The sequence below is a fragment of the Coturnix japonica genome, chromosome 1 (assembly GCF_001577835.2).
Source record: "Coturnix japonica isolate 7356 chromosome 1, Coturnix japonica 2.1, whole genome shotgun sequence".
Lineage (NCBI taxonomy): Eukaryota > Metazoa > Chordata > Aves > Galliformes > Phasianidae > Coturnix > Coturnix japonica.
In genome coordinates, this window is record NC_029516.1 from 153,936,564 (window position 1) to 154,186,079 (window position 249,516).

Sequence of the window (249,516 nt, forward strand, 5' to 3'; positions counted from 1 at the left end):
GTGAAAATTGAGTCTTATTAGACCTGAATTTTGCAGTAGGTTGCTCTCAGTGATGACCTGTATCATAACAACTTGGCATATAAAAGTCTACAAACTTTTAATCTCCAAATTGATGCCTTTAGTGCTGTTTGAGGTTAGCACTATATGGATGCGTCTCTTTCCACCTTCTATTGTAGCAGAGCATAGTTCTGGGAGTAAATGCCAAGAAGACCAGTTAGAGAAGTGTTTTGTCTGAGACTGCTTCCTGTACTAAGCCCAGGAGCACCCTCTATCTCGCTGACCATCTAACTGAAATATTCAGGTGTCTATTGCTTCCATTAAGACAATTAGACATTCCAGACTTGCAGCCTCACAAGCTTTGCCAGAGTAAATGCCACCCTTTCTTAAGCTCTTCCTCTGAGAGGAAAATCTGCCCACTTGCAATTAGTACGAGCCAAGAAGTCAGCATGCCAGGTCTGCAGCTGAAGTCTGGAATTATCTTACAACAGCAGTAGGAATATCTTGGGATAAGTGATTGTCAGACTGGACTCATGGGACTATCAGTGCTCAGCAGGACTTTGGCCAAAATAAACACCGAGTAGACAATGCTCTTCAGTCACCATAGCAAAATTCCAGCCCCCTACTCTCTACTCATATATAATAAGCTTAATTTAAAGCATAAGAAAATAAAGTTTCAGATGAAACAAAGCTTTTGATCCTACTTATAAGGAGTATTCTTCTGACAGGCAGAATGTAGAAACAAGTAACATAGAGAAGATTCATAAATAATTCCAAGGAAAAAGAAAGTGGTTATCAGCATCCTGTGCAATGGATTGGCAACAGTCCGACGTTCCAGTGAGTCCCCTGCCCCAGGGTTGTTCAATCATCTTGCAGGCAACTCAGGCTGTATTTCTAAAACAATGACTTTGAATCTGCAGTCCAAAATCCCTGAGAGTTCATGGCCCTTTTCTGGAAATGTGAAGTTAACAAGGTAATTCTCAAGAAGCAGGAAGTTGATATGCTGCCATCTACAGCTTCACTGGAAAAAGATTCAAGCTCCACTCGCTGAGAAGAATGATGAAGGCTGCTCTTCATTATCTGATCTGACCATCTTCAGTAGTCATATGGATGCTGGAGAAAGTTTAAAGTAAATTTAAGACTCAGCTGGCTGTGACTCGGTCTGGAAAAATAAAAAGGTATTATTGCTTGTGAAAATAGCCAGAAAAGATAGGCTAAACTGTAGGATGACTTTAGAGAGAAGTGTGGGAGCAGGTCTTTAGAGTCATATTGTACTCACAGCTGCTATTAGGAAAGAAAAGTGCAGCTATAGCCATCTTTGTTTTTCACTCTTTTTCATATAGTTCAGAATTCTACTTTACATGAGCAGATCTTACCAATTTGTTAAAGACCTCTTTGAAGTCTTTCACAAGGAAATCTCATAGCTTCTGCCATTAATGCCATTAATCTCTTACCTAGAATAATAGGACAGTAATTCCTATAGGGCTAAACCACAGGCTTACCCGAGAGCTAACAGTAGTGCAGAATTCAGAAAATTGTTACATGGCACCTCTTTACAGTACCTGGTATACAGGACCTCACATTTGCAGTGGCTCATTAAAGGTTACTATTTCAATCACAAGCTTTGCCCTACAGTTCCACAAAAATACTGAAAAAATGACTCTTCCCATTTCTGTGGTTGTACAGGTATTGTCCAAGAATGTCTGGTATGGTGATTTATTCAAGAACAAAGGAAAGGATAGGACAGAGTTTTGGATGGCATTTAGAGATTATTTTTTTCTTTCAAACTAAAACAATTATAATTTTATTTTAATTAAGACTTGTTTAGATGCACCAACCATTACTCTTTAGGATACCTGAAATCCAAAGCTATGGAACAGAACTGAGAAAAGTTTTTTCCATTCCTTTACACAGAATCTAGGACTCTGTGCACTATTACTTAAGTACCTGCTGGATCTGAGGGATGGAGATGGTATGGTGAAATAAAGTAACTGCATAAACAAACTGGTAAGAGACTGACCAAACTTTCTGGCCATGAACGTTTCACACAAACAAACTAAAACATTTTAAGAATAGCCAAGTCAAATGTTACCTTATATTTAAATGAAATGTTTTTAAAAGTGGAACAAACAACATCAAACACTGAGCAAAATCTTACAAGCAAATTGAAATCATTTTTTCCATCACTAGTTTTATTATTATTATTTTTGGTCTGTCACTGAATCAGGATATTCATTTTTGTGATAGGCTCCATTTAGTCTTCATAACAAGAATTCATGGTCTGTGCGATGCTTTATTCTTCCTGTGGACTTGTGTAATGGATATTGTGAGTCATCACACAGTTGTTCTAGAAGAGGTGCAGCAGAAAAGGATTTCTCTTATTGCCAGATCAATTCTTTGAAGTAGGATGGCTGCAAGCCTTTCTTCATGCCACACTTTTCTGTGAGGACTAATAACAGCTGACCAACTTCATCCCTGCCTCTTTTGTTTGCTGCCTTTGGCTGATAGTCCATTGCCAGGGAAGAGCCAGATGCCTCAGACTTAGATGTTTTTATGTCTATCAGCCTTATAGCTGGTTCCCATAGCTTCTCACATTGTTGAATCTGAAAAGGGGGCCAAGCTGAACACATCCAAATCCCTTCACTTGATCCTAGCTCACATCAGCCAAATGCATGTGGAGTATGAAGTACTGGAGGCAGAAGGTAAGGATTAGGTTGAGTGCCGCCAGGCCTGTTCTGAAGAAGAGATCTCATTTAGGATCCATATCTGTCAGAGATGCTCACATTTCTGATACTGTACATGGAACTTTACAGATGTTTGGAAAGTTCCCAGAACTCAGCAAATTTATTCTACAAAGACAGGCAGCAAGACTAACTTACTGGCCTTCTAGTTCCCTTTGGCTGACTTCACCAAATTAAAAGGTTTGTTCTCTTGGAGTTCACTTGTTTGGAGACTTGTGTAGTGATGTGTATATGTTTCTTAAAAAAAAAGAAAAAGAAAAAGAAAGAAAAAAAAAAAAAGAAAGAAAAAAAAGCAGTAAAAGAAAATCTCTGGACAAAGTAGTTTATCCTGTAGATTTCTATTGTCCAAGCTAAATGTGAAAGCATTTACAGAAAAGCTATTCTCTCCAAGACCACTGGGAAAGTAAGGACTAATTTCCTAAGAAGCCGTGTTTTAGAGATGAGTATTTCTGGACATTCCCAGGTGTCTAATGTGCACAAAGCTCAGTTCAGTCACTGAAGTAATTAACAGAGTCCAAACTCAGTGCCAACTAAAAAGAATATTATAAGTACATAGGGAAAGATTTTTTTTTCAGTTTTGTGGAAGACAGTCTTTGTAAATGTAAACATGAGTCTGTGTTTCTTTCACAGTCCCAGTGCATGTCTTGTCTCCAATAATTTCACCCTTATTAGTGTTCCTTCACTTTTCTCTTCATATTATGCATGTAATAGCCATCTTGAGCTTGCACATATGCCCACACACCACACCACCATTAGGAAATACTCTGCTACAACACATATATAAAAACTACATCACTTTGTTAATCTTACAGTTACATGTGTGTTTTGCATACAGTTTCCATGATAAAACTACTCAATGGGACTGATTAGTCTAAAAAGTGATTTTCCACCCGCACATTGGAGGTTGGAGCCAGTAGGGAGCATGGAGGGGAGGGGGCACACAAAATGGCAGAGATTCCAGAAGCAGTGCTGACTCACTTCTAAATTATTTACTTACTTTTAGACCAATTTTATATTTATTGTGGGAGTCATAAATGTTAAGAAGACAAGATTCCTATTCATGATACATGTTTCATAACTTATTTTGAACTCCCCACCTGAAAAAAGGCTGAAAGCCCCATGACTTAGTATACTATCATTCATGATGCCTGCTGAAGAAACAAGGCAAAGAGGAGACTGAAAAGATAAAACATAAATTTTAAGCCTCCTTAGACAATATGTAAGTTCAAACAAATATCATTCAGTGGTGTGCTGACCTTCAATAATTTAGAAAATCATGTCTTTCAGCTTTTTATGAAGTTTGTGAAAGCATTTTTTTCTTATTTGCCTGTAAATTATAATATTGAAGTAACAAAAATTTACAAGGGCAAGAAATTTCAGTTTCCAATGCTTTCTTGGAGTCACACAGTCTTCTCATAAACCTGAGAAGATTTTACTTAATTTAATGGTTTTTTTTGGAGATTAGAAAAATCACCATGAGGGAAAAAAAAAAAAAAAAAAAAAGACTCATGGAAAAGAGTTTTGTAAATCAAAGATTGCTGTGATGAAGTTTCTGTTTTATTTCTTTTCATTTTATTACAATTGTCTTTAATAAAAATTAGTAATGGCAAAATAAACAAACAATATGTGTGCTTTAAATCTCTTGAATCTTCAAACAAAATTAGCTTTAAAATCACACAGCATTAAAAGTAAGATCTGATGATACTTATTTATTTTTGTATTATCTTGCTATGTTCTTATTATTCGCAGAGTAATTCCTACTGCATACAGTAAAACTGGGATTAAGATCTAAGATATTTATTTGAAGACAAAATAAAGTTATTTATACACACACACGTACACATATAAATATATGGTATAATTATTTTTATGTATGAAAGTATTTAGCCCAACAAACTTTAACAAAGATCACAATTTTCTTCTTTACTGGTGCACTGCATTTTGTTGAAATAGTTAAAATAAATAAATAAATAAATAAATAAAAATGTGATTCTGAACAGAGTTTGCAACGTTCATTGAGCGTATTGCAGCTATACATAACATCCTCCCAAGGTTTTGCAGATGTTACTTAGGTTTGCCAAAGAGTTTCAACACTCTGAATAAGGTCTTGAACTCAGGTTTTGCTGATCCAATGTAATCTACAAGTCCTCCTTGAGGCAGAAAGGAAACTACACAAGTTTCAGATGCACTGCTCAGCTGATCTTTCCCATAAACATTTATTTTGTTTTGTAATAACTGATGGCCAAAAGTTACTCTCCCAGCATGGAGGAGGGCCTCAGGAGTTTATCAGAAGCATCCATGTGGGTAAACAGTATCGATGTGCAACACTTGCTCTTTTGTACACAGGATTAAATACATGAGAAGGACTTAGATTAACAGAAAGAAATGTTAATCATCTTGTCTTATCCATGATATAAAAATCTACTTATTGATGAGGACCTGATTCAGTGCCTTGCAAACATAAATATTCAAGAAAAAATCACTAGGCTTCAGAGTAATTGTTACTACTGCTTATTTACCTGTAATCCTTTGTATCGCACACTGAGATATAATTAAGGAGAACCTGAAGGAATATAAATAGTAAATAAGTATATAATCAAGTTGAAGAACCATCATGGTTTTGTAATTTTTGCTACTGGTATTCCACATCATGACATCATGTGGAGCACAGAGAAGAACTACACGTCCCAGAGGACCTCATGGTCAGAGAGGGAAATACATCACAGAAGTGACGCTTGCTCTCTATATCATTGCCTGGCAGCGGGTGTGGGTGTGCTTCCAAGCTGTGCACTTTCAATTTCAAAGTAGGCTTCTTGGTCTTTGGAAAACTCTCACTCTTATTTTACTAGATTTATTAGCCTCAATTTCAATCAGATTGTATCATATTGTGTTATCTTGCATTCCAATATCATAGTAAAATAAGTTTTCCTCCTTAGATTGCTGCCGCTGCTCTGTTTGTGTCCTTGAGCCCAGTTCCCATCTCTCTACCCCTTTCCCTTTTCCCTTCCCATTTTTGGGGTCAGGGGTTCACAGGCCTACTGCCCCTCTGTCACGGACATAGATTGATCTAGATTACTCCTTGACAAGAGCCATGAGGAAAAGACCATTCCATAAGTGTTTCCCAATGATGCTTTTTAGTCCATGGAAAAGATAAGATAAAGACAGCATTAGTCAGATGCATATTCACTCCCTCAAGTTTGTCAGCCACCCACGCAGTTCCCATTTCAGTAAAAGTAATATAACATGGTAACAGTAATGTTTTATCTCATCATATTTTTGAAGAGCAAATTCTCCACAGGGAAAACTCTTGTGACACTGGCCTTCCCAGTGAATGGTGTTTTCCTGACCATAAAGTTTCACTCGTCTATTTTGATACTTGTTTTGGTACAGAGTGAGCCCTCTGGAGGGATTCTTGTGAGTTCTCTGAAAAGTCCTCAGTAATTATCATCTTTTATACATTCAGTTCCACCAAGCTGTGACAAAATGAGAATTCAGTCACAGTCAGATTGGAACAATGTCATACTTGCAAATAACTAAATAAATAAATAAAAAGACAAGTTGCTCAAGGTCACTTGGATTAGTAAAAATATGCCATATAAATATATGCAAAAGTAAACCCAGATACAGGTACATGCCACTGGTGGGAATTTAACTTTCTCAAGAGAGTTATTTTTGTCTCCTACTTCCTAATTTATGGTAACTGACATAAAGTCATTGTCTCCACTGCATTCAGCGTCAAGTGAATTGGTTCCAAAGATATTAACCTATCAAATTGAGCCTGATGCACAAAATACTTTGAGTTATGGATTGTTTTCAAAGAGAAAAATTGCATTAGCCATTCAAAATAAGGCTTGAGAGAGAGCTAATTATGGCAAAATAATTCAGTGAAGAAGCTGCTGTTAGATCCTCCTAGTTACCAATTATTTCAAGAATAGCAACAGAGTTTCTGTACCTCTTTTTCTCCAGTACTTCTGTGTGGTTTTCATTGCCCTGTTTTCTAGGTTCATCTAGGCAGCAGAAATTGCTAAACCATCAAACTAAATAATGAGAAGGATGCATGAGGCCAAAACAGTCACTCAAGGAGACAGTTTACTTTTCATAGATGAGCAGATTTATCTTTCTTAACTTTCTTTCCATTAATGACCTCAGTGATCTTAAAAGATCTATAAGAGCAGCACTTAAAAATGCTTGTGATCTCTGTAAGTTAATGGTTCATTACTTAGGACAATTTTCAAACTTTTGACAGATCACAGAGCTAAAACCCTATCAGTAAATGAAGGGAACTAGAATGAAGAACAACATTTTAAAAATAAAAGAACAACTTCAGAGCACATGAAAATAAAACGAAGAGCTTTGGAGTTCATATTTTTAATCATTCAAAGAAATTAAAACATTTTTATTTTTATTTTTTAATAAGAAGGAAAGGGATAAAAGGCCAGAGCCTATATGAATGTATAGCATTCACCTTCATTCTGTTTGTCAGGCTAAATCTGATTTCTAACTTCTGTTTCTCTTTCAGAAGAATTGCTCAGACTTCAGGCACAGAGATTATTTATGTAAAACCTGACAAGCAGCCAAACTCCTTATAGAGTAAAGCATGAAACTTATTGAATCATGATTTCTCCAAAAATCTCTGGAAATAAAATAAAAATAATATTTTATTATTTTTTAAAAAAAAAGAAAGAAAAAAAAAAAAAGCTTTTCCTTACTAAGAATAAATATGAAACAATAAGTATTAAAGTGAAAATCCACAGATGAACAGTCTGATAGCCCTCATTTTACAGCTCTTAAGATGTATTTCATAAGCTAAGGCTGAGCTTGAAAAATATGTATTTTGTTCATATACGCGAATACATTCACCTCTGCTCTTCTTTTCTATCCAGCTTCTCAGGGTATGTCTGCAGTATTTGCAGGTCAGACCCACCATTGCAGACTTGTGTGGCTGTCTGGGCTGTTGGTTGCCATGTTTCAATTCCTGGACTCCTATTGCGTGAGTGTCACAGGATGGGTCCTTTGCCTTGTTACCACCCTTTATCTCTAGACTCACTTCTTAAAGAGCAGTCCCAATATTGTTTCTCCCCAGGAGTTTGGGGTTCATACAAACCATCTGTTTCAATACAATGAATCTACCCTGGGTGTCCTCCGAATCCAGCAAGGATTTAATATCTGAAAGCATAAGGTTGTTTTAGTGTCAAGCATCAAATTCTGCACGTGACAGAACTGGAGTCATTTGCAATCTTCAGCAACTAATGCAACTGAGAAATCAAATGTTAGATAGACACTTCAGAAATTTGGGCTTTAACACAAAGAAATGTAACAGTTCTGAAATAGTACTTAAAGGAGTCAACTTTCAAAGAGCTTCTTTGGTTCTTTCATGATGCTTGAACACTTAATCCTAAAAATAATTCAAAATGATGCATAGAACTTGGCCTGCTTTTGACTCAGTGAAATTTATCCAACTGAGTCCTATGAAGGTTTTAGGATTAGACTTTTCAGTATACATTACTAGCAGTTGTTTAGAAAGTTTTCTAGTCAGTTTATTTCTACTTAAGATTTTTAAATGAATACTCTCTTTTCAATAAATCAGGCTGGTTGCATGGTAACAATGATCATGACCCATATTGACAGAGCAGACTTCAAGGGACATAGATTTTTACACTTTAATTCAAGTTTATTTGTATTAAAATGAGATTAGATTTGCCACTGCACTGACTGAGGGGTGAATTTTGATTACTATGGAAAAACAGATCTGAAGCTATGCAATAAGAAACCAAGTCTATCTAATCTAATAGTTGGTTCAAAATAAGACATATTTTACACAATAATCCACATCAAATGTGGCCCCATATAGTACAAAATATATAGTTAATATGCAGGGAATACATTTTTCATTTAGCATCATTATGTTAATGTTAAAATTCATAAGAGTTAAAAGCTTAGAATAGTGCTTAGAATTAGAAAAAAAATTAGGTTTCCACTTACTTTATATGGGTGCAGCATGGGGCTGGGGAGTCAAAAGCATTAGAAGTGCTCTGCTTTGAGTAGATTGAGTAACTCATCAGAAGACAGATAGATCTGAAAACCCTGCACATTCCATTGCTGCCTTAAATTTCTGTGTTCTTCATCTGCATAACACTGGGAGTCAAAATCCAGTCTATAGACTTAAATGTTCTAGTCATTGCTTTAAATAAAGGCTCCTAGAACGGTTATTTATAAAATCCTTCTAAAGGGAAAGATGACTATTAGCCAACTTACATTTATTACAAAACAAACAAACAAACAAACAAACAGCAAAATAAGTATTGTGGTGGAGAAAAGGATTCATGGGAAATTGACTTCAAAATGTGATGGACTATAAAATATAATAGAAGGAACATGACTGTAGAACTTAAATTTACCAGATATACTGACAGATGACTGAGAGAAAAGTACAGTGGTATGTTTAATTCAGTACCATGTGGAGAATAGCCATGGGAGATTCTCAGCTTTGGAAGCAGGGTATTTCAGTTTGATAAATTTAACTGATAATAACTAAATGTCATGGGTGACTAGCTAAAATATCTGATTTTACTATCAGATGTGTTTTACTAAGCCTGTAAGTATGTACATTTATAACCTACAGAAATATATTTTCACCTTTTCTAATCCTGTTAGATTATAAATATTGTGACTTTATTGTCAATGAATAAGAAATCTGTCCACGGTTATTTTATACCTGTGGTGCCTGACCATGTTCTCTTAAAAGACAACAGGAGCAGCATAATAAAAAGAGAAATCAAAGCATAAATAAAACATTTATGTTATATAAAACATAAAGACAAGTACGGTGTCATGAAGTTTGTTGTGTTTACAACTCCAGTTCAATTACCTTCTCATATAACCAGTGAAAAGACATCAAGAGGTGGTCTGTCTCATGGGTTAATCAAAAGTGAACTTATATCTCTGAAGGTAAGATTTGCCCCTTTTGCTTTCCTAACTGCTTGCTCTGCTGAATTGAACTTGGTGCATTTTTTCCTCTTCCAAAATTTCCCAATCTGCTGTCTGCTTTCCCCTTCCATCTCTAAACCAGAATGATCTGCTTGATTACGCATCAGGGAAATAATGCCTTGGGATAACACATGAGCAGTCAGCAAGTAGCTTCACTACTTCTCTGGTCCATTACTGTGCTGCCTTCAGAACACATGTGAACAGCCTTCAGCATGGGCCAAAGGAGATCTCACAAGCACTGTCTTTTCTGAAGAGCAGAAGGCTGGAGTGATACACATCGATTTCTGCATTTCTGTCTTTGCTTCAAGTCAGTAGGACATTTATCATAAAACGTCTCCCTTACGCTGCAGCAGAGAGAATGGCATTGCTCTGGAGTGACTTCAAATAATTCTGGTGGACTGGTGCAAAATTATCAAGGGTACAAACAGTAGTTGCCTGAATTTCAGCAGTAAGTTGGGAACCAGAATTCAGTAGACATCTTCAGCTTGTGCTTCTGAAACATCTCTCTTTTAGGCTTCTAAGGACACCATAAAGGATAATGGCATTGTACTGTATTAATTATATACTGTGCTGCAAAAGCTTTTTGTCCAGGCATTTCCTACTCACTGGTAGAAAAGAAGACAATAATTCTACTTTGCTGCACTTGATGGGAAAGAGAGAGAGATGGAGAGCTGTTCATAAGACCCTAGAAGCGTGAACTGAAATTAGATTAATCAAATCCCATTAAGTCTTTCATCACCTCTATTCAGTATTAAAATTCTTTAAGATTACGTACTTAATTGGCTTCCTAACTGAATTTAACCATGCTCAGTAGAAGTCATTTAAATACTGTTAAGAACATTAACACTGGAAGTGAATGTGACAAACCTAAATCACTCCATCATTTTCCACTTAAACAAGATTTTGTAAAAGGCAGAAAGTATTTAAATATCTGTGCAAAAATTACAAGTCTGTGTGTTAGGACAGAAATAATACTTCAAAATCCAAAGATTAACATATTTACAATTCCTGCATTTTCTGATGTTGTCAGATTCTCCCTGATGCCATGTTCAATTCTTCCTCTGGATGTTTTTCATACATTCCAAGGGTGGGGACTTCTTTCAAGTATAGATGGAAGAAAAAGTCTTTGCAGAAAACTCTGCTCTACTGTTAACTGTATGTATTTTGGAGATGTTAGGAGAATTCTGTGTAAGAAAATCATATGATAGCCCTGCTATTTCATTTATTTATATGCATTTTTTTCTGTTAGGACATACTGAAATTAGAGGTGAAGAACTACCAAGTGTCATATCTGAATTGTGTAATGGTTTAGGATGTTAATGACACCAAAGTATCCTAACCACAACTCATGTAGATATAGTCAATTTTAGCTGAAGAAATTTCTTATTATGGAGAGAAATTCTAAACCAAAAAAGATGTGCAATAAACCCTAAAATGATTTGAGTATAGCATGAATATAGAACTATTTAATACAGGAGTTGATAGTAATTTTCCACAAATGACAGCTAGTAATTCACCATTTCTGTTATTTGCAGAATGACAAAAATATTTGCCTGAATCCAAGCCAAAGGTATGACTCAATAAAGGTTCTTCCAGAATCAAAAGCCTGTGGACTTCTAGGAAAAAAATGATTCAGATGATGGTGCTTATTAATCATCAATCACTAGTCAAAATTCTCTCATTTAAAGTAGTTCAGTCTCCTAAAGATTCCTTCCTCCCCTCAAGGAGTAGAACAATCTGGTTATGATTTGAGTTTAAATGGTAAAAATAATAAAAAGAAATCAGTGAAAACTATAGCTGAAATAAGCTCTTAATGCACAATGCAGAAATGCATTGACAGAACTATTTGCAACCTCATGGGAAGATGAATACATTGCCAGCAATTTGAAAGAGTCTGTGAATTCATGAGGATAAAATATATATATATATATTAAAAAAATCCTAAGATGTTGGAAAATATATTTATGATTAAAAATTTAGAGTAATACATTAAAAAGCACATATCTCGAGAATATATATATATATGCATATATATATATATATATATTCAGAAACATGTTCAGCACGTTATACCTTATTGACAATAAAGAAAATCTTCTTCATGCAGTATGAATGGCAAGACAATTTTTCCATATGTGTAACCACAATTTTAATTTCCAGTTAGACTAGATTAGAACTAGAGTTCTTTTCCAACCTTAAAGATTTGAGGGTTCTAAGAAACATGAACAGCCACAGCCTTTTTGTTTGTTTGTTTATTTTTACTCAAGAAGTCTATTCACATTCATTGTGGTATATAAATTTTAGACTCAAATGTCTATTCTCCACATCTGCCTTACCATACATGTTTGTGTGAGAAAGACTATGAGGTCCAGGATATAGACCTGAACATCCAATTATGGTCATCTCTAACCCTGGGACATTTCAGTCCCAGGAAGCCTTGGGTCTTCCTACCGAGCGGCCTCCCAGGAGTCTGTAGGTATTATACAGAAGAGTTTTTCCATGGACTATTCCTCATAGGACATTTAGATTCAGCAACCCTGTTTCTGGAGAACTAGTTGAGGCAAGACAGCTTTGCTTTGCTTTACATTTGCTGTAAAGTTTGGCTTGGAGACTGAGAACAATCCCTCACCCTTCTCATATGGATATTGCCATGTGTATGCATTTAAAAAGTAAACATTTAACTGATTAGAAATGCCTGTAAAAATTTGAACAAAGGTTTTCAAAATTAGGGCCTCCATGTTAATTTTCACATGGCTTTCTACTTTAGTTACTATCGATGTCTTCAATAATTACCCGTTTAAAGAAAACCATTCTTGCATTTGAAAAGGCTGCTGTATAATATAGTAGTAACTGGGGTAGCGGAGTTAAACCTAAAGACTGAAGTGCACTTGGATAATGTAGAATGGCTGTCACAATTCCCTGCTTTAATTATCTACTTATTCTTAAAGCTCTTTAAAGGTAAGGGGACTTGAGAATATTTTAAAATACTTTGCCAAATAACAGTGGCCTGCAGAACTGAGACCTGGGAGCATTTCCACTGATGTCAATGGAAATATTTGTATGTTGTATAGCTAAGCATGTATGTAAATTTCGAAGATTGAATCTTTAATAGAATTTCTCCTCTGAATAAATGCTGTTTCGTTTGAGACAGTGTGGCAAAAGTAATTATGTAGTAGACAGTACAATGTATCTCTTAATCTAAAGGAAATCATTTAATATAAACAATGAATAAATACAAAATATACATATGATTTAAAGCAACTAAAGAGGTGATTTCCTAATCACTGCATTTGCAATTGCTTGATAAACTACTGTATTAAATTTTGCCTACAGATTTTCAGCTTTTTCCATAATAGCCTCAGCAGATCTCAGTGATCTGCTAAAACCCCCAAACATCTAAAGCATTGGATTGGAGGCAGTGTTCTAAGTAGAATAAGTCTGTTTTGTTCATAAAGTAATATGGATATTATATTCTCTTCTCCCAAGAGGAAGTTTAAGAATATTGATATAGAGTGAGTTCAAATATATATGTCAAATAAAGTGTTTCCCCATGTATCATCACTGCCCAATGAAAAATAATAGTTCATCTGAAAAACAGATTCTCATCTATTAGAAGTGCATGTCCTTAAAAGTGTGATAGAAGCCTTACCTTTCTGTAAGCTACAGAGTGGAGGCTTTCAAGTACTTAACACCAAAGGAAGGAAAATCCTTCATATGCTAATAGAATCAAACAGAATCAAAAGACAAAAAGAATATAATCTTAATAATTAAATTTTGAAACAGTGTCATCCATACTTCATCTCTAAGTATACTGATTTCAGGGATAAACTACTGGAAATTGCTAAATCAACATCTACAAGGAGTAAAAAGTTTTATTCTTCCTAGGGAAAAGAAGGTGGAGTAGTCTTTTCCAGGCATGATTATCAATGCATCTATAATTATGTGCTTCAGCAAATTACACATAGTTATGTACACAAATTTCAGTCCTGTTTCCTTGTTTGGAGGGGAAAATTAGACATTTGAGACTTATGTATGGTCTTTACATATAAATCCACAGCCATCTCATTCACATGGTAATTAATTTCTACATAAGGTTTTCATTTCATTCTGTAACATCTGCTAATCCCAGTCCCATCTGCTGAGATTATGTAGAACACAATCCATAAAGAATACTGAGGGGAAATGTACTGTATTATACTGACTTTGAAAAACAAATATTCTCCCTATGAGACTATTAAAACACTATGACCATTATGTATACCTCAACCAACAGAAATACCCAGTAGGATTTGCATATGTAAATGAAGCACAATATATACCACTGCGGGAAACTGCTCCAACATATTTAAGTTTTCTTTGCAGTCTTTCAAGCTAAGAAATACTAAACATCTGAAGATTCATTTTACATTCTTCACTTTTTATAAATATCTATTTAGCACATGAAAGGAGTTGCATATATTAAGTAATTTTTTAAGGGAAAAATCGCCTTATTATTAAACAAGTATCCAGTAACTTTTTGAATAGACAACTCATGGTAAATTTTGTCACCAAACTACAGCATTCAACCATTGTTCTTCAAAGTATTGAGAATATTCTTGTTTTGATTTCCTCATGCTTAGGTGATAGTAGATAATGGTAGATAAAAACAGAATCATGAAGGTTGGAAAACACCAATAAGATCATCTAGTTCACTCATCAACCCATCATCACCAATATTAGATACTTCTACTTGTCATAGCTAATAAAACAAGTAGACACATCACTTGCTTGTGCTACTCATTTTCCCAGCATAATTTCTTCTATAGGTTTCCTAACATCCTCTGAAACACAAAGTCTTCAGTCCTGTATAAAAAGAAACTAAAGATCACAGGTAGCAGCTCTTCATTGGCATTGTAGGGCTCCTGCACAGACTCTTAAGGTAGAAAAGATAAATATGGACTCTCTGGCTACAAGGGCTTTCAGGGATTATGAGTAAAATATGTAATATATGAAAATCTTTTTGCAGTGACTGAGATTATTACTGAAGCCAGAATTTTTGTGTTGAGTGCCTAAGGTATACTTATGTGTGTGTGTGTACATAAGTATGTATACGTGCATATTTACCCTAATAACAAAGGAAAACAAATAGAAACAGGGAAGGAGTTTGCAGGTGTTTGTAAGTTTTCTGTGACTACTTGCTGAATTTGACTGATTACTTGAAAAGTGAGATATGCTCCATTAATGACAAGAAGGACCAAATATTGCTGTTTCAAAGGAATATCACATTATTTAATCTTTGTTTTACTTTTCTTATAAAACCTGCATAAATATCATATTTATGATTGAAAAGATGAATCCCTTAATAAAAGTTTAAATATCTTACATGGAATCCAGCTGTGCACTACCAAAGTAACCTGATATTGGATAACGGTTTTAACTGCTGCATAATTTTGCCCTTCAAGAAAAAGCTTCTAACTAATGATGGCAGGAAGATATCTCTTCCAGATCAGTAGCTAAAATCTATGGCTCTTCTGGTGTATTAATTTACATATTTTGTTACAGTGGCAAAGTCATTTTCAAGAAAACTGGATAAGGAAAAAACTCACATAAGCTCTTAAATTGCTGCCTTTGAGGAGATAAGATTATTTCTCTGAGATTCCTCAATGGGAGCAATCCTTCTATGTCTCATATGTAAGCATAAGGCAAATAAACAAAACAGAGGTCACTACCTGCAGCTCAAAGTTAGTTTTGCTTCCCACAGTGACTCGAGATCTCTCTGTGTCCCAAAATAATATTAGCATAACTGATAAGAGATTTCTTCATACAGCTGGGGAGCAAACCAAGATAGAGACCCACTGGAGAACCTGGGTCTCTTCATAAAAGCATACTACTAATGCCTGTGAAGCTAGCATTCCATGTACATTCATTGCAGTAGAAGAAAAGAAAAAGATGAAAGTGCAGTAAAAAAAGAAATACAACAGAGAAAGCAGCTGGTTCATCTTCATCCCACAATATCAGTAGTGCAGACAGCCATGAAGGGTCTTGCAGAGCAACCTCTCTCTGCTCCTGTATTCCTCCTGCACAGCTCATTGGGCTTGGCTCTACTCCACTGGCAGTGGAAGAATATGCTGTCAGACTACCAAACAGCAGTAAAAGGAGGGGAAACATCAGGCGCCCTTATCTGTCCCAACAAAAATATGTTTGCCTGAAGGGATATCAAAAATACATGGTGTGAATATTAACCCCCTACTTGTGCAGAAAATAACAGTGAAAAATGGGAGCTGGGCAATGCTGCTGGCCACATGCTAGAAAGGCAGAATGCACCCTCCTGTGCTTGTGTCTTCAGGTCAACAGCTGTTCTGTCAGCACAGAACTCCAGGCCTCAGTTCCAACCAGCTTTATATGTGCAGCAACAGCTGCTTCTGTGTTTGTTGCTCCACTTTAACATCTTACTGTCCTTTATGGGGTTTGCCACGTTGTGTAAATCATGTTTATTGACAAGGTTTGAAGAAAAAAAATAATGAGTTCATTCACAGATAGACTCAGGGACAGAATTTTATCAAGAAGATTTTAGGGAACAGAAACCATCTGCCAGACTGCATCAAATCTAGCTAGAATGGTCAGTAAAAAAAATACATTTTTTAACCAGAACAAAAACAAACAAGGACTCGTTATAATGTTTTTATGAGGAAAGGGAAAGTGTTGCATTTCCTATCAGTCTGAAACAATTCCTGGTTTTAGGGAGGTTCAAGTGGTCTTTCCTTCCAAAGGAGTCCATCCCACTCTCTCTGGGATGTCAGAGAAGATAGCTCCAAGCAAGGAGCAAAGGCCTTCCAGATGAGGCCTGAGGATGGTGGTTCTGAATAGAATCATCATTCTTTCAGGCCTTTAGGACACTGATCATCACTTCAGAACTGAGACAAAGATGTTTACAAGGCAGAAAACAATTATTCATATTGCCGACTGTATTTTTATTTAATATCACTAAATGTATTACCAAAGAAGTGAAATGTATGACTGTTCAAATCATAAGTGTGCATAATCCTAAATACCAAGAAATGAAAGAAAACTTCATTAGTTACCCAGACAGCCGAGAGAAGCTTCGAGGGAGTGAAAATGAAAACATTCAGACTTAAAAAAATCTTATCCTAACCTTTTCTTTATCCATACTTGATCCACATTTCCTCTCTAGGAATACATGACCTATACAGTCAAATACTTAACAATAGAAAATATTTGTATCTTCTGCTACTTGTTATTTCCTTAGCAGATTTTACATCTTAATTTCACTCCAAGACGCTCCTCTTGATTAAAATACAGTTTTTCAGTGTAGATACATGATATTTTTGATTCACTTTTTCTTTCTGCAGGGAACTATTGGGTTACTGTTACTGTGATGCTCCTTTTCATGCAGTTCGTTTCTGAAGAATAGGCTTTATTTTCCTTAGTTTAACACTACCAAATGCTAGAACTCTTCTATTCCTATAGAAATATTTATAAAAGAATAAATAAAGAAGACACAATAATCATTCCAAACTAAGGAATTTAAAATGTAAACAGCTTCTCACAAAGTCTTTATCTCTTTGGAGCTTATTCCTGTCCTCTCAGAACATTCTTCAAACTCTGCCAGAAACAGTGTATATTACATACAATAACTAATCGACATACACTGTATAAACAGTGAGAATTTTTTTAATTTAAAAATCAACTGCAGTGCTAGAGACTTTGCTGAGACAGACACGGACATCTCACTTTACTGTAACACCAGTGCAAGGGAGTTATTGTGATGTTGCTGGCCAAGAACCTCATACTTTGTTATCTCAGTCACTGCATATATCATGAAAGGTCACATCCTTAAGTGGGAAAATAAATTCTTCTGAAGGAATGAAGATGTTCCACAGAATATTTCTGGGCACCGGTATTTTTCTTGAACTGTGAAAGATTCAGATTGCCCTTATAAATGATAGGATTTTGTTGTTATAGTTTGAAGTTTTCAATAAGAAAATATTATGCATCTTCTGAGTAGATTTACACTGAATAGGAAAGAAATAAGAAAAACATTTACTTTACAAGATAGTTTAAGGCTCTGATGGTATGCTCCCTAACTCTTTCTCACTGCTAAGCAAAGTTGCAGCATCGGTCTACTTTTGCCACTGCAGAATCTCTTCTAAAATGTACTTGTCTTATAAAACTAATTTTCAGGATGGGAAAAGAAATATATATATATTATTACATTTTACCCACGCTGTTTGATATTTAAGAAAAGTTTCTGGAGATATTCCCATGTATTCTGAATTAAAGATTTCTGTTTTTAACAAGGATGAGATTCTCCCTTCTCCACACTTTGTCACTGAACACTGTGGAAGGAAGTTTCAAATTGTTCAGCATATACAGTTGCTGAGAGGAAAAGAATTTATATGAATCTGAGAGAATTGTGACGAAAAACTCTAGGAAGTATTTCTTATAAAGCATGAGTCTCAGTAACAAGTGCTATATTTATTTTTACAAATACACGGTCAAATAAAAGACCATAAAATGTAAATTTAGGTAAGATTTACTTGAGTCACCCTTATTAATTAGTACATATATATATATATATGTTTGGGTGTCTTATGACAGAGTATTATCTTCTCTGACTTTTCTGTGTGGTCTTTGGATAACAATGAGCAGAAATTGTGGGATTTTACTCCTAGTTATACACTCCACGGTATGTGTAGGGAACTTTCCTATTCTGTTTGTTTTGAGCATATCATATATTCCTTTTTATTCCTTTCTCTTTCTTTTTCTTTTTCTTTCTCTTTTTCTTTTCTTTTTCTTTTTCTTTTTCTTTTTCTTTTCTTTTTCTTTTTCTTTTTCTTTTTCTTTTTCTTTTTCTTTTTCTTTTTCTTTTTCTTTTTCTTTTTCTTTCTCTTTTTGTCAGTTATCCTCAGGGAGTTTCCTTCTTCTTGTGCTGAGCAAGTCTCGTATCTGCAGAAAAGTAGGCTCGTAGGTTTAATCCAGAAATATTATATTCACCATAGATGCAAAAGAAAGGGCCGTGATGTTCAGCATTATGATAATCATGATAACAATCAGCATTTGGAAGCCACCTGTCAGCTGTCATCAGTGAAGCAGGACACCAGAGCCTTTTGTCTTTCTTTTCTTTTACCTTATTAGCTTTCTGCTGTAGGACTACTTTTGATTTCATATATGGCTCCCTGCCTGACTGCCCAGAAGGAAATCACATGGCTTGAACTGTGGTTCAGCGGATGTTTCCCTTGGCTGCTCCTCAGTTCACTCCACCCTTGCCCAGAGGTATTCTTTCTTGTTCCCATGCCATCTCCTTGCACAGCACAGCTGTTTGTCAGTCTGTGAGATGAACCAATACAAGGAAAGGATTAAAAGCCTTAAGGTTAAAAATAGCCCTTTTAAAAATGTATTCTTAATCAAAATCGGCTGATATTAATCAGCTGAGGTTAATTGGCAAATCCATTGTGTCATAAGCATCTCCGCACTAACGAGATGAGCTATGGATGGGAATAAGCATGGAGGCAGGAACAGCAACAGGCAGCTTTGTTGTTGGAGCACAATCTGTGAAACTAAGGTATCTCTGCCTCTGTAACACCAACAGATATAAAAAGTTTTTAAATGTTGGTTTAGAACATCATCAGTTATAGGACTGATGAGAGCAACAGCTTCTCTGTTTATAACACTACTTAAAGACAGAGTGTTTAATACATCAACAGCTTGGCAGGATTCAGTTTGCGATTATCTTTCTTTGATGGAGCATCTGGCGCCATCAACTGCTACCCAGTATGAGACATCAGGCCTATCCAAATCATGTGAGATTCAGACTTGCATTATGAGAAGAGTGTAACACATAGGGCTGTTTGGTTGGATCGCTTTCTCTTTTTTTCCCCTCTGTGAATATTTATTCCAGCAGATTTATCTCTGTTCCTTTTTCCTTCTGTTCAGAACTGTCATTTTTAAAAAGCTCCAGATGTAATATCATCAGATACTATTTAGAAAAAAAAAAATCTTCTGCATTTTTATCATTGGTTATGTATTTAGTTTGCAGCGTATCTGGAATTCAAGTAGGTACCACTAATAAGTCTAGCAGACAAACCGGTATTGCCAAGAAAATCTATTACAAAACTGAATCCTAGATTTTCTGAATTTCTCATTTCTATCACCTCTAGGTCTGAGTTGAGGATTGATGGATTGAAAGAATCTGTATTTTATGTCCTGGCCCCATTTTTTTTTTTTTTTTTTTTGCACTTAACTTTCAAGAGATCATAAAAATAATATGAAATACGCATACTCATCAATGCCAGTCATCAGCAAATAAAATCCAGTCAGCACAAATACCAGTCAAAGATTTGTAATTCCTACTTTTAGAATGGCTGAAATTGAATTCACAGTCTGGCCTACATTATGTGACTCAGACATTGCTAGGCCATTTATAAATACAATAATAATGGAATACTGGTTGCATTTCTATTTCAAAGTGGAAATGTGTTTTTAATTGATTCTTGATTCAAGTTGTCTGAAATCTTTTTTCCTTTGAGTTTAGTTACTTTTAACATATCCAAAGTTTCATATCAAAGGCATCTTAAATGATTTCTTATTCCTTAAGCTATGATTCTGTAACTCACAGTGTTGGTCATTCCAAAAGTAATGCCTCTTGTTTCTGAAGAAACCACAACAGACACAATAAAAGAGAGCAAACTATCACCTACAAAACCTGTTTTTCAACGCAGACGCCACCATAAGCTATGTTTTTTCACCAGCAATGAACAAGGACCTGCATGCCATGTTCATAAAAGCCTGCACAAGCAGAGGTGATCCACTGTTTCACAACTGCTGTAACAATGTCATTGACAGGAAAATGTTGCCCACATTGTCTATCTTTCATCAGTCTTAACAGTTGGAAGTCAGAAGGCACCTAGTTCAGAATAGATGGTGGGTGTGGTAGGACAGTCCAGCCAAGATTTGCAATGCAGTCCACAGTCTTCAAACTGGTATGGGGCCTGGCGTTATCATGTTGCAAGAGAGAGATCGTTTCCTTCTCTGGTCTAATTTGGGAAGTTAAAGCCTTTAGATTAGACAGTACCATGATGTAGTGGTAAGATTTGATGGTTTGTCTGGATACCAGGAAATCCAGAAGCATCACACCTTTCCTATCCCAAAAGACAGTGCATGTCATTTTACCTGCTGAGAGATGTGTCTTGAACATTTTATTTGATGGAAATTCACCTGTCACCACTCCATGGACTGCAATTTTGACTCCAGCTCACAGTAGTGACATAACACCTCATCACAGGTAATGATGAAATCTTCAAAAATGGCTTCTTCTGCCTTGTATTTTGAAAAACTTGAAGAAAGCGTCCACTCTATTCCTGTATTTGAGGAATCCATCTGTTCCAAACTGCTGTATTCAAATACTGCCACTGTTGTTTCCAATTCATCAAAGCCAACATTCAGTTTTGTAATGAGTTCTTGATTATGTGCAAATGAGCTGATGGTGATGCTCTTCATTTCAAGGCATGACAGAAGAATATGGCAATACAGAACATAACTTGTCTTTCACATCACTGTTTCCACTGCCGAAAAGCACCACTCACCACCTTGTTGTGCTCACATCTACTCTCTGGTCTTCACAAATATTTAGCAAGCATCAATGAATGTCAGTGAGTGAAACGGTTTCCACAAGGAGGGATTCAATCACATATCTTTCCTTCATACACACTTCCATGTCAGGCACCGTTTTGTCAGACTGACTCTTTGTTGTCATCTGTCACAGAGGAACAGAATATAATGGAATATTATTGCGAAGGTTCAACCTATTCTGCCATACCACCACCATCTGTCTCTGACGTTGTGGGAAAACATAATAAAATAGGAGGCATTACTTTCAGAGAAGCCCTCACATATGACTACTTACAGCAACTTATGAGAAATGACTGCAGGGAATTATGTCTATGATAAGACTGACGTGCAATTCTGCAAATGTCTCAGCTCTGCCCTTTCAGCCTATTGCTGATCTTAATCATGTTCACAAAGTTCATTATATGGGAATAAAAGAATGTAAGAGGGTCCAGTATGTCAGAATATAGCATGAAAAACTGGATTTACTGATGTAAACTGGAGCATAGGCTTTTCTACTTGAAAAATGGCTAGTTCACATCTATCCTTCCCTTCTTCTCTTGGGAACATTTTTCTTTCCAATTCAGCTTTCTTTTTTCTTTCCCATGAACATTTTTGCATTTAGAAACTTGGCTGCATCCATTAATTTTAGAGAACTTACCTAAACATAAAGGAATGCTTAAACTTCTTTGAGACTATCTGCATGTTCGTCTAAAAACAAAGTTTTCTTTGTTCTTTTATTTTTACTATGTATTGAAACTTTTCATTGTTTTTATATTGCTGATTTAAAAAATAAACTCTTACCTAATAGAGATAAATGTCTAATTTTTTCTAATTTATTCTAATACTAATTTCTAATTTATTGATTGATTTAGCAACAGCTACTCTTATTATTCACTTTAGTTTGTTTCAGTGATTCATCTGGAGAAACTCTGGAGTGAACTGAAGTCTAAGCTAGACCCTGAATTTCAGGAGAGCAAACTCACGCTGTTTAAGAAATTGATGGACAAGATCCCCTGGGAAACTCTCCTTAGGAGCAAAGGAACAGAACTGAGCTGGCAACACTTTAAGAACACGTTTCTGAGAGCACAAGAGCTCTCCATCTTCCAGAATAAAAAATGAGTCAGAAGAGGTAGGAAACCAGCATAGCTGAGCAGGACCTGCTGTCCAAGGTGGAGGAAAAAAAAAAAGGAAAAGTATACGCAGTGGAATTAGGGATGGGTGGTCTGGGAAAAATACAGGGATGCTGTCAGGATGTGCAGGGATGGGATCAGGAAAGTCAAGGTGCAGATGGAATTGAATTAGGTGATGGATAAGAAAAACAATAAAAAAGGGTTTAGTTAGATACATTGGGCCAAAGACACAGGTGAAGGAAAGTGTACCACCTCCGATAAATGAGAAGGTAGAGCTGGCCTCTCCAGACACAGAGAAGGCTAAGTTCTGAAAAAAAAAAAAAAAAAAGCTAGTGTTGTTTCCAAGCTGCTGACAATCATATCTGAAAATTGTTGGCTGTCAGGTGAAGTCCCAGAGACTGGAAAAAGGGAAACATCAGTCCTGTATTCAAGAAAGGGAGAAAGGAAGACCCAGGGGACTACAGGACACTAAGCATCACCTCTGTGCCTGGAAAGATCATGGAGCACATCTTCCTGTGAGGTTTGTTAAAGCACACACAAAATGAGTAAATGATCTAAGACAGACAGAGTGTCTTCACCAAGGGCAGATTGTGCCTGATCAAAGTGGTGGCCTTCTATGATGGAGTGATGACTAAGGAAGGACAACTGATGTCATCTACCTGGACTTGTTAAGGCCTTTGACATGGTCCTGCATCACTTCTCCCTATCTCCACATTGGAGAGATATGGATCTGAAGGCTGGCCTATTAGGTGGATAAAGAATTTGTTGGATGTTTGTAGCCTGAAAATTTGTGGAGATCAAACAGTGGATGTGAATACAGCGATGTGGTGGATGGTGTATTACAGCAGTGGTGACAGTAAGTCATTTCTGCTGGTGCAGATATTTATGAGCACAGCATGCACCATCACTAACAAAAATGCATAGCTAATGGTGGTGACTATTCTGGCAAGAGTGTTCTGTATTGGAGTGTTTGCTCGATCAAATATTGTAGTGTTCTTAGTATCTGTCGTAGTTCCTATTGAAATAAGTAGGAGGCATTACTTTCAGTGTGACTTATGTAAACACACCAAAATAGAAGTTGTGACAGTATTTTGATTCATTTCTTCAGCCTCTCTGTGACTTCCTGATTATAATTTAACTTCTTTCTCTGAAGTTAACAATTTATTTGAGCCTCTCTAAGTGACCAAGGAGATTTCACTTAAAATAATGTACCATCATAACCTATTTTATATCACATTGAAGAACATTTCAATCTACTACCAAGATTTTAAACATAAATCCAATGCAAATCAAGACCACATTTAATTGTGGTTTAAGGGAAACCACACTTAGAAATAAATAAATTGAGCTGAAAACAAAATTAATCTATTTTTCAACCAGATTTCTGTTTGACAACTCCTCACATCACTTCAATTCTTGACAGAAGAGAGAGGAAGAGATCAAGCAAATGAGATCTACAGTGAACAACAACACTTCTATTCACCATTCTGCCTCATATATGTTTTTCTTCTGCCCATATCAAAAAGTTTACAAAAAGGAGAACAAATGCAGGACAGCATTCCCTGAAGAACATTAACAAGTATTTCTGAAGTAAAAAGTTCCATTTCTTTATTTCAGAAATATTAACGTCTTCAAAACGTAATAATGGATATTTCTCTTTCTGTTTACCACAGAAACATAGTCCAAAATGGAACAATTTTTCCAAAAGGATCAGCAGTCTATGCACATTGGAAACACTGAGCTTCAGTTTACAATCCGAGCTTTATAGCTATAGTCCTGGGTTAACATTCAAAAGAGGAAAACAATAAAATAAAAAAAACAACCTGGAAATCTATTCCAAATCCTAGAAATTATGCTCTAGGGAACAATGCCCCCTTGGCAAAGACACGGCCTGGATGATCTAAAGGTGTTTTCCATTTCTGCATAAGTCTTTTTTTAGGTATGTTTAATAAATTTAACTTCTACAAATGCCACAGCAGATACTAACGGATGAGATTAACCAAAAGATCCAAATAGATCTGACATTGAAAATATGTACAGATGTTGTTACGTACAAAAGCGAGGCCTTGGACTTGGTGAGTCAGACTCACAACTCATGGATAAATATCAATGTGGTTGCAGCTTTTAGTTTCTGATCCTTTTTTGCTTGTGATAGATATTGAGTAGAAGAGAATGAATTCTACCGAGGTATGCGCACAGGCAAGTCTAAGAAGGGGATTTGCAAATTAGTAGCTAATCTATCAGTCCAGTCCCAGACTTCTTTCATTTGCTGATTCCCTCCGAATGATGAAGAGCTTCAGGTACAGCCAGGTTAGACTTCTTGTATGTCACAGGAGACGACTGAAAAGGGCTGTATTTTGAAATAGGAAGTTGAAATCTTCTGTTGAGTGGCATGCAAGATGCAGTATTTTGACTAGACAACTGACAAAACTGGGTGGCTCCCACACTCCTGAGGCACACATACATTTTACTTCATCTGGTCTAGCCTCTGCAGATTATTTGTCTTGTGACTACATCCAAGCAGCTCCAGTATCCCAGTAAGGGATATGAACACAAATCTGTCATTTGTGGTTAGTTGTGTCCTAGCTTATCCCCAGCTAAACCTTTGAACTGTTTATTCATTTGGGAAGGACCTGTATTTTTGCAGATTATACATTAACATCTGTTGGTTCAACCACAGCAGGCAGCTAAGTACCACCCAGCTGTTTTGTTCAGTCTCCCCACATGGAATGGGAGAGACAAACTGGAAAGAGAAAAGTGCAAGAACTCATGAGTTTAGATAAAAGCAGTTTATTAGGTAAACCAAAGCTGAGCATGTAAGAAAATCAAATTAAGAGACTCATTCATTATTTCCCATCAGCAGACACTTCCAGGAAAGCAGGGTTCATCATGTGTAATGGTTTCTTAGGAAGACAAACACCATCACTCTAAATATTCCTCCCTTTCCTCCCAGCTTTTATTGTTAAGCATCACACCATATGGTATTGGACACCTCTTTGGTCTCAGTAAGTTGCCCTTGTTCCCTAGTTCCTTGTCCCCTCCCAGCAACTTGTGCACCACCAGCTCCTCGCTGGCAGGGCAGCGTGAGAAGTAGAAAAGTTCTTGACTCTGTGTAAGCACTGCTCTACCCCAACTGGTTACTTTGGTTTATCACTGGTATTTTCACTAAAAACCTAAAATCCACTTGAGCAAAGGGATTACTCAGGCAACTCACAATGCCATTATTCTCTAGTGATTAGCTTTGCCCAGTGGGGGCAGCAATTGTAAAGACAAATTTGCAGCTGGTAGTAGCCATGCTTCTAGGATATAGGCAGAAAAAAAAAATTGTTCTTCCTAACCCAAAAGCCTTACGGCTGTCAGTAAAGATTACAGTTAACAACACCTGCAATTGGCCTGTAATTGGCCTGCAATTGCTGACAATATACTTCTTATTTGCTCTACAGAATATCTAGAAAATCCTAATAGAGTTAACTTGGAAAGAGTATTCCCAACTCACATAACTTTATGGGCTTAGAGAAATGTTCCTAGTCCTCAACAAAACAAACCTAACAGGCTTTATTATTATTTTTTTCTCCATGGGAAGAAGCAAAAACTAAGTAAACAGACAAAGGAAGCAAGAAACTGTCAAGAAATTGTACTCACAGATTAGCAATTATGGCAGTTGCCTAGTGTGTGAGAGATCCTGATCCTCTTCCCAAGACCCAGGCGTATTTGCAGTGCAATTCTAAGAAGAGAAAAGAGAGAGAGAAAGCAGCATTGACCGCAGACTGTGATGTAGAAGATAGTGATCAAGGTATAAGGTCAATACAGATATTTTACCTTTTTAGCTATTTGCTGTTCAATTTTCTTACTTGCTGCTTTTGACAAGAGCTCATATAAATGAGCATTAGAATTATTTATTTATTTATTTATTTATTGACAGTTTTCTTGCAGATCTAATATATCTGGGGAAACTTTTTAGTGTAGAAAACTGGAAATTCTCCATAGCATTTCAATATCTAGGGACTTTACACGTCATCTGCAGAGCCAGGTTGTATTTCAAAGACCTTTGAGTGGGAGAAGACACAACAGATAAACTGTAAATGAAAAGGAACTGCGACAGAAAGGAAATGGGAAGTTAATCATTAAATAGCTTTTTCTAGAGGTCATATATGAGATGATTAAAGACTCCATATCTCCTGGTTTCTAGAATATATCCTACTATTCAATTGTCCTATATCTAGATAGGCTTAGAGTAATTCTTTGTCCTCTTTAACGACTGAACTGACCACGCCATAAAATGTTACCTCCAAAAGACCAAATTCTGGTGGACTCTGGCCCAAGTCAGAGAGAATGGAAGTAGAAAGCACCTAACAAAATTCTGTTAAAAATTGAGTAAGTTAGTTCAAATATTAGAACTTCCCCTGTAGAAAAATCTACATTTTTCTCAAAATTTTGCCCCTTAGGAACATCTAAGCATAGTTCTATTTAAAGCAGAGAAAGCATTACTTCTCAGATCTTATAGCCTAAAGCATACTCTGTATATTGTATTTGAATCTTAATGTAGAAGTTGGAAATAGGCTAAAGCCACAGATGCCTGGATATGGGCATAAATATTTTCAGCATGATTTTCCACTTAGAATCACGTTTTTCACCTCTCCGTGCTGGCTTTTCCTTGCCCGCGGTGATCTTTTTCTCAATTTTATTTGGTTTTGTTTGAGTCAGACAACATCCTTATTGATGGAAACAGTGAGGAATACCAAAGGCATATGTATTTATGCAGTTATTTGATTTCTAAATAAAGCAGTATTTGCAGTTTTTTGACAGTCTATATGAGTCATGCAGAAGCTCTCACCAGTACGCACACTAATGAAAAAACTTTGCCTACAATAATTTTCAGATACAACTAAAAAATATCACTCATCTATCTCCTTTTCAAATATTTTAGAAAGACTGCAAGCATTTCCCAACTATAAAAGAAAACTAAATATAATCAATTTGCTAGCGCCAAACCAAGTATCACAGCAATTATCAATTATATGGCCCAGGAGTTGGTGGTGACAGGAAGGGCAAGGACAGGACTAGAAGCTATTTCTTCTCTTTAATGCTTAACATAATAAAAAATTAGAAGTATTGGTTTACTACCTACCTGACAAAGGAACTAGTCAGGTAGATTCTTGTTTTTAAGCCCATTTATCTTAACATATTTATATATTTGATCCAACAAAATAGAGTCAGAGTGTTCAGGGAGCACTCAGACTTGGTGGGTAACCAGTCATCACATAAACCTTCAAAGTCATCTGACTTTGGTTGTAAGGAGTTGTAAGGAGGATCCGGGAACTACAGGCCTGTTATCCTGACTTCAGTGCCAGGGAAGGTTATGGATCAGATTGTCTGGGGGGAGATCATGTAGCATATGTGGGACAACGTGAGGATCAGGCCTAGCCAGCATGGGTTCATGAAAGGCAGGTCCTACTTGACCAGCCTGATCTCCTTCTATGATCTAGTGACCTGTCTGGTGGATGAGGGAAAGGCTGTTGATGTGGTCTATCTAGACTTCAGCAAAGCCTTTGACACTGTCTCCCACAGTATTCTCCTGCAGAAGCTGGCAGCCTGTGGTTTTGACAGGTACCCTCTTGGCTGGGTAAGGAACTGGCTGGAGGGGCAGGCCCAGAGAGTGGTGGTGAATGGAGCTAAATCCAACTGGCGACCAGTCATGAGTGGTGTTCCCCAGGGGTTGGTGCTGGGGCCTGTCCTGTTTAATATCTTTATTGATGACCTGGATGAAGGCATTGAGTGCAACCTCAGTAAGTTTGCCGATGACACCAAGTTGGCTGGAAGAGTGGATCTGCCTGAGGGTAGCGAAGCCCTACAGAGGGATCTGGACAGGCTGGATAGCTGGGCTGCAGGCTACAGAATAAGGTTCAACAAGACCAAATGCTGGGTCCTGCTCTTCAGCCACAACAAACCCGGGCAACGCTACAGGCTTGGGGCGGAGTGGCTGGAAGACTGTGTAGAGAAAGTGGACCTGGGATTATTGATTGATGTTTGGCTGAATATGAGCCAGCAGTGTGCCCAGGTCACCAAGAAGGCCAATGCCACCCTGGTTTGCATCAAAAACAGTGCTGCTAGCTGGAACAGGGCAGTGATTGTCCCCCTGTACTCAGCTGTGGTGAGGCTGAGTACGGGGTTCAGTTTGGGGCCCCTCACTGCAAGAAAGACATTGAGGCCCTGGAGCTTGTTCAAAGAAGGGCAACAAAGCTGGTGAGGGGTCTGGAGCACAGACCTTATGAGGAGAGGCTGAAGGAGCTGGGAATGTTCAGCCTGGAGAAGAGAAGGCTCATGGGAGACTTTATTGCTCTCTATAACTCCCTGAAGGGAGGCTGTAGTGAGATGGGTGTCAGCCTCATCTCTTGTGTATCTGGTGATATAACTAGAGGGAATGATTTCAAGCTGTGCCAGGGGAGATTTAGGCTGGGCGTTACGAAATACTACTTCTCTGAAAGAGTGGTTAGGCAGTGGAATGGGCTGTCCAGGGGGGTGGTGGAGTCACTGACCCTGGAGGTGTTCAAGGAATGTTTGGGTGTTGTGTCGAGGTTCATGGTTTAGTAAGAACTGTTGGTGATGGGTGAATGGTTGGACTGGATGATCTTGTAGGTCTTTTCCAATGTTGGAGATTCTGTGATTCTGTGACTTTTTAGACTGGTTGGAGAGGAAAACAGTATATTGTTTATTAAACTGCATGTTTATTAAACCATACACATCATTTTATTATTTGAGACTGTATGTTGTGAATGAGGAGAAAAGGAATCTTTTTCTTTGAATTGTTAATACATTTGTCATTTATTGATATGAGTAAAACATCTGCTGAAAAGCAGCCCCAAAATAACAAGTTGCAAGAGGCTTATCTGTTCTGTCTACTCTCTACCAGTTTCTCAGGAAGCAGCTGGAAATTTGTATGTGTGTGAGCAAACCAACTCACAAAAGAATTAATGAAAAAATCAACTGGGCATGAATATAGAGTTCTACATAACTGCCAAATAAAAGCCAGATTCAATCTAGTCCTCTACCAGTGGGAGCCAACAATAATAATAATAGAAAAAACATACAGCATATAATTTAATTTTAAAGACAATGAAACAAGATTCTGTATGCACAGCAAATGTTAAATAAACCAAAAGGACATTCTTAAATTTGCATCATCAAACCATTAAATGCTCTCTAAGTTCAATGCAGCATGTTAATAATGTCAAATTCCTAGAAAGCTATTTCTGCAGAATATATCATCACAGAAGGAAAAACACCAAACAAACCTATGGAAATTGCAAAGCCACTGCTGAATAAAAACTATATTTAGATGTGTAAGCAAATTCCATTTAAAGGTTAAGTATTTCTGTAGAGCAAGAAGCAGTAAGCACTGAAGATCTGTCAGTACAAATGCTTTTCCACCAGTACAAATGCTTTTCCACAAACAAAGCTGTACAAGCTGAGAAAAGACTTCTTCCTTCTCAGTTTACCCAAGGAACCTAGAAATGACCTGTTACCCCAGAAGAGCTCCCTAGTGGGAAAGTGCAAAATGTGGATGGGTGAAAAAAGAAAAATATTAAAATAGTCTGAGTAAACTTTTGAGCAAAGCAACAACTCTCTGACTGCAATTAATTATGCTTCCTGATCAACATTTCTTGCCTGTGCACTTTTGTCTACAGATCAGTTTCCTGTCGTTGCCATCCAGGAGATGCTCTCAAGTAATCCATGTGCTATGAAGTCTGTGAACTATCCAGCTGATGCTAAAAAAAAAAAATATTCAGGTCAATATTCAGGTACTTCACTGTAGGAAGAAATATTTCTTTCATCTTTTTAATGGAAGAAGGCAAAGGACATGGAAGTATCCTTTCAATGTCGGGGACATATGTCTCAGTTCTCTCTTATGTTAATATCTTTACTTACTGCTGAACAGTCTTCCATGTTCCATCAGAGACAGAGGTTGTCTTCATTTGACAGAAAATACGAAAATTCTCAGGCAATAACTTTAAGATTTGAGGAATAACAGGATGAGTTCTTTACAGGTTGATAGTTAATTCCAGAGGAACATTCCTCGTTTCTTCAGTAGAATTATATATTTAAATTCAGTTTAAGTGAGGATGGGAGATAATCAGGCAAAGTCCTGGGTTGCTTTTTTTGTTAGAAATCTGCCATATGGAATATTACTGCTGCACAAAACAGTATTGTTTGAAACAGGCTATTGAAAGTATCCCAAGTTGGGAACTTCATCCAGTTTTCTCTGGATTCAGTCTAGGCCTCCGTATGCTTTGCTCCAGTAAGCTTTTTAGGTACTTACCTATGTGTCATTCACACTGCAGTTTGCAAACTGACTTTCAGCTCTTGCAATATTTATTGTTCTTTCCATTATCAAGAAAGCTGCAAAAACAAAATGATGTGTTTTAACCATGGAAATATGTGAAAATGTGTGAAAGAAGTAGTGAAGAACATCATTCTAAAGACAAAAGAAATATGTCCTCTGAAATTATTGTTTTCCTCTTACAGATTTCCCAAATCATAAATAGGGGGAAAACAAAAGCATAAGAATGAATATAATATTGTTGCCAATTTGCCTTCTGAAATTGGAAGAAATTCACACCATATTCCCCAAAATGCAGGAATTAATTTTCATGTACTTGGAAGATTAACACTGGCTGTTGGAAGAAAATTACTGTCATTCATATTTGCTCTATTAGCTAATGAAAAATAATGAAAAAATACCTCTCAGTTTATATTAACCCATTAAATGAATCTGTATTTTCTTAAGGATAAAAAAACTTAAATACTTCTTAAACAAAGTCTGACAAAGTTGATATCAGAGGTGGAGATAGATATAATAGGAAAACGCAGACTTTCTTCCACAGGAAATACAAATTAGCAGCAGACAGGTATCTGAGAGGCACTACAGATGCTTTCCTACCCCCCTTTTTGCTTCCTGCAGCAGGATTTTCTTTATCATCTAGGGACGGGGAAAAGATGTAGATAAAGCAGAGATTCCTGTCAGCTCACCTCTCCAGCCTACCAAAGTGTCTCTAGATGACATCCCACCCTTCTGGTGAAGACATTTCTTATGTCCTCAAATTAAGATTAAATGTCTTTTTAAAAGATAAGCGTTAGCCACAGCAAAGAGAACTCAATGCAGTTGTTTGATCCATTTCAAACAGAAAATGAAACTAGGTGATCTAACATTTCCTTCTTGTTTCAAGTACATCATTCTATTAAATGGATATTTATTTGTTTTTCTTGGCTGGTCAGAGATACTCAGATTAACGTATTCTCAAAAAGAAAAAAGCTTTTAATTTAAGACTCTGATGGCTAATTTCAACAGTGGTTCCAACTCCTTGGAAACTGAGCATTTTCTTTCATATAGCAATTCTCTGGATAATTTAATCAAAGCCAGATGATGCACACTCTTTCTTAGTATTTCAAGATATTGTTGACTATGCTATGATGATAGCTTCTTTTCAACTAAAAATATGATTTCTCAAAGGACCACTTGGTAACTAAACTATATTAACAAATTTGTGTATTTTTTGTCTGGCAGAGAGATATACATTTAAGTACTGAATCAGAGAAGGGTGGGTTAAAACAATTATTTTCTATTTGTAACAGACCCCTGGCCTCAGGGAGCCAGTCTCTTGCTGTGCAATTTGGAGAACAGATAAATGATGATTAAGCTCCAGAACTTCTGGCATAAGAAATGTGGGGAGAAATGTGTGTCTATGTGGCTATCAGTTTTGCTGTTGCTGCCCCTTAGGGTCCCTTTCTGCTCCATAAGTGTTGTCACAGACTCTAATGGTCACTCTAAGGCCTAGATCGGCTCCAACTAGAACCACTCAATTAAAGCTTCTCAGTCAGTCCCAGCATTAGTCCAGGCTCCCCTGTGCATCCCAAAGAAAGGAATAAGACAGGAAGTAGTACTGGCCTCTAATCCTCAGACTAAATAGGTCCGGATAGCTAAATTTATTTTCCTGAAAGGATACCTGTCTAGCTGTGAACTTCCTTTCTTGTACCACTTGGGAAGTATATCTTAGTTCTCAGAATCATAGACAAATTCAGAAGGAAGGGACCTCAAAATATCAAGTCCAGCCTGTGCTCAGAGCAGAGTCTCCTTCTGTGTTAGATCACACTGTTCAGGATCTTTTTTAACCCACACTGATTTCAAGCATCTGCCAAACTCTGCACTGTGCCTAAACGTGGCTGCACAAACTGCTTTTTGACTGTTTCTAGCTAATTGATTTAGATTTTATTCTCCTTTTCTAGCTTTCTTGTAACCAAGCCCTGTTCTCACAACCCGACCTCAGTTCTTCAGATCATGCTGTTGTTATATCTCCACTCAGAAACCTAACTCCCATTTGGGTTCTCCTGTATTTTTACTCGAAACTATGAATTCTGTGAAGATTTGCAGAACCACTTGAATGTAGTTGTTGACTTTCATGGCAGAAAGTTCTATACAGAAGATTTTCCTAAGCATAATCTGATCCTGCATTACCTCATGTTTAAAATACTCCACATGGAAGTTGTAAGGCATTGAGTCATTTTTCCTATGGAGAGTACATTAGTTTAGATAGAAACATTTTTCTACTGTCTGAAATAAATTAAGACGGGTCTGACAATTTCTGATACACACTGATGCCAATTGAATAGGAAGAACTAAGAACACCTTATATTCTGTTTAAAAATAAGCAGTATTCATTCCAAAAAGTGCCTTACTTACCATAAAACTGCTTCCAGCTCTCTTTTCAAGAAGAACTTTATTTAACCAGAGTAGCAGAATAAGATCAGCCAAACTTATAAAAACCAAACAACGCATTGAGGATGAAAAGCTAGTAAACACTGTTTATGATTCTGAAGAACAGGAGCATTGGCAGTAAATACTATTCTGAGCAGCCAGCATTCTGAGGGGGAAAAAAATACCCACACTCTTTTTTTCAGGAGGGTCCCTGATATGGTCCAACCCAGCTAGCGCTGATCAGTGTTCTCAGAGACTGTGTAACAGGTTCCTCAGTGATTCTCTTCTCAAAGAGCTCTGTTGATAGGGTTTAAGCACAGAATAAGGTACTGTGAGCACAGATAAAAATCTGTCCATATCCACTCTGCTCTGGGCAGCAGCAAACTGAGAAGAAAAAATAAATCCATGGAAAAAAAATTAATAATAATAACCATCAGCAAAGAGAGATTAATATTCAGTGTTTTGGGTAGTCATTTTTATTCAGGAATGAAATATCAGTTCTTGTCTGTATATCTTGAGAAAATGATGAGAAATCCATGTAGTAAATCTGATGCAGAGTGATCAGATTCACGGTGTGCATGCAAACACAGCATCCGTCAACCTTTCCAGACTGTCAGACCCTGCACTGTTATTTGTACATATGCTGCAGGAAGGCAAACAAGCCCAGTTAGAAGTACCACACAATATAAATAGTGGGAGCATTAAATTTCCCAAATAATAATTCAACAAAAACAAACAAACAAAAAACAGACATGTAATTATTCTGGAAATAAAAAACATACAAGCAGAAAGAAGAAATTCAGCTACCCGGTAGCTTGATTTACCTTCAGGAGAGCTTTCCTCTCAGTATATCCTTTTGGATAAAACGTGCAGCATACAGCTATAAAGGTACAATGGGTAAACAGCTGGCTGATGGGTTGGACTCAAGGGGTTATAGTAGATGAGGTTACATCAGGCTGGCTGCTGGCCACTGATAAGGCTCTCCAAGGCTCTGTTCTATTCAATGTTTTTTGTAAGTGATCTAGATACAGAAGTCAAATGCATCTTAATTAAGTTTGCAGACAATACTAATTTAGGAGGAGCTGTTAACTCCTTCAGTAGAAGAGAGGCCTTGCACAGAGATCTTGACAGCTCCCTTTCATCTCAGGATATTCAGTGATGCTATGCAAATCATAAACATACAGATATATCTTTTTCTTTTAATACCAAGCCTAAAGCATCCCAGAAATTCAAGCTAGCAAGAGACAGAAAGTTTATGGCCTGACACTGTTTCTGGTAGATGGGAGTCTGTGCACTGTGAACCCTAGAAAATGTGTGTGCATATTTCTGAAATCACATCTTGGGCATCTTCCACATGCTTGAAAGGGCCTTAACCAAGACTCCCTCAAAATTTGTCTCCAAATAAATCAGTTGTATAAGTATTATTTCTAGAAGTGAATAGCTTTCATCTCTTTATGTGACCTAGTTACAGCGTTTCTCATGAGCTTCTCAATACTCAGATTTTGCTTCCAGCAGTGAATTACTTGTAATACATATTCATTTGTTCATTTTTGCTTCTTCATATACTGAAGGCATGTTTCTGGCTCTGGCTCTGGTGTATCAGGATGCTAGAATGTTGCATACCTATTTAAGCATGCTAATTTCATGTGGAAATAAAAAGTTATCAGTGAGAAACAGAACAAAGAAATAGTATTAGGAAAGGTAGAGTCTGCTAGTATCTATCTCTATCTATCTATCTATCTATCTACAATGGAGTATGTTCCAAAAACATGAAAGAAAATATTTCAGGAAGGTCTTTTCAGATGTGTCATCAAGACATATGTAATTATGTTAAAATTTAATATCTGAGAAATTCGATTTCTTTCTGGTGCACAGAAAAGTTAGTTTCTTCTTCCCCATCAATATATAAGTCATTTCGAAAGTAATGCCTCCCATATCCATGGAAACTACAATAGATACAAAGAGCACAATAGACAATGTTTGATAGGAGAAATTCTCAGATATCACCACTATCAGCTACATAGTTTTGCCAGTGATGAACAAAAGCCCACAGTGTCACTCATTTGGTATTGAGAAAATAATAATAATAATAAAATGAACACTTAAGTAAATACATTTAATCCTCCTTCCCCAGGCTCAGCCTAAGCCGGGAACCTTTCCTTCTCCATTCCCAAACTCATTTTCACATTTTCTCACCAACCTCCAAGCCAAAATGTGGTTCCAAAATACCGAAGTTCCAAAATGCATTTGTGTTGGGTTAGGAACCAGCACATCATTGTGCTCAGCCACATTGCCAAGCAGTTTACGTCACTGCCACAACAGACCCCCTCCTAATGTCCTTACCAGCCTCAGTTGGACGGGCTGATGATTTTTATAGGTGCCTTCTTTCTATTCTACTCTATTCTATTATTTCAGTTCTAAAGAAAGAGATGACTGAAGGGACACAACTGGGTACATGTTCCTCTGCATCCTGAGAATGCCCCCACTTTTCACAGGGGGCCAAGGACTGCAGGGACTGCAACACTGAGAACAGCAACCGCAGAGCTTTAACCGGCATGATGTCTCTCCAGAGCAATAGTTGCCAGTGCTACAACTATTTTTTAATAAAAGGGAAAAAAAAAATAACAGGTGAAGACAGATGTTGGTTTATAACTTTGTTGCTGTTGTTATTAAGCAGCTTCCCTTCCCTGCATCAGCCAACAATCATGAATCTGGACTCAGCTCTGATATGAAGTGGCCAGTCTTGCAGCAGAACTGGAGAGTATTTAACAATGTAGACATCATATTGACATGGTCAGCCAAAACAAGCACAGATGTTAAATATTCCAGAACAGAGAAGTTTGGAATTTCACGCTTATCTACTAAAACAGTATGACATTTGCTATGAATTATAACAGAAGAATCAAATCAAATGCAAATAAATTATATGTAATATATAACTTTACATGCAAAAGAATTAGTTCAAAAACTTTTAATGCCAACCTAAGCAGTAAAAGAGATTTGTAAGCACAGATGCTGTATCATTACTCTTCTAAATACTTGCTGTTGTAGAAATGACATATGTAATTAACAAGTGACCCGATACCCAACTACATATTGCTGTGCTTTTCCCTCATGCGGAAAAGTTCTTAATAGCAGCCTACTAGCTTACTATTTGTGCTGTAAGATGAGATTTGAGTGCAAAGACTGACTTTGGTCAATTATTTGTTCACATCCATAATTAATAATACGGATGAAGGGCGCAAATGCCTGGGGTTGTTAGATTTTGATCATGTAGTTCCAACCCCCTGCTCATGGCAGGGACTCCTCCCTCTAGACCAAGTTGCTCAAAGCCCCATCGAGTCTGGCCTTGTCTGCTTTCAGGGAGGGGGCATCCACAACCTCCCTGGGCAACCTGTTCCAGTGTCTCACCACCCTCACAGTACGAACTTCTTTCTAATATCTAGCCTTCCATCCTCTAGTCCATCCTCTTCCAATTTAAAGTCATTTTCCCTCCTCCAGTTGCTACCTGCTTTAATAAAAAGTCCATCCCTAGCTTTCCTGTAGGCCCTCCTCAGATACTGGAAGACCTGAGGGTCTTCATGGTCCTCCTCTGGACTTGCTTCAACAGCATAATGTCCTTGTGTTGGGGGGGCCCAGAACTGGACGCATGACCAATGTGTCCAATTTGATAAAATATGATCAATATGACTGTTCAAAGAGAGGAGACTAACAGAAACTTGAACTGTCTGGAGATAAGATGGCTGGAAAAATGTCCAGAAAAACTATATCATTTAAAAAATAATAATTTAGAACTGCTCAGAAATTTAGTTTGACCAAAGTTAGAAAGAAGGCTTGTTTTCTATTTTAGCAACCCAAGACACATTTATTTAGTTCAATTTTGATTTCTTTAAATCCAAAATAAAGCTGGAGAGACAATAAAGATCAAGAAGCTGGGCCTCTCTGTTGATGGTGAACGCTGTAACAATACTGATAGAAACAGAAGGTTGTAGATTTCTTTGCTTCTCAGCATGAATGAGTGAGTAAATAGATGCCGTATTGGAGTTTCATGTTTTGAAAATTTGAAGGACAATTTAATTTGTTTGAGAACTCTCTCAGAATTCAAACCTACATTTTGAGCTACTGACACATTTCCCATGGAGTTCCCCCCATTCTAACTTCATCGTTCTAGATGTTCTCTAGAAATCACTGGTTTGGTCTTGAACATGGTCTCAAAGATTTACTGATTTATTTATTACAAAGGTATTTTCATAGAAAGTGGTTTCATTTGCAGTACTGACTGAGTATGAAATACTTGCCTGGTGCTATTCTCCTGTATGGAAAAGAAAGAGCTCAGAATAGGAAGTCAGTGCAAGGCTCAGAGCATGACTATTTAAACCTCTCTGTTATGATCAGGTAATGTACAGAAGGATACAGTATAAATTAATAACCTAAAGAGTTGCCCAAAGCATCAGATCATGTGCTTTTTGAGATGATAAACCTATCACAGCCCAATATGGTTTTCTCTTTCCAGAGGCTGTAACACTCTTACAGGACTGCAAGAGACATTTCAAGACAAATCCAGCATTTCTGCAATTCTCATTTTTGGTTATTTAATTGTATTCTGCAGTTTCTTCTGGCTTTTCTGCAGGAAAGTTTGATTCAGGAAAGTCTGATTCAGGAAGGCAAACAGACGAATCTCTCCTTCCAGACACACTGCACAACAAAAATGTCTAGAGGAATATTTTTAGAGTTATTTCTGAGGTAACATATACAAAAACCCAAAAGGTGAAGCCAGCTGAAAACACACCAGGAAATTAGAGACACTCATCTAACTTGAGTAAATGAGGACCATAGAAATGTTGCTATAACAAATCCTTCATTCATGACGAAGTCGTGCTTCATATGTATATACATACACATGCACACGAGTAAATCATTCCAAAAGTAATGCCTCTTATTCATTTCCATGGAAACTACAACAGTTTTTGTTGTTTTTTTTTAAAAGCACAATAACGCTATTTGATAGAACAAATTCTCAGATAAAAAACATTATTGTTCAACGTAGTCACCACCATCAGCTGTACATTTCCACTAGCAATGAACAAGAGCCTGCATGCCACACTCATTAAAATCTGCGCTGAAAGGCACCACCGACTGCCAAAAAAGTTTAAAAAGTGTCAAATGTCACTGAGTGCAGTGTTCTCCACATGGAGAGATTCAACCACAGTATTCCTTCACATGCACTTCCGTTACCCCTACCATTCTGTCAGATTGCCCCTCTGCTGCCATCTGTCACACAGCAACAAAATACGACGGAATATTGGCAGGAAGGTCTGACCTCTGCTGCCATACTACCAACATCCACCTCTGATGTTGTGGACTAACATAATAAAATAGGAGGTGTTATTTTTACAGTAGTCCTCATACATATGAATATATTTAATATTTATTTTAAGCAAATCAATAATGAAAAGAAACCTACTTCTTCACTGAAAGGGACATGAAATGTATACAGACTACTATCATGTGCATTTTGGCTAATATATATGTCTCTGAAAGAATAGTATGCTTTGATTTTTCTCTGATTTGAAATCCCAGGTACTGCACTAAAGTTATAGCTGCCCAAGGAAAATGTGAAGCCTTACTCATGGAGATTTCAGTGACTGTGAACAGATTGTCCCTGTTCCACCATCTTTTTCAGTCTGCTGTCATGCGTATTGTTGCCATTTGAATGCAGACTTTACATATAAGTTGCAATTCTTGGAATACGTAGTGAGAATAAATTCAAAACCTCCAGTTGAAATCCCAGTTTCAGCAGCACTGGAACCAGAACTAAGACCAGCTATTTCTTGATTTGTGTGGAGTAAAGACAGACACAGATCTCAATAGCTAAAGGAAATCATACTTCCTCAGTCTTTACATTTGGCTCCTATCTGTCCAGCAATGATATCTTTCCTTTGTCTTTGTGTTTTTTCTTGGTTTGTTTAATCAAATGAAGAAATGCAGTAGTATCAAGTGCTCATGTAAAAAAACAAAACAAAACAAAACAAAACTGTTTAAGAACAGTAAATTGCAACTTTCTATGACAAAAGTCCATTTAATTTATCTTAATTCATTCTGGACCCTACAACTGCTGTTAGGACAGGTAAATAAAGACACTCCAAATACCATTTCTATTTGTTTTTTACCAAAAAGCTATCTCAAAAGACATCTGCTAACATTTTTAAACAATTTGTGATCTGCAGGGAAATTTTCAACAACGAATTCATTAGCTTGTTTATATTATCTGTTCCTTAGAAGTCTTGACCACTCGGATTCAATATGCTTAAGACAAAATATTTTGTAGAAAAGATGAGACTCACACAGTGAAGCCACACCACTCAGGGATATGACTCATTTTCTTTGTAAAATCCAAATGGCTTTACAGAGCCAGGAATTTGTTGTCTATGCAAGCAGTGAACACATAAAAAAGGAAGACATTCAGCCCACACAAGATAACCACATACCACCATCAGGAGACCCAGCACTCATAGACCTCAAGGGCCTAGTCAGTAGCAGCTGCAGATGGACAGCCCTGTGACAATGCATGTTCTTCTCCAGAGCATAACAGAATCAGCACCTCTCACTTTGTTTAGACAAGTAATCTTTAGATGCTTAGCTGTATGTTCTGTCTTCATAGCCTTCTCCTGCAATATCTTCCCCACTCAAGCAACTTAAATTCATCATTCTTAAGTATGAAAGACATTATTACACTCTGCACTGCAACTAGAGCTATACTTCTGTCTTGATGTTTACATTTCTGTTTCCATATAGGAATGACTATATGCAAAGAAGCAAGGAACTGACAGTTCCTCCTTCATTGCAGATGGAACTGAACTTGGTGAGGGATGTTAAAAACATCAAGAAAGGATTCTATAGGTACATTGGCCAGAAGAGGTAGGCCAAAGAGAGTGTACCTCCTTTGGTAACTGGAAAGGAGAACTGGCTACAACAGATATGGAGAAGGCTGAGATACTAAATGAAGTTTTTCCCTCACTTGTTCTGGTGGTTGGTGACCCTGAACATAGCAGAGGGGTTGAAACTAGATGATCGTTGTGGTCCTTTTCAACCCACACCATTCTATGATTCTACAGTTCTATGATTCTCATATTTCTGCATCCCTCAGCCTCTAGATAGGAACTAGGGGAGTAAACTGTCCCCCACTGTAAGGCTAGTGCAAGTTCAAGAGCAGCTCATGAGGTCTTGGTCTTGTGTACATTCATCCGACTGAATGTATACAAGTGCATGGGGCTGGATGACATGCATCCAAGGGTCCTAAAGGGTCGGACTGATGTGCTTGCTGAGCCACTCTCCATCATATTTGAAAAGCTGTGGCAGTAAGGGACTGGAAAAAAGGAAATGCCACTCCTATTTACAAGAAAGGGAGGAACGAGGACCCAGGGAACTACAGAATAACAGAATGACCCGGGTTGGAAGGGACCTCAAGGATCATGAAGCTCCAACCCCAGGGCCCAGGGCCCCATCCAACCTGGCCTTGAACACCTCCAGGGATGGGGCATCCACAACCTCTCTGGGCAGCCTGTTCCAGGACCTCACCACTCTCCTAGTAAAGAACTTCCCCCTAACATCCAACCTAAATCTACCCTCTTTCAACTTAAATCCATTTCCCCTTGTCCTGGTATTATCAGCCCTTTCAAAGAGTTTACTCCCCTCCTGGATATAGGTTCCCTTCATGTACTGAAAGGCTGCAATGAGGTCACCCTGCAGCCTTCTTTTCTCCAGGCTGAACAAGCCCAGCTCCCTCAGCCTGTCCTCATAGGGCAGGTGCTGCAGCCCCTTGACCATCTTCATGGCCCTCCTCTGGACCCTCTCCAACAGCTCTGGAACTACTGGCTGGTGAAACTCATCTCTGTGCCTGGGAAGATCATGAAACAGATCCTCCAAGAAGACATGTTTAGGCACTCAAGAGGGATGAGTGAGTGATCTGAGACAGCCACCATGGCTTTTCAAAGGTAAGATCATGCCTGACCAATCTGGTTGCATTCTATGTTGGAGTAACAACATCAGTCGACAAAAGAAAGGCGACTGATGTCATCTACCTGGACTTGTACAAGACCCTTGACTTGTGCAAGACCTCTGTCATAGTCCCCACCACATCCTTATCTCTAAGTTGGAGAGATACAGATTTGAGGGGTGGACTATTCAGTGGATAAGGAATTGGTTGGAAGGCCATAGACAGAGGGTTGTGGTGAATGGCACTATGTCCAGGTGGAGGCCAGTGATGAGCTGTGTCCCCCAGGGGTCTATCTTGGGACAAGTGATCTTTAACAACTTCATCAATGACTTTGATGATAGAACTGAGTGTACCTTCAGCAAGTCTGCCGAAGATAGCAATTTGAGTCTTGTGATTGTCACATTAGAAGGAAGTAAAGCCATACAGAGGGACCTTAATAAACTTGAAAGATAGGCCTTTGTGAGAAGAACTTGAGAGTAGCCCCGTGGAGAAGAACCTGAACATGAACCAGCCAGTGAGCACTTGCAGCTCAGAAGGCCAATGATATCCCAGGCTCTGTCAGGAGAGGGGTGGCCAGCAGGGACAGAGAGGTGATTGTCCCTCTCCACTCTGCCTTCGCGAAGCCCCATCTGGAGTACTGCATCCATGTCTGAGGCCCCCAATAAGGGAAAGATGTGGAGCTGTTGGAGATGGAATCAACTTTTTACTTGTGTACACAGTCATAGAAAAAGGGGAATGGTTTTAAGGTCAAGGAGGGAAGATTTAGGTTGGATGTCAGGGGGAAGTTCTTTACAGAGGGAGTGGTAAGGTGATGAAACAGGCTACCCAGAGAGGTTGTGGATGCCCATCCCTGGAGGTGTTCAAGGCCAGGTTGGATGGGGCCCTGGATAATGTGTCTAGTACTAGACGTATTAGGTGGTGGCCCTGCCTGTGGCAATGGGGTTGAAATTTGCTGATTCTCAGAGTGCTTTCTAACCAAAGACATTCTATGATTCTGTGATTCTTACAACTGCAAAGTCTATCTGGTCCTTTCCAGAATTCCTCACTTTATGGCAATGCATACAGTCCTAATGGACAAAAGTTTCTGCTGATAAGTCTGGCTTTCCACTCCCAGTAGCCTTTGGTTCTGCCATTGGTATCCTTGCCTGTGATTTATCATTCAATTATGCTAGGCTATTTTACAAATTCTTTTCATTTGAATGTAAGTTCCAAACAGTCTTGGACCTCTTTCATGAAGAAATTTCAAGGCTTTTTTGTACTTCATTTCCAGAGTTCAACATTTAATGTCACTAGCTTTTTCCTTTATTGTATCAATCTTCTCTATTTAAGTCCGACACGAGTTATAAAAATACTTAAGATTATCATACTATAACACTATTCAGTTCTACTTTTTCTAGCTGATTTTGACACAAGACGATTACTTTTTACCTGCCTTGTCACATATTTCTTTGCAATCTGTAACCTCTTTAACTGTGTCTTCCCTGAATAGCGCTTAATTTTCAACATCTGTTTCCAATTGGAAATACTATTGCACAATGTTTCCCTTTTACTGTAAAGATCACTGGTTCATCCACTTTTGAGTACTTTGAAGTAGAAACATTTCTTTCTTGTCATCTGATTTAGACAGTCATAGACTGTCATACCTCCTTGTTAATCCATATATGCGTCCTTCTGTCTTTAGATGGTTTTCTTCAAGTCAGATCATCAACCACAACACTAGGCGACCTGTTCCAGTGCCTCACCACCCTCAATGTAAAAGACTTTTTCCTTTTATCCAACCTAAATCTACCCTCTTTAAGTTTGAAGCCATTCATGCATCCCAGCTTTTTGAGTACTTACTATGTCTTACTCTGGTAAATTTGTAAAGTCATATTTCTTGGAACAGCATCTTATCTTATAAGCAAACCAACATTAGCTAATACATGAACCTGAACAACTTCCAAGAGTAGCTGAAACTCTTTGTGGTCAGAAGTGCTGTTTCAGAAAATGTGAAAACAAAATTACTGAATTCTTGTGGTTTATAAGAAGCCCAGCTCATTTTAGCTGTAATAATTGTAATAATATTATCAGATATAATAGATGTAAGTATAGTATTATTCAGAAAAAAAGTAAGAAAAAAAAAGAAATCATGACAACGAGATTAAGAGTCTAGCTACATACCTGAAGTAAAAACTCATGGTCTCTGTAGCAGATTTTATTTTGTTTGTCAGCAATTTGTGCATTGCAAATGAAGCAGAAAATAGAAAATAAAATTTAATCAACATGCTCACAAAGCAAAAGGAAGTGAAATAATTATAGAAACCAGCAGTTTCGTGATATTTAAGACAACTATATTTTGGAATGAATTTCCAATTAAGTTATTGCAGCAGAAAGCTCTTTCTCAAAGATCTCCTGGTAAGCACAAGAAGGAGGCAGTAGCAAGAAAATGGCTCTGAAAGACCTTGACAGTCTTGTGTTTCTAAAAGGAAACTAGAAAACGAAGTATGAAATATAGTCTGGAAAGGAGAATAAATTGAGTGATCTGTCAAAAAATGGCATTTTTCTGATATGGTTTGCTCTGTTACCTATCTCATCCCATGCAGAAAAAGACTTTTCTGTACATCCCTTGGAGACTTGAGGAGACCAAGCATTACCAAACTATCAGCTTCTTCCCTACTTTCACGCTTTCACGCTCTTCCTTTTGAAATGCTTCTACTAGTTTTGTATCCTGGGAGGAGCAGTGAATTTGCACTGCTTTGGGTTTAAGAGCAAGCATTAATGAGAACTTTGGATAGGTTTTGTTTCAGCCATTTTACTCAACTAACTTCAGAACATCACTTTTCATTTAAATTGTGCATATTACCTTCCTTTTAAAGAAACCTAATGACAGCATTACTTGTGAAGAAGCAGAGCCACATTCCAGCTTTGTGGTAGGTAAACAGTAGAGATGCTGAGACTTACACTGGGACTACAGAAGATAAAAGATTTTGTGTAAAAATAGCTGAATTAATAGTCATTGCTAAAATTTTCATATAAATACTTCTGTTTCAGTACCTGAAGGCACCCTGTCCTGTTATCCAAATAATGTGTTACTTTTACACATTCATAGATTTTTATTTTTTAAATATTGTCATCATACATCATTTTTATTTCGTGGCTGCAGGGTTAAATTAGAGGCAGGGAAAAGCAGTTGTTCATTTTTACTTTGACACATGGAGGTGAAGGGATCTTTTTTTTAATAAAATATATTGCCTTTTTAAGTAAATCTTTTATGTTTATGTGAAGGAAGACATGCTGTGTTTCAGGGGGAAAGAACTGATGATGGAAAGAGAAAAGATTCAGAAGGAGTAATGTCACAGATCTGCAAATTTCACGTGTGGAGCAGAAGTGTAAGAGTTGAGAGCTTTCAGTTCTGTGACCTATTGCAGAGTGAGCAAATATTTTATGTAGCCCATCATACAACAAGGTCGAAGTCTGTCCCTAAAGCTTATGAATATGTTTATTTGTTTCAATTAAGGAGGAATTAGAGAATGCTCTCATTTACCATAAATGCTGAACATCAACCTTGTTCAAGAAAAAGCACCTCACTAGGGACTTTGAATACAGCTAAATTTTGCATGCTTGATTTCTTGTGCAAGAGACATGTGAGCCTTCTAGCTTGAAACTACTAACAGTTAAATGCCACTAAGTGGCATGATGTATTTTGGGTTCTGTTTTAATTAGGCAAGTCTCCAGAAGCAAGATCTTAATGATTCCCACTTGTAAGACTGATTAAATGTGTTTTTATGTGTCATGCATTCCAACAATTGTGTTCCATATAGATTCAACGTTTTACATATACACCCATTTCTGTAAGTATACACATTAGCAGTTACACTAGCATAGAAAGAAGCATGAGCCCATCCCAGTTTTTGAAGCCATGGACATACCATTAATGTAATTCATCTGGTTTTCTCAAGTTGTGTCCTCTAAACTTTAAGACCCTACAATCACGGTGCCAAGATCTGTCCTGTAATCCATTACTTTCTTCTATAAAGAATCTTGCTATAGCTCAGAGTCAATCAAAACTGCAATCCAGAAAAATAAGACCTCTCTCTCTGCAATACCCAGAGTATTTTTCAGTCCAGTTTTGTACAGACTGAGCAAACCATTACATTTCTAAGTCAGCCACTATTCATTTATGGCCATGGTGTGTTTCAAGCCAATGTGTCAGTTTCATACAGTCATAACAATTCCCCCAGCTAGTGTGTCCTCAATAGCAATTATACTTTAGTTAGTTTTAAATTACAGAGGAAAAGGAAATACTGTTAGTTTCTTGCTCTCATTATGATGTCTGCAAAGCTGTTAACATTCTAGCCTCCAGCACTCAGAAACTGCTGTGTCATTTGGCTTTCCTTAATATCTGCCCAGTTTAGAAAGGAAAGGAGTGAAGTAGTTTCACTGCCAAATAAAATAAAATAAAATAAAATAAAATATACCAGGACCATTAATGTCAAGTAAGAAGACCAGAAAGAGGAAAATCTAAGTGATGTGGCCCTTCCTTCCTCTCCGCCTTACAGTCTAACTGCTGAAAGAGCCAGATACATGTTGTACTCTGGATCTCCTTGTGCTCTGTCACACCCTTCAGCAAACTACAGCTTTAGACAAGAATTTATGCCACCCAACCACTTCAACCATTTCCTGTAAATTCTATGGCTACATTTGCTGCCCTCATTCCACATCAATGAGACTTGTTCCAACAGCTCTCACTTCCCCCTCACTGCCACTTGTCTCACCCTCTTTTTTTGACCATCAGTTCACACATAGTTTATTAATCATTTGCAAATGAGCCGGTGTACATTGGGTTAATCTACCTAAAATCCTTTTACAATTGCAATTGTACCCACCAGCTACTTTCAGGTGACTCAAATCAGAGTTTCAAGTGAATGTGAATAGCCTAATCTGAGACAGAACTTTAAACTTAAAACCGATAAATATGAGGATTTTCTCTGCTTCCATTTGTATGGTCTCCTTGATTCCATGCACTTAATCAGTATGTGAACTTAAAATATTAACATAGCTCCAGAGAACTTGTAAAAAAAAAGTTCTCTGCACTGGAAAGTGCAGAGAAATTGGTTTTGTTCAGGTATTATCAGTCTTATCAATGGCAAGTAACATGTTGAGAGGCATTAGGCATTAATAATTTATTTCTGGTTAAAATAACACAAGATTTTATTCAGAATACCAGTATGGGCCAATCCTTCAAATCCACTAGTGTCCCCTTAAGAAACATTGATCAGACATCAATTATATTATTTGATTTTAATGCTAAAATATTTTCCTCACTGAGAATGTTGAATGGTTCTTTCCAATTGTTAGAGCACCTGTAAAATGCTTCCTACCAATCTAAAGTGAAAATCTGATTAGGGCAATTTTTTAAATGTCAGATGTTTCAAATAGTTTGGCAGGTCTCTAATTCTTTCCTGAACTCCCATCACTTCATCTCTCCAAAAACATGGAAGTTAAGCTGGTGTTCTTATGCTCCATGCAACAGCTTGTGTAATTACCAACTTTTACTCCAGAGACCAGGATCAGATGATGGCATGTGACCACTGTTGTGCTGCTTTGCGAAAGAAAAAAAGATAACAGAAAGCTCAGCTGACCAAGAATAACCTCAGGTTACACTGTGTTTGATTCACTCATGGGTAATGCCTGTGGACTGTTAGCCTTTGGTACAGTGAAGCTATAAGAAAACTTCTAGTTAGCCTTAAAACATCTATTAAAAATGACAGGAAGAATATACTAGAATGAACAAGGCAGAACCTTGTTGCCAGCACCATCTATCACCTCTAGAATAAACATATTTTTGTGCAAACTGGGAAAATCCTAGTCTATCATTTATGCATAATATGGAATTGGTTTTATTTTTTTGAATAGTATCCACAACTGTTCAATCATTGTGAAATAAACTAAATTTACATATGGCTACAATTACTGAACCAGACCCTCCTGTGAAACCTATGCTCCTGGGAGCAGAACAATAGCTTTCAGACAACTTTCTCTTCCCGCTGACAATGAGGGAGTTTACAGAGCAATCTGTTTCCTCAGAAACTTTGCTAGAATCAGCATTTATATAAATTAGAAAACACTGTGGGAAGTCACTTGCATGGTAAAAAGAAGTCAATAAAATTTACTCATGCAGAACACAAAGCCGTAAGGCTGCATGATATCCTAGTTAACATAGTGGCTTTATGAAAAATAGTTATGTGTGTCACAGTAATGTAAATACAACATGAAATGTCACAATTAACAATTAAACCAGGCTAATTAGCTTTCCCTTATTTAGATAATCAGTTCAAGCTTATTTCTGTGCAGTTTATCTAGGAGAAATATTGTTGTAGCTGTTAAGTATTAATCTATCAGGATTCACCCAACACCACACAAGAGCTAGAGCAAAAAAGTACCAAATATGCAGTCTTTTGTCCCATAGAGGATACAGACAAAAATCTGTGTCATAGTACCTTAGAATCTCAGAAATGTGGAATCAAGAAGGTTGGAAAAGACCTCCAAGATCACCCACTCCAACTGTCCACCTAATGCCAATACTGCCCACAAAACCATGTCCCTAATTACCAGATCTATGCATTTTTTCATTACCTTCAGGTGACAGTGACTCCACCAACTCCCTGGGCAGCCCATACCAATGCCTCACCACCTTTTCTGAATCTCCCCTGGTGCAATTGATGCCAATACCTTTGATCCCATCACTGTTACTGATCACCAGGGGAAGAAGCTGAGCCCCACCTCACCACAGCCTACTTTTAGGTAACTATAGAAAGCAGAAATTTCTCCCCTCAGCTTCCTCTTCTCCAAACTGAACAATCCCAGATCCTGCAGCTGCTCACCGTAAGACTTGTGCTCCAGACCCTTCACCAGCTTTCTTGCCCTTCTCTGGACATGCTCCATTGATGAACTCAACGAAATATATGGCCCTTCCCTACTTTGACAACAGCATGGAGAGTGCTAAAACCAACAGACCTTTTCTACACTTTCTCTTAAAATCTGTCCACTAATTGTGAAAGAAATCTTTTGAACCCTGACCACTTTTCATTTCTCATGACCCAGAAAATCCTGGATGAGTTTTAGAATTGTCCTGCACTCTCTTATCAGTGGCAGCAAGGAGTCAGCCTGATCTGTTCCATCCCTGGAGGTGTTTGCCTGATCCCTGGAGGTGTTCAAGGCCAAGAGAACCCTGGGGAACCTGATAGTGCCTGATTTAGTGATGGGCAATGCTGCCTACAGCAGGGGGTTGGAACTACAAGATGTTTGAGATCTCTTTCAACACAAGCCATTCTGTGATTCTATTATACTACAATAGTATGATTCTCTGATTTTACAATGCCATAATATAGGTTCTTTTTGATAGCTTCTTAGGAACCTTTCAATATTAGTGGGAAATGAGTGGGTATATGTAAGGAAATATCCACTTTTTTATTTTTAGTTTCTTTCCTTCAGGTTACATTACTATATTTCTATAATAATCTTCCACTAAGTCACAGAGATTTGCTATTCCTGCATAAGAAGACCTGCACATAGATTTAGGTACTCATTAGTATAGATTCTTTAGGTGCTCTGTATATTAACTGAGAAGATTAGTATTGCTCTTGGATGGGTAGGAATCTGGTCATCTAATTTTAAATAACCACAGAATAAATGGTCCTCTACCTGAGTTAGTCATTTGAGCCACTGTCAGTGGAAGAAAAGCAGCTGCTTCAGGATCATCACACTCTCATCATACCTATGTAAGATATCTAAACTGTGGAAAAGTGTTCCCATTTACATCTTTCTTTATGACTGCCCTTGACTATAGCAGGTATTCAGAACAGCTACAGTCCTTACGTGATGTGTTGTAGAACATACACACAGAATCACTGTTTAGACAAAGCAGAATATCTCACCTTTTGCTGTATGAAAATAAGAAAATGCCTCCCACAGGAGTCTGTGACAAACTACTTCAAATTATGTGTTTAAAATATTTCAGGATTTTATTTAAGAAAAAAAAAAAAAAAAAAGGTAATTTCCAGAAGTCAGATTCTGCCACTCTCTTTCACATTAATAATATACCTTAAAAATATCAATCTTCATTGTCCAGCACCTAGAGAAAAACAGTATCTACTGTGAGCGAAGACAGATAAATATTATCTTCAGTGGTACTTATAGATTAATGGCATTGGAAAGTGATTTTAGCTAAAGTGGAAGACCTGAGATGATGAATTATTGTCCTTAAAAATAGAGGGAAAAATATGAATAATGCCAAGAAGCCTGGTGTTTGTAAACTGACTATATTGTACATTTTAATTGTTACTTCACTTCAACCAGTACATTTTTTTCTCTTGTATTTTGGTACTTGACCTTTTGAGCATAAAGTTCTTCATCCCTTACTTACTGTGCTAAACCCTGACCTTGCAAGGCACAAGGTAAGTAGTATTAACTGTACAGAATCTATCAGTCTAGACCAAATATTCCTCTGGTTTTGAACTGAATACTTTGATTGAAATGTTAGCTTATATTTCATTTTGCATAAGTTAAAGTGAGTTCTTAGATGTAATCTGAAGAATTAAATTCTGGACCTGCTGCAACTAGCAACAAAATTCTGACTAATTTCAGTTGATTTACTGTGTGTATTCCCACTCTTATAAACCTTTTTTCTGCCATTTGGACACTATCTTTACTTACCAATATTTTCCACATAAACAACGCAGGAAACAGTTTGTAAACTGCCTTACTGATTTTTGCTATTGTTGTTGTTTTCATCTGGGCAGTACCAACAAATGATGATCAAAGCCTGTTTCTCTCAAAACTTTGACTCAAGTCACTAAACCTGGGATGAATTTTACTTTATAATGAGATACATTTATTAAAAAGAGCAGAAAATATGTTCTTCATAGAAAAGATGAAAAAGTTACAAAACTGAAAAATAGGTTCCAAATTATTTCTGAAATGCAGCCACAGTCCCTCACAGGAGTATATACTAAGTAGGACTCCTCATGATCCCACCCTCCTGTCTAGACAGAGGGTGTCTTTCCTAGACTACATATCCCATCGTTCACCATAATCTATAGCACTTAATCAGTTTAGTCAAAGGCAGTGGTGTGTGACTGGTTATAAAGTTTCCAGGTCCAGTACTGGGCACAGAAATACAGAGGTTCTTTGGGCAGCCAAAAACTAAATGTGATGAAGCACCACAGTAGCACTTCAAGAAAATCAATGTATTACTTTTTCCTTCCAGGCAAATTTTTGAGGTTTGGAGTGGCTTATGTGAACATCAAAAACAATTTTTTTGTTGTTAATCTTCAAGAGCTCTACAGATTATACTCTTCACAGACTAAATGCATGAAGCAGTGTTTTATAAAGATCTCTCAAAGTTGGCAGGTAGACAAATAATCAGGGCACAAAAAGAAAAGCTGTTTTGTGCAAGGGTATAGAACAAACCCACTCTCCTCTGCTATTCACAGAGGCACTGATGACTTAGAGTTATTACTAAGATGTCAGTGAAAAGACAACAATACATGGTTTGTCTGTCCTGAAAGGCCAAAAGACTGAGTCAGGCATGAGAGCATTTAAACATCTGTTCTCAAGGAGTACAAATGTTAATGCTTATTGACAAAAGTACTCCTTCAGTAAAAGACACTGCAATTCACATATTTGCTCTGTGTTTTTCACTTGACTGTAATTTGGCTGTATTTCTTTTCCAGAGAAAAACGTAATATCCATGGATCAGTACTAATATTTTTAAAAAGAGCACTAAGGATTACTTGTAAAACGTTCTTAAGTAGTCGCTTAAATGTTTGAGGGATATGAAAGTATTTTCAGCTACTGTTCTGATGGGATTTCTTAAACAAAAATGTCTTCTGATGCTTCTTTCTTGACCTAAAAACATTCAGCACTGGTGTATAACTTGCATAATTTTCTAAGCCTACAAGTTCTGACTAGTTGATTTCAGATCTCACTGGTACTGTAGTCCATTAATAAATTCTTGATAACGCCTATTTCTCTATATAAGTCTACATAGAATGGACTTCTTTAAGACAATAATCATGGTGAACTTTAAAATTTTAGATGTCTCAAGAAAATTTTACTCTTAAAACCTTAAAGTAAAAACATGAATTCTAACTAAGGAAAAAAAAAAACCTAGACATGCTACTGGCTTAGTTCCTTAATGATGGGTTTCAAATTGTAGTTGCCAACAGTTATTAGGAAAAGATACATCACACAGACATCACTCAGGTGGTATCCTGTAAGGATCAGTCATTGACTTTCCTATTAATGAAATTAAAAGCATACACCCTTCCTGCTAAAGATTGCAAATAACAGAAATATGAGAGGTGTAATTCATAATAATTTAGAGTTATTTTTCCCATTTCAAGTGAAATAAGAATATGTTTTTAAAATATCACCAAATTTGAGGTCAGACATCTATGATAGAGCAATTTATCCTTGGAATAAACCCCTGAGGATGACTTGGTGGTCACTGTGAAAACCTCATTCAGAAACCACTGCATGAGAGTGCTGAGAAACATCTGAGATTCAAAAACAATAAATTAACTCAAAGTAGGCAATTCAATGGCATACTGCTACTCATTCAAAGGTGATAATTATTTACAAAGGGAATAGATGCTTGATAAAACATGATTTTACAGCCATTACAAAGTTCATATGCTATACAGAACTGCCCTGTTATCTTCCTCATTTTTGAGATCAGATGAAGTACTGCAGCGATTTCCTAAGAGCAATGGTACCTCTTAATTATATTTTTTAATCAAGACTTTTCTTTTTTCCTTTTTTTTTTTTTAAAAAAAAAAATAATAAATAAGGATTGTAGAATCATAGAATGGCTGGGGTTGTAATGGAACTCAAAGATCATCTAGTTCCAACAACCCTGCATGGCAGAGTTGCCAACCACTAAATCAGGCACCAGAACAGGTTGTCCAGAGCCCTGTTCCACTTGGCCTTGAAAACCTCCAGGGATCAGGCATCTACAACTACCCTGGGCAGCCTCACTACCTCCTGGGTGAAAAATTCCCCTAAAATCTATTCTAAATCTTCCCTCTTCTAGTTTAAAACATTTCTCTTTGTCCTGTTGCTATCAGATCATGAAGTTTCGTCCCCTAAAGTTCAAAGTCATTACATTGCTTTTGCCTCATATTCCTTGAGATCCCAAATGCAAACCATGGCACAGCCACTACATCCCAGGGTGCCTCCAGTCATAACCTCTTTCTGATCTCCTCAGCTGTAGCTGTCTGAAGCAGTAAAATCCTGTTCAGCTATCCAGCAAGATCTAGCAAATTTCTGTGCATGTATTTCATAAGGGTTTTCTGCTTGCTTATACCAAATACAGAAGACTGACACTTTAGGAACCTGAAACTATCTAACTGCTGATGGCAGTGGTCCAACTCATCATTCTAAATCCCAGGCTCCACTTCCAGGTTGTCATCTGACCCTGCATAGAATGTTCCATCACACAAAACAAGGAGAAAAACAATTGGTTTTGTTTTTGTTGTAGTTGTTGTGAATGAGTTGTGCATGAACTAAATATTATCTATCTATAATTTCAGACTTAGCATGTATTAGTGCCTGATTTTATGCTACTTAGCACCATGATGAGTAAACAGCTCTACTGAATATTTAAAAGAAATACATTAGACAATCAAGTACATTAGAAAATCAAATATATTTAAAACCAGAAGACTTAAAGATGAATATTGATATATCTACAGCTGAGGCTGTATGACGGCCAGTGGTAACCAAGCACATGGACCAGTGAATCAGGGATCACTTACATTCTTATGATGTTTTTTCTCTTGCTTTGTTTTCTGACTGGCAAGCTACAGTTACTGAGGATTAGGAACTGCTGTGAAGACAGTATATTTTTCCTACGTGGTCCCATTTTGCTCAGTGGATTATAGTGAGTCTAAAGCCAGTAAGTAAAAATTGAAGGAGGATAAAACTTCCAGTTTATCATACTATATTCAAGACTGGGTGCTAAAAATGCTGCTGTGTACTGTTCTACTAGAAGAACAGTGATAGCCAGGGCATTTGAGACTGTCTCTTTAGAAATGGCCTAGCTGAGGCTTTAGAAATAAGGTTAAGCAAATTTTTTCAGACACTTTGTTTTTCTTTTAGAAAAAGGACAAGATTCAGCAACTTGAAAAAAGAAAAAGATATTTGCTCTGGTTTCAGTTAAAGTGCATTTTGTGCAATGATTTCAAAATAGAAAGATTCAATTTTTCCACGTATTTCAGTGTAAAAACTCATTCAGCTTTGTTTTTAATTAAATCTTCAAACTTATTTCCAAAGAATTAACAAATATGAGAAAGCTCTAATTTTGCTTTTGTTTTTTTTCTTTTGCTTCCTTGTTTTTTACTTTTCATATTGAGAATTTAGGAGGAATATCACAAAAGTAAGAGAAAACATTATGCAGACATCATACCTGTAGTCTCAGTGGTTAAGAGTGATGAAAACTTCAAAATAATTAGTTTCCTGGTCCATAGGTGACCAGGTAGGTGATGCAGTTTGGAGGGAAGTGAGATATTTCCATGTATATGATTATGTTGAGGAAAAAACAAACAAACAAACAAACAAACAAACAACAACAACAAAAAAAAACCCGCTATCATACTGAATTCAATATTCAGACCACCTCATTTTTGTAAAAATTCTGTTTCACAATTAAAATGTCTTTGAGCTCCTTCCCCTGTTCATAATAAGTATATAAGTATAAAGGGGTTTGAAACAGACAATTACTCTGAACAAGTATTGATTTATCATAGAATCCTTACAGTTGGATAGGACCTTTGAGGACCATCTAGTCCAACTCCTCAGTTTAGAGGAGTTTTAAGTATGATCCTGGTTATTGTTTTTCTAACAGTCCTTGACTTTATGCTTTGAGCCAAAACATGTTCCAGATGAGATGGTTTCACTCTGAAATCAGACGTTAGTCCCTGTAGTCCCAGGTAGGCTTGGAGTGGAGTCTTTGCATGCCAAAATCCATATGCTATCAGACTTGTGTCAAGCCTTGTGGTCTCCTCTATACTCCACTGCTGCACCACCTTCTCCTAGAACACCTATCCTTCTGCAGCAAACACCAGCCAGCAGGTACTTCTGCAATGAGACAAGCTAGAAGAGCTGACACACAGGTTCCCAATTCAGAGAACTGTCATATTGCCTGTAGCTAGATGAGCATTGCACAGTACGGCTGTTGGTTGAAAGAAGCCCTACTGAACAGAATAACATAAAGTTATGGAAGTTGTGCAGCATCACCTACTGCCACAGGTTCACATCCAGATCATATGTGCAGACTCCATGGGCCTCATCTGTGTCCTCACCTGTGAGCTGCAGCACAAATGCACTTTTGACAAGCCTACAGTATTCAGAGCTCTACTGTCTGTGGATTTTTAGGAGTAGACTACATGGATGTTGTGCAGTAGTGCCATCTCAGTTATTGTTATCACAGGATGGAAGAATCCATCTGATTCCAGCTGTTATTATGTGTACTTCTGTGAGATTTGAGGTCATAATGCTTTTCAAGTAAGGCCAATAATCATGCATCCAATCTGAGATACTGAAAAAGAGGCCTGATTTGCAAAAGCATTACCAGGAAAATGTCAGGTACTTTTAGACACGCAATTTCTAAGCTAAACTTTACACAGCTAGCCCAGATCTTATGTTAAATTCCATTTTTTTAAGTCTCCATATTAATAATGATAGTTTTTCAAATGTCAGCTTCCAGACATCTCTCTGGGGAAGCTCACAGAGGTTTAGATTAAGTCATTATGATTTGAGCTGATTTTCTGCTGAAATACGTAACAAAACAATGGCATTCCAGCTTTGCATAGTTTTTATTTGAGTAAAAGGGAATATTTGAGTAAAATAAAACATTGTGAATGCTTTCTATCACAGAAAGAGGAAAAATATTTCTTACATCCATTCACTGGGTAAATTCAGAACTAGGTGGACAAGAGAAGAAAAGCAGGAGAAGTATCCCCTTCCTAACTGCCTAAAGGCTTTCCAGCCAACATGTGTGACACAGAACTTTGATTTCATCTTTGTTGTGTTTTCCTGCCATGACTCCAGATCAACACAACAGCATCTTGTTCCTGGCAGTAAAGAGCCAGTGAAGGACTCTCCAGAAGCTAAATCAATGTGTTTGGAAGCGTCTCTTTTTTCGGATCTCTTGTTCATATAAAAATAAAATTTTTAAAAATATTTATCTCAAATTAATTAAAAAACAAACAAACAAAAAAAACCACAACTTATTTGCTGCTGTATGCTAGATGAAATAATAACCAAGGAATGTTATAAGCTGCACTTTACGTTTCAGAGCCAAATTCTGCTTGCATTCCTTTTAAAATATCACACTTTTTGCCTCTTTGGGTAAGAGTATTGGAAACTTACTATTATCATTTTCCATAGTAATTTAATTCTAAAATCTTTTAACTTGGGATGAAAAATAAACTGCCAAGAACTGCATAATTTCTAAGAAGCTTTGAGAGTACACCAAAACTTTCAGTACACCAAAACCTTTCTTCTAGGTACAGTAACATGAACCTCTTCTGTGAAGTAAACACTGAGACAAGATTTCTTTACATGAGTTTTGAAAAATCTCATAAAAGGCTCTGATGAAGGCAATTAATCACACATGTAATTAATACTTCCTGCTTAAGGAACTTTTTCTATCAGTGTGGAGACAGTTTTATCTCACCCATGGCAGCAAATGGAAAGATTCCTGGTTTCAGTGGCAAATTGATAAAACTTTTCAGACAAATTCCCCTCTTACTTTTGGGCCTTCCGAAGGTCTCACTTCAAACTCATGTTATTAGTGCAGATTGAATGTAGAAGGTTCATAGAAGACAAGCAAAAAAAAAGGGGAGAAGTGAAAGTTTTAAGAGTGTTATTTGGGTAAGGGATGAATATTTGATATTTGGGAGGGAATTCTATTTCAGTTGTTCAAGAAAAATTCTGTCCTCTTAGAATTAAACAAGGCTTCAGGGAGCAGGGGTTGAGTTTGCCCTTGACAAATTTTCCTTAGGTTTCTTATCTGGATCTCTTAAACACTGTGATTCTGTGATATGTCTTAGAATAAGTTATCACATACCGTTTACTTGAATCAATGATCTTTTGCACAAGTAAGAGAACACGGAAATCCTAATGACTGATTCATGGGGGAAAAAAAATAAAAAATAAAATAGAAATGAGAGAGAGAGGGAGAGAGAAAAAATCTAGATCAGTTTGCCATTACTGCCAGAGCCCAGCACCTGCTTTTCACCTGCATGGCATCAGTGTGCTCATTAAGACATGATTTGTTCCAAAAGCAATGCCTCCTTTTTATTTCCATGAAAACTACAACAGATAAAAAGAGCACAGCAGCGCTATCTGATAAAGCAAATTCTCAGATACAAAACGCTGTTTTTCAATATACTCACCACAATAGGTTGTGAACTTTTACCAATGATGAACAAGGGGCTGAATGCCATGCTCATAAACATCTGCATGGCCATCCAGAACATGGCTTAACTTTCACATCACTGTCACCACTGCTGAAATACGCCACCAACAGCTTCACAGCCACTGTTTGGCCTCCATAAAAATTTCACTAAGATAAAATGAAAGTTGATTGAGCTATTTCATTGCAGTGAGTTTTGTTGGTGGGAGAGGGGAGAAGCAGGCCCTCAAATCCCCTCACCAAGCTTCTTCTTGGTGTTCTCTTGTGTTTCTTTGTTCCTTGCTTCTCATTTTCCTTATCTCTTCATTTTTCAGAGAAAACCCAAATTCACCAAAATATCCGTGGCTTTTAAACTCTATGGGAAGCCCTCTGGTCTAATGTTGGTGAAATTGCTGTTATCCCTATCATTTTGGCTATTGCTTCAGTGAGAATTTTCCAGGGCTGGATTTATCTACTTGCTGATGCCTTCTGTGGATGTTGTCCTGAGAAAAGTGTTATCTTGACAGCAGTCCACAGATTCACTGTATGCTTTCAGTAAAACTTAGATTTGAAGCAATTTCTTCCCACCCTATACAGATTTTCATGCTCACAAAATTCTCTGATTTCATGTAAATTATTCATCTATTATTGTCTATATAATTCTAATAATAACTAAAAATCAACTAATCAACTTATAAGTTTAGTTGATTACTTGACACTCTTTTTTTTTTTTTTTCTCTCTTTTTGTCTTCCTTTCCACTTTTGCAGCTTAGTTATGGCACATTTAGATACCAGAAGGGAGTCAGCTTTTGCACCTAGAGTATTTGTAGCTGTTTCATGAGAAAATGGTGAAAACAGAGGGAAAAATTTCCCATCATCTAAAAAAAAATATGAATCTGATATTAACAGTAATAATACAATGCAGCTTCTACATGAAACTTCTATGAAAGTGCAAGAAACTTTGTATTTAAGCAGATTAAAGTCAGACACCTTAACACTTTTTTCATGGCCTCATAGGCAACTTTTCTCTGGAGATAGAAATATCAAATTATGTCTGCCAAGGCTGAATCTCTAGAACTTTTCATTTATAAGGCCATGGTTTTATAGCACCCTTTGAGCTTTGAGACCTTTTTACTTGATGTCATTATATATGTAACTGGATGGATTTAAGCGATATCACTTTATGCATTAATAGAGATACATACAAAGATTTTATATTTTCTAAATGGGCTTTATATGTTATTTATAGGAATCAGTCAACCAGAAATACTATGATGTTAAAACATTAAGCCAGAAGGTATTAAAATTTTTCCTAAATTGATTTTACTTAACCCTGGATTCCATTGGTTCTAAAGAGAATGCAAATCCAGCTGACATTTCCTCATTTGAATTACAAGCTTTCAGAAGTACCATGGCTACTAGAACTCCTGACTTAGCTATTAAGCATGTAAGTATTGCTTTACGTGTGTAGAAGTGTGCAAGATTTTCCAACTATGAGACTCTGATCTGAGATCCAGAGGTGATAGGAGTGAAGAATATTATTAGAATAAAGTTAACATCTGGAATTCAGTGCTATGGCAAGGGTCCAAAACAAATGCATACTAATGAATATTTTTAAACACATTAGCAAGTAGAAAAATAAATTCAGTGTTTATAAGATGGGGACCTCCACCCAACATGGAGAGTTTTTCAGACTCTATTTGTTCCCAATGCAGTACTAAATGTGTTTGAAAACTCAGCTCTTCGCCTTACATCCCTGGCTTACATATCTAATTGTAGGGGCCTGATGAAGCAATCCTCCAAGCATGAGCTTGAATTCTCTAATCAGTGGAGGGGCAGATGCTGTTGAAGGGATACAGCAAAACTCTGGTTAGTGGTAAGGAAGTCTTGTTTCAAAGCTCATAACTGTTTCAAAGTTCATAACTTTCCTTCACAAGCAACACATTAAACATTTGTTTTAAAAGCATTATTTCAGATGACGCTTGCAAGTTTCTACTGGATCTAGTGTTACAATTTTCTGAGTTACTATCTCAGTAACACTGCCACCAGTATAACAGCAGTGCCCAGAAGTAATGCACACATGGTGGAAAGAAAGAGGAGTTACAGCAGATCCAAGTGAGGAGACCTAAGGAAAAGGGTACGTGGGCAAGGGGAACAGTGATCAGAGTATCAGCTAATGTAGAAATTGGTTTTGAAAGGCAAAAGGACAGGGGGAAAAAAAAAAAAAAAAAAAAGTGTGAAGAAAAAAAAAGGAAGAAAAAAATTGGAGCCTTTAGTGAAATAATGAGTAACATAATATTGATTTATGACTGTACCAAAAACTGTGAGCTGTACTTTTCATCGGCGACAAAAGATTCAGAAAGGGAAGGGAGTTTCTCCAAGAAGCAATGTTTCTGTCAAAACACAGTGCGCATCATGAAAATATATGAAACCCACAGCTTAGAGATGTGACAGTACCTCGTAAATTCTGTCTGCAAATTCAGTGCAAACTGGCATCAGAAGCAGTATAATCCAAAGGGCTGTCAACACAAGGTAATCAAAAGCATATAGGACATTTCCATGCAAAAAAAATCTAGATTATTTTCCATTTTCATTTCTGGCCAGTGAGACAAAAAAGAAAAAAAAAAGTACTGTTTTATTAGCATTCAAACCAGCAGCAGTTTCACCTGGGCCAGCAATGTGCCTTACACCATTACAGGGGCAGTTTTGCTCATCTTCTGCAAGAAACACTTCTTGGAAAGACATTGCAGCGGAAAGATTAATGTCTACTTGACTTGTACAATAAATATTTTCAAAAACAAACGGCAGTGCCATTAAAAAATTGAACAACTCAGTGTTGAAATTGCAAATGTTTATTGCCTGAGGGGGAAAAAAAAGTATTTTCTGCACATATTAAATTGACTATTAGAATAAACAAACGACAAAAAAAATAAAAAATGCTTAGACACATGAGATTATGTTAAGCAAAAATTCTGCTGCCTTCAAACGCTGTGTGCATTTTTTTTTCCTGCATGTGGAATATACCAAATGGAGATTATACCAAAATAAATAAATAAATTTGTGTTCTTTTAAAACCAGTAATGATTTTGCCCTGTGATGGCTGGATTTGCAGGTTCTGAGGTGTGAATTCGGAAGATACTTAATGATTTACAAAGATGCCTAGAACATTCTTTTTTGAAAAAGCAGAAACCAGACATATCTGGCAACGTCCACACATGGAAGAAAATGAGCATTTTATTTTCAGCTATTGTCAGACTAAGTTTTCACCCCTTGAAATCAACCTTTTATTAAAATGCAAAAGAATGTGGTGAAAAGTTGTAACTGTATATTACAGGAACATGTAAATTTTCATTCACTCTTCAGCAATTTGTTGCCATTTGCCTTATAATTCCTGGCCATTTAAAATATGCTGTCTTCTCTAATCCATCCATTTCTTCCTTTCCAGCAAAGCTGTATTACTAGGATTTATCTTATTTCCTGGTGCAGTTCAGCATAAATATACTGCGTAAGAGCAAGAATAACTGTGCACCAATGCTTTGAACATATGAAGAAATGTTAATGCATCTCTGCCAGCTACTGATTCTAATCCACTTCATTTACTGACGTGCGTCTCTCGTTCTGTTTATTTTAATCACAGAACCATAAAATGGCTTGAGTTGGATTACCTCTGTAATTCATTGGATTTCATACTACCTTACAAAATCCATGGCAGGATTTAACCAGCATGGAAATTCCATTAATATCCCATTTCATTAAACTAGACATAGATCTAAGTAAAATATATTCCTTCTCACTAAAGTGTGCTCTTCCTTTCTGAGATAGTACAAGCACGGCTACTCAGAACCATCCATTGTATATGAGTCTTACCCTCACTAATTAAAAACATAGGAAATATGGCTCTTTGTCTTGGGCCTGGTAGTGGAATGAAGCACAAACAGCTACATTCAGCAATTTCTTTTTACTAAACTAGGATATCTTCATCTAACCTGATAAAGCAACACAGAAAACTGCGTTATAACCCTAGCATTGTTTGATAACTAAATGTGACATCTAAATTAAAAGTTGTATCACATTAGTGTCTAAAATGTACCAGATGTAGAAAAACAGAAAAAACATTTTTCTTTGGTGTCCGCACTGGTTTATTATCTGGTTTGTGGCCAAAATTTGCCATGGAAGCAGAGACATCCAGACTAAACACAAAGCAGTTTGGGATAACAGAACTTATTTAGTCCTGCCTTATTAGTATTCATGCTGTAGAAACAACTATGATTTTCCCAAGGTCACCACATTCCTCCTTTCTGCCATCATTTGCTGCCTACAAGGTACCCAAAGGCTACGTCTACTCCTCTACAGGAGCCTGCTGACTTTTACAGAAAATTGCCATGATTTGCTCAAAGGAGAAAACACAGAAGAGGAGCCCAGGAAGACAAAAATTATGTAGGAAAGAAATGATAAACTGGATAGGAGGATTTCCTAAAGCCTGAACCACTGGTTGCATTTTAAAGAGTAAGTGCTTTCTTCTTTCATAAGTGAGGGCAGGAAAAGACTGAACCAAGGGAATAATCTGACCAGCTGAATCTGAGCAGTATAGTGTAAGGGTGCAACTGAGCCATGTGTTGAAAGTAGTCCCATAGCTCCCTAAATGGCTGCACTGGGAAGACTGGGAGGAAAGGTGAGCACTGGCAGAGGCTGGGAGCAGACCTTGCACCACAGGCTTTGCCTCTAATGTTATGCCCCAAGATGAAAACACCTTCACAAATCAAGGATGTTTTCCCAAGATGCTGAATGACAGTTTTCCCGCAGGCTGATAGGGGTGGCTGCCACTGCTGGCAGCTCTGCACACAGTGTGCTCTGAGAGATACCCCTCCACTCCCATCCCCACCCATAGCAGCCTGAGAATGGACTAATGCCAGAAAGTCCTCCTGGGCAGGGAAGGGATTTTGGGTGTTAAACTCCTGACAGACTCTCCCATGCACTGACAGGAGCTTCTCTGAGCAACTACAGTGCCCTACTCCAACCAGAACTTCCTGCAAGACTGAAGCCTCTTGACAATCAGGGCATTAACTGGCTTACCAGGAAGCCTGTCCCAGTGTTTGAACATCTTCAAAGTGAAGAAATTTTTCCTAATGTCAAGTAAGAATCTCCCCTAGCACAGCTTTTTGCTATTCCTATGCATCCCATCATTGTTTAACAGAGAAGAGCCTCCTTCTGCTTCCCCTCCTCATGGACTGGCAGATGACACTGAGGTCACCTCTTGGATTCCTTCTCCCCAGGCTGGGCAGCCCAAGTGTGCTCAGACTCTCCTCAGAAAACATGGTTCCAGTCCTGCTACCAGCTTTGTTGCCCTCCTCTGGAAGCATTCAAGAACCTTAACATTATTCTTAGACTGTGAGATGAGAACTGCACACAGTATTCAAGATGAGGCTTCACTCATGCTAAGTATGGGGAAAAAAAAACACCTCTTCTGACCATCTGCATCCCAATATGCAGTTTGCTTGGCTGTCCAAGCGTACTGCTGGCTCATGCTGAGCCTGCTGTCATCAACATCCCCGGGTCCCTTTCTACAGAGCTGCTCCCCAGCCACTGGGTTTGCAGGCTCTGCCCATGTCTGGAATTACTACATCCCAGGTTCAGGACTCAATGTTTTCCTGTGTTGAACTTCGTGCTGTGGATGACAGCATACTACTCCAATCTATCTATCTAGATTCCTCTCTCAAAGCCTCTTGTCCCTCTAGAGTCAACAGCACCTCCCAGTTTAGTATCATCAGCAAACTTGCTAAGGATGCATTCCACTCCTGCATCCAGATCACTGATAAAAATGTTGAACAGGACTGGCCCTAGAACTGAATCCCAGGGAATATCACCAGTGACTGGCTGACAACCAGTTGTACCCCCACCCACAATGACTCACTGAGGTCTGTTCAACATCTCCCAGTGTAGCATTAACCTGTTCATCTAACAGTTGGATTGTTTTTCCAGAAGGATCTCACAAGGATCTTTATCAAAGATCTGACTAAAATCCAGAAAGATTATGTCCGCTGCCTTCCCTTCATCCACCAAGCAGGTGACCTTATCGTAGAAGGAGATCAAATTACTGAGAGGACTTTTCCTTATTGAAACCATGCTGCCTATGTCTGATAATAGATTTATTAAATGTCTTTCAGAAAAACCCAGGATAATTGAAGTTGGGGCTAAATTCACCAGTGTAGGTCAGTAGGCCCATCATGCCACAGAGAAAAAGGCAGACAGCAATCTTGCTCTGGTCTTTGCATTGTTCTCCACAGGACTGCTCAGGCAGAGCTCTTCTTTCTTGCAATTGCAGAATGGTTTTTTTATGCCAGGAGGGAGCAAATACTGAGACAGAGTCTAGTGATGCTGCTTTTCACTATGCTGGCCGAAGTGTAGTGGCTTAGTCAGGTGTTCCATCAAAGCTATCTTCTTATAAGAGAAGGTTTGTGACCAAGCCCACTAAGTCCACTTCAGGACAGACACAAGAGCAGCAGTAGTACTTCGTGCATTCCACTCTCTGGTCCGGCATCTCTTCTTCGTCATAGTGCTTTGTTCACTTAGATCACCTCTAATGCATGCAGATTCAGCTATCCAGCCCTCAGACTCAGGGTTCAAACACAAACTCATGGCACATTCAGGTAAGAACCACAAAAAGAAGGAGACTACTGACTTGGGCCCAAACTATAATTTTATTCAAAAACATCAGTATCAACTTCATTATTGGAATAATAAATGTTAAGTAATTGTGAATAATTATAATTAAATAATAACTAATTATTAGTTTAATTATAATGAAAATACAAGAATTACAAGAATTGTTTCCACGTACTTATGGTTAGCTATTTGGGGTGTATCAAAACTCAGTTGGTTGTCATTTCAGTTCCCTAAGTTGCAAAATTATCTTGGAAATGAAAAAGAGACAATAAAAAATGTGGTTTAGTTGGCTCATAGTTCAGAGCAATTCAGTCCTTAAGTTTCATGTTCCTATTCCTATTTGCATATTACTGGGGAGATGAACATGCAGACATGGAAGGAAAAATAGGCCACAGTTATTACGAGCAGAGGTGTGATATTCTTCATCTCTTCAGTCTGGGGCCAAACCAGTACTTCCTCTGTTACCTCAGGCAGCAGATGTTCTTAAGGAAAGAAGATAATTAATAAAACTGCTGAAGAGTACAGTATCCGTGTTTTAAAAGTAGACCCAGAAAATGGACAGGAAGAAATCAAAGAAGAATTCAGGATTAGATAAACATTTTTGTTTTGACAGAAAAGGCAAATGTAAGCCTCAAATTTTCTCCTTCAGTTGAAAATAAATAAATAGACAATGAAATGCGTATTAATCATAAAACTGCAGAATTAAACATCTCCTTCTTCCATGTCATTTGAAGCTGAGCACAATAACTTACTATGCATAAACTGATCTGCTCGTATCTACACAAATTTCAGATCAGGATAGAAAGCTGCTGCTTCACTCAGCGTGTCTAAAGTCAGTGAGAAGACTAAAGCCCTAAAGAAGATATGAGGTCCTTTCTGCTATCCTCAGATATATCACATGCAAAACTCGAGACATAATATGGGAGATCAGTTGAGTAGATCCATTTCTTTTTCATATTTCTGATGCATCTTTTCAGATTTATGTTTTCTATCTATTGTGAACAATTTTTACATTTTATTTTTAAACATCTACATTTCAAATACTATCAAAAGAAAGAGTTTATATCGCTTTTTCCTGTTAACAAACAACCTGACAGATACTTCCGAGAAATACCTTATTCTGAAAGTTATCTGCCTCATCTAAAATATGGCCTTGTAAGAACCATGGGAATGTTTCCATGCCAACAACATCAATACAGAGTCCTAACGACAGAAACACAACAGAGTTTCTCATGGGACTACAGTTTTCCTGGGAAGATGAGCTGGCTCTGGACATGCTTGTAGATCTTTTCAAGCTATCTGCAGCAAAGTAGTGTTTCATCTGCCAGAGGTCACCAGTCACAAAATCAACCCATTCAACATCATTCAGTAACAAGATTTGCCTAAGGTAGAATTGATATTATTGAGAAGTCTCTTTGGGGCCACTGCTGTGAACAAAGATCAAACCAGACAGTGCCAATTCCTGAAGTCAGTGATAGTTTTTTTCCTTAAGGGATGCAAGATGATAGTTTTATTTATGCTACAGGACAGCATCAATAGTAAATCATTCAGGTACATCTGGGTGAACTGGAGGGCACTGGTAATGAATGTGTTTCAATTCCCTTTTTAAAATTGAGTTTCACTTCAGTTAAAATATATAAACAGCTGTGAAATAAGAAAGCATGGCAGACAAGCAACCAGGTGTTCACTAATACGAAACAGACTCTAAAAGCTGCTGAACTGCTCCTCGCAAATGCTTTTATTTATTTCTCTTATATGGAAGTAGTAAATATATAATATTAGGGTTTGTTTACCTCTTTGTTTGTTTGTTTTTTCCTGGCTTTCAACCATGGCATTCATGTTAATAATTTTACATTTGCAAATTGACGTCATTTTCACTGTTCCTTCCCTCACATCTAATTTTTTCCAAGCCCAACCTTTTTAAGCTCATATTTTCCTTGTTCCCAGAAATGATCCCAGGCATGGTTTGTAGTAATATTTCTCTTGTTATTATTAACTAACTATTAATTAATTATTGTTATATACTGAAGAGAAGAAAGAAGCAGTGGGGACAGGCAGTTATGTGTCTCTCGGATTATTTTATGTATGGAGAGCAAACACGGACAGGCACTTAGAAGGGATTGGAAGACTGACTGGGAGAGATGATACTGTCATTTCTGAACATTCCTGATTTCCAGTAAGAGTGTTCCGAAGTCTAATCTCACTGTCAGGAGACATCACACACTGTGATTTCTGTTATTGTGATAAACCAAGCTGTTAGTGAAACACTTTAGCGGGAACTCATACAGGAAGACCACATCCTATGACTTCATGGCTGTAGTTTTTGTGACCCAGAAATAAAGAAAAGCGGATCTAACAGATTTACATTAACTTTTACCCCTCAAGTTGAGCCATGTTCACTGTGATTGTTGGCCCAGAGCACAAGCATTTTGAGTCAGAAACCACAAGAGTTTTAAGGAGAAAAACTCTTGATGTCAATGTCATTCCTTATTTTTTGCAATGGAAACAATGAGCTCAACAGTTCTCTCCCTGGTTACCCCTAGCAAAATTCAGGACATCGTTTTACTTCATTCCTGCATGTATTTTCAGGTTCTAACAACAGTTTCACTTTGAAACCAGTTGCGCTTATTAACAAAATTTAAGTGATGCCAGGAGTACTATACAGAGTGCCAAAAAGTTTCAAATGGCTACCAAGGAGCCCATATAAGGAGATTCACACCAACCCTATCAATCCAGAGAAACACATGTATGGAAAGGGTTCAGCCAGCAAGCTGAACATGGTAGAAAAGCCAGAGAGGTTACAAATCCAAGCACATCTTTCACCTGCACACAGCATTGCCTGGCTGGGAAACCATCCAGTGTGCCCAGTGGAGCTGCAATGAAGAGGGAAGCTCTGAAGAACGGATGAAAAACTTGGAAAACGTTCATTTATAATCATATTATTCTCACTTATACATGTATACACTTGGGATAAAAGCAAAGTACGAGGATTAAATAGGAAATAAGTTTTTCATAGGCTAACTAAGATGCCAATCCTGTGAATGTGGCACTTTAAATGACAGGGTATGCTGGCTTTTAACAAAAAATGTCCTTGTAAAATTACCAAGGAAGCACATTCAATACTAAAAATAGCCAATTACAGGAACATGCGTAAGAGATGCAAAGTAATATCAAAAGAAGAAAAGAAAAAAAAATCTAAGTATTGAAGGTGTTGTGTGCGTAACAAAAAATTGATCAGAGAAAGAAATGCGGCAGTGAATCAAAGACAGTGCAAATGACTCCTGTAACAAGACCGCTTAGCAAGTTCCTTTGTAATGAATGCACAAATGCTTGGCAACAACAAAGAGGACACATGGTAAAAGATGTCTTTTTAAAGTGGCACTGTAAGAAAACGTCTGGAAAGAAATGAGGTAAGATCTACCACTATATTACAAGAACTAAGGGAGAATTTAGTGGACCCGCAACAGTCAGAGCCAAAAATATTTTGGCTATTTATGTTTGGATATCTCAAATGGAAGTGAAATGACAGGAGTAAATGCTTAACACCAGTTCCAGATGCCTGGGAACATGGCAGGCAGAGGCTGAAAATGGTTCACAAACTGCTCCTGCTCCAGTAAGACCAAACAAGTTGTCACCAATAACAGTCCTCCCAGTGATGTTTCTCACTACTAAACAACTGAAGCTACAAAGAATCAGATGAAGACAAATGTAGGCACAAGCTGCGTTAGAGCAGCTTAAAGGGTTGGTCTGTCACATTTGTCATAACTTCTAAGTTTAACTTCATCATGTGCTACTTCTTTCAAAAGCAATGTCATGTTTCTCTGCATGTGGTTTTCTCCACGTTTCCAGTAACACACTGGTGCTAAACAAAAACATGTGGAGTGGTAATTGGGTTCAAGCTACAGCCAGGATACAGTAAGAAGTTGTTGCTACCATATTTCAGAATATCATAATAATCTAATTTCATTGTTTTTGACTTGGGATTAATGCTAGCTATCAGGACTCAATTCCTAAGAATGGTTAGAAAATTGGGCTTGCTTCATCACTGCTCTCCATGTGGTGTATCCAGAGATGGAGAATGCACCTGACTCCATCAGAAAGAGCAGGTATCTGTGCACACATCAGAATTAAGCCATCACCTGCCAGCATTAGAAATTAGATTTGGTACTAATAGGCTTTCCTGATTCCAAATGAATAATTGGGATAAAGTGACAATGACAACGACCAAATTCTAGTAGGAGCTGAAGGAGGGTCAGTGAAGAAGAAAGAAGAAAAATCCTTAAGACAGCTTCAGAGAAATAGGATGAGGCCATACATTAAGTGGAGTGGAGATGAGGGAGAAAAGCAGAGCCAAAGCAGGGATGTTCACTAAGTGCTAAGAGATGCAACAATTTGAGGGGAACAATGCAACCCTATGTAATCCATAATAAAGAAAAAATGTTCACAAGTATTTGAGAAAGGTGTATATACAGCTACCTATGCATCACTGCATGCAGCCAAATGACCAGAGGCTTAGGTATTTAAATATGGCTAATGTTTTTTTCTAAAAAACAAGAGGTGAGCTCCGGCCATTCCCAGAACAAAGAAGCTGGCTATGTAGAAGTGACACACATTATAGTATACCCGTAACCTTTTCTTTATATCTCATTTGATGGGCAAGGAAGAAAAAACAAACAAACAATAAGATAAGTACTTCTTTTATTATAACTACATATGACTATATATAGTGATATGACTATGCAAATTTCAGCCAACAGAATACTGAACGAGCTACAACTACTCCTGCAAACTCACAAGGGTGCAATGAGAAAATGTACACTCTATTTTGCAGGGAAAGATCCAGTCACGCTCCATCAGGGGTTTGAGGTAACAGCTCTTTCAGCAGTGCCAGCGAAGGCCCACACCACCCAGGACCAGGGCAGTTCCACCCAGCACCACCTACTCACATGCAGCACTCTCCCTCCCAGACTCCCACACCACCAGCACACCACTGGGTGTCAGCCCTGTTTGTGCAGTTCCGAGCACAATGACTCACGGCTGCAGGAGGGCTCCAGATCATTCATCACAAAGGCACTGAGACTCTTGCTGGCACCCTCTGACAGCATAACTGCCAGCAGTGGTTGTGTTCTCGGATTATAATATTATGACCTTAAGTGTTCATTGCACTATATCTCTCCCCTGTGCTTTGCAAGACTCAGTATAAGTTTTTAAAGCTTTCCTTTCCAGTTTCAGTAAGGACTGTGATTGTTAGAAAACTTTGCAGAGTTTCTGTCTCCTTTTGTTCTTGCAGTGCTTTTGCAATGGTGTAGCTGCTACGGGCTTCAAGAGCTTTGAAACCACTTAATACGGGTCTCTGATTTCAATCTCTTCTGTATACAAATTTCATGTTTAAAGTGTTTTGTTTAAGTGTTGTTGTTTTGTTTTGTTTTGTTTTGCAAATATTTCTTTTGAGAGTTAACTCTTTATACCTCCTGGATTGTCCAGGGTTCTCCCTGGCTGGGAAACGTGGGTTGAGGTTGGATTTGATGGTCTGGGAGGTCTTTTCCAACCTGAGCAGTTCTATGATTATACAATCTGTCTGTTGAAGGTGATTTTCAGTACTAAACTGCAAACAAGGAATCCAGGAGAGATGGAAGATAAAGAGCATCTCTAAGAGATACCTACTCCAGACTTAAAATTTTCCCCTTCCAAGCATTTCATCCTCCATGCTTTGGTCCTGACTTTTTTTCTTTTATGTTTGTCTTGAACTGATTATCACTGATAGCCTATGCGATCTGTCCACATAGTGACCTCATTTTTAAAAGCTGTTGTGCTATGCCTGTCACCAAGGGCCCAATGAGAAGTATTCCTTTCTCAAGGAAACAACAACTTTCCTCATCTCCAAAACCCAGCACAGCGCATTTTGTAAAAGAAACCCTCCACAGGCTCATTACAATTAATGTCTATATCATGACCTCACAACATATAAAAGCAAATTACCACCAAACCCTGATTTATTAAATAAATAAATAAATAAAATAGCCTACATTTTGGCAAAAAGATGCACCCCAGTTCCAGGAGAACTGGATCCTCCTGCTGTCAAGTGTTTTCAATTTGCAAGGCATTTTTAGGGACAGCGTGTAGGGGGAGTGGTTTTAAACTGCAACAGGGGAGGTTTAGGTTAGATATTAGGAGGAAGGTTTTCACACAGGGAGTGGTGAAGCACTGGAACAGGTTGCCCAAGGAGGTTGTGGAGGCATTCAAGGCCAGGCTGGATGTGGCTCTGGGCAGTCTGGTCTGGTGGCTGATGACCCTGCTCATAGCAGGGGCTTGAAATTAGATGATCTTTGAGGTTCTTTTCAACCCCAGCCTATTCTATGTTTCTACAATATCTTTATAAAACTTTTTGTTTTCTATGCTTTAGTAAGCTTGTCTCTCTGCTTATGATTGAGACGAGACTGGATGCTTTTGATGTGGTGTCACTAATGGGTGTTTCCATTTGGGAAGTTTCCAAGAGAACATTTTTATGCTGTTTTATCATGACCTGATGGAAACCATGCTATTCCAACAAGATTCATCAGGTATGCCTTGAACTTTCTCCCTGGCAGGGTGCTGCATTCCTGCATAGGCAGCCCGCAGTTGCAGAGCAGCAGCAGCCAGCTCTATCACCATGTATCAGTAACACTCCCAGGAGAACTTAGAAAATGGGAAACTTATTTGGGGATTTCTGGAATTGAAGAGAAAACTATTTCTGAAGTTTCAAAATTCTCTCTAGAAAGATGGTCTCAGGAGACATGTACAGCAGGCCCAGGACAATTTCCAGATACTCAACCAGATAATGAAATTTAAGTTATAATTCTGGATATCAGATTCAAACGTGGGAGACACATCTCTAAATCTGCTTATTCATCTCTGCCTGCAGTGAAGCTTTAAAAACAGACAGATTTGCCTATAAAGACAGCCCAAGCACCGTGCAGCCTTTTACAACCCTTTATATCCCAGTTCTGCCTAATTCTGCTGCTTGTTAGAGGCATTCTGTTGAATCCACTAGTGACCCTATTTTCTCCTTGCTCTGAACTTTTTATTCTGGGTTTTTATTCGGTGTAACTATTTCTGATAGTGTTTCATGTTGCAGTTTTCAAAGCAACTTAAATGTGAATCCAGCATCACTACTATAGTTCCCAATGGCCTCTCTGTCCCTGCTGTTCCTCCTCACGTACCGCCTCTGTAAATTAGAGATTGCTCAGAGGTGGAGGCAAATAGAAGCAATGAAATACGTGCACCACTAAATGAGAAAAGGCTGGGGACACAGCTTGACACCGGCTGTCCGTACTGCTGTATTTTTAGATTTTTCCACAGCACACTCCAGCTAGGACTCTCCTAGGCAAAGTCTGACTATGGCTCTGAGGCCGTGCAGGGATCCCTCCAAAAGTCAAAATGGAAATCACTACATCAGTGCTCCAGCTCTCTGATCATCTTCATAGCCCACTGGACCCTCTCCAACAGCTCAATGCCCTTCTTGTGTTGGGGCTCCAGAACCGGATGCAGTGCTCCAGGTGGGATCTCACAAGAGCAGAGGGGCAGAATCACCTCCCTTTGGCCTCCTGGGCTGCAAGAGAACATTGCCAACTCACGTTGAGCCTTTCATCAACCAACATCCCCAAATCTTCCCCTTAGGGCTGCTCTCAAGCCATTCTCCTGCCACTAGGTCCTACTTTCCAGGAGTATGCTCACACAGCAGTAAGAATGTAGATGCCAGAGACAAATGTCCTTCATCTTTTTTTTACTTCTTTCAGACTCTTCTGAAAAGAGGACACTCGACTGCAGCTCATCTCAGTATTTTGCATATGACTGAGTTCACCCAAAAATGGAACAAGGCTATTGAGCTTTTATGATTGCAGCTCCAGTGGCCTGGTCACTCCCCCAACAGCTCTTGTGCAAGCCTCCTCTCCAGCAGTGTCAGATCGTGCCAGACACGAGGTGTCTCATTATATCACACTCCCAGCACTCAGCTGCAGTTGGCACACTGTGCTGCATTTAAGAATCCAGTGTCAGATGTTACTGCACAATGGTTCCAGACATATACTGTTGGTCTCCTTCAGTACCTCTGCTCCTTTTCAGACCTTTCCCCACCAATTTTTGTACTTCGCTTGGCAAACACCTCACAACACTGCTTCCATGTGATTTTCCAGTGCATTCTCAGTCCTGTAGTAATTAATTGCCTTGGCTTCTTAAGTATATGTTTCCAAAGTATTTTTAAGAAAGTAAAAAGGAAAGGAGAAGGAAAAAAGGAAAGAAAGGAAAAGGAAAAGGAAAAAGAAAAGGAAAAGGAAAAGGAAAAGGAAAAGGAAAAGGAAAAGGAAAAGGAAAAGGAAAAGGAAAGGAAAGAAGGAAAAGAAAAAAGGGGAAGGAACAAGGAAAAAGGAAAAAAAAGGGAAAAAAAAACCCCTAACAAAACAGAAAATATAACCCCACCACCACCACACACACACACACACACACAAAAACTTTCAAGGTACCCCTTCTCAGTCTGATTGATGAAAGGGGTTGTTGTTTTTTTCCACCTCACCCAACAATGTAAATAACTGCTTACTGATGGATATTCCCACTGGACTGTCTGCCTGCAGGCTTTCTTCACCTTCAGCTCTCTGAATTTTTCCATATGTTGCAGAGTTTTACCTGGGAACCATGGTTATAAATCTCCAGACTTTATTTAGCTGTGATGCTATTCTTTTGCCACATTGGTAACTATACATTTGCCATGAGCAGCTGTTGTTTGGCCACCTTTCTTCCTTATAACAACTGACTATGGGCCTGAACGTTGTACCTCAGCTGATACATAGGTGCCAACACCCACTATGTCACTCTCACCCACAAGAGGCAGAGGTTTAAATAATAGCTTTGGACCTGGTTATCCATAATAGTACCAGTGCCTTCTAATGTTTAAAGAAATCAGATCTGTGACATTATGACATGGTATTTTTTTTTCCATTATTGTGAGAAAAAAATGCAGTCGTGAGTTATCAGCCTGCCTTGCAAGCCCTACATTCTTAAATATTGTTTATTAGTCAATGCAATTTACTCATAAACTGACCTGCAGCACTTTCTATTTGATTAAAATTATTGATTTCCTTCAATCATTCTGGGCTGAAGTGTAGTAGCTTCACCTGGTTTCAGTGCTGAATGTAAAGGAGTAGCATTATCTCATCAAAGTAACTTGAGACTTTGTGGTGCCAGGCAGCAGATCATTAATATACATCAAAATCTTAATAAAACACAGTAACTATTCCTGTCTTGTGGAGAACAGGATGGGACCCCAAGTAGATGGTTCCACTGAGACCCACAATGGCAAAGCATAGGTTGGAGGGTAAGCTCAAGCCTCCACAACCCATTATCTACACTGGCGGTAGCACTCCCATAGCTCATACATGGAGCTGGAGTAGAAAGATGACAATAGGATGTGAGATGCAAGGTCTGCTGAGGACCTCTGCTTTCAGCCCAGAGACTGAGCTTAGCTCTCTTAGCATTAGTTGTCTTTGCAGACACATTCATGGGGGTCTGTGACATGACTTACTGCCATTCTCAGCTATATCCTTAGATTTGCATGTACAATAAAAGTATTAGTCTCTCTTTAATAAGAATGAGTTAATTATTTGAATATTTGAATAGTTGGAGTTGAAAGGGAACCTGCTGTGTCACTGTCTGCAGTGTTTCCATCAGGGACCTCCCGTGCAAGTCCTAATCAGGTTCAGCCTCCCAAGAAGAGAGCACTGGGAGAAGTGACTGAAAGGGAGAGCATCTCTGATGTAGTGCCCGCTAAGCCAAAATCCTTGGCACAGGAATAAAGCAGATGTCTTCATTATGTTTTTAGAACAGAAGAGGTCTGAGAGTTCCTCAGGATACATACACCTTGAGTTTTGTAAGAAAATTTCATCAGTGGTCCTATGTGTATCACTAAATTGCATCCAAAAACAAAACAAAATTTGCCTTAAGAGTTTCCCATCATATTATTAAACATCAAGCATAGGCAAGATGCACAGAGAAGTTAAGAATAAACAACTGGTATGCTGCCACTTTGGGACAGGGAGAAGTTATTTTGTTCTTTGTGTCCTCTAAGATCAAAGCTAAATAGAAACCAAAATCACGTGTAAAGAGGTTGATAATTCCTTGAGATCTACTTAAATAATCATTTTAGACTGAGTTGTATGGAATCAGAATTAGGTACATCTAAAGAACTTTAAAATTATTATTCTACTCCTTACTTCAGTTTTTTCCTAACCCCCTGATTCTCATTAGTTACTTGGCTTCTATGCATTGCTTCCCACAGCAAAACAACTTAATGTGGTGATGATGAGATGGAAATATTGTTCCCTTCAATTGAACTCTGCCAACTGAGGCTGTCTTTAGCAAGATGTAGCAGCAGAGCAGAACATTGAGCTGCAGCTCAGAAACACTCATTCCAGTTTTCTTCTTACTCACACAGGTCAATTATCAGTGAACTGAATTCCATTCATAATGCATATACCCCTAAAGAACATTTTAATATGGTGTATAAGCATCATAAAAATAAATGTTATACATATTTCATGTGTAATTGATGGGCTTGTTCAGTACTTGAAAACAAGAATGTTGTTATAAAAGCAAGAGTCTTTGCCTTGCACAGAGCTGCTCCTCCCTTTGCTCCTGAACAGACCACTTTCCAAAAAAATGTCACTCCTTTCATCAGATTTTTCTAACACAGGGAATGCCTAAAATACCCATTCCAGAACAACAGAGTTTAAAAAGAATGTTATGAAAGTCTGGAAAAAGTCATTATTTCAGTAAAACAGATGTAAACCAAAAGTAACACATATCTCCCCGTGAAGCTGATGAGTTGATGCCCACTTAAACAACTGAATCAGTAGTCACTAGGCTATCAGGCCAACATGAACTAGGAACATGTACCATGACCTAACAAAGTGTTGAATGAAAGAAGTTCAATGAGATGTTGTTATACCTGTGAAACAGAAGTTTGGAAAAGACACAAGCACAGTGTAAAGCTGCTTCAGTACTGGAATTAAATGTGCCATCAACTGAGACCTACATCTAATGGAAATTATGCCATTTTGTCTCATAATAAATGAAATTTGGCCTCACTCCAGTTTGATATCTGAGAACTCTGTTAAGTTAACAAGAGCAGCATATGATACGATCAGAGTGAGCCATCAAAATGAAGACCAGTAGCCTTAGGACTGTCAAACACTTGGTAAGTGTCACAGAGAAGCAATGATTCTGGAATCTGAACACAGCTGACTAATAATACGAATGGTTAGTGGCATCACTGGCAATGAGGAGGGCCACAAAGATGATCAGGGGGCTGGAGCACCTCCCCTATGAGGACAGGCTGAGAGCACGCTCTCGCTCTCTCGCACTCTCACGCAGCAACAACCTCGCGCGACACAGAACGGTTGACGGGAGAAGATGACCCATCATCTTGCAGCCTTTCAGCTACCTGAGGGCAACTTCATCCCAGGAGCGGGTAGTAAAATCGTTCGAAGGGTGGTAATAGGCGAGGACTACGGGGAAATTGGTTGTTAAGTTGAGGAGGGAATTTAGGTTGGGATGTTAGGGGTAAGTTCTTTACTAGAAGGCGTGGTTAGGTCCTGGAAAACAAAGCGTGCCCCCTGCCAGTTGGGGGGGGGGAAGGTTTGGGTTGGGGGGGAAAACAAAAAAACCAAGGGGCCCCCCGGGTTCCCTTAGAGCATCTGTTCAGACCAGGTTGGACGGGGCCCTGGGCAACTCTGATCTAGTAAAATTTGTATGTTTGGATGGCCCTGCTAGGGCAGAGGGAGGAATTGGAACTACATGAAATCACTTTGAGGTCCCTTCCTAACGCCGGGTAAATTCTGCCTGATTTTCTGTGATTCTGTGATTCTGTTGATTTGAGAGGAGTGTTTCAGCTCGCACATCAGGTAACGAGGCAGCAGGAAGGGTCATACGAACGATCGACTCTGCGCTTTAGCTCGAATCACACTTCCCACTTGAGACACGCACTCATCGTCGGGTCTCTGATGCTGTCTCTGAGCTCTTCCATGTGGTAGCGTTTTGGCATGCGCTCTCCTCAACATTACACAGGTGATGCTGAATCTATCACCAATAAGATAGATATGTACATGAGACACTGATAGAGCACTGTGGAGATAATATCCCACGTCACAGAGCAGTGCAGCATCACCAACAGTTTTGTCCTGACGCCATGAACTTAAGCATCTCTGCATCTACTGCCTGGTGCACAGTACTTGAAATCCTGTATCTAGAACAAGGAATTCATGCCTCACCATAATGAACTCTGTTAGAGATAAATGTTGGCAAGTGAAATATTGTTAGCTGAACCATGAAAAGTTAATTCTTGTAAGTCTGTAATGCAGTCCACCAAGTATTTAGGCTATTTCCTACATCACACAGTGGCTGAGAGCTAAATTCATCTTCAATTCAATTTTGTTTAGTTATCTGTAAGAGTCACATTTATCAACACTTCCTAAGTTTATTATCTCTATGTACTAAGTGGGTAAACAATTCCAGAAATACAATACCCAGCATTCTTCTGAAACTCATTTGGAGTTACACTGACAGCAGAATTGGTCTATGAAACAAAAAAGATTTTTACTTTTTCTTTCTTGTAAAACGATACAAATAAAACTTAATAACAAAGTGTATCTGTTAATGAGGTGGAGCAAGACTGTAGTCTGGCATTGGGCAGGGAGGGAAAGAGAGAGCACCTTTCTTCTCACCACTAAGATGAATTTTGTATGAAGTTATTATAAGATGTAATGTTAAAGAAGCCTTGAGAGGGACCAAAAACTAAAATTTCAGTCCTGATTCACTGACCCAAACAATAAAATTCACTTTCTGCACCAAGAAATGAGAATATGTTTTTGCAGCACTGTTTCTGTGTGGGGACAGAGAAGCAGTCCATCCACCAGCCCAAGCACTGCTGTTTACCTCTACAAGGAAAGACCAGAGCCTGATTACTTAAGTGTACACAGAGAAGGTTGAGAAGACAGATTCAAAGCCCATGAAGATAAGACCAGGTGAGGCAGCAATTCATGATGCTCAGACATGAGAATGCTCAGGCACTGGGATGAGCACAGAGACACAAACATGAGCCACGACTGTGAGTTTGTAAGACACACCAGGCAATACTGTGAGCATGGCACCTTACTCCCAATCTAGGCATGCTCAGACTATATTTAATGGGTGAGTTTTCACATCTATTTTCAGTAGGATGAGAAGAGAGCAATGAAAACATAAGTTTTCCATAACCTACTGTAAAAATACAAAAATTAACACTAATATATATGTATTAAAGAAAATTATGGCAGATGTTGCATTCTAGAAATAAGACTGTACAGAAGGATGGTAGGATGGAAATTATATTGCATACTGTGGGTTAGTGGTAGTGATGGGCAACAGAGCCATGTGAGTTTCTTACAGCATAATAATGAATATGACAAAGCAGATTGATATGATTAAACCTTTGGCCCCAGCGTGCAGCTGGAAGAAGCAACATGCACTTCTTTGTTCTTTCTCTGAGAACACTCACACCACCCACTTCAAACTGAGCATGAGCATGACAAGGCCCCACTGCTTGGTGTGTGCACTCTGGTCATGAAACTATGCCAACAGCATTACTACAGGATGGTGAGAGGGAACAAGATGTGTCAGGAATGCAAACTGAGGCCAGTAGAGCCAGCAGGATGACAGAAGGAAATCACACATACAGATGAGAGGCTTAGCAACCTGCCTATTTCCAGCAAAACTAAGAAATAATATCCATGGAAAAGAAAACTCACAGGAACAGGAATAATCACACAATCAGGACAAGGAATTAACACTTGTTATTCAATCTGTTTATGAAGGCTACGTGCATCACATTTTAAAGAATGCTCATAGTTGCTACCTGCTAGTTTTTATGCAGCTACAACACAGAGCCACATCTGAGGCATCCAAGATATTTTTTAAATTCAATATTTCCAGTAATGGGCATCTTACATTTTGCTGGGGAAAGATCTGACCTTTTCCTTATCACAACCATGAATCAGCCTTTCAAGAAGCATCAATTTATAGCCAAAAGATACTGCTTATGCTTTCTCATGATTTACAGTCAGGCATTCCTGTAGGCACAAAACATTTCTAACAGTTCAAGCCAAAAGGACAAGCAAAACCATAAGAAAGAACCAATATCAATTAACACACTCTAGATTTTTATTTTATTTTTTTATGTTTTCTTATTTTCTTTCTTGAGGAAGATTTAGGAAAAATGAAGGAAGGTCTTTGCATACTGCTCACAATTGCTATAATACACAAATTAGAAAGTGAGTCAATACTAACCCTGTAAAGAAGTAGAAATCATTCCCAACGGGAAAAGAAACTTGTTTGTCTTACATCAGTCTCTTGACATCTACTTGACAATGGAGAGCTATCAAACCCAAAATAAGAATCCATACAATTCTCAGAAATATTACTTGGAGACATGCAGACATTCTTCCATACAGAAGCTTTTAATGCAATCTAGAGAGAGCAATCTTTGTATAGGCAGATAAAATGAATTAAGTACAGAAGAGCTGTTTTGAAGCCGATCAAACTCTAGGAACAGACTCCTGCAAATGAATTTCTGTAGAATTACTTTGTGGGTGGTTTTTCCTACAGAACAACAGATTACATTGCAACCTCTTCCGTGATGTACAGACCTGTGCTATTTTTATTACTAATAAAGTAATACTAGGAATTCTTCACATGCAAATCTCTGTAAATGGCTCTGAGCAACTTGATCTACCTGTAGGTGTCCCTGTTCATTGCAGGGGAGTTGGACTAGATGGTCTTTCAGGATCCCTTCCAACCCAAACAACTCTATTGATTCTGAGATATAGGAGGTCTCATTTTAAGTTTTTTGTTTTGTTTTGTAGTCATCTAATTAAAAACCATTAATATACATTATGGTTCTTTATATATATATATATATATATATATATAAATAATTCTGAAATTGTACAAAAATTACATATGAAATAGATAATATTTTATATAACACAATTACTAGTTGTCACTATTTACTTGATACTCAGGAAGGCTCTGTTTACTCATAAATCTGTGATCTGATATAGCTATTAACTCAAGGTCCTATTCTTTCACAGAGTTTCTGAAAGTTTCTTCATGCTGACACTCTCCTTCTTGCCTTATCACTGCAGTAAACTGACAGCTTCTGGCTTCTCACCTATCCCTGCTCATCCCAGAACAGAACTGGAGAACACTCTGCTCAGACAGGACTTTCTTGGCTGACAGCTGGCACCGTGGATGCTTCCCACACCTCCCCATGGTTGCACAATTTGACCCTGTGAGGCTGACTAGGCTTTGCCAGGGGTCAGCCCTGCACCTTAAGCTGCACATCGTTTTCTCATAATGTTCTGAGACATTACCTGCATTCTTCAGCAACAGTATTCCCAGGAATCTCTGTGATTGCCAGCTGTGAAAATGTTCCCAAGTAGACAAGTCAGTGCAAAGAACTGCCAGAATTGTTCTGCTTTGTAATCCAGAAATACTATGCGGCAAATTGTGGAGCAGGGGTAGGAAAGAGTGGGTTCATTTCCTCAAGATAGGTGAGAGGTATCTCATAACGAATCCTCTCTACTATCTCAGTCATATTTAAGTATTAAAAATCTTTTTCTCATAACTGCTGCCTTTACTTCATCTTGCATGGCAAATTCAGTCCCTTTATTTGTGTTTTTATTCACATGAACACTTACCAACCACCAGCAGATGTCTTCTGCTGAGTGCTCTCCATAATAATACATTCCAAGCTGACAGACAAAATATGTGGTTTCCACAGGGACAAATATAATAAATCAAAGGAAGACATCCTCTGAGAAACCATAATTTCTAAGGAAGTCTTCCTTACTCCATGAAAAAGGAGATTACTCACAGTATGACAAATCTGGAAGAACTGTTAAAGGCTTCACTACTACTTGTCACCAGTAATGGACACTCAGGTTCCAAACATATAACAATTTACCTAAAATTTTCTTGGAAAGACCTTGCCAAAAATGAAAAACTCATTCCCTTCTCTTAAAACATGAAGAATTCAGCACAGTTTCTCATTAGCATTCTTTCACCCTGATGTCAAAGGAACAAGGGCCTTGATCCAATAAAGCACTTACGCACATGCACAACTTCAGTGAGATTAATTACCTGTGTAAGATAAACATATCCCTAGGTACTATTAACAGATAAGAGCACATTTGTTCAGGACCATTTCTGAAGTTTGTTTAAATACAACATAATGCCACTGTACAAAGCAGTGATGTTCCAATTGCTGATGCCTTAAATAAAAGAAAGAAATGTCTCCTCACACGTGATCACATTTCTAAAGAATATTCAGAAGGTGTCCACAAAGGAATAAGCCTGGCAGAGAGGAATTAGGAGGAATAAAATGGGCAGGATGAAACTCAGTGAGGTTTTCAAAAGAAACACAACTTCATTGCTTTACATAAGAAATATTACACTACTGGGTAAATTCACCAAGTCACTGCCTCCATAGGTATACGAATGGGACAAGAGGACAGCAGATTTCTGACTGCAAAGCATGAAACTGATGAATCAACAGAAAGCAAACAAGATACAGAAACAGAGCTTGTCACCTGCAGATTCATGGAAAATTGCTGAAGTTCAGATGCAACTAACTTGTAAATTATGAATATAGAGGAGAAAAAAGAGCCTAATGGTTCCAGCACACAAGCTGTCCAGGATTAAGTTATGGCATGTCAGTAATGCATCTTCCTGAACACTTCAGCATTATGCCAGAAGTTAGGGCAGGTGCAGGAGGAAATAATCCCTGACTACTGAACACCTCTTAATTAGCCTAAACCATAAAACTTCCATGGCCTCTCAGACAATTTCAAGAGCTATTGGAGTTTATATACAGCATACCAAAACTGCAGGAAGTCCTCCTGGGAAAAAAAGAACTAGGATAATATTTTATTTGCATAACATACTTTCCTTTTCCCATCCTAGCAGTTCATAAGTGCCTCCAGGGGAAGGGTCAGGAAGATTATTACAAAACCTACAGACTTTCCTTCGAGTCTCTTGCCTTCCCCTTTTGATGGTGAACAATGTCCTAAATAAAGAGGAGTTAAGATTTTTCTCCATTTTTGCAAGTAGTTCATCTCCATCACAATGTATCCGACAGCATATAATCGCAGTTTTATTTCTGGTTATGTCTTCAATAAAACTGTTTTAGAGCACAGATCCCCCAAATCTACTGGAGAATGTTCAACAGACAGTGCAGTACTGATTCCTAAGAGGCACGTTGTTCTCCAATTTATCATAATCTGCTGCCTGAAGACCAGCAAGTGACCACGACTGTCATGATATATGGCACTCTTCTGTACTGTTATATGTGAACATAAAGACTGAAAAGAAAGCAAGACAGAACTCCTAAAGAACAGTGTACTTGGTTTCTCTTTTGAAGAAATTCTCTGGCAGCCACACAGGAAAACTTTGTGCCTGAACCAGTACCTGCAGCCTCTGACTCATTCATCAGATCAGAAAATGTCAGAGGTCAAGAGGGGCCAAGATTTGCTAGAGATGGTTGAATAAGGCCTTGCCAAATTCTACTGCAAGCAAATACATGAAATGGTGAAAAATGATTAATTAAGCACCAGAAAGATACGACAAACCATACAAAAAATGGAGATTCCATGGCACTTAGGGATTTGGAAATGGACTATGACTCCAGATGTAAAGTTAAAAAATAATAATTGTTGCAATTAAAATGAATTTGTGCAAATTGTGCCCAGCCTGGACACCTGCCAAGTGTTAAGATAAACGAAGATGTTTAACACAAGTTAAAATAGGAAAAGGAAATGTTCTACCTACAACAAGGCAGCTACACACTGGGCTGCAAATTAGAGGTGCTCTGCTAAGTGAGTCTATCAATCTACCTTTGTACATCATAGAATCATAAAATAAAGAATGGCTTAGGTTAGAAGGGCCCTTTAAGATCACCTAGTTCCAACCTCCTGCTGTGGGCAGTGCTGCCACCCACTAGCTCAGGATGTCCAGGGCCCCATCCAACCTGGCTTTCAATGCTTCCAAGGATGAGGCATCTACAACTCCCCCAGGCAACCTGTTCCATTCCCTCACCACCCTCTGAAGAATTTCCACCTAATATCTAACATAAATCTCTTTTACTTAAAAAAAAATCTCCCCTTGTACTATAACTATTAGAACGTATAAATGGTTGGTCCCCCTCCTGCTTGTAAGCTCCCTTCAGGTACTGAAAGGTCACAATGAGGTTTCCCCTATGTCTTCTCCAAGCTGAACATGTCCAGCTCAGCATTCTCCATAAGTGGTTCAGCCCTCTGATCATCTTTATGGCCTTCCTCTGGACTCACTCCAACAGATCTATATTCTTTCTGTACTAGAAGCTCCAGGCCTGGACACAATAGTCCAGATGGGGCCTCACAAGGGCAGAGTAGAGGGGACAACCACCTCTGTCCTTGCTGGCCGCCACTCTTTTGAGGCAGCCCAGGATGCTGTTTGTCTTCAGGGCTGTAAGAGCACACTGCTGGTTGATGTTCAGCTTTTCATCCATCAGGACTGTTCTCAGTGAGTTCTTCTCCCAGTCTGTATGCATATATGGGATTGCCCCAACCCAGGTGTATCACCTTGCACTTGGCCTTGTTAAACCTGATAGATTCTCTTATGCTCACTTTTCAAGCATGCCAATGTGTCTCCAGATAACTTCCCTCCTTTCTATTGTGTCAGCTGCACCACTCAGCATCATCAGTAAATTTGCTGAGGGTACAATCAATCCTATTCTCTAGGTCATTAACAAAGACATTGAAAAGTACCAGTACCAAGATGGACCTCTGAAGTACACCACTTATAACTGTTCTCCACCTGCACATAGATCCTCTGAACACAACCCTCCGGTCACAGTGATCCAAATAATTCTTTATTCACCAAATAGTCCATTTTTCAATCAGTATCTCTCCAATTTAGAGGTAGGAATGTGAGGCACTTTGTCAGCGTAAAGGTAGCTGACATCAGTTGCCTTTCCTTGGCCCACCAATACTGTCATTACATCTGAGAAGGCCACCAGATTGGTCTGGCATGATCTACTCTTCATGAAGCCATGCTGGCTGTCTTGGATCATCTCCTTGTCTTGCATGTACCTTAACACAGCTACCAGGAAGATCTGTTCCATGCTGTTCCCAGATACATAGATGAGGCTTCCCAGCCTGTAGTTCCCTTCGTCACCCTTTCTCCCTTTCTTGAAAATGGGAGTGATCATTCCCTTTTTCCAGTCACCAGGGACTTGCCTATCCCTTCTAGAAAGCTTTTGAAGGGTGTTTTATGTTTTATGTTTTATCTTTGGCTATTGGACACATAACAAATAAACCAGCAAAGCAAAAGGAAAGTAATTTGAGACAGAAAATACACAGAGCTCAAATTGAGAGTGAAAAAAAAAAACAACTCAGCAATTTTAGATGCTGTGGCAAATAGCACAAACCAGGAATGGCTCAGCCTCTGCAAAAACAGGCAGATCACAACAGATTGCACATCTTGCAAGAATCTGCATGTACCACTGGGATGAGAATAGCATGGGCAAAGAAGATGACAGCAGAAGCCCAAGCAGTGGATGGAAATCCTTTCCTAGTATCAGATGAGCAGGAAGAACCAATATAATTACACCTTTAACCTAGACATATACCTGTCAGTCAGTGAGGCACAAAAATGAAATCAAGCAGAGATAGAGGAGGAGAATGTAGAAGGAACAGAAGTAAAGTCCTAGACTTAAAGTATCAATTTTGCCTTCATAGAGGAATATAGGAACAATAGGAGGGAGCAAATAGCAAATTGCAATGAATACCATGTGTAATAATATCCCTGAACTGCTAAAAAACGTTTTCTTTTTGTTGTTGTCCAGAGGAAGTACTAGGGATCGAACAAAGATATGTGAGTAAGAGCTTGACATCTCAACAAGGTAAGGAAGCTCCCAACAGAACACAAACTAGAATGGAATAACCCAGTAGCCTCACATAATGTCAAGTGGAAAGTCAAACAATGATAAAAAGTCAAATAAGGTGATTTCTCCAGAAATCATGGCCAAGCATAATTGCCCATAGGGCTTATACTCTCAAATATTCATGGTAGAAAGTAAATATATGTAAGCGACTATTTAGCGTAGACTGTAAAAGATTAAAAAAATACCAAAATATATTTTCCAGTGATGTAGTAAATGTTTAGATATTTTCATTTTTATGTTGTTATTGATAGGAAAATTTTCCATGAGTGATAAGTCATGAAGGTTCAAAAACAGTGCTTTTGTGCAGTCAGAACATGCTTTGATATATACTCATTCCTTAGACTGTATCTGGTTAATTAAAATACCAGTCTTCTAGAGAAGATAGTAAAGTATAAGTAAATTATGTGAGGAGCAAACAGAAACATGACTGAGTCTTTGTGCTGCTTTCAGAGGACATGTGCCTCTTATTTTTTTAAGGCTATATGAAAGCAAAATCTACAGAGAAAAAAAAGGCACAGTAAGTAATGCCGGGCTTGTTGCCCACATTCTGTTGATAGGGAACCATTACTTTAGAGAAACAGGAACTCAGGATCTGAAGTGGTGCATAAGACACAAGAGTAATATGACTGGTCTGTGAAACACGCAAACCAAAGCATACATGTTCTCACCATGTAAAAATGCAAAGTAGAAATGTCTAGTAAATGACCATTAAAAAAACATCAGCTGATTATAAATGAAAACCAGTACACTGTATGAGATGAACAGCAGGACTGTTTTTAAGAAAAATTAGGATACTTCTCATTAAAATAAATAAATAAATAAATATTAACACAGCATTATCTGAATGCAGCATGAAGTGAAACTTGTATGGAAATTCTGATCAGGAAATATGAAGAATGTCATTCTGCCTTCAGTTTCAGACCTTGGCCAAATCAGCTTCAAAGGACCCTAGAGTTTGTGAAGTGAATAGCCATAAATGTAAAAGACGTTAAAAGGAGAAGCTGAGAGCCAATACAGGTCATGCACTGGCTCTAGATGCTACTGCTCTTCACAGCTGCACACTTTGCTGACGTGTTCATGGTTAAGATAACTCTCTTCAGCATTCTGTGATTATAGAATTGGAGGGTATATAAACCACTAAGCATGGTGAATCAACTGATCGTTCCCTTAATAACAAAATGTTCAAAAACAGTTGCTGACAGCAGTAGGAACATCATCTGCTGGATGTCCTTTATACTCATACGACGGCCTGTCGTCATCTGACAGTTATCTGAGATTTATGATCTACCCTGTATACATGTAAATATGTTCCAATGAAACCATTGGAGAACCTGCAGTAGCATTTTAATTTATTTAGTTGTTACATATATTTTGTTGCTACATATATTTAGTTGTTACATATATTTTAAGGATAACAAAGAGGAAGACACAAGCTTGTGCACAAGGTTGTGTGGTTGTGCCTTTAAATAGTCCACATTTTGAGTCCAGCTGGCCATTTGCAAAACGTGGTGTTGTGCCAGACTCACACGAAACAAAAAGTCTGAAAAGAGAAAATAAAAACTGTGACTAAATGAAATTTCCTTTTATTTTGCCTTCCTGAACAAATGGGGATTTAAAAATCAGTAACTTAAGTGCATTATGTCACACATCATTCACAGGACATGGCATCAGTATCTGTTTATGTGGCTCGTATTTTTTATCAGTTCATAAGACTGTTCTTGAAAACTCTGTACTCTCCAAAGGACAACTGACTTATGCAACCAGCCCATAAGGTTACATAAATTGCACAGGGTCCAGCACAATAAATCCAGTGGATATCATGTGTACAAAAGCACTTCAAAATCCATACTTGTTTTTCATAATTTACTGCTGTAACCACAAACAGCTTAAAATAAATAAATAAATAATCTGATTCAGAAGAAAATGATAATAATAAATAATAATGATTAAAAAGAAAAAACTCAAAGTACAATCCCATACATAAGCAGTCTATGTCATTCTTTTATTTTGTATTTCAAACCTTGGCATCTAAGTGTCAGAATTTGAGAACACCTATAGGCTAACCATTAGAATAATGTACAGAGGCTCAAAAGAGCTGAATGCTCATGTAACCCAAGCTTCACCACTGACTGCTGTGTGAACTTGTCCCAGGCTGTTTGGGGTTTCTATTTCACATTTCTCCCTCTATTTTCACTTTTTGGTTAATTGTCCATATTTGTACTATCAATCTTCTGGGATCCAAGAAAATAGGAAAAATAGATACAATGTTAAAGTGAACTTGAATTCAGTTATATTTTAACAGTCTTTTGGGAAAGACTGGTAAATAGACACCACAATGCAGGAAAATAATGGGCTTTAATTCTAAATATTATTTGGGCAATATTGAAAGTAGCAATCAGATTACACATAAATTGGGATAACAAGTGTCCAAGTCCTCAGAATAAAGTTAACTCTTTCTTCTCAGTAATCCCTTTCCTCCTTCAGCTGGATCCTTTGTCCCAGCCTATTCTGCAGCCAGTCTTTGTACTCCAAAAAAGAATGTAGCATGGTGCTTTAACTGTAATACATCTACATGAAACGTCTGGAAGTGTTAGTAGGCTCCTAGTCATGCCTTACCCCAAAGGAGGAGAGAAACAGATGCTTCTCTTCCTGATCTCCTTCCAACTCTCCTTTGCACTGATAAGAAACTTGGACACATTCCCCCAGTAAGAGCTGCAAGGTCTTCCAACAGATGAGTGTGAGTGTGAACTATGTAATCCTCTGCTTAAAATCTCGAGGAATTATGTGTGCTCTTGCTACCCTAAGTGGAAAGAAGATAGAGAAAAGTTGAATCTAGTTCCAGCTTTGATTTCAGTGGGGTGAAGCTCTAAAAAGCAGACTTCAATTGCAGAGATGTTTGTGAGTTCTTTTTAATAATTCCACATTTCCATAAAGTGTCAGAACTGTATGTCTACCTGTGGTAGGCAGAGCTAGCAGTACTAGCAGTACAGAGTAGCAGTACTGACGAGAGCTGAAGTCTAATAGAAGTGCAGGACATTCCCAAAACTATCAGTGAAAGCAGTAATTATGAGATCCGTCTATTACTGGCTTTGAATTGACAGGAAAAATTGTGAGACTAAGGAAAATACAGGAGCTCTTTCCCTGGCACAGGGAAAGGATGGGTGGCCTTTCAAGCTGTTCCAAGAGAACACCCATAATCATTCATCTGTGTCCACTTACACAGGCATAATCACAACTGTGTGTCACCAGATATTAAGCTCTACTTCCCATTGTTAGGCCAGTTCACATATTAATTTCATATTTGGCTTATCAGGTTGTTAAAGTGGTTATTGTAGCTTTCTCTTAACTCTTTTTCTTTTTGTCCAAGAACTCCAGGAATTACAGCTCTTCCATTTTTCTGTGTTCTGAGGCTCCATGGCTCTACACCAACATCTACCACACTCAGCTTTAACAAAGTTATCCAATGGCATCTACAGAAGGCAGCCAGAAAGTTAAATCATAAATTATCTTTCATTTCATAGAGTGGAACAAAAATTATTTTATCCTTTTACTGCTACCAGAAGTATTAGATATTTTTAAACACTAACAACAAATAAAGTAGATTTACAAATAAAGGTGTGGAATAGATGCTGATTTTGGAAAGACAGAGGAGTAACAGAGAAACAGGTAGCACTCCTGAGGCATAGACAGAGAATTCTGCTGGGGGATGGAAGAAAAATAGTCCACTACACATAGTAACTTGTGTGTATTTTCATAGTACTGGAGCAAGTATTGTGAATTCTATTTAGTTCAATACTGACGGAAGAAATAATAAGCAATACATTTCATGAAGATATAATGTAAGCAGTAGAATGGCCTGAAATCCACTTTTGAAAATAATTTGAAATTGAATAATTTGAAAAAAAAGTTCAAATAATTTTTCATCAAAAAATAAATATTTGCTATTTTCTTTGCAGAATAATTGACAGGATCACTTACTTCATACTTTCCATTAGTGAAGCATGAAGTAGAAACGCACTGTATTTCCAATCTGCCATTCTAATCCTATTCTATAGTCCTGCCAAGGCTTTAGCTTAAACTCAATGAAATAATTTCACACTCACTCTGCTGCTGCAGAAGAGTTCTGAATTTTGACAGTATTGCTGTGCCTTTCTTTATTCCTTTTTCACAGTGCTCTGGCATCAGGCAACTGAACGGGCACTCTTTCAGGCAGCTAAAGTTGTACAGACAGAATGCAGTTCAAATGCTTAGGAGGAACTATAAGAAGAAATAAAGAAAAAAAAGCTGATCACCTTTAGGTTCAGCAGAAGAAAGACACAAACAATAAACAGTTTAATCACAGTCTAAGATTCTTCACTACTCAGGCGGCATGGATGTACTGGTCCATTAAAATCAGTAACAATTATAATAAACCTTCAAAGAGTTTTTGAGTTTGTGTGGTAACATCACACAATAGGTGTATATGTACCATGGATGGGCAATACTCAAACCTCCAAGATTACTTGAAAGCTTATGCCAGATTCCTTTAAATTTATTCCTGCTTTTTATAATACATGGTGGATCACACCTTCCACTGGTCTAAATCAGAGTGGTTTCCCTGAAGAATATTAAGCATAAAATAAATTAATCACACAAGTTAAAAATATGACATAAAATGTTAGACTTTCCAAGTTTTTCATGGCATTTAGACTACTAGACAGTGCATCTGTATTGTACACTGTATTACCTCAGTCTATTCTGTTAGATTTGTGTCCTTAACTCAAGAAGATATTCAGTTTCTGATAACACTGCTGATAAGTCTTAATCTGCAGTTTTAGTCAGGTCCTGCAAAACTTCTCCATGGATTTTCTCCCATTATGAAAAGCCACTCATTCTATAGAAGGCACTTCCACGACAAGAGTCAAAGAAGAAAAGTTTTGTTGAGTGCAAGAACATTGAGTGGGCTCCTGCGTATAAATTGGATGCGCTGCTGACTGTAGAGAGCTCCTGTGAAGATTACAGAATCACATAATCATCACATAATCTAAGAATGGTTTAGGTTGGAAGGGACCCTAAGTTTGTCAAGTGCCAGTCCCCTGCCATGGACAGTTCTACTACCCAGCATCTCAGGCTGTCCAGGATCCCATCCAACCAGGCCTTGAACACCTCCAGGGGCATTCACAGCTTCTCTGAGCAGCCTGTGCCAGTGCATCTTTTTAAACAGAGTGGGTAGTTTTGTGTCAGCTCATGTGAGCTCTCCTGGTCACGTTAACACACAGTCATACACACAGTGAGAGCCCAAGGGTACAGAGACAAGTATGTGAGCTTGGCTAACCTAAGCCAATCTAAGCATGTGAGACATGGCCAATAGGTGCTTCACAGGAATGACAGCTTTCCAGTAATCTCAAAAGCCTCTCTGATGTTCAAAACCTGTAACAGCTTTTCTTATATTAAAAAATGAATGTACCTTCTCTTAGCTAAAATCATCAAGATGACAAAACATAAAAGCAAACAGAATAAAAACAAAACCAAAGATCTCTCCAAGTCAACAGTTCTGAAATTCACACTTTCCCCATAACTATCAGCCTGACCGTGCATATGTCTTTCTTGGATGCTGGCTCTGCCGAGAACTGGATACTGAACTAACAAGCAGCCCTCCTTATCTCACAGATAAATAAAGTGTTCCTGCTATTATCTCTGGTGCTCACAGGTATTTTCCAGAGGTCTCCCAGAAAAATAACATACTTTGACTTACTCCGTACCATGCCATTCCTTGTGGCTCCTGAAGACATTGTGCCTCGTGGTTTCTCAGTCCATCAGCTGACCAGGCTCCAGTGAGGTGTCCATAGTGCAGAGCTACAGCAGATGTGATAAAATCAGTCTGCGGGATCTCAGCCTCTTTCTCACCCAAGGACTTGGAGGGAAGGACCCAGCAGAGTGGTGTCTGCAGTCCTGCTTGGTGTAGACAGGTCTGAACTTCACAGGTGTTCAGAAGAGCTTCCCAAGATCTGATGGAAACCGAAGTACGCTGCAGAGCAGCAGTATGCCAGAATCATACACACAGGGCCACGTCTGTGCTAAGGAAATGGGTCCAAAGCAAAGCCTATTTGCAAACTAGCAGTTATGGAAAAGTAAGCTTCTGTGCTAATGATCCATCTCCTTACCAAAGTCTGTGAACTGGGATTTGAATCAGACACCATGGGCCGGGTTTATGTTTAAAATTTAGTCATATGGTGCTTACTGTATCACCTCTTGAAGGTCAATGTTGCCTTGGAGAGCTGCTTTTTTTCAGTTGTTCCACATCATGCTGTTGGATAGAAAACAATTTCTATAATGTTAGGATCTCTGATTTCCTATATATATGTATGTATACACATATATTTATCTTTCATTTTGTGAAAAATTAAATTGAACGAACAATAGGTAAAAGAGTATTTTCAATAAGCAAAAAAAAATTAAAAATTAAAATAAAAATAAAAAAATAAAAAAATAAAAAATCAAAGCTCTCAGTTTCTATTTCCTAAAGGAATAAGAGCCTGGAAGCCTGAAAGATGCAGTCATTACTAACTTAAGCTCCTGAGATCACGGAGAGTACAAACAATTTTCCAGCAAGGGAAGCATTAGGCCTCTCTGTACATGCATGGGCTCTATCCTCCTGAGGAGCTCAAGCTGAAAATGCCAGCACAACTTTCCCAGAAATACACTGTGCTTCACAGCAATGTTCCAGCCTGCAGGAGGGACAACACCAGAAGGCCAAAGGAAAATGAGTTTAATGGCCAAATGATTTATAACATCCACTGAAGGCAGTGTTGTTAAAAATGAGGAAAACGGCTCCACTTTCTCCACTTTCAGCACTCAAGTCGCTTGGTGTGATGTAGTTATGCCAAAGCCTCTCACCTTTGCATGTCGCATTGTCTGCTGCTTTCCCTATTGAACCTCCCCTGATAACTGAAGGATCCTTAGCTATAAAAGCCACTAATGCTGTGAAGTTTGTGCTACTCTTTTCCAGTTTTTAATTGCTTTCAGTACCAATTCAGAAACTCTGTAATGCTGCATTATGAAGAAACTATTCTCTATAAATTTAGATCCTGATGGGTTGCCCAGACTTGTCTCCGGATGAAAAAGCCTACTAATAATTAGCTCCAGAACATGAGTCAGCAGGTTAACTTACATCAACATCATCAGTAAACCTGGTAAAGAGTCAAGAGAAAGTGTATCAATTCATCATCAAATAAATTTTTTGTAGTGAAAGTGAGTGTCACTGGAGTGCAGAAAGAACAACTCCTGAACTGCTCTTAAATGCCAGCAGAAAATGTGTTACTGCAATTACAAATGTCTTGCAGAGATTTCATGTCACTGATGGAAAATTAGACAATAGCAACTAGAAAGACTCTCAGCTTACATTTCAAAACCTGCAATACCGAAAAGACTGGTGGATAAATATATGTAGGTTGCTCCAAAAGTAGTGCCTTCTGTTTTTTTTTCTGTGGAAAATGCAATAAATAAAAAGAGAACAACACTACCTAATAGAGCAAATTCTCAGCTGCAAAGCACTATTTATCAGCATGGTCGCAACCATTAGGTATGCATTTCACCAGCAGTGAACAAGAGCCTGCATGCCATGCTTATAAAAATCAGCACCAGTGAAGGTGACCTACTGTCTCGGTTGCTGCTGCTGAAATGCTCCACCCACCACCCTCAGAGCTCACATCCACTCCATACACATTCAGCAAGTGGCAGTGAACGTCAATGGGGGCCATTTTTTTCTGAACGGAGGAGTTCAGTTCCACCCTTTAGCTTGAGACACGCTTCCATGTGAGACTCCATTCTGTCAGACTGTCCCTCTGTTGCCTTCTGTCACACAGCAACAAAATGTAATGGAATATTGTTGGGAAGGTTCAGTCTCTACAGCCATACCATCTGCCTCTGACACTGTGGGCCAACATAATAAAATGAGAGGCATTACGTTCAGAGCAGCCCTCATATATTAATGTATAAATTTGGCTATTCATTGTTTGATATGACACAGAGAAACAGACGCATAAGGTCACCCTGCAAAAGACCTTGCACCCAGTGCTATATATCAGTACTGTGGTAAGCAGAAAGGCCCATTAAAATGTACATTTGGCAAACATGAAAAGACAGCTCAAGTACCAGTGTAGGATAATAACTGCTTCCTCTGGGTATCCTAGAAAGCTCCTGCTGAACCTCAGACTTACATGATGAGAAAAGGAAATAAGACCCATTTCAACCTTCAACTTTTTTGCAAGAGGAAATATTGTTCCAAGCTTTCCCAGAGACCTTGTATTTCCATGAAATCATGTTTTTAAAGAGCAGAAGATGCCAAAGAAGTTCTTGGAGGTGCAAATACACAGTCAAAGTCTCCTGTGATAAGAGATTCCTAGAATGACATCGAGTCAGCAAGTTCAGTTCCCTGGCTAGTTAACTCCTGCTGGTCTACGTTATGTAGATTAGCAAAGACATGGTCTGATTGGTTGGTTGTCTGGTTTTTTTTCAGGGAGACCAATTTCACCTTACCTCAGAAAAAAAGAACAAACATGTTTTATGGAGTTGTGGTCCATCCCTGCCTGTGGATGTCTCAGGAACGTTCTTGCTGGAGAGGTGATTTAATGACAAGAAAACACACTTCTATTCCAACCCAAAGCAAAGAGGCCAAGAGCTGACCAAACTTCAGTCGTAGTGGAGAGGTGTAATGGGGCAATTTTCCCAACCATAACAGACAGAAAGAAATAAATGAATTATATACGTATATATATTTTAATTTAACTGTGGTAGAGATTATCTGCTAACTGCCTTTTCCAAAAGCTCTTTTCAGGGCTGTATGCAAGAAAACAGAGAGTGGTGAGGTGCTGGAACAGGCTGTCTAGAAAGGCTGTGGATGCTCAATCCTTGGCGATGTTCAAGACCAGGTTGGATGGGGCCCTAGACAACTTGGTCTATAACCAGATCTGGAGGGTACTGGAACTTGATGATCCTTGGGGACCCTTCCAGCCAAAGCCATTCTATGATTCCGTGAAAACAATTAACAGTGTTCTGCTTAGCACCATCTTGTGCTGACTCGTCTACTGCCAACAAATGCAGCGCAAGGGAGAGAAGCACACTCAGTCTCATCAAACAAATGCACAATGCACTGAGTAACATGCTCCGGTGTTTAGACTGGGTTGTTAGATTGGTTATCTCAAAATGCTTTCAGAGCATAATCATTCAGATCAGAAATTGTGAGAACAAGTTATTCATTAACCAAAACAACAAAAAGCTGTATCAGCAACAGTGCAATTAAGTGCATTTTGATTAGGAATGAGAGGAATAGCAAAAGTATTATAATCTGTGGTTACATATTGACAAAGTAAACAGATTGCTATGTTCACTATTCTACAGTCTTGCAAAGCTCTTTCCAACCTTAGCCACTGCAGGAAGCAAATACTGAAATTAGAAATGTTGGCTGTGTAAAGTATCTTGAATTTACTTCAATTATCTGCTTTTGCAAAAATATGAGAGGATAAAAATTTGTATTTGAAATCCAGCCACCCCAATGGCTGTGAGGCTATCTCAGCCCCATAGAGTACTATCTGTGATGCCAACAGTCCTGCTCCATATACAGCTTACAGCTACACACTGTTCATCCTCAGCGCACTTCTTTGCAAGTGATGTCCCCTCTCCCTACCCCTAAACAGGCAATATGCCTTACTCCTTGCCCACAGTTGTTATGTAGCACAGGGATGTATGCTATTATTCACACCTTCAGGTGGAATGGCCACCACAAGACACAGGGCTCCATGGCTATGCTTGGACCAACACCTGATGCTAAATTTCATCTTGGACTGAGCTCCTAACACTGTTTATGTACTCCCAGCTCAGAGTAAAGACTGACAAAAACCATAGTCACTTTTTCCATTTGCTTTCCATGGTTCTTGGATTAGAAGCTGTGGGAACAGATGAGGTTTCAAAAAGAAAAACTCTGTATCCTGCCAAAAGCCCTCTCTCACCAGAAAAAAAAAAAAAAAAAAAATTATAAAAAACAAAACAAAACAAAATTAAATTAAAAAAACACAGAATTAAACCATTTCAGTGGCTTCCAAGTGTTCTGATCTTCTAATGATTCTAATTTTAGTGAGCAGTCTTTTCAAAGCCTCTGGGTAGTCATGAACTGAAGCAAAGAGCAGCATTTCCCCCTATATTCATGGCAGTCTGAAGCCCAGAGAGAGAGACAGGTTTCTCCAATAAACTTTGGTTCTGTCCATAAACAAGTTCCTACAGCACAAGTGGGTTACACAAAGGGCTGGTGACTAAGACAGCTTGTGGTTTTCCCAAAGCCAAACCTCCGCTGTCTGCCTCGACAAGGTGGTGAGGGATTCACATCCACATATGAAAATGCACTCCTGGAATGGGCAGAGATATATGCAAGAAGGGAAAGTATAATGAAATAATCCCCTGGAGAGGATGTGTTTTCCCTGTGCAGATGTGAAGTGAGTGCTGCTATGAGAATGCCTGTGGACATTGTGCAACTTCTGGGGAGGAAATCATTTACAAATGCTATGAAAGAGTCACACAGCAAGTGATCTACTTGAGAATATATCCAAAGAATTTTCATTACAACAACAACAACAACAACAACAACAACAAAAGGTTTTGTGACCAAAAATTATTAGAATAAATATTTCCTGTTGTGTTGGGGTTTTTTTTACCACTTAAGTCCTGTCTAGTAAAATATGCAATGATCTGAAAACAGTCCGTGTCAAATGACAGCCAAATAAAGCAAGAAGAAACAGGTAAAGGAAAGACAGGTTAGCTTAAAATGAGTTTAAATCAATTCCTCTCTATTAGTTAGAACTGTGTAAGTCAACTACTTCTAACATGCATGAGGCTCCTTAAAGAGAGCTTTGTGAAAACTTTCCTTTAAGGGACTTTATTAATCTTGAGTGTAATTCACAGCACACAAATTTGTCATCCATTTTACACTTGCAGTTCCCTTAATGTTCAGTAGCACCTTCTGGGAAATGACTCAGACCTCCTAAAATTAGCACCTGATTATGCTGGAACATCAGTGGAAAGAAGCAACATCTCAAGAACTCTGGAGGAATATCCTGCTCCCCTGCTCTGTATTCACTGAAATTGATACCTACATCCACTTCGAATCCAACCTGTCTTCCATGTGGGAGTAAAGATTTGGTGGCCACATCTCTCACCTTCTGCAGATGAAAGTGGGAGTTGCTTTCTTCATCTAGGAAAGGCTCAAGCCTTTTATTAACTGGGCCAGTCTTCAGGACTGAAGGTCACTGGGGAGAAATTTCTTAGTAGGATCAAATGATTTTCTGCCTGGATGTTCGAATAAAAAGGCATGTATTTTTAAAAGAGAAATTCCCAGCAGATTTACCTTCCAGTAATTTTCCCACATCCCACCCAGACTTATTCAACAATGCTGCTCATTTAAGAGTCACCATAGACTTTAGTACTTCAGTGTAAAAGCTACAATTTTTAAGTCAATGATAAGAATTTACATGGCAATTTTCTCTGCTACCTTGTATCAGAAATTTTCACATGGTTTGGAGAAGAGTTGCATTTTTTCGACAGCAGGGTGCTGAACCCTTGTTCTGCACATTTCAAACAGCCCAGCAGATTTTTCTGAGCACAACATGCTGTTTGTTACTGGCAAAACATAATCACATAATGACTTACATTAAAAAACAGTGAAGATTTACTCTATTAAATAGTGTTATTATTGCCTTTGTTTGTCACCCGCTCAGCCGTGAAAATTACCGTATCTGAGGACACAGCTGGATGAGAACAATTGATTCAGCATCCTTCCTGCCACACCTAGGTAGATTTCAAGCTGTCTCTCACTAGCCAAAAACTAGTACTTCTCATTAGATCATGTCTAGACATAGTCTAGACCAGGCCCAGTCCCTACAGACAGGTACTCACCCCAGTCCTCAAACCCACGTGTCCATATGCAGTCTTCTCATCCAGATGGGTATGCACCCACCTACACCCCTTTTCCTCCCACATGCCTTGTTATTCTCATAGAAGAAACCTGAATTCCCTGGGCAGAAGCCTTGCCGCCCCCATAAGCTGAAGATATGTGACTGAGAGAAAGACCAGGACTCTGGGGAGAGCTGATCTGGCCAAGATCAAGGTTACCAAACCAAATTAATGAGATGCAGGGAAAAAGCAAGCCAAACTGATTTAGTTACCTGGTATCTACTGTCATTTTTGATTACTTATAGTACTGAAGACACAAGGCTGACAAATACAACAAGAAGCTATGGATGATCCAGAGTCTCTGACACTCTACTAGATACCTAAACTAAGGCATTCAAAGACATATCATAAATGGAGCGAGGTGAAATGTCATCATTTTTTTCCTTTTGAAAACTAGCTAAAAGCTTTGCAGAAGAGTGTGAAGTAGATTATCTCCCCTAATATAAAGACTTCTAATGCTCACTCTTGGTTCCTCTTACAAACATGCCCCAAACCTATCAAGAAAATTCTCAGCCCACAGTTTACTGTGATTTATGTGCATGCATGTGCCAAGCATACACCTTTATTCTTTCCCATTTAGCACCCCAATGCAGCCAGGATCACTTGAACTCACTTCCAGTCAAAACCATGAAGTATCAATGCCCAGCTAAAGGGCTGTAAGATATGTAAAGTATAGCATTTATGATAGGTAAAATTTAAACCTGTTCCTCTAATACGGACCATGGTAGATTCTGGGACAGAATACACAGTGAAGTTACAGACATTTAGTAGCAGACTTCTGTCTGAGTCAGGCGCTAACCTTCAGTTCAGTCCTTGCTGATAATGATCTATAGTTTGGGAGTACGTAATTCTCTAGCAACTTAAGTATATAAGGGCTGCTCTGAAACTAATGCCCCTTTATTTTATTGCATTGGCCTACAGTATCAGAGGCAGATATTGGTATGGCAGTGGAGGTCAGTATCCCATTACATTTTGTTTCTGTGCAGCAAACGGAAGCAGAGGGGCAGTCTAACAAAATTGTGTCTGATGTGGAAGCAAATATGAAGCAAATGACTGTCACTGAATTCCTCCAAGGAAGAAAAAAAATGTCATTCATTGGCATTCCATCAGTGCTTGCTGAATGTTTATGGAAACCAAACAGTGGATGTGAGCACAGTGAGGCAGTGGGTGGCGCATTTCAGCACTAGGGACAGTGAAAGACAGTTCATGTTCTGACAGACATGCACAGTTGTCACACCAAGAAATGAAGAGTGCCGTGATCACCTCATCAACATGAATTAGCAGATTATGAACAGGGAACTGTGTGCATAGCTGAATATTGACTTCAGTGAGTTGGAAAAGATGATGGCAACATTGGAATACTGTGAAGTTTGCACCAGGGAAGTTCCACATATGCTCAGAGAGGAACAGGAAGAACACTGTGTGACCGTGGAGGACATTGCTAATCTTGGCTGAACTATCTGTATAGTCTGGATTTGGTGCCTTCTGACTTCCATCACTTTTCTAAAACTGTGACTGTCCTTCTGAATGTCTGCTGTAAAGCAGCATTGCATGGTTCAGTGATTACTATATCAAGCATGTTGAATGTGTACTGAATACATACATGCCTTAGGTTTGAGTTGTCTTTTTATAGTTGTTGTTTTTTCCTAGCAGAAATGGAAACAACTGTGCAACAGTTAGCCAGGCTGGATTAATTCAGGTTCCAATGGTTAAGCTAGAAATTATGATGCAAAAAGGAAAATAGAAGTATGGCTTTTTCTTGAGCCTCTACAGACTCCATTTCTCCCTCCAAGAGATATCAAGGGTTCATTGCTGGAGAGATGCAAATTTAAGAAAAATACATCCTCAGAGGAAGCTGAAATGATGCAGATTTATGCTTTTGTTTGTTTGCTTGTTTGTTTTTTTAGCATGTTCATGCATATATCTTCAGATTATTTTAGTTGATGCTCTAGCCTGATAACAATAATATCATTCCTTCTACAAACAAAATTAGAAGAGCAAAATAAATTTTGGAAAAGTGAAATAGAAACTTGAGAGATATATTCACGAACAACATTGTAAGAATATAAAAACGGACCATAAGCAGAAGTTAAATGGCTTAGAGAACTGCCACATTAGCATTTTGGGTCTACAGTGGACTGCCAAATGTCTCTGCTGATTCTTCCTTAGAAGGAAAAGAAGGAAAACAAATAAATAGTTATCAATTGATTGAACATTATGCAATGACTTGTTTTGGCATAAACCATGGCATCCATCCATTTTTATTCTTGCTCTCTTGTGTGATTATTGCAGTACAATCTGAGCTGATTTCACTTGGACAGAAAGAACCGTGCAGTGTTTTGTATTTTTCTCATCAGTTCTCCAGGAGCAGGAAAGAGCAGAGCCAGAAACAGGTCAGTTTTGTCCTATTTGACTTTGGGTTTTACTTAGTTTGACGTTTGAATTTTCTTAGGGGGTTGTTTATTTTCATGTTGTATTAGCTTATTCTTTAAAATACACGGTGACGTGTTTATCTTAGAAAATGCTCATTTGAAAGAACAAAATATACTGAGATTGGTAATGATCCTTAGTTCCCCAGTGACTTCTTTCCAAATCTTCAGACTGCCAGGAAAAGTTCATAAGTGCTGCATTGTGCAGAGAAGTACATCATTGACCTAGAGAGTTAGGACAGCTTTTAGCTATCCCTGGCCTGAGTCACTAAGTATTTCAATGAGCTCTTGAAACCAGTGACAAATGACATTAGGAAGCCAGGGTTTGTCTAAAGGACAAGTTTGATCTTGGCCCCTCTATAACTGAGGAGACAAGCGGCAGTAAACTTTATTATTTCAGACATCCTAAGAGCTAAAAAGACTCATGTCCAAATAAGTAACATTGCTGTAGTGAATAAAAAATACAATAAAGTCATGATTAACTGCCTTAACATTCAAACTGCTTGAGCATTATTGCACCATGTAACAAATATGTCTGATTCAGAGAGAGATTTTTTTCCCTGGCATAGCCTCCCAGCTGCTAATCAACAACGGTTTAGGATGTACCTGAGCCAAATATCATATTTTGATTATGAATTTTATTAGCTATCTGAGGATTTATCCTCCACAGGCTAGTTGAACTATTTTTTTTTACTATGTCTAACTTAGCCTTCTGTCATTTCAAGCCTTTTGTGATCTACTTGTTCATTATATAAAAAGTGACTTCCTTCTGTTTATCTTGCAGCTACTGCCTATTAAGAAAAATTTTAAAAAGGAAGATACTGTGGCTGGCAATCTGTACAGAGGGTCTGGAGAACTGGTTGATACTCAGCTAAATGTGAGCCAGCAGTGTGTCCAGGTGGCCAAGAAGACCAATGGAATCCTGGCTTTTATCGGAAGTAGCACAGCCAGCAGGCGGTGATCATCCTCCTGTTCTCTCAGTCAGAGGTCAGTTCTGAAACTGTGTTCAGTTTTGGGCCTCTTACTACAAGAAAGTTATCAAGGCCCTGGAGCATGTCCAGATTAGGGCAACAAAGCTGTGAGGGTCTGGAGCACAAGATTGATGAGAAGTGGATGAGGGAACAGGGAATGTTCAGACCAAATGCTAGAGCAGTAGCTAGTGCTACTCAGATCATAAGTCTTTCAAAGAACGCTAATTGAGACAAGATACCTCATAGTTAGGACTGTCAAAAAGCTTAAGATAGACCTGACAGATTAGCATGAATACCAGTCCTCTGCTCATTATTAGGAAAATTTGTCTGTTTCATTCCACATAGATGGAATCATTTCCATGAGACAAACTGACAATGAGCTAAAAAATAAGCAATTTTTACAAGAATATGAAAACGGTGCTCCGCCAGTTACCCTGTAAAACTGTTGAAGAACAAAGTATGTTATAGAGATTGTCAGACAGCTAGAAATTACATAACTAAGATGGGTTTCTATAGTGTTTTTAGGAGATTCATAGCCCTGTCACTTTTTAATCTTTTGTCAGGCAAAACTTACTAGTTGAAAGAACTTTTGAAGGAGTTCAAGAAAAACCTCTTGCTGGAGTGGCTAAGTCATTATAAATTTAAGGCCTTTCCTTTGGATGTGGAATCTTACCTAAGTGAATAGTCCCAAGATAGTATACATATCCATTGTAAGACTAGGAGAATTGTCTTTCTTTTCTAATAAGTCATCTGTAAACCAGGTGGAATATAGTAGATGCAAAACAAGACCTAAATATTCTAAACCTTCTCTTGAGATTCAGTTTAAAGAGATTCTGTGTATCACATTATAAGAAAGGTCTACTTTCAAATTGAAATATGTCCTGATGTCCCAAGCTCCACATTCCACAGTCTTCCATGAAAAGCTGAGGGGAGGTTCCCTGTCTTTTTTGACAGCAAGTTTCCATTATTCTTAACAGCACAGAATTTAAAAAGAACACAGAGGGAGGGAGGATGGGAACAGAGGGAAAAATAAGTTGAAAATATTCCATTCTCATTAGCTTGGATGTCTAGAAAGAGAAGGTATAAGTTATTGGCAGCAGATAAACTTAACAGGTGGCTGTTAAGGATTCACGTGCAAGTAATGAACATGCTTTGTATTCATCCTACTCACTGCCCTTCTAAGTCAATGCCCGTAGATAAGCATCAGGTTTGCAAATATCTTTGGCATTTTTATTTTACTTTTATAGCTTCTCTGCTTTTTACTCTGCTTCTTCCTTTAAGACTTCTTTTATGTCTGAGGAAAATGAGAACTTTCTGCATGACTCCTTACTTTAATTCTGAAGAAGCTATAGTTAAAGATGCTGCTGATCATGTTGATAAGTGATGAGTACAGCAAGGCAGACTCTTTCTATTTCACAAACATACACAATGCATATCACTATGTGAACAAATAGGGAGGGAGGTCCATCATAATAACACTAGAGAGGTCCATCATAATAAAACTAGAGCTTTACACAGGAAAATACAGCACGGGCAATGGAGACAAATTCCTGTGTCTAAAATATGAGAAAGGACATCAAAATTGTGGCTGACTTCAAGACTTGATAATTAAATCCATGCATAGAAACATATATATGTGTGTTCACTTTCAAAGAAACTGAAGAGTATCTGTACATTTAAGGACTTACCAAAATTTCAGCGCCCAAACTTGCTTTAAGCAAAGTGGTAGTTCTGACACCTTAGTAAAAGGTTAATGTTGGCTTCGCTGCTATTGTCTGGCCAGGCCCCAAAGTAGTTTGTGTAGTACTGAAGGAGACAGGCAATAACTTTATAAATAGGAATCAAATTTCTTAGTAAGAATTTAGTGTTTTAACGGAAAATGTGGTTTTCTGCTCATAAGAACTGGCATCTGCATTTCTTCTGACATTTAACTTACAATGACCAATTCTTGTATTAAAAAGCTTACTCCCACCCTCATTCCTGATCTCACCACCTTCTCTTTTGCCTGAATTAGTCTTGCAGTCTGACCACCACGAGAAAACAAATATTTTTTTGAATAACTGAAATCATGAGGACTAATTTTTTTTTTTTTAATACCTAGACAGATAAGTATTTTAAGAATGCAGACGTATGCTTTCACTAGCTGGAATTATTTTTAAGGTCATACTGTGCAAAAGAAATCAGGCAAGAAAAAATAATACATAATGAGGATGAGTCACATTACTCTGGAATGGTCTAGAAAGCCATCAAACCTCATTACTCTCCACTGGTAAATATTTTGTAGTATACTTCATATTTGTCTACCACAGTAAATTCAATCTATGAAGCACAATAACTTCTTAATTGTAACTTATTTATCCTGGAATTAGTCAGAATTTTGAACAATTACTTGCTGCAAATATCCCTTAGGGCTATATGAAACTAGTATTTTCCTCCTTTTAGTGAATAAAAATGAATCTTTCAAACACAGACTATTAGTCTATCTGAAAAAACAAAACAACACATTACAGCATATGTACATCCATTGCTCACATAAAAAAAGCAAAATAGAAAAGGTAGCACATCAATTAAAGCTCTTGTTAGATACAGATCAGTAACTCAGTATATAGCTGCTGCTGCATGATTCACGTTTATGTATGTATACTCTTTGCATCTGTAACATCATTTTCCCCACAAAAGTAGGTTAGCACCTCCCAGAGAGTCTTCTAGATATGATCGAAACTGGGTCAAAAACCAGTATCCAAAGTCCATGCTGTTGGTTACCACAGAGAACCGGAAGACCAGCATTTGGAAGACATCCTATCCTTAGGGCATATAATCAACCCAAATTTTGCTGGTGAAAGTAGTCATAACTGAGTCAGCTCCACAGAGCAGGGACACTCCCAAGCCCCACACTTTGGCTTGTTCTGAAAATAGACTAATGAGATCTCTTCTCTATTACCCTGTTACGTAGTGCCTTCCTGTAATCATGCACAGATGTTCATTAGCTTGTTATTGTCTGTATTCTCATAATGATCGAAAGTCCCAGGCAACATGCAGGGCCTCTTATGGGAGATAATATATTAATATTCATTATGAGAGAACAATCCAGCTCTGAAGGTCTGAATTAGGATTTAAGCACTGTGATTCCTAAAGGAATCACAAAACACAAAGCACAAAACAGTACTACTGTCAAAACTTCCACTCCAGAGGTCTACCTTGTCCCCAGCAGAGTGAAAAAGCAGTGCTAAACTCACAAATCTCCCTCTAAGCTGGTCCAGTAAAGGTTGTGGTATTTCAGGCAGACCAAAGCTAGTGATGCTTTACTTTAAAACATGACTCCACAAATTTTGCCACTTCAACAGCTGGTAAATAACAAGTCCAGCTGTCCTCACTTCAGAAAGGGCGTGAGGAAACAGAGGGCAACCTCATTACCCATTTTGCTTTCTGCTCCTTTCTTGAATGAACTGAGGCTCAAAGTAGAGCAGACTGACAAGCAATGGGAGGGAAGACAGTTTTCCTGCTTTCACAGCTGGAGTGCATCAGTAGAGGCAACATTTAGAATCCAGATTTTTAGACTGACATCTCAACTGGTATCAGAGCATCCTTCTACAGCATGTGGTGTCCTCATGAACATTTAAGTTCTGCTCTGTTTAGAATTATGAACACTGATGAATGATGAACATTCATCTCATTTAACTGTATCTCCCTAGGTAAGTACATCAGTACTGTGAGTTTCTGTTACAGGCAGTATAATTCTCTTCATGCATTGTTAAATGTGGTTAAACAGGTGCTTTCATGCAACTGAAAACTAAACTGCCACCAAAAGGGTTCTTTCCACATTCCCCCATGCTCCTGCATACCTCTATGGAGACACAAAGGATACTAGACCCTGACCCTGTTCACTCCAGTGGCTGCTAAAAGAGAGAAAAGGAGCAATGGAATGAATGAGGCATGAGGGGTCACCTCCTTCAGCAGTAGACAAAAAGTATGTTAACTTAAAGCAGGATTCTACTATGACCTCCACCACTACTCTGCACTGACTTCCAAGGAAGTTTAAGTAACTAGTTTGTACTAGTTTGTCTGCAAGGCAGAAATTAATCCCTTCTGTTGTAATTAAATGCATTTCATATTAAATCTGATCAATCCATCTGTGGTTCAGCCAGTGGCAAAACCCTGCAATCTTCAGTAGTTTAAAATCATAAGTAAATGCAGGACAAGGGTGGACAATGATAAGACAAGGGGGAATGGTTTTAAACTGCAACAGAGGAGGTGTATGTTAGATATTAGGAGGAGGAACAGGTTTCCCAAGGAGGTTGTGGATGCTCCATCCCTGAAGGCACTGAGGGCCAGGCTGGATGTGGCTCTGGGCAGCCTGGTCTGGTGGTTGGTGACCCTGCACATAGGAGGGGGGTTGAAACTAGATGATCTTTGAGGTCCTTTTCAACCCAGACTATTCTATGATACAACAATCAAGTTTTGTGTACCTGCATATAGTTCCAGTGGTGAAAATGTACAAAGAAAAGGTAGAACTGTATTTTTATTTTTGGTTAGATATTGTGGCATAGAAAACTAAACACATAGCATAAGAATAACAAAGAATGTGCAAATTATCAAAAACTATACTAAAACAGTTACACACTGTATTTATGACAATCATATGAGTCACAAAAACTCTCCTAGACGGCATAAGAACAGATTCAGTTCATTTTTAATATGGTGATTTTTCATCTGTTCATTGCTCTAATCACTTCAGCTTTACAGGTACAACTGTACCTGTAATTGCATTTAAGATTTACATATTTAACTCACTGGACATCTGTCAGTTTCTTTCAGTTTAGGTTGTCTGATACACTCATGTAAACGTTTCCATATGTCAGTGACTTCATGCTAGTAAACACAGAAACAGAATTACAGTGCCAATGAGTATTGCTAAGCTTCTTCCATAACAAAATTTCTGTAGCACAAAAAAATCAAATATTATAAAAGAATTACTTGGAATCAGTCATAAGAAACAGCTGCATAGTTCCACAGAGCAGATTAAAGCAACATAGCTAATGCTGGAACAACTTGAGCTATGACTCAATGGAGAAGCAGACTGTTTGTGAATGTTCTGACTACTTCTCAGCCTTTGCTTTCAGCATTACACATAGTAGAGTTTACAGCAGCAGCCTTCCATCCTACTGCTCAAAGCAGTTACCTATTGTTGTACATCCAGAAACCCTAGAGAAATACATATACACTCAACATAATGCAAGGGACACAAGAAACCAATAAGCATTTTCACACTCCAAGGCAAAAAGAGAGCTTAAAACAATCCTGCCATAATTTTCACCACTTCTCTGCCAGAAATATAAACATCTGCATTCACAAAAGTGAAGAGCTGAAGAAGCTATGCAATATCTTCTTGAATACTCAAAATGCTGATTCATCTCAATATTTGGCCATGTCTCAGCCTCTGTCACTATGGATTTTGATATCAGTATGTCGACATTGGATATACGATGTCAACATTAGCTTAGTTTATTGAATGTTGATTTTGTAATAAATGTGAACGTGAAAAATATATACACAGGATCCACTTCACTTACCTTCAGACCTCTATACAGAAACAGTAGGTGGTGAAAAAATAGATATTTCTACAGCATGGTTTATCTGTCATCTTTGATGAACAATTGAAGATGACTGAGTCCTTTTAGGACTGATTTTTTTTATACCATTGAGCAGAGATGTATCTCATTGTCTTCCACCTACTCAAAAATGTACTAATTTGAACTAATCTATGTGAACAGCCAGGTGTCCTCTACATTCAGTGGGGAAAGACTGTACTGGGGCCTGATCCATGTCAAGTAATCCATTGTAACAGTGTTCAGAAAGATTGCTCCAATGGGTGCAATCAGATTCCTCTTCGAAAACCTCTAAGTCCCAGAAACATCTACAGATCCAAACCACCAGCATCCCACAGCTTTCAGAGGCAAGCCCAGAAGGGCCAGTACTTGTTATTTCCTTTATGCAGCAATCAGAGAGGCAGATCACAGCCAGTCTCTGAAATACCAAAGGGTAAAAAAATGGAAATTATATGCATATCTTTCTCTTGGTTAAACGTTACAGTCTCATCTATTATCAGAGCATCTCACTGCCAAGAGAAAAATAATGGATGGAAAGAAGCTGCCTTTGAGGAAAAAAACATTTGATGGTATGATACAAAGAATTATTTCTAATATATTGTGGTATTGAAACACCAGTCTCAACATCAATCATGGTTCTATAATTTCTCTTAAGTAAAGCAGCACAAAACCCAGGACTCATACAGGTCCTTCACTGCTACACAATCTGTATAACAACAAGGAATGTCTCTTGATTCTGTAGCTCGTCAAAGAAACTCAATTTCCATGCAAGAAATCTGTGACACGGTGTCTTGTTTTGCAGCTTGGCTTATATGTTATGCTACTCCAAGCCACTGAACCAATAGCTGTGTGTGGCTGCTGTATGAACAGCCCATTCAAGGAGCTAGAATCAGTTTAATTAATGACAAAACTAAGTATTGCTGCACCACCTCCATGAAGTAAACTCCACTGCTTTCCTGCTTGCTTCTGCCTCAAGACCTGACAGTAACTTTAAAGTAAGGCATTATAGAAATAGAACCTGATAGACTCAGTCCAAAATGCAAATGCACAATCTGCAGAAACACAGCAAATGGAAAAATGCCTTTGGGTAGACTGCATAAAACAGGATTCTTGGTGGTTAAGATTGCATGCATTACAACAAGCTCCAGTTTTCAAACACATTATTAAAAATACATAGCCCTAATTTACTGAAACTTTCACAACAGTGTAAAAAGAAAGAAAAGCAGAACTTAGGTACTGAAGTGGAAAAAACAGGTATGAAAGGAAGAGGGTATGCATTGGTGTATACATCGCTGACACATGCATTAAGAGGCTAAGTATGCTCCCACCAAGAGAAAACCAGGTCTTAGTCTTTTATTAACTATTAGCATATATACTATATTAATTATTAGTTTGCATATCATTATTTTTATATTTATACTTGTATTAATTAGTTTTTTGATTAGCAGGTTTGTTGCAGGCAGTTCTAGAGATACAGGGGTTGGAAAACTGCAACGTTCAGGTGTAGCAGCTAATTTTATACCCTGTAAATCAACAAAAAGAGCATGGGATCTTCCTGTCCAAATTACAACCTGCAGATTGTCTTCCACATGCTGACAGCTGCTACAGAAACATATGCCCTGCCAATGGCAAGAAGACTAGGTCACAGTTTTAGAATCATTCTGGTTGGAAAAGATCTATAAGGTCATCTAGTCCAACTGTACACCAACACTGCTCATTAAACCATGACCCTCAGCGTCTCATCTACATGTTTCTAAAATATTTTTAGGAACAGTGATTCCACCACCTCCCTGGGCAGCCTGTTCCAGTACGTCACCACTCTTGCAGAGGACAGGATTTTCCTAATATCCAACCTGAACCTCCCCCAGTGCAACTTAAAGCCATTCCCTCTTGTCCTATTGCTGTTACCTGGGAGAAGAAGCTGACCCCCACCTCATCACAACCTCCCTTCAAGCAGTTGTAGAGAGCAAAAATGTCCTTCCTGAGCCACCTCTTCTCCAGATTAAACAATCCCAGCTCCCTCAGCCACTCCCCGTAAGACTTGTGCTCCAGACCCTTCACAGCTTTGTTGCCCACCAGAGCTGAGTACAGGGGTACAATCACCTCCCTGCTCTTGCTGGCTATGCTATTTCTTATACAAGCCAGGATGTTGTCGGCCTTTTGATCACCTGGGCACAGCACTGGTTCATGTTCAGCCAAGTGCTGACCAACACCCCCAGATCCTTTTGCCCCAGTCAGCTTTCCAGCCACAAGTCTGTACTGTTGCATGGCATTGTTGTGACCAAACTGCAGGAATGGCCTGTGTTGCTGAAAAATGATTTTCTTGTGGTCAACCCTCATCTGTTTTTCCTAGTTTTTCACATCATGTTTTTTCATCATACACAGTACACAGAACTATGTCTGATGTAGTTTGGCCCGCAGCCTAAACAACTTCCCACTCAAACATGAACTCACTAGAGGATGAAAAGACGGTGAGAAAGTCATACAGTGATTCAGCAGGAAACACACAATACACAAATGAATGCGAGTCAGACACAGAGGCTTTAGTGACAGGGTTGACTTCTCCCCATCTCTCTGGGACAGATAATCAAAGAGTGTGCTCAGACGCATCCTATTCTCACACTGAAAATATAAAATGAAGAATGACGTTTCATTCATAAAACAATATGCATGGAATTAAAAATGTAATGTTACTTAAAGCAGTTGCTAACACATTAAATACCCTAAAAATGAGAACAGTGTAGGCACCTAAGATCGTAAGAACTGCCATTCCAGGTATGGAGGCAACTTCACATAACCTTCTAACCTCTTTCCATCTTTTCCATCAGCATTTTTAATCCACCTCTTGCTGGGTTTGCAAGATAATTTTAGTTGGAAAATGTATCTGTCCAAAGCATAGCTACTGCAGTGAATTAGCAGCAAATTTAAGGAAAACAACAGGAAATGCTTAAGTATAGAGAGGTCTTCTTTTAATAATATTTTCTTTGTTCCCACTGTCAACATTCCAGATATAAGCTGGACCAAAGCTTATATTTAGACCACCACTTCTAAAAGTTAAACAGGACATCCTTCATCCATTTTACTTATGAGGTCTGTTCACTTTAACTCTTTTTGTTTAATGTTTAACTGTGCGAAGTCATTTTGTACTCAACCTCTCTACCAAATGGTATTCAGAAAGCCAAACAGTTAATAACTGGAAATGCCTTTTCCTCTTTTCAGTGCTGAATGCAACTGACTTAGTAAAGTTCAGAAGTTTCCCTCTGTGTACAGATGTATTTTATTTCTTCTTTCCACTTCTTTTTTGCCATCCTATCGTTTTTCCAGTGAAGATGTTCTAAAACTTACGGAGGAGGAGAAGGAAAATAAAAAATGCATGGAAAAAAATTGCTTCTTCTAAGACCAAAAGGAATAAAGAAAAAATAGTTTTGAATAAAAGAGCCCTGAAGTATTTAATCCACCTCTTGCTGGGTTTGCAAGATAATTCCAGTTGGAAAATTTATCTGTCCAAAGCATATCTACTGCATCTTTTATGCAAGCCATACATTATTTGCACAGTGCTGTTTTCTGGGAGCCAGGAAAGGAAAATTTATCAGAGGCAAATCAGATATATAACAAGCGAACAACTTAATCTGCTTTTTACTGAAACCTCTCCCCTCCTTTCATTAACTTTCGGGCTTTCCATTTAAGTGCTTGGCTAACTTTAATCTTTCTCCACATTTACAGCATGTTTACTGTTCTTATATTGAATTGATTGGAAAGTGATCTTTTTTTCTTGAATACCTACCAGAAATATGAAACAACTGTCCCTTACTGGGTACATTTTCAATTGCTTTTTCTTTTAATTAGAACAACTCCAAAGCAATGATAGTAACAGACAAAATTTACGACTTGATTGAAGGTAATTATATATTGTATGTACTATTGACCAGCTGCAGTAGTCATATTTCTTTTACCTTGTATTTCAGTGTAGTCATTTCAGCATTGCTTAGCTTTAAAAATAAAATGCCTAAAAAAATAGTTAAAAAAAATACAAACAAACAACCTGCTAGCAGGGCAAGAAGTATTAATTTTAGCTAAACTTTTTCTCATCCAGTTACATGGCAATTTTTCTTAACTGTAGCAGTAATAAAATTATTAGAGTACAAAGTCAGTGAAAATTAGAGGAAATATAGAAATAGCAAACCTAATATTCACTAAGCAATACAATAAAGAATATTTTAAAAATCTTCTATAGATAGATACTGTGAAAAAAAAAGAAAAGAAAAAAAAAAAAAAGTGCATTTTACACACAAAAGAAACCAGGAACTGTGTGATGCTGTCTGGATACCACGTGGACAATGGGCTTTCCTCAGCCATAGCTGCAGGAACAACACTTTGAAATGAATACCCCAGTCAGTATAGCAGTGAAGGCGACTTCAACTACAACATGAGTTGTGATTTACCAGATTATGTCACCTTTCATTTTCTGTCAAATTCTTCGTTGCTCTCTCTGCACACAGACCTCTGTGTGAGTGTCCAGCTGTTCAGTGGTTGGTTTACTCCATGTTCACGCTCATGCATTATTTACCGTAGGCTATTCAATGCTATTCTGAAAACATCACTGAATGTTTTTTGGATAATTTTTTCATGGCTGTTTAATTTCATAACTGAAATTTTATCTGTCTCCTGGCTGTATTAAGGATTAAGTGACACTTCAAAGGACAGCTCCCTTTGACTTTCATCCAGCCGTGAGTCCTTAGCACTTCTACAAATTTATCTGTAAGATCTCAATCTGGGCAGCAGTATATTTATCTGTTTATTGGCCACCAGAAAACGATTTGTCCAGTGGCTTAGCAAAGCCATGACAGATACATAGAGCTCTCCACAACTGAAGTCATACATGCAATCAATAAAAACCTCTTCCTTTTTGGTAATATTTACTGAGAAACTTCCCAATTTCAATAACAAGTTATGAGTCCTTCATGCTCCTGCAAATAAACCTAATTTATTTCCTACATAGGATGGTGAAACACTGCAAAAATAGTGGTATGTAGCATGGATAGCCTGTCCCACTAGACAGTTAGTTAAATAGAGACTATTGGGACAGTAGTGGGACTGCTAGTGAATAAAGCTTTACTTCTTATGACTTAGCCACAAGATGGCTTTCACTGTAAGAATGGTATCTCTTCAGTCTTCTTGTTTGTGCTGTCAGCAGTCTTCTTTCAACACCCTGGACTGTGAGTGATTCAGCACTGAGACACTATTTGAGTGTTATCAGATATAGGTCAATGAGCACTGAGCTAAATCTCCAGCAAAATGATATTAAATATATACATATATATGTAAAGGTGGCTGTATTTGTCAAGAATTGTAAATCTACATTTATACTCTGAAGCCCAGGGCAGCAGCTCTACTACCTGAATAAGTAGCAGCTGAGGCATTTCTGTTAGTTGCTTATGTGGCTTTCTCCCCATTATTGTCATAAAATGTATACTTCTTTATATATTCCACAGTAAACTCTGCATTTGAAAGAGGTAGCTGATTGAAATGACATAAAGCTTATTTACTGTAAAAGGCACTGGTTTCAGACAGAAATGACAGTGCCAAAGACTTCTCCAGCTTACATCTGGACCAACTTCAATAACTGATTTTTTGTCTAGCAATTCAGAATATTCTTTGCTGAGGAGAAGAGTGAGGTATTATAATTAAGACTGTTCATAATGTCTGCAGGAGTGTCTAGTTGCTGTCTACATCAGAATTGCTCAAGTTGCTTAAATAGTGAGAGTCAAATGAAAAGGCATCCAGTATTTATAACTCCATCAGACAAATTGCATTGGTGGTAGAATCCTTCTTGAAAGCAAGTAACAATGACATTAATTACACAAGTTTAGAAAGATTCCAAACTACAAATAAGAATCACTTGTTAATCAACTGAAATATAACACGGAGTGATACTTTTGATGAAGTATGTTATACTGTTCGTAATGCATTTAAAATAAAGAACATAGAATTATAGAATATATGATTCAACTTTCTAACTAAAAACTTCAAGTTTAACATTATATTGTCTGAATACGACCATTAATGTAAAATAGAGTTGTTTGTATGACATCAAGTTTAAAAGGTTGCACAGGACCAGTGCCCAAATTTTGGGCATGACACAAAAATCAAAGTGGATCAACAGAGAGGTGATTAGCAGCAAAATGAAGAGTAAAGGCTGGAATCAATTTCATATTGTAAAGACTACATTTTGGTGTTCCCATATCAGGTCTAGGATAAGATTTAGTGGCCTAAAGAGATTTGCATTGTCATGGACATTCGCACAGTCCTACCAGCTATGTCAAGAAACTTGCAGGAAAGTTGCTGAGCAGCAGCTGAAGTCTGGGAATGAACCTCTCCCAACAAAATGGACAGTAAAGTTATATGCTTAGACAACTAATTCTCCTCTAGTACATACAATCGAGAAAGTGATCCAGCTCATTTTAAAAGAAGCATCTACAAGTGATCAGCTTAAAAACCTTTTAAGACTGATGGGCTGTGCTTGGGCAAATGAATCCCACCCTGTTCACTATTAATTAGACATCTGTTTATTGTATGAGCACCTGAGACACATCCAGTGTAGGTGGGAATTTATTTTGAGGCACAGAAACCTAAGTGTCTATATTCTAAATATGATTTCCTTCTTGAAGGTACAAATAGAAAAATGCTATATGAAAATACATAAGATTTTCAAACAGAAACAGCATGAGTGGTCTGGAGCTCCATAGAGATTACAAATGCAGTGAAAGATAACAATGGAAGTGGTGTTCTTTTGTATCACATCCACTTCAATGCGGTCATAGGCCAACAAGTCCTAAGCAAGAAATATCCGTTCCTTACACTTATACACACTGGAAGCTATAACACACGTTTTATTTTCCATATCGAATAGGATACTGTTAGTACAGAAGACAAAAACTACCATGACATGTCAAGGGTTTAGACTACAATTAAAAATACCATCCAGTTGAGAAAATACAAATGTGTATAACATGAGACAAAAATATGCTACTCCTCAGACAGCATTTTACCCTATACATATTGTTTCTTCAGTAAGTCTGCCTGGTCATACAGCATTCCAAGACTGAGCTGAACTCACTATGAAAAAGTCTTTAGAATCATGAGGAGTGTGTGTGAGTATTGATAAGGCACTTATTTTAAAACATAAGAGGAAATTACAAATCAATCACAATGGGACAAATTGGCTTTGGTCGTGTAAGAACTGGCCAAATACTCTTGAATTTAGAATCAGCTCAAGGCTTTGGATTCTTATCATTTACAGCCTACTGTAAACCAATAATAATGAATGAGAGAAAACAAAAAGCCAAATTAAACAGGAAGCAAATTCCCATAAGAAAGCTTTCTGGATTATCTACACAAAAAGAAGATGCCGTGATTGTATTCTAGCTGGAATGCAACAAAACGAAAATGGCTTTGAATCAATTTTCTTCTTAATAGACACACATGAGGCTCATAAAGCTGAAAAGCAGAAGCTTCCAATGGCTGGAAAGAAGAATATTCTCAATCAAAATTATGAGCTGGAATGTAAGACAAAGATACATCAGAAGGATACTTGGCTTTCTCAACAGGTGATTTTTTCCATGCTATGTCAGTGTAGCAATATTTAATCTGACTTCTTTTCAGAACTACTTAAAAAAAGAATGCACACTAATATTAATCTTACTGAATCAAGTTTGAAATTGACTTAAAACAGGCGTTTTGAAAAAAAAAAAAATCATTCTGTGGGACACAAAGAGAATCATAAAATAGTGGTTCTTTCCGACCTTGAGAAAACAAAAGGGTCCTGCTTTCAAGTATCATTGATCACTGATTAATTTTACTGCACTTAAATTTAATAATAAAAATCCAGATTTTCCTTAGGTGCCTGAGTCCCAACTGCTTTTCTAGATGTGTTAATTGGAAGAGAAGCCCAGCAAAATCACCATTCAGCGTCTATTCAGTCTGGAGGAGAAAACATGCAGCAGGGCAGATTTCTGATACCAGAGTTCATCTGATGCCTAGAATGCTCCATCTGGGAATCCTGAGAAGAAATGCAGTCCTGACAGCTATGAGAAGCTCAGCACCTATTTCATGTATAAACCAAATAAGGTGTCTTTCCAATTTCTGGTCTCTCTTCTGTTTTGTTGCGAGGGCTCTACCTTCAAAGCAGTTAATAGGAAGTAATTCTGATGCACAGAATGTGGGAAGAGTTACAATTAATAGTACTATTGTTTTCAGTATTTTCAACAACAGAGCAAAGGTGATTTCCCAGTCAGCATATCAGCATTCAGGGTAAACAGCTTTAGCTACTCAGACACTTAGCTCTGTTCAATTTGGACTTAACAATATGTTTATACTAGTAAAATGAATATGCCAAAGCACTTGCTTTGCCATCTCCAAAAAGCTGGCATAGCATGATGGACTCACCATCTTCTTAAACAGCATGGTCTCGTGATACAAAGTAGGTGGCAGAGACCCTAGCACAGAATGTAACTTTGAAGATGCCCACATACCTGTCTAGCACGTCCTATAGGGCACATACCTCTTCATTTGCCCAACACTGCAGACAGCTTCACACTACAGCTGCTCTCTCGTAGGCAGTTATTAAGCACGGTGTGTCTTAGCATACTACCTTTGGCTGCTTTCATTAAGCCTTCTGATGCTTGTGCTCCCAGTGCTCTTACTGCTTTGAGTTTTTGTTATGTACATTCATAATAGACAGCCTCTTATGCTTTCTCAGGCTGTTTGAGGATTACTTTCTTGGATGAGGCCAACAGAAATGTTACTCAGCACAGGCTCTATAACACCATATATCATATCTTGTTCTGGGGTTGGCAATGCCCAAAACAAAATGGATATTGAGGCCCAGGCCTCCCTGTCAAGGCCAATAGCAGCAAGGATGGTCCAAGGCTGCTACATGTTACCATTTAGAAGGAAATATCAGGCCAGGGAGACTAATACCTGTGGTGACATTATGTAGTGATTGGGATGACCAGCAGTGGTGAGAGGACCATCTTTCTGCAGCTGTCTGCAGAAAATCACCTCTGGATGGCCTGAGACCATCATAACGCATTAGCCCATCCCTGTAGAGAAAAAGATCGCCTTTCTTCCCTCTTTACAGCATTGTTAACCCAACTCTTGGCAACTATTGAGTAACAAAAGCACCACCCTTACCTTAGAAGTGTTTTTTCTTACATCTAATCTAAGTCTCCTCTCTTTCAGTCTGAGAACATTTCCACTTGCCCTATCACAAAAGTATGCTAAAGAGTCTGTTCCCCTTCATACTTATAGTCCCCCTTTAGATAATGAAAGACTGCTCTCAGGTTTCCATGGAGACTTCTCCAGGCTGCAGACTCTTGACTGCATAAAGGCATTCCATCCCTCTGATCATTTCTGTGACCCTCCTCTGGACGTGTTCCAACAGGACCCTGTCTCTCCTGTCCTGGATGCTGTACTCCAGGTGGGCTCTCATAGTGCACAGCAGGAGGGTAGGATCACCTCCCTCTCTCTCCTGGCCATGCTTCTTTAGATGCAGTCCAGGATATGGCTGTCCTTCTGGGCTGCAAAGGCACATTGCTAGCTCATGTCCAGCTTCCCATCCACCAGTACCCTCAGGTTCTTTTCTGCAGGGCTGTGCTCTATACTTTAATCCCCTAGTTTGTACTGATAATTGGGTTTGCCATGACTCTGGTGCAAGACCTTGCACTTGGATTTGCTGTAATGAGGTTCTTCTGGGTCCACTGCTCAAGCCTGTCTAGGTCTCTGAATGGCATCCTGTTCCTCAGGTGTGTTGACTGCACCTCACAGCTTGTTATTATCCACAGACTTGCAAAGAGTACACTTGATTCCACTGTTGATGAAGATGTTAAAGTGCACCAGATCCAGTACTGATGTCTGAGGGACATCACTTGTCACTGATCTCCATCCAGACATTGAACCACTGGCCACCACTCTTTGGATACAATCTTGCAACCAATTCCTCATCCAACTAACAGTCCACCCATCAAATCCATGTTTCCAGTTTGTGAGAAGGATGTTATGGGCACCATATCAAAGGCCTTATTGAAGTCCAGATAAAACCAGTGGCTCTCCTCTTGTCCACCAATGCAGTGACACCATCATAGAAGGCCACTAGGCTGATAAAGCAGGACTTGCCCTTGGCAAAGTCATGCTGGTTGTCTTATATCATCTCCCTGTCTTCTTCCCAGTGTCTTAGCACAGCTTTCAGAGGGATCTGTTCCAGGATTCTCTGTGCCAATAGTTACGTGGCCATTGTAATTAACCATTTGTATACAGTTGCCATGAGCACTGGGGCTCTCTTTTACATGAACAAGTATGAATTTTACCCAAAAGAAAACATTAGAGAACAGAAGAAAATAATATTAGCAAAGTGATTGTGTGCTATATTATCTTCATTTATACTAAGACAAAGTAAGTGTTATAACCAGACTGGAGGTCAAACCAAAATGTTATTTCAAAGACCCTGCCTATTCTTTGGATTACAAATCATTACGATTGTAACCCATTCTTTCAAAACATCACTAAGAATCTAGCCCTTGATCTGAAAAATGTTCTTTAAATCTGTCTCAGATCTTCTTTAAGTCTATGCTTTCATAATCAGGGTATAGAATGCAAACACAGAGCTAGAAATAAAGCTTCAGCAACATTTAAATAAAATTTTGGGGATATATAGGTTACAAAATATATTATTAATATCCTGTCATTGCAAAATCAGCCTATGTAGCTTCATATTAATGATAGATCTGCTGAAGGAACCTATTTTGTCCATATTAAATATGAGAGATTATTTAACATTAACTAAATAGTACGTATTACATTATAAGTATCTAAAATGCAGAAATCACTGACAGAGTTTTCACTTCTGGAAACATCTTGTTAGAGTTCTTGCTTGCTGATTTTTTAACTATCCACCTCAGCAGTACAGCCCTGACCTCTAGTGGGTTGAGTGAAACAGTTACTGCAGGCAGGATAACTTGTTAATTGGGTTTCATAATAATTTTAATTTAAAGCTAGAATATGTAGGAGTTCCAGCAAAGCCATACAAGGAGCCAAGGGCAATCTATTTTATTAAACAGATGAAAACTAAGCACAGTCCAACAGCAGTACTGTGTTTGCTTTATGGCAAAATCCATCTGATTGATGAAGTGTTTATGAGACTCAGCAGATGAATGTTGATGCCTGCTGGGAGCTCTGTGTTAAATAAAACCCATTATTAGTCTCTTAGTTATCTTCATAGTTTGGTTGACTTATCTTTTTTGCTTATCTTTTGACCAAGAGATATCCATCATTGTATTTAAAAAATAAAAATTAAAAAATAAATAAGAAAACAGACAAGGCAGGTTTGGGATAACCAAATTGCATTTTTTGTATAATCTAAGCTTACTTGATACTTGAGAAGTATCATCAACTATGACATTCAGTGAAAACTGATGGCCCTTAACACTTCCATGATACACAGCAGATTGGGGATCTTTGATCTTTGGTTTCCTGCTATTTCTGTCCCACAGTGAAAATTAAATCCAGAGCTCCAAAACGATTGCTGCAATGATCTTCAAGTGAAATATGGGAGGTTTCCACATGAAGACTGCAGAAAATATGCAAGATACACTATTTTCATACATAAAGCCAGAGAAAGACACAAAGTGATAGGAATGAGGGCAGCCTCTTTGAAATTCTTTGTATCTGGACTTTCTTAACAGGATAGCCACAGCTACTAAACTATGCTCCACCATCTATGTCCTTTAGTCTTCATTACAGTAGTGCTAATGAAAGCATCCATGCAGTAAATTATCTTAGTCACATGCTATCATTATTATCAATTAATTATCTCAATATCCATACTAAGTTTGTTCATTATAGAAGCATATATATATATATATATATAGACAAATGAAGAATAATTTGATTAAAAAATCAAGGGATTCCTGAGTTTCTTCTACATTTTTTGACACTGACAATCCTGCATTCAGACACCATAGCCTTAAATACAGGATTTCATTTCATTCTCCCAGTGTAGTTTATCATGACAACCTCATCGTTTAGTAAATCCAAGCTGACCACTGTGATCTGTCATGATGTCATGATGTACTAACTGGTACTGCTCCCTGAAATAGCCAGTGTAAGAGGTGGTTTAAATGTATTCCTCCTTTCATGTACTTGTATGCTACCATCTATTACATGAGGTTGGCATCACAGACTTAAACATTTGGCTGTATCTATGCTGCCCTGAGTTCAAAGTGCCCTCAATGCCAAACTCTGCATCTCTCCACAAGGCTCTTTCTACAGCACAAGCAGACCCAGTCTTACAGTGCACTGGCCCTGAATTGCTTTGCAGCACAACTTCTCAAGCACTGCAAAACTCCACCCCAGTGAACTGCTTTTGGACAGAGAAAGACAGCAATCCAACAGCAAGCAAAGTGCTGCCAGGTAGCACGTTTTGACCTAGAATTCAGACAGAATCCTGGAACTATCAGAAGCACACTTTGTCAGTCATAACTGTTTCTAGGTAAGCATGAAGCAGGAAAAAACTAACAAAGTGGCTTTTCTATATAAAATGCAATCTGAACTGCATAACTTCCTTACTTTGGCCTCAATTAGCTCTGCCTGCCTGCCTGCCTTCAAATAATTAGGGAGCTCATCTACTCTGACTGTTCTCCAATCCCCATTTTCCACTGCTTTCACCTTCCTTTTCTTAAAAAAAAATAGGAAAATGTACATCCAAAATTCACTCCTAGTAACCTCAGCCACTAACTCACCTTCCAAAGCTCATTATGTTTCAGATTTACCATTGGTCCGCTGTTAAACCTTCTTGCTTTATTTATTATCCTGAAAATAATGTTAGCTCCTAAATTCAGACTCTACTATTCACCCTCCTGTGCACAGAAATCCCAGAAGGTCCTTACATATTTTTTTAACAGTAAGTGTAGTGATAGAATGAGGTGTAATGGTTTTAAATTGAAAGAAGGTAGATTTAGATTTGATATTCAGAAATTCAGAGCGTGGAACTGTTGGTCCAGAGAAGCTGTGGATGCTCCATTCCTGGAGGCATTCAAGACTGAATGGGACTTTGAGCAGCTCTGGCTAGTACGAGGTGCTCCTGCCCGTGGTAGAAAGGTGGAACTATTTGATCTTTGAGGTCCCTTCCAGCCCAACCCATTCTGTGATTCTATGATTTCAACTCCTATCAAAGTTTGTTCTGTGTCCTCTGAGAGCCACCAAGATCAAGTAAAGTGAAAGCAATGAAGAAGAGACAGCAGTTAGATATTCTGAAACGGGACTGATTGTCTCCTACTGCTGTGAGACACTGCTAGGAGTGAGACAGTCTTTTGCATCAGACAGTAAAGTAAAATATTAAAGATGCAAATAATTCAGGGCAAGAATAGAACAGAGTGATGACATAGGAGAATTTAAAATGATCGCTATGATAAAGGTTGCCTCCAAATGTCCCAACATATCTGCAGAATGAACATCCTATTCATGCTCCTAAAGCTCCATTGTCCTGCAACACAAAGTAGTCTAGCTTTAAGTAGCTTTACTGCAGCTGCCATCCAAAGAGCAAATTCAAAACAACACATGCAGTTGGAACTGATTGACATCAGCTGGCATATTTTCTTCCAATAGAAATCACAAATAAATCTTCTATAGCCATCAAGTTTGAGATCCAACAAAAAATGCTTAATTAATTGATTGTAAGTCAAAACATTCTGAAAATCAGGGCTGTTTTGAAGGTGTCTCTGGCTGAGCTTCTCAAAACTGAGGCACCAGAGCTCTTGGAGAAAGAATGAGACTGAGATGTAGACAAGAATTTCAGGTGTCTGCATGTGTTGATGCTCACATGGTCTGTGGAGAAGTCCAAGAACATGATTCAGCTGACAACCACAGACTAACTGAAGAGTCTAGATATTTGTAATCAAGCAACTAAAGCTTACTCATACCTTCTTTAGAGTGAGTTGTACTGATTTCTAGGTTTTATTGAGTATAAAAACACTACATTCCTAGATACCTGATGTGTATTAGTTTTATACTGTACTCCTATCAATAGTCACTTCACAGAATCACACAGAATCACAGAATTGTAGGGGTTGGAAGGGACCTCTAGAGATCATCGAGTCCAACCCCCCTGCCAAAGCAGGCTCCCTACACCACGTCACACAGGTAGGCGTCCAGGCGGGTCTTAAATATCTCCAGAGAAGGAGACTCCATCACCTCCCTGGGCAGCCATTTCATGTTTTCTTCATCTCTGCTGTCTGAAAACAAATATTTCTCTGTATTTTCATGAAGAAAAAAAAAAGTTCAGATAAATTGAAAAGAAACTGAATAAAAAGGTTCATATTTTTTTCCAACTATAAAACTCTGTTTCAACAGTCAAATTATGAATATGTGCTAACAAAAAATAATAGATAATTGTACTTGAAAAGGTGTATCTGACCTTAAAAATAAATAGAAACTGTGGGTCTTCAGCATATCTGCAAATCATTTGAGACCCAAATATTGATGTATATACTCAGGATAGGAAATATTAGCCACAGAGATTTATGAGAGCTCCACAAAAAGTCAGTGACATAACTGATTCAGAATTCAGGAGTTCATGGTTCTTTGCCCTAAGTTTAAGTCACATGCCCAAAGTCTGGCTGACTTAAATAAGAGTTTTCTACTCGTGAGCATGCTGTCATTTCTCTTCTCATCTGTACTCAAATGAGAGGGCCATACTTGAATCACTGTCTCAGCTCTGCCTCAGAGCACATAAATCTGTCTCAGATTGGTATGCCTGCATGTCATTTCATTTTGAAACAGCACAGGAAAATGAAAAACAGCTTTGCAATTTTTGTGCTGGGTCAAGAGCATCACCATGGCTACAACAGTCTGAGACTCCATTCCCATGAATGCATCAAACACACTCAACAAGCAAATCTGTTTGTAGACAGATAAACATTATTAATGAAGGCATATTGTTGTTGTTATTAAAGAATAATCCGATTTAGACAGATGAATAATGAGACTGACTTCTCAGCTGCACAAACATGTTTAAAACTCTTGCTCTCCAGGAAAGAATCTGGAGTTGCATGTGCAGGAAAGTACCTTCCTGAGTAAATGGGTTACCTTTCCTTCAGACTCAGAAGGCAGAAAAAGATGCATTGCAAATACTTCTTTTGATGTTCACCTTCCACTACAGCCTTGCAGCAGCACAGTCTGTCCCTATTCCTTCTGGGAGTTATGGTTATAGGACCAGATGATTTCAAAGCATAATTCAGCAAAGAAGCAATGCTAAGAGAATGTAGAAGTGTTGACTGTCAAGTGTTAGGTGTCAAATGTCAGGTTCTGTTAGTACAACAGAACAAAACCCATTTCGCAGACCCAAAGCAGAAAATCATACCACACTACAGTAGAAAGGAATGTGGGAGGAACAGACCTTAAAAGGAAGTCTGTTTAAATATGAGAGCTCAAAAGCAGCAATAACAAACCTGTTATTATCTTTCTGGATTCCAGAAGTGTGATGGATCTACACTGCAGTCATTTATGTAATAAAGCAAATTGGCCTGTAGAAGCACAAAGCAGATGGAACCTAATCAGTTCATCTTTTCTGCTACACCAGACAGAATATTTGACTCAAATAAGTGAAAGTCTGAGGTCTGAAAATGGGATGTTGCTGTAAAACGAAGGAAACTGGGAGACCAAGTTGGATGGACAACAACTCTCATTATGTTGGATGACAGAACACAAGTTGCTGTGTTACTAGAGGCTAGGAGTAACTGATGAGTTTATAGAAGCTGCATTTCTGAAGTCCATCTACAGACTCAAAGATGGACTACTTTAACATGGACTTTTAAGAGTAAATAAGAATTGAAAGGAAGAAATGAATAGCCAGTTTCCACAGTGAACGAGGAGGGATTGTTTGGCAAAAATTCTGTAATATCAGATTATTCAGAGTAGTAAAGACGAACTCACTCTCAAAAGCAACTGAAAAGTAAAACAGCAGGTGAAATCCAATATAAATTGTCATTTTAAACCCCAACTTGCAGAACCTGAATCTAAAAGAGAATCTTGCCATGGCTTTTCAGAAGCCAAAGATGTCACACATGAAAACTCTGGGAAATCGGGCTTTTAATTTCAGCTGCTGTCTATTAACTTCCAAAATGTTAACATGGGCCTTGTTAGTGCTAAGAGGCCAGCAATATAGTAAATGGTAGGATGCAGGTGCGAGAATACAGACAAATCAGTGCTAAAAGGGTTTATAGGAAATGTTTCATGTAAATATAGAGTGTTTATTTTACTCAAGGCCTTCCCTTTAAAGCGTGAAAACGTCAAAGTGAAGCTAGAGGCAAATCTGCAAACAATATGCATGCATTTGAAATGACCCATCCAGAAATACAGTATTGGGTCTGTTCTCAGTTTATGAGTTTAAAAGGATGGCTTCTAAAATGATACGTGGTTCAAAAGAAGTAGGATATGAAGGCTTTATGATCGTTAATGACTTTACGATCGTGACTCCCTAGAAACTTGGAGCTAGGCCAATTACTGAAGTGACACCAAGGTGGTGAGCAGTAAAATGGTGATTTATTGAAGCAAACACACACTTACATAAACTATGCCTTTCATGTACGCCTACTGCATTACATGTCACCGATTCTTCCAGAAATGGGGAAGGGCCTGCCACATAACATCCTGATAAGCTCCCCGTATTTTGCCTAATACAACAGAATAAATCTGAAGACAGACTGAAGTAATTGAAAGGCAGTATAGATGGACTATCAACCCTCAGGACTGATTTTCCAGTTTTCTCACAGAAAAGCGGATCGATTCTATACTTCCAGCTTTCTTTGAACACCTAGGTTCAAAATCTTTAGGCTTTTCAACATAGAGAGAACAGAGAGAACACAGAGATAACTGGAAGAAGCTGAATGAAATCAAGAAAACATGGTGCAAGGCAGATGGCAGCCACAAGACACGTTGGGTCAGGATGCAGGTTGGACATGCCTACTCCAGTGTTTATATACATGGTCTGAATGCAAGACTTGAATACTAAGTTTGCAAATGATACTAAAATGGGAGGAGCCATAGATTGCTGTGAGGGTAGAGAAGCCTTGTAGAGAGGTCCTTATGTATCTCTTCCTTCTCACGATACTCCAGGATCCCGGGATTCTACAACCCCTCCACAATCAGCTGCCACCTCAATCCTAATGGCGTGCCGGCATTTCGTCCCCTCCCACTCCCGAGCCATGGTGACTGTGCCCGCCCCTTCCGACAGCCAAAGGAAGTGGCGGGGCGGAAGCGGCTGTGGTCGCCGCCGTGGGTAGAGAAGGGGGCGAATGAGCGGGCGGCGGGGGTCGCAGTGCGGGGGGCAGAGCCCCGTGGGAGGCCGGCAGGTAATGGAGCGCTGCGCCGCGGGGATCTCAGCGCCGGGACGGAGGTGGCTGAGGTGGGAGGCGGGGCCTTGGCGGACCCCTGCGCCCTGGAGGGAGGGACGGGGCGGGATGGGGCGGTGCCGGGATGGGGTGGGCCGCGGGAGCGGAGGGCTCGGCCTGGCGGCTGGGCTCGGCCTGGCTCTTGCGATCTTTATCTCTGTCCTTTAAAACCATCTAGTTTCAACCCCCTGCTATAGACAGGGACAGCTGCCTTACTTGGTCTTGTTGAATCTCACGAGGTTGGCATGGCTCACCTTTTAAGCCTGCCTGTGTCCTACTGGATGGGATCCCTTCCCTTTAGTGTGTCAGCTGGACCACTCAGCTTGTCTGGTCCACAAACTTGCTGAGGTTATGCTCGATCCCACCGTCCATGTTGCTTACAAATAGCACCTATCCCAGCACCAGTCCCTGAGTAACACCACTTGTCACTCATCACCCCTTTAATATTGAACTGCTGACTGCAACTCTCTGAATGCAGCCATCCAGCCAATTCCTTATCCAGTATGTGGTCCATCCATTAAATCCATTTTTTCTCCAGTCTGGTGATGAGGGTGTCATGCAGGACGGTGTGAAACACTTTGCACAAGTCCATGTAGATGACATCAGTTGCTCTTCCTTTATCTACTGATTCTGTAACTCCATCATGGAAGGCCACCAAGTTTGTCAAGCATGATTTAACCTTGGTGAAGCCATATTGGTTACCACCAATCACCTCATTTTTATTTTCCATGTTCCTTAGTAGGGACTTAGGAGGATCTCGTCCACGATCTTGCCAGGTACAGAGGTGAGACTGACTGACCTGTAGTTCCCTGGATGATATTCTGCTCCTTCCTGAAAATGGAGGTTATGTTTCCCCCTTTCCAATCAGTGGGAACTCCCATAATCTGTCAAATATGATGGATAGTGGTTTGGCATCTTCATCTGCTGGGTCCCTCAGAAGCTGTGGATGGGTCTTATTGGGTGCTATAGACTTCTGTACCTTCAGGTTCTTTAGATGGTCACAAACCTGATTTTCACTTACAGCAGTCAGATATTCCTTCTCCCAGTTCTTACCTTTGCTTTCTGAAGCTTTGATGGTGTGGCTAAAGCACTTGCCAGTAAAGGCTGAGGCAAAGAATCACAGAATCACAGAATTGTAGGGGTTGGAAGGGACCTCTAGAGATCATCGAGTCCAACCATAGAACCAAGAAGCCATCGAGCACCTCAACTTCCTTGGTATCTGACCAGGTTGTGATCAGGTATCCTTTTTACTTTCAGAAGGGGCTCACATCTTCCCTTACTTTCTTTTTATCACTGATATACCTGTAGAATTTCTTCTTGTTCTCCTTTATGTGCCTGGCTAGATGCAATTCTATCTGAGTTTTAGCTTTCATAATCTGGTTATCCTCTGAGATAACCTATTCCTGCTTCTACTTCCTGTAGACTTTCTTTTTGTGCAGAAATAATTCCAAGACCATCTTGTTGAGCCACAGAGGCCTCTGGGCAAATTCTTACCCACCTTCCTCTTCCTCAAGATAAACTGCTTCTGAGCTTGGAGGAAATGGCCCGTGGCCATTTTCGTGGTCCTCTTCTGGACCTGCAACAACAGCTCAGTGTCTTGTTGGGGGCCCCAGAACTGGACACAGTTCTCCAAGTGGGGTCTACTTTCTACTGGTATAAAGTAGAGGAGCAGAATCACCTGTCTCAACCTGCTGGTCACACTTCCCTTGATGCAACCCAGGATATGGTTGGCCTTCCTCAAGCCATTTCCTGCCCAATTTGTATCTGTGCTTGGAATTGCCCTAACTCAGGTGCAGGGCTTTTGCACTTGGCCTTGTTAAACTTAAGGAGATAAAACAAAAAACATAATAAGGTATGCTAAATATTCTGACTAGTTGTAATTAAGTATATGAGCCTTTTGTGCTTCTCTAGTTTTGGTGGTTGAGGTGCCTGTGATAGAAAACTGTACCTGGCTGTTTAATTTCAATTGTATGAATTCAATTGTGTGAAGGTGTTCAAGGCCAGGTTGGATGGGGCCTGGGTCCCTGGGCAGCTTGGACGGATGCTGGATTATTGATTGGCATCCCTGCCTGGGGCTGGGGGGTTGAGATAGTTGATCTTAGAGGACCCTTCCAAACTAAGCCATTCTGTGTTTTAAAGCTTTGTATCTGAACAGAGTTCTTATTTAGTTGTGTAGTGGTATTTATCTTTTTTTTCTCCCTCATCTTTCAGTACCCCAGGTGTGACCATAAAATATGATTCTTTGCCTGCTGCACCAAACTTCATAACTACTTATCTCACAACTTAGTCACCTGGCTTCAATTATAATGGTAAGTTATAATAATATATTAAGATAATTTATTTTCCGATCTTTTCACTGGAGTCTGCTAGCTCTGGCTGATGAAGATCAAGTGATTAACGTTTGATTTCCTTAAAAAAAATTGGTCTTATTGCTCTTGAGTTCTGTCCTTTTTCTTTTTCATTTTCTTTTTTTTCAGTTTTCCTTTGTAGCTCATCTTAGATGCTTAGTCATTGCTCAGAACATTGTGGGAGAATCACATAAAGATAGCAATGTGTTGTCAGTCGTGTGACTGTCGTGACATTAGACAATTGAGTGCAAAGTGCAAGTCCTTTTTCTGCTCTACCTTTTTTAATGCTTTTCTATTTGCAGTTACTCATTTTGTCGTGGATTTTATCTGCTGTCAAGCAAATTAGAAGCATAAAATCATTAAGGTTGGAAGACACCTCTAGGATCACAGAATCATAGAGTGACCCGGGTTGGAAGGGACTGCAAGGATCATGTAGTTCCAGCCCCCCTGCCTGGCAGGGCCACCAAACATACACATTTACTAGATCAGGTTGCCCAGGGCCCCGTCCAACCTGGCCTTGAACACCTCCAAGGACGGGGCATCCACAACCTCCCTGGGCAGCCTGTAATCTCTGTTATCATCTAGGATCATGTAGTTCAATCATATACCTACCAAATACATACACCTGCATACTGCCTGCTAAACCATGTCCCTAAGTACCACATCTACATGCTTTTGAACACCTCCAGGGACAGTGACACAGCCACTTACCTGGGCAGCCTGTTCCTGTGCCTCTTTCAAAGAAGATAATGCAGTCTGAACCTCGCTAGTGTAACTTAAGGCAATTTCTTCCTGTCCTATTGCTTCTACCTGAGAGAAGAGGCTGACCTCCACCACATTACTACCTCCTTTCAGGTAGTAGAGAGCAATAAGGTCTCCCTTGGGCCTCCTCCAGCCTGAGTAATCCCAGTTCCCTCAGCTAATCCCTGTAATACTTGTGCTCCAGATCCTTCATAGCTTTGTTGCACTTCTTTGGATGCACGCAAGGGTCTCAGTGACCTTCTTGTAGTGAGGGGCTCAAAACTAAACACAGTAGTCAAGGTGCAGCCTCATCAGAACTGAGTACAGGGAAACCATCATTGCCCTGCTCCTGCTGGCAACAGTTTCTTACACAAGCCAGGATGTTGTTGGCCTTCTTGGCCACCTGGGTACACTGGCAGGCTCATAGTTCAGGCAAGCACTGACCAACGCTCCCAGATTCTTCCATATTTAATAGTGTGTCATAAGAAACTTCCCATATTTTTTTGTGTACAGGAATAATGTTCTGAGTGCAGGATCTATGTTTCCTTCTTGTAGAAGAACTACCATTCTTTGGAATTAGTATCTGAATGTTAAATGTTTTCTGCGTGGGCTGTGCTGTTCAGGAAGACTTTGGCTTAATATTGAGTTAGCAGCCAGCTTAAAGGAGTACAGATTTTCTACTCTTTGTGATTGTTTTAATTAATATTTATAATTACCTTTCTGAGGTATAATTTCTATTTCCACTTTTAACTCTTGTTCTTTGTAATGTAGCCAGAACTTTACAAATGTAGACACTGGGTAAGTGGTATTAATTGTTGTTAATGTACTTACTTGAGGTTTCATTTACGAAGTTTGTTGGGGGCCAAAGAATCTTTGATACCATATTCTATTAATTCATATCAGTAGTAATTGAAGTTTTTTTATGGTGACTTTTATGTACAAAGTTGTTCAAACAATTAACATGCTTTCTAAAGAAGTGTCTTTATAATCTTGCAGCAGCAAGCTTTAGAGCAGGCATTGGATCGTGCAGAGGTAAGCAATAATGACTTGCTGGAGCACAGTATATTGGGGTCACACTTAGAATATAAGAAATGCAATTGTGGAAGGTAGTGTGGGAAGACAGAGGGTGTGTTCATGTAAGTGTGTGTGTATAAATAATGACCCATACATCTCGCAGTGGACTTGCAATATTCTACAATTGCTAGGCCAGCTGTCTGTCTCTTATCCGTTGTACTGAGAACATCATCTAATGCAATGATTATAGACTTTGCAACAGTTTAGTTTTTCCCTTTTTAAAAGCAGCAGATCTGTGAGCAGTGAAATAAAAAGTTTTAAGATGGTGATTGTGGATAGCAGAAATATATGACAAAGTTGTGGTTAACAGTAGCCCAGTTGGAATGAAAGGACAAGTGCCCTTATATTCATGTTATTTCGTGTTGGTGTAATGGTTTCCTACACAGAATCACAGAATGACCCGGGTTGGAAGGGACCTCAAGGATCATGTAGTTCCAACCCCCCTGCCTGGCAGGGCCACCAAACATACACATTTACTAGATCAGGTTGCCCAGGGCCCCGTCCAACCTGGCCTTGAACACCTCCAAGGACGGGGCATCCACAACCTCCCTGGGCAGCCTGTTCCAGGGCCTAACCACTCTCCTAGTGAAGAACTTCCCCCTAACATCCAACCTAAATCTTCCCTCTTTTAACTTAAAACCATTTCCCCCTGTCCTGCTATTGTCAGCCCTTTCAAAGAGTTTAAGTAGTGCTCATGGCAATAATTTTCCCTGTAGAAACACATTTTCACTGAAATACTGTTAATCTAAACTATTTGAAGAAATACTTTGGAGAAACATTTAAGCATTTGGATAGAGTTTGTTACAATACTAGTGGCATTTAATGAGATTGTTGTTTAATCTATATTCTTTTCGATTTAAAATCTAACATGAATGCAAGAGATCAGGGTACAATTACATTTCTGTAAGTTGGCTATGTTGGAGAATGCGTGATGTATAAACATTGTTGAGCCTGGACACATGAAATTAATTATCTTAGAAAGTTATCTTCAGTATGTTGCTCTGTTAACTTAAACAAATATTTATTACTGTAATTATAAAACATGGATGTAAAATTAAGTCTTGTGTGCAACTCACACCATAGCTGTGTAATGCTGTATTTCTCTGCTAAAACTTGAGATGGCTTCTTGTTGAGAAACATAGCATATAGTAGATATCCTTTAGTACATTTTTAACCATTTATTCTGTTAGTTTCTTACTGTATAATTAGAACAAAGCCCATTAATGACTAAAATCACTTGTTAACTAGAATTCTATTTCTATTTAGGATTTATACTCTTTTATTTATTTTTCTCTTCTAGTATATCATTGAAAGTGCTCGTCAGAGACCTCCCAAAAGAAAATATTTATCCAGTGGAAGGTAGTGAAAGTTTCAGACTTAATATCTTTTAAATAGCATTTATTTGATTTTGTTTTGGTTACGTTTTAAGGTGTTGTTCTTTTCTTTTTTTTTTTTATTTCAGAAAATCTGTATTTCAAAAACTCTATGATTTATATATAGAAGAATGTGAAAAAGAGCCCGAGATAAAGGTAAGTGAAAATTTCTCAGCAGATTTCCATTGCTGTCTGAACTGGCAAGTTCAGAATAGAAGTTCAGAGGGGCAAGAAAAGCAGTTATAACAATGGTAAAATCAATTTTTGTGCAACAGTGATGTATTGTGGGGAAGACTAGAATATTAAAGTTAGCGTTTTAATTATAGCCAAGAATGGGGAAGAAACAAGCATAGCATAGAGCTGCTGTGTAAGTCAGGAGTATTCAGTTAGGCAGGAGTTAGGCAGGAGTATTCAGTGTTTGTGTGCTCAGGGTGTTTTCATGGCGACAAGGGTGCCACTTTTCTGCAGGTGATGTCAGAGAGGGTTGGAAGTATTAGCTGATGTTTCTGCAGTATGACGTGGTTGTTTTGTGTCTGAGTTCTTGCGTTATACTCTGATGAATGTTTGAGAAATTTAATCCACCTCAATCCACTTCTTAAACATTAAAATGTTTTCATACATCTGAGCCTAACATCATTTCAAAGCTAGCAACTGCAGTAGCCAGCTCAAAGGAGAAAGCTGATTCTGTGGTTACAGACATCTTAGTGAGAGGTAACTGCCTGCTTATTGAAATTGCTGTACTTAAATGCCAGTTTACTCCAATGACTTGGAGAGGTTTTGTGTCTTAAAATGTGCTTAGCATTCATCTGAAGAAGTTTAGCTCACAGATCACAGAATCACAGAATGACTTGGGTTGGAAGGGACCTCAAGGATCATGTAGTTCCAACCCCCCTGCCTGGAAGGGCCACCAAACATACACCTTTACTAGATCAGGTTGCCCAGGGCCCCGTCCAACCTGGCCTTGAACACCTCCAAGGACGGGGCATCCACAGCCTCCCTGGGCAGCCTGTTCCAGCTCATATAGATGAAGTGCCAGGAAACTTCCCAGGTGTGTTTGCCCTCTACTCTTTCCTTTCAGTCTTTTCTCATATCCCTCAAAAACAAACAAAAACACCTGCTGAGCTGTAATTGGTTAACAATTACTGAACAGAAAATAAAAACTGAAAGGTAAACCTAATGTCTTTCCCTGAATAAATTTAAGTCATAGTAAAGCGATTAACTAATTTAATTACTTCTATAATTGAATCAACATCGTATATGTTACTTACAAGATGTTTGAAGAGCATAGTCCTCCTGTAAAAATAAATCTTCTATGCATGGACAGATTTCTGGGGTAGAAAAAAAAAGGTTACTTGTTTATTTAGAATATTTTTGTTATGACTGGTTAGTTTAAATTATTTTGTGCTTATACTTTTCATGAAATAATGTCCATAGTTGCATAATCCTTTTTCTTAAGCTCATGAGAGTAAAAGTTTGAACTAGACATGTTTTGTTTTTAATTTTAAATATGTAACTTCTGCTTAAATCATTTTCTTGTTAGAACTATCTCTTGCATTGTCTGATCGTATTTTAGTCTTAGGTAATTCACATATTCCTTTCTATCTTCCTAATGCCATTTTACAACTAAATACGAAAGTACTGATGTAGAGGGTGGGTGTCAGGTTCTTTTTGGTGGTGCAAAGTGACAGGACAAGCGACAACAAGTACAAATTGGAACACAGGAAATTCTACCTGAATATGAGAAAGAGCACATTTTGAGGGTGGCAGAGCCCTGCAGCAGGCTGCCCAGAGAGCAGTGCAGTCATTTTCTTTGAATATATTCAAAACCCACTGGGATCCCTCCTGTGCAACCTACTGTAGGCAACCTGCTTTAGCAGCAGGTTGGACTTGATGATCTCCACAGGACTTCCTTTAGGACTAGAGGGGATGGTGTCCATTTGCTCCAGGCAGATTCATGTTGGACTGTAGGAAAAATACCTTCTCTAGAGGAGTGGTCAGGGATTGGAATGGGTTGCACCGGGAGGTGGTGGAGTCACCACCGTTGGAGGTGTTCAAGAAACATTTAGATGTTGTACTGAGGGATGTGTTAAGTGGGGAAATGCTGTAATTCAGTATTTTAATCTGGGAAATGGACACTCTTTCAGAGTAGTAAATACTTTGTTGTTGGTATCAGTGTAAATTGTATTTTATAAGTGCACACAGTAACATTACCAAAGAAAGGCATTGCCATAGATTTATCACATAGTAAGTTTTAGCCTAGGGCCATTCTTGCTAACTGTGTTACCTGTGGACTGAAGATTTTTTTTTTTTCTTATTATTGAAATGAGTGATTAAAAAATATGTGTGCAAGTATGTAAAATAATACATAATGACTATAATCTACTGAATACATTCAAATTAAATTTAACTGAGCTTATTTAGATTAATGTCAAAGCATGTATCTTAATAGTATTCTGATTCTGGCAATTGTTTTTAATGCTACTAATTACTTGATAGTATTATGTTCATGAGCAATGTTTACTTTTAAAGCAGAAGCTGAGGCGAAATGTGAATTTACTTGAGAAGCTGGTTATGCAGGAGACGTTGTCATGTCTGGTAGTGAACCTCTATCCGGGAAATGAGGGTTATTCACTTATGCTCAGGGGAAAAAATGGTTCAGGTAATATTACTGCTATTTAATCTTTTAAACTATTCAGAACACTCTATAACTGTGTTTCTATTGCTTATATTTAACTGTTTTGCTTCTACCATAAAAAAAAACCCTGTACTTCAAATCTTCTCTAATAGCATAGCATATATCAGTAGATAATGATCTTTCTGATAGCCTATCGCTCTCTTATTTCCCCATAGCTTCATAACTGTTCCCTTTTTCACTTATTTAAGTTTCCTCACTTCAGGTTCCTTCTCTTAAATAATTTGTTTCATTACCTCCTATATCTGCACCTGCTAAAAGTTATCTGCTTTCCATTTTGATTGCACCTTCATGACACGTGGTACTGTGGCATGCAGTAAAAACATGCAGTGTCCACTGAGATATAAAGGAGCACTGTTTTCTAGCATATTAAGAATAAAATCATTCTCTGGGAACAGAAATGCATATAAAAATTAATATAGTGGAAAAAAATTGGTGATTTTGATAAGCTTCTACCCACCCTGTTTTTGATTTCACTTTGTTAAAGTCTGAATATGAAAGGCAAAAGATAAGCAGTGTTCTGTTTACATTCAGATTCTGAGACCATTCGACTGCCTTATGAGGAAGGAGAGCTGCTTGAATATTTGGATGCAGAGGAGCTGCCACCTATTTTGGTTGATCTCTTAGAAAAATCTCAGGTTTGAAAGTTTTGTTTTCAAAAAATGAATTGCTTTGTACCTAGATAGACTTTGAAGTGTGAATGCTTCACATAGGTGATGCCAAAAAGAAGGTGTAAAGTGCTTGTGCATTTGAAGCTGAAATACTGGATGCCTCAAATAATTTATTGATAACTAAAAAGAAAAAAAAAAATAATAGCAATGAGGGAGAACAGGATAGAAGGTTTTGCTGTTATTTCAGCTGACAGGCAACTTAGACTCTGTGCTTAGCAAAACATTCTTTGTTCTTTATTGTAATGAAGTATTTGATATGAGAAGATCTTAAACCTATGTTGCTCACATGTGAAAGAAAACGTTTGAAGCTTGTATATGACATCTGTGGTAACATCCCTGATCTTGACAAAATTGGTATTTTTATCCGTAGTATCAGTAAATACCAAACAATAAGTAACATACTTTTTGAGTCTGGGATTGAGTCACATAACAAATACTTGGGTATTTACAGGGTTGTTCTTTGTTTTTACCAGGTTAATATTTTTCACTGTGGATGTGTCATAGCGGAAATACGTGACTATAGGCAGTCTGGTAACATGAAATCTCCAACATACCAAAGCAAGCACATCCTTTTGCGTCCTACAATGCAGGTAAGAAGCGTTTCATCCATCTCTCACTGTTACGGTAGTTACAGCTCTTACTGAACATATATTAGTAACTCACAAAGCTAACTATAATTATGCCTTTCTCATCAGACTTTAATTTGTGATGTTCATTCTATAACAAGTGACAACCACAAGTGGACACAGGTGAGTCAGCAGTTATGTTAATACTTTGCAGTGATGTGGTGAATAATCTTAGCTTAAAAAAATCTGATGAGCATAACTCACAAAATTTTGGATTTACTCAAACTGACAATGATGTGCATAGAGGTGCATGCTACATGCTCCTCGGAACTGCTGTATTAACTTGTTAATAGTACCTTCCCCTAAGATGTCACAGAAAATAGTAGGAATTGCTAATAGAATCAGATCTTATCTCTTGATAATACAGAATGGCATTATTGGAATTACTCTAACGGGTTTAGCTTACTTCAGTAATCTTCAACATACGACTCTGGAGCAGTAATTATAGTCTTATAATACAATTTCTCCCTCAGCAGCACATTGCTATTGATGTTATTACAGTAAAGAGAATCTTCAATAATTCTGATTGTACAGTTAAAGTTAGTTAAATGTTGAAAAGCAAGCAACCTCTCATTTGTTTTTCAGAGCCACAGTCTTGCTAAACTACATTTCAGATTGTATTCCAAAGTCCTATGCAGCCCAATGAGGTTGTGGATGCCCCTTCCCTGGAAGCATTCAAGGCCAGGCTGGATGGGGCTTTGAGTTTCCTGGTCTAGTGGAAGGTTGGAACCAGGTGACCTTAAAGGTGCCTTCCAACCCAAAACATTCTGTGATTCTGTAAGCTTTATGTCACTGATTGCCAGTCAATCAAGATAAAATTCTTCATTACCACTACTGTGATATAAAAATAAAAACGGAAAGAAAAGAAGCCATGCTACAGTACAGTAAGTTCTCTTTTCCTGTTAGAAACTCCAACCAAAGCTCTGTAATTTTTAATGACTGCTAACATAAATATTGGGTATTTTCTCTCCTTGAGTGTAGGTTGGTAATGACTTGATGTTAAAGTCTTCATTTTTACGTTTACTAATAGCTATGTGTATTACAGGAGGACAAACTCCTACTTGAGAGCCAACTTATTTTGGCTACAGCCGAGCCTCTGTGTCTTGATCCGTCAATAGCAGTGACCTGTACTACAAACAGACTCCTGTACAACAAGCAGAAAATGAATACTCGCCCCATGAAACGGTATTTTTTCATTGTGAAACATGTTAAGACTTTTTCAAGTTTTTATGGGTGTGTTCCAAAGAAAACCAAGATGTACTTTACTCAAAAACTTGGCCTTCTGTTATGCAGTGCTCAAATTAATGTCTACTTAAATATCTAGAGTGTAGAGAACAGTTGTGAAATTGGAGATGCATCCACCCTGTAGAACTAAAAAGTACTAATGATCGTATTTACGGAGCTATATTTAAAACATCCAGTGCTGCTGATTAAGTGTAAATAGAGAGATCAGCCAGGTTGCTGTTAAAATTAGAGCATGATGGTCAATGAGTGTTCCATCAGAAGAGTATGCAGGTGTTAAATGAATGTCCAGGATAGCTGAATATGTGCTGAAGGATTGGGTGTGACATAAAGAATGAAGGGTAGTTCCTGTTCTTATAATTTTCTAGATTCACAAGTAGTACATGAATATTTTGGCAGAACTGAAATCTTTGATAGTATGCTAATCTTACAAGTGTGATACTTGTTTTCACAATTTCACTCCATGTTTCAAAACCAACACCATTTTTAGCATGAACAAAATACTGGTAATCTTAAGAATCAGAGATTGAGTTTGAATTATGCTGTATAATCACACAAATGAGTATTTCAAAAACTCTTCTCAATTAGCATTTCACTGCATGTTTTAGTGCTTGTACACTGACAGTGGGGAATTTCACGTGATGGATTTACAGACTTATCTGTCATCTTTCCATAGGTGTTTCAAAAGGTACTCAAAGTCATCTCTGAACAGGCAGCAGGAAGTAGCTCACTACTCAACTCCACCTCAGCTCAGATTAGTTGACTATGTACAGAAGAAGAAGGAGAAGAAAGTAGCCCAGCAGTATGACCTCAAAATTTCTAAAGCTGGAAATGTGAGTGTAAGACATAGCTGGGTGAACTTCTTTGCTGTTAATTTTAAAGATTAGTGCACTAACACCACTTTGTTCATCTTCTAGTGTGTAGATATGTGGAAACAGAACCCTTGCTACTTGACTGCACCTTCTGAAGTGGATGTAAGTTTGGTTGTTACCTTTTGCAATTATTAGCAATTGTATTCAGTTGTATTATATGAGGGGAAAAAGGAAGCGGCTAAATATTATCCAATATCAAATAGCAGTAATTAAAAATTGGCAGTTGAAGTGGAATTCTCCTTAGTTTAGGATAAAAACAAGCTACATTGGGATACGTTGCAACTGCAGTGTGATAGTTTGGATAAGATCAACAGTTCAAACTGATCTTTAATATTATTCATCTGTGGGACTGTCTTCGATTGTCTATTTGAAGCTGTCTTGATAATATATTAAACAAGTAAAGTATTTTAGAAAGAGTTTCTTCTCAGCCTGGTAGAATTTTTCGTTGTAATGTATACGACAGGATGTAGAATTATCTGTTTAAAAAAAATTGAAAATGATATTGAAAATATTAATTGGAAATTCTTCTCATTAGTCTGTATGTATTCAGATCTCAAGGGCATGCCTATTCTTGGCTTTTGGCACTGCATGCTACTAGCATACAGAAGGGGTTGGTAGAGTAGCCAGGATTGTAGCTTTGGGCTTAGTAAGGATGGCAGTGCACATCACTTGTCAAATGATGCTATAGTCTTAAGCCACACTTTTGTTAAGTTTAACATAACAAGTGTGGTGTAACAATAAATGTAAGGATTTCCAGTTTAACTTTTCAGAATGATGAATACAGAGGGTTGTACTCACTTTTTGAAGGCTTTAGTGTTATCCACTCCAAAAGAGGAAACTATGCTAGGCTGACATTAACTCAGGCCCAGTATGATCATTGGTTTGGGGTTATTTTTGTTTCTGGGCTTTTTTTCTATCTCCATTTTAAGGTGGAAAAATATGCCAAAGTGGAAAGTTCTATCAAGCCTGATGACTCGCAACCAACTGTTTGGCCAGCACACGTGAGTAATTTAGGTCTTTGGCCAAGCTCTTCTGTTCCTATTTAATATGTCCCTTATTTCAATAAAGTCTAATGATTACTAACCAATGTAATTAACCTAACGTGCTACACATTTGGAAACATTATTACAGAAACTTGTAGTTTTATACACAACCTCATACATATGATTAGTGTTGTAATTTCCTCAGGTTTACCAGAAACACAATGGAAAGCAATTTTAACCTCCAAAGGTTAAAGGTGCTGTCACTGTATAGTAAACAAACATAAGAATTTACAGGGAGCAGTACTCCAGTCACCAAATCACTTTCTTCATGCAGATGCTGTTTCAAAAGAGATTATGTAATATTAAATACCTCTTACAAAAAGCCCTTTCTGTTATGTTGAAGTTAAGCCTTAAAATTTGGTGCAAATTGCATGATTTGATAAAGAAAGTTCATTTTAACATAATTACTAGCAAATCAGTTCATTAATTCTTTCTAATTAACAGCATCTATCAAATGCCTTTTCAGTCTCATGGCAGGAAACAGTAAAACTTCCTTATAGAGCTTCACTTTCATCTCTGCCATTTTATTTAGAATTCTTGTTTTTGCACTGCTGCTGTTTTTATAATACATTGTACATACATATACCCAGTCATCTGTACAACATCTGACATCATTGCTTTAATGTTATGATATTTATTATTTTCCTCTTTTTCCTCCTAAATTTTGTTTTAGCACAAACATCCCTTCTCATAATTTGTTTATCTTTTGTATTGCATAGGACTGGCTTATTTTACTGGCTCTCTTTTGCTACTGTTTTTGTAATATTTATTTGATCTTTTTTTTTTCTTTCCTGTCTTCTAGGAAGTAAAAGATGATTATGTGTTTGAATGTGAAGTTGGTAATCAGCTGCAAAAAACAAAGCTGACCATTTTTCAGTCTCTTGGCAATCCGTTGTACTACGGTAAAATCCAGACACTCAAAGGTGATGATGAGAGTGACAGCTTATTAGTTCCACCACAGTAAGTTGTGTTCTTTTAATCTGTGCTATGATCCAGCAAATGAGAGGCAACAAACACTACTTAACGTTTTCTGGCATGAGAGCATTTAGGATCTAAAAATCTGATTCAAGAGTTTTTTTTGTTTTGAATATTTCAGTTAATAAACCTCATTTAAAAAAATATGAGGAGGAAAAAAAAGCTTCTATTAACATCATATGTTAAATGTTCTTTTTTAGTAAGTCTGAATGTTCTTGTGTGTTAAAGGTATGTTTTAAGAAAAATCCCCTGTTGAGAAAATCCTTCTTCTCATGCTGCCAGACGTGGTTAGCGTGTATTTCACAATGGCTATCACAGTTTTGATCATTGTGATGAAATCTGCCAGATGCTGTGAAAACATAAGACTTGGTGATAGGATGAGGTGAAATGGCTTTAAGTTGTGCCAGGGTAACTTAAGGTTGGATATCAGGAAAAACTTCTTTACAGAAAGGCTTGTTAAGGTTGGAACTGGCTCCCCAGGGAGGTGGTTGAGTCACCATCCCTGTTTTTGGATGTGGTGATCAGGGACATGATTTAGTGTAGAGTTGTTAGGGTAGTATGGTTAGATTGTGGTTGGACTTGATGATCTTTAAGGTCTTTTCCAACCTGAGCAAGTCTATGATTCTGTGATTACATTTACCTAATTAAGGCTAAACAAATGAAGGCAGTAAACATGAGCTCCCAAAGTTTAGTCCTCTTTGTAATACTGGTTTGAACCTGCTATTGTTGGCTTCAGTTCTTAAAAAGGCTCTCAATTCTTAGTTCTTCTTGTTGTATGTGACACGACTTTGCATGGAGAAACCTGTGCAGCAGAGTAGGCAGGGAGCAGTTAGTCTGTGTAAACTTCAGGTTAATTTAAAAAGAAGGATTTTTATCGTTGTCAGGTATATAATTCCTATATACAGCTCTTTTTGTTAAAATCTAAGGTTCTTCTCTTTCTGTACTTAATACTGATCTACTTAGAACAACAGATCTAGTTTGCAATTGTATAATAACAGTAGGAGTGAGGAGGAGGAGTTGTTTTTTTTCTTAAATTGAAACAGTAACAGAGCTGAAAGGTAGTTTGCAAACCAGAAGCATTAAACTAAAGAAAAAAGCTTGATTTTGGAAAATGGTGGGAAACTGAAATTTGGACATGTGAAATCAAATAATGGAAACCAAAGGTTGAATTCCTACAGATAGGTCTGGTTTTGACATACAGACAAAAGTGCTATATGGGTATTTCTGTATTTCCAGGTTGGTATGTTCATTTATTGTTTTCACAGAAGCAATGCTGTAGTAGTTACTCGCTTCCATTTCTTTTAAAGAAAAAAAGTTCTATATTCTACCTTTTACTTTGTGAGTAATTTGAAGGCATCTGTATTAGACAGCATATGAGTGTTGTACCCATGGTTACAAAGCTAAGTTTTTATGCCAAGTACCAAATAATACCCAGTCCATCAAATAAGTAAAGTATCTCTTGTGTCTGAGAGTCTAAAAAGAGAATAGCATCGATATTCTTTCAGGGTTCATAATTATAAAAATCATACTCTTTTCATGCAGTTCAGCACTTAAAATGTTTCTTACCTTTTTACATTTCAGATTCCTGATTGGTTCCAAGACTGATGCTGAAAGGTAAATTGCACGTACAACAGATATTGTGTATACAACCAGCTGACTTGATGCCAAATAATTCATTTCGTTCTTTCTTGCCATTATGACTGTTTATGTTGTATTTCTGGAAACGTGCAGAACAGATAAACAAAATAAGAATTAATTACTATGAGAATTAGTAGGAGATAGCCTGCAGTTCCCACATTTAATGAGCAAGGAAATAGAGAGGAAAACAAGTGTGCAATATGGCTTGTCCCAATACCTAAAGATTCAATCATGTTGTTCGTTGTTTGCATGGTTATTCTCAATCACTCAAGTAATGATAAAATTCCGAGAGCTCTAACAAAAATTTCCATGTCAGACACTGTTCTGTCAGACTTGCCCTTCTGCCATCTGTCACACAGCAAGGAAATACAGTGGAATATCAATGAGAAGGTTTAGCCTCTACTGCAATACCACCAACATCTGCCTCTGATGTCATGGGCCAACAATAGAAGTATTACTTTCAGAGCAGCCCTTGTAAAACATATATGATAGCTAACGTACAAATGTAACAAAACTTATTTTAATCTTCAATATTTTGTATAAAAACATTACAAAAAGAGCAACAAAACCAAAACTAGTGGGATATTTGTGAAAGTAATGCATCAGTCTGGTCCAGTGTAAGCAGTTGCCATTCTTAGTGAGCTCTTAGGGTGTTCATCAGAGACCTTTGAAGTTTTCCTCTTCTTCATCCTTGAAAACAGTCGTTCTCAAATGTATATAGTGCCAGAACGCAATGACATGAATAAGGCATGATTGTGAAGGGAGGGATATGTTTCTTTGGTAAGGCAGGTCTTATAGAAGCTCACGTTTTAAATAGGAAATGGCTTTATCTGGGGAGCTGTAGTTGGCATTGGGAAAAAGAGAGGTTAAAAATTAAAAAGAAAAAATGAACTTCAAAGAAAAAGAACAGAACCCAGAAATCTATGTCTCCATGTGCGTGTTTTTTACATAGATGTATATTTGAAGTCTCTGTTATGCATAGTTATATGTTTATGTATAATTTTATTTTATATTATTTTCAAATTATTAATCTTTCAAAATGTTTTTATATACTTGTTTGTTTCAGGGTGGTGAACCAATATCACGAGTTGGTAAAAAGCGAAGCTAAATGTCCTGTGAAAATGTTTCATAATTCAGGTGGATCAATCAGTCTTAGTCATCTTTCCCCAGGGAAGGAAATGGAAGTGAGTTTATTGAGCTGTATATTTTTTATTTGCACTTGATTATTGAATTGTTATAATTCTCATCGTTCACATTTATAAGTAAATTAATGTAAAAATTCAAACTGAATTAATCCTAAACACATTGTCATCATCATTTATGGTAATTATGTGTTTCAGCCATGACTTCTTTTACAGTCACAGTGTAACATAGGTTGGAAGAGTCTTTCCAAAAGCCATCTTGTCCAGATGCAAAAGCCCCCACTGAAGGGTGGACCAAAGTTACTTAGTTTTCTTTATTTAGTGATCTGTTTTATTTTGAATGGGGCTTTAGTCTTTATTTTCAGAATGGAGAGAGGAGTCTTTAATAGTAGAAAAGAAACTAATGCTCGCAGTTTTCCTCAAAATACTTTTTGTTAGAAAGCAATTAGAAATAGGGAGATGTCTCTTTTTGCTGCAAGTCTGTGGAGGCTCAGCTCTCCAGAGGAGTTAATTCTGCATAGTATTGGATGCTCTGGTGCTAATCTGAGTTAGACCTCCAGCACTGAAATATTCTGTTTCCTTTACTCAGAGCTTGATTTTCTAGTTTCAGATTGTTTGTGGATAGTAGTCTTGTTCAGATACCCTTTTTAATTATTGGGGTACATGCACTGTATTTAGTCTATATATGTGAATGTGTTTCACTGAGTCTTTTGATGATGTCAGCTATTGAAAGTATGGATTTAGGTTCTGTTGTGGGTGACTAGGAACTATATATTTGATTTGCTGAAGTTGAATTGCTTTTAAACACCTTGATAAGCATGTTAACAGAGAAAAAACAAAACCCAGCACATTTAATATAAACAGGTTAGGGAAATTCTGATCCCACTGCAGTCAGTGAGACAATGTGTTGATTTGTACGCATTCAGGATTTTCCTGAATGTGCTGAGATCACTGTTCCTAGGAACAGAGATCCTTATTGATTGGAATAGCAGATGTTTAGAGTTGGTGAATGAATGAAATAACACAAGTTTTTAAGTAAGAGTAAACCATCTTTATATTTAAGAGCATCTGTCAGTTGTGTTTGTAAAAAGCTACAAAGACTTCAGATTTGAGAAAGACAAAGTCCTTAATATTTTTTTTTCTCAGTTTAATTTTTACTGGAAGCATAGAGTATCTTTTTGATGGAAAGCACTTTATCTAAAAAGGGCTTTTCGTAGCTTATTTTCTGAACAAATACAATCCTGAAATGTTTCAAAGATATTCTGTCTTCATTTTGAGAATTCTGTTATCAGTTAACTGACTTATGTTATCTGTCAAATATATGGAAGCTCACATTATTGCTCTGGTAGTGTTAATTTCTCTTTCCTTCCTAGCAGCCCGAAAGTATATCAGGCTCTGTTCAGTCTTCAGTGTTGGGAAAAGGTGTAAAACACCGACCTCCTCCCATCAAATTACCTTCAAGTTCAGGAAGTAGCTCTTCAGGTAATTATTAATCTACTTGAGCATTTCCTTTCTATGTGTTCTGCTTATCATAAAGTCATAGAATCACAAAGTTGGAAAGGACCTACAAGATCATCTGGTCCAACCATCCTCCCATCACCATTGCTACTACAAGCAGTAAACCAGATCTCATAGCTCCTCATCCAGATGCCTCTTGAAGATTGCCTGCCAGGGATGGTGACTCCACCATCTCCCTGAGCAGCCATTCCAGTGCCTGACCACCCTCTGAGAGAAAAAAGTTCCGTCTTACGACCAGTCTAAACCTCCACTGATACAACTTGTGGCCATTTCCTTGGGTCCTGTTTATTGTCTGGGAGAAGAGGCTAAACCCCTTCTCATCACAGCCTCCCTTCAGGAAGTTGTAGAGTGCAATGAGGTCTCCCCTGAGCCTTCTCCAGATTAAACAATCCCAGCTCCCTCAGCTGCACCTCATAAGACTTGTGCTTCAGACCCCTCACAAGTTTCATTGCCCTTCTCTGGACATGTTCCAGGGCCTCAATGTCTTTTTTGTAGTGAGGAGCCCAAAACTGAATGCAGTAGTCGAGGTGCGGCCTCACCAGTGCTTAGTACAGAGGGATGATCACCTCTCTTCACCTGCTGGCCACACTATTTCACACTATATTCACACTATACAGGCCAGGATGCCATTGGCCTTCTTGGCCACTTGGGCACACTGCTGGCTCATGTTCAGCCCAGCATCAACCAACACCCCCAGGTCCCTTTCCTCGTCACAGTCATCCAGCCACTCATCCCCAAGCCTGTAGTGCTGCATGGGGTTATTGTGGCCAAAGTGCAGGACCCAGCACTTGGCCTTGTTGAAGCACATCCCATTCAGCCCAGCAATCCAGCTTATCCAGATCTCTATGAAGGGCATCCCTACCCTCTGGCAGATCAGTACCACCTCCCAGCTTGGTGCCATCTGCAAACTTACTGAGGGTACACTCAATCCCCTCATCTGGGTCATCAATTAAGACATTAAACAAGATGGGCCACAGTACCAACCCCTGAGGGACACCATTTGTAATGGGTCGCCAGCTGGACTTAACACCATTAACCACTACCTGGTGGGCATGGCATTCTAGCCAGTAGTGATATGCTGTCCCTTTAGTAATGTTTTGTATTTTAAAAGTCTGTATCTTCTCTGTAAAAAGAGGTTTTTACGTACCACTTTGTTAATTTCTGCTTGTAACATTCTACAGACACGTATCCTAGAAGATATTTGAGTTATCTTGTACTTGTAGAACAACAAGATGTTTTAATTCTGTTTGTTTGTTTTCAGGTAATATCTTTAGTCCACAGCAGTCAAGTGGCCATCTAAAATCCCCAACTCCGCCACCTCCTCCACCTTCTTCTAAGCCACCTGGTCTTTCTCGGAAACAATCTATGGATCTTAACCAAGTTAGCATGCTCTCTCCAGCTGCCATGTCTCCTGCGAGCTCTTCACAAAGTGAGTCACGACCTAAATTCTCCATTAAATCTTAGGCTTTTGCATAAATGCTTCCTGAGATAAAACTTCTTAACCTGTGGAATGATGAAAGTTAAGTGTACAGTGTACCCTAAATTGTATAAGTTATGCAGCCTTAGGCAGGTCTCTTGTTCACTGTATGTATTTTTATGTTTATTGTAACTGTGTTCGTTTTTTCTGTATATATGTATGCACCCTTCGTGTATACGTTTTAATACCTTTTATGCAATTAGTATGATCTCCTCTTCTATGAAAGGCTGGTAGATGATGTGATAAGATGAAGTTCCATAGTGTAGATTTCTCCTCCAGTGTAAAAACAGTATGTTAGATCAGTTTGCCTTGACATAACTGAAGCATCTGATTTTTTTTTAAATGTTATAGGAGCTGATGCAGTTGTATCTCTATGTATGTATATAATCTGATCAGTCCCAAGGTGGTGATACAATAAACTATAAGCTGATTTTTTAAAACACTCCTACACTGTTTTACAAATCATTGCTGATTGCAAGTGTGGTGGTGATGCTGATGGTGATAGCACCGTATCCTCAGGTGTTAAAATGTAAATTTCAATAATAAATGACATCCTAGCTTAATTATTTTCATTAACACTGACAGGATCGTTGTAATCGTAGCTACAGTCCAAACACCATTTCTAAAAGATGTATGTGTCGTGAGGCATTCTGTGAAAAGATCTGTACAAAGAAACCATAGCTGCAGTTTCAGTTTTAATGAATAACCATGTACTGCACATTCCAGTATCCTGCACAGTGTTATAATATGCATTTTTTTTTTCATTAAATAATTTAAAATCTCTGTAGCTCAAAAGGTGTAACTTTTCTGCCGCCTTGTTTTACACAAAGAAAAACTAGAAAACTTAGACGAGTTTTCTCCTACCAGATTTACTCAGTGCTTATTTTAGTGCTATGGATTGTAAATCTATTGGTATGGATCTAGTGGTATGGATTGTAGATCTACCGCTTGCAGTTGTTACCTTAAGAAGTAAGGCCCTGATCACAACAGCTGGACGTTCACACTTCTTTCCTTTCTTTCTGCAGGACATGAAAGCCTTTTTTCTTTTCTTTTTTCTTTTTGAGAGAGAGAGAAAGAGAAAAACACTGAGCTTTTTGGTTGTTTCTTTTTTGTTTCATTTTCCTGTTGATAAACTGTGCTAACGGCATCCACAACAAATATTCCTATGTGCAAACTACATTTATGTAAAGGCACTGAACAGTACCCTGTAAAGATGCAGTATTATCATCCGGTTCTTATTTTAAAAGAAGCTGTTGGTTTTATTTGATCAGAAGGTGGCAAATGGGAGTTCAGCTGTCTGATGAAATTCAGAGTGACCCCCGTGATGATTTAGTGGCAGTATTTGTTCTTTGTTGAATCTGTTGTTTTCCATGGTACGTTCTTAACATGGTGCTATTGTGCAGGCAGCGCATATAGACTGTGTGTTTAACATCTAAGGACAGAAACATTAATTAGCTTAAACTGATCACTAAGAAATTGTTTCGGTTTGGCTCAGGTATTTCTAAATAGAGTTATGACTTAATGTATGATAAATTATAGGAGGTTCTTAATGTAGGATACAAAACGGTGTTTGGCTTAAAGGACGGAGAATGGGCTTTCTGTGTGATTATACTGCATCCTTAACACTGAGTGCGTGCTGCAACACTCGTGTCATGTAGAAATTAACACTTGCCATTTAAAAAAGTGGGACAAATTTCAGTGCTAAATAAGATTCCATTAACCTTATTATACAGAAAGAACGGGCCTTTTATAACGAACTAGCACTTTTTATTTTTCTCAATGAGCAGGGTCTGGAACTCCTAAACCATCTACTCCTACTCCAACCAACACCCCTTCATCGACCCCACACCCTTCTGATGCTCAGAGCTCAACTCCTATTACCCCTTCCGCCACCCCTACTCCCCAAGAATCAGGCTTCACCCCTCAGCCCACTTTGTTAACCCCGTTTGCTCAGCAGCAGATGTCTCTGAGCCAGGCACTGCCTGTAATGACCATTCCTCTTTCCACCATGGTAACATCCATTACTACAGGAACAACCTCCACCCAGGTCATGGCAAACCCTGCAGGACTTAACTTCATCAATGTAGTGGGCTCTGTGTGGTAAGTTCTTTGTTACGACCATTTCCTAATTTATCTGGTGTGGGTTGGTTGGTGGTGGATTGGGATGGTTTTTTTTTCTCTTTCTTTTATGTTTGGTTTTGGTTCTTTTGCACAAAGCTGTTCAGCGTCCACTAGGACAGGAATTCCTCAATATCTGCAGTACAAAAAGATTGTTCACTTTGTAATTATGAAGTGAAAACCCAATGGAAACTATTCATATTTCTGAAATTTAAGGCCTTTACTGTCAAAAATACTGAAAGAATTCAATGAAGAAAAATTTACTTTCAGCTTTTCCAGATGCATGAAAAGCGTGTAAAACTTAAGAAAAGAGCAAATACATTTTCTGACATTTTAATCAAACACTGAGGTTAAAAGTCCTTTGATCTGTGGTATAAAGTGAGCTCCTTATAGACTGAATGAAAATACCACGGTCAGTACAGGATGGACAGTGTAAGATACACAATGCTCTTCAAGGCAGGTATCAGACACTGGAGCTGCTCATCTGAGGTGTTGGCAGTTGATCACTGCTGATCAGCTGAAGAGACTTCATTATGGTGCTAGAGGAAAACATGAGCCGTTTGCTGGAATATGGATTTACACGTTTGTTAGACCCTAGCCATAATGATTTCTTTTACGCTGCCTCGATGCTTCATCCAGAATCTTATTTCCAGCAAACAATTGAATTACTTTCCACAAGACAGAGGGCAAAACCTCAGTTGCTCGAATTTGCTTGTACCGCTTGGATTTGATGTGTTGTCTTTCCTCTTCTACAGTGGAGCGCAGACATTGATGAGTGGTTCAAACCCTATGTTGGGGTGCAACACTGGTGCCATAGCCCCTGCAGGTATAAATCTGAGTAGCATTTTACCACCAGGAGGTCTGGTACCAAGTGCACTGCCCGCTACAATGCAGTCTGCCTCTCAAGCAGGTTAGTGTGAATAACTTGAAAAGCCACCTTTCAGAGAGGGACAGTGTGAAAATATCTTGTGAGACCAGTGGGCCAAACTGGCTGTTTGTGAATGGATGGTTATATGATAACTTGAGCTTTGGAACAACATAAATAGTTTTCACATTCTGAGTGGAGGCAGATGACAGATTATTTGACTATTAGAAACGAGGCTGGGGAAATGTACTCTACATCCAGATTACACTTGGTATGCCCAGCAGGATGCTTAAGGTCATGCCCAAATTCATTTATGACTTTGATAATAACTGTGTGGAAATAGACATGACTGAATAGAAAGAGGCCTCCCTTTTCAAATGTGCAGTGTATTCTATTCTATTCTATCTGTCTACTTCATTCTAGATGGACAATGCCATTTTGTTTCTTATCACTTTCAAACATGACTATACAAATAAATCAGGCTGCTTCAACATTTATTAAAACAGTATTTAGTGTTATTTTCCAAAAAATAAACTAAGACAAAGAACCCTGAAGTATGATTATTGAATCGAGAGGACAGAAGGCACATCAAAATACACATCTCTTACACTGACAATGTCAGATCTGCCTTAACTCATACTGAGCTGTCCGTATCTAATTTATCCATAAATACCTTTGCTGATGAAAGATCCCAGTCCTCCCCACTATCTGTTTAGAGTAGTTTGTTATCTTTATAAAATTTTTGCTTCTAATCACAGCTCATCTCCTTAATTGCAAGTGAAATTACTTTTTCTCCTGCTCCATGCAGACGTGGAATATAGTTGTTGCCCATTTCTCTTTACCTTCTGTCAGAAACGTGCTGTTGTGTCCCACATTTGTCTTGTCTTTCTGCTAGGTTGTATTTTTCAGACCTTTCATAATCCTGTCACTCTTTTCTAGACTGTCCAATTTGCTCACATCCTTAAAATGTGATACCCAAAACTGGACATAAGCTTGAGTTTGGCTGGTTTACCACTGTGGAGCACAGCAGAATAAACTGCATCTCATCTCTTCCACAGCATTCCTGTTAACATTTCCCCAAGTGAGGTCTGCCTGTTTTTATTTGCATTTTTTGTTGCAATGGCATTGCATTAACCTACGATTGGATGTAGTGGCTTAGGCCAAAAATCCACTCTGTCTCTGACGGTGGGCATTAAAGGATACTTAGAGAAGAGTTTAAGGTGAAGCAGATGTAAAGCAATACATCCTTTTGTATGTATTGCTATGTATCCTCTGTGACTGTACATCTGGCAGTCTCCAGCTTTAGGGCTTTCTCAGCTGCAGACTGCTTAATAACCAATGGTAGATTTAATTCTGGGAACTTATTTGATTGGTTTTTGAAACCCGTTTGTATATTTGTTACCTGCAGTGTTTTGGGACAGGTTTATAAATGTAAATTGTGTGAAGAAGTTCTTTTCTTCTCTGTGTTCTGTAATTTGTGATACGGATTATTCAGATATACCTGTACCTTCTGTAATGTCTCATTTCTTTGTCTATAGATGCAAAGCTGGTTACTCAGTTTTGTACTTGTTCGTTTGTCCTTTTTGAATACAACGTCACTGATTTTGGACTTTATTTTCCAACTCATTAGGATCACTTCTAATTCCAATCCTGTCCTTTTAGGCATCGTCAACCCTTGCCAGTTTTGTCACAGATTTTTACGCTCTACACTGTCATTGACGTAACAAATGACAGCAGTGAGGTTATCTAAGTCCATGGCAGACCTCAGTGGGGATTCTGTTTGATAGCTACTCAGTTTGGTACCCACCTCACAGATAAACTACACATAAACCTTTTTAGCTTGAAAGAGTTTCATGTGGAATTATGTCAGAAGCCCTACAAGTCAGATGAATCTTCGCAGGGGCGTTTGGAGGGGAGGACAGCTGCTAAGGTTTTAATCAGGGTTGTATGGTTTTAATGATTGAGAACCAATGGACTTGCTAATTCATTCAGTTCTTGGCCATTAATTTATAGAGCAAACAATAAAATGCTCCAAAGCCAGAAGGAGAATCGCTAAGAAAGAACTGCTGTATTATTCACCACATTCATCTTTGTCCTGTAAGCATACACAAGTTGCAGGTTACGGTGTACAATAATAACTGGGAACATTTCAACTTAATGGAAAATGTAGCATTCATGTTTAAATACAAAACTTAAGCCAGTTTTCCAGCTTCCAAATGTTTACAGATAATCCCAGTGGAAGGGTGTATTGATTACAATACACGTATATAAGTAAGTGAAGACTTCCTACTAATAAAAAGATGTTTTCTTTAACAGGCAGCCCTTTTGGTTTGAAAAATGCATCAAATCTTCGGCCCTTAAATCTCCTACAGGTAATTGATACACATGGACACAGTCATTTCTTACGTTTCTATAGAGTCGTGCTTAGTGCTGTATACTCTGTTTAGCCCACACGAATCTCTGAAGCCAGTTGATTGGATAACGCATGTACTGCAACTGTGAGTTGATTTTGTTTTAAGACGTTCAAAATGGGAGGGAAAAGTTACTTCCATAGAGATGTCAGGAGGAAATGATGTTCTCAACTCACAACAAAGCAGCTAGTTTTCAGTATCAATGTAGAAACGCTGACATTTGAATTATCACAGTCTCACAGTCTTGTGCGGGACCTTAGAGATCATCGAGTCCAACCCCCTGGGATTCGAGCCTCTGTGTAGCAGAGCGGCACTTCTACCACTTGCGCCACAGCGGGGATTCGAACCTGGGCCTCCGGTGTTGCAATGTGGCGTTCCTACCACTGCGCCACCGGAGGCGCCAATTCAAGAGGTTAATCCAAAAATACTGTGTTTGAGTTCTTATTGCAAATGATTTTTTTCTTTAATGTTATGTTTACATGAGAAGCAAAAACCAGTACAGTAAAATCAATCAGGGTTATGCATATAAGGCCTAAAAGTGGACCTGAACATGCACAGGTAGGTGTAGTGTTGAATTTAAAGTGCTGCTGGCAATGAAAGTAAGATTTGGTCTATAAATATTTTGTTTCCTTTAATTGTACATACAAATAGAAACATGAGCGAGAGTCTGAACTCCATTTCAGGGCAGAACAGGGTGTAATTTCTGGATATTCAGATTATTGCAGGGGTGCAGCATCAAAATGCCACAAGGGCTGAATGTGGCTCTGGGCAGCCTGGTCTGGTGGCTGGCAACCCTGCACGTAGCAGGGGGGTTGAAACTGGGTGATCATTGTGGACCTTTTCAACCCAGGACATTCTTTGATTCTGTGAAATGTTGCACCATGCTTCAAAAGATTGATACCATTAGGAGAATCATTTAGAATGGGTTAAAGGAGAGGAATCAAGATTCTTATAACAGTTTTTGCATCAGAACTTGCAGGTTCTTAGAAGAATCTACTAAAATTCAGTGGAATATTCAGAATGTGAAATTAATTTGCAGTGCTTTTGAAGGCTAGCCTTTACATTTCTGATGTTGGTATAATGTACTATATTAATTAGAATAATTATATTTTAATTATATTAAAATTATCTGGCTACAGCGAGTGGGGTTGGTCTCTTCTCACAGGTGACAGGATAAGGGGAAATGGCCTCAAGTTGCACCAGTGCTAGTTTAGGTTGGATATTAGGAAACACTTCTTTATAGAAAGGGTAGTTAAGTACAGGAATAGGCTCCCCAGGGAGGTGGTTGAGTCACCATCCCTGGCTGTGTTTAAAAACCACTTGGATGTGGTGCTCAGGGACATGATTTAGCAGAGGGTTGTTAGTTAGGGTAGTATGGTCACGTTGTGGTTGGACTCGATGATCTTTGAGGTCTTTTCCAACCTGAGCAATTCTATGATTCTGTGAGGCTTCCTCACAAACAACAATTGTAAACCAATCCATTTTAAAGGATTATCATTATTTTAATTCTCCAAGGAGTACATCATTATCAGTGTCATTCATACTAGGATGGGGGGAAACTCATCGGTTTGGTTGAGTTACGTAAGTCTCAAACTGCAATGTTGAAATTGCTGGCAATGCACCAGCTTAAAAAGTTATTGGAGTTTTTCCTCCTCCTTAAAGAAATCGCATGGCTAATGTCTTAAGTCATATGTGTAATACATACTTTATTTTCCTACCTCTAGAACAAATGCATAACTTACATTCTATGACGCAGCACCCTTTCACATCAGCAGACACTGGATCAGGTTCCAGTAATGCCATTTGTGCGATTCATGTCAGAGCTACTTTGTTTAGAAAACAGGACTTGAAAAGCAGTACTTGTATTTATCATGAAGTTAAGGCACATGTCACACAGTTCATGCTTACCCTCTTTTGATTACAATTAGGATCTTTTGCATATAGATGGCTTCAGGTGTCCTCTGAAGGCTTTGGGGTGGGGAGCTGGGGTGGAGACATGATAACCTTACAACCATAAACTGTAATCTCTGCTACCTGCTGCATGGGACTTCTGCTGGGTAATGAGCATAATACCATTTCTCCCACACAGCTATTTGGGGAGCATTAGCATCTGTTTGTTTACGTATTTGTACTAAAGTTTGGTAATAAGGAGCAAGCTTTTCATTTTTGCTAGGGGTCTGACCAAGGTCCGTCAAATCAAGATCAGGCATTGTCTGCCCAACAAGCTGCTGTTATTAACCTGACGGGAGTAGGGAATTTCATGCAGCCTCAAGCCACAGGTATGTGCTTGCTGAGCCTCCTTTTGTATCTGTGTACGCTGATAAATTCACACTGAAATGAAGTTTGGTCTTTCTGATTGAAGAAGATCAGAACACCGCACTATGTATTATCAGCATATGAATTGTGCAAGAAATATTTGACTTTCAAAGCATGCACTTCTCTGCTTTGTTTGGCAGTCAAGTGCAGTAAATTTAATATATTGCTGTCACACTTGATCTGAGAACAAGATACAGGAAAATTCCATGCCAGACTTCATTGAGGAATGCTTAACTGTGTACTGAGCATCTAGTATAATAAACCTCTTTGTGTCTCCACAAGCACTTCATAATCTAATTATGTTCTAACTAACCAAGTATGTATATCACGTATATTTTATTATGTACTGTTTCCAGTTTTACTCAGACTAATTCTACTGACTCTCCTTTTCTGTTACGTTCTTCCTGCACCTTCCTTTCCCTTCCCTGATAAACTTGACCCGACCTCTTTGACCTGCCTGCTTTCCCCTTCTCCTTTCTTAGTGTTGTCTCAGCTTGGCTCTGCCATGAACAGACCTGGGCAAAGCCTTCCTCAGCAGAGACTCCAGCTCTCTTCTGCCTTACAACAGCAACAACAAGCCTTGCAGCAGCAGCAGCAACAGATACAAGTAATCCAGCAACTTCACTCTGACTGTTTAAAACAAGAAAACAGTAGCACAGTTCTTAGCTCCAAACTCAACAATCTTCTTTTCTGGTTGTTTTTTAACTGTCATTATGGTCTCACAAAGAAACAAACCTCTGAATTTTGGCAAATGATCCTGATGAGACCTGAAAGCTGTGATTCTCTCAGCTTGGAGCACTGAATTTAGTTTTACTCATTTAAGCCATCCACCTTCCCGATTTGATAACATTCAAGGAGTGCTTGTGGCACATTCCTAAATAAACTGCCAGGTGCCATTAGGATTCCAAAGTAACAAAACCTTAAGCACCTGCAAGTTCAAATGTAGTGCATCTATAAGGCAGCATGCGGAAGCAGCTCTGGCAAAGCATTCCTTCAGTATTATCACTCACAAGGTCTGTGAAAATATTGAAGTACTTCTGCACAGCCTCCTTGTGAGGTACATAGAAAATAATACGTGCATGGAAGATGCATTATGCTAAAAGCGTGTCACCAAGCGTTCGCTGAAGTTGCTGAGTTACTGCAATGGATAGAAAGGGCAAAGAAGCAGCTGTCTGAGAATATGTGTAAAACATGAGACGTGCCCTCAGGCTTCTGTGCCACTGGTGCTGCTTGACTGTACTCATTGCCCCTGTACATGACATGTTTCTTTTGTTATCCTAGCACTTCCTCCATTTCCCCCCATTACCACCTTACCTGTCGTCCTTTCTGACGTGAACCGTAGTTTTGTAGCTAATACTAACAAGCTTTTTCTCCTCCTCCTTTGTGGCAGCAGTTGCGATTCTTGCAGCATCAAATGGCTATGGCAGCAGCAACAGCAGCAGCACAAGCAGCTCATCTGCGACATCAGCAGCATTCAGGCAGCCACTCAAAAAGTAAAAGGAAAAGAGGCACAACTGCCCCTCCAAAATCCTGAGACTTGCTTTTTTTCTTTCTTCTCCTCAATATAAAAATGATTTGAAGGTGATTTTTTTTTGCCCCCTGTTTAAAAAGCTTAAAAACAAATCAGTGTTTTATATAGTACTGTTGGGAAATGGAACTTTTGACGTAACACTGAGAAAAGATGACCTTGTTGGAAGCCAACCCTCCACAGCGCAGTGACTTCATCAATAAAGCAGCTGAGGTCTGGCTTCCTTAAGTCACTTAATTTTTTTAAACAGAATGTTTTATCTTGTATTTTTTACCATTGAGCAGCATTGTACATAGTAAAAGGGTGAAAAGCATTTTAGAAGGAAATGAACTTTGTAAATGTAGTATTAGTATTTGTTTATTGAGTATAAAAAAAAAAAGGTTTGTGAACACCGTAACAAATACAATTTTTATAAATCCACTTTTGAAAAGACCTTTTTGTTCACTTGGGCTTTATGCTTTTTATTACTTTGTCTATCAGCTTCTTTACTTCTCTGTGTCTCGTAATGGCTCTGCTGATGCAGTCCTGAAGCTTGGCTCCTGTCAGAGGGCTTCCACCTAAGAAATGGAGGGGAGAAAAACAAGTGGTTTTCTAGTTGTACTTAAGCTCCATATCCCTAATTGTATTTTCCAAATCAAAGTATTAATACAGTAATTCTCCCAGCCAGCAGCTTTCACCTGGGGTGTACAGTGAGGGTGACAGAGCCTTGGAACAGGCTGCCCAGGGAGGTGGTGGAGTCTCCTTCTCTGGAGATATTTAAGACCCGCCTGGACGCCTTCCTGTGTGACATGGTTTAGGGAACCTGCTTTGGCAGGGGGGTTGGACTCGATGATCTCTAGAGGTCCCTTCCAACCCCTACAATTCTGTGATTCCCCAACTATAACCTCAAGCACAGGAAAGAAACACTAGGGCTAAAATGTAGACATGCTCGAAATCTATCTTTTGCTATGCGTAGGACCAACTATGACTTTTTAACATCAGTCGTGCTGCCTCCTTCAAGACAAATTTTAATAGTAAGTGGTTGAAAGAGTACTTAAGCAATCTGTCACCATAAAGGACCCATATTTTACAAAGAAATGCAGGTACATAATATATAGGTCAAGAAAAGACCATCCTCTTCTTGAGTTCTTGTGTGGTAAGCTTGGAAGTACCTGGTTTGTGGACAGAACAAAGTCTGTCATCTTCATCTGTGACAACAGTGACTGTTCCAGTTGCTAAGTCTTCTTCTTCAGCAGTTGGGTCAACAATGAGTAACGTGCTTTTGAAAGAGAAACATACGCAGGTATTAATGTATGATGTTACTAAAGTTTAGCTGCATCCATAGCACAGAATACTGAAGTGCACGTATCTCAACAAGGAAAACTGTATGTGCAGTTTTCATCAAGTCTCAAACACTGGCACAGCTGCCCAGAAAAGCTGTGGGTGCCCCATCCCTGGAGGTGCTCAAGGCCAGGTTTATGGGGCCCTGGGCAGCTGAGCTGGTGGAGGGCACTGCCCATGGCAGGGGGTTGGGACTGGGTGGGCTTCAAGATCCGTTCCAACCCAAACCATTCTATGACCCCATGAACAGCTGTAGAAAAGTCAGAATTCAGAAACCCACACTTATTTAAGAGAGAAAGTGAGACTTCTTAAACAACCTGATGCTACACTCAATTTTAGCGAAGTAATTGAAGACCAAGTGGAAAACTTTCTTCCAGAGGCAATTTTGGGTGAACTGGGAAATATGTGACTTATGTGCATATAATAATAACACCTGGCAACTGTCTCCCTGTCACTTTATCCCAACTCCCACACTTTCAGTCTACATCAAGCTTCAGGTTCAAGAACCAATATTTAAGCCATTAATAAAAGCATTCTAAGTTATTGAGAGCTTTGTACTTTTAAGTTTGGTAATCACTTGGACGATGTTTCAAGCTTAGCACTCCCCTCGTTCCATCTCATGTACCGTAAAGCCCTGACTTCTCTTAAATACTTCATCAGTTTTGTAGCACAGTAAATAATAATTGTGGTTTCCTACTATGGAGCAAAAGAACACATACTTAACATAACAAAGAGCCAATAAACAATTTCAGGTGAGCAATCAAGTTATCAGATGTGATTATTCTGAACTCTCATGTTCCTTACCTGCAGGAACAAGGAGTGCTGACCATACTTCAAGTTGAGTAAATTATGTTTTCATTATCAAGAGATTTTGTTCTAACTAGACTGGTATTTTTTACTTCCTCTGTTGACAAATACTTGATAGAAGCTGTTCAAAAACTACCATCTTTGATATCAGTTATGTACATACACTTCTAAAAGGTTATCAGTGTTCCTAGCATTCTTCTGTCTCAAAGAAACTGCGTACAATACCTATGACAGGAACTTCAATCCTAGAGTACTTTCAAGCCTGTCTTAGGGTGGGAAACCATTCTGCTTTAAGTCACAGGAAGAAGTTGGACAGACTTGGTTTCATTCTGCTTAGCGCTCATTCATAACAGAGCTACAGATCAGGACAGGCCTTGGAAGCAAAAGCAAGAGGAACAGGCCTGCCTGAATGTGCCTCACTAGCAGAAGTGGATGAGACATGCAGAAATGTCATCCTAATCACCTTCTGGTTTTTGCTACTTCTTTTAAACACTCGGCAATTTAAGTACAAAACAGTTACAGACTTACTCATCAAATATAGCAAACGATGTGGCAACTGGATGCTTTCTGATAACCAAGGGATTCTTCTGCTTTAAATTAACTTCGGACAAACCGGTTTCTTCATTTACAGTAACAGATGGCAGTTGTACTGTAGAAATGAAAGCACTGCATTAGTATGATATTAAGCATTGCTGTCTTCAGTAGGCCCAGAGATATCCAAGGCTACTGAAACATTTCAGCTGTTGTTTTACCATATTGGTAAGCCACTGAAAACAGATGAGAATAGAGTTGTGGCTACATTATTGATGCTCCTGTATAAAGCATTTCTTAAATTCAAAGAAAGTGTTTAACCTGAAACTACCTGTTCAAGTAAATATCTAACATTCTTCCTTACAAAGAAGCATTTTCTGCTTCCAAAATACCATACGCTTTCAATATCTTTAACAAAAAGCATTATTCCCACCCAATGCAGGTCACACTAAGAAAGCAGGCCTTATTGTAAGCTTCTCTTTACATTGTTTTCTACACATGTTTAACCCACACCTTGTGAAGAATCAATCCATATACTGCGTGCATGAAAACATCTATTCTGTAGGCATGGTAAAGGGAGGACAGTTGGACTAGATGATCTTATAGGTCCTTTCCAACCTTGTGATTCTATGATCTATTTCAAGCTCTAATGCATTAAGCTTGGAATATTCTGTTCTGCCAAATAAGAAAGCCCCGAACTTATTGTACCTACACCAAATCGATGAACAAGAGAAGACAAACAAGGTAAGACATTTAAGTTAGTGGCCATTTCTGCCAGCAGCAGTAGTCAGAGTGTGCTTTACTCCAACAGAAGACTTACCGTTTTTCAGTGCTGCTAACAAAGCAAAGGTACTGGCATCCAAGATGTTCCCATCATAGTCCAGACAGATGATATCACAGTATAACACCCAAGCAAGCTACCAAAAAAGTTTTGCGTATGTGAGGTATCACAGCAGTTAAGTGATGCAATATCTAAGAAAACACTGTCCACTTGAACAAATAGACTTATTGCTTACATGAGAAGGAAATTTTTACACTTTAAACATAAATCAAGCCATATAGACTAAAAAAAACAATTCTACAAGCCCCATATTTTCTTTAAAGTTGTAACACTGATCTTGCTACTACAACCCTCTTCATTTGGAGACAGAACTTACCTTGCCACCTGCAATACACAGATCTTCTTTTGCTATCATCTGTGAACTAAAATAAAATGAGTGTAAACCAGGGAACAGGAACTCATTTGTAGTGTTTTATATTTTGAATGCAGCACAGTGGCTCTTACTTTTCAATCACATCGGCAATGAATTGACTCGCTGCTTGAGCCTCTTCACCAGGAGGTCCGGAGCGAAACCTCGTTGAGCAGAGAGATGGCAATTCTACATTTGGAACTGGAGAGCAAAGGTCTTTAGTTATAAACTACAGGGAAATCGCAAATAGAAATAAAACAATATGCACCTCAATACCATTTTATACACTTCAAATGAAAGGTAAGACTAAGACCTTGTCAGTCAAGCCTTCCTACCTCTTATTTTCAACCTGGGCTGGAATCAGGAATGAAAAGAGAGCTTTGCATAGAAAACTCACAAACAAAACAGGGGAGTTCTGGAATTTCTGACACACCACTCCCTGAATGGCAATTTGGAAACTCATTTCAGGGATGGTAATACAGTTCTAGCCATTTTCTTTCTTTTAGAGACCTTCACAGCACACTCCATCTATCCCATGATTACAGCCCTTTAGCCGAAGGAAAAAGAACTGAATGATACCAAAAATCTTACCGATATATCCCTTATTAGCAGAATCTACTGCAGGTGCAGCAAGTTCCTGGAATAAAAAAGGTAAAAGTAAAGAGCTCAGTTCCGTTCAAAAAGATTTTCCTGCTATTTTGTTTATGAACTATCATTTTCTTGCCAGTTACTACTACAATTAGATTTACAAGAGCTATTTTTAACGAGTTCATTGCAAGTTATTAGGTAGCAAACTATCTGATTTATCTATGGGAAAACTTACTGCAGGGGTGTAAAGTGATTTGTCTCAAGGATCATGGCAGGCCACCAGCAGAGCTGAGCTGAAGGGGCACTCAACAGCTGGCCAGCTCATCACCAACCCACTTACTGATCAATCTTAAGGAACACATCAATTATTCTGCTTGTTATTTCTGGAGAAAAGCTATTATATCCTTGTGTATATCCTCCCCTATGCACAACATACATCACAAAAACACATGTTCTCTGAACGTAAAAGTCACACTGGACAACTAAATAATAATTATCTTTGAGGTTTGAAATAACTCAAAGAAAGAAACTCAAGAAACTCGAGTAACTTCAAGTAATTCTGTCTGTGACATGTTATTGTAAATCTGTGGGAGAGGCATTCTACAAATGAATGTACAAAGTCAGCTAACAGACAAGTTAAAATAAAACCAACCATACCGCTTTCACCCCACAAATGACTGTAGTATTTCCCAACTTCACCAAGGCAGAACCATCTGCAGTTGTAATTGAACCTGAAGAGAGAAAGTGCTGTTCAGTAAAATCTGTTCTTTTCCATCCAAAGGGCCTTAACGTCCCCCTTTACAGTGTTTATTCTCCATCATTCTAAGCCAAACAGTCCAGTTGCCCCAGTCCAACTAGTGGAAAACTAATCAGTGCTGACACAGACGCTGCTTTCAGCATCTACAGTGTAAGCTGCTCCTCTTTGAAACAGACAAGCTTCCAAGACCCCCTAAATAATGCTTTACACACCAGCCCATGAGCAGCACTAAATAGATCCAAGCATGCTGTTATCTTTAATGCTTGTTGGAACTACAAATAAAAATGCCGTCTCTTGTTTCAAAATGTGAGCATCACGAAGAGTGATCAGCAAGTCATTAAGTGTACTACCTATTATGCGATTAATTCTCACAGAATCATGGAATGACAAGGGTTGGAAGGGGCCTCAAGGATCATGAAGTTCCAACCCCCCTGCCTGGCAGGGCCACCAAACTTCCATGTTTACTAGATCAGGTTGCCCAGGGCCCCATCCAACCTGGCCTTGAACACCTCCAATTCTACTCCAATTATTATTACAATTATTCATAGAATCATTATAAGTTGGAGATGACAACTAAGCTCAGCTAGACCAACTCTCAACCCATCACCACTAAACCATGTCCCTAAATAGAACTGTAGAATCATTACAGACACTCCAAAAAGTACTTACCTATGTTGACAGTGGTTGCTCGGAATTCACCTAACTCCCTCCCATCAGGTCGACAGTTCTCTTTCTAAACAAAATTCACAGAGATCATATTAGAAAACTTATTATGTCAAATAACACACCAAACATAGTATATTATATCAAACAACAGAATGACATGTTTATCAAAGTTAAAAATAAAGCATTCTCTTTCTGTTAGTAAAGGCCAGAAAAGAGCAACAGAGCTACAAAGGGTCTGAAGCACAAGTCTGATGGGGAGAGGCTGAGTGAGCTGGGATCGTTTAGTTGCTCTCTACTAAACGATCAGCCTCTTCTTACAGATAGCAGATCAGATCAGTAGAGGGGTGGTCAGCAGGGATAGGGAGGTGATTGTCCCCCTCTCTACTCTGCTCTTGTGAGGCCCCATCTGGAGTACTGTGTCCAGGTGTGGAGCCCTCAGTACAAAAAAGACATGGAGATTTTGGAAAGGGTCCAGAGGAGGGCCACGAAGATGATCAGGGTGCTGGAGCACCTCCCCTATGAGGACAGGCTGAGGGAGTTGGGTTTGTTCAGCCTGGAGAAGAGAAGGTTGCGGGGTGACCTCATTGCAGCCTTTCAATACCTGAGGGGAACTTACTCCCAGGAGGGGAGTAAACTCTTCAAAAGGGCTGACAATAGCAGGACACGGGGAAATGGTTTTAAGTTAAAAGAGGGAAGATTTAGGTTGGATGTTAGGGGGAAGTTCTTCACTAGGAGAGTGGTTAGGCCATGGAACAGGCTGCCCAGGGAGGTTGTGGATGCCCCGTCCTTGGAGGTGTTCAAGACCAGGTTGGATGGGGCCCTGGGCAACCTGATCTAGTAAATGTGTATGTTTGGTGGCCCTGCCAGGCAGGGGGGTTGGAACTACATGATCCTTGAGGTCCCTTCCAACCCGGGTCATTCTGTGATTCTGTGATAGCAGTGATAGGATGACAGGGGACGGCCTTAAACTGCTCCAGGAGAGGTTCAGGTTGGGTAGCAGAATATTTCTTCTCAGAAAGAGTGCTGAGGTGCCAGAACGGGGCTGCCCAGGACGTGGTGCAGTCACAGAATGACCCCAAAGGCATTCAAGAAACGTGTGGACACATTCAGGGCACCGAGGGACGTGGATGTTTATGATTCTAAGTTTAAAAACCAGAGGCATGCAAAAGAAAACTGCAAGCATCGACGTATACATGATCATTTTTTACTCACCAAAAATCTTCTGTAATATTCCAGCGGTTCCACTGTTCTAAAACAGACAGAAAAGGGGGTTCACGTGCAAGCTCCCAAGGAGAGAGCAGGAGGGAACAGCAAGCTGGAAGCCTACAGCAATACATCACTTGAGGAGGAAGGCGGGCAGCAAAGAGCCGGGAACTCCTGGTCCCACAGAGCTCTACTGCTTTTAACACAGCCACCCACGGGCCCTCACGAAGCCCGGTAACCGATTAACCCCGCACCCGCGGCCTCCAGAAGAAGAGCCCCGCCTTATCCAAAGCGCTGCGGCCCCACAGTACGACTATACCCGGGCCTTCACGGTACAGGAACCTCAAGGGCCGCGACGCCCCGACTCACTTGAAAGCCGTCGCCATGGCGCTGCCGCTGTTCTCTATGGCCGTAGTTCCGGCCCTGCGCACAGACCCGGCCCGGAAGCCTGAGCTGGCGGCCCGGTACGGCGGGGCGGAGAAACGGCGGCTTCCGCATCGCTGGAGCTGCGGCTCCTCGCCGCCCCTGGGCTATGGCGATACCGCTGCCCTTGTCCCTGCCAGAGCTCGGCGCGGTGCTGGCGGCCCTGGCCGCCCTTCTCCTGCTCATGGTGAGAGCTGCGGGCATCCCGCGAGGGTCCAGCCCGGTGGGGCCCTGTGTGGGGCTGGGGGTCCCGTTGGCAGCGGCTGGAGGACGGGCCGTGCTCGTCCGAGATGCTGTGGGGGGAAGGGGTTCTCACCGCGCCTGACAGTGGGTTCTCACCCAGTTCTGTGGCCAGGGCTGGTGAACCCTGTCGTGCAGTGGCAGCGACTACGTGGGAGGGTTCTGGCCCTCTGTGGTGCAGTGTGTGCGCTGGAACAGGTTGCACAGAGAGGTGGTGGATTCCCCGTTCTTGGCAGCGTTTGTGTTCGGGTTGGACCAGGCTCTGAGCACCTTCACTTGGCTGGTCAATGCAGGGAAGTTGGACTAGATGTCCCTTTCAACTCAAGCGCTCTATAATTCAATGAAAAAATCCTGTACTGATGATGTGTCTTATTACCATAGTATCTTTGGTTGCCCCTTGTGCATTCAGCAGCTAGATAAACCTTTAACAGAATGCCGGTAAGTAAACTTAGGAGGGAGTTTTTTGCTTACATGGCGACACACTGGAACAGGTTGCCCAAGGAGGCTGTGGATGCCCCATCCCTGCAGGCATTCAAGGCCAGGCTGGATGTGACTCTGGGCAGCCTGGTCTGGTTGTTGCCAACCCTGCAGGTGGTTGAAACTGGATGATCATTGTGGTCCTTTTCAACCCAGGTTATTCTATGACTGTATTTGGTGATTCTATAAACAGAGTTCGAAGGTATTCTCTTCTTTTTCATCACAGGTTTGTGTGATTGCTCACATAACTGCAGTAAAAATGCCAACCCTCCAACGACACGCGGAAGAAAAATTCTTTGTCAGTGCTGAAGGCAGGAAAGAACCTGTACCGAGTATCCACGACTCCCCTACAAAGGAACTCTCTGTTGTTGTGCCTTCATACAATGAGGAAGACCGGTGTAAGATTTGTCTTGTTTTGAGTAAAAAGAACTAAAGTCTGTTGTTACTGTGATAACGCAGGAGTCGTTTTCTGTTGCTGGTTGTCTTTAACAGGCCAGATTATAATCCTCTACATAGTTTCCAGAAAACTGACCAACTACATTGGATTTCAAAATTAAGATATGGCGTAATTTGATTTCTTATGCTAAAAATAGCATGGAGCTCTTGTAGCAATCCGCTTTATTTTAATAAATTGAAGCAGAAAGCTGCTTACTGCCCCAGTAGTTACTGTAAGGCAAGACGTAGATACAGACTTCTGAAATTCATTTGAGAGCTTCCCACTCTGTAAGCAACAGGTGCAGTCTTAGACAAACAAGGAAAAGGGTGATCTCTTGGCTCTGATTCTGCTGTTTGGTGTGACTGTAATTATGAGGACAAAATACTAAAGAGTGAGTGCTTTCCTATCTGATAGAAATCATTAGGGCAGCCTAGAACAGGGAGGTTATGGAGTCTCCTTCTCTGGAGATGTTCAAGACCCGCCTGGACGCCTACCTGTGCAACGTGGTGTAGGGAAGCTGCTTTGGCAGTGGGGTTGGACTCAATGATCTCTAGCGTTCCCTTCCAACCCCTACAATTCTGTGATTAAGCTCTAGAGCTGTACTTGTTGTTGATGTGTGGTAGCTGACTTTATTCCTGTTCTTGGTGAGTGAAAGTACTGAGTTGTTCAGGATTCCATTGAGAAAGACGTGGACAGGAGGCACACCTGACCCTTTCTAGAGAAGAGTGCATTCCTCAGTCCTGGTTCTCCATATATGCTGGAGTGGATAATGGTACTAATGAACCCATGGTTCACTGGGAAAATCTCTTGCTGTCTTTGCTTGAACAGGCGAAATCAGCTAGTGTTGTATGAATGAGGCAGTTCGCTCATCTTACATTTCTGGTTATCATAAGCTTGCTCGTGCAGATGCTTTTTGGTGCCTTTGGTGTTTAGCCGGTTACAACTACTAACTTTATCTTTTTTTTTTCCCCTCTAGTGCCTCTTATGATGGATGAAGCTTTGGATTATCTAGAAAAAAGACAGGTATTTGAATTTTGCATTCAAAAAATGTTATCTTTCTATGTGTTGTGTGTAAGAAGCATGTGATCTATTAACTGTGTGATTTTGGTGTATGTTAAAGCGGCGTAACAGCCTCTTGGAAGTAAAACGTGTCTTATCAGTTCAGTTACCTTTGGATAGAATGCTGTAAGGTTGGATGTTAGGGGGAAGTTCTTTACTAGGAGAGTGGTGAGGTCCTGGAACAGGCTGCTCAGGGATGTTGTGGGTGCCCCATCCTGGAGGTGTTTAAGGCCAGGTTGGATGGGGCCCTGGGCAACCTGATCTAGTAATTGTGGAAGTTTGGTGGCCTTGCCAGGCAGGGGGGTTGGAGCTTCATGATCCTTGAGGTCCCTTCCAACCCGGGTCATTCTGTGACTCTGTGATTCTATTAATTAAACTGAACGTGCTACTGTATGACACATGATATTTCTCCAAGACATAAATGAGGATACACTTAACATTCTAAACTACACATTGGTTGGTCCCAACCAGTTTTTAAACATTGGTTCATCCTTAGGGTTGGTTATTTGGGTTGAGAAGCCAATTTGGTGTTTTGTTTATCTGTTCTGGCAGTAATGTTGCTTTGAGCTTTCATGTTTTTATAAATTAAATTGATTTTTCAATTCTGAATAGTACTTGAGGAAAAATGTGACAACCAATGAAGAGGCATCAAATATGGTGAAATAATTTCAATGAAGTAACTACGTTAGCAAATTTACCTCATCGTATTGAAGCTTGTCTGCACACGTGAATGAGTTTAAATCTGCCACAGAGAAAGAATGCTGATGCTTGGACAACCTAATGAAAGCTTCAGAAATCATAGAATCATAGAATTAGCCAGGTTGGAAAAGACCTTGAAGATCATCAGGTCCAACCGCAGCCTAACCAGTACCCTAACTCTAAAAACTCTACACTAAGTTTCTGTTCTTATTTTTAAGAAACGAGACCCTTCCTTCACTTATGAAGTAATAGTGGTCGATGATGGAAGTAAAGATAGGACCACAGAGGTAAGGAAGTAATCAAAGGTATGGGTTTTTACTCTTCAGTTGTGAAATATAATAAAGATGTATTTTGGCACTTGAAATACTTGGTTCAAATTCATATTTCTGAACGTTTTCTGTTATTGTCATACATGCAGTATGAATATCACACATACATAAGCATACACATAGAATTATTTTTCAGATGCTCATGTACTTAATTGGCTGATGTGACACTTTCCTGCAGCTGAAATTCTAAATATTCTAACCCTGGCTTCAATAAATGACTTCTGAACTATTCTTCACATGCCAAATGATGTGAATGTGATCCTGAGAAAGCATAACGTGCCCTTTAAAGTAACTGGTTCATATTGTCATTGACAGGAGAGCTGACATTTTGTCTCTCTCTTTGCCATAACTCTCATGACACTGTGCACTTAAAAATCCCAATGCCAGTAGCAGAGTTTCCCAAATCTGTCTTCTTCGATGAACATCGACTCACAACAACTGTGAGAGAAGATGAGAGGAAAAAGCTCATGCTTTCTTTCCCCCGTAGCATGGAACAAAACAAAACCTGCACATCGCTGCAGTGTGAATGGGATTTTAGGTCACTGAGTTTTTGTTTAAGACCACAGAAAGCTGCAAGACTGGAACAGGCTGCCCAGGGGGGTGGTGGAGTCTCCTTCTCTGGAGATATTCAAGACCCGCCTGGACACCTACCTGTGTGACGTGGTGTAGGGAACCTGCTTTGGCAGGGGGGTTGGACTCAATGATCTCTAGAGGTCCCTTCCAACCCCTACAATTCTGTGATTCTGTGAAGACAAGTGAGAAAATAGGTAAAGACAAGTGAGAAATAAGTAGCAGTAGTAGAAAACTATTTCTCTTCAATTAAAAGTTTGCGTTAGTATAAAAGATCTGAAACAGCGCTGTATAAATTATGTTAGGACTGTGAGTCTTCTGGTCTTTAGAACTGCTTGGAGGAATACCCTGTGCTTCCTGAATATGAACACCTCCTTCAGACTTCTTGTGTTGACTGTGAACTACTTCTTATTTTTCCAAACAGACTCCAGCAAACACTGGCAGTGTATTTGTTGAGACTGAAGTGGTTATAGCTCTGTGCTATTAAATGAAAAAAAAAGGAAAGGGTGAGCAATTGTAAACTTCTACCTTGTGTCTTTTTTTCTGTTTTACGCTGTTTTTTTCTTTGTATGTCTATCAGGTTGCAATGAAGTACTGCGAGAAATATGGAAGCGACAAAGTGCGAGTGCTTTCTTTGGTAAAAAATCGAGGGAAAGGAGGAGCAGTCAGGATGGTAATGGATACTTTCATCTCCTTATCTCTCTGAACTACCTGTGCCCAGATACGCAAAGAACAGAGCCGTGCCGATGCACGTTTTGAATTCAGTATAGTAACAAAGGGGCTCCTAGAAAGCTGAATACAAATTCTGTGATCCTTTTCAACCCAGGCCATTCTGTGAATTTATGATCATTATTTTTGATTAAAAAAAAGAGAAAAGTACAACAAAGTTTGTACTTTAGTCCCACTGCTTATCACCTCTGTTTCGTAGAATCATAGAATTACCCAGGTTGGAAAAGACCTTGAAGATCATCAAGTCCAACAGCAGCCTAACAGTACCCTAACTCTAAAAACCCTCCACTAAATCATATCCCTGAGCACCACATCCAAACGGCTCTTAAACACATCCAGGGATGGCAATTCAACCACCTCCCTGGGGAGCCTATTCCAGTGTTTAACTACCCTTTCTGTAAAGAAGTGCTTCCTAATATCCAACCTAAATTTACCCTGGCACAACTTGAGGCCATTTCCCCTCGTCCTGTCACCTGTCACCAGTGAGAAGAGACTTGCCCCGCTCTCACTGTAAGCACCCTTCAGAAACTGGAAAAGAGCAACAAGGTCTCCCCTCAGCTTCCTTTCCCCCAGACTAAACATCCCCAGCTCCCTCAGCCTCTCCTCATAAGGTTGATTTTCCAAGCCCTTCCCAAGCTTCCTTGCCCTTCTCTGGACCTGCTCCAATACCTCCACATTCCAGTACTTAACTACCCTTTCTGTAAAGAAGTTCTTCCTAATATCCAACCTAAACTTGCCCTGGTGCAACTTGAGGCCATTTCATCATAGAACGGGCAGAATTTATGCTTTCACATATTAACATTTGCACTTAGATGTTGTCATACAATCACCATATCCTTAAACATAAAATAATTGTTACACGCTAGGAGGGGCATTTTTTTTCCTAGTATAATTGACACTGTACTCTTATGGAAAAGGATGTTATCATTTGTGAGCTATCAGAGCTTTTATGAGCCTTTATGGCCTCAAGTTGTATCAGAAGAGGTTTAGGCTGGACATACGAAGGAACTTTTTCTCTCAGAGAATGTTCAGGCACTGGAATGGCTGCCCAGGGAGGTGGTAGAATTGCTATCCCTGGCAGTGTTCAAGAAGCGCCTGGATAGGGAGCTAGGAGATATGGTTTAGGGGGATCCTGTAGGTATGGTAAAGGGAGGACGGTTGGACTAGGTGATCTTATAGGTCCTTTCCAACCTTGTGGTTCTATAATTCTAATGAGAAACTGTAAAATGTAAAGTTAGTTATGATTCCACATATATTTTTACTCGTGCATACTATGTGTGCTTGTTTTAAGCCAAATCTTTAGCATGTCCAGTTTTTAGGGTTTTTTTTTAGGGAACATTAGTATTTTATATATAGCATATGGAGAAAGCACGATGTCAAGTCATTGAATTCTTGGAAAGGATGCTATTAGTTACTCCAGAAGGGTGCTGACTGTGTATGTGACACGGTTTTGTAGCTCAAAGTGTGGAGTGGGGTCCCTTAATTTCAGTCCCACGTGCTCAGTTATGACCATATATTTGGAAAACCCTCTGCTATATGACAGGCTGAGGGAGCTGGGCTTGTTCAGCCTGGAGAAAAGAAGGCTGTGGGGTGACCTCATTTGCAGCCTTTCAGTACCTGAAGGGAACCTATATCCAGGAGGGGAGTAAACTCTTTGAAAGGGCTGATAATACCAGGACAAGGGGAAATGGATTTAAGTTAAAAGAGCGAAGATTTAGGTTGGATGTTAAGGGGAAGTTCTTTACTAGGAAAGTAGTGAGGTCCTGGAACAGGCTGCCCAGGGAGGTTGTGGATGCCCCGTCCTTGGAGGTGTTCAAGACAAGGTTGGACGGGGCCCTGGGCAACCTGATCTAATAAATGTGTATGTTTGGTGGCCCTGCCAGGCAGGGGGGTTGGAACTTCATGATCCTTGAGGTCCCTTCCAACCCAGGTCATTCTATGATTCTATGATTCTATATTTCATGCCCTTCAATAAGCATCAAAGATCTCACTGTCAAGAATGTGGCAAAACAAGCTACAAAACCTGCTGCATCACGGATGTTTTGCGGTGCCACTGGGACTTAAGATTTATTACTTCTCAGAACTAATTTGAGATAATCGCTTGAATTTCTTTGAAAATATGTTAGAAGAACATTGCACTGCATCCTCCTTTCCATAGCTCAAATGACAAAGGAAAGCTGTCCAGTGCAGTGGTAACCACTTATTAGTGCTTCGTGTTCTCCTGTGTAGCTGACTGTAGCAACTTGTCTCACCATTTTAGTTGTGAAGCTTTTAGCTTGTAACCTTGTGGAGATGGGAGGGTTCCTTAAGGTCCCATTTTCATGCATTGTCTGTTGTCATGGGATGGTGTGCGGTGTGTGAAGTTTCCAGATGTTATTGCAATATAAATACAAACACTGAATTGGAAGGTACAGACTTTTATTGGCTGTTGCGATTGCAGGGTGTTCTTAGTTCTCGGGGGAAAAAAATTCTGATGGCTGATGCAGACGGTGCTACAAAATTTGCAGACATTGAAAAAGTGGAAGAAGGTCTAAAAAATCTCCAACCGTGGCCTGTGAGTATAAATTCTGTTTTTAAGTTTAATACATATGGACTGATTTTTATAATTCACTTTGAGTTGTTTGGAGTCCAGCTGAAGTTGTAGGTGTAAGTCTGAAAACATGCTTTGAAGTTGTTATAATGGGCTGTCAGGAGGTAGCTTGCGTGGAGTTCTTACCTCCTTTGCATTCATTGTGCCTATGAAATGTGCAGCACGTTATGTTCTACTCATCATTCTTCCTATGAAGTTGTTACAGTCACTATAAATAGCACGTGTTCCTACTCACTTAAAAAGTGACCTTTATTTTGCTTAGTAAGGGCAGTATTTTATTCTTATCTGATGTCATCTTGTATAGCTAAGGACGCATCATAATTTCACCCTGCTTTTTAACTCTCTTTCAGAGTTGTTAGTGTAATGACAATATTTGGAATACCTTTTGTTGTAAATATAAATTCAAAAACTGTGAAACAAGAACTCTTCCCTGGATAGCCCTTGTCTTGTCATGACCTGAAAGAACTGAGGTTTTGTTTCATTAGCCCAGTGCTTAACCCAGAACAGAGGCTCAAAGAATCATAGAATTACCCAGGTTGGAAAAGACCTTGAAGATCATCAAGTCCAACTGCAGCCTAACCATAGTACCCTAACTCTAATAACCCTCTGCTAAATCATATCCCTGAGCACAACATCCAAATGGCTCTTAAACACATCCAGGGATGGCGATTCAACCACCTCCCCATGGAACCTATTCCAGTACTTAACTACCCTTTCTGTAAACTGTAAACCCGTTTCTGTAAACCTCACATCTTGTGATGTTCCCAAAAAGCAAGAAGTGGTGCTCAGCTTTCCACTGGGAGCCCTTTTGGCTGCACCTGTGCAAGAGGTGGCTGCTCCCACTGTCCATCTGTGAGTGTAAGCATGCAAGGGCCGCCGGGTGGCAGCGTTTCTTTCCCTCATGCTCCTCACTACTACTGCAGCTGCTGAGTCTCCAGCATCAGTCCCACACTTGAATACAGCAGCTTTGGGGGTTTTATAGGAGGACTCTGAGAATAAATGTAAAAAATTCTGTTTTTATTGCCTCTTTTGATTTAATTTGAGGTTATATTTATGAGTGATACCATGGTAATTAATTTATTTGAAGATGCATCAGTAGAACATGTGTTTTTAACCTTTTCACAGTGCAGGTTCAAGGGAAAACATATATTATGCTTATCTGTGCAGTTCACTACATTTCATAGAATGTTTTGGGTTGGAAGGGCTCTTTAAGATCATCCAGTTCCAGCCCCCTGTTGTATGCAGGGACACCTCCCTCTAGACCAGGCTGCTCAAAGCCCCATCCAGCCTGGCCTTGAATGCTTCCAAGGAGGAGGCATCCACAGCCTCTCTGGGCAACCTGTTCCAGTGTCTCACCACCCTCACAGTAAAGAATTTCTTCCTAATATCTAATCTAAATATACACTCTTCCAGTTTAACTATTTCCCTTGTCCTGTTGATACTTGCCCTTATTAATAGTCCCTCCCCAGCTTTCCTGTAGGCCCCCTTCAGGTACTGAAAGGCTGCCATAAGGTGCTGCCAGTGCTTTCTCTTCTCCGGTAGGAAGAGTCCCAGCTCTCAGTCTGACCTCATAAGGGAGGTGTTCCAGCCCTCTGATTATCTTCATGGCCCTCCTATAGACCCACTCCAACAGCTCCATGTCCTTCCTGTTCTGGGTGCCTTAGAATTGAATGCAGTACTCAGGTGGGGCCTCATGTGAGCAGGGTAGAGGGGCAGAGTCACCTTCCTCGACCTGCTGGTCATTATTTTCTTGATGTAACCCAAAATATGGTTGATCTGGGCTGCAAGAACACACTGCTGGTTCATGTTGAGTCTTTCATCAACCTGCACTCCAAAATCTCCTCAGGGCTGCTCTCAAGTCATTCTCTACCCAACCTGTATCTGCTTGGTTTTGCCCTAACCCAGGTGCAAGACCTTGCACATTTATTGTATAAGTACTTGAGAGGAACAATGTAAATTGCTTATAGTTGATGGGTATGAATAAACTGCAGCAACTTGTATGCACCATATACACAGTTTATTAGCACTGTTAACTGCAGGAGAAATTTATTTTAGCCTTGGAAACCAGCACCAGATAAAGCGTAGCTACAGAAAGCAGAAAAGTGTATGGCTTTGAAGATTTTATCGTACGGTCCTTATCACTCTTTAAGGTTTCATGTGAAGTCTCAACAGGAGATTCCAGTGATTCAGAAAATGTTAGTTTAACTAATAAGTCTTTAATGTGTATTCTTGTGCAGAACCAGATGGCTATTTCCTGTGGTTCTAGAGCTCATCTGGAAAAGGATTCAATAGCAAAGGTTGGTTTCCCTTTCCTCCTGTGTACGAATACTCAAAATATTTCCACTATTTCATTCTGTTATACAGATTTTACAGTTAAATAAACATCTATAAAAGAATGGGAGCTTAAAAATAAGAATTGCCATGAGTGGATGTTATGCTCCATCACGTTACAGAGGATGTGTTCTGCATTTCAGGCGCCACCAATGTTGAACTGGTTTCAATTAGTGTTCCAGCTGAAGGATGCTGGTTGAGAGCATCTTAGAAGCAGAAGTTCCTGACAATCAGTAGTTAAAGGCCATTTAGGTTTGCTGTTATTAGGAGGTAAAGTTTTAGACACAGTCTGTAGAAGGTAACATTTTGTGACCGATGAGTTAAAGCTTCTACAAGAGCAGTCTCTGTGCAAATGTACATCTTCTGCCAGTACTGGTGCTGGAGTGCAAGGCAACCGATGAGCTCATTTTTATTGATTCTCTTCCAGTGCAGGATCTTGTTGATCTACAAATCTTGAGATCTGTTCAAAATGAGTTAGGGTTAATTAGTAATAAGCTGTTTGAAGGGTATCTTAATCAGTGGGAAAGTACTGTAATTTTTCTGTATTACTCATAGTGAAAGTTTGGAGTTTTGAACACACAGATGGGTACTGTTCAGCGTGTGGCTCTTGTAGAATAAACAGTGCTGCATAGGCACGGTCTTATCTGGCATCTGGTTTTCTGATGTCTTGGCAGACAGTAGTTGACAAAGTGCAGGCATGGAGCTTGTATTGCAACAGACGTTGGTGGACTAAATTTCAGCATCATATGGATGTGTTCATCATTTTGAACATTCTCAAGAATGACCTTTTTCAATACTGATGTTTAATACTCAAAAATATTCTCATATATATGTATATATGAGAATATATACATATATATATGAATTATCAAATAGTTGCAGAAGACCAAAAGAAGTTACTTTGGTAATGTAGAAGAAGACCGTGTAGCTGCTAAACCGTAGCCTGCAAAAATGCTTCATGTTGTGTTCAAGCACAGAATGTACGTACATTTTCTTCAGTGCATTCATATTTCTTAGCACCTTTGAAGGATTTTACTTGTTGACTGGGTGCAAACTGCAGAAATACAGTTTGCAGGATGGGTGTGTTCCATCCTTGCTTTCATTTTCTCCCCGTTTTTTACTTTTGGTGTTAACTGAATGACAGTCGTGCACAAGTAGCCTTGTGTTCTCTGTCACACAGTAGCTCACCTTCACTGTAATGCTAAAGAATCCTCACCAGATCCACCATTAACCTGGGGCTAGAGGGTTTTTTTAGAGCTGTGAGTTTCCTTAAGCCAGAGACTGTTACATAATAAGCTGAACATCATCTCATTTTGCAATCAAGGTTTGAAATTATTTGCTTTTAAGGCATCTCTTATCACCCAGAGATGTTTAACAGTTAAATTGCTGTCTCCTTTTTGCATGGTATTTAGCTTGTAGTCTTAGATACAATCATCTGAAATTCAACTTAATTCACCAAATTCAGGAGTTCAAAAGCGATGGATCTGAGTTAGAGTTGTTTAGGAGCTGCCTCAAATGCAAGACTGGCAGTGATTCTGCAAACACAGAATCAGCCTCTGTATTCCATTGGCAAACATATCCATATAATATGATGTAAAGAACACAAATGTAACCAAAGGGTAAACTGGGAGAATCACAGACTGTCAGTATCATGAGTTGAAACCCAGGTTTGGGCTTCTGCTGCACCTAATATGGTACTGTCCAGAATGGAAAGCTGCCATGGATTAGGGAAAACAGCAACAAGAATGTGCAGTTTTGATGTCTCTGCATGTATCCTAATCATGAGTTTGACTGGCAGGTCTCTCCTGTTCTGCTGTAGTTTTGTCCACTAAAAGAAACCGTCTAACTTTTTCCCTTTTGTTCACAGCGCTCTTACTTTCGAACTCTTCTTATGTACGGCTTCCATTTCCTTGTGTGGTTTCTCTGTGTCAAAAAGATCAGGGATACGCAGTGTGGATTTAAACTTTTAACCAGAGAAGCTGCTTTGCGGACATTCTCAACCCTCCACGTAGAGCGCTGGTAAATTTTCTTTGTTGTTGTTGCTTTTCTTTCTTGTTTGACATGATTTTGGAGAAGGAATTTCAGCATTGTAACCACTACGAAGCACAATGTGTTCAAGACAAGGTTGGAGGGGGCCCTGGGCAGCCTGGTCTGGTACCAGACCTGGAGGTTGGTGGACCTGCCAGTGGCGGAGGGGTTGGAACTGGATGATCCTTGTGGTCCCTTCCAATCTAAGGCATTCTACAGTAATATTTAAACTAAACATCAATATATGCTCGCTCTCAGTGTTAACATAAAGTGCCTATAAAATTGGTTGTCAAATAAACCTTGCCCTGAATTTTTAAGCTGCTTGTTCAGAGTATAAATATGCACACACAAAGAACAAGATTTTCTTCCATAACATCTAGAGAGTATCTACTTGTCATCTTAGGTGACAGAAGAAGGGATAATTTCAGGATGTAATTCATTTCATCCTGATACAGGGCCAAGTAAGGCATGGTCAACAAGTGCTCATTTCCTGTCATCAACTACAAAGAAACTTCAGTCAACTTGTACAAGAGTTATCTTTACTGTAGGTGGCTGAAGTTCAGCAGAGTATGTTCCACTCAGTGTAGGAGTAGGAACAAAATGTGTCAGTGGCTTGTGCCTTAGTTGCATCTGAAGGATAAAACCATTCAATAAAAGCCATTTGGACTACTAACCCAAACTTGTATCTAGGGCAGTTCAGTTTCTGGTCCATGTAGGCAATGTCAGTGGTCTCCATAGATTAAAAGCCAAAACAATTCTTCCTGTTTGCTAAATGAATTTAAAAGTGTCTGCACAGCAAACAGCACAAGTGTTGAATTAGCATTAAGTAGCAGGAGGCTGCACTGAAGTTCTGGATGATGTCAAACGCAGAGCAGTACTTACCCATTAAATAACGCAGGTTTTGTCTGTGTATCTCAGCAGGATGATAACATACCTCGCTTAAACAGTGTTAGGAGTACAGGTGCATTTTTGGAAGCTGAACATCTCATGTTCTGGTAATAGATATGCCCATGTAAGCAACATAGCTGTCCTGCTGCCAGGTCAGAGAGAACAAAAGACTGCTAAGTAAGTTTCCACACTTATATTATTATCAGAAAGACCACAATTAAACGCTTACGGTATTTTTAATATTTCACCTGCACCTCCTATGAAATGGAGCCTTGTGTTTCCATGTTCACTTTCTGTAGACAAAAATGGAAGTGGGGAGCAATGGGACATGGCATCAGGATCTTCCTATATGTGATCCTCTGTCTGTTTTTGGCAGTTTAAAATATTATTTTAAAGAGAGGGAAATGACTCAATTTCAGCTATAGAAGAAATGAAGAAACAGTTGCTCAGACCTCCAGATTTTTTCTGGTTTTATCGTTCTTCTCCTCCAGCTGACGCTGAGTTGAAAATCATATCTTTAATGTTAAAAAACCGAGAAAACTAAGGCACAGTTATCTTCTTGCTATGCCAAGTTTGATTTATGGGTGCTTATTGTTACGAAATCTTAAAAGGAAACTGAAATATACAGAGAAAGATAATGTTTTTATCTTTAGGGTGATGAGAATCATACAACAATTTTTCAAGAGAGACTGAGATACTTCCCAGAATATTTTATTATGCTGAAGTTTAGAAAGCATTTCTAAAATTAATAGATACTGGATATTGTTTATGTTTTTGATACTAAAAAGTCATACTCAAATCCTAAGCAAGCTTTTCTTTTCCCGTTAATGTTCTTATTTACTTTCTGGTGTAACTGTTCCTCCGCAAGCTGGCTGTATATACACCAACAAAACCCAAACATTCTTGAAATTTACTTTCTACACAGCAAAGTTTTGACGTTAGTTTGAAATAAGAGCAACTTTTTGAGCAGAGAGCATATGCTTCGTGTTTCAGGTTCTGAATCTGATTCCAGCACTAATCTGTTCTACAGAAAAACACGGAGCACGTTTTTTAAATTAAGACTTAAAAGAAAATTAAAGAAGAGGTATTTTAAAAACATGACGAGGATGGTTGGAATTACTCACTTTCAGACCCCAAAAGAAGCTCCATTTCTGCGTCCAGTCTTGGCCTGGAGAAGTGTAATTTTGATGTTAAATTGTAATGAACGGGAAGAAAGCAGGAAAATTAGATTGCCTAAACTGACAGAATTCCCCTATGCAAAATATGATCATTGATTTTTTTTTTTAATTCTGACTACAGAAAAATCATCACAGTTTTTCCAGATTGAATCATAGAATTACCCAGGCTGGAAAAGATCTTGAAGATCATCAAGTCCAACCGCAGCCTAACCAGTATCCTAAGTCTAAAAACCCTACACTAAATCATATCACAAGATCATTATTATTATCAAAGAAATAATGATAATTAGTAACAGAAGAACAAAATGTGGCAGCAGATACTTTTCTACCTGGACTATTGATGAAAGAAGTGGGAACTCAGAGTGTAGTTATTGCCCTGGCTTGATTGACAGTTTGCAAAGCAGCAATTTGTAATGATATTAAGCAACTTAGCAGATTGTTGGTTAGATAGACTGGCAAGCTTAAAGTTTTATAGAGTAAAACTGATGGAACAAATTGTATTATGTTAGTCTATAAAAGCTGCCTTTTGCACTGGACAGGCCTTTTTTTCACATCTAAAACTCACACGTTTGGCATAAGAGACATCCTATGATTGTTTCTTCTTTCACTAAGCTGTAAATGTGAGTCTTTAGAAATTAAAGGAAAATAAGTAAATATTGCTTATAAAAGCATACAAATATTTATTACATGGATATTTTTCCACTGCTTTGGCACCATAGGCCAACACAAGCAGTGGAATGAATTGTTTTTTCCTGTTTTTGTGCAGGACGAGTAGAATTGTTTATGAACTTCTAATCGCAGAATCATAGAATGGCCTGGGTTGAAAAGGACTACAATGATCATCCAGTTTCAACCCCCTGCTATGCGCAGGGTCACCAACCACCAGACCAGGCTGCCCAGAGCCACATCCAGCCTGGCCTTGAATGGCTCCAGGGATGGGGCATCCACAACCTCCTTGGGCAGCCTGTTCCAGTGCGTCACCACCCTCTGTGTGAAAAACTTCCTCCTAATATCCAACCTAAATTTCCCCTGTCTCAGTTTAAGACCATTCCCCCCCGTCCTATCACTATCCGCCCTCGTAAGCAGGCATTCCCCTTCCTGTTTATTTGCTTCCTTCAAGTATTGGAAGGCCACCATAAGGTCTCCCCAGAGCCATCTCCAGAATCAACACAGAAATATTTTGCTGTTGAAACTATCTCTGTTTTGTCTTGTAGAATTAAAATATCCTGCTCCTGGCAGGTGCACGGGTGCTTTCAAAAGCCTGGTTACAGCTGGAGCTTGACACAGTGTTTCATTTTTTGGCCACTGAAAGTTATGTCTCTTGAACAACATATTATCAAAGAAAAGTTATGAATTCCAATCATAATGGTGTAACAGAAGGCCAAATGTTGTTGGATATTTGATACATTTAGTATTAGATGAGCAAAGAAGGGCCCAACAGCAGTTTCAAAACAACTATTAAATTCTCAGGGTACGTCAGTTGCTCCAAAAGTAAGTGTGGTCATTGGTGAGAATGATCGGTTTCTACTGCTATACCACCAACATTCACCTCTGAAGTTGTGGGACAGCGTAATAAAATGGGAGGCATTACTTTCGGAGCTGCTCTCATAGGTACTTTACAAACCGAAACAAGTTCAATTTAAAAGGGGTTTGATTTCAGTTGAACACACTGAGTTTTAGCCAGCATAGCTATAACTTGTAACTTAGACAAAAGCATTTAGCGTAATAAAAAAGTAAATAAAAAGTAATTTAGCATAAATAGAGCCATGTGGAAAAGTTTTCCAATATTTTATACTTTTTGTTTGTATTAATTAACACATAATGAAGCCACTACTAGAAATAGATGGGCAAACTTCACACCATATAGTTCTGGATGTCTGACTTGAGGTGCTTAAATTAGAGGCTGAAGTTTCTGCATGATCAAGGCAGTGTTAAGCTTTTCTAGGAACTCATTCAAGCTAGAGCCACGCTCAGGTACTCCAAGCTGTGTTCCTTTGCCCAGAGGTTCATACTTCCACTCTCTGCAGCAGGATCCTCTGATGTACATGGTGTGAATAATACCCTGCAATTCCTAGCAGGGCTTCTGTCACACAGTAACTGGTTGCAAATGGCTGACGTGCTGCTTCATGTCAAAACACGTGTATTGCATTCACTCATCCACTGACACTGCTTTGATCTCTTAGAGTTGGCTCCAGCTAAAATAACCACACTTATGTCTTATAACTTTGTACCACCTGGATTTGATGCTCTGCAGCGTGAGGGTCATATTATCATGTATGGAATGCACTGCAAGCTACGTTCCCTGATTAATTGTTGTAGCATACATCTGAAGTGCACAAAAGGTTATGGGGAGCAGAGGATGAACTGTGCCCAAGCCGTGCACTACAGAAGTTGTTCTCCTTCCAGCCTTGAACAGCATTTTGTATATTTCAGGCTATGTTCACTGTGACGCTAATGGCAACCACATGTAACAACGTTAGTGTTCAACCTGATTAATTCCTGTCCTTTTAGTCTTTTACTTTGAGCGCAGTAGTTCTCCAAACTATTTAATGTTGCTGTGCTCTGATGTATATTGCTGACATTCGGGTAATTGGTTGTCCATAGGAATTGTTGCAAATCACCATTAGTTTGCTGGGCTAATACTTTATGGAGTAATATTTTTGGAGCAGTTCATACAGTATAATTCATCAGACAATTATTCTGTCTCTTAAGTTTTTTAGCCAGTTAAGTAGTAAATATTGCAAAATTCGATTTACTGTTTATACACATGACTCATAAACATTCATAGAGGTGAATACGTGGGGTTTTTTGGCTTACAAATGTAAAATGTCAGCAAAATGTCAAATAACATGATTTCAATTAGAGACCCATGGCGTAATTAAAAAAATCATATTCAGCCCTAATTAAAAATAAACAAAAAAACTAAAAGAACCCAGCAAAGCGGCAGGGCTGCTTGGCTCAGATTAAGTTGACAGGGGGAAAAGAAAACAATCTACATCTATAAAACATCTATGTTACATAGAACATGAAACTATTCCTCTGTTTTCATGGCAATTAAAAGGCCTGCGTTCTAATCCAGATTTACGGACCGGTTCTAAATTCTCTAAACAAAATAACTGTAGTCTCACAGAATCACAGAATCATAAGGGTTGGAAGGGACCTCTAGAGATCATCGAGTCCAACCCCCCTGCCAAAGCAGGTTCCCTACACCACATCACACAGGTAGGCGTCCAGGCGGGTCTTGAATATCTCCAGAGAAGGAGACTCCACCACCTCCCTGGGCAGCCTGTTCCAGTGCTCAAGTGCTCATCAGTCTCAGTTGATAACTTCTGTTTGTGCCACCTCTGCATGTTTTGCTGCTGTGCTCAGTGGTGTCAGTAGTTCTGTCACACACACGCACGGTGCAAGTCCAGGTTGATGTATGTTTGAGAACAACCTCACCTTCAGGCCAGTGTGCTGCAGTCTGGGCTTCAGTGCACGTCGATACACGTATGTGTCACACCTGAGAGCATATTTAAAAGTGACTCCTATTGCTGCATTCATTCATAGTACAAGGAAGAGATGCCTGAATGTGGCTGGCCACCGCCTTCAGAATGCCTTTTTGCTTGCTTGCATCTTTTTGTCCCACAGGTGTAGTGTCAAATGGGGTTATTAACACCTTGAATTCAAACAACACTAGAAGCACAATGGAATAATGCTATTTTATTAGATTTCTGCACACATTTTCTCCAGTGGCAGCAGATTTTTTTCCATTTCAAAATGTTGCTTTGGAATTAACTGTGTTGGTGTCAATAGCAGCTACCAGTAGATACAGCATGAGATACGCCTTCAAGAAACAGAGTGCAACCAACTGTTGTTATCTGTATGTTGGCTGTTTTCTTAGTCATTCAGTCAGGAAATTTATTTTCCTTTCATGTGCACTGGATCTGTAGAGAATTGGTATCAACTTTGAAACTGAATGCCAGCCTCTTAAATTAACAGTGCCACCATTTTTCTCCTGGAAATAAATATCACTGAATTTTACTATTTGCTGTTCTGCTGCAGGGCATTTGATGTGGAACTCCTTTATATAGCCCAGCACTTGAGAATACCTATAGCAGAAGTCGCTGTCAACTGGACTGAAATTGAAGGTAAGGAAGCGCTTTCTTTTTTCTCAAGATTCCTTAAGTATCAATCCAGACTAAAATAGCTGAGGATTTTCTCAAAGTGTATCATATTTTACCCAATTTTGATAGCACACAGCCCTCTTTCCATACAAATTCAGAATTCTTGCAAGATTCTGTCATAGCAGGGTAATAGAGGAACAGGAGGAGCAGGTGAATGGATAGCAAGGGAGAGAAACTCTTACTGGAGACAAAGTAGGTAGTTATACTGCTAGGGCTACCAAAGTAGTGGTGGCAAGCAGAGAACATCCTAAGCCGACTTCACGTTAAAAGAGAATGTTTTCTTTTAGGGCAGTTCCAGATGTATTGCATCTACTATAAATGTTACTATAAATGATGGAACAGGAGTTACGGTGTTCAGTCCGTACATTGCCTGGACATTGGCATGTTCAAATTGCTGTTAGAGAGCAGCAGATGATCATCTTCTACAAAGTCACTCAGAAATCCTTTACTTAGGTGTTGGTGTTCAGGTTCCTACTTACTTGAACAAAGCCCTACCGCAGGGCAGTCTGTGTATCATGTGGCATACACTGAATTATTGTGCTGCTTCCAAACTATATCTCCCTGCTTACGGTATAATGTAATGACTGTAAGGCAATACATTTTTAATACATATTTTTACAGCATTTGTAATATTTCTTAATTAAAATTAAAGTCGGTGTTGTAGGGCTGAGTGTGCTGAGAACACAGAGGATCACAAATAGTAAAAGTATGCTTTGCCATTCCTCGTTTTTTTCTAACAGTGTCCTTCTGATTTTCTTCTTCATTAATCACAGGTTCTAAGTTAGTTCCCTTTTGGAGCTGGCTGCAGATGGGGAGGGATCTTCTTTTTATACGACTGCGATATATGACTGGTGCCTGGCAGCTTGAAACAAGAAAATGTAATTAGGTTATTTACATCTTCCAAATGTATTATTATACTTAATGGAACATGAGAACAGTTTCAATCAAGTGAAATGGTGTTGAAAGCTGAGGTAATTCTTTACTGCTCCTGCTGTATGTTTCATTTTTGCAGCATGTATGTGTTTTGTAAGAGTCTCAATGAGGAATTGGTACAATGTCCTGTAAAGAGAAAGCATTTCCAAAGATTTTCTTGTCTGGTTGTTGGGTCTTCCTTTTACTAAACAGTTGTGTTACCGTATCATGTAAACTCACATAAAGGCATCTTTGTATCATCGTACATTCAGAATTTCTTCTGGTAATGTTTATACAAATAAAGAGAGTCACTCTTTTCTACAAGGTGCAATACTGGGCTGTGAATGACCACAACCACTTTTCTCCATAGCATCAGGAAAGGTATGGCCATATTACAACTGGAAGGATCAATCTTGATTCGCACTAATGTGTATTTAGATTCAGTGTTATGGGAAACATCCATGGGTTTTACTAATTTATAAAAGCAATGTTCATAAGGCTGTTCTAAGAACTTTCAGTTGTCTCTTGACACTCGGAGCACTGGAACAGGCTGCCCAGGGAGGTGGTGGAGTCTCCTTCTCTGGAGATATTCAAGACCCGCCTGGATGCTGACCTGTGTGACCTGGTGTAGGGAGCCTGCTTTGGCAGGGGATTGGACTCAATGATCTCTAGAGGTCCCTTCCAACCCCTACAATTCTGTGATTCTGTGACATTCCAAATGTTCTAAACTGCTGTCTGAAACTAAAACAGGTTTTCTGAAGTCAAACAGCAGATCACTTCCAAAACTGCAGAAGTTCCAAGAGAAAGCAACATTTCATTTTAAAATGTCATCATTTATAAATGTTGTTCGTACATACTAATTAACACTGCATGTTCAAGGCTAGGAGTCCTTGGCACCTCTGAATCCGTAGCGAAAAGGGTACAGAAAACTAATGTGGAAATGAGACCATTTGGGGACCATTAGCCATGCCAGTATGAAGTCCTCACTCTTTGAATGCAATCAGAGGGGAAGGAGCTTGAGTCCTTCTTATAGTGCCATACCTTGTTACAGCACACAGCTGTAGTGCTGTCAGAACAGTTGTGGGCTGCCAACAAACGAAGCCAAATACAAATATGAACAGATTTGAAGGATGAAGGGTAAACGGTTTGTACTTTCACATACTCTTCAACTGATTATTTTTCTTACTCTTTCCGCAGTGCTGTACTGCAATACCGAGTTCTGCTTCTGTAAGAGTTACCTCAGTTTTCTGTACAATAAACTGCTGGAATAAATTCTTGAAAACATCTTTGATTTCACAGATTTTAATCAGCTGATTTCATACATATCTCTCATTTCTACACAACCAACCACGTGACTGAATGCTGACACCACCTGAGATACCAGCTTCCCAGTTTTGGTGAGAGAGATCACCCTGATCAAACCTGGGTCACTGTAACTCTGGCTGTGATTAATGAAGTCAGCCCTCAAATGCAGATTCCTCAGTAAATTTGAGCCCTGGAGAAAGGTCAGTACATATCGAAATGGTCCAGAACCTGTTCTGTGTCTCTGAGGTCTGTAGACATGGCACAGGTCACAGCCATGTGTCTGTGTCCTCCTCAGCTGCCTTTCAGAGCAGGTTTGCCATATTCACGTGCTGTGTTGGAGGTCGTCCTGAGCCTGCACTCACTGCCAAAAGTGGGCCTGAAAAATGTTTTAAGAGCGTGTGACAGCTGAGGGACTCCTGGCACAACTTAGGTTACTTGTATAGGTGTGGCCTGACACATTCCTTTGCAGAGAGGATAAAGTTGAACTAGGATGAAGTAGAAGAGTAAACTGGGACAAAAAGAGCATGGGGAGAAGCTGACAAGGAGGCTGATCTGGGGCTGAGGCTGGAGGGCAGTGAGTGAAATGGGAGACCAGGCAATGAGACTGCATGAGGAATGGGATGGAACAGCACTGGACCTAGCAAGAAAATACAAGAGCAAGGGAATGGCTAAGAAGACAGATCAATTAGGAATGGAAAAAGAAATGTTGCTAATGAGAGAAGGGGAAGCTGAAGGGGCTCACTAAGCCAAGTCCTCAACAAGAATAAGGTTAGGACAGAAATGGCATGGTTTAAAGCAAGTTGGGACTGTGGATACAGCAATATTCAGAGTCTGGGCTGTAACCCAGGATCCCTTTCTAAGTGTTTCTTGGTTGTTATTTAACCTTCACAAAATCCTTTGGCAAATCATATCTCATCTTTCTGTGCCAGTCCTTAACTTGCTGCCAGTATCAGTTATTCTTCCAGCCCTGGTCACTGCATTCTGCTCCAATTCTGAACAGCATTAAGGAGCAATGGAATCTTTAACAAAGATGCAGGAGAGTTTACAAACCAAGCTTCAGTAAAAGATGACTTTCCGAATTAGAAATCCAGGTATGAAGAACACAGGAAACAAAAGTAGCTTTTCTGACATTTTCCCACATTGTGTATATGTGCCTTGAGAGGAAATGTTTGCTTGAATAAGGACAGCTTTTCCTATAGTCATATTTTTAGCACTTTGGACTGATTTGAGAGTTAATAAGTTGTATGGTGAAGGTGTCTTGATTGATTGACTTGTTTATAAATTGGAAGCTTGGATCGCATGTTCATGAGATGAGGATAACAGTGGGGCAGTGCACTCTCCTTCATCAGCTTAAGGTTACAGCAAGACAGGACGATGGTGGTTCTTCCCTCTTGGTGAAATGGTCAACACATTCAAAGGGATGTTTAAGAGAATCTGAGCCCACGTGTTAAGCAATAGTGAAAGGATACCCAAACCATTCTGAAAGTCACTTCAAGAGGGTATATGGACAGCTCAGTGGTGCAGATGTGGCAATATCTCTGTCTTTCAGCAGATCAGACTTGAGAAAAATGAGTTCCAAGTTTGCTACAGCATGTTCTGGGGTTGAAGCACTTATCAACTGCTTTTCTAATAGTACTTTGGATTGTTCTCAGGTCCCGAAAAATTTCCTGCCCTTGTTGAAGCAAGTGCTTCAGGCTTTCTTTTCTGCCTCTCCGTTGTTGAAGCAGAAGCAACAAAGGATACTGACTTTAGCCGAGAAGAATGGTTAGCTCTGCTGCAGAACTGGAGTGAACAGAGAGAGCTACAGGTAGTAATGTCTTGAGGCTACTTCAAACAGATTAGTCAGTGACAATACTTAATGTTTCACAATGTTAGTATCCATTAGCAGCCCTGTAGTGCTACAGGGCTGTCATACTTAGTGCTCAGAAGTCTCCCGGGTAGCATCTTCAACTTCTTATATTTGCAGATTAGGAAAGATGCATAGGCTCACAGGTGAGCAGGGCTCCACCAGGCACGGTCTCTAACAGAAGGTTAAACTCATGCTTGGCTTGAGGCTTTTACTTGGTGACCAGCATTCCTCTAACTGTATGTTGGGCAGACATACATAAACATCACAGTCTTGAGGCAAAGATGTTCTTATTTTATAGAACCCAACAAGGAGCTCTTTGCAGAGCAAAGATTCTGAACACTGACAAATTCCAGGCTTGGGTCAGAAGTCACCTGTGCCTTGTGACCCACATCAATACATAACAATGTATTAATAACTTAATCCATGTATTTGCTGAACGAAGAGAAAAAGAAGCACAATGGCAAGTAGGCGCTGAAAAGTATTAAGCAAGTATAAAGGATAAGAAGACAGTCATATCCCAATGGTCTCCAAGCTTTTGCCTTAAAAGGAGGAGCTTGTCTTGTGAAACCCATACATTTTTAGATACTTAGTGATGACTCAGTTTAGTGTACTTCCAATATCTGTGTGCAGCAATCATCTGAGCCAATGGGAAGTTTGGAATCATGTATCTTGATCTTCCCATGAAGATCACATCAGATGACAGCTTTTGGACAGGATCCAATACATGACTTCAGAAGTTAACCAGCAGGTTCCTGGGTGCCTGACCTTGTGGTTATTGGAATCCAGAATCCTGAACGAGGCACCTTTTACCCATGTGAAGTACTACTTGTCCCAGACCAGCCCGTTGGCTTTAGTCAGCGCTGTCTGACATCAGCCCCTTCAGCAGGCGGGGAGGTCTGTCTGCTCAGTGCACAGACCAGAATAGAAGCCTTTCAGAAAAACAGGTCTGAGCTTTCCCTCAACAGAGACAGGAGCCTGCTTACAATTCAAATCAGTACCTAAGAAATGGGAGAACAAGTGCAAACTCCCACACTGGAGGGAGATCAAACCCATCTGTCCCATGAGATGTTCTCTAAATACCACATTTATCATAGCACTTAGCTGAGGGTGAGGAAGACTTCGATGCCAGCCCTTCTCTTCAGGATATTTACTCTTTTACATCAAAATCAAGGACAGATTTCTTCAAAGTACTACTCTCCTTTGTGTTCTTTCCAGCATAGCATAGTTGGAATCGTTGCACAGCTATCCCAGAAGCGGCAGAAGTTGTTCCTAAGTACCATTTCAGAAGCAGCTGTGCTGGTTTAATTGCACACAACCATAACAAGGAGCGTTCCCTCTACACCTGTTCTGGGGCTGCTTGGAGTCTCTCCACATCCAGTCCCACTTAGTAGAATGGCAGGATGCCATCTTCCATTTTTGCGTTTCTTCTGAGATAATTTTCTATCATTTTGGTGATTTTAATGACCGAGTGCTCAGCAAGCAGGCATTAAAAAGCGGCAAAAGGAGAACTTCACCTTTTGACAGTCACAAACTCACTACAAGCTCATAGAATGATTTGTCATCTATGGACTAAGCCATTTTCCTAAAGTAGAAAATGCAAATGTAAATTTCTTCTTTCCTCTTTCAAGCCGAGATGAAAGCTGAAGGTACAGACCTCCAGCAGGGAAGTCCTGGCGCTGTCTCTTCATGTATTCCAAAGCCACCTTTTCCACAAAACAGAATGCAAGGCTCGAGTAGGTGAAACACTGATTGACTTGAGTTTGACGTAGTCCTACTTAACCCCAGAGATTCTATAGGGAGCTGAATTGTAAGTAGATTGCTTCCCTGATCACAAAGCCTCTTGTCCAAACAAGGACTATGCCTCGCTTTTCTTCATTCCTCTCTGCACAGGAGGTTTAGGTTAGATGTTAGGAGGAAGTTTTTCACTCAGACGGTGGTGACGCACTGGAACATGTTGCCCAAGGAGGTTTTGGATGCCCCATCCCTGGAAGCATTCAAGGCCAGGCTGGATGTGGCTCTGGGCAGCCTGGTCTGGTGGCTGGCGGCCCTGCGCATAGCAGGGGGGTTGGAACTGCATGATCTTTGAGATCCTTTTCAACCCAGGCCATTCTATGATTCTGTATAGACTTGCAGAGGTACAAACAATGTGTTTGTGTCTCAGTGGAATGTTAATCTTTACTGTTTCCTCCTGTCCTCGCTCTTGCTGGGGCGACACATGCAGAAAAAACACTTTCAGATTACACATGGTCTCCAGCATGATCCATCCACCCAAAGAAACTTCAGAAGAAACCAATGTCCCAAACATCAAAAGGAAATTAACATCTACATAGTAATTCTGTAGCATTTCTATCAGCAGTGATCCTTTCATTCTTTGTGCCTTCAAAAATGTGATTTCGATCTTTAAAACATGATCTGGAATGGACGAAACCAATCTGAGTGGTGCAGTTGATACAACAAAATGAAAGGGATGCTATCCAGAGGGACCTTGCATCAGAACAGGGGCAGCCAACGGGGAGAGGGAAGAGATCGTCCCTCTCTACTCTGCCCTCATGAACACCCATCTGGAGAACTGCATCCAGGTCTGGGGCCCACAACACAGGAAAGATGTTGAGCTTTTGGAGAGGACCCAGAGGAGAGCTATGAAGATGCACAGAGGGCTGGAGCACCTCTGCAAGCTAAGGGATCTGGGCTTGTTCAGTCTGAAGAAGACAAGGCTGCGAGGAGACCTCATTATGGCCTTCCAATACTTAAAGGCAGATTATGATGACCTCTAAAGGTCCCACCTAACTCAAAGTATTCCATGAGTCTATGATTATAAACAGGAGGGAAATTAGCCTTTTACTTGGGTAGATAGTGATAGGACAAGGGGAATAGTTTTAGCTAAAGGAGAGAAGATTTAGATTAGATATTGGGGGAAGTTTTTCACTGTGAAGATGGTGAGAAGCTGAAACAGTCTGTCCATAAATGTTGCAGACGCCCCACTCCTGGAGGTGTTCAAGGCCAAGCTGGATGGAGCCCTGGGCAGCCTGAACAACTTCTTGGTACAGCAGTTGGCAATCCTGCCTGTGGCAGGGAGGTTGGAACTTGATGATCCTTGAGGTCCTTCCCAACCCAAGCCATTCTATGATTCTATAATTAACTAGTTTTGGTAACTCTCCAGCATTATCACAAAGCCGGGTAACTCTGAAATGAATAGTAACACAACTGTAAGCAGTTTTCAGCCATATAAAGTAAATCAGAAATCTCTACTGTGGATCATTAACAGCCAAGTGCCGAAGACAGCTCCAGCTCATCCAGCTCATCCTGTATCAATAGCAGTGTATCATTTACAACTTTCACAGCTCCTGTGCAGACCAATAACAGAGGAGTCCGGGTAAGTGTTTCATCACAGAGAATGAAGTTGTATTCATATGTATAAACATACATAGCAAAAACTCCAAGGCACTGCATAGTCCCAGCCAATATATAACTTGAACTCCTCCACTACAGTTCAAGACTCTGGAGACCCATCCACAATTGTTTATGTATCTATTGTCCAAGCGTTCTTTTAGGTTCATAGTCATCATGCTGACTGCGAACTAAAAATAATCTCAATGAAGAGACAGGCAAAGATAGGAGGCTACAATGATGTTTCTGTATCTCAATGTTTATTACTTAAAATAGCATCTAACCTTATTTATGATCCGTGTACGTTTCTTAGGGATGCAGAGGCACGTCTGCTATAGCTCAAGGGGCATGAATTAAAGTAGTGTTCAAGCACTGCTCAAGACTGCACCCTGCCAACTGAACCATAAGTTATCTACCTCTTCGGGATAGGGATTCAGAGGTTAGGAATTGGAAGCTGCTGTGTCGTGCCTGTTGCATTAGCCAACAGCACATAAGGGAGTCTCGAGCACACTTGCCCATGGGGTCACCAAGACTCAGGGGAGAAGCTACAGACAAACCTTTTGTTTCTTGCTAGAAAAAGAGATGGTATTTTTATATGACTGTACTTAAATAATAGTTGTGAGATCATAGCTTGAGATGAGCGGGTTAAATATGATTTCATTTGAAAGATCTATCTGTAGAGAGAGCTAACTAGCCTCCATTTTCCTGGATAATTTTTAACATTTTCACAGATCCATCCATTTCATAAACCTGTTCAACTGCCTGAACTGCTTAAATAGGTATTTCCCTGGCCTAAAGAAAATAAAAAACCTTTTTTTCCAGTTCCTTCATGTTTGCAGAGGTCTTCGAGGTACCAGCACACTTTTGCAGGTAGCAGTCAGTCAGTTTCTAAGTTGACTGTCTGCCAGATTCTTATACTAGATACATATACACACAGCCTTAGTAAATGCACATTCATTATTGCCATGAATAAACCTTATTTCTCTAAAGCAATATGTTCTACATCTCCCATTCTGCAGAAGGAGGTGAGCTCTTGCTGGATGTAATCTACTGGTAGGAGCACTCCATAGCTGGCAAATGTAGGCCACCCATATTAGAAGAAAGAAGCAGCCAGGGCATTTCAAATCAGCAGCCTGGTCAGCACTGAAGCTCTGCAAATGCACAATGGCAGTCATTAGGAATAATTTGACGTACTTGGAGCATATGGGAGCAGCCAAGCTGCAGCAGCACAGGGGTTGCAGTAGCAGGGTGTGTTGCCAACTGCAGTGTAAGCACTCCTACAGCAGGCCCGCAGGGAATGCTTCAAACTGCCCATGAGGAAAGCTACTAATTGGGAGTGTTCCTCCTGGGACTCCTTGCAGCTGCCAGGTATTGCATCAGATCCTCCTCACTCGTACCTTTTCCAAGGACACGTTCTGCCATCACTGAACAGTACTCAGTCATCAGTTCTCTAACAGGCTGTGAGTGGTTATCTTTGTCTACATGCACTCTGCCACACTTCCCAGCACTGCCATACAAGCAGGAAATTATACAACCAACCTCCTCAAGCTCACAGCCTCTTTCCATGTGTTTGTGCAGTACTCAAGAAACAGCAGCAGACCAGACAAGCATCTTCCAGCAATGTCAGCCACAGGTGATCCTTCTTACCTGCTCAGCCTTAAGTCCCTCTCAGGTCCATGACTCCACCAGCCAGGCTCTGCTTTCCTTCTGTCTTCATGTTCTGCTATTGAGAACGCTGCCCTCCTTTGAACTATCAATAGTTTATTGTTTTAGTAGAGTGAGCTTCAAAATCTAGATTGAATCCAAGCCGTTGCTGCTGGCATGTTCTATGCAATATTCTTTAAGAATGAGGTGACATTAACTCTGGAATTCCCATCTGGTTTTTTTTGCCATGTTCTAATATTTCATCTGGGTTATTCTGAATCTGTATAAGGATCCTGCTGCAAAACAAAGAGAAACACTGAGTGTCAGCTTTTGGACTGGAGATCAGAAGAGCTGTTTGAACCACAGAATGATGAAGAGTCATTCAGTCCTGCAAACAGTTTTGGCAAATCCACTTTGCATGGTCTCTGGAAAGCAGCCTTCCACATGTGGGACAAATCTTTATCTTCCTATCTTTGTTACGCAGTAAGAGGTTTAGCTATGGAAGTCATTCAATTATGTCAAGGACAGGCTGCATCCTGTAGCCACATTGCAAGCTCAATTGCACGGACTGTCATGAGCTATCCTGCTGCATACTCTAAATCATCTGCTGTCAAACCAGGAACTAGGTTAAAACCACAAGGAATTTCTAGCTCTTTTTGGCTGACTGTGTCTGATGCCATTTGAGGTCTCAACAGCAGAACTGCTGATAACTTTTGTACCTTGTTGCCAAAAAACAAAAAACCAACACCATGCTCATGGCCATCTTCCAATCTTTAAGCCAAGTCATAAGTTTTGGAAGTGCTAATCCACTGTGTCAGCTCTTCCTTTGGTTGTTTTACAAGTCTGGCTGTATTCTGCCAGAATATATATGGTAGAAGCTTTTGAGATAATGAAAGCTGAAGAACAGATGAGGCCAGGACAGACTCTACTGCTTTTTAATCAAATTCTGGCCTCAGAAAAAAAAAAAAAAATGTTTTCTGATATTATGTCTAATTCTATTGCTCTCAATTGATTTACTCAGTAAAATGTTTCATAAGAATAGGAACAGATTAAAAATCAACAGTTTTTCAGCAGAAGTGTTGCAATGGGACTACAAAAAGCATCAGTTACTTTCGTAAAGGAGACAGTAAGTAAGCAAAAAAATATGGACCTTTTCATTTCATTTATCAAAGGAATAATTTTTTAGGAAATTGTTTACCAAAATTAATATATACACCCAAACTACATATTACAGCCATTTATCTATAGCCTTTACTATTACTTACTCTAGCCATTATTTACTGTTTTACTAGCCATTACTTACTATAACCATTTTGTTCTATTCTATTCTGTTCTCTAAGTGGTAGACAAAAAATATGCAATACTGTAACCTGTCAGACCCTACACAAATAACGCAGGATGGAGAAGTAGCCCAGCATTTTGATTATGTGTGTGATGTCTTTCACCATCCTAAGCTTAATGCTAACCAAGGAAAAGCTAGCTTCATATCCTGTACATTGCCTACTCTAGATAAGTGAAGAGGGTCACGATAAAATCCCAAACACAGGGTCACTGCTCAGTTACACCTGTTTGCATCTTTCTTACAATCAGAAAACTGAAAGGACTGGAAGGAAGAAACAGTACAAAGCGCACTCCATTCCCTGAATGCATGGATGCTGCACCTCCAGTACTGAAAGAGTTTCATATAAAGCGGTGAGAGAAGGTTGATCTTGCTGCATCATTCTCCCTGTGAAAGAATTGTTTCAGGAGTGGCTTGAACAGACCTGCATGTTTAAAGGAATCTAATTTTACATGTACTGATTTCTCTGGGTTGTAAAATAATGAAGCATTCTTTCTATTCCTGGCAACTTGTAATTTACGTAAGATTATACAGTACATCCGTCTATCCCTTATCTGGAAGATGGGCATGATAATTTATTTACACTCAAAAAAACCCATCCAACTACTAAATTTTCCATTGTGAGGGCAAAAGATTTTAATATGTTGGAATAAAAGCTCCTCACAATGAATATCAAGCATTCACAGGGGGATATGAAGTGATTTCATTGACCCTGTTTACCCTTTCAGCAGGCTGCACTAAAAATCCTGGGGGTTTAGCTCCTTTCTTCTCTATTAATATGAGCATTATGCGTGTAGCTCTGTAGGTGTACAATCAACATCAATCAATTATATTCCCCACTTTAAGGACATATTATTATGTGCTGATTATTTTGGGGAGATTACTTCTGCTACTAAGTGCAATTCTAATGCATACTAAAGTTGTACGTGACTGAGCAATGAGCAAGAGCTTTTATTTTTCCATCAAGCAAGATGTTTTGGGAAAACATTCGCAGAGTGATCATTTATCACAGATCACAGAATGACCCGGGTTGGAAGGGACCTCAAGGATCATGTAGTTGCAACCCCCCTGCCTGGCAGGGCCACCAAACATACACATTTACTAGATCAGGTTGCCCAGGGCCCCGTCCAACCTGGTCTTGAACACCTCCAAGGACGGGGCATCCACAACCTCCCTGGGCAGCCTGTTCCAGGGCCGAACCACTCTCCTAGTGAAGAACTTCCCCCTAACATCCAACCTAAATCTTCCCTCTTTTAACTTAAAACCATTTCCCCGTGTCCTGCTATTGTCAGCCCTTTCGAAGAGTTTACTCCCCTAAAGTATAAAGCTATCTCACTCAATCCGATAATCTCAGAGTTAGGAAAAGTTAGCAACCACATGGATTGGCATTCTCAGCTGTACCTAGGCAGTAATGTACCATAGAATCATAGGAAGATGTAGCCATTATTTTAATAAGCCACAAACCTGACATCAAAACATCATGTGACGACACAGCATTGTGTTTGCTAATTGCCATTAAATCAGAGTGTAGAGATCTTCACCTACGTGAAACTCACCACATTCCAGAAGAGGTACCACCAAATGCCCAAAGAGGTGCTTCATCTATGAGTATTTTGGTTTCTGTTGTGAAGCATTATACATGCACGCTGCATTTCAAATATAGACATCATTTAGCAGATTGATTGTATTAGTGTGAGGCTTCTCAAGTTTTATGGTGCCATGGATTTTTCAACAGCAGGGAACAGTCAGTCTTACAGATCTACTACATTTTTGCCAGAAAGTAAAAGGCTAATGACGTGAAATATGAATGCCTCAGTAAGGCATATGATTAATAGCTACTGAGTAATAAAATAATTGCTGACAAAATATGTCCAATGAAAAGTTTAAATCTTTTCCAATGAAAAGTTTAAATATCCTCTTGGGAAGGAGTCCTGGGTCTTGTTTCCAGAGCTGCAGATTGATTTTATTCTATGACTTGACAGTCAAGAGCTATGAAGCAGTTTCCCAGCACATGGACAAGAACCAAGAATTCCCATTCTCAGATACGTCCCTCTGGAGGCTGTGTACTCCTCCACTTAGTCTGTGTCCTCAAGAGTCTTTCACCCTTTGCTGGACAACAGCCCAATTTCAACATGCCCAGGGAGGTTGTGGATGCCCCGTCCTTGGAGGTGTTCAAGGCCAGGTTGGACGGGGCCCTGGGCAACCTGATCTAGTAAATGTGTAAGTTTGGTGGCCCTGCCAGTCAGGGGGGCTGGAACTACATGATCCTTGAGGTCCCTTCCAACCCAGGTCATTCTGTGATTCTGTGTGACCTGATGCTACACCTTCCCATATCTTTCCATAGTATTTTAGGAAGGAAGTACCACGGTTTAAAATGGTAAGCTAAGGAGGACCCAGAGCCCCTCTGCTTCATTTTGCTACAACCTTTATATTACAGCACTAACACAGCCCTCACTTCCTGCCTTCCTCCTTAGATAACGTGGTACTCACCCTCCAAAAGAGAGCTGCAAGTCCTTTGTGAAGCCCTCTTGTCAAATGCCTTTTACAACACACCTCTTAATGTTGATTCCTAGCAGCTGATTCCAAATGGCTTTGCTCCCCCAATATAAAAATTAAAACAGAATTTGCCATACAAAAGCATACAGAACTTCTCTACCATCAATAGAGAGGCACATCACTGTGAAACTGCCCTAGTGCTAAAAGGTGTGATCTTGATCTTGTATTTTCTCATCTCTTCCCTCATGTCACTACTGCACAACCACACATATATCAGCATGTTATCCAGCTGAACACTAATGCATCTGAAGAGTGCTGTGTTTTCAGCTGTTCCTGTTATCCATCAAACTCCCCACATTCAGACCCAGTTACAAATGCCTGTAGAAAAGAAGGCATAGCCAGGGAAGGTAGGACAGCCTCTGCTCATAGCAGCCCTGTTTTGATCAGCTGAAGACCATCATGGAGCTGTGCACTGACTCCATTATAGGAGCACCCTGTTGTGTTCAGTGTGAAAAGCCCAGCCACCAACCTGGGCCACAGAGTCACAGAATTGTTCAGATTGGAAAAGATCAAAATCATCAAGTCCAAACACAACCTAACCATAGTACCCAAACTCTAACAACCCTCCTCTAAATCACGTCCCCATGCACCGTATCCAAATGGTGAAACTGCTCGATCTGTGACCACATGCCTGCAGACAACAGCTTTCATCAGAAGAGTTGGGGCATCCAGGGAAAATCATGTTAGCTGCCATCAAAACTTTACCAGAAGGGGATCATATGTTCTTGTTGTAGAGATGAGCCCTGCTTTCAAACTCTTCATTAAGGCTTAATTAATTGGGAAACTGCTGTTTTGTAAGCAACAAACCATTCAGTTTAGAGAAAACCAGATTAGAAGGTTCAAGGAAAAAGCAAACAAGTTGAGCAAGGAAAGTTTTCCCACACATGATCTCATTTCTACCTCCCCTGAAGAACCACTGTGGGGCAGTTTTTATCAGTCAGTGATACACGCTGTCAGGTCTTGCCTTATCAAGACGCACAGTGCAATTCCCCAAGACATGGTGCCAGTCCATTGGAACTACCAAAATTACATTATGGAAACGTGGAGAGAGGAGTGGCATCAGCCAAGGGCTGAGTGGCAGATTCCAGCTCATGGGGTGAACGACTCCACTGGGAAAGTCCCCTGATGCTGTCAGTGAGCCAGAACACAGACCCCTAAGGTAAAGATCTGGCCTGACACCTAGACACAGGAGTATCTCTACCATGGCCTGGCCCTTGCCCTCACTTCTTTTGTGCCCCAGCATCCCTGGCCTGGTGCCATTCCAGACTAAGCCCAGCTAAATACTGGAGGGGAGGGCAGCATACAGCTCCTTTCCCAAGGCTGTTTTGACCTTTTTGTTTACATGGGTTGGCCTCTCGAATTTGACATAGGGGTAGGAGGAGCACTAAGTACCTTCCCTTCATCTTCCTTACCCACCTCTCTCTCCAGCAAAGCCCCACAAGTCCACACCTGCCCCACAACTGTCACTGAGTTCAGACCATCCAAATATGAAGTACTTCTGGCTCTGCATTGCTTTCAGTGGATCTGTAACTCTCATTTCTGGGCCCAAACTCACAGCTGATGATCTTCCCACACCAGCATCTCCAAGTCCTTATTTCCCGAGAATGAAGGCTAAGAGGCGGTGCTTTCCACCACAGAGGCTGCAAAGCAAGACAGTGAATACCTCGCACATGCTGCTGCAGAAAGCCTTCATTTTATCTCATTGCTACTCAAATACCAACAGTAGCACAACAGGCCCTTGAGCCATCCATAACAGAAATGCCAAATACAACAAAACTCACCTCCAGCTGGGATATAAATTCCCGTGCTGATTCCTTAACACTTGCAACTTAGTTTTCCTACACAGCTGGGCTGATGGTGGTGTAATAGCCCTAAATGCCCTATTGCAGGCCCGTGTCCACACAGGCCAACATGCAAACTGAATTAGCCGTGCAGCCATTAGCACAGCAAAGGGTAACAGAGCTGTGGCACTGCTGCAGTACCTACTAAACACAAGGCATTTCCCTGAGACCTTATGCTTTCACACAGAGCTGTGATTCGTTATCCACACATAGACAGAGATGCCCAGGCCACACCGCATTTACTCTCTCTGAGGAGCTTAAGAACGTTGCCTTCCCTAAACGCAAATGGAGAGTCTGAGGAAACGCAAGCCTTTGATGTGTGTGGGGGGGATGTAATGCATTTAGGCAGAATATTTTAATTACGTGAATTACAACAGGGCAGCCTGCTCTTTTTCTTTTTTTCATGCTGAGTCATTTCCACTTGGACTCTGCAAACATGGAACCGTGCACTGTGTGTTTGAGCGTTTTGAATAAACTCTAGCTTTGGCAAGCCTTAAGCAGAGAAAAAGAAATCAGTCCTATTCTTCTTTATTTCCCCCGGCTCATTAGTAGCTCCTTTGGGAAAGACTGCAGCTAGCTAACACTACCCATTGGAGATAGGCAGTGCCACAGGTCAGTATGCTGACACCATCTCACCCCGTAACCAGCAATGACTTCTGAAATGTCTCTGAGGCCCTCAGTTACCATTTGGTCTCATTTGTATACAGAATATGGAGAGGTGAGCAAGAGTAATTTCTTGTCCTTTATGAGGAAAACCTGATACCTTGTGCACAGCTGTATTTCTATACAGTTTACATACTCGCCACCAACCTTGTTTTGTTTCTTAAGTCTTTTGATTTTCTTCGTACAGCAATTGTCCTGCTGAAATCCAGCTAAATTAGGTGTTTATTCAGCATCTGTGCTTTCTAAATATTTACTCATGAAGGACTTTTAAAAACCTTTTCCCTTCAGCCCGCTCACTAGGCAGCCTAACTTAGGCAGCCTAACTTTTTCCATGTCTTTGATCCTGAAGTCCCCCCCTTATTTTTCATTATTCTTCCCTTGGCAGCTGAAGGAAAATGTAGCAATATATACCGAGCCCTTCCCCACCCTTGCAGTTAACAAAGATGCTGGTTGTAGATCAAAGAATCCATCAGAACACACTCCTTCCTATGCAATAAGCCCTCTGTCTCTGGAATACACAAGTTTATCTTCATTGTGCATTCCGATAAGATGTTATTATAGCAGTGACTTTAATTACATTTCTCATTATTGCATTAGTGTGCAGTAACATGGGGTTTCACTGCATCTAAATGTGATAGTTTGTAGAATATGGTGCCTTTAAGTCTTGTGAGGGAGGGAAGTAAATCTTCAAAAGCCACAAAACAAACAAGCAAACAAAAAAGCTTCATTTTATACACATTCAAGCTAAAGGAGTGAGAAAAGTCTATGTAATATGGACTGGGAGATGGAAGAAGATGAAAACAAATAAAAAGGCAACGTTGTACACACATCTGTATGTCTCTGTGATGCAAAAACAGTAAGATTCTAGAAAATAAGTAATATTGCACAAATTAAGGGGTAGATACCTTTTGTCCTGCCTTCATATAGTGATATATGTGGATGGATATTTTAGTGGAGCATCCTTACATGTTGATCTATTTTTCTATATAGGAAAACTATTTATTCTATAATAAGATAAGAAGTCTTACAGCTGTGAGACTAATGTGCTGTCTCAAAGTATTTTGTCTTAGGTAATGAGTGGGTTAAAAAATCTTCGCAGTTATAAAATAGTCATTATGGTTTGTGTATTTTGGATGTCTAACAAATATTAGCTGAACTGATATTCAGTGGAACAGATTTTCATATAACTCAGCTTCTCTGATAACTTGATTAAATATGAGGCCTGGTATTTGGTGCCAGGTGATTCCCAGAGGATTGAATTTATCACATGCTTAGTCTTGCAATCTTTACTTAATAAGCGCTTGATCTATAACTTATTGAAGAATGGTGATAGTTCCCATAAACAGAAGTCAACTTTAAATCAAGGTATGAATTATCAAATGCATTTCCCTTTGAGAGGCATAGACCTCAAAACAGACCTTTGCTACTGGTCCTATGGAATTAGAAATAATTTCATGATCTCCAACCGAATTGCTGTTGATGTATTTTCAAGGGGTGGATTGCAGCTCAACAGTTTTCTTCTTGGAGCCTCTAGACAAAATATTCGGTCAGTCCTCAGCTTGTTTTAAAGCAACTACGTTGTAAAATGGTTCATTGCTTGACCCCATTGCTTGAAGCAACTATAAGTTTATGAGGCTTTTTTTACTTCTGCCAGATAGTGAAAATGCAGATAGGTCTGATCCATATAAATCAAGTTTTTAATTAAAATACAGTGGGTTTGCTAACACAAATGGCATTTGCCCTTCTATTCACTGTATCCTTCTTTAATGCTGACACTGAACAAATAAGCTGTGCTTATCAGTACAATGTTTTTGTCTGTCAAATATCAATAAGTTGTTTTTTTTTTCCCTCCTTTCATTATACTTTGAGTTTTAAATAGTCTGGTTTGCAGAGATGTCTTTTTCCCCCCTGGAAGGCATATATTCTATCTTTGTTTAAAACATGGGAGTGTTTTAAAATAAAACATTATTATGGAGATGTTTGCCATCAACATTAATTGTGAACATCTTTTCATGTTTTCATCTGGAGAGAGAGGGAAATCTGAGGACACAGTTCAGCGAGGAGAGTTTCAAACAACATTCCAAGATGGTCTTTCATAGAAAATGTAGTATGTCTGCACAGAGATTATCCTTTCTATTCTGAGACATTTTTTAATGAGGTTGTCAGTCCACGAAAGAGGAAGACAGGAAAAAAAAATAAAAGAACATTACCAACCTGTTGATTTGACTGTTGTTTTTCCGTTTCTACAGCAAGAAAATGAAGAAACCACATGAGCTTCTGAGGACTCAAATAGCCGTACCTTCTAAATAAACACAACACGCAAGGACTTCTTAGGGATCACTGTTCCACTGTGCTGGTTTACGAAGATAAAATATGGTGAGAACTATCAAGAAGTTCACAGGCTACTGAGGTAATATTTCCATATGTCTTCTCTTATGATTGTAAAGACAAAAGTATTTTGTAGCAAAGCTATGTAGGTGGAACTGGTTCAGATGAGTTTCAGGTGAAACAAACAAACAAAGAAAACAACAACAAAAACAAGAGAGGAATAGGTAGGCTATGCTGATCACAATCTTAAAATATCTTTCAAAACATGTGTATGATCTTCATAACTAATCTTCATTAAAAACATGGCTAAATGAAAAATGCCTCTACAGCCTCACTTTTAAATATGTACTTCCAGGAGGGGTCATGAGGGATATCCTCTGAGGTCAATGATTGCTTTGAGAAGTTTTGCTAACTAAAGGTGACATTTCTAGCCTCAAAGTGTTTGCATCTAACGTGAAAGGAGTATGATTAAACTTAGTCTTGACTATTAGAGAGATCTGTCGTTAAGCTAAGGAAAGTGTTGAAGTGCAAGGTGTTGTGACTTGGCTGTATTTGTGTTGTGCAGCAGTCCAGACAGCTATACATGTACTATACATGTACTTAGTAATTTAACGAAGAAACAAACAAAGAAACAAACAAAAAGCAAAAGGTCGGTCTGGGATAAATCTGAAAACAGTTAAAAGCTAAATCAGCTGAAAAGAAAGAACATAAATAGAAAATGTAATAACAATTAGGAACTGCCTAAAACATTCTAAAAGACGCTCTGAAAACCAGATGAGAGATGTCAGGGGGACAAAAAGAAGAAGAAAAAAAGCACCATCCCAAACAAGGAGGAACAAAGCAAAAGAAATCCATGGCTGCTAGAATTAAAAGTAAGAAAGGAGCAAAGCATCCCATAAATTAGAGTACTTCAAGCAATAATTCATATCACTGGTGGAAATGATGTTACCAGGTGGAAATGATAGAACTGTGTGAGTAATGAAGCAAACTTTTCAAGATGTATCTGGATAAAAAAAGTGAAACGATACATTATCCATGCTACAAGTTAAAAACCTATTTCTATTTTAACAGTATTGAAGATGATGTTAAAAAGCAAAGTGCAACTTAAGACATCGTGAAATCATCAGGTCCTGATACCTTGATCTCAAGAATTGTAAAGGTGTATGCTCAGGAGCTCTCTGACCCGTGCACGTTGTTTCAGTGGGTTTTGGAAGGCTGGTAACATTACATCAGAAGACAGCAAATACAATGTCAGCATATTAAGGAAGATATATAGCATGAATGGTGTAATTAGCAGTCTCTCAGAGCTAAAAACACTTCCAGGTAGAGCAGTGGACAGACCGTACAGGTCTTAGTCAATAAAGAATTAAGGGAGGACTATGTGGGTTAACACCGGTCAACAAAAAATATCTGCTGAAATTAAAACTGAATTAAAAGTTTGGCTGGTAAAAGGAAATGGGTCTGATATTACAGACTTTGCAGAGGTATTCAGCTTCATACTACCTGACATTTTAATTAGGAAATTAATGTAAGCTGTATTGAATTTGTATTACTCTAAACTGATTAAAAACTGGCTAGTTCCTACATCTGAAAATGTCATCGTAAATGGGGAAAATTTTATCAACCTGATGGGTTTTTAATGAGGGCCCAAAGAGATAATTCCTTAACCTTGCAGTATTTTACTATGGTTTTAACAATGACCCAGAACAAACTATGAAGTTGTTTCTGAGAATTCTGCCAATGACACAAATCATGGCACTGGAAAAAAAAAGGGAAGAGGAAAAAAGATCAGGACAGTATAGTCAGTGTGCAAATAGGGCAGGTGAGGACTTTAGGACCACTCCATCTTCAAGGAAGGACCAGATGACAGTTAGCTAATATGCTTGTCAGTGAGAAGGAATTCTGCCAATCGATAGAGAATTTATTCCAGTACCTGTTTGTAAGCCAAGTGCTAGAAAATGATGCACGTGTCTACATGCTTGAAAGTGAGCTGATGTACAGAAACAAGGAATGTTGGCAGACACGTAATAAAATGGAGACTCTGACCTGGAATCTGAAGAGGTCTTGAGCATCATCTCTCCAAGAGATTCTGTGATTACGTGGTAGCCATTTTACTTTACAGGAAGGATAAACCTAACCATGGAACAGATGTGCAAATTGTACAACAGCAAAATCTGTCATGAATTTTCCATCACCAAAGGCTTCAAAATCTTCATGTTCTCCAGAAGAGTTGCTCATGTTCAACCATTGCTATTGGCTTTGAAGCCAAAGTTCTATAACTTCTGGATATATGTGGACAGTGGTTCAGTCTGCCTGTGAATGTTTGTGAGTCTTTACATGCTGTTTCTTTTCGTCCAAGCAAATTTTCAACAGGGAAATCATACAGACTATTGGGATGAAAGATGGAATCAAATGAAGTGGTTCATCTGATTCTTCCCAACATCAGGCATAAAGTTCAGAAGGCGAAGAATTAGCAAGGAATAACACCGGTTATTGAACTGAGACACATAAATATTTCAGCCAGGTCAGACAAAATGCAGGGAAGTGACATATTTCAGCCAGTGCTGGCTAAATGGAAGCAGAATGGAAACAGAATCCTTCTGGATTTCACCTTCTAAGGTCTACTCAGTCATCAACGTTGTTATGCAAAAAGTACAACAGATGCAAAAGTAGGTTGTCTTTGTCCATCCGATCTCATAGTTTTGAGGAGAACAAAGAGACTGTCGACAGGAAGATCCTGCACTTCCAAGTACTATCAGCTAGTTTGGGGTCTGGCCACATCTTCTGGAATAAAAAGGCATCCCAATGGTCACATTTTTCTAAGCATCTCAGAGTTGTGCTCTCTGCAGCAGAGAACAAATCCAGCACAAATAACAAGATGGATAGCTGGATCTAAATTCATTGAAGACTTCAGTGGTCTAAAGTCAGGACTTAGGAAAAAAAAAAAAAAACGGAAATAAAAAGATGGAATACATGGAGCTTTGATATAATAAGATGATGACAACTTTCACTGGAATTACTTCAAATTTATGTTCTTGCAGCTCAGAGTAGAATTTGCCCCTAAAATCTTTAATCATAGGTAATATGACTTCATTCTTATGCAGCTGTTTCAGCAGGTACTCACATCCACACCGGAACAAATATCTTTATCTCAGTTACAATACTGACTAGAAATATCATTCTTCCTAGTTCTAAAAACTGTTTAAAACTCTTTTCTGAGCTACTTTTGTCTGGCAACTGAAAGTTAACATTCATTTTTCCCCACCATTGTGCTCATTTGCCTCTTGACACCTTTTTTGAATCTGAATGAAAAACACCATGAAGAGAAATAATAAGCTTTGGATCTTACTAGTTATCTAACCACCAAAAGTGATAGAATCCACATTGCGGTGGCAGTACTTGAAGCTACTCAGCATGCTCAACTCAGCGTCTCCTAGTATTTCTGTACTACTGCTATACAGTTTTCTCAGGTGATTCTTACATGTCCACTCTACTAAAGATTCCCTTTTCCCCTTCTCTCCTGTTAGTCATGCATCTCCAAACCTTTCTGCTGCCTCCATCTTCTGATTCCATGATTCTCTGAATTTATAGCTTTACTTCTAGAGTCTGAAGAAAAGAGTAGTGAGACAAGAGAAATTCTAATTTCTTTCCTACGAGAAAACAAAGAAACCAGCTCCCCAGCACAGTCTCTGTGATTCTGCATTGACCAACTTGTTGCATTAGATAGCAGCTGCTTTTTCCACCTGTTTTTCTTCTGAGAACTTGTATCTTATGCTACAAACATGCAGGAAAATTGATGTGAGCAGCATGAAACATGCTTGTATGGGACAAATGCTTTATTCTGCCTGTGTTGGAAAAGATGTGTGGCAGAGGACACCCTGATTGTTCAAGTGTCAATTGTAAAAGCTGGTACAGATGTGGTCAAACTGCTCAGAGCTATGACTGGATACCAAGATCCCAAACAACCTGTGAATAAGAAGGTGAACTGAGCAACCTCCAAGCTCCTGGACATCGCATGCAACACCAAACTTAGCTAAATCCAAGCATGTGAGGCTGAGGTTGATCCAGTCCCATGCTGGGAGGGGGAACAAAAGGAGTAAGAGTGCACATCCAGGCAGGGTTTGGTTTGGTACATGTACCCACTAAGGGATGCTGATTGCTGCTACTTAAAGTAACATCCTTCCTTTTCACAGCAATGCACACCTGGCTACATTCCCAGTAACAGAACAGCTCTTGCTTTCCAGAGCTCTGGCGCAGAAGAAGCAGGCAGCAGAACCACAGCTACTTTGCTGTTCCCAAGAATCTGCTGCCAGAGGCAAGTGTCTGCTTTGTCTTTGCCTAGAGAGAGCCCACGAGGAAAATATAACTCACACAGTAAAACCACGATGCTGACCATGCCAGAAAACACTGAGAGGGCTGAGGTATCTCCCTCACAGAGTTCATGACACTGCTGTTATAGCAGTCATTTCTTGGTGGGTGGTGGACAGTGCCAGTACTTCAGTGGAGCACTGCAACAGCACATATGCAGAGCAGATATATTTACAGCTCTTAGGAACTTGCAGTCCCTTCCAAGTGGAAAATTCATGTTATTCTATGTATTTTATAGAGTTCCTGCACTAAAAAAAGAGAAAAAAGAAAAAAAGGAAAGAAATAAAAATTAGAACCTGTTCTTCCTTTTCAAAGCTACATCCAGTCTACTGTTTTCTACATATCCCTTGACTAACAATTTTGTTTACAGAGCTATCCAGCATAAAAAGACAAAAGGCAAACCAAAGAAAGGGGACCATTCTCAGATCAGGTTTTGGTTCATGAGTAAAGAAGGCTGGTCCATGTTTTACAGGATGGGATTTGAGAAGGAAAGCTGTATTGTGTGCAGGCCAAAGCAGGGCATTTTCTTTTACAGGAAACCAGGCTGTCATCAGGGATAACAGCATGTGAGGAATGGAATTAGCAGATCCAAAGTGGTACAGCAACTGACAGGTGGTCACACCAGCAGAAATGAATCCTGAACACGAGAGAACTGGATTTGAAAGCCACACTGACAAAGATTTGGACTTTAGGGAACGGTCTTAGTGAGTGTGTGGAGAAAGGGGGAAAGAGGAGGTGTGATACGTGAGCCCCGCTCCTCATCAGTAGATTAGCAGATGACAGGTAATGCATAACACATACAGACAATGTAATAAGACAGCATAACCTGAAAAACAACTGTATTCCACACAGTATCACCTGTAGCATACCAAAGTCTAGAAATCTGTATACCGTCTTGACCACTTAATTAGTGGTCAATTAATTTCCAAATGGTGTGCACCACAAATTGGCACCACCACACATGAATGCAATCTACTTGTTTCAAATGTAACTGAGTCTATTTAACTCAAAGATACTATTAAAATAAAGATTCAAGGACTGAATGACAAGTCCAGGCACTGGCTGTCTGCTGCTATCCCCTGCTGGTCACGATAGCTCCAGTAGCAGAACCGATCCACACCACCATTGACAATGAACTGCAGACCACCTTGTTTAGCCACCTCTTTGCTGGCAGCAGCATTTGTGAGCAGAGAAATGAGAAACCAGTGAGTTTAGTACTTGGAGTGGAAGCACTGAGATTCAGTGGAACTCAAGTATGAAAGCCCTCAGACTGGTGATCAAGAATCTCCTCTCATCAACTCTCCTCAGAGAGTTCTATCCCCCACTTCAACCAAGCCATCACAACCATCCACGTGTCTGGCTTTACTCGATGGCCAACATGAGCTAATGCATCTTAGCAATACTTAAGACAAGCAGGGTAGAGGAGCGGACACTGAAGGATATTTTATTTTATTTATTTATTTTGAAAAGGGTTCTGTGTGACGTGCAAGCTGAGGGAGGCCATCCCCATCCATTTGATGCAGTGTGGGACAGCAGCTGCTTGCAGGGGTGAAAGTGAAGGATTTAATAGAGTGGTCTAAGGTGAGAGCTTCACCAATAGCTTTTAGACCTAAATATGCAACTCTGCTATCACAGAACTGTGATGTATTTCATGTAATTATGGCACTTTCCTCATAATCTTTATACAGATTGACATTTTAAGTGGCTAAGTTAAAAATAAACAGCATTGTGGATGTAAAATCTCCAGGCGTGCTGAGTTTGGATGTGTGATTGGCACTTCATAAATGTTTACAGTGATATATAAATAACAGTATCTCCTCTGCCACTCATCTGTCAAGAAGCCTCCTCAAGGAGAAAGGAGACGGCAGTGGGGAAGCAGTGATATTTTAAGATGTTTTGGACCAAAGTGGTGAAGAGAGGAATTCAGGGAGTTATATTACATCCCCCTTCTCCCTCACATACATGCCTTGATGAATTTGTACTGCGGAGCTGTAATTCCATTGTGGCTTTCTGATGTCTACACAAACAACATTAGCTTTTCTGTCATGTTTTACAAGGAAAAGAATTTTGGCGAAAATGTCAGCAGGATGCTATCTTTAATCATACTTATTGATTGACTTCAAAAGCTCAGTGCAATTTAACTGGAACCCTCTATGCAATCTGTCGGGCTCAGCCAGTACCTATTGCATTGCCTCAAGCCCTACATTCTCAGATACCTCTTACTTCTTAGTGTCCTCTGGTACCAGTGCCTGCAGCAGGGTTCCCTGTTAAGTTTCCTTTCAGCCTGTCCTTACTACAGGTAATACAGTACATTAGAATTTCGTTATAAATGGTTACTTGTAGGTAATTCGAGGGTTTAAGGGGTAATACCTAAGGCAGATCATACATCCACTTTTCAACAGCAGTTTACTGTTCTCTGTGCAGTGTCACGGGCCGATGGGACCACTCACAACCCTGTGAAGGTATTACAACCCAGTTTGTAACACAATTTATGTTTGAATTACTCTTAGGAGGTAAATGGAAATTCAAAGAGACCGGCTCACAAAACCATTGGGCAGCAAAATTCCAGGCACTGCCTGCTGGGCTGGTGGGACCCCAGCAGCTGGATCCCACAGCCACAAGCACTGCTGTGACCGTGGGACGAAGAGGACACCTCCAATACTGACATCCCCGGTGTGTCATCCAGGCAGAGGATCCTGAGGAGAGCTGGTGGTCCCGCACAGCCCGGGGAGGTACAACCGGAGCCCAGCTCCCTCACAGGGCACTGTCCCAGTGTCCCCCTCACAGCCACCCCGCGGTGCTCGGAGCCATTTGTGAGGGGTCTGGTCACATCCCCGGAGGGACACTCGGGAAGGGAGGGCTGTGCGCTTCTCCTCGCCCCCTCGGGGTGCCCAGGCCCGGCTTCTGCCCCTAGAGAGACGGGGCGGGAAATGGCGGCGCTCGGGGACCGGGATGGGTGCGATGCAGAGAGTGAGCGGGGCGAGCGGCGCGCAGTGGGTGCGGAGGGTGAACTGTATGAGTGTGTCACACTCCATGTAGTGTGTGTGTGTGAGAGAGAGAGGGAAAAAGAGCGAGTGTGCGCGCGAGGCGGGCGGCGGGGGGAGCGCAGGGGCGGGCCGGCGGCAGCGGCGCTGCTGGCCGCGCTCCAGCCCGGCGCACTAATACAGGCTGGCGGCTCCCGCCTGACTGACGCCGGCCGGGGCTGCTGCTGCCGCTGCCGCTGCCGCGCTGCGCCCTGGCCCCGCCGCCGCCGCGCAGCTGCAGCCCCAGCCCCGCTCCCGCCCGCGGCGCGCCGAGACCCCCACCCAGCCCGCAACGGTGGCAGGTAAGAGCCGGGATCCCGGCCGCGTCCCGGGACGCAGCGCGGTGCCCAAAGTTCGTGCCGGGGTCGGGCGGCGCACCTGGGGCCGGCGGTGCGGGCGGCATCACCACCGGGAGGGAGGGAGGGTGGGAGGCATCCCCCGGGACGGTGCCCATCGGCGGGATGCGGGAGACACGGCGACGCCAGGGCTGAGAGCGAAAAGGAGGAGCGCGGGGAGAAAAGAGCGTTGTTGTGGATGGCTGGAGGCTGACAAGCATTCCCGCTGCGAGGGCTGCTTTCCTTAAGGAAAACAAAACCCACATGACTCGTTCGGAGAGAGTTTTTTCCCTTGCAGAGGTTATTTTCTGATCGAGAAATCCCGGCGCCGGACGCGCTCCCGAATAGAACAGAGCAGATTTGGGTTTGCGCTCCAGCTGCAGGCGCGGGGTCCTTCAGAACCAAACCGAACCGGGGTGACCCGCGATTGGGCCCGTTTGTATCCGATTCCGATCTCGTGTGTCGGCAACTTTGTGTTTTCCCACTTGGATTTATTTGATGGGTGAATTAATTTGATCCTTGCCGGGGCTGCTCGCTAAGGCACGTCAGTGGGAATAAAAATAAATGACACACACATGCGTGCGCACAAACACACGCGTGCTGTTAATTGCTGGCGTTTTACAGATTTGTGAGCGGGGAGGGGGGGAAAAAAAAGCACAGCCCAGAATGGCCAAGTCTTCGGTGAATGAGCTCTGCCTTGGCAGCGGTAGGAAGTGATGTGCACGTCTCTGGAACACGTTCAAGTTTGTGGCTGCCGGGGAAGGACACTGCAGAGAGCACGAGTTTCGGTGCTTTGCATCTCCTGTGTGCAGAGATGTGCGGCTGTATGGGTGGCGATGCCCTCCTCGGATCCCAAAATATAAGCTTGAGAAAAAGCCACGAAAGTCTTCCCGTCAGCCACGGGAGGATGAATGTCATCGCTCACCCAAACGTCATCCAGGCTGACAGCTCCCGTTGTCCAGGTTTGATGTGTGCCCACGTCTGCTTAGTTTGCGTTTGTTTCCTTCTATACTTCAGAGCCGAGGCTTCAGGTGTAATTTTTGTTTCATTTATTTGACATACTGAGTTACTTCGGCCACAAAGTGTGCCACAAAGTATTCTTAAAGTGAATCCTTTCAAGAAACACCCTGTGTTCTTCCTTCTGAGTTCTGCAGTAATTTCTGCTCCTGTCTGCCCTTTATGGTGGAGTTACAAATGTTCTTCCTCACCCTGTTGCAGGCATACAAGCGATAAAGCAATAACCGCAAAAACAAATAAGGGTCACTTGTATTTTATCCCAATTTGATCAGGATTTTTGTTTTCATTGGAGTTGGGGATGGATGCTCTTATTTACGTGCAGAACTAAACTGAACACACACAAAGGTTTGCTCTGAGCTCTCAACTTTGCAGAGCAGTTAAGCATTAATATTTTATCAATGCACTTGTCCCAGGCTGAGAGCACATACACGTATGCCGCATACCTACAGAAGGTGGAGGCGAGGCACTCGGAGCCCTTGCACACAAACTGGTGGTGGTTCCCCATCTGCCTTCACTGGGGACAAGGCAAGGCCCGACCCACTAAAATAGGACCACAGAAATGTTGGCGTAGCGTATCACGTAACATCTGGACAGTTAATCCTCCTTTCTCCCCTTTTATTCTTTTACAGACTTTGTGTATCTCGAGCTTGAATCCTCAGATATCTGCTGTTATCGGCTCGGCAGATAGGGTGTCATGTAATCCTCTGTGCTGAATGCTAAAGTGCTGTAATTCTGATGGCCTGGCTAATCTTTCTCGATAAAGTTTTATTTTTCCATTGTTAAATTCAAAGGACAGTGACTACTAATTACAAGTGACCTCTAACCAAAACACCAGTTAGCATTTATCGCTGCTGCTGATACTCGCTAAGAGTAATTCCAGCATCAGCTCTATGGGGCACCCTGCTTCAGAGAAACCCAAAAGAATAAAGGGAGCTAAAAGGGGAGAAAATACATAAGCTCTGGGTCATTTGTGGTAAAAATGTAGTGCGAGCGTCCATAGATTCCATTTGCTCTGCAGTATGTCTGTTGCAAATAATAATGACATGGATGAGGAAGAAATAATTAAAAATATCATCAATATTTTAACTGAAAACAGCACAGCAAAAACGTACAGAAGGTTGTTATGGTAGGCTGCCTGGTTTCCTGCTGCAGGCTGGTATAAAGAATCATTAGTGTTATTGTACATTAACAGCAAAAGATAGTAATAGCAATGACAATTTGAGAGAATCATTGCTTTCCTATTACTGTCTTTGAGAGCATTTGTTCTAAGAAACATTAGACTGAATACAGTGTAATAAAATTAATTTTTTTCAAAAATATCCCCAATTATTTCCCATCTTACATTCTTTTATAATGTTTGAATGGTAATAGCATAATAGCATGGGAATTTTACAGATGAAGAGGTGAATTAAAGAGTCCAGGGCTCTGCGTATTTATTATGGTAGCTGAAAACCACGCTGTGCTTTTGCAGATGAGTTAGATCTAATAGACTGCGGGATCAGAGCCCAGTCTGAGATCCTGACAAACAGATGTACGCATTTAAAACAAAACAGGTGAAACTTTTTCTGCCCAGGTTTTAGTGAAGATACCTGTGATTTTTAGATGAGTTGCTGCACAGGACCGACAGCAGGATTCTGAAAGAGCTATTGCAGCATCTCAGACAGGTGAAGCAGTTTTACTTTGAAGTTCAGCTCCTCAGGACAAGGACACAACAAGGACACAGTGGAAGTGGAGACAATTTCCCAGTTGATGTGGTTGCCTCTGTGTAAATAGACAAAATGAAACAGAAAGAAAAAAATGATAATCTCTATGCTTTTCATTTATTTATCTATTTATTTTTTTTTGTTTGTTTGTTTTTAATGGAGACAGCGCGAAGATCCAGGTGTGTTTCTCACTGGGAGGAGAAATGCCTTCTCTTTCCTGCATCCTGCTCTCCATCACAGAATCACAGAATCACAGAATCACAGAATGACCCGGGTTAGAAGGGACCTCAAGGATCATGTAGTTCCAACCCCCCTGCCTGGCAGGGCCACCAAACATACACATTTACTAGATCATGGCCCCGTCCAACCTGGCCTTGAACACCTCCAAGGACGGGGCATCCACAACCTCCCTGGGCAGCCTGTTCCAGGGCCTAACCACTCTCCTAGTGAAGAACTTCCCCCTAACATCCAACCTAAATCTTCCCTCTTTTAACTTAAAACCATTTCCCCGTGTCCTGCTATTGTCAGCCCTTTCGAAGAGTTTACTCCCCTCCTGGGTGTAGGTTCCCTTCAGGTATTGAAAGGCTGCAATGAGGTCACCCCGCAACCTTCTCTTCTCTAGTCTGAACAAACCCAACTCACACAGAATCACAGAATCACAGAATTACCCGGGTTGGAAGGGACCTCAAGGATCATGTAGTTCCAACCCCCCTGCCTGGCAGGGCCACCAAACATACGCCTTTACTAGATCAGGTTGCCCAGGGCCCCGTCCAACCTGGTCTTGAACACCTCCAAGGACGGGGCATCCACAACCTCACTGGGCAGCCTGTTCCAGGACCTAACCACCCTTCTAGTAAAGAACTTTCCCCTAACATCCAACCTAAATCTTCCCTCCTTCAACTTAAAACCATTTCCCCTAGTCCTGCTATTGTCAGCCCTTTCGAAGAGTTTACTCCCCTCCTGAGAGTAAGTTCCCTTCAGGTATTGAAAGGCTGCAATGAGGTCACCCCGCAACCTTCTCTTCTCCAGGCTGAACAAACCCAACTCCCTCAGCCTGTCCTCATAGGGGAGGTGCTCCAGCCCCCTGATCATCTTTGTGGCCCTCCTCTGGACCCTTTCCAAAATCTCCATATCTTTTTTGTACTGAGGGCTCCACACCTGGACACAGTACTCCAGATGGGGCCTCACAAGAGCAGAGTAGAGAGGGACAATCACCTCCCTATCCCTGCTGACCACCCCTCTCCTGATGGAGCCCAGGATCCCATTTGCTTTCTGGGCTCCATCACCTGTTTCCTTCCCTCTCTTCTTCACTGTCGGGAGCACCGTCATCCTCCCCTCTACCAAACTCAGCATCATCTTTTGACTGCTCTGTTTCCTTACAAGCCGGTACTCCCAGGTGTCTTTTGACATTTTTTTTTTTGTTGCATGTCTTCTTACATTCCTTCTTCCTTTTGTTTGCAGCTGCCAAAGCATTAGTCCACACTGTGGCAACCATCCAGCTTGATACTGCAACCTCCCCTTTCTCAACAAGCTCTCTTCTTCCACCTACGTTCTGTTCACAGTCAGTGTGACCCCTGCCAAAATCTTCTATCTTCTGCTTTTCTTTCTGAAACATCTCCATGCTGACCTGGCTTACTGAGTCTTTATATACTTGTAATCTTCTTTTAGACCATGATTTTTTCCCCTGCTTCCAGAGTTCTCCAGATCCATTGGCCTCAGTCTTGTGGTTGACTGCAAAACTGAGAGGAAGAGGAAGAAAATTAGCAGACCCTTGGGTCATTCCAGTTTGTTCTGCTTCAGGCTTCCTTTCACCCTCATTACCTGGCTACAAAAGGAGCAAGATTGGTCATTGCTTGATAACTGCTACTCTGTGTTTGTTCTGCCTTGTATTGTACTTGGTCAGGCAGCTGTGCTGTGAGAACACAAGATAGTGAGCTGTTGGTGGAGGGACCTTTCCGTAAAGTGGTGTTTGCTAACAGCAGAGCTCCATGTAATTAAGAATACTTTATAATGCAAATAACTGTGTTACTGAGGTCAGTACATTTAAACAATGCTTAATCATTTAACGTTTTCCTGCTATGCCTCTCCATAATGAAAGATCATTTTTTAAGCATTCTTGTGTAGCATTCCTCATCAGGAGATATCAAAGGGCTTTTGCAAAGCAGTCACTGTCAGGATTCCTATGTGATAGATGCAGAAACCTGAGGGAAAATCACTTACCCAGAGGCTTGTGGCAGGATGTGAGCCCACACACTGCCCGGTAGGCTCAGAAGGGACCAAAGGCATGAGGATTTCACATGGATTTCAAGACTCCCCTGTGGTTGCTTGCTGGTGTAGGCTATCCAAACTTACTTGTCTCCATCCAATTGCTGTGGATGTGCCCAGCTGCCAACATGCAGTTTCTTACCCTGCGGCATAAATGAGGTAGCTAATTTATCTCTTTAATTGAGGGATCTTGGATTACTTCACGGAGGGCACAAGGCCTCCACAGGGACATCTAGAGTAGAGAAACTGAAATTCATTCTGGTGTAAGGCACAGCCTGCAGCTCCCTTGGCTGCATATCCTGCAAGAATTCTTCTGGGACATCGGCTTCTTGGTGGGAACCTGCATGGGACATGGGCAGAGCTGAGTGGTAGGAGGGGAGAGGAAAGGGAGAAACGGAGCTGGAGAGATGAGGTGTTCCCTTCACCTGCAGATGAGCAAGGGAGTGATGCATTCCTTCTAAAGACTCAGTGCCCTCTTTCTGCCTTTTGTTTGGTACCCTGCGTTTTCTGAAGCTGACTGTTACCATGGCTTGCCATCTTGCATGTTAAAGAGAATTCAGCCGTCATTTTATGCTCCCAGGCTCAAATGTAGGCATATGGAGGCAGTTTAATCTCATAAACAAGTGTTCTGGTTTGCAGAGCACCCACATCTTCAGCTGAAGTCACTGGGAACGGCCAGCTGTCTCCTCCTTTACACCCCGCAGGAGGGAACTAGATAGACAAGTTCTTGCTCCTCCTGCTCTTAGTCATATTGTTGTGAAATAGCTTCCATACAGAGTCCAAGTATATCCAGATATTCTTGATGGAAATACTTGGGACCATTGTCCGCTTGTCCAAGGCAATTCCATCTGCTCCATCAGATCTCTACATAGATAAAACCCATTGTATCAGTGCCTACCTGTCTCTCATAGTCCTTTTGTGCAGATTTCCAGAATGTAAACCCTGTGGATGCTCCCATCCCTCCTCCCCACAGGGTTTCACAAGCTGCTGAGGGCCCAATTAGCACAGACAGCTGCGGCTCTTGGTGCAGAAGAGCCTATATCAATCTTATTGCACTAACAGTTTCCCACAGCAATGTGCAACGAAAGCCTTTTAGGAAAACCAGTTTTGAATGCAGTATGGCTTGAACACAATGAAATGCTATTGTGATTCTGTGGAATACTGCTACCATGAGATATATTGAAAGTTTTGTGTGTGGACTTTGCCCACAGGGAGAAAGAGTTTGTCTCTAGGCCTGCTGTCAGTCCAAGAGGGACCACTTCTGGAAGTTCTTTCTTTTGAGTGTTTTATTGACAGTCTGTGTGATCTATTGTTCTATATTTCACTCGCCAAGCTGTGTGGTGCATTCAGCGATACTAAATCTGCCAAAGATGTCGGCTGCATTATCTCCGTAATGGAGTAAGTAGCCCTTTAGGCAGGCCTCCCTGATGTTTGTCTGGGGCCTTAGGTGTCAGGTATGAAGCCTATGTGCTGGGCTGCAGCCAGGCCTGTGGCTAGAGCTGCCCTGTCACATGGAGTTCATGTAAGCCATGCATATTGTTCTTGTACTTAGCTAACTCTCAGCATCACAGGTTGCCTTTGGTTCTATGACTTGAGATACATGACACAAATAGGCAGAGATCTGCAGATGTCAAAGCATGAGATGCAGATCCTGCGTATCAGGATGAAACCTTGTAGATCTACCTAAGGTAGCCAATCTCCCTTCATTTCTGTGCATCCAGCAGGAAATGAAGCTATCAGGGACTGTGCGGAGTACCACAGAGCGAGGCCCACACCTCCTGCTGGCAGATGGGATGTGCTACAGGATTTGCCTTACATTTCACATGTATGTGCTGTAAATGTACATCTTGAACTCAAAAAGTGCATTCCTTTCCACCAACTTAACTTCCAGGGTAGCCTCCCCACCAGCCTTGAGCATCAGATCCTAGGTGGAGCAACTGTTCTTTAGAAGTATCCTTATTTAAAACATTCTTAATATCTAACTAAGCAAATCCTTTTCCTAAAATGGGTATTTGGGAATTGCTCCAAGAACACCAGTGATTGATAACAAGGATTACAGTATCTGATTAGTGTGGATATAAACTTCAGGCCAGCAATGAAGCTGAAATTCTTTTCTAGTCCTCTTCTTCCTTTGTGAAGTGTTTGTTCTGGAGGCACTTGGCTGCATGCTTTATATTAGAGACGAGTCAGCGTTTAGTTTAAAAGCAGGAACTCTATTTTTTTGCGTATTTCCAACTGTTCCATTTTTAGAAACACCGATGGGCTTTGCTACAGTTTCTCTGGGAATGGTGAGTATGTGAAGAATGCAGGACAGACTGTCTATGAAATGGGGAGAACCAGAGCCATGAGAAGAAATTTTGGCTCCCCAAGGCAGGTTGATGCATTTCACCGTCATACTCTTCTGCCTTTTGCCCTCTCCCCACGAATGCATCATCCGAACTTCCCCGTGGCATCCATACTCCTTAGCCTCTTATCTCGGGAAGGTGGAAGGCAGTTGAGAGATGAACACTGTCAGAACTGGTGGTCAGAGGAAGCCAGGCCACAGGAAAGGATAATAAGAATGGGACTTCTTCCTGCCTGGGGAGAGCGGGGCATGGAGTAGAAGAGAGGGTGTATCCTCTGGGATTGCATCTCGGAGACTTCAGGACGGCCCAGCCAGAGAATATACTTTGGTCAACTCCATATAAACATGGCAGTCACTGGTTTCCTTTAAAATTTAATACTGAGGAAGGAAACGTGGTCAAAGAGAGATCATAGTGATAAGTTGGTCCAGTTTCATGTTTTTACACAGATCTTGGTTATGGTAATTTTGTGTGGTGCTTTCAAATATTGTGGGAGATTTTCAAAGGCACAAATTAGTGAGAATTTCTAGTCCTGTGTTTTTGGTGAGCATGTTTATCCTGAGCAGTGGAATGCAGGAGCACTGCCCGAGTTGGCCTAGGGCTTGAAACAGTGCAACCATGTTAGCATAGTGCTGCACCTGAAAAGAGAAACTCTTTGGCTTGATCACAATAGAGAGCCGTAGGGCCAGGAGGGTTCTCAGGAGGCTTTCCAGTCAACTCTTCTTCCTTAAGGCCAGCACAGTTAAGAAAACTGTGTAAGTCTGGGAAGCTCTGGACTCCCCTCCTTGCTTCAAAAGCCACCTGGATGTGGTCCTGAGCACTCTGCTCTGTGTGTCCTTGCTCAAGCTGGGGTTGGGCCAGGTGTCCTCTAGAGTTTCTTCCCTCTACTGTGTGTGATACTGTAAATCTGCTCTCTCAGACCTCCAGCAGCAGTCCCAACACTTAGCTCTCTAGTATTAGATGCTTTCCTTGTCTCTTCACATGAAAGACAGATTGCTGCTGTCTTACTTGTACATTTTGCACATTTGCAGACTGTTGCCATGTCCGTGACCCTTCCTTCTTCCTGTCTAACACAGCTTCTGGTACTCAAAAGATGAAGTCATTCAGTGTTCAGTCTGCAGCTGTATTGTGTCTTGTGGATGTGCGTGTTCAGAGTGGTCCCCCTGCAGGAATTAGCACATCCCTTCCCAGTTGGGCATCACGGACATAGCAAAAGTGAGTAGGTTACCTACTTTTCTGTTGTGACTGAATCTGTGCCTCTTAAACACAGCCTCAAGTGCTTGCTTATGGAAATTTATGTAACTGTGTTAAGTCGCACGGTTTACATGCCAGAATGTGTCCCTCCTTGTAGCAAATGAATGTGTTATTCCTGACCAGAGAAGCTGGACTATGCCTGGTAGCTGAGGTGATATTTGAGAGGTTCCACAAGCTCAGTGAGATTACTTAGAAGTCACAGATGTTTAGACACTGGCATCAGATTTTGTCTTCATTTTAACCTGGAAGCAGTGAATGTAGTGGAGTCTCCACAGTGCAGAGGAGTGGCCAGAGAGGCACAAAGTGCTGTGGGATTTGCTTTTTAGTATCAATGGCTTCACTTAAAATTCAGTGTAGAAAAACATTCAGAACAAAGTTGAAATAAACAAGAAAATAAGTTTCAGCAGTTTGCATTATTCATTGAAGCTTTATAGGAATAAAGAATGAGATATTGCCAGGGCTGTGTGAAACATGGACAAATTTGAGTCTCAAGTACTTTACCTCGTATCATCACAGCTGTTTTCAGTGGAGCACTCCAGGGTCAGACCAGGAAGAAATTTAGTTTCTTAATTAAAAAAAACAAAAAAAACCCACCTCCTTTACATCCCATTTAATTAAAACCTTGGGTGTCAGGTTCTGTGGTTGTGGAAGAGCTTGGTAACAATGCGATGAATAATTCATTCACTGTGTTTTGTTGGGTGCAAAACAAGTGGTTTTGGATGGGTTCATAACAACAACCTTGTCTTGCTGGTCCCCGTCACAAGAAGAATGCCGGAGGATCCCAGACTGAGCCTTGGGTGTCACAAGTGGGACAGGAGTCTTTTGAATGTGATTTACGTGTATAAAGAGTAACGTGGGCAAGCTGTTACTGAGCTGTGAGCTGCTTACTAGAACAGCAGAAAGTGTGTGTGTGTAGCTCACATAGGCATTTACATGACACTCTTCAGGAGTAAACACATGGGTAAAAGTCACTGAACATCTGTGCCTGCAAAAGCCTTTGCTAGTGCAGGATTTGTGCTTCAGAGTGTGGGAGCACACCCAGGGCAAGCTCGGGGAAGTTCCTCATTTGGGACCTGAAGAATTTGTAAACAATATTTAATTTATTTATTTAAAGCCCTTCCCCCTGCTGAGGTGTGGGAGATCCATGCTGCAAACAGCAATGATGATGTGACAGAGGAAGATCTTTGCCACCCTGAGCTCTTGATGGATGCTGACTGCTATCAAGTCTCTTATTACAGCAGTAACAGCTCTGAGAAAACCCACAGGCTTTTCTCTTTTGTGATAGGAAGCAATAACTAATTCAGTGCTAGGTAAAAATAACTAATCACATGTGTTCGTAGCATTCCTTTTTAACATAATTTGACTAAAATAATTTTCTCCCTTCCAATTCTGTTGTGATTTCGTCACCGAGCTGCAGACTTCCAGTTATAATTGTCTCACTCTTCCATTTTCCAGCTGCGTGCAATCTATAAGAACAGCACAGCTTATGTCTAGACGACCCTCTGAGAAATCTCTCTCCGTGGCCTTACTTAGCTGCTGCAATGACACCGAGACTGATGATGTCAGCCATTTTCGAGACTGATAGCCGTGCCTTTCATGGCTTAGTTAGCTGAGGCAGGGCAGAGTCTTGGAGTTTTTTGCTGAGACCAGATGCATACACACATCTGCATACATACCCATGCACAGATAGTCTTGTGAGGATGATTAGGCACTGTGCTTTTATGTTTTAAGCTTGTTTTCACCAGCATTCCAGTAGTTTTTTTTTTTCTTTTAGGCTTCTGCATGCAGCTTAAAGTGGAATTTAATGAGGACTGATACAATTCCACTGAAATTGAATTAGCAGGAAACTTCAGCAACACAGTGGCCTGCACAGTTGTTCTGCTGGGGGATGATGCAAAGCTTCCCCAACACAGCAAGTCCTTTATAGATTAAGCCAAACCTAAATTTCTCCAAATCTTTCCACAGTGTCAGCGTATTGTCATGTGAGATACAGAGGAGGACATGTTCAATTTCCCTGAGTTCTGGAATCCTTCCTACTGAATTCAGCAGGCCTTCATTCAGGTCAGCTAACAGCAAGCCCATAATGACAGTGTTTCTTCTGCTTTTCTCTGAGTATGGTATATCAGTAGTACAGTGGAAGTTACTGTAGAGGAACACATTTCTCCTGTTGACTTGAGGCCCAAAGGCAAGTTCAACTCTGGCAGGTGAACAACAGGCTTAGGAGTAGGAGGAAGTATTCCAGTCCCTTCTGCTCTCTGTCCACAGCAGTCATTCAAATCTACAGTGAGACTCATCTCACTAAACATTCACTGTTTGCAGTGCCTGATTTTGCTGATTTTTTTCTTAGGTGACAGTGAGGTGGAATATATCATGCCATATACACACATGACTTTCTGTTACTTATTTAGGGATTTCAGGGTGACTAAGTCAGATCTGAGTGTCAACAATTATGGACATGTTTATATGGCCAAGTGAATTCTACCCCAAGGCCACCTCCAAACTAGTAAATCAAACATGCCAAATACTCTTCTTGGCTGTGAGCACAACTGGGATGGAGATACTTGCTTCTGTGCAGTAACTGTGTTACCCTCCTAAACCAGGTGACTCTCTGCAGACTTTATACTTGGAGTGATTACTGGACCCTTCTAACTAACTCCTGAATCACGCACAAGAAACATCAGAGAGATTGGTATTGGCACAGATCAAAGCCATTTCAGTTTCTGTGGGAACAATTTACACTATTTGTCATCAATTTCTCATGCTTTGAAATGTTCCCCAGCGCTGTTTAATCTACTAGCATAGACATAGTTAAGGTAGGCACCTGTGCAGGGAGAACAGAACGTGTGAACTAGGCTGAGATGTTTCCAATGCAATCTTTTCCTGTTCCCTTAGACCACAGACACAGAAGGGTGGGTCCATGTTCACATGGTATGTGTCTTCCGTTTCTTCCATAAAGCACATTTCATAACTTAGGCTAAACTTGATAATGGAAGCAAGGAAGACTGACTATGTTTGGTCTTCACTAGTCACGTACCAGACAGATAGACAAAGCTTTCCATGTTGCCCCAGAGGAAGGAATTGTGTTAATGAGGTACCCTAAAGGATGTGTAAGTCATCCTCACAGTCATGCCTTGTACAGTTGACAAAGGAAATACAAGCAATCATCATGGTATGGTCCAGGACTTTATGTGAATGCTGGGGAGATCGGTCAAAACTGTAAGGCTTCCTTCCATCCTCAAATCGGGAGCATTACGAAATGAAATTGGTCAGCAGCCCAGCAAGTATGTCACAGTTTTAAAACATTTCAGCATTGGAAGTTTCCAGTCTGATGGACAAGTTGCCTGGACAAGAGGCATATAGTTTAAACAACTGCTGTCCTAAGAGATCATTAAAATTAAATTGTAGATTAATATCTCTATTTATCTTTACGGACCTGGAACAAAGTGGCTGCCTAGGTATTTCATAATGGAGTATCTAAGCATGGCAGCACGTGGCTTAGCCTGCTGAATTTTTATAAAGTATTAAGTAATGAAATAATATTAAACTGGGTTGTTCTGATTATGATGTTGTTTGAAAACTTAAGTATATTTAATGTTACTTGTATATTGAATGTCAGTTTGATTTGGGGAGAAAAAGATTTCAGAAGAAACTAGGGGGAAAATGATAGGAAATTGTGCAATATACTTATCTGAGGCTGCATCACATGGTCTGCAAAGCACTGCTTTTGCTTTTGTACACATACCCTTGGCGACTCTCCCACTAGCAACAATAGTGCTCAGACTCATACTGATGTCACTGTTGAGTTATTTAATTTGACTGAAAGAGATTAATGTGTTTATTTAAAACCTTGGTCAAAATGGAAAAGAAAATCTTGGGACAATACTTTTACGTGAACGTGTATGTTTTCATATCTGATGATTTCAGTGTCGCATTAACTTATCAGAGGCAGTTGTTGACACACACTAACGCCCCGGAGACCCCCTCCGATAAGAACTGGGAGCCATTTTCCCCATCAGCCTGGAGCAGAGGCATCCACACTATTGCTGGTGCTGTGGGCTTTCATCCCAGGCTGTCTTCGCTTGCTGCTGCTTCCAGGACTGATCCACAGCCATCCCAGCATTGTTTTATTTTCTCGCGTGAGGATGTGGTTCAGTGCAGCCAAGTAATGACAGCAGCACAGCGGCATGTGGAAGCCAGCAGGTTGTGATGGGGGCAGCAGGGGATAGACATTGCAACTGTGTACAGCCTGCGTAGAAGGTGCTGGGCTCTGTGGGCCGAGCCTCATCTCTCTAAGGCATTAGACTGCCTAAATTTCAACCACATTATGTTATACATCGGTTGCTCCAAAAGTAATGCCTTGTATTTATTTCCATGGAAATGACAATAGACTCAAAGAGCACAATAACGCTCTTTGATAGAGGGAATTCTCAATGACAGAACACTTTTTCAACGTAGTCACCACCATTAGTTACATATTTTCTCCAGCCATGAACAAGAGCCTGCATGCCGTGCTTGTAAAAATCCCCAGTGTCACTGTCACCACTGCTGAAATGCACCACCCACTGCCTCACTGTGCTCTCATCCACTGTTGGGCTCCATAAACCTTCAGCTAGTGTTGATGGATGTCAGTGGGTACCATTTTTTCCACATTGAAGAATTCAGTGACGCAGCTTTGCTTCATACACACTCCCGTATCAGATACCATTTTCTCAGACTGCCCCTATGCTTCCACCTGTCACACGTCAACAAACTGTAATGGGATATTGATGGGAAGGTTCAACCTCTACTGCCGTACCACCAACATTTACCTCTGATGTCCTGGGATAACATCATAAAATAGGAAGCATTACTTTCAGAGCAGCCCTAGTACGAGCAGATCAACGTTACTTTCCTGTAGTAAGTAATTCTGAACTTTGTTATTTTTCACTTGTACCATCTAAATGTTTGGAACAGACCTCAGTTTTGATTAAGAGGCATAAGCAGCTCTCCAATTAAATACTCCAGGTCACTGTATGTTTGAAAATACAGAGGGGGAAAGAATGACATGCCAGGGAGTCACCTTTGTGGTAGGCAGTCATTACTCCACAGCAAACATAGCAGGTTGCCTGTGCAGCTCTGGTGCCCCAGGCCATGTGTGCATATCCTGAAGTATAGAAATGCAGAACATCCCGAGTTGGAAAGGATCTGCAAAGATCTTCGAGTCCAACTCCTGGCTCCACATAGAACTACCTGAAAATTAAACCATATGTCTGAGAGCGTTGTCCAAGTGCTTCTTGAACTCCGAAGTGTGCTGCGGAGTTGTGCAGTGCTGAGGGTGTCAGACTCTGCCAAAGAACCAGGCTTTGGGTCTGTCCTGTCTCAACATGTTCTGCCTGTGTCTGCTCTCCGTGTCCCCGTACGCCCTTTGAACTTTTATTATAGCTGTGCATTTAAAAAAGCTGTAGAATAACACTAGCCCTACTACTCCCAGTATCTGTCTATTCAGTGTCTGCAGGAGGGCTGGGAAGGACTCAGGTCCTCTCACAAAGGCAGTTGTGGTGCTGCTTCTGTGGAGGCATCCATTTTAGCTGCCCCCATCTCCTGCTTTAAGTGCTTTGTTCAGCCCTTTGGACTTGATATGTGCAGGGGGTCCATGAAGCGTTTTTAAAGCAGTAAATAGCTTGACATACAAGGACATTTTCCCTCAGACTTTTACTCAGTGGAAATATGTCATTTTCATCTAAAATTAGGCTGGCTCCAGCTACATTAAGGAAAAATTAAAGAAAGAAAGAAAGAAGTGAAATAAAAACAAAGAAAAACCCTCAAGAACTAAACTCTTTCTGTTGGACTCTGTCAGATGTAGCGGCTCCTAGCAGAAATATCCCAGGATCCATCCAGCACAAACTGTGTCCAAAAGCCTGTGATTTTCATCCAAAAAACTTGGAGTTGTTGGAGACAGCCAAACGAACTGGCTGGGCAAACAAGATTTTCTCTTGCATGTGAGACAATGTAAATAAGCTTAGAGAATAGCGATAGATCTTTCAAAGGCACTAAATGGGAATTGTTGAATTGAAAAAGAATTTTGCAGTTAATATTGTACAACTCTTGACAAGTAAAATGAGATTGGAGGGACAGAGTGGAAGCTGAATTCAGAAAAATACTCTACTTGTTGCTCCCATACAATTTGTTATTATAAATTTATTTTTTATTTTTTAGAAGATGCTTGAGATGAAGCTACCAACATAAAAAAAAATAAGGTACATTTTCTTTCCTGTTAAATGTAATCCCAACTCTGCAGTAGTTTGCCTAGTGCACTTAATCCAAGTGCAAATGAAAGTGACTGGATATTTAATGCTTGCTGAGGCTCAAGTCTAAAATGAGTGTGGAGGGTTGTAAGGAGGAGAGACTTGGACCTAAAGTTAACAGCAGAAGAAACAACAGGAACACACTGAAAACTGAATACACATTTTGAATCATTTATCCTTCAACATATTTTACTGAAGCAACAATGAAAGGAGCACGTGAACTTTAACTATGTATTGTGTTGTTGTTCCAGGCTTCGGCAGCTTCTTGATGTTTGGAAAGCTCTGAGACCCAGCCTGTTGGACTACTTGTAACCAGCACCTAGGGCTACAGAAACTTACGTGTGGAAGAATCTCTTTCTGAAGGAAGCATCCATCCTATTGTTGCGAAAACTCTACCCAGGCCTTACAAGGCAGGAGAGTGATTTGTGCTTCTACTGACACTGGTGTGTAATCTCTGCTTCTTATGCACTCCAGCACCCCTATCAGTTCCTTGTTCTCCTTCACCAGCCCTGCAGTGAAGCGGCTGTTGGGCTGGAAACAAGGAGATGAAGAGGAAAAATGGGCAGAAAAAGCTGTTGATGCCTTGGTGAAAAAACTGAAGAAGAAAAAAGGTGCTATGGAAGAACTGGAAAGGGCTCTAAGCTGCCCAGGTCAGCCCAGCAAATGTGTCACGATCCCTCGTTCCTTGGATGGGCGGCTTCAGGTTTCTCACCGCAAAGGGCTCCCCCATGTAATTTACTGCAGAGTGTGGCGTTGGCCTGATTTACAGTCTCACCATGAATTGAAGCCACTGGAATGTTGTGAGTTCCCATTTGGCTCAAAACAGAAAGAAGTGTGCATTAACCCCTACCATTACCGGCGGGTGGAAACTCCAGGTAATTATATCATCTCCAAATGATTCGCATCTCTGTTAGCTCTTGTGCTCGCAGTTCTGTACCTGATGCATTCTAATGAGTTCTTTGAGACCTGAAAAGTTATGCTCTGTATGATGATGGAGCACCCTGGCTTTTTCCCTGTCTATCAGCATCACAGATACCAGCTATGAGGAGCAGGATGCTGGCTGGGGTCCTTGCTCCATTGCACCCCCAAGTATCTTGTCCAGGGTGCTGAAAGCAAGGCTCCTCTGTGGTCATGGCTGCTGGCCACCCTCTAATCCTACCCCTGTAGGCTGCTGTCATGGGCATATCTGTGAGCATGAAGGCTTGGCACTAGCCTAGTCTTATCACCTTGGCTGGATTTATGCTACACTGTGTGAAACCAAAAAAAAAAAAACAAAAACTCATTGATTCATACGAAAAACACATCTCTAGCTCTCTCTGTAAAGATTAGAGTTGCAGCAAGATGGTTTCTGTTGCTATGGATGTGAAACCAGGTTAGTTGATTCTTGTTAAAATGCTTGATGGTCTGAGTTCAGTGGGATTTAATTACCTCAGTGGGCGGTTTATGTGAAAAAAAATCCCCCAACTTCTCATAAAACTTTGAATTCTTCAGTTGATGATTCTCTTTAGACTAGACTTGGCCAGCATTGAAAATTTATGACCTTACTGATGGGTCGTTCAATTGGGCTTTGTATCAGTGAAACAGCTATTAGAGAATTGAGTGTTCAGTGTTGACTTCCATAGGACAGGCAGGGGTCTCAAGTGGTCATCTTGTTCCTCTCTCCCCCTACTCTCAAACCAAAACAAATTGCCAGGTACATTCCTGACAGATGTTTTCCTAATTAGCACTAAAAATCCCATGTGATAGAGGTTCCACAACCTCCCCAGGCAAGTGAATCTATTGCTTTGCTATCTTTACAGTTCAGAGTGATTTCTAATGCCTAACCTTGCTCTCTTTGCTGCCAAAAATCACAGTAATTTAATTTACTAATGGATATGGTTGGTAAGTGTATACTTATAATTCTGTGATTACTCTTTGTCTGGCATGAACTTTACTCTGAGGTGACATTAGCATCAGATAAGCGAATTGTGGGATGTTTCTTTTCTTGCAGATATAATAAGGGAAAGACATTTGTTAACATTTGTTGAATGGGGCTGTTCCCCTTCCTTATAGTCCTTCCACACCAGCAGAGCTGTCATTTTGAAGTTACATCTGAACCGCTGTAAACATTGTCAGGACTAAAAATTTTGCAGCTGCAGGGAGTAGTGCATGTTGTCAACAGTTTTCAGTGGAAAGAGCCGATCTTCTGCCTTTCTAAAGTAAACTCTGCAAGAATCTAAGAAAAGATGCTCATAAAATATCCCATTTTGTGTATCTTTCTCTGCTAAGGCTGTAGTCTCTGGTGCTTTCTCATTTCTTTTGTTGTACCTCTGGTGTAGTTAATGGAGACTCCTCAGTGCAGTTGCTGACAGCTCTGTACAGGTCTGTTTTAAACTCTTGTCTTCTGATCTGTTCTATAAAGGCTAGTAACCAGCAGCTAGTTACAAATAGTACAGATAGCTAGTACAAATTCTATGTTAACCAGCAGCTGCTAAATGGCTTCCAGAACTTCCTCCAGTCATGAAGCTCTGGCTTCAGCTGTGGATATGTCCCTATTATTTAGCCTGACTGGCTAAATGCAGGCTGGCTATGTCTATACTAGTAACTGAAACATGGCTAGGCTACAGACTGAGAATTGCTCCGCGGCACAGCTGTGATTTGTGCAGACTATCACATATTAGTGATTCTCAGGGTGCAGGGCTCAGTCCACATAAGGTGCTTTTGGGAAAGTTGGACATGACCACCTTCTTTTGGGGGGGGAAAAGCACAGCTGGAAAGACTCGTGCTGTGTTGTTTGCTACAGGATCGAGGAGCTGTTCTTATATTCCACCCTGTCACACTTTTCTTGGGGACAGCTGAGACGCTGAGGCTCCCAAGAGAGTTACCTCCCTGATAAAAATGAGGAGCAGCAAGGAGCATAACCTACTCAAATGTGCTGGGGCAGCAGCAGGAGAAATAACTTGAAGCACTGCAAGTGGTAGTAATGTAGCTCTGACCTGCAGTCAGAAAGCAGTGCTGTGAAGAGATAGGGTTGAAGGAAGAGAAGAAATGAGCTTGATGGGGAAATGGTAGCAGGGGGGTCACCACAAAATAGGCTGGGAGCAATTGATCCAGGTGCCAGTCTGTTCAAATAAGTGGCTTCTTTTAGCTAAAGGAAATCTTCTATATCTAGGCTGTCAGAAAACTTAGGGTTATATAGGATTCTCTGAACCTCATCCTCTTGAGTTACAGAATCCACCTGTTAGTGATTTAGCAGTACATTTCTTTACACTCCAGAAGCCAGTATTATTTTAACACAAATGTCCATCCTTTTGGGGCTCACTTTCATTATTCTAATCTGTCTCACTGAATCAACAACTCTGTGGCCTGATCCATTAACTTTTATTCAGCATGGGCGAGGGACTTGCTCTTTCTCTTGTGACCTGGCAGATTCCTAGGCCTATGTTATCAGAGAGCAGCTTGTGTCCTCATACTAACCCAGACACATCATAGTCTGTGTTGACCAGCAGTGCCTGGATTGTGTGTAGCATTCCTTGCTACTGCAAGTGTCTCCAGTGGAGCTCCTCTTTGCAGGTCTGCTGAGCAACTGGTGCCATTTAGAAAAATAAACAAACAAAAAAACCACTACAACAACAAACCACAATTATTTCCTCTATTTGTGCAACTTGACAGCACAGCTAGGACTTAGGCTACCTAGCATAAAGGAGATAGATCCCACACAGTGGTGGCAATGCAATTCAATTGTGAAGACCTGGTGCACTCGATCACTCAGTTTCATGCCTCTGGTTGCAGTTCCTTCAAGACTGTTGAGCCTTGGAGAACAGCATCTGCTACCAAAAGAACAAGAACGGAGCCCTTAAGGGATTTTTTTTAGCCACAAACAAAAAAACCTCTGTATTCGTCACCACCACAGAAGCTTTAGCCCTCTGGGCAGCCAGTGGAAAGACTGACTGAGGTGGCAAAAACTGTGCAGCAGCGCTGAAATTAAAAGAGTAGCCTGGTCAGAGCTGGGAATGAGTTCAAGGCCTTGCAAGGCTAGAAAATTCCTCTTGCTGACTCACTCAGGGCAAGTCAAAGGCTTTCCCTGGCAAGTGCTGTTGACACATCTCAGTTCTCAGCTTTCATTTAGAAAAGGAGTCGTGCTGAGTTCTCACAGGGTTGGACTAAATTACTTTCCTAGCAGTGGGGCCTGCAGTGAGGTGCCTGCCCCCCAGCCCTGCACAGCCTTACTCAGCACCACTGCTGGGTGCAAAGGGATCCCCATAGTTTTCTATGGCTACTGGTCAGAGCTGGCCAGGCAGCAGTGAAGCTGGCAAGCATCACATCAGTTCCATGGAGCAGCAAGGGGGAACTCCAGAAGCAGCAGCTCACAGCCTGGAGCTGTTCTCACAGCCTGGAGCTGCTTTCACAGCCTGGAGCTGCTTTCAGGATGATGAATTGGGAGGGATTTAACTGACCACAACCACATCTGCAGTGGTGGTAGTGCCTTGTCTCTGTAAAGAGCAAAAGAATCAAGTACAGAAGGAGTCTGTTTCTCTCCAGTGTCTATGAAGGAGTAACAGGCTGAGATGTGAATGCCTGTATTTCCTGAATGAGTCCTCTAAAACATGAGGGAGAAGTGAAGAGGCAGAAATAGCTTTCTGCACCAAAAGGCAACAAAAACATCCTCACGCAGATAAGTGGCAGTTCATTGGTGACTGTCAGGGCCCAAATGGTGTGTGCCAGTAGTGGGACAGGAGCGTGGCTTAGCCCTGCAGCAGCATGGTGCCACAAGGAGCTGGACACGTGTCATGGGCCTTTCTGTTTCCACTGCCCCAGCTCAGCCAGTGGTGTGGTACATTGATCTCTAAGGAATGCATCCCTTCTCATGCACACGTTTTGCATTATTTCTGTATTATTTGCTTTGTAGCAATTATTCCACTCTTTCATTACACTGTATAAATGAAAGCTCACTGTAATTAGAAGGTGCTAGCTACCTAAAAAGAATTAGCCTTACCTTGACAGAGCTTTTGGGCCTAAACAATATGTTAAAACATGTTCAAACAATATATTTGTGTCAGCATTTATAACTAAAAGTGCACATCTCTATCCTTTTCCGTAAGTTAGTAAGGAGAGACTGAAGGATTACTTGCTGCTAGGTTTTAGGCCAGAGGAACTCTAGACACCAGGTCAATCAATATGAGCTCACTGGATTGTTCCAGTTGTTGGGACAATTCATCCTTGTCACAATAGAGCAGATGGCGGATATCTTCTTTTGTGGCATTTAGATCTTGGGGATTCACTCCCCATGCCTATGTTTAAGGGCTTAGCAAAGACAATCAGGTGCTAAGTGAGCTAGTGACTAAGGGAACTCTCGGACTACATGAATTGCACCTTGTAGGTGCTATTCCCCCCACACCAACTACAGAGGGACCCAGTCAAAACCTAAACTTGAACTCCCATATGCAGAAATATTTAGCAAGCTTCTTTGTGTTCCAGTCTCGGGGCAACATCTTTGTAAGTAACTCAGATTGTACTGTCTGTAGAAGTTCTTTGACTCTACTTCTGCTCTTATTCCTGGTAAGTCAACACTGGAAATCGAAAACCACTTGGGTGAACTTTGGGTTTCTCAGTGCAGTAATACTGTTACAGTACTGACAGTATAAGAGGTAAGTGAAGGGGCCTGGTGAGGAAGGATTATTTCTTCTAGTAGACCAGTTTTTGCATGGATGAATTTGAATTTCAGTTTTCTTGCATTTTTCATGTCTTAACTATCAACTATTTACACTTATCTCTTCATGCTAGATCTTTTCTAACTATATTGCAAGAACTAGATTAATATTGCTGCAATATTTCTATTGCCATTTATAATTCCTTTTAAAAATCCCACTGTCTGGCTGGCAGCATTTTCAAGTACCTGAAAACCTTTTAAATATAGTGTTTAGCTTCTGGTTTGTGCTTCTGTTTGCCAATCTGGTGGTAAAATAATGCATTGTATTGCTGAGCACTGTTAATTGTTATTAAGCTTGGCTTTGATTTTGGAAAAAACTGATGATAATACTTAGCAAACCCCTGATTTAGTCATCATTTCAGGAAGGAAGAGAGAGTTAATTTTGGGAAGGAGAAATATGCCATTTGCATTTCTGTAAGAAGGCTTTGTGCACATGCTGTACATGCGAATTTTATGGTACCTTGCTTACATTAGGAATGACACCTTATTTTGCGCATGCATATGTGGAAACTGGTTGTAAATCTTGGAAGATGGTCAGATATCTGGTTCTGATTCTTGGTTTTGGACAGATTTGTTGCTACTCAATGACTTGTATATACAGATTGATATAGGTAGCAAGGAATACAGTTCTTTATTTACTGACAAAGAGATACACTTTCAAGAGTGCAATTCTGAACAGATTTTTTCTGTTCTTGTTTTTATTTTCAGTCCTACCACCTGTACTTGTTCCAAGACACAGCGAGTTCAACCCTCACCTCAGCCTTCTCGCCAAGTTTCGAAACACTTCTCTGCACAGTGAGCCACTGATGCCTCACAATGCCACCTATCCTGATTCTTTCCAGCATCCTCCATGCACCCCTTTTCCACCATCACCCAGCCACATGTTCTCCCAGTCGCCTAACAGCATCAGCTACCCCAACTCACCAGGAAGCTCTTCTGGACCAGGAAGTCCATATCAGCTTACGGGTAAGAATGAGCTTCAGAAATTCCATCTGAGGCAGTCAAAGTTCTTGCTAGGGCTTGGGATCAGGAGCCAATTTTCTGTTCTCCCCCCAGGCTGTAGCTGCAAACTGAAATGTTGTACAGGGTGGATTTAGAATGGGATTTCTTGGGACCATTTCTTAGTATTGTCTCCCAGTGCTTCTGATGGCTACCCAAGGAGCTAAGAAAGAGCTGTAATCATTCCACTCCTAGAATGCATGAATGAACTTTCATGATTACTGTAGTGGAAGAGTTCAGGATTAGGTGTGCCAAGACACCTTCTGCCCAGGGCTGCTTACCCAAGTTAGGCACCTTTAACAGAAGTGGTGAGGATGAGACCTTTATAAACTCCACACGAGAGACAGAAGAAAATGGGGAAATTTATATTTTTTAATACATGATGATCCCATTGACTATAAACTTCAGTAAGTTGTTTAATAATTCAGTCCAAAACTTGGTGAAGCCAATAGGCAAATTCCCATGGATTTGGAATATGTTTCATCTGCTTGACAATTCTATACTCAACAGGGTTAAGTCATTCAGGTCGTTTGTGTTTTGAACTCCGTACCTGGTACTCCTCTAATTACTGAAAATTAAACTAAATATACCAAGAAGGTATCATACAACACAGCTGAGAGCTAGCTTTAATATCAAAGCAGTTTCACTTCTGCACTTTGTTGTCACTCTGAAATAATATCAGTGAACTCAGCTTTTTCAAAAGGATGAATTCAGGTCAGAATCCTGCAGATTAATGTTTTAATATATCAACTACAAAGTATTCGAATTCATACATTTAATGATATGCCAATTGTGTTTTTAAGTACAAGAAAGATGTTTAGTTTTACAAGGTATTTGTAGTATTTGAACTTCCTTTTAAGCCGGACACTTTTAACATGTTTTCTCTTCCTTGTACATTCAATTAATTGTTGTTCATTTCTTCTCTAGATCTGTAGTTCAGATTAACTCACACTTAGCAACATCCAAGCATGTTCACAAGCAGTAGGACTTGTTTGTCTTCTCCCATTTCTTTCTTTCACCTCACTGTAACCAGGCTTGATTTAGTGGAGCTGGTCCTGACAGGTAAATCAGGACCATTGCAAAGTATATAATGGCTCTGACTCGCGTAATTTAACTGAACTTGGGACCTTGCAAAGCTACTTAAAAATGTAAGTGGCTCAGCTGGAACTTCATCATATCACAGCCCCGGGAATGCTGATAAACATCATTTGCCTGTATAACAATCAGGGCTGAACAACTATCTAAAGCAAACTAGGATTGTATCAGGAACCTTGAGTGGGATTGGTGACACCAAACAGAGATGTCAGCAATGCAAATTTCTACATCTGATGCAATTGTTTATTTGCTCTCTGCTCTGCAGTCAGTAGAGAAAAATAGGCACTCCTAGAATAAGATTTATTTTGTCTTGTGGTATATATTTAGAGTTGCTGAGATGCATCGTGTATAAAGTGAGCATATGGAACACTTATAGTGAGTAGGTGAAGTGTAGACAGCAAAAATACTTGTATAACCTCATTATTTCCTTTCTGTAACTTAACGTTATCATCTTCCATTGCTTCTTTATTTTGTTTTACTATTTTAGCGTGCTGCATTTTTGTGGGATGGTTATTGTGTAGTGTATGAGATTCCTATCTCATGAATACTACTTAAATAGAATAATTAATAACACTACTGTGCAATATGTACTTGGAAGGTTCAGTGGTTATCTTATGAGACAGGCCACATTTATCCACTCTGGGTGAATTTGTGTTGTCTCAAGGGCCAACCAACGGCCCATACACAAGTGGAAACTTCAGCCTGAAACTGGGATAAACTTCTTAAAGAGACACATAGCCATAAAAGTTCAGTTATCACTGTAACTTACACATAGGCCCATGAAGTTTGTGGTCAAAGTTTGTGTTTAACACTGAATGTTTAACACTGATATTTTCTTATGTAAAAACAAAATCACTTTTTCTTTGGCTTTCTAAAGCCTACTGTCCTTGAGAATCCACCTTCCATTTTCTATCTTACTATGACATGAAGGAAACAAACCAGGAGCTAGGCACGTTGTGGGTTGGTACTTTTTCTTCATTCACTGCTATACAATGGAATATCATATAGCTAGGACAGAAGTAAAAAGGACAAATCTGGAGGGAGTTTTGCCAAGTCTCACTTTAGAATAAAAAACTTTCCACAGGCTTTCTTTATAGTCTGTGAAGAAAGAGAACTTTCTTCCTGAGGGGAAATTAAAGTTAGTTTCTGCTGTTAAATCATCCTCTGCAAGGATTTTAACATTTAGGAGAGAAGCCTGGAACCAAAGGATCAAACAGCTTTGCTTTCTCAGTGTAACAGCTCTTACTATCAGAAAACTTGTCATGATGGTGGTCTGAGCCTGTGGCCATCCTCTGACTGTCCCTCCTTCAGTCAAGTGTACAGAATCCAACGTGACTGCCCTTCCTTACCATTCCTCCTGAACATGTGATGGTCTTACTTTGGAGGCTGAGATCAGATTCAGATTTGTGCTTTGTTTCAAACCCTTCTGTAGCTAAACAGTGCCGAAGAAGAAGTATATGTACTCACTAGGAAAGGCTGGGTAGAATTTACCAAGGTATTGATTTAGATGTCCTTTCTTCTTTCCTTTCTTTCCTTCTCTCTAATAGTGGAAACTCCGCCCCCACCCTACCACGCAAGAGAAACTCCAGGAAGCCACAATGGGCGGTCAATGGATGCAATAGCTGAAAGCCAACTAGTACTGTCTTTGCCCAACGGAGGTAAATCTGCCGATGGAGAAGCTGAAAGTAAGTAACTATTTATACTGTTTTTCAAAGAAAAATTGTTAAGCAATAAAGTAGTATTTGAACAACATTGTTCAGTGATCTGTTATAATAGGTTTCAGACAGCTTTGAGGGTTAGGCTGTGTATTAAATCCATCCATTATCTATGAGAATAAGATGATCTAAGAATTCAGTGACTAACATGTGAAGTTAGAGAGATTAGACCCTACTTGAAGCTGTGAACTACTACAGTTAGAAAGTTGTTAATAAAAGCAAACTCTGTTATCTACTTTGTAAACACAAAGATATGAAATCAAGGATGGGGAGTAATACAACACAAAAGAACATTATCTAAATAAAAATGTTCTTTTTTATCACCATCAATTCTAGGTTCCATGTACTTTAAAGTCTTATGTTTGGAAACTTTCTTATTACCTTCTTTGCATTAATGTTACATTACTGGCTGGCTGGAATATAAAAGGACATTCTAGTGAAGCACAGCTTTCTGGAACAGTGAGGAACATGTCTGTATCAGAACTGGAGGAGAAGGAAGTTGAGGTTGGTAGTGTTAATAACAGATGAGTACACAGAATGGCTAGGTAATTACTAGCTATCAGACACCAATATTTTTAAATAAATTATTGAGACTTTAACCTCCTAAGCATAATTTACCTTCCCTGATCACAGCCCTCATGAATCTTGGTTGGAAGTTTACTAGAGGTTATGGGCAAAGGTGCTCTGGGGCAGGAGGTCTCATATACCTGTGGTAGGCAAGCAGGATAAAGTTTCCCAATAATTCCTGTACGACAAGTGAGGGTTCAGAGAGTCTCTTATGTTTTTGAGTCTTTTTCTGTCTCTGTGTTAGAAAACCTGGGTAGGGGTAGATCTGAAAGAAGTGACCTTGATGACATTTCTACTTACAGACCCACCCACATGGAAGTGGAAGGCCTCAAAGCGTGCTAAGAAAGTGGAGGTGGAGGGGAGGAAATGATTACTTCTGAACTCCAGCACTTGGTACTAGACTTAAGGCCTGCATCAGTTTTGACTTACTTTGAGCCCATCTGTCATCACTAGCTCCTGCTGGTGTGCAGGGTGGATGTATCCCGTACTGTTTTCAGTGTAGAGACTGGTCCTCAGTTCATCAAGAAATGTGCTTAATTTAATGCAGTAGGGTTCCCATTTTTTTAAGAACAAGTAGGACTCCTCAAAGGCTCATAGTTAACTAACCTGGTGCACCAGCCCTTGCACTTTTGGGAGTTTGGTAGTAACATTAAGAAGCAGAAGCTGCTGTTGAGATTATGTGACATAAATGACTGTTCAGATGAAGAGCTGGGGGTGTTGAAGAGACAGAAGGGAGGAAAAGAGACAGAGAACGATTGTCTGAAAAAATGTTACTAAGACCCCAGCATCTAATTCATTTTGTTTCCTGCAGATTTTCGGCCTGTTTGCTATGAGGAACCACAACACTGGTGCTCAGTTGCCTACTATGAACTCAACAACAGGGTAGGAGAGACTTTCCAGGCTTCCTCTCGAAGTATCCTTATAGATGGATTTACAGATCCCTCGAATAACAAAAACAGGTTCTGCCTGGGACTGCTGTCAAATGTAAACCGCAATTCTACTATAGAAAACACCAGAAGGCACATAGGAAAAGGTAAGAGCAAATTCTTTCTCCTTTGGAATATTCAGATCTCGGAAGAACCGTACACTGCATTAACAATTCTAGGTGATTTGTCAGATGTGCTTGTCTTAAAACCAAAGCTGAGATTACTTCTGAAACAGAAGGAGTTGATTCTTTTCTGTCTGAGTAACAATCAGCAGAGTATCTCCTTACAAAAGCTATTTACTTGGCCAGCAAAGAGAAAAATGTTGTTTATAGTTGTAAGTTCTAATTTAGCAGTATGTATTTTCATTTTATTTATTAGAGCTTCTGGCAACTGGGAATATTGCCATTGAAATGCCACTAAAAGGATAATTGCTGGTGCCTCAGGGCTGGTTCTTCTACCACCAAATAACAAAGGGAGATGGATGAAACACTTAGCAGTTGAGTTATTTAGTGGAAGAACTCTACGAGAGTTGCCTTTATAGATTTTTTTCCCCTAGCAATGTAAGGAAATCAGTCCAATCTGATTCCCTGCCATGTCAACTTCTCACTAGTAAAATGAAGTCTTGGGCTCTGCCTCCAGCAGTTCTCCTTTTATGCTTCACTTCTGGAGTATGCATATCCTGTGCAGACAAGATCATCTGCTATTGGTGACAAGCAGGATGAGGCCACACCTGGATACACATGGCCACACTCACTCCATCCCAGGTTGCTAGGGTAGGGTAGGGCTTGATATTCTAGCAGTATTTATTGCTGTTTGTGGCAGTGAGACAGAAGCCCTGCACTGGCCACTTCTCTGCAAATGGAGCTTTGCCTCTTCTAGTAGATCCAGTCTAGATTCATTATCTTGCCCATCCAGCCTCTCACCAGTAGCTTCCTGGGAATGGATTCCCTACTGGGCTAATTAACTCTTAATTGTTTCACTCCTATTATCTTGTCAACCTCACCTCATTTCCCAGGCCTAGAGCAATATTTTAATTGACTCTTGATAGCCTGGTGTTGAATGATTGATTATGAGGAAGGTCTGAGACAAATGTGACATAGTTTTTACAAACAACAGTGAATCTGAAGGCTGAAAGATGTTGTACTCAGCTCTCACACTTTTCTCCAGAAGAAAAAAAAGTACCTGTGTTACAGATGTACTGTGTGAAGGGGGTGTGATGCTACAAGCGTCTTTCTCAGTGGAAATGAATCGTACATCTAGATTTAACTTAGTCAGAAAACGGGGCAAAGCTTCTCTACCAGCATAAGCTGTCAAATAGATCAAAGCTGAGCCTGGCCTTAAAAGAACAACAAAAAATCCCAGTCAGAGCTGTTATTTGAGGATCTTAAAGCCTGTGAATTTCTGCCCCAGAATACAAAGAGACAGAACAGGATGAATATGAGGTAAATGCTAATAGTCTATGTCCTTTCAAATCTGAAGATGTGTCTTCATTGATTAAAAGTTCTTTTAAGTCTTACACTAGGAATCTGCCCAAGGGAAGGGAGCAGGTTGCTTAGAGAGGAGCTTAGTATATCTGAGATCCTTAATGCTAATATTCTCTGTTTATGCAAATCTTAAAAAACCCCACGTTTAAGTGGAATAGAAGTTGCACCAGTACAGGCCTGCAAAGAGCGCAGAGCAACTCTAAAAGTGTGTAGTTCAAAGGCACACTGGACAGATGAAAGCTGCTGAAATTGATACAATTGTCACATGCTAACAAGGGAGAAAAAAGAGTGAGTAAACAAGATTAGCTCAGTAGGATAAGGATACACGATTGAATTGTCATCTAGTGTATCAGCGTGAAACAGTTTCCTGGAAATACCACATCAAAGCTAAAAACAATCCAGAACACAATGCAACATCTACTAGCAATTGGACCTGTTTCAGCAGTCAGACTTCAAGGACAAAAAGAGACTCCTGATCAGAGCGTCAAAAAGAAGTGGATGCTCGGAAGCTGCTGAATCTCCAGTTTCTGCAGAGGGCAATGAAATCCCGCTAAAACACATGGACCTTGAATTTAATCTTTTATAAATATGCATTCAGCTTGGTTGGCTTCTTCAGGGTGCTTGTCTCCAGTGAGTGAATAGCAGAAGCATGGAAATATTCACAAACATTTCATTACTGCTGTATTTATTGCTTTTTAAGAGTCCACAAGGAAAAAGAAAATTAGAACCACTTTCAAAAGAGACTCTGGTGTTTTTGTTATTGTAGTTTGGATAATGCCTTTGAAAGCATTCTTTTTTTTCTTCTTTTTCTTCTTTTTTTTTTCAGAAGTTGGGTATTCAGTGTGAAAAGTCAGCCTTTAAAGCTTTGCACTTTAGCACCAAGAAGTGCAGTCGCCCTAAAGCAGTCGTCACACCTGAAGGAGGTGCCCTTATTCTTCCCTTCCTTCCCTGTGTTCTCAGTATATTTCAGGAATTTACCTGGACCCCGTCAGTGTCAGCCAAGACCTTTATAATTTTAGTATCTATGTCCTTCCTTTTCATCCCCCTTCTAAAGAATGGAAAGGAGACACTGGTAAAATCATAGCAGTGACAAAGTGCATCTCAGCCTGCATCTGGACTGAAGCTTCTGACTGGTCGGTCTAATGGAGCTGTGGTCTCACCTGTGTTCTCAGTGAAGCACCAGCTTGTGCTGTGAGCCACACCCCCTGCCACTCACATTTAATTTGAGATCTCATGGATGCATAGAAGTAGAATTCAAGTGATGGCTTGAAGACAGACTAAGGTTCTTGTCTGAGTCACACTGGAAGTCTCTGGGAGAGTGTATTTTTCCCAGATCCTTTTCCCACTCAACCTGCTTTTCCCCAAGCCTTTCCCACTCCTCTTCAGAGGCTGTTTTTATTTTAAGGATGTGCCTCTGTCCCTTGCTGTCACGACCACAGAATCAGGAACAGAGACTGGGAATATGTAGCCAGTCATTTTTGTACGAAAGAAAACAGGAATAAAGCAAATTACAACTGAATTAATAAAGCAAAGTTATCACTAGCTTTGCAGATATTACACTTAGACTCTGTGAACATTTGTATGTAAAGGTGTGAATGCCATCTCTGGGAGTAGAAAGGAGAATTTTATTTTTATTTAGTGGTGGTTTTTATGAGAATAAAGAACAGAGTTCTTCCACCTCTCTTGCTCATGGGAGAGGTTAATCTTCCCTAATCTAGCCATGGGAAGGTCGAACGTCTAGGTGTCTTCACAGGATGACTCGGTCCCTTTCAGGGTGTGGTTTCATGCTCTCATTTAACTTGTCTAGTTCCTCGTTGCCATGCTGGCACTCAAGAAGATCTTATTGCAAATAGATCTTTGTTGTTGTTTTGTTCTGTTTGTTTTTACGTTTATTGGTTTCCATTGGGTTCAGTTCCCTGACCTGGGTGTCTGCCTGGTCTCCAGACACTGCTGCAGCTTGAAGGCAGGTAGAAGTAGTAAGGGTAGGGGAAGAGCAAGCCTTTACTGCACCAGCACAGACTTCCATCATTTTGAGTTGGCTGTGAACCTGCACTCTGTGGTGGATGGAGTGAATCCACTGGTGACAGTGCCTCTCATCTATCAGATTAGAGAAAAATGCTTACACCAGTTTATATATATTTTCATGCAAGCAGACACCCTGGGTGGATAAGAGTCCTTGAATGGGTGGAAGTGCTTCCATCTTCCTTTTTCCAAGACATAGTAAAAGATTGAGAGTTTATGTTGGTAAGTCACTTGGACACTGAGAAGTTCACTTGATCAACCGTTTTCTTGCTAAAGTTTGCTTTTAACAGGAAGGATTTGGTGAGTAAGTCAGGATCGTGCAAATGTAAACACATGGTTCTGTATGACTTCTTTAAGTGCACACCATGTGTGTTTGAACGGTGTGTGGCAAGACCTTATAGTAAAGCATAGCGTGCAATGAAGTGGGTCCTGGTCAGCATGCATGTGCTCAGTGGTGAAAACAGAGTTGGATGTGTAATGTGTAACAGATTTGTCAGTTCTTCAACAGATTTGATCCATACTTTAATATGGCTGGCATATGTTTGGCATTTGTGTGTGTGTATGTGCATGTGTGTGTCATGAAGTACAATGCTATTGAATTAAAGAAGTAAACCAGTCTTAACTGGGAGCAAAAGAATTTTACTCCTATACTCATGCCTTGAAATACTGTTTTCTTAATGCTGATGGGTCCCTTGTACAGACATAGGGATACAGACAAAGTTTTCTGTCCTTTAAATGGCGCTAAGTTCCTGTAGTGATGTAGGCTTACATGCCCACGCCAGTTAAACAGTTAAAGAATTCACAGAGCCAAACCAAGTTACAGATATAAAATGCGTTGTGAACAATGGAGAAATAATATCTGTCTTGTTTTCTCTTTCTAGGCGTTCATCTTTATTATGTTGGTGGGGAAGTGTATGCTGAATGCCTCAGTGACAGCAGTATTTTTGTGCAAAGTCGTAACTGCAACTATCACCACGGTTTCCACCCAGCCACTGTCTGCAAGATCCCCAGTGGCTGCAGCCTCAAGATCTTCAACAACCAGCTCTTCGCCCAGCTGCTTGCCCAATCAGTCAATCATGGTTTTGAAGTGGTATATGAGCTGACGAAGATGTGCACGATTCGAATGAGCTTTGTTAAAGTAAGGCTTCTTTGTTTTCTCTTGCCCTTATGAAAAGGAGAATCCCATCACTTGCTAGCTTTAGTGCAAAACTAGACCATATCAAATCCTTCCCAAGTAGGGATAGGCATGCAAGCTGCAAATTGCAATCCAGACTTCTTGTTCTCCAGTGTTGCCTTAAACTGGTAGGTGCTAAAATCAGTAAATTCTATGATCAACCTAAGAACTTCATGGACTCCAGAAATAAAATATATCACGGATTCATACGAAAAACAAGTAGAGACTGAATGGTGGTGTTCCCCCATAAGGAGTTCAGCTTGGGTGGGCTTAGCCACCATAGCACTTAGGCAGTTGTGATCTCTCCCATTGTTACGGCTTTGCAATTGAGTTTGATAGAGCCACACATCTGAAAAAATGTCTTCATGTCTCTAGACAAATTTACAGTCTCACCATTACTATAAACTCACATAATATGTGGTCAGTCAAGAAATACTAGGTCCTCCCACTGAACTTGTTGGGAATTGTCACTGTTTGCCACCTGTCTGATCCCTGCCTCGAGATTATCTTAATTCCTGATGGCATTCACACTGGCAGTTGCACAAACAGAAGGGGAAGAGCTTCTTGTGAGCAGCATACAATGCCCAAAAGAACAGCTGATCTTCCCCTGATTAGAAGAGATAGTAGGCAACCAAAGCCTTTGCTGTTTCCATGTCTTTGAAATCTGAACTTTGCAATGTGATTGCTCTGTGTGCAATGTATTGGTCTTTGTGGGAGTTTCTTGAATCTTCTGAATGGCCTTCTTACTGGACTCTTGACCCTTTTTACTCTTTTTACTCTTGACCCTTTTTAGTATTTAGGATTTACTTTGGTGTCTGTTGTAGCACTTAAACCTTGGAGAATAGTGTATGCTTCAAGACTACGGATGTACTAGACTGTGACTTCCCGTAGTGCTGCTGGGAAGAGCTGGCAACAGTGTTCAGCCTGCGAACTAGGGAAGGTGCACCATTAGAAGCAAGTTGGTCCTATTAGACACCAAAAGAAGTGGCTTGAGTGTGTGTCCATTTGTCATGCAGATTTGGTTCCAAACAAATGAGTGAGTCAAGCCAATTGAATTCACAAAGATATAACACAACTGCTTGAGGCTCTAGCCCAGTTCTTCCATATTCTGAAAAGCAGATGAGTTGAGTCCTGCACAGCTTTCTGGTTCTGATTCTTTCCAGTCATCCTTAGGGATCCCTCTGCATAATTCTGAGAGCATTAAGAATGCCCTGTAACTTTTCCTAAGAGTCCAAACCACAATCTCCATGCCTGTGACCATGGCGCTGCTTTGTTCTGGGGAAGGGACTGACATCTTGTTCACACGCAAGCATTAGGGGAAAAAAAAGAAAGCAAGAAACCCAACAAGCAGCCTTTTCTTTAATGGAAGACATGAATGGGCATGTTGTTTGTAAAGGCAGTATAGCCAGTTACTCAATATTTCTATTATCTCAGCAGCTCAGGGGCAGTCTCTTTGATGTGTTATCTGCCTCCAAGCCCAACATGGCAGCAAAAAGTGGTGGCACTGATGCACTAAATAATACTGCTGCTATATTATCACCTTGCTTTGTTGAAACAATAGCAGCCACTATAGAGCCTCAGGCACCAGAAGACCGGTATACAGAGTTACTTTGAACCTTTTCCCATGACCTTTAGAACATGGCTGTGTGAATGTCAACTAGACTCTTCCTAGCCCTTAAAAACCCCTTCCTGTACTCATTCTTCTCAAATGGTTTATTTTCCAAGGCGTGAGTCTTGGCGTATTCAGTTCTGGGTCATAAATACTCTTGAGCATTGGGTATGCAGTGGGCAGAGGAACACGTTGTCTGTCCCAGGCTCCTACACCACAAATGCTTGAGCTGGGAGGAAGATCTGGATAGACACCAGATCATGAGAAGCTTGCCAGGACTGTGTCACTGTCTGGAGGCAGGACATGAGACAGAGGAGAGGGGAACTGAAGCTCCTCTCCTCTGTGATACCCCTAGCATGCCCATGGAGCAGCTGGGAGGAGGTCAACTCTCAGGCACATGTGCAGGTATCACCAGGAAGAGCAGGTAATAATTGCAATCTACACGGTGCTGCTGATAAACCCAACAAAACAAGGTTGGCTGTTGTCCCTTCTCCACAGATGAGGCATCTGATGCACAAACCCGAGAGTCAAAAGTTCTCCACTGAACTGAGGACTGAATGCAGTGCACTCTCTCCCACATTGCTCCAAGTTATGGGGATGAGGGGGTGACCCAGAGGGCTTGGTCTTACACTCCCATACAAGGCTGGAGCTGGAGCTGCCAGAGGGTAAAACCACAGAATCACAAAATAGAATAGAATAATTAAGGTTGGAAAAGACCACTAAGATCATCTATGCCGACCATTAACCCATCACCACCATATCCACTAAGCTATGTCCCTCAGTGCCACACCTGCACAATTCTTGAACACCTCCAGTGACGGTGACTCCACCACATCTGTGGGCAGCCTGTTCCAATACCTCACCACTTATTCTGAGGAGCAAAACAACACCACAGCTCTGTGAGTCGTTCTCATTTTATTCCATCCTTAGAAAAGCTCCACCAATGAGTTCATGCTGGCCCTGAGGCTGACCTACACCCCGGGAGGCCTTGTTATCTGTGGGAGCACAGGGGAGTCCTCCTCCAAGGCATTTTACCCTCTGACAGCCCCTGTCCCAGCCCAGGAAGGCAGCACGGGCAGTAGGAAGGAGGCTGGAAGTGTTTGGGAACTGCCAGCAGAGGGAGATGCCCAGTCATTTACACAGACTGCCAAGCTCGCAGTCAGACAGGTTGTGTTTGCAACCTGTAATTACTGTTCCTACATAGGTTTTCCATCCTGCTAGTCAGATGAGATGCAGCATCTCCTTTGACACTTACCCTTTGGCCATGTATCTTCAGTGCAGCTGAGTAATTAAGACTCTTAACAAAGTCAGAAGCGTGACAGCACTTGAAGAGTGGCATTTTATACAAACATTTCCAGAACACTTATCTGAGGCGCCTATGAATACAGGCACCTTCTAGCTTGATAAATGTCCTGAAGGCCAGAAAAAAATGCTTCTTGATTAAAAGCACTTTTTGGGCTTTGTTAGATTCACATCTTCATCTGTTCTCTACCTCTTTTCTTCATTAAGTACCAATGGATTTTATCTAGGCCACTTGCAGCATCTAAGTGGTGTTGATCCTAGTTTTCCAGTTGGTTTTCTAGAGAACTGGCTTCTAGCAGCCTCAGTACTTTGAAGCATTCAGCACCCCACACTTTAGGTACACTTAGGTTTAGGAAGCATTAAGGCAAGCGTCAGTCTCCATGTCCCCTTTCCAAGCCAAAATTATTACACAAATTAAGGCCCACAAATTAAGAGCCTCATCCTGTAGTGGGACTGCATTTGCATGTTGACCTGTGGAGATCTGAGCTCTGTTTTGTCAGTGATGCAGCCAGTTAACTGTAAGACTTTGTGCTCTCTTTTGGACTCCTTTGCATTGCTGTAACCACAGAGAGTGGTACTATGCATAAGCATCACAACTCAAAGCTAATGCATTTGGGCTGAAAAGAGGCAAGAAGTAACTCTCTGGGGCTGGATGCTGAATGTTATGACTTCTTTTTAGTATGTCTATGCTCATCAAAGCTCCTGGTCGAGTCCAGCTACACTTTGTTAACCCCATCACACTGTTTTAGGAATTCACATAGGTGGCTAAAATCAATGTATCTAGCTTAAACCTTGGCAGAATGGCTGCCAGCTTAACAAGCAGACACTGTGCCCACTTGAAGTGAGGCACTCCTGTTTCTGTTTTCTCCCTGCCTACACTACATGCCCATCTTCTGACAGAAGCTCCACATCCCTTGTCTCCCATAAAGATCTGGAGAAGTTACTGCAGGATTTCCTGTGGCAGACAGACAGGAATTCCCTTGGGAAAAGAGGACACGTTCAAGGATAGAAAACCTATGGAAAATGTACATGCATTAATTAAATTAAAAGTAAAGAGGACAAGGGAACGTTGCTGGAAGTTTCCAAAGACTTAGAGAAATACGTATAACTTCAGAGTGCAGGGTGCATCTCTGCCCATGAATGAAGCAGTGCCCAGGAACATTACCAGTCCTGCTGAAGTGTTATGACAGGGCCTGGCCTGCTTTTTGTCTGTGCAGACAAGAGCCTGGCAGACTTTCCTGGCCATGTCTTTGGCATGCAAACAGTGGGGACCATTCCCTGTGGGCTGTTTGCAGGCAGCCAGACTCAGAAACAGGCCATTCCTCGCCAGCTGGAAGTGTGGAGAGGCATTTTTAATCCAATAGTACAGAGTTCCTGGTAACTATGATAGTAATAAACATTAAAAGGAGTGCATTTTTTAAAGAAAATTATCCCTAGGACAGAGCATTAAGTCTTGGTGAGCTGGGCTGTGGGCTACCTGTAGCTATCCTAGACCAACAGCACTGGATTTATCATTTACTGATGTACTTTGTTTTGTAAAGTCTCACTTTTTGGTCCTCTGGTGCTTTTGTAGGGCTGGGGAGCAGAGTATCATCGCCAAGATGTTACAAGCACACCCTGCTGGATCGAGATCCACCTGCATGGACCATTGCAATGGCTGGATAAGGTTCTGACACAGATGGGCTCACCTCATAACCCCATCTCTTCTGTCTCTTAAAAATCATCTCTAGAATTCCCTTAGGATGGATGCTATTGCAGGCAGTGGCTTATAGGATTTCCAGTGAACAGAAGCTTCTATATGTAGATGTATGCAGTTGTAAATATATCTATACATAGTCTACTCTCCTATTATTTTTTTTTTCATGCTACGTTTTGTGGTTTCTAGTTACTCTGATGCCAGTACAATAATTATAAGAATTCAGGTATAGCATATCTGTTCTCAAAATAAGCCAAGTTCCTGCAAAAGTGTCAAGCAGTTCCCGTGAGCACCTTCATTCCCCAGCCAAGCCAGTAAACGGTGCAAGTTCGAAGCACTTTCACGTGGATTCAGAAACCTGGCTGTAGCTGTTCCTAGTAGGTGAAATTCACCCTTCTGCAGGCAACAAAAGTCAGATATTGGCACCATTTCTCTTCATTTTACATCCTAACTTCAGATCTAAGAGAGGACTTTGGATGGTGCACAGGATGTAAGCATTGAGATGACTTTTCTCCAGTGAACTGAAGGATTAAACAGCAATTCCAGTCTGTCTCCATACTGCAAAGCGCTGTGGGACAACAGATCCTGTGAGGAGCCGAGACCCCTGGGTTTGGCAGGAGGAGAGAGCCCTTGAGGAGGGATGCCTTTGGCTCTGGCGCCTTATCAGAGCCTTCTGAACACATCTGAGTAGTCTGATACACTTAACACAGTAGTTTATGGTACTGCTGCACTGAAAAGCAACAAGCTCCTAAGAAAAAAAAAAAAAGAAAAATTGAAGTATATGCCTAGAAGTTTAAAATCTAATTAACTTCCAGTGCTTTTTTTTTTTTTTTTTTTTTTTGCAAAGTACGTACATGCTTACATATGTATCTGGCATGTAAATCCTATCCATTATACAGTATTGATGTTGTTTGTTTTGAAGTTAGGACTATCTGTAGTTAGACTACTGTGCTGATACCGAGGGTACGTCTAAAAGGGACTTGAACTGTGATTCAGGAAAAGGAAATGAAGTGTGCATCGAAGAACTGAGAAATGAAACCATCATTCAGCTCAGGACAGTCTGTGTCGGGCATGGGAAGGGCCATGCTCACCAGATACAGTGAGGAGGAGGTGAGAGGCAGTCAGGCTGGGCCCTGCGCTGTGCCGATCCTCAAACCGACTGCAGTGCCCTGCTTTGGCAGAGGGGCTCCTGGCATTTTGTTAATGCGCACGGATGGTTTCTCATCTTGGATACAGGCTTCAGCATTTGCGGTGTTGTGGCCTTGCCTGCACAGGATGGTGAGGCAGCATAAGCCATAAGCAAGAGAAGAGTGAGTCTACGTGTAAAGATTACTTAACAGTTCCTTGTCTGCGATACTGTAAGCAGGAGGAATTATGGTCCGCACTGTCATCCCCAGAGCCAGCCTTTCCAAGTGCTGTTCTTTACTGGGGAGCCATGGGAAGCAGTACCACATTTTGATGGTGCCCTTTACCTTGCTGAAAGGGTAAAGGATTATTTCCCTGCAAGCATAACACGCCCCTGAAAACTGCTTTGTATTAAGGGTCAACAAGAGTGGTAACTTCTCAAATCTCACACACTAGCATTACACTGAGAAAAATATGTTCTACGTAATATTTCTTTTCTTCTCACACAGTATCTGGTGCTAAACAATTTACTGCTTAACTACAAGAGAACAAGTGAAATCTTCAGGTACATCACATATGCAAAGCAAGTGATATTCACTGGAAAGACTTTCTGTGTCTTTTAGATGCTATGTAATACCTGTTACAAGGTGGCAGCTGTGAGCGGAGCAGAAGGATGCATAAAACAGAGGGGTTACTTCCTCTAAACACACCGTCAGCTGCCTCCGGTGTTGGCAGGGCACAGGAGGAACAGATGGTTGTTAAGTTTGATCAGAATTGTGGGTTTATAGTAAGTTCATAAATATGAAGAACTCAGTTCTGTCACCATTTGCCATCAACACCGTCAATGTGGAGTAGGAAAAGCATGACCTGTGGCGGTGATTCCAGTATGAAGGTCCCAGATGTGCCATTTTACTGCTTAGCAGAATGAAGAAAGATGGGTTTGGAAACAGACCTTCTCCTCAGCTCCCTTGGTCTTCAGTGTTACTGTATTTAGCTGTTGATACCATTGTTTTCAGGGTGTCTTTTGTGCCATTTCCATGGTTGTCCTTTTCATATTGCTTATCCCTTTTATTTAGCAGCTAAGGACAGGGAAATCAGCTCCCCTGTCCTAAATTCTTCCTTGCCTCTTAGGCTGAAACTGCCTCCCCTCCTCACACAAAGAGAAGCCTAGGTGATGCTTCTAGACATCGCCAGCATTGTCTTCTCTCTCCCAGAGAGCAAAGGGGGCTGTGCTAAGGTGCACTGCTCTTGGGCAGCTCCAGACCCCAGTTTCCTGCTGATGCTGCAGAGGAAGAATTGCAGACAGTGAAGAGGAGCAGTTTTTCTGAGGCATTGTTCATCTCATCACGAGGTCTTTCAGGTGGATCAGATACACTGCAGCCTGAGCGTTCTTCTGTCTGCCTACTGTGTGTAAGGCGAACACATGGTCGGAGATGGACCGCTACACTGGATGCATCCAAAAGGAGGTGAGGTGAGCCCATGGGGAGGTGATGTTACAGCTTGGTAATGATGCCTCCTCAGTGAGCGTCTGTGCTGTTTAAGTGCAAGTTGGTAAATTCAGAGCAGGTTTTCCTTTGCTGTATTCCTGCTCTTGCAGCAGTCTTCACACAGGTAGCCCTTTTGGCCTCCATGTGTGCATCTCATTAAAGGCTGTCACCTTAATGTGCCCATCCTCCTAACAGAAAGAAACAGGCATTTCTGGAGCGTGCTTCTTCTGACCGACTTAAATGCCTACAGTAAGATGAGTCAAATCATTTAAATATTTGCTGAAAGACCCTCAGAATCTTCTCTAGAATCTGCATTAAAAATTGAGATTTCTCCTAATTTACAGCAAAGTACCTTTGTATTTCTCTGTATTTCTCTGTAATGCCTCCCCATTTTGGAAGATCTTATGTGCTGTAAGGTCCTCACGAACCCATCACCCCATGTATTCAATTTATAGCCTTCAAAGGCATTCATTAATACCCAGGCTTTTGAGATGGATTTCCTGAGGGATTTAAAACCACTTACAGGGAGACTGCTTAGCTGAAGGCAGATTTTTTTTAATGTCTTTTGAGCCATCAGCATCAAACCCCGCTGAACGTTTCTGTGGAGAAGTACTGTGCATCAGCGGGCAGCGATGGGAGTTTGGTCAGGCTGTGGCATACAGAACATCTATCATGGTACTCAGACCTCTTGTTTTCTTAGTAAGTAGTTGAGAAGAGACTGTCTAATTGCTGCCAGTTCATCAGCAGCACCAGCATTAACGTGCTGTTCACATCCAGAGGGGTCTGACGTAGGTCTTACGCTGCCTGAAGCCATTCCAATGGCACTGCTGCTCTGCTTGGGTCTAAACCTTGGACTGCAACAGACAATCAATACAGTGGCTGGAGCACTCAGAAGTGCAGCACAGGCATTGCTTCCCTTCAGATCCCTCTCTACAGAGAACTCAGCCAGCAAGCACCATGATAAGCCTTCCTACAGCCTGAGCATCCTCCTTGAAGAGGTCTCTGCCTCTAGCAGGGCATGAGAGTGGGTGCCCCACGGAGATCCCTTCTAGTTTACATTGTTCTATGGCTCTGTGTAGACGTTCAGCAGTAACTGGTTGTCACAGGCAGGAGCTCTCTGTTAGTGGAGACAGTGTCAAGATGAAGCATATTTATTTACCCTTAGCTATTTCTGCATGAGTTCAGTGCAGGACGAAGTTGTTAGATATTAATGTTTCATGAGTATAAAACCAGCACTGGAAACGTCTCTCATTGTAAACATCATCCCATTACATAGCTCTTAAAATGGAGCAAATCAGGCATTTGTGACTACAGCTTTGTCTAATTCACCCGTGTTCCTCCTTGCTCCTGGCAGGCATCCCTGGCTGGTAAGTGCTCCAAGTCAAAGGCTGCGGTTGGACTTGATGATCTTCAAGGTCATTTCCAACCTGGGTAATTCTATGGGTAATTCTAAAGTTTCAGCAGTACTGCACAAACTTCAGAGGCTGCTCAGGCAGACATGTCAGCTCCTTGGTTGGATGCAAATCAAGGAACTTGATAGGCCTTAGTAGACTTCGAAGGGGTCTCAAGTACATGGCTCCTTATTGACTTCTCTGGTGCTGAAAGCCTGAGTGGGCATTTAGTCTTTGTTCAGTGGAGAGAAATTGCTCAGTGTCTCTAGTGCACACACTATGCACCAGCATAAGATACAGCCTTTAGTTTGTGACCATCATTTATTCATAGGAGCTCCAGAGTGGCCAAGATTGACCAGAATTCTGTTGCCTGTTTCACTACAGGGCTTCCCAGCCAGCTTGCTTGGGTGTGCTTCATGTTGCATTGCCATACTGCTGTCACACATACCTGCTAGGGAGGTGAGGTGTGAGTCCAACCAAGAGCACAGCTCCACTTGCACCTGGGCTGGGCTTGCAGAGCTGGTGCCTGCACAGTTTGGTCTAGTGGTTGGCGACCCTGCCTGTGGCAGGGAGATTGACACTAGATAATCTTTCAGGTCCTTTTCAACCCAGGCCATTCTATGATTCTATGAGAGGTAATGAGGCTGAATTGCAGGCCACGTCTCTTCTGTGAGACAAACGTAACCACTATGTCCTCCGGTCAGCTACTCTTCCAGTATAGCCAATGTGAACATTTGCAGCCAATTGTGAACAGTTTTTAGATCTTCAGTCATAGTGTTTTTATTATCCATGAATGCTGCTATTTTATAGTCCGTGTTAGCACTTTAATCCATCATTTCAGTGTCACCTCTGCGATTTAAATTAGGCTGAGAAATGCGACAAGAAAGCGAAGGCCTTGGTGTGGATTAATGAAGCCATAATCCTGCAGTGTTGTGTGCAGCCAAGGGGCCATAATGGTGGATTTAAGCAAGGTGTGGGTTTTTTTGTGTAAAGCAGTAGCTGTCACAGCCTGGTGCAGAAAAGAGCTGTGAAAAACATCAAGATTTAATGGTACCACTTCTGTCTACGAACAATTCTGCCCTCTCTCTTTTCCATCACAGTCGAGGCAAAACTTCTTCACCACCTAGAAGAAAGTAAGTAGTATTCACAGTGAGATTCTGTAAGACCATTGCGGATCACTGCATAAATAACGCTACCTGGACTCTTGTCTCTCAAGAACAAAAAATCTCAGACCTGCTTAGTTTCAGGAGCCTGAAGCGTTGGGGCAGCTCAGTGCTGCCCATCAGCCCCGTGCCCTGACACAAAAATACAAGCACTGCTAATCAAGTGGATGTTCTCCCAAGCATTCCTCCTGTTGCGTCTGATTTGAGGCATCCTGAGGTCAACTTATTTAGCCTGATATTTGAACAGTACACTTCTCAACACACTCCATTTTCTTCGGCTGGAACTATTCTATTGTAAAAGGGATTATTCACGTCTTGTGTTTTACTGTTAATAAAGTTATTTCTGATTTAAGAACTCTGCCTTCTTCCTTCCTGTTTTCTTATTTGTAAAGCGATTGGCTTCGGAAAGCTGTAGGTCCCCACCTGACTTTGGAAACTGGAGCTTTTAGAAAGCCTTTATTCATACAAGAGGAGCAGTGGGACGTCCCAGCAAATGAGATGTTAATATATAAACATACAACGGATTGAAAATTGTAACGGCATAAAATCTGCCTGGTATAAAGTATATGCATCCCTCATTAGCTTCTGCTGTGGGAGATCTGAAGATTCAAGGGGATGGTTCAGCTTAAATGAGAAAAGGCTGACCTGATCGGATAGATTTGCAGTTGTGCAGGTTGAAGGAAAAATGTAGGTAAATGTTCTTTGTCATACAAGTCAGGTTTTAATTTTCCTAAAATCCATTATTTATGTTCTGCAATAGCAGAAACAAGAACAGATGATGGTCTATGAAACCATGTTGACACGGGAACAAAGGCCATTAGTAGGTTCTTACCTGCCAGGCTGCAGCAGAACAGGCTGCTCCCCAAGGCATATTGAATTCAGCTACCAACTAGGAAATGCAGGCCTGCCATAACATTAAGAATTGCAAATGTCCAAAGCATGCAGTGCCTCTGTCACTGCCCTAAGGAAATATTAGGGGGGATAAAAGAAGTGTAAGCACTTTGTTAAACCTCATTTGGAAGGAATCTAGGAAAGGACTGAGAGGGGATCTGATTAGTGTTTATAGATATCTAAAGGGAGGCAGGGTTGGAAGGGACCTCTAGAGATCATCGAGTCCAACCCCCCTGCCAAAGCAGGCTCCCTACACGTCACACAGGTAGGCATCCAGGCGGGTCTTGAATATCTCCAGACAAGGAGATTCCACCACCTCCCTGGGCAGCCTGTTCCAGTGCTCCGTCACCCTCATCGTAAAGAAGTTCTTGTGCACATTCGTGAGGGACTTCCTATGCTCCAGTTTCTGGCCGTTTCCCCTTGTCCTGTCTCCACACACTGCTGAAAAGAGACCAGCCTCGCCACTTTGCCCCTCACACCTGGGGGCAAAGTGTTTTTATTTATAGACCTGGATCAGGTCCCCTCTCAGCCTTCTTTTCTCAATGCTAAACAGACCCAGTTCACTTCGCCTTTCTTCATAGAGGAGATGCTCCAGGCCCTTCACCATCTTAGTGGCCCTCTGCTGGACTCTTTCCAATAGATCCCTGTCTTTTTTGTACTGGGGACACCCTGTAATAACCTACTCAAACTACTGATGTATGGGCTGGAGAAATGAGTGCTAAATTGAGTTAAAAAAAAAACACGTCCAATTGTTTTGTTTAAAAGCTTTGAAGGTGATCAAACACCACTGCCAGAAGCTGTAAAACCAACTGGCGATATTCAAAACCCAACTGGGTGAGGCCACTCCAGGCCCATCTTACGTAACTCAGTATACTATAGATTTTAAAGTGGGTTACGCCATTCATTCTAGAAGCTCCCATGTTTGGAAAATGTAGAAATATACAAGAAGAAAAAACCCACAACCCCAAATTCACCTTAAATGGCCCTCCACGTCAGGTTATTGACACTGGGTTGGTTTTGATGCAAGAAGAATGTTCCTTTCTTCAGAAGGCAGCTTTCTGACAGTGGTACAGCACATCTTCCTATCATCATAGTATCACAGTATCGTGTGGGTTGGAAGGGACCTTAGAGATCATCGAGTCCAACCCCCAGGATTCGAGCCTCTGTGTAGCAGAGCGGTACTTCTACCACTTGCGCCACAGGGGGGATTCGAACCCTGGCCTCCGGTGTTGCAACGTGGCATTCCTACCACTGCGCCACCGGGGCACACTATCTGCTGAAGCAATTGTGTTACATAAAACACAAAGGGTGTATGTTTTTATCCTTCTGTTGGTGTAAAAAGAAACGTTGAGCACTTTTTCCAAGTTATCAGTCCCTAAGAAATGCAGAGAGAAGTGCAGAAAGTGAACAAAAAGAACCTCCACACATTAAATAGAACAGAGATACAATTACAATGAAAGAAATCACAAGTAAGGACTCCAACTACTACAAGACCTTATGCAGAAACATCTTTAAAGTTGAGAGTGTGGTGTCTCCAAAAACACAATATATGTGGTACAAAGAATAATATATAATGAAGAAAACAAGAGTACAGGCTGCCCAGGGAGGTTGTGGATGCCCCGTCCTTGGAGGTGTTCAAGACCAGGTTGGACAGGGTCCTGGGCAACCTGATCTAGTAAATGTGTATGTTTGGTGGCCCTGCCAGGCAGGGGGGTTGGAACTACATGATCCTTGAGGTCCCTTCCAACCCGGGTCATTCTGTGATTCTGTGAAGAATTAACAGGTATTGTATAGAGACACCACCAACTAAAATGTCTGAAATCATCTCATTACAATCACTCTTGTTCGTCCAGTAAAAGCAAATGGTCTTAGAGCATGTTTTACACATCAGGTCTTCCTTGAAAAATAACTGTAACAAATCCCTTCAGAATTTAGTAATGGCAAATAACACGATAAAAACCAGAAATGGGAAAGCAGCAGAAGGAGGAAAAATAACTATCAGTGAAACTGGCAAAGGCCAAGTTGGGTACCTGGGATTACTTCACTTTTTAGAAGCATCCCAACAGAGCCATTGGCCTCAATGATTTCCTAAGACAACAATCTGAAAGAAGAGAACAAATGCTTCCTTGTAATTGGCTGAAATAACACTTGTCACAAGTATTCTAAAATAACTTTAGAGTGGGAACACAACAGTTTTCATGTGACCTAGTCAGAGCTGGCCATTTTAATACAGAAAAAAAGCCCCCACAAAGCAACATACAAATGTAACCAAACAACATCAAACAAGAAATCAAATAAAACAACACAGATTTACTCAAACACTTGTTGGTCCAGAACAGTCGGTACAAAGTTTTTGGATTTCTTTTTTTTTTTTTTTCTTTAAAAGAACAACTTACACAATGTTGAATACAAAAATCTCTACTGAACAGTTTTTATACATACAAAAAACAGCTTATAAAAAAACCCATAAGACGGACAAATACTCCTGAACAGGTATTATACAGTGGATCAAACTGCTGCAGTATCAAAGTAGTACTTCAGTACGCACCTCCACCATTCAGATAGATTCCATTAGGAAACAAGGTTTTAATACAAAACTTGGGATTCATTACTTAGATAATAAAGCGTTTGGATTCTTAACCAAATCAACTGCAAGTTTGTCTGAACTGGCTGTAAACCTGAGAAGTCCAGCACTTGTGCTGGTTTGCTATGCGTGATCTTACTAACATAACTTTAACTACACCTTTTTGGAAGAGAAAGGACAACAAATGCACAACCCCGTTTTACATTTTGGATGCATTCACTGTTAAAAACCTTAAGCCGTTTGAGTTAAAAGCTTGAACTTATTCACTCACAAAAGAGGATTCCACATGTTACAAGTTGGGCCTCCAAAATGACTTCACAAAACAGGGTCCAACCCTCTACTGCGTACATTACATCTCTAACTCTTGTCGAAAGCACTTTTCTGTTTCTCCCATTTGGAGACTTTCAACAAATATTCCTTAATGTTCCTTTGCACAGACAGTGAAGTATTTCAAACCTACTCAACTTGCATATAATTAATACAAAGCAGGAGGATCACCTGATTTACACTTTTCTGAGCCACTGGTTGACTTCTTGATGGCACGTTGTCTTTAGCCTTTAGTGCAAGGTTATACTGGATATAAGCTTCTCATATCCCTGAGGAATTGCTGTTAAGTCATGCCACAGGACTGGCTCAGATTGGACTCTATCTCACAACTTCCATAGAAAGTAACTGACTTCCTTCAATGATTGTCATCAAAGAGTGACTTGTGTAACAGTAAATCTTCATATAGAAAAATGTTAATTTAGTGGAAGACTTTGGTAGGAAAAGGGTGTACAGCTAAATGTTACTGACATAAATTTTCATTAAAAAAGAAAAATCAAACTAAGTTTTAAAAAGAATCAAAAAGATACTCCTCCAGATTTGCTCACAAGTTTGCAGACACCCAAGCAGCTCAAAACATCAAAGTGCAAACAAGAACCAAGTAAAATACACGACAGCAGCTTTACTTTTCCTTTAAACATTTACATTTTCTTTTTCTTATATTTGAAGAAAATATACATCCCATTCCTCCTTCAGCACCAGACTCATCTGCAGGTCATGGTCTGTTCTCATTACCCAGGTGCTCCTTGAAACTGCTGCTGCCGTTGTTCCAAAGCCTGCTGACTTAACAGCTGCTGTTGTTTCTGTAGAAACTGCACAACTTCTGGACTTCTGAGCAGGGACTGCAAGGCAAGAAAACAGACATGACTTTAAAGGCATCAGAAAATTGAAATATCATCCTTAGTGATAGGACTTCACTAGGAGAGTGGTTAGGCCCTAGAACAGGCTGCCCAGGGAGGTTGTGGATGCCCCGTCCTTGGAGGTGTTCAAGACCAGGTTGGACAGGGTCCTGGGCAACCTGATCTAGTAAATGTGTATGTTTGGTGGCCCTGCCAGGCAGGGGGGTTGGAACTACATGATCCTTGAGGTCCCTTCCAACCCGGGTCATTCTGTGATTCTGTGATGAATTACAAAACATTCACAATAGTATTTAAAGCTGCTGCAAGAAATCAGCAAGTAACGACAACCAGCGTTAAGGATATTCTATAACCAGACCCAAGTGTTAAACACATACACAGCATTAAAAACATACATAGTGAGCACACACAGCAAGCAATGTGACATACTGAAAATGAACACATTTCAATTGTGCTTTAGTTTTTGAGCCAATTTCCATGTTCCGTGATGTACGTAATACTTTAGAGCTGTAATAAATTAAATCAGAGTAGTAAAGCTCATCGTTCAATGCATATTCCATAATTTCCCAACGTTCACAAAAAAGTACTACAGCCACAAGGAATGCATTAGAAAAACCTCTGCTTGCAGTCAAAAGATGAGAGTATTGAAACCTGTTTGCACCTTAGCCTCTAACCTAGAACAGGAGAACCAATTAGGAGCTGATTAGATGAATATATCTTAAGAAATTCCACTGCTGCTCATAAAGCCAATTATCACTAGACATTTTAAGACTGAACTCCCTTTAAGTCAGCTTAGATGGAAGGGAATCAGAGAATTACCCAGGTTGGAAAAGACCCTGAAGATCATCAAGTCCAACCGCAGCCTAACCATAGTACCCTAACTCTAACAACCCTCTGCTAAATCATATCCCTGAGTACCACATCCAAACGGCTCTTTAACACAACCAGGGATGGCGATTCAACCACCTCCCTGGGGAGCCTATTCCAGTACTTAACTACCCTTTCTGTAAATAAGTTCTTCCTAATATCCAACCTAAACTTGCCCTGGCGCAACTTGAGGCCATTTCCCCTCGTCCTGTCACTTGTCACTAGCGAGAAGAGACCTGCCCCACTCTCACTGTAAGAACCTTTCAGGTACTGGAAGAGGGCGATAAGGTCTCCCCTCAGCCTCCTTTTCCCCAGACTAAACAGCCCCAGCTTTCTTAGCCTCTCCTTGTAGGGCTATGAATGAACAGAAGTTTGCTGAAACAAGGGGAAGGAGAGAAACAAGGCTAAAACTGCACATGGATACTTGGAAAGAGCACTGCTTAACCCTTTCCGAACAGTTACAGTCTGCCTTCCAACTTGGCACTGTTCATTCCCATTCCTGCAAGGTAGCAGCACGAGTGTTTTTCTATTTGCCATTTGGCCTTAAATTTCGAAGTGATCCATCCAAAATATAAAGCAGGAAAAGGGTTATTTTTCAGCCAAAATGATTCCTTTGGCTGGCCGTTCATTGAGCATGACAGACATCTCACTGCATCACATCCCGCAGCCCTGCAACTCAGATTTACAGTGAAAGGGAGCAGCGGTTTCCAGGTAAGGACACAGAACTTTATGCCATTAGAAAGTAATTCTGCAGCGATTACAGCTGAAAACAACAATTCTGCAGACTACTTAAACCTCCAACTGCACTGAATAGGTAAGATTACTAAAAACTGTCTCACTGAACAGACTTGCAGCCCGCTTCTCCGTAGCTTATGTTGGCTTTCTCAAGTTACTTCACTGCACAGGGTAGTTCTGTTTTCACAGAATCACAGAATTATCAAGGTTGGAAAAGACCTACAAGATCATCTAGTCCAACCATTACCAATACTTCCCAGCTAAATCATATTCCTCAACACAACATATAAACGTTTCTTGAACACTCCCATGGTCAGTGACTCCACCACCTCCCTGGGCAGTGCATTCCAATGCCTGACTACCCTTTCCGAGAAGTAATACTTCCTAATGTCCAGCCTGAATCTCCCCTGGCGCAGCTTAAAACCATTCTCTCTAGTTCTACCACTGAGGTTTTATGGCATTTCAATGAACTCTTCCCCATTTTACTACCCCTCACTGCTGCAGCCTCTGATACAAAACATCAGCACCTCCAGCCACAGCTATGGATGGAGTAGTCAAGAAAATAAATCTGTATATTTAAGATTTCTCTGATGTTTCCTTACGATTTCTGAACAAGGGCTGCAGGGATTGTAAAGCTGCTTTGCATGGCTAACAGAAAGCAGGCAGACAGTTCTAATAGCTTCTGGTGGAAGGAGACTGTAAGAAAACCAATGAAGTAGAAAGAACTGCAATGGAAAAGCTCAAACAATAGGTAAGTACTGAATTATTCCCCTTCATTAGGCACAATTCCTTAAGAAGACTTACAGAAACAACAGAAGTGTGACAGTAAAACATTGCTACGCCACCTCTGCGTATCTGAGTTCAGACCTCTGGGACATAACTTACCAGCCTCTTTTTATTCAATACTTGTTCTAAAAGAGTCGGTCTTGCTGGGCGATCTCCAATGGAGCCTGTTCTCTGTTTTGTAGCAGAAACTGAACCTTCAACACAATCCTGAACATTAAAGACAAAACGAAATAGAGAAGTGAGACTATGAAGCCAGGTATCATACATTTACGTTTTACTGCTGAAGGATCTATTCATCTTATTGATGAGGAGAGGAAAATAACAGTGACAGAATGCAACTGTATTTATTCAACACCTGGACTCTTTTCCTTTCCATGTTATCTTCAGTGTTCCATCAGTCACATAGAATGCTCCAGCAATATAGACGAGTCAGTCTTTACACTTCAGAAAGTTCAAACCAAGTTCGGTGCTCAATTAACAGTTAATGTTGTAGCGAGAAACACAGTTTAGTGGGAAATAATGATGATAGGTTTTTTTCTTCCTGCCAGCTGAGAAAGAAATAGAATCATAGAATGACTCAGGTTGGAAGGGAACTCAAAGATCATCACGTTCCAATCCCTCTGCTGTGGGCAGGGTTGCCAGCTACTACATTGAGCGCTGAATCAGGCTGCCCAGCATACAAACCAGCCAGGCCTTGAACACCTACAGGGATGGGGCACCCACAGCCTCTCTGGGCAGCTGTGGCAGCTCTTTACCACCCTGCCAAGGAAAAGTTTCCTTTGATATCTAATTTAAGTCTCCCATCCTTTGGCTTAAAGTTGCTTCCCCTTGTCTTATCGCTATGTACCCACGTTAAAGCTTCATTTCTCTCCCACTCATTAGGTCATTAGGGAGTAAACTCTTCAAAAGGGCTGACAACAGCAGGACACAGGGAAATGGTTTTAAGTTAAAAGAGGGA

General features: G+C 40.1%; 4 protein-coding genes and 3 long non-coding RNA genes across 27 annotated transcripts; 3 read left to right on the top strand and 4 right to left on the bottom strand.

Moving 5' to 3' along the window:
• Nucleotides 1-29,182: 29,182 nt before the first annotated feature.
• Nucleotides 29,183-34,342, bottom strand: LOC107308238. Its single transcript, XR_001552699.2, has 4 exons — nucleotides 34,037-34,342; nucleotides 33,402-33,509; nucleotides 30,780-30,859; nucleotides 29,183-30,228 (listed from the first exon to the last, which is right to left on the bottom strand). It is a non-coding gene; the product is annotated as an uncharacterized LOC107308238 (long non-coding RNA).
• Nucleotides 34,343-84,693: 50,351 nt separating this feature from the next.
• LOC107308216 lies at nucleotides 84,694-113,660 on the bottom strand. Of its 2 annotated transcripts, none has more exons than XR_001552687.2 (5): nucleotides 113,532-113,660; nucleotides 89,096-89,640; nucleotides 87,458-87,611; nucleotides 85,971-86,154; nucleotides 84,694-84,894 (listed from the first exon to the last, which is right to left on the bottom strand). It is a non-coding gene; the product is annotated as an uncharacterized LOC107308216 (long non-coding RNA). The 2 variants fall into 2 exon arrangements; XR_001552688.2 differs by having other exon boundaries at nucleotides 89,089-89,640.
• Nucleotides 113,661-113,738: 78 nt separating this feature from the next.
• SUPT20H (SPT20 homolog, SAGA complex component) lies at nucleotides 113,739-150,870 on the top strand. Of its 18 annotated transcripts, none has more exons than XM_032442121.1 (24): nucleotides 113,739-113,817; nucleotides 123,992-124,089; nucleotides 125,866-125,901; nucleotides 127,244-127,302; nucleotides 127,406-127,472; nucleotides 129,846-129,975; nucleotides 130,543-130,646; nucleotides 131,153-131,269; nucleotides 131,375-131,428; nucleotides 132,351-132,490; nucleotides 133,224-133,380; nucleotides 133,465-133,521; nucleotides 134,349-134,420; nucleotides 135,265-135,422; nucleotides 137,019-137,051; nucleotides 138,142-138,259; nucleotides 139,591-139,699; nucleotides 140,997-141,164; nucleotides 143,000-143,312; nucleotides 144,086-144,240; nucleotides 146,512-146,567; nucleotides 148,780-148,885; nucleotides 149,405-149,529; nucleotides 150,313-150,870. In XM_032442121.1, exons 2-24 carry the CDS (start codon nucleotides 124,087-124,089, stop codon nucleotides 150,454-150,456), a joined length of 2,481 nt encoding a protein of 826 aa, XP_032298012.1. In that variant the 5' UTR covers nucleotides 113,739-113,817; nucleotides 123,992-124,086; the 3' UTR covers nucleotides 150,457-150,870. The 18 variants fall into 18 exon arrangements, with proteins under 18 accessions (XP_032298012.1, XP_032298011.1, XP_032298019.1 ...); XM_032442120.1 differs by lacking the exon at nucleotides 113,739-113,817 and adding an exon at nucleotides 121,610-121,741; XM_032442128.1 differs by lacking the exon at nucleotides 113,739-113,817 and adding an exon at nucleotides 121,610-121,741 and having other exon boundaries at nucleotides 143,243-143,312.
• EXOSC8 (exosome component 8) lies at nucleotides 150,790-158,154 on the bottom strand. Its single transcript, XM_015851950.2, is given in 12 exon segments — nucleotides 150,790-151,007; nucleotides 151,602-151,708; nucleotides 153,106-153,226; nucleotides 153,929-154,025; nucleotides 154,266-154,311; nucleotides 154,394-154,499; nucleotides 154,890-154,935; nucleotides 155,544-155,617; nucleotides 156,313-156,376; nucleotides 157,522-157,558; nucleotides 157,882-157,946; nucleotides 157,948-158,154. Coding segments are annotated over 12 exon segments (1,071 nt in total). The 5' UTR covers nucleotides 158,140-158,154; the 3' UTR covers nucleotides 150,790-150,891.
• Nucleotides 158,155-166,728: 8,574 nt separating this feature from the next.
• Nucleotides 166,729-176,891, top strand: ALG5 (ALG5 dolichyl-phosphate beta-glucosyltransferase). Its single transcript, XM_032442131.1, has 5 exons — nucleotides 166,729-166,747; nucleotides 167,302-167,361; nucleotides 169,263-169,414; nucleotides 175,534-175,619; nucleotides 176,429-176,891. The coding sequence occupies exons 2-5, from the start codon at nucleotides 167,308-167,310 to the stop codon at nucleotides 176,539-176,541; spliced, it is 405 nt and encodes a 134-aa protein (XP_032298022.1). The 5' UTR covers nucleotides 166,729-166,747; nucleotides 167,302-167,307; the 3' UTR covers nucleotides 176,542-176,891.
• Nucleotides 176,892-201,113: 24,222 nt separating this feature from the next.
• SMAD9 (SMAD family member 9) lies at nucleotides 201,114-241,869 on the top strand. Of its 3 annotated transcripts, none has more exons than XM_015851952.1 (7): nucleotides 201,114-201,172; nucleotides 216,322-216,945; nucleotides 222,468-222,725; nucleotides 225,401-225,538; nucleotides 226,947-227,168; nucleotides 231,449-231,705; nucleotides 236,226-241,869. In XM_015851952.1, the coding sequence occupies exons 2-7, from the start codon at nucleotides 216,534-216,536 to the stop codon at nucleotides 236,367-236,369; spliced, it is 1,431 nt and encodes a 476-aa protein (XP_015707438.1). In that variant the 5' UTR covers nucleotides 201,114-201,172; nucleotides 216,322-216,533; the 3' UTR covers nucleotides 236,370-241,869. The 3 variants fall into 3 exon arrangements, with proteins under 3 accessions (XP_015707438.1, XP_015707440.1, XP_015707441.1); XM_015851954.2 differs by lacking the exon at nucleotides 201,114-201,172 and adding an exon at nucleotides 211,740-211,847; XM_015851955.2 differs by lacking the exon at nucleotides 201,114-201,172 and adding an exon at nucleotides 215,975-216,022.
• A 2,729-nt stretch (nucleotides 241,870-244,598) lies between these two features.
• Nucleotides 244,599-248,790, bottom strand: LOC107308218. Its single transcript, XR_001552690.2, has 2 exons — nucleotides 248,658-248,790; nucleotides 244,599-246,155 (listed from the first exon to the last, which is right to left on the bottom strand). It is a non-coding gene; the product is annotated as an uncharacterized LOC107308218 (long non-coding RNA).
• Nucleotides 248,791-249,516: the final 726 nt, after the last annotated feature.

Bases quoted from the DNA above. Each gene is read 5' to 3' on its own strand.
- SUPT20H (XM_032442121.1), top strand. The intron at 132,491-133,223 runs GTATTTTTTCAT...ATCTTTCCATAG, and splicing joins AATACTCGCCCCATGAAACG to GTGTTTCAAAAGGTACTCAA. The intron at 133,522-134,348 runs GTAAGTTTGGTT...CTCCATTTTAAG, and splicing joins CTGCACCTTCTGAAGTGGAT to GTGGAAAAATATGCCAAAGT.
- ALG5 (XM_032442131.1), top strand. From the start codon at position 167,308: ATGGCTATTTCCTGTGGTTCTAGAGCTCATCTGGAAAAGGATTCAATA. The intron at 169,415-175,533 runs GTAAATTTTCTT...GTTCTGCTGCAG, and splicing joins ACCCTCCACGTAGAGCGCTG to GGCATTTGATGTGGAACTCC. The intron at 175,620-176,428 runs GTAAGGAAGCGC...CATTAATCACAG, and splicing joins CAACTGGACTGAAATTGAAG to GTTCTAAGTTAGTTCCCTTT.
- SMAD9 (XM_015851952.1), top strand. From the start codon at position 216,534: ATGCACTCCAGCACCCCTATCAGTTCCTTGTTCTCCTTCACCAGCCCT. The intron at 216,946-222,467 runs GTAATTATATCA...TTTTATTTTCAG, and splicing joins CCGGCGGGTGGAAACTCCAG to TCCTACCACCTGTACTTGTT. The intron at 225,539-226,946 runs GTAAGTAACTAT...TGTTTCCTGCAG, and splicing joins TGCCGATGGAGAAGCTGAAA to ATTTTCGGCCTGTTTGCTAT.